This window comes from Crinia signifera, chromosome 7 (genome assembly GCF_055691185.1).
Source record: "Crinia signifera chromosome 7, ASM5569118v1, whole genome shotgun sequence".
Lineage (NCBI taxonomy): Eukaryota > Metazoa > Chordata > Amphibia > Anura > Myobatrachidae > Crinia > Crinia signifera.
In genome coordinates, this window is record NC_139223.1 from 181,906,491 (window position 1) to 182,194,848 (window position 288,358).

The 288,358-nt window shown below is 46.5% G+C and overlaps 4 protein-coding genes and 1 pseudogene across 7 annotated transcripts in view; 4 read left to right on the forward strand and 1 right to left on the reverse strand.

Annotated features, from left to right (window-relative positions):
* Positions 1 to 4,212: 4,212 nt before the first annotated feature.
* On the forward strand, positions 4,213 to 116,846 carry TRPM8 (transient receptor potential cation channel subfamily M member 8). 3 transcript variants are annotated; one of them, XM_083154576.1, is made up of 27 exons: positions 4,213 to 4,561; positions 5,608 to 5,749; positions 30,207 to 30,327; positions 30,406 to 30,479; positions 30,908 to 31,064; positions 33,568 to 33,745; positions 39,988 to 40,160; positions 45,918 to 46,092; positions 46,791 to 46,858; positions 46,942 to 47,142; positions 49,939 to 50,041; positions 54,415 to 54,533; positions 55,029 to 55,310; positions 60,713 to 60,808; positions 61,634 to 61,763; positions 72,780 to 72,925; positions 88,910 to 89,022; positions 90,768 to 90,984; positions 94,573 to 94,664; positions 97,331 to 97,472; positions 99,267 to 99,438; positions 101,038 to 101,215; positions 105,643 to 105,833; positions 108,270 to 108,366; positions 110,979 to 111,012; positions 112,876 to 112,953; positions 115,876 to 116,846. In XM_083154576.1, the coding sequence occupies exons 2-26, from the start codon at positions 5,634 to 5,636 to the stop codon at positions 112,924 to 112,926; spliced, it is 3,426 nt and encodes a 1,141-aa protein (XP_083010702.1). In that variant the 5' UTR covers positions 4,213 to 4,561; positions 5,608 to 5,633; the 3' UTR covers positions 112,927 to 112,953; positions 115,876 to 116,846. The 3 variants fall into 3 exon arrangements, with proteins under 3 accessions (XP_083010702.1, XP_083010700.1, XP_083010701.1); XM_083154574.1 differs by lacking the exons at positions 4,213 to 4,561; positions 5,608 to 5,749 and adding an exon at positions 109,529 to 109,591 and having other exon boundaries at positions 30,211 to 30,327; XM_083154575.1 differs by lacking the exons at positions 4,213 to 4,561; positions 5,608 to 5,749 and having other exon boundaries at positions 30,211 to 30,327.
* Positions 116,847 to 143,203: 26,357 nt separating this feature from the next.
* Positions 143,204 to 218,913, forward strand: LOC146020928 (transient receptor potential cation channel subfamily M member 8-like). The gene is made up of 25 exons (XM_083154577.1): positions 143,204 to 143,314; positions 143,389 to 143,462; positions 144,108 to 144,264; positions 144,915 to 145,092; positions 157,114 to 157,286; positions 160,739 to 160,913; positions 161,704 to 161,771; positions 165,865 to 166,065; positions 166,292 to 166,394; positions 167,711 to 167,829; positions 168,897 to 169,184; positions 169,726 to 169,815; positions 171,645 to 171,774; positions 173,182 to 173,327; positions 173,742 to 173,854; positions 177,572 to 177,785; positions 177,941 to 178,032; positions 178,316 to 178,451; positions 186,764 to 186,935; positions 189,816 to 189,993; positions 191,360 to 191,550; positions 195,177 to 195,273; positions 196,796 to 196,829; positions 200,440 to 200,511; positions 218,666 to 218,913. The coding sequence occupies exons 1-24, from the start codon at positions 143,225 to 143,227 to the stop codon at positions 200,488 to 200,490; spliced, it is 3,270 nt and encodes a 1,089-aa protein (XP_083010703.1). The 5' UTR covers positions 143,204 to 143,224; the 3' UTR covers positions 200,491 to 200,511; positions 218,666 to 218,913.
* Positions 193,629 to 193,745, reverse strand: LOC146025257 (5S ribosomal RNA; annotated as a pseudogene).
* Positions 218,914 to 227,307: 8,394 nt separating the features above from the next.
* On the forward strand, positions 227,308 to 232,156 carry LOC146020929 (uncharacterized). Of its 2 annotated transcripts, XM_083154579.1 has the most exons (8): positions 227,308 to 227,752; positions 229,325 to 229,391; positions 229,471 to 229,570; positions 229,770 to 229,895; positions 230,131 to 230,238; positions 230,429 to 230,647; positions 230,845 to 230,883; positions 231,101 to 232,156. In XM_083154579.1, the coding sequence occupies exons 2-8, from the start codon at positions 229,386 to 229,388 to the stop codon at positions 232,153 to 232,155; spliced, it is 1,653 nt and encodes a 550-aa protein (XP_083010705.1). In that variant the 5' UTR covers positions 227,308 to 227,752; positions 229,325 to 229,385; the 3' UTR covers position 232,156. The 2 variants fall into 2 exon arrangements, with proteins under 2 accessions (XP_083010705.1, XP_083010704.1); XM_083154578.1 differs by lacking the exon at positions 227,308 to 227,752 and having other exon boundaries at positions 227,823 to 229,391.
* Positions 232,157 to 267,299: 35,143 nt separating this feature from the next.
* The window catches only part of LOC146021314 (transient receptor potential cation channel subfamily M member 8-like), a 65,658-nt gene continuing 44,599 nt past the window's right edge, over positions 267,300 to 288,358 (forward strand). Inside the window, exons 1-7 of the mRNA XM_083155108.1 lie at positions 267,300 to 267,389; positions 267,466 to 267,539; positions 268,726 to 268,882; positions 272,356 to 272,533; positions 274,176 to 274,348; positions 283,650 to 283,824; positions 285,061 to 285,128. Coding sequence (XP_083011234.1) covers positions 267,300 to 267,389; positions 267,466 to 267,539; positions 268,726 to 268,882; positions 272,356 to 272,533; positions 274,176 to 274,348; positions 283,650 to 283,824; positions 285,061 to 285,128 — 915 coding nt within the window. The remainder of the gene's footprint in view (positions 267,390 to 267,465; positions 267,540 to 268,725; positions 268,883 to 272,355; positions 272,534 to 274,175; positions 274,349 to 283,649; positions 283,825 to 285,060; positions 285,129 to 288,358) is intronic.

Consider the following 288,358-nt stretch of genomic DNA (forward strand, 5'->3'; position numbering starts at 1 on the left):
AATTTTGCTCCCCCAAGCCAAAAAAATTCTGCCCCCCCCCCATTAAAAATGTGCCCCTCCAATAGATATAAAAAAATGTGCACATTACAAAAATGGGTGTGTGGCCATGGTTTAAGGTGTAATGCCATTACACATTATGCCACACACCGTAATGGTCCTTACTAATAATGCTAAACATTGTCATGCCCATTACACAGTATGCTACACACCGTAATGCCCATAACACATTATGCTATACCATAATACCCATTACACAGTATGCAAGACACCATAATGCTCAATACACAATATGCCACACACACCGTAATGCCCATTACACAATGTGCCGCACACGTAATGCCCCTTATACATTATGCCACAAATCGTAATGCCTGTAGTAGTCAAGATGTGGGTATTCAGGATACCGACACCAGCAACCTGGCTGCTGTCAGAACACTGGCGCCAGGACTTCAAAACAAATCATGATGCCGATGCTGGCCATCACTACACACAACTCCATTTTGGCCAGCATTTGTCCCATACAGGCCATGCTCCTGGCAATTATGGACTTATGCATGCACAGTCCAGATTCTCAAGGGGCACAGTGGAAAACCATGAGGGTATATAAAACACATGGTGGGGTGGCAAGCAGAGTTGGTCCCTACATGGAGGGAGGGGGGGGGGGGCAGTTTATCCTAGCTGAAAAAGAGCTCTATATTCTACTACAGTATGTGTAGATCTTACTCATGCAGGGAGAAAGGGACAGTTTGCAAACTACTCGCTACTACAGTAGTGTTTGAATACACTTGTAAAGGTGCAAGTAGTTTGCAGACAGACCCTTGCTAACAATGTGAGCTACTGTATGCAGATGGGTAGATCACATTACTTACGAAGCAAGGAACCAGTGACCTGAGGTCATGAGGGCTGCAGATAAGTCTCACAGTGCTGTCAGTCTTATCTCCTGCTGTGTTTACCTGGCTGCTACAGTGTATCAGTGCTCCCTGCAGCAGAACTCCGGCTCTGACAGCATTCAGCACTTACTCAGCTCCCCCGGCCATCATATGGCATAACAGCGCGCCGGAAGTGAAACCTGCGGAGCAGCCTGAAAAGCGGAGGCTGGAGCTCCTGTTCTGTGCTCTGTCTCCCAGCACACAGGTGGCACCTGGCGCCCACGCAGCCCCTGCTCCCCCAAGCAGCAGCGGGGGCTGCCTTACACAATCTACGCCACTGGGCATTATGTGTATGAGCGGCACTACTACTGTGGGCGTTATGTGTATGAGAAGCACTACTACTGTGGGCGTTATGTGTATGAGAAGCACTACTACTGTGGGCGTTATGTGTATGAGCAGCACTACTACTGTGGGCGTTATGTGTATGAGCGGCACTACTACTGTGGGAATTATGTGTATGAGCGGCACTACTACTGTGGGCATTATGTGTATGAGCGGCACTACTACTGTGGGCATTATGTGTATGAGCGGCACTACTACTGTGGGCGTTATGTGTATGAGAAGCACTACTACTGTGGGCGTTATGTGTATGAGCAACACTACTACTGTGGACATTATATGTATGAGCGGCACTACTACTGTGGGCATTATGTGTATGATCAGCACTACTACTGTGGGCATTATGTGTATGAGCGGCACTACTACTGTGGGCATTATGTGTATGAGCGGCACTACTACTGTGGGCATTATGTGTATGAGCGGCACTACTACTGTGGGAATTATGTGTATCAGCGGCACTACTACTGTGGGCTTTATGTGTATGAGCGGCACTACTACTGTGGGAATTATGTGTATGAGCGGCACTACTACTGTGGGCATTATGTGTATGAGCGGCACTACTACTGTGGGCATTATGTGTATGAGAAGCACTACTACTGTGGGCATTATGTGTATGAGCGGCACTACTACTGTGGGCGTTATGTGTATGAGCGGCACTACTACTGTGGGCGTTATGTGTATGAGCGGCACTACTACTGTGGGCGTTATGTGTATGAGCGGCACTACTACTGTGGGCGTTATGTGTATGAGCGGCACTACTACTGTGGGCGTTATGTGTATGAGCGGCACTACTACTGTGGGCGTTATGTGTATGAGCGGCACTACTACTGTGGGCGTTATGTGTATGAGCGGCACTACTACTGTGGGCATTATGTGTATGAGCGGCACTACTACTGTGGGCGTTATGTGTATGAGCGGCACTACTACTGTGGGAGTTATGTGTATGAGCGGCACTACTACTGTGGGCATTATGTGTATGAGCGGCACTACTACTGTGGGCATTATGTGTATGAGCGGCACTACTACTGTGGGCATTATGTGTATGAGCGGCACTACTACTGTGGGCATTATGTGTATGAGCGGCACTACTACTGTGGGCATTATGTGTATGAGCGGCACTACTACTGTGGGCATTATGTGTATGAGCGGCACTACTACTGTGGGCATTATGTGTATGAGCGGCACTACTACTGTGGGCATTATGTGTATGAGCGGCACTACTACTGTGGGCATTATGTGTATGAGCGGCACTACTACTGTGGGCATTATGTGTATGAGCGGCACTACTACTGTGGGCATTATGTGTATGAGAGGCACTACTACTGTGGGCATTATGTATATGAGCGGCACTACTACTGTGGGCATTATGTGTATGAGCGGCACTACTACTGTGGGCATTATGTGTATGAGCGGCACTACTACTGTGGGCATTATGTGTATGAGCGGCACTACTACTGTGGGCATTATGTGTATGAGCGGCACTACTACTGTGGGCATTATGTGTATGAGCGGCACTACTACTGTGGGCATTATGTGTATGAGCAGCACTACTACTGTGGGCATTATGTGTATGAGCGGCACTACTACTGTGGGCATTATGTGTATGAGCGGCACTACTACTGTGGGCATTATGTGTATGAGCGGCACTACTACTGTGGGCATTATGTGTATAAGCAGCACTACTACTGTGGGCATTATGTGTATAAGCAGCACTACTACTGTGGGTATTATGTGTATGAGCAGCACAACTACTGTGGGCATTATGTGTATGTGCAGAGCTGCTGTGGGCATTATGTATATAAGCAGCACTACTGTGGGCATTATATGAATGAGCAGCACTACTACTGTGGGCATTATGTGTATGTGCAGAGCTGCTGTGGGCATTATGTTTATAAGCAGAGCTGCTGTGGGCATTATGTGTATAATCAGCACTACTGTGGGCACTGTGGGGTGATTCTGATTAGCTCGGCACCGAATCCTCACATTAACATGCGAGGGTGTGTGTAAATCCTGAAACACTCATGTCCACCTTGTGTCTACCTTTCTCATGTCAACAATTTAACCCTGTCGACCTATTGCACATTGACCTATTTGCATGTCAACATGTTGACCATGTTGACATTTTGACCCTGTTGGGGTAGGCCTATTCACTATCTATTCTATGTACACACTGTAGATCTATCAACCGGATCCATATGGTAAAGTAACAACAAACAGGTTTATAAAATAGCACCCGCTCAGACGCTGCCCGGCTGTTCCCGGCCTGGCATGTGGCCTGCACAGCGTGACTCACAGCGGCACTCACTGTGTGCAGCCAGGAGAGGTCAGGCGGCGAACAGGTTCTGGCCTCACTGTCACTCACTGTGACTTGAGTGTGTGTGCGGCTGGGAGAGGTCGGGCAGCAAGAGGGTTCTGGCGCCTAGGTCACGCTGCGCATGATGCAGCACTGCACCTATGGCGCCGGAACCTGCTTGACCTCTCCCGGCCGCACATGACAAAATCACTTCCTCCTGCGTTACACCCGCCGCCTGCCCCGCTCCACTAATGTAAGGCATGTGGGGCATCTCGCTCCCTGTGTCTACCTTTTTCATGTCGCCGTTTGACCCTGTGGACCTTTTGACCCGGTCGGCCTATTGCAAGGTGACCTTTTGGGGTAGACCTATTGACCCTGTAGATCTATCAACCAGAACCAGATTTTTATATGACGGGCGCACAGAGCCGAGAATCGTTTTAAAAAATAACAAGTCAACTTTTTTGTTTTTGTGAACCCGTAGGATTTCTACAGTATAACTGAGTTCATGAATTCTTCGGTTAGTTTTTGAACTGAAAGTGTGCAAACTGTTTCCGATGATGCCTGGTAAATGCCCCAGTCGCCAGTCAGTGCCAGTCTAACTTTCAAAAAGTTTAATTAAAATAACATTAACGTGAAAATAATCATTGACGTTTGATTGTCTGCTCATCTGATCATTCATTCGCTGTTTCCTTTACGTTGTCTCCAGAATCTTCAGCTTGCACTTCTGACAGGGTGCTGTGCCTGAGGCAGTGCCAACGTGATCCTGCCAGCGGGAGATGGGACCACAGGGAATATAAGCAGCCAGGAAGGAAGGAAGGAAGGAAGAACGGCAGAGAGATAGAGGGAAGGAAGCTGATCGGATCACAGCAGAAAGACTTTGATAAGGAGACAGGTGTACTGACTTTAAAGCAATGCTGGACTGATGTGGGATGAAGGCGTTGTGACCATGGTACAGTGACGGAGGCTGATATGGGGGTGTAAGGCTGCTACAGATAACAGGGTGAGTGTCTTTCTCTCTTTTTGACTCTCTTACATACATGAGAACAGTTTAGGGCTCAGTTTTACATCAGTTATTGGTACTTTCTGCTGTCAGCACTCACACACAAAGTCTGAGTTGAAGGACCGTGTACCTGGTAGACAAGGCCATTCTTGTTGGACACATAACAAACTTAAGGATCTACAGATTGCATGACTTGTCTGAGCAGCTCTCACTGCAGCCACCGCAGTCATCCTCAGATGACACACAGCTGTATATAGGGTGAAGGGGGTCAGCCAGGAGGGGAGACAGAAATGTCAGTGTCAGTAGCCAGGAGGGGAGATAGAAATGGCAGTGTCAGTAGCCAGGAGGGGAGATAGAAATGTCAGTGTCAGTAGCCAGGAGGGGAGACAGAAATGTCAGTGTCAGTAGCCAGGAGGGGAGATAGAAATGACAGTGTCAGTAGCCAGGAGGGGAGATAGAAATGACAGTGCCAGTAGCCAGGAGGGGAGATAGAAATGACAGTGCCAGTAGCCAGGAGGGGAGATAGAAATGACAGTGTCAGTAGCCAGGAGGGGAGATAGAAATGACAGTGCCAGTAGCCAGGAGGGGAGATAGAAATGACAGTGCCAGTAGCCAGGAGGGGAGATAGAAATGACAGTGTCAGTAGCCAGGAGGGGAGATAGAAATGACAGTGCCAGTAGCCTGGAGGGGAGATAGAAATGGCAGTGTCAGTAGCCAGGAGGGGAGACAGAAATGTCAGTGCCAGTAGCCAGGAGGGGAGATAGAAATGACAGTGTCAGTAGCCAGGAGGGGAGATAGAAATGACAGTGCCAGTAGCCAGGAGGGTAGATAGAAATGACAGTGCCAGTAGCCTGGAGGGGAGATAGAAATGACAGTGTCAGTAGCCAGGAGGGGAGATAGAAATGGCAGTGCCAGAAGCCAGGAGGGGAGATAGAAATGGCAGTAGCCTGTGCCCATCAGACAAGGTCATGCCAACATTACTTTGCATGTTAGCAACCGCTGGCCTTCCTCACACTCATCATCGCTCGCTCTCTATTTCTCCTAAGGTTCTTTATTTTCTCCCAATTGAATCATGACTGTCAGACCCAGCACCAGGCGATGGAGCGGGGAGTTTGTGCCTCACACAGAGACACGATCCGGTGCCGGCTCCCGGGACAGGTCTCATTCCAGGGAGCGCCCGAAACAAAGGCAAGTTATCTCCTATTGTTTGAGGTTGCCCATAGGTCAGTGTGGGATACGGTCATTGGGTCACCAGCATGATGCTAGACAAGCATTAGTTCGACACCATTAGGTCGACATGCATTTAGGTCGACATGACAGGGTCATTAGGTCGACATGTTTTTTTTTTTACTGTTTTTGACAGGGGGTATTTTATACCCTACCATCCACTAGGGCAGGGTGGGAGAATAAAATAGTGTGCCGAACGTAGCGAGGCACCGTGCCCGAAACTCAGTGCTATGTTTTACTGTTTATGTTGATTGTGTTGACTTTCTGTTAAAAAAAAAAACATGTCGACCTAATGACTCTGTCGACCTTCATGTATGTCGACCTTAACCCATGTCGACCTAATGGTGTCGACCATAATGCTGGTGACCTAATGATCCATACCCAGGCAGTGCATGTCAGTCTGTGGGACAGGTACTGCTAGGGGTATGGGACAGTGCGTCGATACTATGGAGGTCTAGGTCGGCACTTGAAATAGGTCGACGTAGCTAGAGTCGACATGGGTGGAATGTCGACGCAATCATTAGGTCCACAATGGGAAGGTCGGCAGTCAAAAGGTTGACATGATATTTTCTAATTTTTTACCCGATTATCGACATAAGTCGACATGGGCACTGCAAAAATGTACCGTGTGCCCTCACATGATTCGCTGCGCTCACCATGCTTCGGGCACACTGTTATATTCTACCTCCACACCCTGGTGTATCGGGGGGTATGGAATACCGCCTGTTGGCACATGTCAGCTCAAAAATATTAGAAAAAATGAATTTTGACCTTCCCATTGTCGACCTAATTCATTTGTCGACCTAAGCCCTGTCGACATTTAGTGGTAGACCCAATGTATGTCGACCTAGCGAACGTATGCTGCTGCCAGGAGGACATGGGACGTATGCATGGCGTGCTTCAATATAAAAACGACTACATTGAGTATTGAGCTTTTTATAGGGAAAGCATTTTGGGGGGAGATGTATCAAACCTAGATAACCGGGTCTATGTACTAAGCCTTGGAGAGAGATGGAAGCTGATTGGTAATTTGTCTCACAGCCTGTAACATGGCATTTAGGAGGTGATTGGTTAGAATTATATATAGCTCCAAGGATTGATAAATCTCCCCCTTTAGGGACAGACATTAGAAGAGCAGCAATGTCAGTGTTCAGACTGTACGGTAGATCTGGGCTGCAGGAGTGAATATCTAAAGGGAAAAGTAATAGGATGAGAGATTTGGGAAGACATTTCCAGTTTTTTTAAAGCGGCAATCATTTACACCGCAAAGCCAGTGTAAATGATTGCCGCTTTAAAAAAAAAAAACTGGGAATTTCTTACCAAATCTCTCACTTTCTAAATCTCTCATCCGATTACATTTCACCCCTAATGTAATGTGTAACAAGTTATATGAAAATGGCTGAATACTTCCATTACAGCCCTACTGGATTGTTATCATTTACTCACCTAGGTGAAAAACCTGAAAATATAAAGATATAGGGTATAGATGTGCAGACTCGGATTCCAGAGATCAGAGCCCCCACGGACATCATCATTCCAAGCCCGGTTCCGAGCGGGGCTCGGAGATTCCCGCCTGACGGGTCCGTCCGCGTGGTCAGAACGCCATCTTCCGGTGCCGGATTTCGCAAGGCTTTAAATAGCGGCTGCTGCGTCCGTCATCTTCACTCCAGTCTAGTTGTGGGTTGGGAGAGGGTGTGTTGGTGCTGCTGCTGGGGCTTAAACTTGAGCTTGAACGCAATCTTTTTTATTCGCTGGGGCTGTCTCTCAGTGCTGCTGTGTAGTCTAACTGTGTACTTGTAGTACTACTGTCTCCTCTGTGCGGTTTACCTCTGGTGTGCTGTGCTGTAATTATTTTATTCGCTGGGGCTGTCTCCCTCAGTGCTGCTGTGTACTCTGTTCTCTTCTCTGCTTAGGGTGGGCTCTCCCTAGCAAGGAGGACAGTCTAACTGTGTACCTGTAGTACTACTCTCTCCTCTGTGCTGGGGCCTACCTCTGGTGCTGTGCTGTAATATATATTATATGAATAATTAATTATAATATAAATATAGTCCACTGGTGCTGCCTGCACTGAATCTGCCAGTATTATTTAGTTACTCAGTCCACTGTTGCCACTGGCAGTGCTACTGCCTACCTAGTGTACCTACCTAGTACATACTAGGCTGCTCTATATAATTTAATTAAAAAATAATACTTGTGCTGCGTGGGACTGTAAAAAATAATTCCATGCTGCTGGTGCACTGACATGTGCCACTGCCAAGCAGTACCTAATAATACAATTAATTATTATAAATTCTGCTGGTGCACATATACTAGTATTGCTGACTTGTGCCTAGTACTGCCGTATCTACCTGTCTGGTGCCTAATACTGCCGTATCTACCTGTCTGGTGCCTAGTACTGCCGTATCTACCTGTCTGGTGCATAGTACTGCCGTATCTACCTGTCTGGTGCCTAGTACTGCCGTATCTACCTGTCTGGTGCCTAGTACTGCCGTATCTACCTGTCTGGTGCCTAGTACTGCCGTATCTACCGCTGCAGTGCCACTCTTACATGAGCCACATGTTTGTGCCGCACACTTGTGTGGCTTAGCATAGTTATCCAGCTACCTCGGTGCAATCTTTTGCCCTAAAAACAATATTGTGAGGTGTTCAGAATAGACTGGAAATGAGTGGAAATGAATGTTATTGAGGTTAATATAGCGTAGGAGCAAAAAAATAAGAACCCCAAAAATCCAAACACAAAACACTTAGGAGGTGTTTTGCCAAAACCCTTTAGAACCAAAAACCTCAAGGTAATCAGAACCCAAAAACCCGAAAAGTGGCCGGTGCACATCCCTAATATGGGGTGGGGTGCTCTAACATCCACGGTCCCGCTTCACCGGTTACCACATTTATACTAATCGCATACTGTATGCACTAACATATGCGATTAGTAAGACAGAGGACAGTTGTTCTGATAACAGCTGTCCTTTGCGATGCGGCGCCGTCCCTGGACTTCCTGGTCTGAGACTCAGTAGTCCCTCTGCGCATGTGCAGAGTCAGTGGCGCCGGAACGGGGGGGGGGGGGCGAGGGGGCAGCTTGCCCCCCCCAAAATTACTGAGGCGCTAAAGCAGCTGTGCGGGCGGGCGGCTGATTAATCAGTAATATAGGCGGGCGGGCGGTGGGCTGATTAAGCTTGATCCAGCCTCCCGCCCGTCCGCCTATATTACTGATTAATCGCAGCCGCCCGCCCGCACAGCTGCTTTAGCGCCTCAGCAAGTGTGGCACCCCAGCCTATTTTTCCCTAGCCCCAGTAGCGGGACCCTAGGGGTTAATCCCCAGAGCAAGGAGGGCGCGAGAAAACGTCCCCAGGCTGATTGACAGCACTGGGGGACGTATGAGAAGGAGGAGGAAGTGCGTGGAGAGAGAGGTCAAGGGAGGTCGCAGCACGAGGAGCGGAGGAAGAGCGCGTGAGCTGAGGAGGGACAGCGTGAAGCCTGAGACTGAGCGCCGGGGAGAGGAAGACCAGGGATCTGAGCGGCGGCGCGGTGATGACCGCGTGACCCCCAGACACACGCTGGGAGCAGGGACGCGGCATTTGAAGCGCGCGACCCCCGCCGACCCCCAGACGCACAGTAGAGAGAGGGAACGACGGGGAGAGACGGGAGAAGGAGCCCAGCAGCGCAGAGTGGCTGGCTGAGTGCGGCAACGCTGCAATAGCAGCGCCCACACTAGCAGCCCCCTGGAGGAAGAGGACTGGCGCCAGTCAACCCGGACGCCAGGGGACCTGATCGCGACGGGCAGTGGCCTGCACCTTGCTCCTGACGCCAGGTACCCCCGAGATCGCCACCCCCTGGCCTGTCTCCCTGTGTCCACTCCCTGTCACCAACGCAAACTGCACTAATCGGGCACCCCCCTGTTGGATGCCCCAGGGTGTCTTCAGCCCCGTTACCGGCCGGCGGACTATATTCGCCATATGCCACCCAACTGGGTGAGGACAGCCCCCACCTATGTCTTAGTTACAAAAGGGGCACCCCACAGGATGAGGACGGCACACCCAAACAGGTTTATGTAATTATGTCTGATTATCATAATCAGATAATCACATAAATCTGTTTGGGGGTGACACTGCCACTTTTTCCATTTTTTTCGAGTAAATGACAACCCCTGGATTAATGTCAGTCCTGGTGTCTCTGGCCACATGTATATGCCGCTGCCCGGTGTATAATGCCCACGTGTATATGCCGCTGCCCTGTGTATAATGCCCATGCGTAAATGCCGCTGCCTTGTGTATAATGCCCACGCATATATGCCGCTGCCCTGTGTATAATGCCCATGCATATATGCCGCTGCCCTGTGTATAATGCCCACCTGTATATGCCGCTGCCAGTGTGTATAGTGCCCGGGGGTAACATATAGCAATTTAGGGGGCGCCAAAATGAGATTATATCTTGCCCCCCCCCAACCTAAAAACGTTCCAGCGCCCCTGTGCAGAGTAGATAGCCGCTGCTCACACAGAGTGAAATCCCGTCCTGCGCAAATGTGCGAGTGAATTGCAAATGGATCGCTATTCGTCATCCACTGCAAATCCATACACAAACCAGTGCAAATGTAAGTCTGTCCTTTCCACAGCTCAGATCGAGGTCGGAGCGGGCATCACAGACTCTCCCATAAAATGTTTGGGCACGCCTGCAATTTTTCTGACACTCCCATAAAACGGTTGGTTAACACCCCCAAACACCGACTTATTGTCATTCAAACTGTGGGGAGGATTGCGGTTATCATCCATACGCTATTTCTGTCGCTATTTCCACTGGCGCAACGCGTATGGTACGCAATCGCAGTGATTCGATAATAGCTCGATCCGTGAATTCGCACAACAGCGATCAACTGTGAATCAGGCCTGTAATGTAATGTACAGTACTAGTGTCCAGGATAGCGCTGAGTGGGTAGGGCCTCCATGGTAATATTGGGCCTTATTCTGGTTCATTCTTAGAGGCAAATTCCTTTTCAAATGGACAGAACCATGTGCACTGCAGTTGGGGCAGATATAACATGTGCAGATAGAGTTAGATTTGGGTGAGTTATTTTGTTTCTGTGCAGGGAAAATACTGGCTGCTTTATTTCTACACTGCAATATACTGTAGATCTCACCCCACCCAAATCTAACTCTCTCTGCACATGTTACATCTGCCCAACATGGTTTGTCCATTTGAGAAGGAATTTGCCTCTGAGAGTGAACCAGAATAAGGCCCATTGTGAGGCTGATGTCACATTAGGAGTCATACAGACCAGCAATGCTGTGATGGGTGCAGGGAAAATACCGCCTGATTTTGCATAAAGATCAAATATACATTAATATTAATGCTGCAATTTAGAGTTGAGTTAGAATGTTTCAATCTTTCAATTCTAAAACTGTCCACACATTTTAAATCCATTATCTGACAATAGCACGATATTATTTTTGCAATGTGAGCTCTAAGGGAGTTACTGTATTTAATACTTTCCAAGTCATAAGAACCTGCAAGATTTCAGCTAAATGTAAAGTAGCAAACTCTTATAAAGCCAAACCATCCTCACAACCAGGGTCACCTGGGAAGAAGACGGTGTGGTTTGTGCATGTGTTGCGGCTGGGGTGGGGGGTGCTACTTACCTGGCCAACTGGAAGGATCGTTGGGTAAGGACAGAGAGGAGGCTGCTGCTGCTCAGCTGGGCTGCGGAGGATGCGGTGAGGATGTCGCTGCTTAGCAACAGCAGTCTCTGCTCTCTCCCTACAAGTGATATGCCCAGGGTTGGACTGGTGCACAGGGGTACAGGGGAAACCCCTGGGGGAGTGCCCCGTGGCCTGGCGGGGTCCCCCTCCTCCTTATCTAGGGATCAGGTTACACACTGTTTATTTCTATTATACATTATATATATGTTACTTGTCAGCCCCGGGGACCATTGGAGGGTGCTGGGAACTGAAAGGAGGGTGGCTTGAGGTATGAAGAACTCATGCATTGGGACACCAGGGAGCAGCTGGACCAGAGAGTTGGCGGAGACCAGGAACAGGGTTGCGGAGTCTAACTTGTCAGCAGTATTCACCAGGGAGCCCTGCAAGGAGCTTTGGACTTGGCTGCGTCTAACGAGCAGGATGCAGCCCCCTGCCCTATCCTCTGGCAGCAGCTGGCTGGTGCCAAGGGTGTTGACAGGGAACTGAGGGATGTCTTGTAGGCCTGGGACCTGGGGATGACAGGTGACGGTCTGAGAGCTGGTAGGAGTTGTTGACGGCCTAAGAACCTGAGAACACTGATGATGGCCTGGGAGCCGGTAGATGTTGTCGACAGCCTGGGAGCTGGTGAAGTGTTGACGGCCTAGGAGCCGGAGATAAACTGAGAGCCGGTATTAACTAGGAGATGGCCTGGGAGCCAGTAATAGTGTTGATGGTCTGGAAGCCGCAGATAACTTGGAGATGGCCTGGAAGCCAGTAATAACTTGTAGATGGCCTGGGAGCCGGTAGGAGTGTCGACGGCTGGAGATGTCGACAGCCAGGACAGGGATTGTACTGGTGTACACAACAGCTGGTGGTCGACTCAGGGTGTTGACAGTCAGGACACTGATGGTAACTGTCCCTGAAGACTGTAGCAATGAGTAGTCGACTCAGGTGTTGACAGTCAGGACTTGAGGTGGTAATAGTCTGATGCAAGGTAACAGGTTGGCCTGAGAGCCAATATAGAGTTCTAGCCTGGGAGCTAGCAAGGGACAGCTAGCCAGGGCCAGCGGTGACCTCTGCTGGGGATAGCTGGGCACACATAATGCAGGGATGTAATAAGAAGGAGCACTAGTAGATGGTGGATAAACCAGGGAACAGCAGCAGCAGGACACTGAAGGTGGAATCGCTGGGAGCACTGGATAGACTGAAGCCTGGGAATCTCTATCTCTGGGGAGAGCAGAAGGAACAATTGTTTAATGCAAGGAGGCTGGGCTAGAACCCTGACTTATATCCCCCTTGCCTATCTCTGATTGGCTGCAAGCCGCAGCAGCAATCTGAACCAGGAAGTACCTGGAATCATAGGTGTGCGCACATTGAGTCTTATGGGTGCAAAGGCACCCCCTAATGCTGTGCCCACCCTTATGAACACCTCCCTACCAACAATACCTTTTACCAAAGACTTTTGCTTTTTAGAACTGTATTCCATTGAAAGAAGCGCCCATCAATCAATTATGTGTGTTTTGCATTGTTACTTGTACCAGACCATTGTCATATCACTACATATCATCCATATATGTTTTTTACTTTATTTGCATGTATTGGTACTCGCTACATTTTACATTGTAGTGAGTACCAATAGATGATGGTAGACATTAATGGCGCTGTTAGACACAACCAATGGGCGGTGTTATACATGCCCAATATGTGGTGCTAGGCATACCCCTTTGACGGTGCACCCCCTAATAAAATGTGCTGCGCACGCCTATGCCTGGAATTACCTGGATTCTGACACAGGTAATCAGGTCAAGGTTCAGGCCAGCAGACAGTGCAATTGGCCCATACTGTCAGCTGACCACAGGTGTCATGGCAGCGCCCATGGAGCATGGGCCTGGCGTGGAACTGACACAGGACGCAGTGCAAAGGCCTTGGGGCACAAGGGACACAGGGGACATCGCGCCATGAACTGCAGCATGAAATGACACAGGCAGTGGGCCTGTGACGCAGATTTTCAATTTTAATACATTTTTCTAAGGAACACAGTAGATTTTACTAGAGAAATGTGACTAAAAATTGATTCCCCCAATTCTTTTGTTTTCATAAATATCCTAGGCCACACCCTAGTGTGCACGTTGACCAAACCACAGGCTTCATAATAGAAGGAGCACCTACTTGATTTTGGAGCCTCCTTTTTATGAGATTATTTTTTAGGCACCATGTAGGTTTCTAGGCACCATAAGATGCTAAAAGTTAGGAACCCCCCCACAAGTGACCCCATTTTGCAAACTACACCCCTCAGGGAATTCATCTAGGGGTATAGTGTACATTTCAAACCCCCAGGGGTTTCACCAATTGTGGTACAACTGGGCTGTGAAAATGAAAAATTAAATTTTTTACACAAAAATGCAGTTCTGGCTCAAAATTTTTCATTTTCACAAGGAATGAAGGAGACAAAGCACCCCAAAATATGTGCCCCAATTTCTCCCGAGTACGGCAATGCCTCACATGTGACCAAAAAATACCATTTGGGTGCATGGCAGGACTCAGAAGGGAAGGAGTGATATTTGGATTTTGCAGCACAGATTCTGGTGGAATGTTGGTGGGTGCTATGTCGCATTAGCAAGACCCCCGAAGCACCAATACAGTGGAACCCCCCCACAAGTGACCCCATTTTGCAAACTACACCCCTCAGGGAATTCAACTAGGGGTATAGTGTACATTTCAAACCCCCAGGGGTTTCACCAATTGTGGTACAACTGGGCAGTGAAAATGAAAAATTAAATTTTTTACACAAAAATGCAGTTCTGGCTCAAAATTTTTCATTTTCACAAGGAATGAAGGAGACAAAGCACCCCAAAATCTGTGCCCCAATTTCTCCCGAGTACGGCAATGCCTCACATGTGACCAAAAAATACCATTTGGGTGCATGGCAGGACTCAGAAGGGAAGGAGTGATATTTGGATTTTGCAGCACAGATTCTGGTGGAATGTTGGTGGGTGCTATGTCGCATTAGCAAGACCCCCGAAGCACCAATACAGTGGAACCCCCCCACAAGTGACCCCATTTTGCAAACTACACCCCTCAGGGAATTCAACTAGGGGTATAGTGTATATTTCAAACCCCCAGGGGTTTCACCAATTGTGGTACAACTGGGCAGTGAAAATGAAAAATTAAATTTTTTACACAAAAATGCAGTTCTGGCTCAAAATTTTTCATTTTCACAAGGAATGAAGGAGACAAAGCACCCCAAAATCTGTGCCCCAATTTCTCCCGAGTACGGCAATGCCTCACATGTGACCAAAAAATACCATTTGGGTGCATGGCAGGACTTAGAAGGGAAGGAGTAGGGATGCCAATCCCGGGGCTATTTTTCAATCCCGGGATTCGGGATTGAAAAATGCCTAATCCCGGGATTCCCGGGATACCCGGGATTGAGTTTGTCAATAGAATGACAAACTTTAGTCCCCCCCCCAAACCCAGTCTAACTCACCCGGCCATTGCTGCGGGAGCCGGGCAGTGATGTTCAGAGGCCGGCTTTTCATTGGGGGCCGTGCGCGGGTGGTCTGGAGGCCGGCAGATGTGCGTAGGGATGCCAATCCCGGGGCTATTTTTCAATCCCGGGATTCGGGATTGAAAAATGCCTAATCCCGGGATTCCCGGGATACCCGGGATTGAGTTTGTCAATAGAATGACAAACTTTAGTCCCCCCCCCAAACCCAGTCTAACTCACCCGGCCATTGCTGCGGGAGCCGGGCAGTGATGTTCAGAGGCCGGCTTTTCATTGGGGGCCGTGCGCGGGTGGTCTGGAGGCCGGCAAATGTGCGGGAGCCAGGCAGCGGTGGACTGGAGGCGGACTTGGAGTAGCCGGGCGGCAGTGAAGGCGGCACGGGTACCGGGCGGTGGGCGTTCACGGAGTTGCAGACAGGCTGCCGCAGAGCAGCGCGCCGGGGTTTGGGAGAAGCCGGGCAGCGTCTGAGCTGGTCTCAGCGCTGCCCGACATTAGATTTGCGCATGCGCAGGACAATCCCGCAATCCCGGGATTGGAAGATCCAATCCCGGGATTCAAATCCCGGCATTTCTAGGGCCAAATCCCGGGATCCCGCCAATCCCGATCCCGGGATTGGCCACCCTAGGAAGGAGTGATATTTGGATTTTGCAGCACAGATTCTGGTGGAATGTTGGTGGGTGCTATGTCGCATTAGCAAGACCCCCAAAGCACCAATACAGTGGAACCCCCCCACAAGTGACCCCATTTTGCAAACTACACCCCTCAGGGAATTCATCTAGGGGTATAGTGTACATTTCAAACCCCCAGGGGTTTCACCAATTTTGATACAACTGGGCTGTGCAAATGAAAAATTAAATTTTTTTACACAAAAATGCAGTTCTGGCTCAAAATTTTTCATTTTCATAAGGTATGAAGGAGAAAAAGCACCCCAAAATCTGTGCCCCAATTTCTCCCGAGTATGGCAATGCCTCATATATGACCAAAAAATACCAGTTGGGTGCATGGCAGGACTCAGAAGGGAAGGAGTGATTTTTGGATTTTGCAGCTCAGATTCTGGTGGAATGAATAGTGGGTGCTATGTGGCATTAGCAAGACCCCCGAAGCACGGTGAAATGATGAACCTAATAATCCATAGATGTGTGGTATATTTTAAAACACTCCTTTATACATAGGCCGGGTTTGTCGGGGGAAGTTTCACAGTGGAAAATAATATCCTTTCTTATTCCCTTTTTATAGCAAACTTTGCACCTTTTGTGTGTCCTGCCCTTTTTTGCAGTGGAGGGGATTTCGTTAGGAAAATGCTGCCCTGGTACAATACGGGGGCCAGTACTAGAAGTACTGGGGCCCTCTGCCTGCTGGTTCCCAAATATTAGGCCCTTTATGACTTCCTCTTGAAAGTGCATAAATGTCCCCCTCTGGCTGGTAGAACGGAATAGCACGTAAGCGTTATACAGTGCCATCTGGATGATATACACGGCCAGCTTCTTGTACCAGATTTTTGTTTTCCGCAGGGCACTGTACGGCTTCAGTACCTGATCTGAAAGATCCACTCCGCCCATGTACTTATTGTAATCAAGGATACAAATAGGTTTTGAGGTGTGGGTACTGGTACCTCGTACAGGGACGGAGGTGGTACTGTCTCCGTGAATTGTTGTCAGTATAAACCTGTGGGTGTACCCTGAGGTGCTTTCACACAGTTTATACATTTTTATGCCATACCTTGCCCTCTTACTGGGAAGGTACTGGCGGAATTTAACCCTTCCTTTAAAATGTATAAGGGACTCGTCGATACAAATAAATTTTTCAGGGATGTACATCTCTGCAAATTTGGCACTGAAATGATCAATGACCGGCCTGACTTTGAATAGCCGGTCAAAGGTGGGATCATCTCTGGGTGGGCACTGTGCATTATAGGTGTAATGTAAAAATTTAAGGATTGTCTCAAAACGAGTCCGAGCCATGGCTATACGGTAAAGTGGGGTGCTGTACAGAACATCTGTACTCCAATATTGCCTAATTTCTGGCTTTTTTACTATGCCCATATGTAACACCAGAACGTCATCATCTCTACTGCATCTACAGGGGTCCACCTAGCAAATGATGACGTGGGGTTTTGAGCAATAAACTGCTGGGCATATAAATTACTTTGGTCCACCATTAAATTTATAAAATCATCAGAGAAAAATAATTTGAAAAAGTCAATTTCTCTGAGACCTGTTGAATCAAATTGGATTCCTGGGATGGCCAAAAACTCAGGAACCTGGGGCTCAAAATTGTCTGGTGGTGGGGTCCATACGGGATCAATCATTTGGGGGGGTGTCTCAGCTGCTCTACGGGGGCGTCTTTGAGGGGGTCCCTCATCACTAGAGGAGGAAGATGAGGTTAAGACGAATCCTTCAAATTCCCCGCTTGCATCACTGGCTGTGTCAGAGTCAGAGGCAAGCATGGCATAGGCCTCCTCCGCTGAATACATTCTTCTGGATGACTGGGATGACATTTGGGATGACATTTGGGATGCCATTTTTATTTTTGTGTTTCTGTAAGTGTAATGTTTCAACACGTGTATAGTGTTGGGGGGGTACAAACTTTATTTCAACACGGGGGGTATGTAGTGTGTAGTGTGTATGTAGTGCAGAAAAAAAAATACTTTATACAGGAATTTGATCCCAATAAAAAAAAAAAAAAAATAGATCAACCCTGTGCCGAAAATGCTGATCAGTGATGTACGTCACTGATCAGCGCTCAGCGGCCACAGGACACCCACAAAAGCAACGTGGGTGTAAAAACAATTTAAAAAAAATAAACCACAGCACTCTCCAAAAAAAAAAACAATTTAAAAAAACTGCAGAAAAAAAATTATATCAACCCTGTGCCAAAAATGCTGTTCAGTGATGTACGTCACTGATCAGCGCTCAGCGGCCACAGGACACCCACAAAAGCAACGTGGGTGTAAAAACAATTTAAAAAAAATAAACCACAGCACTCTCCAAAAAAAAAAACAATTTAAAAAAACTGCAGAAAAAAAATTATATCAACCCTGTGCCAAAAATGCTGTTCAGTGATGTACGTCACTGATCAGCGCTCAGCGGCCACAGGACACCCACAAAAGCAACGTGGGTGTAAAAACAATTTTAAAAAAATAAACCACAGCACTCTCCAAAAAAAAACAATTTAAAAAAACTGCAGAAAAAAAATTATATCAACCCTGTGCCAAAAATGCTGTTCAGTGATGTACGTCACTGATCAGCGCTCAGCGGCCACAGGACACCCACAAAAGCAACGTGGGTGTAAAAACAAAACCCCATTGCACTCTCCAAAAAAAAAAAAACTGCAGATCAGTGATGCAACACTGATTAGCAGTGAGGGGCAGCAGGCACACAACTGTGGGTGCAACCTGACAGGGTATATATATATATAAAAAAAAAACCTGCACCCCCAAAAAGTGGCTGATCAGTTAATTTATACTGATCAGCACAAAAGGGGGGGGGGGGGGGGGCAGCAGTCAGTTGCACAGGCAGCACAACCTTTGGTGCAACTGACAGGTATATATATATAAAAAAAAAAAACCCTGCACCCCCAAAAAGTTGCTGATCAGCACAGATATACTGATCAGCACAAAAGGGGGGGGGGCAGCAGACACAAAATATAGCACTCTCTATCACTCTCTGTCACTATCTCTCACTATCTCTCACTATCTCTCACTATCTCTCACTATCTCTCTCTATCTCTAACTATCTCTCACTCTATGACACTGCAGCAGCAGCACACAGAAAGTCACAAGATCCAGGAAGCATCCAGCTGCTGGCAGCACGCTACCAGCGGTGATCAGGTAAGTATCAGGCAAGGATCAGGTCAGTATATCACGACAGATTGGCACGGTGACCGCTCTGCACGCAATTCCAGACCGGAATGGCGTCTGCAGCGCAGTCACCGTTAGTTTAAATCACGCACCATGGCTGTGATTGGTCCGTCGGTCCGACGGACCAATCACAGCCTTGGGGGCAGGTGGGGTGAGGTGTGGTCATCACCGGTGACCCCCTCACGCCCCCTCACACCCGGTGGTGATTGATCCCTGTGTTACCGAGCGTCTGATTCGCCGGTAACACAGGAAAACGCTGCGATTGGCTGTTCACATTGAACAGCCAATTGCAGCGATCGCCGACGGGGGGGAGGCATCGCCGCCCCCCCGGGCATGCTGGGACATGTCTGCTGTCACGGACAGCAGACATCGTCCCTCTGTCACCGCGTCCCTAGACGCGGTGACAGTTTAAAGTCATGACGTATATATACGTCAAATGTCGGGAAGGGGTTAATCTGGTACATTATCATGCATACACTAGTAGTATTTACTGCCATAACCAGTGTGGAACGAAGTAATTGACGAGAAGGGTGTTTCAACTCAGGTGACGGCACTCATACATTACCAGGAATGTCCAGGAACAGAGCATTGTGTACTGAATGTAATGGGTCATGTTGGAAGGTATGTATTTATAAAGTGGCACAACCTATGCCAGTGGTAGCCAACTCCAGTCCTCGAAAGCTACCAACAGTTAACGTTTTCTAGGTCTCCTCACAGAATCACAAGTGAAGTAATTCGCTCCACCTGTGGATCTTTTAAAATGTGTCAGTCAGTAATGCGTGCACCTGTGTACCTGCGAGGTGAGCTGAAAAAAGTGAAATGTTGGTAGCTTTCGAGGACTGGAGTTGGCTACCCCTGACCTATGCTCTCTCTAATAGTTAGGCAAACCACCGTGGTGGCTGGCCACACCCCCTCTGGAGAATGGCCACACCCACATACATGGTCCCCTATCCCTGCATTCCCCTGGTGGGCCCTTCATGCCCCAGTCCAACACTGGCTATGCCCCTCCCTCCTCCATGGTCTGGCCCAAGCTGATGGGGTAAAACCATCCAGCTCCAAGCATAGTACTTTTTAAAATAAGATTTGGAGAAGGAGTGTGGCTACACTTCCCTGAACTGGCCAAGCTGCTTCCCCCGCCATCACCACCGGTCCCCCTCGCTGCCCCCCCCCCCCGAACTGGGCAGCGTCTCCCTGAAGCAGAGATGGACAGGGAGACGCTGCCCAGCCGCCGTGATACTTGGACGCGCGCTCGCCAGTGAAAGGGAACTGGCGAGCGCCGGCCAAGGATGAGCCCGGCTCCATCTGTATGTCGGTCACTGTAATGCTCTCTGTATTATATGTCGGTCACTGTGATGCTCTCTGTATTATATGTCGGTCACTGTGATGCTCTCTGTATTATATGTCGGTCACTGTGATGCTCTCTGTATTATATGTCGGTCAATGTGATGCTCTCTGTATTATATGTTGGTCACTGTGATGCTCTCTGTATTATATGGTGGTCACTGTGATGCTCTCTGTATTATATGTCGGTCACTGTGATGCTCTCTGTATTATATGTCGGTCACTGTGATGCTCTCTGTATTACATGTCGGTCACTGTGATGTTCTCTGTATTATATGGTGGTCACTGTGATGCTCTCTGTATTATATGTCGGTCACTGTGATGCTCTCTGTATTATATGTCGGTCACTGTGATGCTCTCTGTATTATATGTCGGTCACTGTGATGCTCTCTGTATTATATGTCGGTCACTGTGATGCTCTCTGTATTATATGTCGGTCACTGTGATGCTCTCTATATTATATGTCGGTCACTGTGATACTCTCTGTATTATATGTCGGTCACTGTGATACTCTCTGTATTATATGTTGGTCACTGTGATGCTCTCTATATTATATGTCGGTCACTGTGATACTCTCTGTATTATATGTCGGTCACTGTGATGCTCTCTGTATTATATGTCGGTCACTGTGATGCTCTCTGTATTATATGTTGGTCACTGTTATACTCTCTGTATTATATGTCGGTCACTGTGATGCTCTCTGTATTATTTGTTGGTAACTGTGATACTCTCTGTATTATATGTCGGTCACTGTGATGCTCTCTGTATTATATGTCGGTCACTGTGATACTCTCTGTATTATATGTCGGTCACTGTGATGCTCTCTGTATTATATGTCGGTCACTGTGATGCTCTCTGTATTATATGTCGGTCACTGTGATGCTCTCTGTATTATATGTTGGTCACTGTGATACTCTCTGTATTATATGTCGGTCATTGTAATACTCCAGGGTTGCCGACCCTCCCGGAATTCCCGGAAGTCTCCCGAAAATCGGGTCCCCCTCCCGGCCCCCCGGAAGGGTGGGCAACCCTCCCGGAATCTGGGGGACCCCCCTGAACCCCCCGAATTGCGGCATGTAAATGCCGCAATCCGCGGGTCTCAGAGGAGGGGGCGGAGCTAAAATGGCACAATCGCATCATTTTAGCCCCGCCCCCTCCATGGATATCAGTCATTTCTACTATTTCCGTCACCGTCAAGCCCCGCCCCCCGATCGGGTAAGGAAAGTCTCCTCTCTGGGCTTCTCCCGGAGAGGAGCATTAAAAAGTCGGCAACCCTGTAATACTCTCTGTATTATATGTCAGTCACTGTGATGTTCTCTGTATTACTGTATATGTCGGTCACTGTGATACTCTCTGTATTATATGTCGGTCACTGTGATGCTCTCTGTATTATATGTCGGTCATTGTAATGCTCTGTATTATATGTCGGTCACTGTGATACTCTCTGTATTATATGTCGGTCACTGTGATGCTCTCTGTATTATATGTCGGTCACTGTGATGCTCTCTGTATTATATGTCGGTCACTGTGATGCTCTCTGTATTATATGTCGGTCACTGTGATGCTCTCTGTATTATATGTCGGTCACTGTGATGCTCTCTGTATTATTTGTTGGTAACTGTGATACTCGCTGTATTATATGTCGGTCACTGTAATACTCTCTGTATTATATGTCAGTCACTGTGATGTTCTCTGTATTACTGTATATGTCGGTCACTGTGATGCTCTCTGTATTATATGTCAGTCACTGTGATGTTCTCTGTATTACTGTATATGTCGGTCACTGTGATGCTCTCTGTATTATATGTCGGTCACTGTGATTCTCTCTGTATTATATGTCGGTCACTGTGATGCTCTCTGTATTATATGTCGGTCACTGTGATGCTCTGTATTATATGTCGGTCACTGTGATACTCTCTGTATTATATGTCGGTCACTGTGATGCTCTCTGTATTATATGTCGGTCACTGTGATGCTCTCTGTATTACATGTCGGTCACTGTGATACTCTCTGTATTATATGTCGGTCACTGTGATGCTCTCTGTATTTTATGTCGGTCACTGTGATGTTCTCTGTATTATATGTTGGTCACTGTGATGCTCTCTGTATTATATGTCGGTCACTGTGATGCTCTCTGTATTATATGTCGGTCACTGTGATGCTCTCTGCACACAAGGCTGAGTACCAGTGGAAGCAACTGTACTGTGTCTATTGCAATTGCTGTGATTAAACAAATACTGTATGATTTTTTGAAGTATCATATTTTCATTTGTTTTCTAATGCTACGCTAATAAGCTTACACCTTTTGTACCACACATATACAATTATGTATGTGCCCCAGGTCTGACAGTAGGGGGTTAATTAGATTCCTTCAGACACATTTATCCATCATATCACTCTATCTAGTGACTGGAGGCCGGGCTGGAGGTGGAGACTGTACACAAGTTATAGCATCCTACCTGAGCAGGCAGAGCAGCCAGTGCTTGTGTGGTCACCGCAAGGAGCCTATTCTCAGGTACCGTCACTGTGTATGTGGTCTCAGGAAGTGTCACTGTGTATGTGGTCCCAGGTAGTGTCACTGTGTATATATGGTCTCAGGTACTGTCACTGCGTATGTGGTCTCAGGTAGTGTCACTGTGCATATGGTCTCAGTTAGTGTCATTGTGTATGTGGTCTCAGGTAGTGTCACTCTGTATGTGGTCTCAGGTAGTGTCACTCTGTATGTGGTCTCAGGTAGTGTCACTGTGTATATGGTCTCGGGTAGTGTCACTGTGTATATGGTCTCAGTTAGTGTCATTGTGTATGTGGTCTCAGGTAGTGTCACTCTGTATGTGGTCTCAGGTAGTGTCACTCTGTATGTGGTCTCAGGTAGTGTCACTGTGTATATGGTCTCGGGTAGTGTCACTGTGTATGTGGTGTCACTGTGTATATGGTCTCAGGTACTGTCACTGTGTATATGGTCTCAGGTAGTGTAACTCTGTATGTGGTCTCATGTAGTGTCACTGTGTAGGTGGTCTGAAGTACTGTCACTGTGTATGTGGTCTCAAGTACTGTCACTGTGTATGTGGTCTCAGGTAGTGTCACTTTGTATATGGTCTCATGTAGTGTAAATTTGTATATGGTCTCAAGTAGTGTCGCTGTGTATGTGGTCTCAGCTATTATCACTGCGTATGTGGTCTCAGGTAGTGTCACTGTGTATGTGGTCTCAGGTAGTGTCACTGTGTATGTGGTCTCAGGTAGTGTCACTGTGTATGTGGTCTCAGGTAGTGTCACTGTGTATGTGGTCTCAGGTAGTGTCACTGTGCATGTGGTCTCAGGTAGTGTCACTCTGTATGTGGTCTCATTTAGTGTCACTGTGTATGTGGTCTCAGGTAGTGTCACTCTGTATGTGGTCTCATATACTGTAGTGTCACTCTGTATGTGGTCTCAGGTAGTGTCACTCTGTATGTGGTCTCATGTAGTGTCACTTTGTATATGGTCTCAGGTAGTGTAAATTTGTATATGGTCTCATGTAGTGTCACTGTGTATGTGGTCTCATGTGGTGTTACTGTGTATGTGGTCTCAGGTAGTGTCACTCTGTATATGGTCTCGGGTAGTGTCACTGTGCATGTGGTCTCGGGTAGTGTCACTGTGTATGTGGTCTCGGGTAGTGTCACTGTGTATGTGGTCTCGGGTAGTGTCACTGTGTATGTGGTATCATGTAGTGTCACTGTGTATGTAGTCTCAGGTAGTGTCACTGTGTATGTGGTCTCGGGTAGTGTCACTGTGTATGTGGTCTCGGGTAGTGTCACTGTGTATGTGGTCTCGGGTAGTGTCACTGTGTATGTGGTCTCGGGTAGTGTCACTGTGTATGTGGTCTCGGGTAGTGTCACTATGTATATGGTCTCAGGTAGTGTAACTCTGTATGTGGTCTCATGTAGTGTCACTGTGTAGGTGGTCTCAAGTACTGTCACTGTGTATGTGGTCTCAGGTAGTGTCACTGTGTATGTGGTCTCATGTAGTGTCACTGTGTAGGTGGTCTCAAGTACTGTCACTGTGTATATGGTCTCAGGTAGTGTCACTGTGTATATGGTCTCAGGTAGTGTCACTGTGTATGTGGTCTCATGTAGTGTCACTGTGTAGGTGGTCTCAAGTACTGTCACTGTGTATGTGGTCTCAGGTAGTGTCACTTTGTATATGGTCTCATGTAGTGTCGCTGTGTATACGGTCTCAGCTATTATCTCTGCGTATGTGGTCTCAGGTAGTGTCACTGTATGTGGTCTCAGGTAGTGTCACTATGTATGTGGTCTCAGGTAGTGTCACTGTGTATGTGGTCTCAGGTAGTGTCACTGTGTATATGGTCCCAGGTAGTGTCACTGTGTATGTGGTCTCGGGTAGTGTCACTGTGTATGTGGTCTCGGGTAGTGTCACTGTGTATGTGGTCTCGGGTAGTGTCACTGTGTATGTGGTATCATGTAGTGTCACTGTGTATGTGGTATCATGTAGTGTCACTGTGTATGTGGTCTTGGGAAGTGTCGCTGTGTATGTGGTCTCAGGTAGTGTCACTGTGTATATGGTCTCAGGTAGTGTCGCTGTGCATGTGGTCTCAGGTAGTGTCGCTGTTCATGTGGTCTCGGGTACTATCACTGTGCATGTGGTCTCAGGTAGTGTCACTGTGTATGTGGTCTCGGGTAGTGTCACTGTCTATATGGTCTCATGTGGTGTCACTGTGTATATGGTCTCAGGTAGTGTCACTCTGTATGTGGTCTCATGTAGTGTCACTGTGTAGGTGGTCTGAAGTACTGTCACTGTGTATGTGGTCTCAGGTAGTGTCACTTTGTATATGGTCTCATGTAGTTTAAATTTGTATATACTGTAGTCTCAAGTAGTGTCGCTGTGTATGTGGTCTCATGTAGTGTCACTGTGTATGTGGTATTAGGTAGTGTCACTGTGTATGTGGTCTCAGGTAGTGTCACTGTGCATGTGGTCTCAGGTAGTGTCACTGTGTATGTGGTCTCGGGTAGTGTCACTGTGTATGTGGTCTCGGGTAGTGTCACTGTGTATGTGGTCTCGGGTAGTGTCACTGTATGTGGTATCATGTAGTGTCACTGTGTATGTGGTCTCGGGTAGTGTCGCTGTGTATGTGGTCTCAGGTAGTGTCGCTGTGTATATGGTCTCAGGTAGTGTCGCTCTGTATGTGGTCTCATGTAGTGTCACTGTGTATGTGGTCTCAAGTACTGTCACTGTGTATGTGGTCTCAGGTAGTGTCACTGTGTATGTGGTCTCAGGTAGTGTCACTGTGTATGTGGTCTCAGGTAGTGTCACTGTGTATATGGTCTCAGGTAGTGTCACTGTGCATGTGGTCTCGGGTAGTGTCACTTTGTATATATGGTCTCGGGTAGTGTCACTGTGCATGTGGTCTCGGGTAGTGTCACTTTCTATATATATGGTCTCGGGTAGTGTCACTGTGTATGTGGTCTCGGGTATCGGGTAGTATTACTGTGAATATGTTGGTAGTGTCATTGGGCCTTATTCTAGTTAACTGTTAGAGGCAAATTGACAGCTGGACAAAACCATGTGCACTGCAGGTAGGGCAGATATAACAGGTGCTTTATTTTTACACTGCAATATAGATCTCACTTTGAGAAAAAACCCACCCAGATCTAACTCTCTCTGCACATGTTACATCTGCCCCACCTGCAGTGCACATGGTTTTGTCCAGCTAAGAAGGAATTTGACTTTAAGAGTGAACTAGAATAAGGCCCATTGTGTATTCAGACACTGTTGGACCAATGCCTGGTGGCTAGATTGGGACCAGATTAGATTCACAGCAGCTAAGACCCCCAATCCTGATCCTGTGGGGGTCCCGGGGGCCTAAAAAATGGGTGCGGCCAATACACAAAGTTGCTCACGAAAGCAAGATATGGCAAAGTTGCATTACATAGAGGGGGTAGAGGACATGGGGTTTAAGTAAAAAAGTGTAGTGAGATCCAGGAGCCGACCACACAGAGCTGTATGCCGGGCACACCATGGGCATAGGGAGATTGTTCAGGGCTGGAAGGATTTCAATGAGAACTTCAGAGAGGGATGAAAAATGGTCTGGGATGCCTACTGGAGTGGCCAGGGCGTCTGTCTGATGTCAAGTTGGTGTACACCGGGTGGACCTTTGACCCAGGGAACGTGTTCTGTACCGGAGCAATGCCGGGAACCTCAGTTAGTACAGCTATAAAGTAGTGTCCTGTGGAACATATAAATAGTTTGTTTTCCTGTAATAATGTTACGATTGTTAGCGGGGAAAAAATCTTATACCTTAAAATAAAAAACATCTCTCTGAATTATTAAAGATGATTATTAGGTACTCTTTACTTAGCACGGCGCCCACGATGTCCATCGCGGTCATCGGGGGTAAAAAATCGCGAGCATCGCGGCCATCGCATGCACTAAAAAAATCGGGTGCGACGCGATGCCCGCGATTTCCCATAGGGATCAATGTTAAAAGTGTGATTGGACGCGATTTTACTGTTCAATGCCTCAATGCCCGCGATTTTTCCATAGGAAACAATGTTAAATGGGCCACAGAGCCCTAATAGTCCCCCTGAAGTCTGAAATGGCCCCCACAATTGTTAACGCCACCCCACGATCAACGTGAACCCGAAGCGTGGCGAGCGCAGCGAGCCCGCGAGGGGCGGCGGTACGCGTCCTCCGACCTTTTCATACCCCCACTATCCACGTTGGCGTGGAGTTGAGAATAGAATAGTGTGGCGAGCGCAGCGAGCCACCGAGTCCGAAGCGTGGCGAGCGGACGCGGATACCTGTGACGCCTGCGAAGGGACGCGTTTACCTGTGAAGGTATCCGCGTCCCCTCGCGGGGCTCGCCACGCTTCGGGCTCGGTGGCTCACTGCGCTCGCCACACTATTCTATTCTCAACTCCACGCCGACGTGGATAGTGGGGGTATGAAAAGGTCGGAGGACGCGTACCGCCGCCCCTCGCGGGCTCGCTGCGCTCGCCACGCTTCGGGTTCACGTTGATCGTGGGGTGGCGTTAACAATTGTGGGGGCCATTTCAGACTTCAGGGGGACTATTTGGGCTCTGTGGTCCATTTAACATTGTTTCCTAAGGAAAAATCGCAGGCATTGAGGCATTGAACAGTAAAATCGCGTCCAATCACACTTTTAACATTGTTCCCTATGGGAAATCGCGGCCATAGCGTCGCACCCGTTTTTTAGTGCATTTGATGGCCGCAATGCCCGCGATGGGCGCCGTGCTAGGTAAAGAGTACCGATTATTATTTAGAATGCAATTTCCACCCTTGAGAAAACTTCAAGTACTGTATTACATTTTTTCCCCGGGTCAGACAGTGTACAGCTTGGGTACACTTTAGTTGTGTATAATAGACACACAAAAACTAAAAGACAAAGTTTACAGTCACAAAGGTGTGAAAAAAACACAAAATCACTTACCCTACAGAGAGTAATAGCTCAAATATTCTCACACTAGCTGAGGTTCCAGGCGCTGCTCCGGTTCAGGACACCCTCCCCGGGTCAAAGGTCTGCCACTCCAGTAGGCATCCCAGACCATTCGCCATTCCTCTCTGGAGTTCTCATCGAAATCCTTCCAGTGGAAGGCCCTGAACATGCTCCTAATGCTCATGGTGTGCCCGGCATACAGCTCTCTGGGGTCGGTTTTTGGATTTGATCACTTTTTTTTAAATTAAACCCCATGTCCTCTACCCCCTCTATGTAATGCAACTTTGCTATATCTTGCTTCCCTGACCCACTGTGTATTGGTCAGACCACTTTCTGCCCCCCCCCCCCCCCCCCCCCATGGGATTGTGATTGGGGGTTTTAGCTGTCATAAACCTAATCTGAACCCAATCAAGCCACCTCGTGTTGGTTTCGTCCAAATTGGTTCAATAGTGTCCAAATGCACACCGGCCACACAAACAGACAAATAACAGATAACAAATATGTAAGAGATCATGACCTTGCTCCTCCCACTATATAACTCTCAGTCTGTGGCTTCCTGCTGCCTCCATTCCCCAGCTCACATCATGTCTCTGCCCCTGTCACATGCAGTCCTGTCCTCACTGACACATCCCTCATCTCCTGATATACTCTGTGCTGCTGGGGACCCTGCTCCTCCCACTATATAACTCTCAGTCTGTGACTTCCTGCTGCCTCCATTCCCCTCCTCACATCAAGTCACTGCCTGTGTTACATGCAGCCCTGTTCTCAATGACACATCACTCATCTCCTGATATACTCTGTGCTGCTGGGGACCCTGCTCATCCCACTATATAGCTCTCAGTCTGTGGCTTCCTGCTGCCTCCATTCCTCTCCTCACATCATGTCACTGCCTGTGTTACATGCAGCCCTATCCTCACTGACACATCCCTCATCTCCTGATATACTCTGTGCTTCTGGGGACCCTGCTCCTCTTACTATATAACTCTCAGTCTGTGGCTTCCTGCTGCCTCCATTTCCCTCTTCACATCATGTCACTGCCTGTGTTACATGCAGCCCTGTCCTCACTGACACATCCCTCATCTCCTGATATACTCTGTGCTGCTGGGGACCCTGCTCTGCTTACTATATAACTTTCAGTCTGTGGCTTCCTGCTGCCTCCATTTCCCTCCTCTGTGTTGATTGGGTTTGTAACTTGCTTCCCTGATCTTGATTTCTGACCACCGTGGCTCCTTTTTGGGCCCATGGGGGTCAGGATTGGAGGTCTGAAGCCGTAACTTAGGCCCTTATTCTGATCGGTGCGGCCGGATCCGAATATGCGGCCAGGACCGTGCGTGCGAAACCCCGCCTTCCGTACGGATCGCCAACTCCGTCCGTACGTGGTAAGAAGCTGGCCGAACGGACCGCACGTGTATTTTTCATGGAATACGCCTCCTCCATCTCAGGGAACCTCCCCCATCATTCCACCAGCTCCCGCAACCTCAGACCACATGGGCATTTTTCCGTGCAAAAGCAGGGATCTGGGCGGGCAGCTGACATCCGGCGATGTCATATGTCCGCCCCCTACACGTGCGTCACGGCCGCATTACCATGCGTACGCCGAGCGTTTGCATGGGAACGCCCATGAAACGCGGGGCGTATGCATATGGTAATGAGCCCAAATAGCCTTTCACGCCCCTCTCCACCCCCTGTTCGGAGTGTTCACATTTCATGCGGGATTTGGCCGTACGCCCCGCTCGCACATGCGCAGAGACGCCTCTGCACATGCGCAGACACAAAACATCGGCGGCCCGAACGCACGCGGATATTACCGCACCAACCAGAATAAGGGCCTTAATCTGGACCCAATCAAGCCACCTTGCGTTGGTTTACTCCAAACCGGTCCAATGGTCACCAGCCTCCCTGTATGATCCGAACCCTTTTTGTTTTTACTACATGCGCGGACCATAGAGGGAGTCTGTAATCTCTCCTTCACTGTCTCTTTGGTGAGAAGTGTTGCAGATACCCCCACCGCCGGAAAGGACACCCCATGGACAGAAGGCACACTACAAGCTTCTGGGTGTCAGAGTTAGCTGCATGAAGCCGGTCTGGTTTGGCCTTTCTGGACTGTTTTTACCCAGTACCCATCTGTACAGTCTTGTCCACTGAATTAATAGCAAATTTCAATTATTCAAATAAATGACTGTTTTTTATAAGTGGATGATCAGTTTCTTTAAAATTATTTTTAATAAGGATGCCTTCTAAATTTTGGGGTATCATTTAGATGTAGGATTAAAATGTAACCTTCAGAAATATATATTTGATGCAATTTTGTATGGATACAACCCTCAAAGACATGTTGCCACGTTCTTAGCCCTTTTGTGGAACTCCAAAAAGACATTAGATCAGGGCAGGTTCCAGAGAGGGGGCTGTAGCCCAGCTCAAAATTCAAAAAGGCACAGCAACTGCCATTCCTAACTGACTCACCGGCAGTTGGTGTGGTAACCCTTTTTGAATTTTGGATTTTGCAGCCCTACCCCTGGATCCGCCACTGCATTAGATGTACTGCCCATATACTGAATGTCAGAATATAACTGTCTTTACTTTCTCGTTTCATTTAGATTGTTGGAAAATTCTTCCGATTTAGCCAAAATGAGGAGTCGCAGGAGCGGGATGCTGGAAAGCTCGCGGACGCTCTACTCCAGTATGTCGCGCAGTATTGAGTTGTCACTGGATGAAATAGTACGTTTTTACCAAAGCTAATTCGTCCTAGAGGTGGCTTCATTATTAGATATGAAATATATTTCTTCTAATTTTCAGGACGCTGTGAAATTCATTGAAGAGAACTTTAAGAAGAGAGAGTGCGTGGCGTACACCAAAGATTCCAAGTCACAGTAAGCATCAGTAAGCCGAATGCTGCATGGCCCCACCCCCTTCCCCTGTTTCTTGTCTCCGCCTCCTCCCCCTGTTTCTTGACACTTGTCATCGGGAATGTGCATGCACTTGCTGATACCAGCATCACCGCCGTGTCCCATCGCCATAAACCGTGAAGCGTGTAGCCATCATTAGCAAAAAAAAATAGTAGGATTCGCAGTACATTGATCAGGCAATCTGATCACTGTACTTTCACACATCAGAAGAAATTGGAATTAAAAAAATGTAAATTTGTTAAGAGCGTAGGATTGCATGGGGGCTGCTATAGTAGTCGGAAACTATGCAGTTTCCTTTTATCGCCCCTTACTTGGGGGGGGGGGTAACCTGGAGATTCATAACTTTGCCCTTACTGAAATGTACACTAACAATCTCTGTCCCCTCATTGCAGGGACAGTATGTGCAAGTGTGGTTACCCTAAGATCCAGCACATTGAAGGGACGCAGAACAACCAGAATGATAAGTGGAACTATAAGAAGCACACAAAGGAGCTGCCCACTGACGCATATGGGGACATTCAGTTTGATGCGTTTGGCAGGAGAGGAAAGGTAAGTGCTTCTCATCCAGACCAGGATAACCAGGACATGCAAACAAACAAGCCGGGCAGGAGGAGCAAAGAAGACTTTGAAAAAAACCCATCAAAGTCATACCCTCTACTAATTATAAAAGGCATCCATAATACTAATGCTCTCTAGGACAGGATTAGGTAAATATATACAGTATGCCTTCTTGATGAGTATATATGTCATCATGAGTCTAGACAGCAGCACTCCACTCTTGGTTCAATTTAAAAAAAATTTTTTAGTGATGCCGTAACCAACGTTTTGGGGCCATATAACCCATATATATATATATACAACCCAATAGTGTTATTAAGCGCCCATATACAACTCATCAATACACTTGGAGTTGGAAGAATTTTCTTGGAATAGGGATCATACCAAGAACCCGACTTGCCCTTTGGTTATTGGAGAGCACACATGCACAGGCGATACTGAGGGGATCTTTTACTCCACCTCCATTTAACTAGAAAGTGTCTACACCGTTTATTTTGAGGTTTGGGAATTAAAGCCCTAATACCAATTTACAGCATTGTCTCAAACCCTAAAGTTAATAAAGTAGTCCTTTGTTGGAGGTTGGTCAATAGGGGATTTTGCCAGAATTGGCCACCCTGATCCATATCAGTATGATCCATCCATCTGGAGGGTCATTCCTTTATTAAAGTCTATTAGTGATTGGGATTACATTTTGCACATATACGGTTCAGCTACACGATCTGAATAAAGACTGATTATATTTAAAAAAAAATCTTCTAATTAAGGAATAAGTACTACAGTATTAATTTACATTTGGAAGATCCAGCGTGAATAAATCATTCAAATTTCCTTACCAATTAAAAACATCTTTTATTGCTTAAAAGATTAATATCTAACCCCTGATGAAGTCTCATAAAGAGACCAAACGCGTCGGGTTCTTGGTATGATCCCTATTCCAAGAAAATTCTTCCAACTCCAAGTGTATTACCTTTTTATATATAATTTTTAATAAATGTTTTATATTTGAAAGAAGTCTTGGTTGATGATAATTCTACATTGAGTGGAAAGACAGAACAAATTGTATTGATGAGTTGTATATGGGCGCTTAATAACACTATTGGGTTGTGTATTGGATTGTGTGGATCCCTCTAGTAGGGGTTAATAGCGACCGCCCCATATCCAGCGCAAATACCGAATGATATTGTATTGTTGATATATATATATAATATAATATAATATATAACTCATCACCTGATGATAACTGGCTGATGCCCAGTTGAAACGGCTGTCGGGACAGCCCGTGTTGCTTGTATCTGCACATGGAATAAACTACAAAAATTTCTTCACCTACAAACGTCTGAGTGCTGGTCTTCATCCTTCTGCGGGGGGGTAAGTGTAATGCATTTCCTAGCTATAGACCTGGCACCGACGAAACCTATACCCTAAGGAGTGCCGTCCTGCTACCCATATATCTATATATATATATATATATATATATATATCATGTATAGTGCCTTTGCCCTAATTACATAGTCCATGGTCATCCAGGACCATGCAGGGATAAAAAAAAACAGCACGTTACTACAGTACTTCAAAAATAGTTGCTTTTCTTACCTAGTGGTTTGGGTTTCAACCCCACGCTCCCTCCTGAAGACAGGGTTGAACACCAAAACGTTGCAGTAATAAAAGAAACTTTTTTTTCCAAGTACAGTACTGTAGCGATGTGCCAGTGTTTTGGATCTCTGCTGGGACTGCACCCGGCTGGGGGGAGTAGGCAGACCGTTTGCCTAGGGCACCGAGGAACCTTGCACCAGCCCTGCCCTTACGGGGAGCCGGGAGGAGGACCTGATTTTCTGGACCCTCCTGTCCATTCAGGGAGGTTTGCTAAGTATGGTCTCACTTGAGCCTAATTTGTGAACTAATTTGGCCAAATTCGTCCAAACAGACTTAAAATCAACTAATGTGTGTGCACCACCTATAAACAGTGATAAGAAAATACAATAAAATCTATATAGTTAAGAATGACTTGTGCACTGCAGGTGGGGCAGATGTAAGATGTTTAGATTTGGGTGAAGGGTGTTCAAAATAATATTTTTAGTATTAAAATAATGCTGTCTAACATCTGTGTGCACCATGCAAAAGCAGCCAGTATTTATCCTGCACAGAAACAATATAAGTGTATTTGCTTCCTTTTTTGCTTTACTGAATCTGGCCTCGTGTGCAGTCATTTGCTGACTGGGTTAATGGGTTCTCATGAGATTTGGCTGGGCCAAGAGTTGGGGACAATTTTTATACAGTGATACATTTAGTAATTAAGCTGCGTGGCAGGTTTATAACAAGTGATAATGGGAAAATGGAAGTCATTTTACACTTACTGAACGGATGTGGTTGTATGTTTGCTTTTCCCTTCTGTTTTATAGCATTACTGAATATGTTGGTACTTTACAGATAAGGCATGTTATTCTACTAGATGTTTGTAACAGATGTAATTAACGCCTCTGTATTTCCCTATTAGTACATCCGCTTATCCCGGGACACAACACCAGATACACTGTATGAGCTGATGACAAAATTCTGGCAGCTTAAAACTCCGAACCTCGTCATCTCAGTAACGGGCGGAGCTAGGAACTTCTCCCTGAAGCCGCGGATGCGCAAAATCTTCAGTCGCCTCATTTACATTGCACAGACCAAAGGTGCCTTGGGAAAGACTGGCAGCATGTGTGACACCCCCCTGTGTGTAACTAGTAGCCAGAGGGGGATGCAGGAACCACAGTGAATGAGAGACAGTGTGGGGTAGAGGTTGGTTTCAGAGTTATATATGGAATAAAGCTTAATAAACAGGGTCACACAAAAGATGACTCCTGCAAACAGATATGTTGGTACTTGTGTAGTTTCACGGCGGCGGGCTACGCTACGTTTTCAGCGTAGACTAAGCTACGTTGTCAGCGTAGCCCAATGGATGCCTAGCGTAGTCAGCATAATGACTCTGCGGCAGCCCTCCGTAGTCACCGTACTGTCCTCGGGAGCTGCAGCTCTGTCCCCGGCGTCTGTAACCGCTAGATCCCCTGCTGGGGTTTGAAATGGAGGCATTTGACAATGCTTCAATGGTTCCCACACAATATAATAAGCGCTGACTGACTACGCTAACTACGTAAGCTCCAGCTAGAAGCGAATGGGCGGGAACAGATACTAACAGGGACACCTGACTGACTATGCTAACTACTTAAGCGAGCCGCGGGAGCACTACGCTGATTCTGACAGGGACGCTGACTACGCTGGCCGCGAGAACACTACGCTGATTCTAACAGGAATGCTGACTACGCTGGCCGCAGGAACACTACGCTAATTCTGACAGGGACGCTGGCTACGCTGGCCGCGAGAACACTACGCTGATTCTAACAGGAATGCTGACTATGCTGGCCACAGGAACACTACGCTAATTCTGACAGGGATGCTGACTACGCTGGCCGCGGGAACACTATGCTGATTCTCTAAATGGAAAACAGGTGTGAGCTGCCTTGCGCTATGCAGCAGCTAATAAAATCTCTGGGTGTCCACCCAAGGGCACCCAAAAAAATCTCACAAGTGGGATTTAACAATACAAGTAACAAAACAATGAGATATATCAGCGTTGGAGGTCTCCTGGGGATATGATGCCGCAATTCTTTATGCTGGATGCACGTTATTACAATTGCTTCATCCCTCTCCTGCAGAGAACTCCACGGTGATCCTTTAAAGATCTTCTACAGAGGAAAGTGGCTTATCTTGAAAAAGGGTGCAGTCGGCACCAGAAACGCGTTGATCGAAAAAGAAGCTACTCTGCCGGGACCTGGCTGTTATAGAACCGCAAAGCAGCGAGAGGACGGTTCGTCTGTGTCTGCAGCACAACTCACCTGATCCCCGTCAGCGGCACGCTCCGGCTCCCGGCTATTGAACTTTTAAACCTTTTATCTTTGTTTGCTGTGATTTGCTGTGTCAATAAATCCTTTGTGAAGGAGGAACAGTCTCTCTGGCGTATCAAAGAAACCTTTTGAGGAACGCGAGAACGTAATTTAATGTAAGTGTCTGATTTGATTCACCTTACAGCTGTCTGGTTACGTGTCTAGCAGTGGATAAAGAAACCTTTTAGTGCATGCGGGGCTGAACTTTAATGTAAGTTCTGCCTTTTTACATTGTGAGCTGCATGTTTTCTGAATAACCAAGAGTATCCACATCCAGAAACTATACGTGAGTTTCTGCACGGAGTTCTCTGCAGGAGAGGGATGAAGCAATTGAAATAACGTGCATCCAGCATAAAGAATTGCGGCATCATATCCCCAGGAGACCTCCAGCGCTGATATATCTCATTGTTTTGTTACTATGCTGATTCTGACAGGGACGCTGGCCGCGGGAACACTACGCTGATTCTGACAGGGACGCTGGCTATGCTGGCCGCGGGAACACTATGCTGATTCTAACAGGGACGCTGACTACGCTGGCCGCGAGAACACTACACTGATTCTAACAGGGATGCTGACTACACTGGCCGCGGGAACACTATGCTGATTCTAACAGGGATGCTGACTACGCTGGCCGCGGGAACACTATGCTGGTTCTAACAGGGATGCTGACTACGCTGGCTGCGGGAACACTATGCTGATTCTGACAGGGACGCTGATTACACTGGCCCCGGGAACACTATGCTGATTCTGACAGGGACGCTGACTACACTGGCCGCGGGAACACTATGCTGATTCTGGCAGGGACGCTGACTACGCTGGCCGCAGGAACACTACGCTGATTTTAACAGGGACGCTGATTACACTGGCCGCAGGAACACTACGCTGATTTTAACAGGGACGCTGACTACGCTGGCCGCGGGAACACTATGCTGGTTCTAACAGGGATGCTGACTACGCTGGCTGCGGGAACACTATGCTGATTCTGACAGGGACGCTGATTACACTGGCCCCGGGAACACTATGCTGATTCTGACAGGGACGCTGACTACACTGACCGCGGGAACACTATGCTGATTCTGGCAGGGACGCTGACTACGCTGGCCGCAGGAACACTACGCTGATTTTAACAGGGACGCTGATTACACTGGCCGCAGGAACACTACGCTGATTTTAACAGGGACGCTGACTACGCTGGCCGCGGGAACACTACGCTGATTCTGACAGGGACGCTGACTACGCTGGCCGCGGGAACACTACGCTGATTCTAACAGGGATGCTGACTACGCTGGCTGCGGGAACACTATGCTGATTCTGACAGGGACGCTGACTACACTGGCCGCGAGAACACTACGCTGATTCTAACAGGGATGCTGACTACGCTGGCCGCGGGAACACTATGCTGATTCTAACAGGGATGCTGACTACGCTGGCCGCGGGAACATTATGCTGATTCTGACAGGGACGCTGACTACACTGGCCGCGAGAACACTACGCTGATTATAACAGGGATGCTGACTACGCTGGCCGCGGGAACACTATGCTGATTCTAACAGGGATGCTGACTACGCTGGCCGCGGGAACACTATGCTGATTCTGACAGGGATGCTGACTACGCTGGCCGCGGGAACACTATGCTGGTTCTAACAGGGATGCTGACTACGCTGGCCGCGGGAACACTATGCTGATTCTGACAGGGACACTGACTATGCTGGCCGCGGGAACACTACGCTGATTCTAACAGGGACGCTGATTACACTGGCCGCGGGAACATTATGCTGATTCTGACAGGGACGCTGACTACACTGGCCGCGGGAACACTATGCTGATTCTGGCAGGGACGCTGACTACACTGGCCGCAGGAACACTACGCTGATTTTAACAGGGACGCTGATTACACTGGCCGCAGGAACACTATGCTGATTTTAACAGGGACGCTGACTACGCTGGCCGCGGGAACATTATGCTGATTCTGACAGGGACGCTGACTACACTGGCCGCGAGAACACTACGCTGATTCTAACAGGGATGCTGACTACGCTGGCCGCGGGAACACTATGCTGATTCTAACAGGGATGCTGACTACGCTGGCCGCGGGAACACTATGCTGATTCTGACAGGGACGCTGACTACACTGGCCGCGAGAACACTACGCTGATTCTAACAGGGATGCTGACTACGCTGGCCGCGGGAACACTATGCTGATTCTAACAGGGATGCTGACTACGCTGGCCATGGGAACACTATGCTGATTCTGACAGCAACGCTGACTACGCTGGCCGCGGGAACACTATGCTGGTTCTAACAGGGATGCTGACTACGCTGGCCGCGGGAACACTATGCTGGTTCTAACAGGGATGCTGACTACGCTGGCCGCGGGAACACTATGCTGATTCTGACAGGGACACTGACTATGCTGGCCGCGGGAACACTATGCTGGTTCTAACAGGGACGCTGATTACACTGGCCGCGAGAACACTACGCTGATTCTAACAGGGATGCTGACTACGCTGGCCGCGGGAACACTATGCTGATTCTAACAGGGATGCTGACTACGCTGGCCGTGGGAACACTACGCTGATTCTAACAGGGATGCTGACTACGCTGGCCGCGGGAACACTATGCTCGTTCTAACAGGGATGCTGACTACGCTGGCCGCGGGAACACTATGCTGATTCTGACAGGGACACTGACTATGCTGGCCGCGGGAACACTACGCTGATTCTAACAGGGACGCTGATTACACTGGCCGCGGGAACATTATGCTGATTCTGACAGGGACGCTGACTACACTGGCCGCGGGAACACTATGCTGATTCTGGCAGGGACGCTGACTACGCTGGCCGCAGGAACACTACGCTGATTTTAACAGGGACGCTGATTACACTGGCCGCAGGAACACTACGCTGATTTTAACAGGGACGCTGACTACGCTGGCCGCGGGAACATTATGCTGATTCTGACAGGGACGCTGACTACACTGGCCGCGAGAACACTACGCTGATTCTAACAGGGATGCTGACTACGCTGGCCGCGGGAACACTATGCTGATTCTAACAGGGATGCTGACTACGCTGGCCATGGGAACACTATGCTGATTCTGACAGCAACGCTGACTACGCTGGCCGCGGGAACACTATGCTGGTTCTAACAGGGATGCTGACTACGCTGGCCGCGGGAACACTATGCTGGTTCTAACAGGGATGTTGACTACGCTGGCCGCGGGAACACTATGCTGATTCTGACAGGGACACTGACTATGCTGGCCGCGGGAACACTACGCTGATTCTAACAGGGACGCTGATTACACTGGCCGCGAGAACACTACGCTGATTCTAACAGGGATGCTGACTACGCTGGCCGCGGGAACACTATGCTGATTCTAACAGGGATGCTGACTACGCTGGCCGTGGGAACACTACGCTGATTCTAACAGGGATGCTGACTACGCTGGCCGCGGGAACACTATGCTCGTTCTAACAGGGACGCTGATTACACTGGCCGCGGGAACATTATGCTGATTCTGACAGGGACGCTGACTACACTAGCCGCGGGAACACTATGCTGATTCTAACAGGGATGCTGACTATGCTGGCCGCGGGAACACTACGCTGATTCTGACAGGGACGCTGACTACACTGGCTGCGGGAACATTACGCTGATTCTGACAGGGATGCTGAACTAGCAGCGGGAACACTACGCTGATTCTGACAGGGACGCTGACTACACTGGCCGTGGGAACACTACACTGATTCTGACAGGGACGCTGACTACGCTGGCCGCGGGAACACTATGCTGATTCTTACAGGGACGCTGACTACGCTGGCCGCGGGAACACTATGCTGATTCTGACAGCAACGCTGACTACGCTGGCCACGGGAACACTACCCTGATTTTGACAGGGACGCTGACTACGCTGGCCGCGGGAACACTATGCTGATTCTGACAGGGACGCTGCGCTAACTACGTAACTGCCGCCGTGAAATTACACAAGTACCGATACGTTTACTGACGGACCATACCTTCAGTGAAATGGGCGTTCCAGGAGGTTAACTTGAGCCAATTACAAGAAACATCACAAGATCATGTGACTGCATTAGAGTAAGGATAGACAGATGCTGATTGGTTGCTACGGGCAACTTCACCTCTTTAGGGATGGCCATCAACCTTCCATGATTCAAAATCATTGATGGTTTAGGGCCGATGTGGAATACTTTTGCCATCGATGGGGGAGAACCAGATGGTACCTCCATCGATGCACAGTAGAAGCGTTTTTTTTTTTTGTTTCGTTTTTTTATTCAAGTTGCCGGGACATGGAGCATAGCTCCACCCCCTGACAAACCTGATGCCCCGCCTCCACGTTCTGAATGGCCCACGGGCCAGTCAGTCAAAGAAAATGGATGACCATCAATAGCTAAAACTATCGATGGTCATCCATCACATACTTTGTTACTATTGATGTATCGCCATTGATGGCGACTGCACCAATGGCCATCCCTATCTCTGTTAATTTTGAGAAGCTTTGGTAAACGTACCCCTAATGCTGACAGTAGTATCTGCAGATGGAGATTTGCTTCCACTTACACCTGTACCGATTGACTTCCACTTCCACTCACACTTACACTCACACTTACACTCACACACGTGTATATGAAAGTAAGTAGAATGTCCTGACTATACTAGAAAGTGGAACCAGGTTCAGATTTCACAATGAGCAATATTACTCATTACAAATGATAAATAGTGTCCCAGCCAATCACCTTCTGTCATGTGTTTGAAAAATGACAGCTAGGAGCTGATTGGCTGGAGCACCATTTAACATGCATAACTATGGATAACAATATAACTTGTTGTTAAATCTGCCCCTTTATCTCCCTTCAAGGTTTGCTACACCTTCCCCTAATGATGTTGTGTGCTGGGTAGACGTATGTGTGGTCGGTGGGTGGCTTGGCGGTTATTTCTGTTCAGTGACAATCATGTATTTCTCACACTCACAGGAGCCTGGATCTTCACAGGGGGCACTCACTATGGCCTGATGAAGTACATCGGGGAGGTGGTCAGAGATAATACCATTAGCAGGAGCTCCGAGGAGAAGGTGATAGCCATCGGTATTGCAGCTTGGGGAATGGTCTCGAATCGTGAGACCCTGATCCGGACATCCACCGCTGAGGTCTGATTACTGACATCTGTTATTCGATATAATAAGTGTTTGGTGCACAGTGAATACATTTATATCAGCAAATATAATAGACTTCCTTTAAATAGTTACAAAAACAAAGAATGATTCCCGCACCAGTCTTTTATATTTGTGAGACTGTCCTATCTCCTCCAATATGAATATTTTCTGGGGAAATTCCCCTTTATTTTTTTCTCAATAAGGAGGTGCCACCTACTACTTAAGCAAAGACACACATTTTTACAAGAAAAGTAAGTATATTGTAGGTGCACTGAAAGTCACAATGTTTATTTTTAAGATTTAACTTTTATTTTTATTCATTAAAAAGGTGAAATATTTAAAATATGAAAGAAGATAAAGAAAGAAATATAGTTTAAAATATCAATGACCCCTGCTCCCCAACCAAAATTATTGTAGGGTTCTCTTATCCCTGTATGCTTCCTATATGCTTTTATCTTAGCACTTTTCTCCCTGTTTAATTTAAGGAAGAGATATTTTTGTGCTTAAATGTTGCGAATTCCTATATTGTTTTTCAATAGATCTTCATGTATCAGATCTTGGGCCTTATTCTGATCGGTGCGGATATATCCGCGTGCGTTCGGCCCGCCGATGTTTTGTGTCTGCGCATGTGCAGAGGCGTCTCTGCGCATGTGCGAGCGGGGCGTACGGCGAAATTCCGCATGATATGTGAACACTCCGAACAGGGGGTGGAGAGGGGCGTGAAGGGCTATTTGGGCTCATTACCATATGCATACGCCCCGCGTTTCATGGGAGTTCCCATGAAAACGCTGGGCGTACGCATGGTAATGCGGCCGTGACGCACGCGTAGGGGGCGGACATATGACATCGCCGGATGTCAGCTGCCCGCCCAGATCTCTGCTTTTGCACGGAAAAATGTCCGTGTGGTCTGAGGTTGCGGGTGCTGGTGGAGCACTCGGTCCTGCATTCGATGGTCTGCGACCATCGAATGATGGGGGAGGTTCCCTTAGATGGAGGAGGCGTATTCCGTGAAAAATACACGTGCGGTCCGTTCGGACAGCTTCTTACCGCATACGGACGGAGTTGGCGATCCGTATGGAAGGCGGGGTTTCGCACGCACGGTCCTGGCCGCATAATCGGCTCCGGCCGCACCGATCAGAATAAGGGCCCTTGTCTTTTCTGATTCTCTCAGATTAATGTGTGTGTTCAGAGTTTAGTTTAGTTATATTTAGTTAGTACAGCAGACTGACATCTCATATTTTCTGCAGACAGGTTCTGTCAAATATATTGCAGAGAGAAGTGCAGTTTTTTATATATATCTCATGCAGCTGTACTGAAGTTTATCAGTCGTAATGGATTAAACCTTGCGGGCCGACAGGGGCTGTGGGTTGGCTGTCAGAAATTGCATTGATGCTGCTATGATATTATTATTAATATTAGGTAGTGGGTAACCTCTTTTGTTTCTGCTATTGCATCAGATAGGCGCAGATTTCATTATTGCAGATGGCCACTGCGTGTTGTTTAACACCAAACACCGTTTGTTAGTATAAACGTTTTAGTTTTAAAGTATACAGAAACTGAGCTATATCCGGTTTTAATGCTACATAGCAAGTAGTCATGTAACCCAGCTCGTAGATCAAAAGGGTGTCTGTTAGGTGTTCTGCTTGGTGCACTGCGGTTTTATGCAATATCTTGCCGCTGACAGTATTTTACATATCCGCAAATTGTGCCCACTGTATTAAATGTTACAGTGCTTGGGGCTTAAGTTTTAATATTACTAATTGCACAGAGGTAATAGATAATTAGTGACCTCTTTATTCCATGCTCATGTATCAGATAGGCACTGATTTCATTATGGTTAGCTGTCACTATGTATTTCTCCAAAGCCAAACATCATCTATTTAATATACAGATTTTAATTTTAAGGTGTACAGACACTGAGCTATATCTGGTATTGATGCTATTCAGTAAGCAGTCATGTAACCCAGCTCATAAATCAGAAGGTGTCTGATAGACGTTCTGCTTTACACAATGCGGCTATCTGGAGTATTTTGTAGCTGACAGTATTTTTAATACACGTTATTTATGCCTACTGCACTAAGTATTGTGGTGCTTAGTGCTTAGGTTCTATTTTCACGGATTGTGCAAATGTAATATACAATAAGTAACCACTTTATTCCATACTTCTGTATTAAACATGTACAGTTTTTATTGTGACTAGCAGTTGTTACATATTCTCCAGAATTCAACACTGTCTATTAATGTGCGGATATTGATTTTCGAATGTATAGTCACTGAGCTATATCTGGTATAGATGCTATATAAATAATAGTCATATAACCCAGCTCATGAAGTGGAGATGGATGGTTACTATTCAGTTTGGTACGCTGCGGTTATGCAAAAATATATTGCCGCTGTCAGTTATCTCATAAATGTTATTATCGCCCACTGCGTTTAATATCGCCGTATTGCGGGCTTATTAAACAGTTACCCGGAGGCTATGAGTCGGCTATAACAAGCCAGAGAGTATACTCATACCGCCGCTGTCTATTCTGAATGTCCGGGCAGCTCCGTGTCTCACGGGCTGCACGGAGGCTGTGAGCCGGCTTCTGTCAGCCGGACACGCACCCACGCCGCTTCTGTCACTATAGCCCGGCCACTTTTACAAGCTGCTAACTCTATAACACATCACATAAATATCAGAATAGACAGCGGCGGTATGAGTATACTCTCTGGCTTGTTATAGCCGACTCATAGCCTCCGGGTAACTGTTTAATAAGCCCGCAATACGGCGATATTAAACGCAGTGGGCGATAATAACATTTATGAGATAACTGACAGCGGCAATATATTTTTGCATAACCGCAGCGTACCAAACTGAATAGTAACCATCCATCTCCACTTCATAAGCTGGGTTATATGACTATTATTTATATAGCATCTATACCAGATATAGCTCAGTGACTATACATTCGAAAATCAATATCCGCACATTAATAGACAGTGTTGAATTCTGGAGAATATGTAACAACTGCTAGTCACAATAAAAACTGTACGTGTTTAATACAGAAGTATGGAATAAAGTGGTTACTTATTGTATATTACATTTGCACAATCCGTGAAAATAGAACCTAAGCACTAAGCACCACAATACTTGGGGGGTTGTTCTAGTTCACTCTTTCTGACAAAATCCTTCTTAGATGGACAAAACCATGTGCACTGCAGGTGGGGCAGATGTAAAATGTGCAGAGAGAATTAGATTTGGGTGGGGTTTTACTTCAAAGTGAGATCTATATTGCAGTGTAAACATAATGCAGCCAGTATTTACCCTGCACAGAAACAAAATAATTCACCCAAATCTAATTCTCTTTGCACATTTTACATCTGCCCCCCTGCAGTGCACATGGTTTTGTCCATCTAAGAAGGATTTTGTCAGAAAGAGTGAAGTAGAATAAGGCCCTTAGTGCAGTAGGCATAAACAACGTGTATTAAAAATACTGTCAGCTACAAAATACTCCAGATAGCCGCATTGTGTAAAGCAGAACGTCTATCAGACACCTTCTGATTTATGAGCTGGGTTACATGACTGCTTACTGAATAGCATCAATACCAGATATAGCTCAGTGTCTGTACACCTTAAAATTAAAATCTGTATATTAAATAGATGATGTTTGGCTTTGGAGAAATACATAGTGACAGCTAACCATAATGAAATCAGTGCCTATCTGATACATGAGCATGGAATAAAGAGGTCACTAATTATCTATTACCTCTGTGCAATTAGTAATATTAAAACTTAAGCCCCAAGCACTGTAACATTTAATACAGTGGGCACAATTTGCGGATATGTAAAATACTGTCAGCGGCAAGATATTGCATAAAACCGCAGTGCACCAAGCAGAACACCTAACAGACACCCTTTTGATCTACGAGCTGGGTTACATGACTACTTGCTATGTAGCATTAAAACCGGATATAGCTCAGTTTCTGTATACTTTAAAACTAAAACGTTTATACTAACAAACGGTGTTTGGTGTTAAACAACACGCAGTGGCCATCTGCAATAATGAAATCTGCGCCTATCTGATGCAATAGCAGAAACAAAAGAGGTTACCCACTACCTAATATTAATAATAATATCAGAGCAGCATCAAGGCAATTTCTGACAGCCAACCCATAGCCCCTGTCGGCCCGTAAGGTTTAATCCATTACGACTGATAAACTTCAGTACAGCTGCATGAGATATATATAAAAAACTGCACTTCTCTCTGCAATATATTTGACAGAACCTGTCTGCAGAAAATATGAGATGTCAGTCTGCTGTACTAACTAAATATAACTAAACTAAACTCTGAACACACACATTAATCTGAGAGAATCAGAAAAGACAAGATCTGATACATGAAGATCTATTGAAAAACAATATAGGAATTCGCAACATTTAAGCACAAAAATATCTCTTCCTTAAATTAAACAGGGAGAAAAGTGCTAAGATAAAAGCATATAGGAAGCATAAAGGGATAAGAGAACCCTACAATAATTTTGGTTGGGGAGCAGGGGTCATTGATATTTTAAACTATATTTCTTTCTTTGTCTTCTTTCATATTTTAAATATTTCACCTTTTTAATGAATAAAAATAAAAGTTAAATCTTAAAAATAAACATTGTGACTTTCAGTGCACCTACAATATACTTACTTTTCTTGTAAAAATGTGTTCCTTTAAATAGTATAGTTACTTGGTTTAATTAGTTACTTTGGTTTACAGGCTGCTCTTTCAGTCCGATAGTTCCTCTATAACGTCAGTATATTTACAGTGACTAGTTAAAAGGGCGTCAAAACGACGGCTCAGTCCTTATCGGCTCCTACCTCCAATCTCTGTCTTCACAGCTCCCTCTATTCATAGGGGTGTGGTATGGGGCTCCGACAGTGGGGATCCCGACAGTCAGTATCCCTTCGTTGGGCTCCCGACTGCGGTGCTCCGACAGGGGGGAGAGTGCAAAGAAGCCCCTTGCAGGCTCGCCGTGCTCGCCACGCTGTGGGCCCGGTGACTCACTACGCTTGCCACAGGTTATATTCTCCCTCTATGGGGGGTCGTGGACCCCCACAAGGGTAAATAGCCCCTGTGAGTCAGGATCCTCCCGTCGGAGCACCGACAGTTGGGATCCCGATGTCGTGATACTGACTGTCGGGATCCCCACTTTCGTAGCATCATCCGGCACCCCTCCATATCCAGCAAGTTTGAAAAAATTCATTTTGCTTTCACTTTCTGTTGAGTAATTTGATCTGTCGAGTGGCCTCTAGTGGTTATTGTCGGTACTTCACCTCAGAGGTCTCCTTAAGTGCAGAGCGTATAAGTATATATACTAGGAGCAGATTTACTTTAGGTGACTCTTGAAAGCCGCTGATCATAAGTGGCTTGGACTGAAAAAGTAGAAATAAACAAGTCTGGTTGATGACACACTGTGCCTTAGTAAAACTACCCCTAAGTTTGTGGGTATCCAATTGGGCACAAGGTTTTCTCTGCAAAAAACAAACAAAAAACACAGACCTTGCACCCTTTTCCAGATTACCCATCCATTCATTCTGATTTTGTGCTATGGACAACTTCCATATTGGTCAACTTATTTGGAAAATAAAGCCCAGTCACCTTAGTCTAAAATGTAAAATGTGAAGCCTCATCTGGATGAGCACAAAGACAGCGCATCTAGTGAAATACATAGAGCTGATCTCCCCTAGTACTTCTCTGGATAACCGTTTGTTCTATGCTACAGGGAAACCATGTGGCTCATTACCTGATGGACGAGCAGAAGCGAGACCCTCTGCACTGCCTGGACAACAACCACACACACATGATCCTGGTGGATAATGGATCCAATGGGCACCCAACGATTGAGGCCGAACTCCGAGCTTCGCTGGAGAAATACATCTCTGAACTTAATGTTCCCGGTACAGGAGTTCTCTTAAATGGGGAATTATAGGAACCAGACAGTGACCTGGTTCTTCTCATTAAGTCTTGTCTTAGAAACTTGACTCAGATTTCCATTACCATTCATGGAATAAGTCCTGATACATGGATCCGACAAGAGGCCTCTTTGGTTTTTAAATGCACTGGTTCAAATGACCTTTAATGTATAGAATTGATAATGATAGACCACTTTGGACTAAATTGACATTAGAAATATCCTTGTCTGTGGCCAGGATTGGCCATTGCTCAAGATCTCAACCATTACAATTTTCAGAGCTTAGCCACCATAGTTAAATCCATCTTGATTGGCCAAGTGGTTCTAATCTACATTTGAAATTCTATGTTTCTACCTAATGTTTTTGGGAGAGGGATCTGAAGAATCTAGTTCTCCTCCGTGCCTTGACTTTACAAATTGTAATGATTGGTTCTAGATAAATTGTAAATAAATGTGCCACCTAACAGATTAGTGTCAGGCAGAGTTACCGCCAGACTTCTAATATTTATCCGCTAGATTTAAAGCAGCAATTTTTTAAAAGGCAAAAGCAGCCGTTAAATCTAGCACCATAATCTAGCAGCTGGCTGTAACACAGGGTGATTACATTTGGGCCGTAATCTTTAATCTGTACCCAACTAGCTCTCTTTATATACTTGACACTGCTTTTCTTATGGCCTTCTGCAGATTCTAATTATGGCGGGAAAATCCCTATTGTATGTTTCGCTCAAGGAGGCGGGAAGGAGACGTTGAAGGTTTGTTCAAATAATACAGATGAAGTATTTAAAGATACGGTATTAAGGATTTGGTGATCCGTACCTCAATCTCCATTCCGCAGGCTATAAACATCGCCATTAAGAGTAAGATCCCGTGTGTGGTAGTGGAGGGATCTGGGCAGACGGCCGATGTCATTGCCAGCCTAGTGGAAGCTGAGGGCACTTCTCTTGCCTCCTCGGCCATTAAGGAGAAGCTGCTGCGATTCCTGCCACGCACCATATCTCGCTTGGCGGAAGATGAGATGGAGACCTGGATACGATGGGTACAGTATGCCCCCAGTCTGTAGTGCATTATACATTATTGATCCGGGAAGTCATCTGACATGGAGTCAGGTATCATTATTCCCTTTATGAAGTGAAATTGGACTTTTTATTTTGCCTTCATCTGGATGTAAACAGGTAGAATTAGTGACTTATAGCTGATTTCTGCTTGACTAAGGGTGTAATGTATTAAACGTTCTAAAGAAGGTGAGAAATTGCCCATAGCAACGAATCAGCTTCATCTTCAACAGCAGCATAATTATAATGGGTGCACACCCTGCAGGAGAGGCGGAGGGGTATTGCGGGACTGGTCTCCTATAACAGGCCCGGGGTAAAGAGTTCCTGCACCCCCTCTCCTTTCTGCACTCTTTGCAAAGCAAAAAACTTGGACATTTTTTTTTATTTATTCCCATGAAAGGGTGTGTAGGGACACACCCATTCCTGGGAACCAGTAAAAAAAAAAAATCATAACATGCTTCCATGCAGTAAATGGCTTTCAGCACTCTTATTGGTGGATAGCTCCAGCCAACCCCCAATCAGCATGACAGCCAATGTCTTGCAGTGGGCTGGTGGGCAGGCAGAGAATTCTGCCTTGCCACTATAATTGCCGATGTGGGACCTCCACCTACCCACACCAACCAGGAGGCCATTACAATAGTTGGTCCCAGGGCAAATGCCCATTGTGCCTGTAGGCTAAGATGGCTCTGTAGTTACCCGAAATCCCTCTTCTCCAAGTGCATTCTCATAGCTGATGTCTTGGGCGAATGAATATGCTAAGTGCTGAAACAGACCAATAGCACCACAAAGGGTCAATGTGGCGGAACCAATAAAGCTCACACTGTACTAGATGTAGTTGTTCTGATTTCTCCTGACCCTTTATTGTTCTTGGACAACATGAGATAATGGAAAACAGTGATTTTGTAGAAATATTCAGCAGATGAGATGCAGATCTGCTTTTATCGTCCCCATATCCTCAGATGTCTCTTATTCTCATTAATCGGACAGAATCTGCACTCGCTGAAAGCTCTACGGCGTATTGTGTACTTCTAATATTCATTTATATAAAAGGATGAATTCCTAATGAAGGTTTTAGCATCCAGACACAAACTGCTTCTGTTCCTGCTACAAGACGTAGCTGCTGTTATTAGCTGGTGGTCAATGCTATTATAAGGCAGACAGGCCACTCTGTGCTTAATGAGTCCAAAGTTCTATTTTAGCTCTCCGGCGCTGCAGAACATTTCCCCGTATTAGATGGGTCATTTTATAGAATCGTTCTTATTATGGCTAAACAGCCATTAGAGAGAGTATGTGTATTCACGAGGCTTTCATCACTGCCGGCTACAGTACTTTTGGGGTCCATGAGCCTGATTCAGGTTGGCTCTCTAAGCAGCATAAGTTAGTGAGCGGGTAAACGACCATCAAATTATTTTTTTTATCCATTTGCAAATAAAACTCAGTCTGGACTGTCTTTTATTTGCCACGGACATGGCCGAATTCGGGACGGGCTGAGCAGGCATCGACACACCTGCGTTCACATTTTATTTATTATTTATTATTTTATTATTTAGAATATGGGGGTGCCCAGCGTTTTTTGGGGGGGGGGATCACAGGCCAACGGTGACGGTGATTGCAAAGTTCACTGCAGTCCTCCAATAATCGCCGAGGCTGCGCCAGGATAATCGCCAGGGCTGAGATTCAATCTGAATCGGGCCGCTAGTGCTTTATAATCGGGATATGCCCCAGGGTGTCTGATCAAGTCCACACGTCGTTACATTTAATTTGATGTCATCCACCGCGTGATGTTGCTTAGCCATTACCCATAGGCCCATAGGGTTCCCATCAGTTACAGTAGCTCCAGACTCAGTCATTTTAGTTTGCAGCAGTGAGATTACCCCGTTCTCACTGCTGGGCAAATTCCCTGGTCTAGCATGTGGACCCGATAATTTGCCTTTTAACACGTTTTTATTTTCAGTGTGAACGGGTCAACCCGTGTCAAAATTCCCGGGTCTCCAACCCTTCTTTTTACCCGTGTTTGAGATCCGGGTATGCAGACACGGGTTGACCCGTTAACCAGGGTTTCCGACTTTAAAATAATCCTCTCCAGGAGAAGCCCGGAGAGGAATCTTGCATTACGCGTTTTGGGGGCGGGGCTTAACTGTGATGTCATTAAGCCCCTCCCCATTAAGTCAAATAGCCGAAATAACTGTTATCCATGGAGGGGGCGGGGCTAAAACGACACGATTGTGCCGTTTTAGCTCCGCCCCCTCCCCTGAGACCCACGGATTGCGGCATATAAATGCCGCGATCGGGGGGCTCAGTGGGGGTCCCCCTGATTCCGGGAGGGTTGCCCACCCTTCCGGGGGCCGGGAGGAAGGACCCGATTTTCGGGAGACTCCCGCAAATTCCGGGAGGGTCGGCAACCCTGCCGTTAACACTGCCAAAAAACCTGTGTTAAAAAATGCAAATTACCGGGTAGAACTGCTTCACCCGGGAATTTGCCTTAGCAGTGAGAACGGGGTCTGGCGCTGCAGTTCCCAGCATTAAAATGAAATGCCGTGTTGTTCACACTCGCAGTGTGAACACAGCATTATTGTAGCTGCATTAGAAAAACAGCAAATCCGGGGCCTGACTGAGCCGCAATAGGGGCTGTTCCGCTATATACTTTATATGTGCTTTGTATGGTGATGATGTGATAGTGCCACCAGTATTGTGGGGCTTTATGCCGACGGGACTCCATCTTCATGAGAATCTGCCACTTAGTCATTCATACAGGACTTGGGTTGATTTATATTTTGCAGATTAAAGAAATAATGGAGAACTTGCATCTTCTGACTGTGATAAAGATGGAGCAGGCCGGGGATGAGATTGTCAGCAACGCTATCTCCTTCGCTCTATATAAAGGTATGTGATGACTGTATCCAGTCAGTGGGGCAGTACGGATGGTGTAATGGTTACATTACTGCCTCACAGCACTGAGGTCATGGGTTCTATCCCCACCATGTGTTATATATACGGGGCAGTACGGATGGTGTAATGGTTACATTACTGCCTCACAGCGCTGAGGTCATGGGTTCTATTCCCACCATGTGTTATATATACTGGGCAGTACGGATGGTGTAATGGTTATATTACTGCCTCACAGCGCTGAGGTCATGGGTTCTATCCCTACTATGTGTTATATATACGGGGCAGTACGGACGGTGTAATGGTTAGCATTACTGCCTCACAGCACTGAGGTCATGGGTTCTATCCCCACCATGTGTTATATATACGGGGCAGTACGGACGGTGTAATGGTTACATTACTGCCTCACAGCGCTAAGGTCATGGGTTCTATTCCCACCATGTGTTATATATACAGGGCAGTACGGATGGTGTAATGGTTAGCATTACTGCCTCACAGCACTGAGGTCATGGGTTCTATTCCCACCATGTGTTATATATACGGGGCAGTACGGACGGTGTAATGGTTACATTACTGCCTCACAGCACTGAGGTCATGGGTTCTATCCCCACCATGTGTTATATATACGGGGCAGTACGGATGGTGTAATGGTTAGCATTACTGCCTCACAGCGCTGAGATCATGGGTTCTATCCCCACCATGTGTTATATATACGGGGCAGTACGGATGGTGTAATGGTTAGCATTACTGCCTCACAGCGCTGAGGTCATGGGTTCTATTCCCACCATGTGTTATATATACTGGGCAGTACGGATGGTGTAATGGTTAGCATTACTGCCTCACAGCACTGAGGTCATGGGTTCTATCCCCACCATGTGTTATATATACGGGGCAGTACGGATGGTGTAATGGTTACATTACTGCCTCACAGCACTGAGGTCATGGGTTCTATTCCCACCATGTGCAATATATACGGGCAGTACGGATGGTGTAATGGTTAGTATTACTGCCTCACAGCACTAAGGTCATGGGTTCTATCCCCACCATGTGTTATATATACGGGGCAGTACGGACGGTGTAATGGTTAGTATTACTGCCTCACAGCGCTGAGATCATGGGTTCTATCCCCACCATGTGTTATATATACGGGGCAGTATGGACGGTGTAATGGTTAGCATTACTGCCTCGCAGCGCTGAGGTCATGGGTTCTATCCCCACCATGTGTTATATCTACGGGGCAGTACGGACGGTGTAATGGTTAGCATTACTGCCTCAAAGCACTGAGGTCATGGGTTCTATCCCCACCATGTGTTATATCTACGGGGCAGCACGGACGGTGTAATGGTTAGCATTACTACCTCACAGCACTGAGGTCATGGGTTCTATCCCCACCATGTGTTATATATACAGGGCAGCACGGACGGTGTAATGGTTAGCATTACTACCTCACAGCACTGAGGTCATGGGTTCTATCCCCACCATGTGTTATATATACAGGGCAGTACGGATGGTGTAATGGTTAGCATTACTGCCTCACAGCGCTGAGGTCATGGGTTCTATCCCCACCATGTGTTATATATACTGGGAAGTACGGACGGTGTAATGGTTAGCATTACTGCCTCACAGCGCTGAGGTCATGGGTTCTATTCCCACCATGTGTTATATATACAGGGCAGTACGGATGGTGTAATGGTTAGCATTACTGCCTCACAGCACTGAGGTCATGGGTTCTATTCCCACCATGTGTTATATATACGGGGCAGTACGGATGGTGTAATGGTTAGCATTACTGCCTCACAGCGCTGAGGTCATGGGTTCTATTCCCACCATGTGTTATATATACGGGGCAGTACGGATGGTGTAATGGTTAGCATTACTGCCTCACAGCACTGAGGTCATGGGTTCTATCCCCACCATGTGTTATATATACGGGGCAGTACGGATGGTGTAATGGTTAGCATTACTGCTTCACAGCGCTGAGGTCATGGGTTCTATTCCCACCATGTGTTATATATACGGGGCAGTACGGACGGTGTAATGGTTAGCATTACTGAAAAAACTGGAATATAGCAGCGCTTTAAACTTGATTAGAATATTTATAAAAAATACAATGATATAAATAAAGGATTGGACTGATTGTACAATTTAAAAGCAATACATTTTATTAATAAAGTGACCAATGGTGCTGGTACGATAAAAAATGGGTGGAAGGGGAAATGGTAAAATCACAATGCAGGACTGTCCATTCCTATTAGGCCGGAGACCATATATTGTGCAAGTGCAAAGAATAATTGGATGGGGGTTACCGTCCACCTGTAGACACACCGGGGTGTAGCTTGTGCTCCCTGGGACTCGAGGCCCGAGTTGGTATTAGGGCCGAGTCACCGTCCAGAGTAGGGGGAGACTCCCGGAAATGGCACTCCCAGAGATGGTTCTGGGGTCCTTGGTGATGTATAGTGTCCACGGTTAGGTAGGTCCAACAGGGTCCAACGGCTGGTCTGGAACAGTCCAAAGATGAAAGATAAAAGTGGGGCGACATCTGACGCGTTTCACCGGCTCAGCGGCTTTATCAAAGGTGACCTTTTCCGGGAGTCTCCCCCTACTCTGGACGGTGACTCGGCCCTAATACCAACTCGGGCCTCGAGTCCCAGGGAGCACAAGCTACACCCCGGTGTGTCTACAGGTGGACGGTAACCCCCATCCAATTATTCTTTGCACTTGCACAATATATGGTCTCCGGCCTAATAGGAATGGACAGTCCTGCATTGTGATTTTACCATTTCCCCTTCCCCCCATTTTTTATCGTACCAGCACCATTGGTCACTTTATTAATAAAATGTATTGCTTTTAAATTGTACAATCAGTCCAATCCTTTATTTATATCATTGTATTTTTTATAAATATTCTAATCAAGTTTAAAGCGCTGCTATATTCCAGTTTTTTCTCATTGTCCAGTTCGGGCCTAACTAACCCGACTAACCAGCAGCTGCTAGTGACACAACTCAGGTCATAGCGCCACCATACCACACACCCCCACTTTGTGGAGGAACCCTTTCTTTCTGGTTAGCATTACTGCCTCACAGCGCTGAGGTCATGGGTTCTATTCCCACCATGGCCCTAACTGTGCTGAGTTTGTATATTCTCCCCGTACTTGCGTGGGTTTGCTCCGGGTACTCCGGTTTTCTTCCACAATCCAAAAATATACAGTACTGGTAGGTTAATTGGCTCCCAACAAATTAACCCTAGAATGGCTGTGTGCATGTACATGATTCTCTTATTATACTTCAAAAGAATATAGAATGGCACAGCGCTAATTTGAGGAGGAATACATTCTACTAAACACCATGGGATATAACACACAAATGTTTATTATTCCTAAAAACACATTTTTAAAAATATACTTTCAAATATATTAATTGGCATTTAGGAAGCAAAGATAATAGCAGCAGTTGTGTGGTATTAGTTCAATTTTGGGTATTACCGTATGGACTGTCCAATATCTCACAGTGTGAGCAATATCTGTATAGATTTGAGTCCCGTTCCTATTATGACCTCCAGTCCATGTTGGGTGGATTCAGTATGAAATCCCGGCGGTCGGGATCCCAGCGTTCAAAATCCTGACGCCGAAATCCCGACAAGGGGGGGACGTGGATTGCCCCCCCTTGCGGGCTCGCTGTGCTCGCCTCGCTACGCTCGGCACGCTAATTTATTCTCCCTCCAGGGGTGTCGTGGACACCCACGGAGGGAGAAAGTGTCGGGATTTTGGCGGTCGGGATTCCAGCGTCGGGATTCTGAATGCAGGGATCCCGACCGACGGGTTATAAACTGCATCCCCTCTCCAATGTTGGTCCCAATCACTCACTCGTTCTAGATCCTTACTCACTGGAGTTCTCGTATTAAGCAAGGGGTTCCTGTAGTGGAGGGGGGCTCTCTGCAATCAGAGGAGATCCTGACGCCCAAAGATGAAGGTTCAACAAAAGATAGGGAGGTCTGGTTCGGGGCTGAATTTCGTGGTAGACGGGTCCAATCGGTTGTAGTGCCACAAAGAAGCTGGTATGAGGTAGGCTAACGCGTTTTGCCAGTTCAACTGCCTTTATCAAAGGTTCTTTAAAAATGTGTTTTTAGGAATAATAAACATTTGTGTGTTATATCCCATGGTGTTTAGTAGAATTTATTCCTCCTCAAATTAGCGCTGTGCCATTCTATATTATTTTGTTCTTCCTACAGTGGGACTAAGTACCCCACTTTAACACAGCAGCTGGGACTTCAACCCATACCAGCGCCTGTTTGTCCCGTAGAGGACAATCACCCTTGGTCTTATTATACTTCAGCTGAGAAAGTTCTGACCTCTGCCTGTTCTGTTACCATAGCCTTCAGCACAAATGAGCAGGATAAGGACAACTGGAACGCTCAGCTGAAACTGCTACTGGAGTGGAACCAGCTGGAACTGGCCAGTGAGGAGATCTTCACCAATGACCGGCGATGGGAGGTAGGTTACATTACATTGCCCTTAGCAGTTATCAGTCGTATAACATATACATCTGATCTGGTCATCAATGGTGCAGCTGTGGATGATGGTAGAGTCCTAATGCTACAATACTGCCAGTGGCTGAATATGGTCTTAATCTGCTACTTTCTCACCTGGCGCACACTATGTTACAATATGTTACATTAGTTAGTTTGTTACATTTTACCAAAAACTATAATTTTTCAGTACCAATTTCTGACCTTTTCTTTGTCTATTTCCCTTGTCCTCCCATTTTCTTCCTAAATTATTAATTCATTCCTATCACACCTCTCTGTTAATCTGTTAGCAGTGGAGGTTCCAGAGGTGAGGCTGCAGCATAGTTCAAAATTCAAATTGGGAAACCACACCCACTATCCCCTATTTGAATTTTGAGCTGTGCTGCATCCCCTCCTCTGGAGCTGCTAATGTCTGTTACCGTCATCGTCATTCTTGAACCTCTCTCCTTTTCTGTCTCAGTCAGCTGACCTGGAGGACGCCATGTTTGCTGCGTTGGTGAAGGATAGGCCGAAGTTTGTGCGTCTTCTCCTGGAGAACGGCCTGAATTTACGCAAATTTCTCACCAGTGAAGTCCTCAGCGAACTCTTTTCTCAGCACTTTAGTACCCTAGTATTCCGTAATCTGCAGATTGCCAAAAACTCTTATAATGACTCTTTACTCACCTTTGTATGGAAGATGGTCCTGAACTACCAGCGTACCCGCCGAGATGATCGGAATAGCTGTGATGACTCGGAGATACAGGTGAGGGTTCGGCTGCCACATGTCTTGTCCTGTCCTAGTGTAGATTTTTCTGTCCTGGCAAATAGCAGAGGCCACCGTACTTCTTTCTTGTTGGCCTTAGCGCTCTCTTACTTTAAGATCTTAGATTCAGAGTTGATCGCTGTTGTGCGAATTCTCAATAAGTTTGATTATCAAACGATTGCACAATGCATATGGATCATAGTGAAAATAGCGTATGGATCAAATCGTAATCCCCTTGCAATTTGATGGACAGGAAGCTGACGTTTGTAGGTGGTAACCAAACAAATTTGCAGATGATGTACAGGTCAATGGTAATTCTACTAGAAGTAAAAGTGGGTCTGTTTGTAGTGAATAAATTCATAGCGTCTAGTTGGCAGCCATTTGCAATCTGTCCTGGAGTTTGGGATTCCGCCTAATGACATTTAAAAGTTGTGCTGCTCAGTAGAAATCTAGGTATGAGGCCGAGCTAAGTCTTGTGGAAGACAAGAGAAAGTTTTGCAGGCCAATGCGTTGGATAAAGGCATGTGATCTGTTTAGGGGCGTGTCCAGATCTTTGTGATCCCCATAGCAACTTTTGAAAGGGCCCGGATCCCAATGCTTCTAAACTAAAGAGACACCTCTCCTCAGCAGTTGTTAATGGTTTGCCCCATAACTTTGTCCTAGTTCAAATCATGAATCAACGTAACTCCTTAGTTACTTGTATGCATCATGCAGTGGCGTAACTATAAATTTTGCTCCCCCCAGCCAAAATATTTTCAGGCGCCCCCCCACGTACTGTCCCTTAGGCAATACATCTTAATGTCACTTACACTATATGATACACACTGTAATTCCACTCACACTATACACCCCACACCATAAAGTACCTTACACTATACACTCTATGGTTAGGGTTATAGGTTGCGGGGTGTGTGTATGGTTAGTGTTATAGGCTGCGGTGTGTGTGTGTGTGTAAGGTTAGGGTTGTGGGATGCGTGGTGTGCATGTATGGTTAGTGTTATAGGCTGCGGTGTGTGTATGGTTAGGGTTATAGGCTGCGGTGTGTGTGTAAGGTTAGGGTTATAGGCTGCGGTGTGTGTGTGGTTAGGGTTATAGGCTGTGGGGTGTGTGTATGGTTAGGGTTATAGGCTGCGGGCTGTGTGTATGGTTAGGGTTATAGGCTGCGGTGTGTGTGTGGTTAGGGTTATAGGCTGTGGGGTGTGTGTATGGTTAGGGTTATAGGTTGCGGGGTGCGTGCTTGTATGGTTAGGGTTATAGGCTGCGGTGTGTGTGTAAGGTTAGGGTTATAGGCTGCGGTGTGTGTTTGGTTAGGGTTATAGGCTGTGGGGTGTGTGTATGGTTAGGGTTATAGGCTGCGGTGTGTGTATGGTTAGGGTTATAGGCTGCGGTGTGTGTATGGTTAGGGTTATAGGCTGTGGGATGTGTGTGTGGTTAGGGTTATAGGCTGCGGTGAGTGTGGTTAGGGTTATAGGCTGCAGTGTGTGTGTATGGTTAGAGTTATAGGCTGCGGTGTGTGTATGGTTAGGGTTATAGGCTGCGGTGTGTGTGTGGTTAGGGTTATAGGCTGTGGGGTGTGTGTATGGTTAGGGTTATAGGCTGCGGGGTGTGTGTGTGAGTGTATGGTTAGGGTTATAGGCTGCGGTGTGTGTATGGTTAGGGTTATAGGCTGCGGTGTGTGTGTGGTTAGGGTTATAGGCTGTGGGGTGTGTGTATGGTTAGGGTTATAGGCTGCGGGGTGTGTGTGTGGTTAGGGTTATAGGCTGCGGGGTGTGTGTATGGTTAGGGTTATAGGCTGCGGTGTGTGTATGGTTAGGGTTATAGGCTGCGGTGTGTGTATGGTTAGGGTTATAGGCTGCGGGGTATGTGTATGGTTAGGGTTATAGGCTGCGGTGTGTGTGTGTGTGGTTAGGGTTATAGGCTGCGGTGTGTGAGTGTGTGGTTAGGGTTATAGGCTGCGGTGTGTGTGTGTACATGGTTAGGGTTATAGGCTGCGGTGTCTGTGTATGGTTAGGGTTATAGGCTGCAGGGTGTGTGTATGTTTAGGGTTATAGGGTGCAGGGTGTGTGTGTATGGTTAGGGTTATAGGCTGCGGTGTGTGTGTGTGAGTGTATGGTTAGGGTTATAGGCTGCGGTGTGTGTATGGTTAGGGTTATAGGCTGCGGTGTGTGTGTGGTTAGGGTTATAGGCTGTGGGGTGTGTGTATGGTTAGGGTTATAGGCTGCGGGGTGTGTGTGGTTAGGGTTATAGGCTGCGGGGTGTGTGTATGGTTAGGGTTATAGGCTGCGGTGTGTGTATGGTTAGGGTTATAGGCTGCGGTGTGTGTATGGTTAGGGTTATAGGCTGCGGGGTATGTGTATGGTTAGGGTTATAGGCTGCGGTGTGTGTGTGTGTGGTTAGGGTTATAGGCTGCGGTGTGTGAGTGTGTGGTTAGGGTTATAGGCTGCGGTGTGTGTGTGTACATGGTTAGGGTTATAGGCTGCGGTGTCTGTGTATGGTTAGGGTTATAGGCTGCAGGGTGTGTGTATGTTTAGGGTTATAGGGTGCAGGGTGTGTGTGTGTATATGTATGGTTAGGGTTATAGGCTGCGGTGTGTGTGTGTGTATATGTATGGTTAGGGTTATAGGCTGCGGTGTGTGTGTGTATGTGTGTGTGGTTAGGGTTATAGGCTGCAGGGGGGGGTAGGTGTACACACTCACACGCAAACTTGGTGCAGGTGTATTGGTGCAGTTATTGTACTTATCTGCTCCTGCAGAGGTCTCTCTGCTGGCTTGAAGTCTGCACAGCTGTGCAGTCTGGAGCAGGAGGGTTCTATTAGGCAGGCAATGAAATAGCGCTGCAGGCGCTATGTGGAGACACCATCGGGCAGTGATTGACAGCTCCCCCATCATAATGGCACAGCGGGCTCCGTCTCCTCAGCTCCCCCGGCATAATGACACAGCGGAGAGCGCGGACTCCATCTGCTCAAAGCGGTTGCACATATAGCGCCAGGGCTCTCCTCAGTCACTACAGGAGGGACACTGATATGAGGTATACAGCGGGGGCACAGCAAACTACAGCGCTGCAATTGGCTGGTAATGGAGCGCTGAGGGGCTAACTGCGCTGTCACTCAGAGATGTGACAGCGCAGGACCGCCTATACCTGGGGATGGTTCCTGCAGGGGACAAACATCCTGCGGGCTGCTGCTGGGGTTGCCATGGAGAAGGTTGCCGAGCGCACCTCTCCAACACCTGCGCCCCTGTGGCCCCAGCTCCCCCCGCCACCGCTGGGGCTGCCTACCGCTAGTTACGCCACTGGCATCATGGTTGTGCCTTAGTTCATGTTATGTCACATTGTAGTGCTGCCAGTACACGTTTCCTATTCATGATATGCCACACTATAGTGCCTCCACTTCATATTGTACCACCCTCTAAATGTATTGCTGTCACCTGGGTTAGACTGGTTAATTGATAAGACAGGTGTTTCAACACAGGTGATGGTAATCATACAGTAAGAGGAGCACAGCATTCGGTCCCTCTTGGAGAGGGTCAGGTTGGCAGCTATGTAAGCATGCCCTCCAGTTCATTTTATACCACATTGCAATGAGCAGATCCAGGTGTAAAACTAGATATATTGTAGACCCCAAATTGTAAAAATGTAAGATAACACATGTAACTGTGACTATGAACGTGGCCAATCTCTACTGTGGGCCTTGTGTCTGCTCCTATGGTAACTACAGCTTGGTTGAACCAAATAACAAAATGTTGCTACCTTGGAGGTAAGAAGGCAAGCATTGATTGGTCTTTGCAAGTACAGTAGAAGTCGGGTGGCCAATCCCGGTATCGGCAGGATCCCGGAATTTGGCACCAAAATTGCCGGGATTTCAAACCCTGGATTAAAGCAATCTCGGGATTTCGGGATTAGATTGAGCATGCTAATGCTGGGCAGCATCTGAGCGTCCTACCAATTCTCTCTGCCGCTTCCCGTCCCGCTGCCCGGCACCTGCTGCTGCCAGATGCCCCCGCTCCGCAAATCACCGCTGCCTGGCTCTCCTGCTGCCCGTCGTTGCTGCAGCTCCCCGAGAGTTTACATGCGATAAATAGCATGTGCTTTATCGCATATAAAAAAATGGCACATCCAAGTACCAAATCGTAGGTGAGCCTCCAGGAGAACTCAAGAGAAATTGGGTCTGACTTATCCTTAGTTCTCCTGTCAAAAGCAATGTGTTTTTGACTATTTTTTACACATATCAGCCCAGCGTCCACTGCCCTGGGATGCCGGGGACAGTCCTGGGCTTCAGCCCTGTATGGGTGAAGCCGGGGGGGGGGGGACACCAGCCACGTTGTTCATATGACGGCTGAGGGACCTTGTGTCCCCTGGCTGTGGCATGACACCGCTGGCTGTTGGAGCCCGGTGCTGGTTCTAAAATACGGGGACCCCCAGTTTTTTTTGTCCCCTGTAGTTTTGGAACCGGGACCGATCCAAGAGCCTGGTGCCAGTTTCTTAAATACGGGGGATCCCTATGATTCCCCCCTCCCCCCTATATTTACAACTGGGACTAGCTCAATGAGCCCAGTGTCGGTTATGCTCAGGGTACTACTTTAAATACTGCACACTCCCATGTATAAAAAAATTGCACAATATCATTACAAAAAAGCACACGGTAAAAAAAATTGCACATTTTTGTTACTAAAAATCACACTTCATTGCATGCGTATTGCGAGTTTGTCTAAAAACTTTGCGCCCTATTACATTTGCGATTTTCAGCGAAAATTGCAGATGCAACGTGCGATTTGATGCAATTTGTTTAGACACCTAAAAAATCGCACCCTATTACATCTCGCCCTATGTGTTTTTTAGGCGCCAGGATGTCGATAGAGGGATTTCAGTGCTCTGACCCCACCATTCCTAGATTGTCTAGTGTAGAGGTTAATGTCACCATCACGTTCCCAGGATGATGAATCATGAAGCTCCTCCCTCCCCGCTCCCCTGCGAAATACTTGCCCTACTCTCCCGGATTGTCCGGGAAGCTTCCGATAATCTGGTGACCCTCCCAGCAAGGCAATGAAAATGAAATGAAAGGGTTAATGGTTATAGTAAGCATTGTTAACCCTTTGAGGGCCAACATCTCTGTGAGAGATGTGCGAAATATCCGCTAATAATGCCAGCGTCGCTCACATTTGTTATATAAATTCAAAGTAAATATGTGTAAAAAAAAAAAAGATTATATTTCCTATATAAGGTAACATTACCGGTCATTGTGATGAATAAAAATGTTTGCGTGGCAATTTTCACACCTGTTTTGACAAATTCACTCGGCACTCAAAGGGTTAATGAGCGGGTGCGTCAGTTTAGTAAAAAAAAAAAAAAAAAAAGAGCTAGTGGTTAAAATCTTTATTTTGCTTTTCTTTTATTCAATCACTAAGGATATGAGTCAGATAATAAAACATCCCGTCCATGTTCTGTTCATATGGGCCATCCTGCAGAACAAACGGGAGCTGTCCAAAGTGATCTGGGAGCAGGTAAGAGCATCAGATTTTACATTATCTTTGACCTTTTGGGGTTGACTTAGATATTGTTGACTTAATATATATCGCACTTGACCAAGAGCATTTGCTTATCCTTAGCTCCTGTGTATAAAGACCTGATTCAGTCTTGTTAGCGAGGCTGACATTTTTGCAGATGGACAAAACCATGCTGCGCTGCTGGTGGGGCAGATGTAACAGGCGCAGAAAGAGTTAGATTTGGGTGGGGCTGTGTTCAAATTTAAATCTAAATTGCAATGCAAGAATAAAGCAGGCAGTATTTACCCTGCACAGAAACACTATATCTCCCCCAAATCGAACTCTCTCTGCACATGTAACATCTGCCCCACCTGCAGCGCAGCATGGTGTTGGTCCATCTGCAAAAATGTCAGCCATGCTAACAGCTGGGCCATGGGAAAGCCCAGCGTTTTATGGGCTTCCCATAAAAACGCTGGGCGTTCCCATGGGTACACGGGTGGGCCAATGCCTGCCGGGGGCGGATGGGTGACATCACACAACTTCAACCAACCGCCCTGTCTTCGGCCCTGCCGCCCGCAAATAAACGTCAGTTCAGATTGACTTATAAGGCAGGAGAAATTATTCCATAGTTGGCGCCATTGAATGATTTCTCCTGCAGCTGTGGCATGTGAGGGGGTGTGTCTTCAATACACCGGCGCGGGGGGGGGGGGGGATTTTTGGTGGAGCGGCTCTCTGGCACTCGGTAAACTGCAATCTTCGCAGCTTACAGAGTCAACCAGAATAGCCGCCATTGTGCACTGTTAGTAGTGATCTATTAGTAATCTTGTGATCGTTTCCCCCAAGACAAGAGGATGCACCCTGGCTGCGCTCGGTGCTAGCAAACTGCTGAAGAGTCTGGCAAAAGTAAAGAATGATATCAATGCTGCCGGGGAGTCAGAGGAGATCGCCAATGAGTACGAGACCCGAGCAGTCGGTGAGTTGCCAAATCTCAACAAAGTGTAAGCTCTGATGCGCCAGTGGTTCTTCACCAAGTGAATCAGGCTCTGTTGTCAAGCTCTGTATTGTGCAGCAAGCCTAGAACTTTATCACATTTAGTCGTTATTAAGTAATAAAGGGGTCTTTCCAACATTGTGCACTGTCCTCGATTCAGTGGGTTACTCAGTAGGGCGGAGTGAAAAAGTTGAAATTGAGATATTCAGAATCGGCTAGCGTGGAAAAGTTGTGACTTGACCTGAATAAGAAACGTACAAAAACATTTTGCTCTAGGTCAAAATCTTCTGTTCTGGCAAGATGCCTAAAGATTAGCTTTTTAGATGAAAATAATGAAACTTATGAAGAGTGGTTCATAATATACTTTAGCATTGTAAATGAGAGTACGAGCTTGTTCTAGTGCAAAGTGACTGACTTTGGTGGGAGAAAAAATCCCTGATAACTGACCTGTTTTCATGGTCACAATTGTGAATATTGTGTGTTTTCACCCGAAAGTGTTATGGTTTTTTTGGAGAGGATGCTCTGTAATTGAAGTGACCGGGAAAAAAACTTGGGGCAAATTTCAGGGTAAATCCCTTTTGTTTGCCGTTAATAGAATAGTGCACCTATGTGTCTTCTAATGTCCAACTCTTTACTGAATGCTCCAGTAAGTTCAGTAAACAATGCATTACGCTCTGTTATTTAGGTACAGTATTGTATACACTTCTGTTTATTGTCTTTACTTGTGGCAGTTTATTTTAAACATAAATTGGTCTGAAAAACTATTTTGCATCCCCTATGCTGGGTTGCATTACAGCATATAATTATGCAAAAGATTAGCCAATATATTAACAGTAAAATATGTGAAAGTGCATTATGCTGTAATAAACACATCAATCTAATGTTTAGAAAAATAAAATTAAGAACATTGGCCCTTATTCAGATCTGATCGCAGCACAAATTTGTTCTCAAAATGGGCAAAACCATGTGCACTGCAGGTGGGGCAGATGTATCATGTGCAGAGAGAGTGAAATTTGGATGGGTTGTCTTGGAACTGAAAATTAAATTGCAGTGTAAAAAGAATGCAGCCAGTATTTATCCTGCACAGAAACAAAATAACTCACGCAAAGCTAAGTCTCTCTATACATGTTACATCTGCCCCACCTGCAGTGCACATGGTTTTGCCCATTTTGTGAACAAATTTGTACTGCGATCAGATCTGAATAAGGGCCATTGTTTCAAAAATAACAGGTTTCAAAGATGTTGCAGAAACATTATTGTCTACTTATTGTTTTTTTATGTTGTGTTTTGAGTTCAGTTTTATAAAAACCACTTGTAATTGATGTCTACTATTATTAGACTGGTAAATACGGTCAGTAAGCACATAAAAAGGAAATAAAGTATTGCTGATCCTGCCTAGTAGTTAACACAGTGATTAGTATACAGTATACTATATATATTGCTGGACACCACAGATATAATGAATAACTCTCAATAGCATATCCAGTAGACTTTTTTTTATTATTTTCATTTCACACAATAAATCTGATTTTAGAATTCTGACTTGACAGTTGCTGTGTCAAATTTTTGCACAGCATATGGGTGTGGTATGACTTGTCGACAGTGACCATATTGACATTCAGTATGTATCCATGGATTTGTCGATGATGAACTGTCAACAAGCCATCCCTGGTTGACTAGTGGTCTCTTACCATTCTCATTGGCAGCTCCAGCTTCTCAGTAGACCAGTAATTCTCTTGCATTCCAATGAGGATCTCCACCCCAGTGCCAAATTGTCCACCTTGCTTTCCTGGCACATGCTCCCAGCATAGGGGATGCAAAGCTGTTTTTCAGACCAATTCATGTTTAAAATAAACTGCCACAATTAAAGACAATAAACAGAAGTGTATAAAATACTGCACCTAAATAACAGAGCTTAATGCATTGTTTACTGAACTCACTGTAGCATTCAGTACAGAGGTGGACATTAGAAGACACAGAGGTGCACTATTCTATTAAGGGCAAACAAAAGGGATTTACCCTGATTTTTGAACCCAAGTTTTTTTTCTCCGACACTTCAATTACAGAGCATCCTCTCCAAAAAAACCATAACACTTTCGGGTGAAAACACACAATATTCACAAATGTGACCATGAAAACGGGTCAGTTATCAGGGATTTTTCGGTAATTGTGTAGTTTTAGGGCGGCAGGCTACACTACGTTTTCAGCGTAGGCTAAGCTACATTGTCAGCGTAGTGTCCCCGCGGCAGCCCTGCTTAGTCAGCGTAGTGTCCCCGCCAGGCAGCTTAGTTACGTACTGTCCCCGGGAGCTGCAGCTCTCGGCATCCCTGGCAAGCCTAGTGAGCGTCTCTCACACAGTGCCGGTAACCGCCAGATCCCCTGTGCTGGCGGACGCTGGTGGAGAGGCGATCATGCGGGCGCCGGCGGAGAGGCGCTCTATCTGTCTGAGACACACGAGCGTCTCAGACGCTTGTGCGTCTCAGTAATTCTGATGCTCAGCCAATCAGTGTCCGGCCAGTCTTTTCAAAATCAGCAGCGCTTCCAGCCCAGCAGCAAATAGCGCTACATCAAAGTCTGAGTCGCGCTGCCTGGACGGAAGCCGCTGACAGCGGCTGCCCGGATCCCCGCCACACGCCGTCCGGATAGCTACATCAAGCTCCCAGCCCCCCGCTGCCCAGATCACCGTCGTTGCCTGGATGGACGCCGCTGCCCAGATTCCCGCCACATGCTGCCCGAATCACTACATCAAGTTCCCAGCCCCCCCTCCGCCCCCATTGCTACTGCACATAGGTGGGTGGAGGGGGGTTGTGAGGAGGAGGAGGGGGGGTTGTGAAGGGGAAGAGGGGCCCCTAAAAATTATTTTGCCCAGGGGCCCACTATATTGTTTTGGATTGTGGGAGGAAACCGAAGTACCCAAAGGAAACCCATGCAACCTATGACCTCAGTTCTGTGAGGCAGTAATGCAAACCATTACACCGTCCATGCTGCACAACTTAGGGGCGATGAAGGGTACCATGTCCGTATTCCACCACTATTACAATGGCACTTTGCCCGTAATTGAAAGGAAACTTTTATTTTTCTTTCTAAAGCCATTAATCAGTAGCTATATATCCAGTGTAATTAATGTACTGATGTGTTTGTAAATAATTACATATGGTAGAACTATGCACTTAATCAGATACTCATAGGAATAGTCTTTAGTTCTATCCATCTTATATATGGAGGTAATGTAATTATTCCCTGGCTAGATTATGCATTGCTGCATAAAAGGAGTCTGTTGAACTGAGCAGAGGGAATATAAGCAAATGAATAATTGATGTCGGTATTTCTGTGTTAGGTGAAGAAAACTATTACCCATCAGCTCTCGTGTATGTACCATATGCACTCACACTGTGGTATAAGTACATCCCAGCTGCCCGGAGGCCAGATAAATATTGGTGACCCCCCCATTCCCCACAAACACACAAACAAACGTACCACCTTATATATAAATATATGTATGCATGTGTGTATGTATGTTACTGTATGTATATTATGTTTAAAAAAAAGAGAGTGTGATGTCCATGGTCCTGCTAGGAGGGGAAGTCAGCCACAGAAACGATATCAATGGCTTTCAATTAACTGATTTAAACTGGCAGGGTAGCAGAGGTGCCTCCTTGGGAGCAGGAGCCCGGCGACAGATGACTCCATTGCCTCCAAGAGTTACGCCTCTGTTGCCAATGCAGGTCTCCCAACTGCTGAGTCATATACTAACATCTTTTGGAATTGATAGAGCGATGATAAAGTCTATTTGAGCCAATGATTTTAAAGCTACTGACCTGTTCACTGACTCTAAGGAGAAGTATTGAATGAGTTCTGCCTATGACGTGATACATAGAAACATAGAATGTGACGGCAGATAAGAACCACTTGGCCCATCTAGTCTGACCCTTTTTTAACATGTTACCTCAAACCATATTTGATGCTTATTTCTTTGTAAGGATATCAATATGCCTATCCCAAGCATGTTTACATTGTTCTACTGTATTTGCCTCTACCACCTCTGATGGGAGGATATTCCACTTATCTACTACTCTTTCTGTGAAGTAATTCTTCCTCAAATTTCCCCTGAATCTTCCTCCCTCTGGTGTCAGTGCATGTCCTCGTGTTCTGCTGCTCCTCTTCCTGGGAAGAATGTCTCCCACCTGTACCTTGCTAACACCCTTCATATTTTTATGTTTCTATCATGTCCCCCCTTTCCCTTCTCTGCTCGAAACTATACATATTAAGATCTTTTGGAACTCATATGTTAGTTGGGCGCCCACTAAGCTATTTGCTTAGTTTTACGCATCCCCACGCGGGGCTCGCTACGCTCGCTGCGCTTTTGGCTCGGTGGCTCGCTGCGCTCGCCACACTTTATAAAATCAACTCCACGCGAACATGGATAGTGGGGGTATGAGCGTACTAACTATAGTGGGCGCCCAACTAACATATAAGTACCGATCTTTTAGTCTTTCCTGGTACGTTTTGTGATGTAGGCCATGCACCCTTTTAGTTGCCCTTCTTTGTACAGCCTCTAATGTATTTATATCCTTCTGGAGATATGGCCTCTAGAACAGAACACAGTACTCTAGATGAGTTCATACCAATGACATATACAGTGGCATTATTACTTCTTTCTTTCTACTGCTGATACCTCTCCCTATGCAACCAAGCATCTGACTTGCCTTCTTCATTGCTTTGTTACATTGCCTACCTGCTTTTAAGTCCCCTGAAATAGTGACACCTAGATCCCTCTCTTCCTCAGTAGTTTCCATTATAGTGCCATTTATACTATATTGAGTCTTTAGATTTCTGAGACCCAAGTGCATGATTTTGCATTTCTTGGCAGTAAACAGTAGTTGCCATGCACTTGACCATTCCTCTAATCTACCTACTGTAGATCATCAATCATTTGTTTTACCCCTCCTGGTGTGTCTACCCTGTTGCATACCTTTGTGTCATCTGCAAAAAGGCACATTTTACCCTCAATCCCATTTGCATTATCACCAATAAAGATATTAAAAAGCACTGGTCCATGTACAGATCCCTGGGGTACTCCACTTGTAACCTTTCCCTCCTTTGACTGTACTCCGTTTACTACAACTCTCTGTTTTCTGTCCTGCAAACAAGATTTTATCCATTCAACCATCTTAGAATCCAATCACAAGCTTTCAAGTTTATTTAACAACTAGGTGATTCATCGCGCCCTACGGGCGCTCTTCACACCGTCGTAAGGGGCTGCGCCCCCTTAATTTGTGAACGTTTGTATTGTGAGAAATATGGTTAGAATTGTATGTAAGATGCCTGTATTGCAACTTGAGTTATAGGTGAAATGTGTTACATAGAGAGCATATGATTTTGAAGGGGATGTGTATTGCTTTGTTTAATTAAAAAGCGGTTACAGAGTGAGATGTACATTGATAGTGTGGAGGGTACAGTGACATTTGTGGGTGTGGGGGGGGGGGTGTTTGTGTTGTTTAGGTGTGTGTGTGCAATAGTATAGGAAGGTATTTTTGAGTCAGCGGCTCCCCACTGGCGGAGGTCACGACACAGGAGAGCAGGAAGCTGGGTAGTGATAGGGGTGTGTGGGCATACGGGGGACTAAAGAGGAGGGTGGGGGACACTGTGCAGCTTCTGCCAGTGGGTGAGGGCCCAGCGTGGCAGCACAGGAGTACAGGACGGTGCCCCTGAGTCAGTGACTCCTCCTACTGGGTGGGAGTCAGGGTGCATGAGAGCAGGAGGCTGGGTGGTAAAGCATGATAGGGGAATGTGGGCAACACAGGGTGAGTGGCTTCCCACTGGCGGAAGTTACGGGGCAGGAGAACAGGTGGCAGGGCAGTGATAGAGGTGTGTGGGCATGAGGGGTAGTAAAGGTTTTTGGCTGTTGCAGAGTAGGGATGGGCATTGGTGCAGACGCCATCGATGGTTGGCATTGATGGCGATTTTGCACCATGCCATCGATAGTAGTAACATATTACTTGGATAACCATCGATTGTTGTAGCTATCGATGGTCATCCAATATATCTGACTGAATAGGCCGTGGGTCAATCAGAACTCGGTGGCGGGACTTCCGGGTGTGGGGGGCGGTGGTGCCGTGAATCGCGGGAGGGGGCTTGGGTCCGCAAATCACGGCAGGGGGTGCACTGTGAATCGCTGGAGGGGGGGTCGCGGGGGTCCCGCGAATGGGGGGAGGGCGGGTGCCGTGAATCGTGGGAGGGGTGTGTGAATTGCGGGGGGGTGTCACGGGTGGTCGCGAATTGCGGGAGGGGGTGCAGGAGATGCTGTGGGGTTCCGTGAATTGCGGGAGGGGGTCCGCAAATCGCAGGAGGGGTTGCGGGGGTCCCGCGAATCGCGGGAGGGGGGGTGTTGCGGGGGTCCTGTGAATTACGCGGGGGGGTGCGGGGGTCCCGCGAATGGGGGGTCGCGGGGGTGTCGCGAACCGCGAGAGGGGGGGTAGCGCGGGTTCCGTGAACCGCGGGAGGGGGGTTGTGGGGTCTCGCGAATTGCGGGGGGGAATCGCGGGGGTCCCGCGGATTGCTGGAGGAGGTGGTCAGGGGGGTGCCACAAATCGCGGGAGGGGCGTGTCGCGGGGGTCCCGCGAATCCCGGGAGGGGGGTCGTGGGGGTCCTGCGAATGGGGGGGGGGTCGCGGGGAGTGCCGCGAATCGCGGGAGGGGGTCGTGGGTGTCGGGGGGGGGGGGTGGTTTGCTGGCAGAGGGGGGGGGGTGCAGGAGTAATGGTGGATGGTGGCTGTGGAGTAATGGTGGATGGTGGGTGTGTACTGTAGCCCTGGCTGGGCGGGGGGAGGTGATGTCAATGGGGTGGGATGTGTAGAATGTTATACACATACAACACTTTTTCCTGGAGGGGGCGGATTTGTGTATCCTGCTGGGCAGGAACGTTACCTACACAGGGGATGCGTGACAGATCTGGCTAAATATATAAGAGATGGATGGGTGTGTGTGACTGTGTTTAGTTGTGATTATGGGAGGCATGCATGGGTGTGTGTGTAGTAGTGAGTATTTGAGGCATGGATGGGTGTGTGTATGTGTGTAGTTGTGAGTATTGGAGGCATTAATGGTAGTGTGTGTAGTAGTGAGTATTAGAGGCATGGATGGGTGTGTGTAGTTGTGAGTATTGGAGGCATGGATGGATGTGTGTGTGTGTTTGTAGTTATTATTGGACGCATGGATGGGTGTGTGTAGTTGTGAGTATTTAAGGCATGGATGGGTGTGTGTGTGTGTAGTTGTGTGTGTTGGAGGCATGGTTGTGTGTGTGTGTAGTTGTGAGTGTTGGAGGCATGGATGTGTGTGTGTGTGTGTGTGGGGGGGGTTGGGTTCGATAAGACATAAAATGAAGTGTGCTAAAGTGGTAAAGGCGGCAGCAACTGAGGCAAGTTAGAAAAGCAACACAATATCGCGTGAGATAAAATGTTGAAGGGAGGAGAGGTGTGTTATAAGAGGCGTTGGTGGTGTAGTGGTATGGAGTAGTTGTGAGTATTGGAGGCATGGATGGGTTTTTGTGTGTGTGTGTGTGTGTGTGTGTATGTGTGAGTATTGGAGGCATGGATGGGTGTGTAGTTGTGAGTATTGATGGCATGGATGTGTGTGTGTGTGTTTGAGAGTATTGGAGGCATAGAGGTGAGTGTGTGGTTGACAATGTGGTTGGTACGTAAGTGGGCAGATGTAGTAAAGCACAGGTCTTCAACCTGTGGCCCTCCAGATGTTGTGGAACTACATGTCCCAGGATGCCCTGAGTTTTTTTGGCATGCTCTTATAGTAAAAAATGTGGCAATACATGTTGGAACATGTAGTTTCACAACATCTGGAGGGCCACAGGTTGAAGACCCATGTAATAAAGTGTACTGTCTTACAGTGAGTTTTCAAGGGACATTTAAGGAAATGGAAATATTAGAAGACATAAATGGAAGTGTGCAAAAGTATTTGTGAGTATTGGACCCATGGATGGGTGTGTGTGTGTGTGTGTAGTTGTATTAGAGGCATGGATGTGTGTGTGTGTTTTTGTGAGCATTGGAGGCATGGATGGGTGTGTGTGTGTGTGTGTGTGTGTGTGTGTGTGTGTGTGTATGTATAATTATTGTAGGCATGGATGGGTGTGTGTGAGTGTGTTTAGTTGTGATTATGGGAGGCATGCATGGGTGTGTGTGTAGTAGTGAGTATTCAAGGCATGGATTGGTGTGTGTATGTGTGTAGTTGTGAGTATTGGAGGCATGGAGGTGTGTGTGTGGTTGTGAGTATTGGAGGCATTAATGGTAGTGTGTGTAGTAGTGAGTATTAGAGGCATGGATGGGTGTGTGTAGTTGTGAGTATTGGAGGCATGGATATGTGTGTGTGTGTGTGTGTGTGTGTATTTAGTATTGGACGCATAGATGGGTGTGTGTAGTTGTGAGTATTGGAGTCATGGATGGATGGGTGTGTGTGTAGTTGTGAGTGTTGGAGGAATGGATGTGTGTGTGTGTGTGTGTTGGGGGGTGGGGGTTGTTTGGTGCGATAAGACATAAAATGAAGTGTGCTAAAGTGGTAAAGGCGGCAGCAACGGAGGCAAGATATAAAAGCAACACAATATCGCGTGAGATAAAATGTTGAAGGGAGGAGAGGTGTGTTAAAAGAGGTGTTGGTGGTGTAGCGGTATGGTGTCGTTGTGAGTATTGGAGGCATGGATGGGTGTGTGTGTGTGTGTGTGTATGTATGATTTATTGTAGGGCTGGATGTGTGTGTGTGTATGTGTGTGTTTAGTTGTGATTATGGGAGGCATGGATGTGTGTGTGTGTGGTTGTGAGTATTGGAGGCATGGATGGGTGTGTGTGTAGTTGTTATTATTGGTGGCATGGATGGGTGTGTGTGTAGTTGTGAGTATTGGTGGCATGGATGGGTGTGTGTGTGTGTGTACTGGCGTAATATTGTTCTGTATGGGGTGCTGGGTGCCATGCAGGAGGTAGTGGCCTGAAATGGAAGGTAGCTGTGTTTGTAGATTAGTTGGTGGTGTAGTGGTATGGGGTGTTAGGTAGTACTTACAGATGGGTGGGGTAGAGTTGTGTTCTTTGCCAGGCGTTGCGTGAAAGTTGCGTTCGGCGGCAGCAGGTCGTATAGGGTGGCGGTTGTTGGCAGCAGGTTCTGGAGGGTGTTGAAGGGACCTTAAAGGCAAAAGAAAAATTATAAGACATAAATAGAAGTGTGCTAAACCTGCAGCTACCGGCGTGAGATGGGTGTGTGTGTAGTTGTGATTATTGGAGGCATGGATGGGTGTGTGTAGGTGTGAGTAATTGGAGGCATGGATGTGTGTGTGTGTGTGTGTGTGTGTGTAGTTGTGAGTATCGGAAGCATACGTTGGTGTGTAAGTGGGTGTACTGTGTTACAGCGTGATGGGTAGTTGGTGGTGTAGTGGTATGGGGTGGTGGGTAGTACTTACAGTAGGGTGGGGGTAGAGTTGTGGTCTTTGGCAGGCAGTCTGGAAAAGTAGCGGGGGGTGACAGCAGGTCCTGGAGGTTGTTGGGCGGTGGTAGCAGGTCCTAGAGGCTGGCGGTTGGCGGCAGCAGGTCGTGGAGGGTGGTGGTTGGCAGCAGCAGGTGGGGGGTGGTGGCTGGCTTCTTGGCTGAGTAAGTGTTAGAAGGCTGCAGGACATGTCCCTTCCTTGGCCAGCTCCCCGTGGCCTCTGATGGCCCTGATGTGTTTCTTAGTGTAGTGCTGTCCCCCTGGAGCGTGCTCTGCTCTGCGGCACCGCTCACAGAGCAATGAGCAGGCGGCGGGTGACATTGGGTACGGGTCAGCAGGGGCGTTGGGGGCGGCAGGCAGCTGCTGCTGGTTTTGCTTCAGCTGGCAGATCCGTGCGGGTGTGGGGAGACGTCCCTTGCACGGGAGTGTGCGCTCGACGGGGCGTAGAGCCTGGGCTGGCCGGAGAGAGAGGCTGTTGGGGGCGGGCGCGGTGTGTAGCCGGGGGGGGGCGGGCTTAGCTGAGCGGCGGCCGAGGAGGGGGCGGATCGCGGCGGGACCCGTGTTATTTGTGCAGGCATCGGCTGGCGGTGTTTGGCTCAGAGCCTGCCGTAGAGCCTGGCCTGTCAAGAGAGAGAGGCTGTGGGGTGCGGGCGCGGTGTGAAGCCGTGGGGCTGAGCGGGCATGGCTAGTGGTGGGGGAGGAGGGGGCGGGGCTGAGGCTGTAAGACGTAGAGCCTGGCAAAGAGAGAGACGCTGTAGGGGGCGGGCTTAGACCCATTATGAGCGGTCATGGGGAGTGGCGGGCGAGGAGGGGGCGGATCACGGCAAGAGGTTGTGAGTAGGCGGTGGTGGTGTGTAAGACAGGGTGCAGTGTAGAACCTTTGTGCCCTTGTTTTGCAGTGTGGATAACGGTGGATGGGCCTGTCAATCACCCGTGAAACCCCGCCCACCGTTCCCTACAATGCTTTGAGTGACGTATCTGGCTAAATATATAAGAGATATGCGATGTGGGACAGTGTCAAAAGCCTTACTAAAGTCTAGATAAGCAACATCTACAGCTCCACCTTGAGTTATTACCTTAATCACCCAGTCAAAAAAGTAAATAACATTTGTTTGACATGATCTTCCCCCAATAAACCAATGCTGTTTCGGATCCTATAAATTGCTGGTTTTGAGATATTCTACAACTTTGCTTTAAGTGTTTCCATCAATTTCCCTACTACTAATGTAAGGCTCACTGGTCGATAGTTGCTTACCTCTTCCTTGCTTCCACTTTTGTACAGTGGGACTACGTTCACTGTTTTCCAGTCCTCTGGGATTACTCCAGTAGCTAGAGACTGATTGAACTATTAATGGTTTTACCAGCTCCCCTTTAAGCTCTTTTAGTATCCTTGGATGTATCCCATCTGGCCCCATTGATTTATCCACTTTCAGTTTTAAGAGTTCTGTTATGTACTTGTTTCTCCCTCCTAAATGCATGCAGTGACTGCTGGATACTGTATGACACTAATGATGTTATTGGTCTAGAGCTATTCACAGAGTGCTACAGCAACGATGAGGACCTGGCGGAGATGTTGTTGGTCTACTCTTGTGAGGCTTGGGGGAAGAGTAACTGCCTGGAGATGGCGGTGGAAGCGAAAGACCAGCAATTCATTGCACAGCCAGGGGTGCAGGTAAGACACGCGTACCTGATATCTCATCTCTCTTTTCTAACAATTATTTCTGCTGTGTCCTCTAACTAATGAGGCATACACACAGGTTTAGGCTGGGCGATTTAGACTAAGTGATTTGGCTTAGTCAAGATTATACCACCAGATATATAGCTGCCATACCCAGCCACTGCAGCTGAATACAGTTTGTGGCCAGACGAAGGTAAGGGGTACATGTAATTACCAGGCTAATAATATCATTAATCAGTGGCGGCCACAGAGCTGGCACTGATCCACAATCAAAAATGTAAATATGGGAACCCCACCAAACACCATTGGCCGGGGCTCACTGGCAGTTGGTGTGGTTCCCCCATTCGAATTTTGTATTGCGCTGCTACCCCACCTCTGGATCCGCCACTGTCATTAATTGATATTAAATTATGTATACCATGTAAATCTATGTGAGCTCAGTATAGCGAATCGTATTAATAAGTTACCTTCTCCTATCATTACCGTGTTGTCCTGGGATCTGTCTGTAGCCATCTGAAACCTCAGACTGTATTATGTTTCACATCAATGCACTTTGTTATACCCGAGCCAACCCACAGACTATGTTCTGCTCCACGTTATGACATTATTAATTGGAGTCTAATGATTATACACCAATCTTTTGTAACCAACAATCTTCTATTTTGGGCCCCAACCAAGGTATTTTGCCTGTTCTTTAACACTGCATCACACGCTGACCCATTCTCCAAAATACAACTCACCCAGTGTCTTGGGCCTGATTCAGACTTGTTGGTATAATTGCAGCCTAGCGAATTGGTAAGAGTGCGCCTCCCTGCCGAGCGCCTGCCCCCGTTCGCTCCTGGGGTTTGCACAAGCGCATATTCGTGCATGACTTATTCGGACCCAAACGAACGGTTCTGAATCGGCCCCCTTATTCCTTGTCTTTGCTTAGCCCAGTCTTTCCAGTGTTCATATTAACAAATTTGCATAACAATCAATCACATAACAATTCATATTTACGTATCTATGTACTGTATGATATTACATAGGGGGAGGGGCCCTAAACTGCACACCCTGGACATATGAGGTGCTACCTGCTGAGACTTGTAGTGCAGCAAGCAGGAGGAGGAGTTTGCAGGTGCACACTAAATATATATGCTAGACCTTTTAATATCTTGCTATATTGCATTTGAGGTTATTAGCATAGTAATGGCCATTAGTATCGGCTTGTCCACCGCGTCCAGGTTACCTCATTAGGACAAGTCCCTAACACTACTCTGGGACAGGTCCAGGGCACAGGGCCCCCCAGGCCAGCCCAGCAGAACCACCCCATGGCATCACATTAGTGTAAAATTAAAGTGATAGTAAAAGGGATAGGGGAAATTATATGTGATAGGACTTACCAAGGTAAGAAGTAATAATAAATGTGAAGGGTGCTACATATATATTAAACAAACTAAAGGGGTGATTGAAAGTATACGATATGATGCCATGGAGCAGCCCAGCAACAGCAGCCCAAAGAGCCCTGAGCCCCAAACACGGTCCCACAGACTAACACTCAGCATATATGTATAGTAGGACTTACCCTCATAGTGCCAAGCTGAGGTGTGCAGTCTTGAATGTTGGGACTCCAACCTAATTAAAATCAATTTGGGACAGGTGGGTGGGGTGCAAGTTTAGGAGGAAGGCGTCTCTAGTTCCTTCCAGTGTGTATGAATACACAATATATAGTACATAGGGGGAGGGGCCCTAAACTGCACACCCTGGACATATGAGGTGCTACCTGCTGAGACTTGTAGTGCAGCAAGCAGGAGGAGGAGTTTGCAGGTGCACACTAAATATATATGCTAGACCTTTTAATATCTTGCTATATTGCATTTGAGGTTATTAGCATAGTAATGGCCATTAGTATCGGCTTGTCCACCGCGTCCAGGTTACCTCATTAGGACAAGTCCCTAACACTACTCTGGGACAGGTCCAGGGCACAGGGCCCCCCAGGCCAGCCCAGCAGAACCACCCCATGGCATCACATTAGTGTAAAATTAAAGTGATAGTAAAAGGGATAGGGGAAATTATATGTGATAGGACTTACCAAGGTAAGAAGTAATAATAAATGTGAAGGGTGCTACATATATATTAAACAAACTAAAGGGGTGATTGAAAGTATACGATATGATGCCATGGAGCAGCCCAGCAACAGCAGCCCAAAGAGCCCTGAGCCCCAAACACGGTCCCACAGACTAACACTCAGCATATATGTATAGTAGGACTTACCCTCATAGTGCCAAGCTGAGGTGTGCAGTCTTGAATGTTGGGACTCCAACCTAATTAAAATCAATTTGGGACAGGTGGGTGGGGTGCAAGTTTAGGAGGAAGGCGTCTCTAGTTCCTTCCAGTGTGTATGAATACACAATATATAGTACATAGGGGGAGGGGCCCTAAACTGCACACCCTGGACATATGAGGTGCTACCTGCTGAGACTTGTAGTGCAGCAAGCAGGAGGAGGAGTTTGCAGGTGCACACTAAATATATATGCTAGACCTTTTAATATCTTGCTATATTGCATTTGAGGTTATTAGCATAGTAATGGCCATTAGTATCGGCTTGTCCACCGCGTCCAGGTTACCTCATTAGGACAAGTCCCTAACACTACTCTGGGACAGGTCCAGGGCACAGGGCCCCCCAGGCCAGCCCAGCAGAACCACCCCATGGCATCACATTAGTGTAAAATTAAAGTGATAGTAAAAGGGATAGGGGAAATTATATGTGATAGGACTTACCAAGGTAAGAAGTAATAATAAATGTGAAGGGTGCTACATATATATTAAACAAACTAAAGGGGTGATTGAAAGTATACAATATGATGCCATGGAGCAGCCCAGCAACAGCAGCCCAAAGAGCCCTGAGCCCCAAACACGGTCCCACAGACTAACACTCAGCATATATGTATAGTAGGACTTACCCTCATAGTGCCAAGCTGAGGTGTGCAGTCTTGGATGTTGGGACTCCAACCTAATTAAAATCAATTTGGGACAGGTGGGTGGGGTGCAAGTTTAGGAGGAAGGCGTCTCTAGTTCCTTCCAGTGTGTATGAATACACAATATATAGTACATAGGGGGAGGGGCCCTAAACTGCACACCCTGGACATATGAGGTGCTACCTGCTGAGACTTGTAGTGCAGCAAGCAGGAGGAGGAGTTTGCAGGTGCACACTAAATATATATGCTAGACCTTTTAATATCTTGCTATATTGCATTTGAGGTTATTAGCATAGTAATGGCCATTAGTATCGGCTTGTCCACCGCGTCCAGGTTACCTCATTAGGACAAGTCCCTAACACTACTCTGGGACAGGTCCAGGGCACAGGGCCCCCCAGGCCAGCCCAGCAGAACCACCCCATGGCATCACATTAGTGTAAAATTAAAGTGATAGTAAAAGGGATAGGGGAAATTATATGTGATAGGACTTACCAAGGTAAGAAGTAATAATAAATGTGAAGGGTGCTACATATATATTAAACAAACTAAAGGGGTGATTGAAAGTATACGATATGATGCCATGGAGCAGCCCAGCAACAGCAGCCCAAAGAGCCCTGAGCCCCAAACACGGTCCCACAGACTAACACTCAGCATATATGTATAGTAGGACTTACCCTCATAGTGCCAAGCTGAGGTGTGCAGTCTTGAATGTTGGGACTCCAACCTAATTAAAATCAATTTGGGACAGGTGGGTGGGGTGCAAGTTTAGGAGGAAGGCGTCTCTAGTTCCTTCCAGTGTGTATGAATACACAATATATAGTACATAGGGGGAGGGGCCCTAAACTGCACACCCTGGACATATGAGGTGCTACCTGCTGAGACTTGTAGTGCAGCAAGCAGGAGGAGGAGTTTGCAGGTGCACACTAAATATATATGCTAGACCTTTTAATATCTTGCTATATTGCATTTGAGGTTATTAGCATAGTAATGGCCATTAGTATCGGCTTGTCCACCGCGTCCAGGTTACCTCATTAGGACAAGTCCCTAACACTACTCTGGGACAGGTCCAGGGCACAGGGCCCCCCAGGCCAGCCCAGCAGAACCACCCCATGGCATCACATTAGTGTAAAATTAAAGTGATAGTAAAAGGGATAGGGGAAATTATATGTGATAGGACTTACCAAGGTAAGAAGTAATAATAAATGTGAAGGGTGCTACATATATATTAAACAAACTAAAGGGGTGATTGAAAGTATACGATATGATGCCATGGAGCAGCCCAGCAACAGCAGCCCAAAGAGCCCTGAGCCCCAAACACGGTCCCACAGACTAACACTCAGCATATATGTATAGTAGGACTTACCCTCATAGTGCCAAGCTGAGGTGTGCAGTCTTGAATGTTGGGACTCCAACCTAATTAAAATCAATTTGGGACAGGTGGGTGGGGTGCAAGTTTAGGAGGAAGGCGTCTCTAGTTCCTTCCAGTGTGTATGAATACACAATATATAGTACATAGGGGGAGGGGCCCTAAACTGCACACCCTGGACATATGAGGTGCTACCTGCTGAGACTTGTAGTGCAGCAAGCAGGAGGAGGAGTTTGCAGGTGCACACTAAATATATATGCTAGACCTTTTAATATCTTGCTATATTGCATTTGAGGTTATTAGCATAGTAATGGCCATTAGTATCGGCTTGTCCACCGCGTCCAGGTTACCTCATTAGGACAAGTCCCTAACACTACTCTGGGACAGGTCCAGGGCACAGGGCCCCCCAGGCCAGCCCAGCAGAACCACCCCATGGCATCACATTAGTGTAAAATTAAAGTGATAGTAAAAGGGATAGGGGAAATTATATGTGATAGGACTTACCAAGGTAAGAAGTAATAATAAATGTGAAGGGTGCTACATATATATTAAACAAACTAAAGGGGTGATTGAAAGTATACGATATGATGCCATGGAGCAGCCCAGCAACAGCAGCCCAAAGAGCCCTGAGCCCCAAACACGGTCCCACAGACTAACACTCAGCATATATGTATAGTAGGACTTACCCTCATAGTGCCAAGCTGAGGTGTGCAGTCTTGAATGTTGGGACTCCAACCTAATTAAAATCAATTTGGGACAGGTGGGTGGGGTGCAAGTTTAGGAGGAAGGCGTCTCTAGTTCCTTCCAGTGTGTATGAATACACAATATATAGTACATAGGGGGAGGGGCCCTAAACTGCACACCCTGGACATATGAGGTGCTACCTGCTGAGACTTGTAGTGCAGCAAGCAGGAGGAGGAGTTTGCAGGTGCACACTAAATATATATGCTAGACCTTTTAATATCTTGCTATATTGCATTTGAGGTTATTAGCATAGTAATGGCCATTAGTATCGGCTTGTCCACCGCGTCCAGGTTACCTCATTAGGACAAGTCCCTAACACTACTCTGGGACAGGTCCAGGGCACAGGGCCCCCCAGGCCAGCCCAGCAGAACCACCCCATGGCATCACATTAGTGTAAAATTAAAGTGATAGTAAAAGGGATAGGGGAAATTATATGTGATAGGACTTACCAAGGTAAGAAGTAATAATAAATGTGAAGGGTGCTACATATATATTAAACAAACTAAAGGGGTGATTGAAAGTATACGATATGATGCCATGGAGCAGCCCAGCAACAGCAGCCCAAAGAGCCCTGAGCCCCAAACACGGTCCCACAGACTAACACTCAGCATATATGTATAGTAGGACTTACCCTCATAGTGCCAAGCTGAGGTGTGCAGTCTTGAATGTTGGGACTCCAACCTAATTAAAATCAATTTGGGACAGGTGGGTGGGGTGCAAGTTTAGGAGGAAGGCGTCTCTAGTTCCTTCCAGTGTGTATGAATACACAATATATAGTACATAGGGGGAGGGGCCCTAAACTGCACACCCTGGACATATGAGGTGCTACCTGCTGAGACTTGTAGTGCAGCAAGCAGGAGGAGGAGTTTGCAGGTGCACACTAAATATATATGCTAGACCTTTTAATATCTTGCTATATTGCATTTGAGGTTATTAGCATAGTAATGGCCATTAGTATCGGCTTGTCCACCGCGTCCAGGTTACCTCATTAGGACAAGTCCCTAACACTACTCTGGGACAGGTCCAGGGCACAGGGCCCCCCAGGCCAGCCCAGCAGAACCACCCCATGGCATCACATTAGTGTAAAATTAAAGTGATAGTAAAAGGGATAGGGGAAATTATATGTGATAGGACTTACCAAGGTAAGAAGTAATAATAAATGTGAAGGGTGCTACATATATATTAAACAAACTAAAGGGGTGATTGAAAGTATACGATATGATGCCATGGAGCAGCCCAGCAACAGCAGCCCAAAGAGCCCTGAGCCCCAAACACGGTCCCACAGACTAACACTCAGCATATATGTATAGTAGGACTTACCCTCATAGTGCCAAGCTGAGGTGTGCAGTCTTGAATGTTGGGACTCCAACCTAATTAAAATCAATTTGGGACAGGTGGGTGGGGTGCAAGTTTAGGAGGAAGGCGTCTCTAGTTCCTTCCAGTGTGTATGAATACACAATATATAGTACATAGGGGGAGGGGCCCTAAACTGCACACCCTGGACATATGAGGTGCTACCTGCTGAGACTTGTAGTGCAGCAAGCAGGAGGAGGAGTTTGCAGGTGCACACTAAATATATATGCTAGACCTTTTAATATCTTGCTATATTGCATTTGAGGTTATTAGCATAGTAATGGCCATTAGTATCGGCTTGTCCACCGCGTCCAGGTTACCTCATTAGGACAAGTCCCTAACACTACTCTGGGACAGGTCCAGGGCACAGGGCCCCCCAGGCCAGCCCAGCAGAACCACCCCATGGCATCACATTAGTGTAAAATTAAAGTGATAGTAAAAGGGATAGGGGAAATTATATGTGATAGGACTTACCAAGGTAAGAAGTAATAATAAATGTGAAGGGTGCTACATATATATTAAACAAACTAAAGGGGTGATTGAAAGTATACGATATGATGCCATGGAGCAGCCCAGCAACAGCAGCCCAAAGAGCCCTGAGCCCCAAACACGGTCCCACAGACTAACACTCAGCATATATGTATAGTAGGACTTACCCTCATAGTGCCAAGCTGAGGTGTGCAGTCTTGAATGTTGGGACTCCAACCTAATTAAAATCAATTTGGGACAGGTGGGTGGGGTGCAAGTTTAGGAGGAAGGCGTCTCTAGTTCCTTCCAGTGTGTATGAATACACAATATATAGTACATAGGGGGAGGGGCCCTAAACTGCACACCCTGGACATATGAGGTGCTACCTGCTGAGACTTGTAGTGCAGCAAGCAGGAGGAGGAGTTTGCAGGTGCACACTAAATATATATGCTAGACCTTTTAATATCTTGCTATATTGCATTTGAGGTTATTAGCATAGTAATGGCCATTAGTATCGGCTTGTCCACCGCGTCCAGGTTACCTCATTAGGACAAGTCCCTAACACTACTCTGGGACAGGTCCAGGGCACAGGGCCCCCCAGGCCAGCCCAGCAGAACCACCCCATGGCATCACATTAGTGTAAAATTAAAGTGATAGTAAAAGGGATAGGGGAAATTATATGTGATAGGACTTACCAAGGTAAGAAGTAATAATAAATGTGAAGGGTGCTACATATATATTAAACAAACTAAAGGGGTGATTGAAAGTATACGATATGATGCCATGGAGCAGCCCAGCAACAGCAGCCCAAAGAGCCCTGAGCCCCAAACACGGTCCCACAGACTAACACTCAGCATATATGTATAGTAGGACTTACCCTCATAGTGCCAAGCTGAGGTGTGCAGTCTTGAATGTTGGGACTCCAACCTAATTAAAATCAATTTGGGACAGGTGGGTGGGGTGCAAGTTTAGGAGGAAGGCGTCTCTAGTTCCTTCCAGTGTGTATGAATACACAATATATAGTACATAGGGGGAGGGGCCCTAAACTGCACACCCTGGACATATGAGGTGCTACCTGCTGAGACTTGTAGTGCAGCAAGCAGGAGGAGGAGTTTGCAGGTGCACACTAAATATATATGCTAGACCTTTTAATATCTTGCTATATTGCATTTGAGGTTATTAGCATAGTAATGGCCATTAGTATCGGCTTGTCCACCGCGTCCAGGTTACCTCATTAGGACAAGTCCCTAACACTACTCTGGGACAGGTCCAGGGCACAGGGCCCCCCAGGCCAGCCCAGCAGAACCACCCCATGGCATCACATTAGTGTAAAATTAAAGTGATAGTAAAAGGGATAGGGGAAATTATATGTGATAGGACTTACCAAGGTAAGAAGTAATAATAAATGTGAAGGGTGCTACATATATATTAAACAAACTAAAGGGGTGATTGAAAGTATACGATATGATGCCATGGAGCAGCCCAGCAACAGCAGCCCAAAGAGCCCTGAGCCCCAAACACGGTCCCACAGACTAACACTCAGCATATATGTATAGTAGGACTTACCCTCATAGTGCCAAGCTGAGGTGTGCAGTCTTGAATGTTGGGACTCCAACCTAATTAAAATCAATTTGGGACAGGTGGGTGGGGTGCAAGTTTAGGAGGAAGGCGTCTCTAGTTCCTTCCAGTGTGTATGAATACACAATATATAGTACATAGGGGGAGGGGCCCTAAACTGCACACCCTGGACATATGAGGTGCTACCTGCTGAGACTTGTAGTGCAGCAAGCAGGAGGAGGAGTTTGCAGGTGCACACTAAATATATATGCTAGACCTTTTAATATCTTGCTATATTGCATTTGAGGTTATTAGCATAGTAATGGCCATTAGTATCGGCTTGTCCACCGCGTCCAGGTTACCTCATTAGGACAAGTCCCTAACACTACTCTGGGACAGGTCCAGGGCACAGGGCCCCCCAGGCCAGCCCAGCAGAACCACCCCATGGCATCACATTAGTGTAAAATTAAAGTGATAGTAAAAGGGATAGGGGAAATTATATGTGATAGGACTTACCAAGGTAAGAAGTAATAATAAATGTGAAGGGTGCTACATATATATTAAACAAACTAAAGGGGTGATTGAAAGTATACGATATGATGCCATGGAGCAGCCCAGCAACAGCAGCCCAAAGAGCCCTGAGCCCCAAACACGGTCCCACAGACTAACACTCAGCATATATGTATAGTAGGACTTACCCTCATAGTGCCAAGCTGAGGTGTGCAGTCTTGAATGTTGGGACTCCAACCTAATTAAAATCAATTTGGGACAGGTGGGTGGGGTGCAAGTTTAGGAGGAAGGCGTCTCTAGTTCCTTCCAGTGTGTATGAATACACAATATATAGTACATAGGGGGAGGGGCCCTAAACTGCACACCCTGGACATATGAGGTGCTACCTGCTGAGACTTGTAGTGCAGCAAGCAGGAGGAGGAGTTTGCAGGTGCACACTAAATATATATGCTAGACCTTTTAATATCTTGCTATATTGCATTTGAGGTTATTAGCATAGTAATTGCCATTAGTATCGGCTTGTCCACCGCGTCCAGGTTACCTCATTAGGACAAGTCCCTAACACTACTCTGGGACAGGTCCAGGGCACAGGGCCCCCCAGGCCAGCCCAGCAGAACCACCCCATGGCATCACATTAGTGTAAAATTAAAGTGATAGTAAAAGGGATAGGGGAAATTATATGTGATAGGACTTACCAAGGTAAGAAGTAATAATAAATGTGAAGGGTGCTACATATATATTAAACAAACTAAAGGGGTGATTGAAAGTATACGATATGATGCCATGGAGCAGCCCAGCAACAGCAGCCCAAAGAGCCCTGAGCCCCAAACACGGTCCCACAGACTAACACTCAGCATATATGTATAGTAGGACTTACCCTCATAGTGCCAAGCTGAGGTGTGCAGTCTTGAATGTTGGGACTCCAACCTAATTAAAATCAATTTGGGACAGGTGGGTGGGGTGCAAGTTTAGGAGGAAGGCGTCTCTAGTTCCTTCCAGTGTGTATGAATACACAATATATAGTACATAGGGGGAGGGGCCCTAAACTGCACACCCTGGACATATGAGGTGCTACCTGCTGAGACTTGTAGTGCAGCAAGCAGGAGGAGGAGTTTGCAGGTGCACACTAAATATATATGCTAGACCTTTTAATATCTTGCTATATTGCATTTGAGGTTATTAGCATAGTAATGGCCATTAGTATCGGCTTGTCCACCGCGTCCAGGTTACCTCATTAGGACAAGTCCCTAACACTACTCTGGGACAGGTCCAGGGCACAGGGCCCCCCAGGCCAGCCCAGCAGAACCACCCCATGGCATCACATTAGTGTAAAATTAAAGTGATAGTAAAAGGGATAGGGGAAATTATATGTGATAGGACTTACCAAGGTAAGAAGTAATAATAAATGTGAAGGGTGCTACATATATATTAAACAAACTAAAGGGGTGATTGAAAGTATACGATATGATGCCATGGAGCAGCCCAGCAACAGCAGCCCAAAGAGCCCTGAGCCCCAAACACGGTCCCACAGACTAACACTCAGCATATATGTATAGTAGGACTTACCCTCATAGTGCCAAGCTGAGGTGTGCAGTCTTGAATGTTGGGACTCCAACCTAATTAAAATCAATTTGGGACAGGTGGGTGGGGTGCAAGTTTAGGAGGAAGGCGTCTCTAGTTCCTTCCAGTGTGTATGAATACACAATATATAGTACATAGGGGGAGGGGCCCTAAACTGCACACCCTGGACATATGAGGTGCTACCTGCTGAGACTTGTAGTGCAGCAAGCAGGAGGAGGAGTTTGCAGGTGCACACTAAATATATATGCTAGACCTTTTAATATCTTGCTATATTGCATTTGAGGTTATTAGCATAGTAATGGCCATTAGTATCGGCTTGTCCACCGCGTCCAGGTTACCTCATTAGGACAAGTCCCTAACACTACTCTGGGACAGGTCCAGGGCACAGGGCCCCCCAGGCCAGCCCAGCAGAACCACCCCATGGCATCACATTAGTGTAAAATTAAAGTGATAGTAAAAGGGATAGGGGAAATTATATGTGATAGGACTTACCAAGGTAAGAAGTAATAATAAATGTGAAGGGTGCTACATATATATTAAACAAACTAAAGGGGTGATTGAAAGTATACGATATGATGCCATGGAGCAGCCCAGCAACAGCAGCCCAAAGAGCCCTGAGCCCCAAACACGGTCCCACAGACTAACACTCAGCATATATGTATAGTAGGACTTACCCTCATAGTGCCAAGCTGAGGTGTGCAGTCTTGAATGTTGGGACTCCAACCTAATTAAAATCAATTTGGGACAGGTGGGTGGGGTGCAAGTTTAGGAGGAAGGCGTCTCTAGTTCCTTCCAGTGTGTATGAATACACAATATATAGTACATAGGGGGAGGGGCCCTAAACTGCACACCCTGGACATATGAGGTGCTACCTGCTGAGACTTGTAGTGCAGCAAGCAGGAGGAGGAGTTTGCAGGTGCACACTAAATATATATGCTAGACCTTTTAATATCTTGCTATATTGCATTTGAGGTTATTAGCATAGTAATGGCCATTAGTATCGGCTTGTCCACCGCGTCCAGGTTACCTCATTAGGACAAGTCCCTAACACTACTCTGGGACAGGTCCAGGGCACAGGGCCCCCCAGGCCAGCCCAGCAGAACCACCCCATGGCATCACATTAGTGTAAAATTAAAGTGATAGTAAAAGGGATAGGGGAAATTATATGTGATAGGACTTACCAAGGTAAGAAGTAATAATAAATGTGAAGGGTGCTACATATATATTAAACAAACTAAAGGGGTGATTGAAAGTATACGATATGATGCCATGGAGCAGCCCAGCAACAGCAGCCCAAAGAGCCCTGAGCCCCAAACACGGTCCCACAGACTAACACTCAGCATATATGTATAGTAGGACTTACCCTCATAGTGCCAAGCTGAGGTGTGCAGTCTTGAATGTTGGGACTCCAACCTAATTAAAATCAATTTGGGACAGGTGGGTGGGGTGCAAGTTTAGGAGGAAGGCGTCTCTAGTTCCTTCCAGTGTGTATGAATACACAATATATAGTACATAGGGGGAGGGGCCCTAAACTGCACACCCTGGACATATGAGGTGCTACCTGCTGAGACTTGTAGTGCAGCAAGCAGGAGGAGGAGTTTGCAGGTGCACACTAAATATATATGCTAGACCTTTTAATATCTTGCTATATTGCATTTGAGGTTATTAGCATAGTAATGGCCATTAGTATCGGCTTGTCCACCGCGTCCAGGTTACCTCATTAGGACAAGTCCCTAACACTACTCTGGGACAGGTCCAGGGCACAGGGCCCCCCAGGCCAGCCCAGCAGAACCACCCCATGGCATCACATTAGTGTAAAATTAAAGTGATAGTAAAAGGGATAGGGGAAATTATATGTGATAGGACTTACCAAGGTAAGAAGTAATAATAAATGTGAAGGGTGCTACATATATATTAAACAAACTAAAGGGGTGATTGAAAGTATACGATATGATGCCATGGAGCAGCCCAGCAACAGCAGCCCAAAGAGCCCTGAGCCCCAAACACGGTCCCACAGACTAACACTCAGCATATATGTATAGTAGGACTTACCCTCATAGTGCCAAGCTGAGGTGTGCAGTCTTGAATGTTGGGACTCCAACCTAATTAAAATCAATTTGGGACAGGTGGGTGGGGTGCAAGTTTAGGAGGAAGGCGTCTCTAGTTCCTTCCAGTGTGTATGAATACACAATATATAGTACATAGGGGGAGGGGCCCTAAACTGCACACCCTGGACATATGAGGTGCTACCTGCTGAGACTTGTAGTGCAGCAAGCAGGAGGAGGAGTTTGCAGGTGCACACTAAATATATATGCTAGACCTTTTAATATCTTGCTATATTGCATTTGAGGTTATTAGCATAGTAATGGCCATTAGTATCGGCTTGTCCACCGCGTCCAGGTTACCTCATTAGGACAAGTCCCTAACACTACTCTGGGACAGGTCCAGGGCACAGGGCCCCCCAGGCCAGCCCAGCAGAACCACCCCATGGCATCACATTAGTGTAAAATTAAAGTGATAGTAAAAGGGATAGGGGAAATTATATGTGATAGGACTTACCAAGGTAAGAAGTAATAATAAATGTGAAGGGTGCTACATATATATTAAACAAACTAAAGGGGTGATTGAAAGTATACGATATGATGCCATGGAGCAGCCCAGCAACAGCAGCCCAAAGAGCCCTGAGCCCCAAACACGGTCCCACAGACTAACACTCAGCATATATGTATAGTAGGACTTACCCTCATAGTGCCAAGCTGAGGTGTGCAGTCTTGAATGTTGGGACTCCAACCTAATTAAAATCAATTTGGGACAGGTGGGTGGGGTGCAAGTTTAGGAGGAAGGCGTCTCTAGTTCCTTCCAGTGTGTATGAATACACAATATATAGTACATAGGGGGAGGGGCCCTAAACTGCACACCCTGGACATATGAGGTGCTACCTGCTGAGACTTGTAGTGCAGCAAGCAGGAGGAGGAGTTTGCAGGTGCACACTAAATATATATGCTAGACCTTTTAATATCTTGCTATATTGCATTTGAGGTTATTAGCATAGTAATGGCCATTAGTATCGGCTTGTCCACCGCGTCCAGGTTACCTCATTAGGACAAGTCCCTAACACTACTCTGGGACAGGTCCAGGGCACAGGGCCCCCCAGGCCAGCCCAGCAGAACCACCCCATGGCATCACATTAGTGTAAAATTAAAGTGATAGTAAAAGGGATAGGGGAAATTATATGTGATAGGACTTACCAAGGTAAGAAGTAATAATAAATGTGAAGGGTGCTACATATATATTAAACAAACTAAAGGGGTGATTGAAAGTATACGATATGATGCCATGGAGCAGCCCAGCAACAGCAGCCCAAAGAGCCCTGAGCCCCAAACACGGTCCCACAGACTAACACTCAGCATATATGTATAGTAGGACTTACCCTCATAGTGCCAAGCTGAGGTGTGCAGTCTTGAATGTTGGGACTCCAACCTAATTAAAATCAATTTGGGACAGGTGGGTGGGGTGCAAGTTTAGGAGGAAGGCGTCTCTAGTTCCTTCCAGTGTGTATGAATACACAATATATAGTACATAGGGGGAGGGGCCCTAAACTGCACACCCTGGACATATGAGGTGCTACCTGCTGAGACTTGTAGTGCAGCAAGCAGGAGGAGGAGTTTGCAGGTGCACACTAAATATATATGCTAGACCTTTTAATATCTTGCTATATTGCATTTGAGGTTATTAGCATAGTAATGGCCATTAGTATCGGCTTGTCCACCGCGTCCAGGTTACCTCATTAGGACAAGTCCCTAACACTACTCTGGGACAGGTCCAGGGCACAGGGCCCCCCAGGCCAGCCCAGCAGAACCACCCCATGGCATCACATTAGTGTAAAATTAAAGTGATAGTAAAAGGGATAGGGGAAATTATATGTGATAGGACTTACCAAGGTAAGAAGTAATAATAAATGTGAAGGGTGCTACATATATATTAAACAAACTAAAGGGGTGATTGAAAGTATACGATATGATGCCATGGAGCAGCCCAGCAACAGCAGCCCAAAGAGCCCTGAGCCCCAAACACGGTCCCACAGACTAACACTCAGCATATATGTATAGTAGGACTTACCCTCATAGTGCCAAGCTGAGGTGTGCAGTCTTGAATGTTGGGACTCCAACCTAATTAAAATCAATTTGGGACAGGTGGGTGGGGTGCAAGTTTAGGAGGAAGGCGTCTCTAGTTCCTTCCAGTGTGTATGAATACACAATATATAGTACATAGGGGGAGGGGCCCTAAACTGCACACCCTGGACATATGAGGTGCTACCTGCTGAGACTTGTAGTGCAGCAAGCAGGAGGAGGAGTTTGCAGGTGCACACTAAATATATATGCTAGACCTTTTAATATCTTGCTATATTGCATTTGAGGTTATTAGCATAGTAATGGCCATTAGTATCGGCTTGTCCACCGCGTCCAGGTTACCTCATTAGGACAAGTCCCTAACACTACTCTGGGACAGGTCCAGGGCACAGGGCCCCCCAGGCCAGCCCAGCAGAACCACCCCATGGCATCACATTAGTGTAAAATTAAAGTGATAGTAAAAGGGATAGGGGAAATTATATGTGATAGGACTTACCAAGGTAAGAAGTAATAATAAATGTGAAGGGTGCTACATATATATTAAACAAACTAAAGGGGTGATTGAAAGTATACGATATGATGCCATGGAGCAGCCCAGCAACAGCAGCCCAAAGAGCCCAGCGCCCCAAACACGGTCCCACAGACTAACACTCAGCATATATGTATAGTAGGACTTACCCTCATAGTGCCAAGCTGAGGTGTGCAGTCTTGAATGTTGGGACTCCAACCTAATTAAAATCAATTTGGGACAGGTGGGTGGGGTGCAAGTTTAGGAGGAAGGCGTCTCTAGTTCCTTCCAGTGTGTATGAATACACAATATATAGTACATAGTGGGAGGGGCCCTAAACTGCACACCCTGATATTATACAGCACTCTATGGGGTGTATTCAATGCTGCGGGCGAGTTGTGACAGCGAGCAGGGTCAATATTCAACTTATCCATTGCATACGCCGATTCCCCCTCACTCCATTTTTGGAGCGAGGGGAAATGCCGTATGTGGCCCCAAAAACAGCGGAACTTGTGGATAAATGCAGCGGGCTCCCTGCATTAGCCGCGAGCCTCGCTATTTAGGGGATTGACAGCGAGGATTCCCCTGGAACACTGAATAGAGGGAGCGTCTGGCGCGGGGGTTAAACAGGATCACTTGTTTTCTGCAATCCCTGCCATTTAACCCCCTCGCCGGCCGCATTGAATATAGGCCTATGTGCCCTGATCCACAGCCTAAGTTGTGTTGGGATCCTCAGGCTTCCCAGCGCACCAAGCCAACACCTACTCCTTGTCTCTGCTCACTGTCTTTCTTATTCCTATCCAGAACTTTCTCTCCAAGCAATGGTACGGAGAGGTCTCCAGGGATACCAAAAACTGGAAGATTATCCTGTCTCTTGTGCTGTTTCCCCTCATCAGCTGCGGATTCATATCATTCAGGTTTGTATGTTCACCCATAGTATTACAGTTCATGTTTTCCAGGCCACCTGTGGATCTGCAGAATGTGTTGGTTAGGAATAAATGCAGTACATTTTTTTTTAAATGTGACAGTTAGTAATGGTTGCACCTGTGCAGCAGCTAGGGCATCTGGGAAATGTGACAGTTAGTAATAACTACACCTGTGCACGTGGTAGGTGATCTGGGGAATGTGACAGTAATGACTGCACCTGTGCACCAGCTAGGTGGTCTGGGAAATGTGACAGTAATGACTGCACCTGTGCATCAGCTAGGTGGTCTGGGAAATGTGACAGTAATGACTGCACCTGTGCACCAGCTAGGTGGTCTGGGAAATGTGACAGTAATGACTGCACCTGTGCACCAGGTAGGTAGTCTGGGAAATGTGACAGTAATGACTGCACCTGTGCACCAGCTAGGTGGTCTGGGAAATGTGACAGTAATGACTGCACCTGTGCACCAGGTAGGTGGTCTGGGAAATGTGACAGTAATGACTGCACCTGTGCACCAGCTAGGTGGTCTGGGAAATGTGACAGTAATGACTGCACCTGTGCACCAGGTAGGTAGTCTGGGAAATGTGACAGTAATGACTGCACCTGTGCACCAGCTAGGTGGTCTGGGAAATGTGACAGTAATGACTGCACCTGTGCACCAGCTAGGTGGTCTGGGAAATGTGACAGTAATGACTGCACCTGTGCATGAGCTAGGTGGTCTGGGAAATGTGACAGTAATGACTGCACCTGTGCATGAGCTAGGTGGTCTGGGAAATGTGACAGTAATGACTGCACCTGTGCACCAGGTAGGTAGTCTGGGAAATGTGACAGTAATGACTGCACCTGTGCACCAGCTAGGTGGTCTGGGAAATGTGACAGTAATGACTGCACCTGTGCACCAGCTAGGTGGTCTGGGAAATGTGACAGTAATGACTGCACCTGTGCATGAGCTAGGTGGTCTGGGAAATGTGACAGTAATGACTGCACCTGTGCATGAGCTAGGTGGTCTGGGAAATGTGACAGTAATGACTGCACCTGTGCATGAGCTAGGTGGTCTGGGAAATGTGACAGTAATGACTGCACCTGTGCACCAGGTAGGTAGTCTGGGAAATGTGACAGTAATGACTGCACCTGTGCACCAGCTAGGTGGTCTGGGAAATGTGACAGTAATGACTGCACCTGTGCACCAGCTAGGTGGTCTGGGAAATGTGACAGTAATGACTGCACCTGTGCACCAGCTAGGTGGTCTGGGAAATGTGACAGTAATGACTACAGCTGTGCACCAGGTAGGTGGTCTGGGAAATGTGACAGTAATGACTGCACCTGTGCACCAGGTAGGTGGTCTGGGAAATGTGACAGTAATGACTGCACCTGTGCACCAGGTAGGTGGTCTGGGAAATGTGACAGTAATGACTGCACCTGTGCACCAGGTAGGTAGTCTGGGAAATGTGATAGTTTTGAGGCCGGCGCTTATGTCACACTCCCTCTAAATGCTCGTACACCTGCATTTTTCTCTGACACTCCCAGAAAACATCCGGTTTACGTCCACAAACAGCTTCTTCCTGTCAGTGTACGGGATTGCGAGTTACTGCTGATTGCTGACCCTGTTTGACCTCGCGCATGCGCACAATGATCTGTACACATGTGCAGTCGGTATAATATTATATAGATCGCTAGCCCTGCGAATTCGCACAATAACGGTTTATAACCCCCCCTATATATATCTGTCCTTTTCAGGAAAAAACCCGCAGAAGGGAAAAGGAACCTTGTGTTAAAATACTTTGACTTCTTCACCTCCCCCTTTGTGGTCTTCTCCTGGACGGTTATATTCTACATTGGATTTCTGCTGCTCTTTGCCTACGTCCTCCTGATGGATTTCCAGCGCTTCCCCACTGGACTCGAGATCTCCGTCTATGTGCTGGTGTTTATCTTGTTATGCGATGAGATCAGACAGGTACAGCGTGATTCCTGCCATGCGTGTGGACTGGCGCGTGATGCAGACATCCTGATAAACTGCTTGTCTGCGCACACAGCTGTGTATTTACTACTATGCACTTAGGGCCCAATTCAGACCTGCGCATTGAGCAGCAATTTTGACCCGATATTCGATGGGGAGGGGGGGGGGGGGGTTTTGCACGCGTGCATAGTTGCTTTTATCTTTTATCATCCTTTGTGCAATTGTACATTGTAAATGATGATCTATATAATATATTGTCTCATGGGGACCAATACTATAATACAATAATGTTTAGAGATTCTCTTCGGCCCCTTCGTTATTCTTGATAGACACTGATGTCAATCTATCAATCAGACCTGATCCTAGCTGCAGACTCTCACACCGGAATTCTTGCACCTTATACAGGTCAGAATATAGCAGCACTCAAGTTCTGCATCAGATGTTAATAATAACTGTAGCCAGTAGATGGCAGCAAAACGACATACAAGTAAAAATGTATAACTTCAAAATGTTTTATCATGGCATAGTAACGATTTCCATCGTAGTTTAACCATCGATGGCGTCTTTAGTGAGTAACCTCAATGGCATGATACAATCAACAGTGAACTAGGGATGGCTTTGCTCTCATCGAAGCCCATCCCAGGTGCGGAGCAAGGAGGGCTACACAATCAGGAGAAAAATTGGCGCCCAGTATTCCATTGATGGCAAAAGAGCTGACCATCATATATATGTCTTTTAGAAATAATGTGTAAGGACTCTGGGAGTATTCCCGGCAACCTAACTCCGTTGCCTCTGGCTGGGATCGACGGACGTGTGCGGTGCTAGGCTTCACCTGGGCCCGTCTCGGCTGAAGGGCGAATTAGGTCCGCCCCACTCCGCTACAGGCAGGTCTTAGGAAAAGACAACACGTCCGTCGAGGCCAGGAGAGAGCAAGGGGACAAGCTAACTAAACCCCAGAACCGGGGAACTCCCAGAAACCCCAGGGAAGCTACTAGGCTCAGCGGGTGACACAAACTGGCAACAATGCTAGTGAGATGTGATATAAAGAAATGGCAACAATGCTCGTGAGATGTTATATAAAGATATGGCAACAATGCCCAGAAGAAGATATCACAAAATGGCAACAATGCTGATAAGATATTATAAAGAGAAATAGTATTAATGCTGACTGAGATGCACAATAACAAAGAATGCCAAACTGCAGGAGGAGGAACACAGGGTAACCCCTGACTTATCTGGGGAGATGAGGGAGTCCCAGACAAGCCCCTGCAGACTTCTTTGAGGATGAAGAATCTCACAGCGGGGCACACCAACTGAATCCCAGGCACGGCAGGACAAACCAGGCAAGGCAGAGCAGGCAGGGAACAACAGGGGTACTTCCGACTAGGACCAGGACCAGGAACACGATCTAGCACAGAGCTGAAAGAACGCTATAACCGGCGTCAGTCTGAGAGAGACGCCGGCTTATATTTGAATATGCCGCCCCCTTGAGTGACATCACATCCGGTCCGTCCTGCAGAGTCCTCCCCCTGCAGAGACGGCCGCAGCGGAAGTTCGGGGCGTTGCCTAGCAACGTCCCCGAAGCCTCCCAGTGACGTGTACCTGGAAGATGGCCGCCGTCCTAGCAGCGCAGACGCTGCCGAAGGATTAGGACGGCGGCGACGCACGGAACGGCGTCTAACATAATGGAACAATGCAATATTAAAAAGAAATGTTGGGGCCTTTGTATTAAATGCCACAGGCTTTCAAACATGCATGCATTTGCAATGTGGACCACCTACTTCCTATGGGCAGGAGCCGGGCTCAGTGGGCAAACCCCATGTGCGGATAGCAGCAGTTCCCACAGCCACAGACTGTGTGGCAAAGCGAATCTTTACTGCAAGCAGGAGATATACATGATACAGTGGGTTTGATTCATATCTGCTCACTGGCCTGCATATGTTCCTAGTCCAGTGAGCAGGTTAACACCCCCCACCAAATGCACATCCCCCTCACTGCCATACGAGCCCCTGTGCAGGGCTGAGAAGGGATGTGTACTGGTACCATGGCTGGATTAAGCCTTTGGGGGCCCAGGTAACTTTAGACAGGGGGCCCCCCTCACACTTGTCATTACTGGCCGCAAACTGCACGGGAGAATATTACACTGTCAAAAAACAGAGTAAAGGGGGATTGGTACTAAATCCCAGCGGTCGGAATCCCGAACACCGAAATTCCAACAAGGGAGGATGTGGATCGCCCCCCCTTGCGGGCTCGCTGTGCTCGCCTCACAGCAGGCCCGGTGCCTCGCTACGCTCGGCACACTAATTTATTCTCCCTCTATGGGTGTCGGGATTTCGGCGTCGGGATTTTGAACGCCGAGATCCTGCCTGCCGGGATTCTAACTGCATCCCAGTAAAGGCAGTATAAACTTGATCAATGGGTATCTATAGATATCTATATACATACCACATGAAAAGCCTGTGTTTGTCATACCTCTGTACCTTACTCTATTAGACTGTAGGAGACGTCACAGGCTCAGCGATGCCTCTGATTAAAAACCCTCCCATGACGATGCTGCTGTTGTTGTCCTCAATGGGTCTGAGAGGCATATGATGAGCTCCACCAATCAGAGCTCTGCACAAGCCTCTCAGCCTCTGACCTCTTGTGCAGTCTCATGGGACTTAGTCAACTCCCAGTAATGCACTGCACACTTGTGCAGTCAGTGTGCCTTGGCACCCGATTTTCAGCACCATTAATCATTGTCACATTGGCAGATAGGTGAAGCTGCAGCACTACCCCACTCCCATGCACAAAACCTGTAGCTAAAAAAAAAGAAAAAAAGAAACATGCCGACCATAGGGGGACCCTAGCTAGAGAGGGGCCCAGGGGTACTGACCCCCTGAGCCCCCCCCCCCCCTTAATCTGGCCCTGACAGGTACACATCCGTTCGCTAGTGCCCACACAGAGGAGAAATTATTCAATGGTTACTTATCATCAAATGACTTCTCCTCTGTATTGCTTAAGTAAACCCACATTAGCATTACGGATTCCTCCATTAGCTTCAGGGAGTACCTCTGGCTTCTGCGGCTTACCACAAATACAGACACTTTGAGGTAAATTTACTAAATCCATTAAAAATGAAAAGTGGTGATTTTGACATAGCATACCTCCCAACTTGCAAAACAGCGCCGGCGGACAGACGCGCGTCTAAAATTTGGGGGTGTGGCCTCATGGCAACGGGACGGGCCATTCAAATCGCATCACTCACGCGAGGATACGCCCCTGTTTTGCTGCTGCTGCCCCTCTGCCTGCGGGAATAGACGCTGCCCAGTGGGTGGCAGTGGGGACTCCCAACTGGCCCCTCGTGGGACACTGCTGGCCCCAGGCGGTACACAAGAACGTCCCCAAAAACGGGGTGTTCCCACGGAAAGCAGGACATTTGAGAGGTATGCCCGTAGCAACCAATCAAATTCTGTCTGTCATTTCCTAAGATGCAATAGAGAAATGATAGACATATGGGCAATCAATCAGATTAAACCCATTTGAGTCTCACTGACATTCAGTCCCAACGTCTTCTGCTTGTCACAGACGCCTCTCTTTCCACAGATGTACATGAGTGGGGTGAAGTATTTCACTGATCTGTGGAACATTATGGACATTTTGGCAATCCTGTATTTCATTGCAGGGATTGTGTTCAGGTGAGTGTTGTTACCAGATACCCCTACCCTTAGGTTACCTTAGGTGTTTATATATAGGGTGCAACTATAGAATCCTCAGATAACTGTGAAGTGATAATATTGTCTCCTTTGATGGGAAGAACTAGATAGAGAAGGATGATGCTACCTGCATGCAGGCTGGACACAATGCTTGAATTGCATCCACATGGAAGAAAAGTAGATTCTATTTTGTGGGCGAGATACTGATACAACTGTATTTGATAGTCAAGTGGTGAAGAGATTGCATTATAGGTAGGGCCGGTGCAAAATCTTATTGCAATTCTTCCAGTCCACACACCTATACCAGGGGAAGCTCCAGAAGAAGGGTTGCCTGTAACACAGTTCAAAATACATTAGGTTAGCCACACCCACTGCCACCAACTGCCATTTCAAACCGACTCACTGGCAGTTGGTGTAGCTCCCCTATTTGAATTTTGGACTGTGCTGCAGGCAGCCCCCTGTGCTGAAGCTGCCACTGCCTATACCCACTTTCCAGCCTCAGGTAAGAGGCTCTTAAAAAGTTCAACAGCCCATCTGCATTACATTTAACAACTGCCTGAAAATTCTCAATGGTAGAGTCGAGAGCCATTCCTTATTATAGGGGTTATCCCAAAAAGAAGTAAAAATAAGCTAACATATGGAAATATACAAATGTTCAAATGAAACAATGGCTTATATTGGCTCAATTCGACTTGATTCGACTTGATTTGACCTGAAGCAGATAGTTCCAAGCCCATTCTCCAATATGACTTTCCTATAGAAAAATGTATTAGGAAGCTGCTAGTCTTCATATCTGCAGGAAAAATGCCATTATGTGATGCAGCCATCTTTGTGTAGCGAATAAATAAAAACATCAAGATGGCAGCAACTGTATGGTTGTAACAGTCAAAGAAATAGATTAGGATGATACTTGCTAAATGAGGACCCTTAGCACTAAGGGCCTTATTTTGGTTCACTCTTAGAGGCAAAATCCTTCTTAGGTGGGTAAAACCATGTGCACTGCAGGTGGGGCAGATATAACATGTGCAGTAAGAATTAGATTTGGGTGGGGTTTTTCTTCAAAGTGAGATATATATTGCAGTGTAAAAATAAAGCAGCCAGTATTTTCCCTGCACAGAAACAAAATTACTCACCCAAATCTAATTCTCTCTGCACATGTTACATTTGCCCCCCTGCAGCGCACATGGTTTTACCCATCTAAGAAGGAATTTGCCTCTAAGAGTGAACCAAAATAAGGCCCTTATAAGCAAGGCTAAATCCTAACCTTTTTGAGGTGCAGTACCACCAGTGATCACTAGAGGCCATTCGACAGAGAAAATACTCCTTAACAGTAATTCAGGCATGTCCAAACTATGGCCCTCCAGCTGTTGTGAAACTACAAGTCCCATCATGCCTTGCCACAGTTTTGCTATTAGGGACTGCTAAAACTATTGGAAGCAGAGCTGGGATGTGTAATTTCACACCAACTGGAGGTCCACAGTTTGGACATGCCTGCGGTAAGTGAAACCAAAATGATCTGTTTCATACTTCTTGGATATGGAGAGAGGGAGATGTGAAGGCAGAGATTGGCGATAGGAGCAGATTGGGACTAAGCCGTCATTTTGATGGACTTTTAACTAGTTACTCATATTGCACCCTTTTGTCAGGTGGCGGATGGAGGCCTGGGGGTCAGTGGAAATGTGGGGTACTTGCCAACTTTTTCGGGGTAGTCAGGGAGGTGGACCCGATTTTTGGGAGCATCCTGAACATTCAGGGATGTAGGCAAGTATGCCTGTCCATATATTTTGAGTCTTGCAAATTACCATTATTGACCAGGGCTGCCAAGAGAATTCCTGGGCCCCGGTACAACAAATTCTTGGGGTCCCCCTATAGGGGGTGTGGCCACAGCATGTTTGGCACATGAGAGGAACCCACTCACAGGAGCATGGCCTACGTACACAGGCAGCACCATAGTCACAGGCTGTTCTCAGCGAAACGACCAGCCCTGCCCCTGCTTCTTCCCACTGATGGGGTGGAAGTGGTGTACTGTTGTGTTGGTAACGAGTGAGTCAGTACACTGTCACGTACGCTACGCAGCCTGATGACCCCCCTCTCCACCACCACACGGACCACCCGGCGCTTGACCACCTGCTGGCTGAGGCATCATTAAAGAAAAAGAAAATAAATTACACGTAAAAAATGGCTGCTGTGTGAGTGCTCACTCCTCCCCCCCCTTCTCGGCGCCACTGGTATTGACTGAGGGCATTTATACATCTCTGTGATATAGGAATATAAAGTTGGTCTGATGTGTGGACAGCATCAGTTTAGCAGCATCAGTTTATTTTGACATGCCTGGGCCTGGGTAATCAGTTATCCCCCCCCCTTCTCGGCGCCACTGGTATTGACCGAGGGCATTTATACATCTCTGTGATATAGGAATATAAAGTTGGGCTGTTGTCACAGTAACGGAAAAAGTAATAATTTGTACTGAGCACGATATCCCTAGATAATGGAGTTGCTCATTCTGATTGATCACTACTTCACAGACATTTCCATGAGTTCAGTATTACAGATTGGTACAGTGACAGAAGGATGTACAGTATTAGCACGGCTATGTATATCGGTGCGGAGCTATGGGTCATGTCTGACCTTTTCTCCTTTCTCCCCAGAATGTACAGCTCCAGCTCCAGCTCTCTATACACCGGCAGAGTCATCTTCTGCCTGGATTACATCATTTTCACTGTCCGCCTCATCCACATCTTCACCGTCAGCCGGAACCTTGGCCCAAAGATCATTATGCTGCAGAGAATGGTAAGAACAGATATTGCCTGTGTCATAAGGGCTTTCTAGAGGGGTTGGTGGAGTGGGTATTAAATACCAGGTGTGACCTGATGTGCCTGGTGGTCTGCTCCAAGCAATCACAAAATTGTATGGGTCTCACAGAACCTATAGGGGATTTCCCCTTACCAACAGTAACCTCCTATCACTGACTCCACCCACTGGGTGGGTATTTTGCTGCCACCATCATTTCCTACCACCAGCATTTAGAACAGCTTGCTGCTGAAATGCATCAGCTGATTCCCACTGGTCCCTCAGATGGACCAGGCCCTTCATGGCAGCTGCCAAGGGTGAAACTTGCTCAACCCAGAAAAGCTGGAGAATGAGATTGCATTTTTTGCAGGAACAGATGTGTTCTCCTAGTTTGCCACTATCCCCAGCAATATTTATTGTTTAGTTTCACGCCGTCCGATATATCGGATGCGATATTGGCCGATATATCGATGCGATCCGCTGCGATTTTTTACCTGTTCATAACCCCACTATCCACTACGCATGGATTTTATATAGTGTGGCGAGTGCAGCGAGTCACCGAGCCCCGCGTATTACTGCGCTCGCCACACTATATAAAATCAACTCCATGCAAAGTGGATAGTGGGGTTATGAACAGCTAAAAAATCGCATCGGATCACATCGATATATCGGCCGATATCACATCCGATATATCGGCCGATATTGCATCCGATATATCGAGGGCCGTGAAACTAAACAAGTACCGTAATAAGGTACTTGTGTATTTTGGCGGCGCCCATCGCATCGCATACCATAACACATACGATGGTATGCGATGCGACGCGATATCGTACGATAGTGCACGATGGCATACAATTTAGAAATTGTATGCCATTGTACATGGCATACGATGCCATACGATGCGATGCGATGCGATTAAACATTGTATAAGCACCCTAATGGGTGCTTATACAATGTTAAGCACCCAAATGGGTGCTTACAATGTTAAATGCACCCCCACGCCACCCCCCACTATAAACGTGAACCCGAAGCGTGGCGAGCGCAGCGAGCCCGCGAGGGGCGGCGGTACGCGTCCTACGACCTTTTCATACCCCCACTATCCACGTCGGCGTGGAGTTGAGAATAGAATAGTGTGGCGAGCGCAGCGAGCCACCGAGCCCGAAGCGTGGCGAGCGCAGCGAGCCCCGCGAGGGGACGCGGATACCTTCACAGGTAAACGCGTCCCCTCGCGGGCTTCACAGGTGTCCGCGTCGCCACGGACACCTGTGAAGCCCGCGAGGGGACGCGTATAACTGTGAAGGTATCCGCGTCCCCTCGCGGGGCTCGCTGCGCTCGCCACGCTTCGGGCTCGGTGGCTCGCTGCGCTCGCCACACTATTCTATTCTCAACTCCACGCCGACGTGGATAGTGGGGGTATGAAAAGGTCGTAGGACGCGTACCGCCGCCCCTCGCGGACTCGCTGCGCTCGCCACGCTTCGGGTTCACGTTTATAGTGGGGGGTGGCGTGGGGGTGCATTTAACATTGTAAGCACCCATTTGGGTGCTCAAAAGCACCCTTTAGGGTGCTTATACGATTTTTGGTCGTATAGGGGGTCAAAATCGCGTCGCATCGCATCGCATGCCATCGGGTGCATGGCATGCGATGCGATGCGATCTGTTCGTCGTACGACGGACATCGGGGGCGCCGCCAAAATACACAAGTACCCGTAATAACATTAGGGTTACATCATGTAAGTGTTTCATTTTAGTGTCTTCCTTTATATCGGTCACATTTACTGTCTGTTTTTTTCTCAGCTTATCGATGTCTTCTTCTTCCTCTTCCTCTTCGCTGTTTGGGTGATTGCCTTTGGAGTGGCTCGTCAGGGGATCCTGAGATGGAATGAGCATCGGTGGGAATGGATTTTTCGCTCTGTTATATACGAGCCGTACCTGGCTGTGTTTGGGCAATACATTGCTGATGTGGATGGTAATCCTTTTTCCACTCTTCCATTTCTGTTTATATAGTATAAGAAGGAAATAGTGACAGTGAGGAGCGTTCTGTAAAAGAGCAAGAATGGAAATACTGGGCGGGATATAAAAAGTTTTATTTTTGTCCTATTTTTGTGAAATTTCTGATTTAAAAAAAAAATAAAAAACACCCAATTTTCCCCCGGTCAATGTTACTCTGGCCCTTATTCTGATCGGTGCGGATATTCCCGCATGCGGACGGACCGCCGATGTTGATCGTCTGCGCACGGATTCTTTATACGCCGCACAGGGGGCGTAGAGGGGCGTGAGGGGCTACTTAGCCTCATTACCCTATGCATACGCCCCCCGTTTCATGGGCGTTCCCATGCAAACGCGGGGCGTATGCATGGTAATGAGGCCGTGACGCGTGGGTAAGGGGCGGGCATCTGACATCGCCGGATGTCAGCTGCCCGCCCCCATACATGATTTCACACGGACAAGTGTCCGTGTGGTCTTGTGTGGCGGGACCTGGTGGAGCGTGCGGCCCTGCATTTGATGTTCGGCGACCATCGAATGCAGGGGCTGCTCCCAAGACGGAGGAGGCGTATCCCCGTCCAATTTCATGCGGATCGCCACATATCCGCGTACGGACGGCAGGTGGCGATCCGTATGGAAGGCGGGGATTCGCCTGCACGGTTGCGGCCGCATATTCTGATCGGGCCGCACCGATCAGAATAAGGGCCATTGTCTGGATTCACTCACAGGGAAGGTTTCAGCTCCAAATGAGAGCCGCCGGCAAAAAGTCAGAGCCAGATGTTTTGCCCATGTTAAACATACAACTCAGCCAATGTAATGGGAGCCAAGTTTGTATCTTTAAATCAGGTTTGTTTGGGCGAGTTAGAATCAGCCATGTTTAAGTGAACTTACATGTACAAAATTAGAGTACATTTGTGATAAATAAACCTTTTAAAAATAATTTCTAACCTTAAAAATTCAATATGTGCTTTGATCTGTCATTTGATGACATGTACTGCACATGCAATGTTTTCCATTTTTGTCCTGCTAAATACATCTTATGCACTTTGGCATGCTAACTAGATGCACAAGCAGCTTTTGCTGATTAAAATTATATCTAGCGTGCCTATACACTGTATAAAAAGTGCGTTTTTTTTTTATCTGCATATAAAATGTTCTGATCCAGCCCAGCACATAAAGATTTTCAGAAATGGCGTGATTCAGCTGGGCCCAATCATTGGGCCCTCTGGGACCTGCTGGGCCCTAAGCATCTGCTTGGCTTCTGCATTAGATGTAATTGCTTTTACTGTCCACTACCTTTCCCCACAGCACCGATTCTCTGAACATGGCATACTATTCTACATTCAGTAATCTTATTTTATCATCACGTTTTAATATAATTGAATGATGGGTCTGTTCTCCGCTATCAATCTATTCATGTCAGTGACATAATCCCTTCAAGAAAATCTTAAAATGTAATTAAAAACTGACAGGAATATTTATAGTTCAATTAATTAATAACACGGCTGGGTCTGCAAAATGCATTGATTGAGTTCCCTTACAGTCCCAGCATTACCGCTGATGTCCTCTGTCCTCCTCCTAGGCACCACTATTGATTTTGATCACTGCACTATTACTGGGAATGAGTCAAAACCGCTGTGTGTGGAGCTGGATAGTGACAACCATCCGAGATTCCCCGAATGGATCACGATCCCCCTGGTCTGTATCTACATGCTCTCCACCAACATCCTGCTTGTTAACTTGCTTATTGCCATGTTTGGGTGAGTAACTGTGTACTGTATATATTGTTATTATTTATTTATATAGCACCAAGAAGGTTCTGCAGCGTCTAACATAAAACATAAATGACCAAAAATAAGAAAACAATGACTAGTATAAGGCAATTTAGGACAAGTACATGGTAATTAAAGATAGTTGCACCAGGAGATAGGTCACTGGGTAGAAGTAAGCATAAACAGAATGTTAGGATGAAAGATGGCTGGGTTTAATAAAGATGTGGGTCTTGAGAGCCTGTTTAAAGTTTTGAAGAGAGGTGGAGAATTCTGGAGATAGGGAGCACAAAATGGCCAAAATCTTGGAGACAAAATTACAGTAGGATGAAGTAACCAGTTGGCAGGAGAGGCTGCGTGTAAAGAGAGATAAGGTCAGATATAAGTGGGAAAGGAATGGGTGAGGGCTTTGTAAGTAGGTGTGAGAAACTTGAATTTGATTTGGAAGGTGAAGGGGAGCCGGTGTAGGGCTTCATGGAGAAAAGAGGAGGACTAATAAATATCATATCGGTGGAATTTTGGGAAGCCGACCGAGAGTGTGATGATGCAGGCGTGACAATAAATGGTGATTTATTGTCACGTCAGCATCGTCACACTCTCGCAGGACGGATGTAAGTTTTACTCATAAACCAAGACTGCTAGTGCTAGGTATTTCAGGGTGAAAGAACAACGACGAGAAGAAGAAGGATTAACCAGGAAACTAGACCGGAGCTTGAAGAAATAGCCGACTATCAGGAGCTCAGGACCCAATCCTAACAGGGGATAAACAGCGTCGTACTGGCATCTGTCTGGAATCAGCTCTCAGGCTTTAAAGTTCTCGGTTATTTCGGATTGGCAGTTGGCTGGGCTGCACCAAAATGGTGCCGTACGGCAGACACTCTGTTTTTGGTGCCTAACTCACCCGGAGAGATGCCAGTGGTTCCTGACAGTACGTTTGGAGAGGAAGACGAGTCAGGCAGCACCATTGAGGTTAGAATAGAGTGTCATGGAGGGCAGATAGATGGAGATTACAGTAGCCCAATCTAGATATGATTAATGAGTGGATAATGGTCTTGGGGGCATACTGGTTAGGTCTGATCTTGGAATTTTCTATTAGATGTAATAGGTGCTGAATGTGTGTTTTAAAGGAGAGGGCGGAATCATGAATAACTCCAAGGCAGCTTACTTGGGGGAGAGAGGAAGATCAGCAGAGGAGAGGTAGATTTAAGTATCATCAGCATACTGTAGAGGTGATATTGGACATATAAAGAGAGAAAAAGAGAAGTGCAAGAACAGTGCCTGGGTGTGAAGTCATGAGGAGTGGTCAGAGAAAGATAGTGTCGGGGCTCGGGTATCTGGTGTCCCCAGCTGTGGCAGCAGTGAGCCAGTGGAAGGGTCAGGGAACTGGAACACGGGAGGCTTGAGGTATGGACAGTCCATAGAGCACTGGGCACTGAGGACACAGCTAGGGGGGATTTGATGCGACTCTAAATAGAGGTGCGGAGTCTAACCCCACCAATGGTTTTCACCAGGGACCCCCACAAGTAGGTTTTGGCTTTGCTGCGTTCAGTGGACAGGTCGCAGCTCTCTGACAGAGTACCTCACACCTACCTGGCCAATCACTAAGGTATGGTAAGTGATGGGTAGTGCTGGTGAACTTGAGACTGTGCCGGCCTGGGAGCCGTGGAATGAGTGGTCTTGGGGAACTGTCGATGGTGTCTGCTTGGGAGTTGTGGACTGCTTCAGCTTAGGAGCTGGAGAGATATCAACGGCCTGGGATCTGGAGGCTTGTCGTCAGCCCGGGAGCCGGAGGGATGTTGATGGCCTGGGAGCCAGAGGGATGTCAACAGCCTGGGAGCCGAGGAATGTCGATGGCCTGGGAACCAAGGTAGACATTGATGTCCTGGGAGCCGAGATGGGTGTTGATGGCTTGGGAGCCGAGATGGTTGTTGATTGCCTGGGAGCCAAGATGGTAACGGCCTGGGGGCCGTGGATAAACTGTGTAGACTTTGAGAGTAGATGCCTGTGTCGACTAGGGAGTCGATTATGGTATATAGCTTGGGAACCAATGGTGGTCTCTGCTGGTGGAAGCTGGATAAGCTCAGACCTCTTCTCCTGGAAGCTATGGATGTTATTAGCTGGAAGGGTAACCAGGGAGCTCTTGTATAATCATCAGAAGCAGCAGCAGCCGGTGCACTTCACAGGTAACTCTGGGACAGGGAACCTGGAACCCAGAACGCTGCCTTCTGGGGAGTACTCAGGGATTAGACAAGTTGTTTAATGCAAGGAGGAAGTGCCGGAGGCCTGACCTATATCTCCCCTGCCTGTCTGTGATTGGCTGCAAGTTGCAGCATCAATTTCCCCAGGAAGTACCTGTGCACACCTTGATCACATGATCAAGTGCACAGGTCAGAGTAACAAGGTCACAGGGAAATCATTGGAAGAATCTGACATGTGACTGCAAATGTTGTGGTGGCGCCCACGCTTTTGCCACGATTTCTGACAGATAGCCAGTAGAAAGCAGTATCACACAGACCAAGGGAGTAAAGGATTTGAAGAGGGCAGTCCATGCTGTCAAAACTCAAAAGCAGCAGAGAGGTCAGGAAGAATAAGCATAGAGTAGTATGGCATGCAAGGAGGTCATTGCAGACTTCAGTGAGGGCCGTTTTAGTGGAGCGGAGGGGATAGAAGCCAGACTGAAATGGGTCAAACAGGGAGTAGGAGGAAAAAAGGTCAGAAAGACGGAAGGAGAGATGTCCTGATGTATGGAGTAAATTTTGGATGTGAAGTACAGTATGTAGCGAAATCAACGGCCAAGAGGAAGTGAGTCAAAGTGGGGGTGGGCAGATTAGGGAGCTGATGGTGGTAAAGACACCAGGGGGTCAAAGATTGGGATGAGATGAGGTTCTTGATGTATGACTGTTTAGAGAAAGAAAGGGCAGTACTGTGGGATGAGAACATAAATTCAAAATGGAGGAAGTCTGCTTTAGAGCATGATTTCCCCCACGGTCCCTCAGAAGTTTGTGAGCCTTTTTGCATATATCTCCTGCATTTGATGTGTCGGTGTTGATCTGTGAGGGTGAATAATGGTCGCTTGAGGGACAGATTCAAGAACAGAAGATAGGACAGGAGAGAGAGAGAATAGGAGACAGAAGTGAGTCAAGCAGAAAGGATACGCAAACTATGTCAATGGTTTCAAAGTTATGCTTAATGATGGGAACCTTGGTAGGTAAAGATGGAGACGAAAAGAGGGATAAGTTAAAAGAGAGCAGGTAATGGTCAGAGACTGGGGAGTTGTAGAAGTCATAAATATTACAGCAGTGAGTAAAGACTTGATCAGGTGAGTTCCTACTGACCTGGTAGGATACAGAGGTTCATTGGGAGAGACCAAGTGATGATGTGGGATTAAGGAGTTTAGAGGAAGAGAATTCTTTGGGGATATGAGTTGGTATGTTGAATTCACCTAAGATAATGGAGGGAATGTCTGAAGAGAGAAAGTGAGCCAGGACGCATAGGGGGAGATTCTCTAAAGCAGAAATGCGGTAAAAACCCTGTTATTGGGCTTTTTACCGCATTTTTGTATGCTCTGTCCCCCAAAAGCTGTCGATTCCCTGCAGAAGCCTATGGGCTTCTTACTGCAGCGCTGTGTGAGGGATCCGTCATGACTATTCAGATTAAACATTCGGGAGGTGAATGATGTAAAGTTGCAGTGAACTCACATTTATTTGCTGGAAGTTGTCTTTCAGTTTTCAGAGTTATATTATTATCCTTCTGTTTCACTTTGGTTTCTCGCCGGTATAACGCCACAATTACGCTTCAGTTTTTATCATACTTTGATAAATGTGCACTTAGATATAATATGCATGCAGCTAGACTTTGCACACAGCCTTTCATGCTACAGCCTTTGGTAATGATACTTAAATATAGATACAGTACAATGCATGTGCTCTCAATATATGGAATCTACCCATCCAATCCCAACCCACTACAATGGATAGTAATACTAGTGGGTTTGCATAAACAACCATGGCATTCCAAGATTATTTGCAAAATTTTATATTTTCATATTTGTTTTAAATACAGTAATTAAGTATAATAAAGCTGGTTATTTCTGAAGTAAGTGTTTAATTTGTGCTATACATAATGGCGGTTATTCTAGTTCACTCACAAAGGCACTGCAGGTGGGGCTGATGTAACATGTGCAGAGAGAGTTAGATACTCCTGGTGTTTTAATGTTTCTGTGCAGGGGAAATACTGGCTGCTTTATTTTTACACTGCAATATAGATATCAGTTTCAAGTACAAACCCCACCCACATCTAACTCTCTCTGCACATGTTACATCTGCCCCACCTGCAGTGCACATGGTTTTTTCCATTAGTGAGTGATTGTGCCTTTGCGACTGAACTAGAATAACCCCCAATGTCTCCTCTCCTACCAGATACACAGTGGGCTCAGTACAGGAGAACAATGACCAAGTATGGAAGTTCCAGCGCTACTTCCTGGTCCAGGAGTACTGCAACAGGCTGACCATCCCGTTCCCCTTTGTCATCATTGCTTACTTCTTTATGTTACTAAGGAAGATATTCAGCTGTTGCTGTAAACAACAAGAACCTCCGCCAACACCCTGCTGTAAGTTACAGCCACCGCAGATATCACAGCGCCTGTCTAGCCATTCAGCATTCAGTAGTTTATTAAAACAATTCTGGTATTCGGGTTCATTTACATAGAAGCAGGTTGAGGATAATTTGGGGAATATTCATCAATAAAGTCTGAAAATTTGCAGTTTTCTTTTGCTGCTTGTGGCAGTGATCCGCCCTCAGATACTTGTGTTATTATATTCTTACCTGTCAGATACATGTGGGCGGGGCGTGTGATGTTATTATATACTTACCAGTCAGATACGTGTGGGCGGGGCGTGTGATGTAATTATATACTTACCTGTCAGATACGTGTGGGCGGGGCGTGTGATGTAATTATATACTTGCCTGTCAGATAAGTGTGTGCGGGGTGTATGATGTTATTATATACTTACCTGTCAGATACGTGTGGGCGGGGTGTATGATGTTATTATACTGTACACTTACCTGTCAGATACATGTGGGCGGGGTGTATGATGTTATTATATACTTACCTGTCAGATACATGTGGGCAGGGTGTATGATGTTATTATATACTAACCTGTCAGATACATGTGGGCAGGGTGTGCAATGTTATTATATACTTACCTGTCAGATACATGTGGGCGGGGTGTATGATGTAATTATATACTTACCTGTCAGATACGTGTGGGCGGGGTGTATGATGTTATTATATCCTTACCTGTCAGATACGTGTGGGCGGGGTGTATGATGTTATTATATACTTACCTGTCAGATACGTGTGGGCGGGGCGTATGATGTTATTATATACTTACCTGTCAGATACGTGTGGGCGGGGTGTATGATGTTATTATATACTTACCTGTCAGATATGTGTGGGCGGGGTGTATGATGTTATTATATACTTACCTGTCAGATACATGTGGGCGGGGTGTATGATGTTATTATATACTTACCTGTCAGATACGTGTGGGCGGAGTGTATGATGTTATTATAGACTTACCGTTCAGATACGTGTGGGCGGGGTGTGTGATGTTATTATATACTTACCTGTCAGATACATGTGGGCGGGGTGTGCGATGTTATTATATACTTACCTGTCAGATACATGTGGGCAGGGTGTATGATGTTATTATATACGTACATGTCAGATACGTGTGGGTGGGGTGTATGATGTAATTATATACTTAACTGTCAGATACATGTGGGCGGGGTGTATGATGTAATTATATACTTAACTGTCAGATACGTGTGGGTGGGGTGTATGATGTAATTATATACTTAACTGTCAGATACGTGTGGGTGGGGTGTATGATGTTATTATATACTTACCTGTCAGATACATGTGGGCGGGGTGTATGATGTTATTATATACTTACCTGTCAGATACATGTGGGCGGGGTGTATGATGTTATTATATACTTACCTGTCAGATACATGTGGGCGGGGCGTGTGATGTTATTATATACTTACCTGTCAGATACATGTGGGCGGGGTGTATGATGTAATTATATACTTACCTGTCAGATACGTGTGGGCGGGGCGTGTGATGTAATTATATACTTACCTATCAGATACTTGTGGGCTGGTTTTTGTGATGTTATTATATACTTACCTGTCAGTTACATGTGGGCGGGGTGTGTGATGTTATTATATACTTACCTGTCAGATACATGTGGGCGGGGTGTATGATGATATTATATACGTACATGTCAGATACATGTGGGCGGGGTGTATGATGTAATTATATACTTACCTGTCAGATACGTGTGGGTGGGGTGTATGATGTTATTATATACTTACCTGTCAGATACATGTGGGCGGGGTGTATGATGTTATTATATACTTACCTGTCAGACACTTGTGGGCTGGTTTTTGTGATGTTATTATATACTTACCTGTCAGATACATGTGGGCGGGGTGTGTGATGTTATTATATACTTACCTGTCAGATACGTGTGGGTGGGGTGTGTGATGTTATTATATACTTACCTGTCAGATACATGTGGGCGGGGTGTATGATGTAATTATATACTTACCTGTCAGATACATGTGGGCGGGGTGTGTGATGTTATTATATACTTACCTGTCAGATACATGTGGGCGGGGTGTATGATGTAATTATATACTTACCTGTCAGATACATGTGGGCGGGGTGTGTGATGTTATTATATACTTTCCTGTCAGATACGTGTGGGCAGGGTGTATGATGTAATTATATACTTACCTGTCAGATACATGTGGGCGGGGTGTGTGATGTAATTATATACTTACCTGTCAGATACGTGTGGGTGGGGTGTATGATGTTATTATATACTTACCTGTCAGATACATGTGGGCGGGGTGTATGATGTTCTATAAAAGTTTGAAGCTTTTATATATTGTAATGACCTAATTACATATGTGTGAGCATGTGATGTTTCTATATATAACTTTGTCCTGAATGTAATGAACTCTGTGTCTCTAGGCTTTAAGAAGGAGGATATTGAGACCTTGTCCTGGGAAGCTGTAATGAAGGAGAATTACCTGGTAAAACTGATCAGCCAGGCAAACAACACCATGGAGTAAGTGTCCTCTGCAGTGGGGGAAGGGGGTGGGGTAGAGAAAGTTACAGTTGGAAAACAGAAAATAATAATTAATATGGTCCCTTTAAATGTCTATTATTACACATAACTATAGGAGGGACAAGTCGCTTTTTAATTCCACCATACAGGAGGGCCAAATTGTAAGAGATCTTACTGTTTTGCGCTAAGCCAGTTCCCATTGGGGCTGTTATTGCAGTGGTGGCTCCAGAGGCAGGGTTGCAGCATAGTTCAAAATTCAAATAGGAAACTGTCAGTGAGTATGTTTAGAATGGCAGTTGGGGCAGTGGGTGTGACTTCCTTATATGAATTTTGATCTGTGCTGCAGCTCCTCCTCTGAAGCCTCCATTGGTTATATGGTACAGATGGAGCTGGCCTCTTTCAATCCCGGCGCCCGCCAGATCCTCTCCTCTGGCGAGCGCTGGCGGTCAGGACTGGGACGCGCGTACGTCACACACGTGTCCCAGTATCACGGCGGTTGGGCAGCGTCACCCTGCCCGTCTCCGCTTCAGGGAGATGGGCAGGGTTCGGAGGGGGGGTGTGTGTGTCGTGGCGGTGTGAAGGACCAGCGGTGACAGTTTTGGAGGCGGCGGGGACCCGGGGCAAGCTCCATTGCCACAGGGCATGCGAGCGTCTCGTGCACGCGCGCCCCTGGTGATAGAATCGCCAGCCCCTGCAAGAGGGGTGCTACATCTGTATATGGTTATGTTGGTAAGATGTTTAACACAAGGATTCATCTAATAATCTTCAGCCAACGAGGATGTAACGTGATCAGAGTTTTCTCCAATTTTGGGAAATGTCCCATTTTCTGACAGTCAGACATTTTAAAAGTTGGCCAAAGTAATAGCATCTGAGTTCATGAAAATTCGGATGTTTTCTACTCAGAACAAGAGCCGCTGGTAAAAAGTGAGATCCACATGTTTCCCCCATGTTAAACATCCAACTCGACTGATCTTATAGAGTCTCACACAAAACAGATCTATAATGTCAGACATAATTAGAGAAGGGTTTTTTTTTGGGTGAGTTGTATTTGGCAATGCTGAAATTAAAAGTACACAATAACAGCACATTTGCAACAAGTAAACATTTCTAAAATTATTTTTAACCTTAAAAATCAAAAATATACTTTGATCTCTCAAAATAGGTCATGTACTGTACATTTCATTGTTGAACATTTTTCAGTGGAAAATCCATCTTGTTCACAAAGGTATGCATTGGACACACAAGCAGAGCTTGCTGATTAAAATGATATGAGGCATGACGATATTCTGAAGCATGCCGAAATTCTGTAATTGAGGCTGTTATGTTACAGTGTTTTGCAGAAAAACACTGTAGCATAACGTTGTATGCAGATACAGCTGCAATTAAACACATCATTGTGTGTAATTGTGGTTGTATCTCTGGTTTGAGTTTGCAGCATCCAGTCTCCTGAATAGACAACTCAGTGGTTTGGCTTGAAGGCTGTATATCAGGGGTGACCAACCTGTGGCTCTTTTCTTAATGAGATGCGGCTCCTGCACGGCAGGGAGAGAGTCGCGGGCTGCCCAGCTGCTAGGAGAGCGCTAGGCACGCATACAAAAATTATGAAAACAGGGGTTTCAGCGCTAGACCAGGCCCCCACTGTCTGAGGTCACACCCACCGGTGTGAAGCTCCACCCCTTTCTGAGCCAGCCGCACCTTTGGCTTGGCAGGTCCCGATTTTAAAACCACAAAGGTGGGGAGGTATGTAAATGTGCTGCTAGAAGCTAGGCCACAACTGATTTAAAATGTAGTGTGGCCTGTGGGAGCTAGACCACACCCATTTTTTTTGCATGTTATTAGCCCTATGTCTTACCATAACATGTTTTTTGGCTCATTAACCCCTGCTGTATATCATATACAGCAGGGGTGGCCAAACCTGTCCTCAAGATCTACCAACGGTGCAGGTTTTCCAGGCAACCTGTGGAATTATAGTAGGAATGAATGCAGCATGTTTTAAAATGTGACAGTTAGTAATGACTACAGCTGTGCACCAGCTAGGGAGTCCGGGAAATGTGACAGTTAGTAATGACTGCAGCTGTGCACCAGCTAGGGAGTCTGGGAAACGTGGACCATTGGTAGATCTCGAGGACCGGTTTGGCTAGCCCGATATACAGCCTTCAAGCCTAACCACTGAATTTGGTAGTTTTGAAACCCCATACACAACTGTTGCTTAGTATTGCCCCATTTCCAACCTGGGTTATTGCCGGGTCAACGTGGGTCATGGCTCCATGTAAAAGGGTCCCAATACGATAATTACTCAGGAATCCTACCACTGTCAGACCCAGGAAGGACCCAGGACAGATGAAGTGCGAATGGGTTTTGGTAAAATCCTATGGAGGACCATGATGCCATCTCCAAGCCCAGCAGAGCCCCAGCAATAAGCAAGGTTTAGTCTGCGGTGTGAATGGGGCTTCAAGCTCCTGTGACATGACTTGAATTCTGTGTTACCAGTTGCCTGGGCTGGATCTGAGTTTTAAGTTGGAAAGGGGTATAAGTGTCTGCTCTACTCCCAATTGCCTATGTCAAACGATTATCAAATTGTCTTGTCTCAATTTGTCTTTTCTTCCTGGCAGGATGGAGCACAGATTTAAGCAGTTGGAAGCAAAGGTAACCCAAAGCCTCTGTCTCATTGTACTGCGATGACTATTGTATTGCAGCTGCATCATTCATGTCTATAGCTATACAAGGGCTTGTGTGCAGTTGGTGCATGTTCAACCGAATAGAAGCAGATTCACACATGGAAAGAGCATTTGTTACCACCACACAATACAGAGAGCATCCTTTTCACACCACACGATACAGAGAGTATCTTTTTCATCAATAAAGCAAAACCGAGTCATTGGGCGCTGTCTATCTGCTGCCCTTGAGGGGTGTGTAAGAGAACCCTCTAAAGAAGTCAGCTACAGAGAAAAGAAATGAACAGTGCTGAGTTTCACTGAATAAAGGGGCTGATTCAGGATAACTCGTAGCAATCCAATTTTATCCTCAGCCCTGACAGTCGGGGTTTGTGCATGTGCAAACCCTGGCGCCAAACAGCGTGGGCTAGTTACATTCGCTGCGGGGAGGGCTGGGGGCGGGCAGGGGGTGGGGAACATCTCCATAAAAATGCTGGGAGTTCCCCTTTGGACGCAGGCATGGCGTTCCCTGCTCGGGGCGGCCGTCTGACATCGCATGACGTCAGTGCCCACCCCCCCTCTATGGTGTGGTGACCCTCAAATGATTTCTCTCCCCTTCGCCGCGTACGAGGGGATGTGTTTGGATACACCCTACATGGTACCGAGGGGATTTGGTGGTGGGGGAAGGCATTCTGCTGGGCGGCGGGCGGTGCTTATGGACTGGCTGAGCAGCGAGCGACTGCTGCTTAGCGAACCTTGCTGAATCAGAGAGTTGGCCAATATTCAGTCAATTGTGCGCTATGGAGTAATACACAATACAGAGACTACTTGCATCTGAAAATGTAAATTAACTCGCACAAATCAGACGTTCCCCGAGCTCTTTGCTGCCTGTTTCTAGTGAATGCACATTTGTAAAGTGCAATATTATATATTAAATCTCCCTTATTGTTCCATGGGAGGTTTCTGTCCTTCGGAGATCGCCTTCGGACCCCTTCCGTTATACTTGGTATTGCTACTCATGTTCCTTCATGTATGTGAGCAGGATTATTATATCATAATACACAGTGCAGCCTGCAGAGCGCCGAGCCTAGGACACAGAGGGGCTTGGCGCTCTGCAGGCTGCCCTATGCCTGTGTGTGTTCACGCCGAGAGGTCTGCGGAGGTCAGTTCCGGGGAAGGGGTGCGGGTGCAGGGGGGGGTTTTGTGCGGTAGCGGGGGAGTGGTGGGGGGTGCGGGAGGGGGGGGGGGGGGGCGGACTGAAGGTCAGTCCCGGAAACCCCAAAATTACTAGTGCATACCTCCCAACTTTTGTCAACGTCGATGCGGGACTCAGCTCCTTCGCGCCGAAGGCGTGGCCTATACTCGCGGCTCTCCCGCGAGGCCACGCCCCCATTTTACCACTATGGGGGCATGACCCAGAGGCTCTGTGAGCCTCTAGCCATGCCCCCAGCACCCTGGCTGCGGGAATAGACGCTGTGCGCATGCGCACATCGTTTATTCCCCGTTGTTTAGCAGCCGACAGGAGGGACTCCCAACAGCCCCCCCTCACCGCGGGACACTGCCGACCGCGGGTGGGACAGCGGGACAGGCCCTGATAATCGGGACTGTCCCGCTGAAATCGGGACTGTTGGGAGGTATGCTAGTGGCGGCCCTGTATGTACTGTGGGGGTATATGGCCTGGAATAAACTTGGCGCATATATTAGTCTGGTACAGAGCTAGGCACATATTGTGGAACCCCATAGCATATCTTCATGTGCCAAGCCATTGTCCGCCCCATAACACAGTACGCAGTTCCATACCTCCCTCACTTCCCTACACTCTCTCCTAATGGTATCTGCTCTCGTCTCTCCACAGTTAAATGACTTGAAAGTATTAGTGAAAGACATAAGTGGCAAGATAAAGTGACGTCCTGTGCTCAGGGGAAGCAATAGGGTAAGTGACTTATCACTAACATGAATGTGTTTGCTTGAATGGTCCCCATACGCTAGGGCGATTTACATGCAATTTGGGCACTCTTCCTGTGATTGCTGCGATCGATTCCATAAAAAGTGCCCAAATTGCAGGTGAGCGGTTCCGTATACATCCCGAACTGCATCCTAGGATCATTTGTGCACCCCTCGTCTGGCTGGCTGACCCATGGGGTTGCGTAACCGCAGATCCAACAATGAGGCCTAGAAATCTCTATCCTTGGACAGAGGTCCTGGGCCCTGTCCCTCCCAGCAACTGTGGGTTTGCGAAACAGAGAACGTTTCCATCCCAACATTTCAATAGCTGCAGACTGTCAGTTACTGACAGTCTGATGCCATAGTCAACTGACATCACAGACCCGTACTGGACATGCATGGGACCGGTGCATGTGTACAGTACAGAACATTGGTACTTTGCGGCATGTGCGGCTAATGCTTCAGGACCTGGATGAGGCCCAGTGTGTCTCCCATGTACACAAGCAATAACCTAACAGATCACAGTAAAGTGGCCCATGGCAACCAATCAGCACTGAAGTAACATCTATTATTTGCATATTATTATTATATTATTATTATTATTTGCATAATATAAATGATACAGAACAGCTGATTGGTTGCCATGGGCCACTTCTCCTCTGTCTCCCTTCTCCTCCCTTGTCACTGATTCATACCCCTTGGTTGGTTCAATTCATAAATGCAGTCACATTTTAAAAATTTTTATCTGGAGCCCGAGTGGTGCTCCAACACCCAGTGCAGTGACCTAAATCGTGCATAGGGGGTGTACATACACATGGATCCTCTCCCAAATGAGAAAGGCCCCGTTACTACCCTAACCGCTCTCAACCAAAAGGCCCAGGAGGGGAAAATAGGGATCGGTGGGTCCTCCTCGCCAAAGCTCAGAGCGAGCCTCTTCCCTCAACCCTCGGAAGGCTTATGGCGGGTGGGTCCTCTGCGCCGAATCTTGAAGAGACCCTTGCAAGCCTTCCCTCAGCCTTGCGGCTCAGGGTCGCCCTCAGAGACCGCAGCTCTCCCCCAAAGGAGAGCGCTTTGGTACGTGGGGAGAGGGTAGCCCATAAGGGTCGTACACACAGCCCAGAATAATGTGACAAAACTAACGGAACACGTGAAAAGGGACAAACGTGAAAGGGAAAAGAAATAAATAAGAAAAGAGACCCCCAGCCAAAAGGCCGGGGTGGGGGGTGTGACAAATTGTCCTACCCCAGCCAAAAGTGCAGGGCAAAGACATTAAGCGCTAACCTAAAGGGAGAGTGCACAGTGCAGGTGCCATACTAGTGCATGGTGCCAAGGTTCTAGATACAGAGCAGCTGCAGCCGCATGACTGGAGTATGGAGAGGCCCGTCTCCTCCCTCCCTGATTGTAAATACGAGGCTCCCCTTTCTCCCGGTGGCATCTTCTCCCCAGAGACCGGCGCCGTTTACGGCGCCAACAGCACTTCCCTGCCATCGTTGGTCACAGTCTCCATTACTGGTGACTGCTGCAGGGACATAACAGGCTCTGACAACATGCTCCCCGAATGCATGCCACAAGCAACAGCCCAGGTGAGCGGGGGTGGGCTGACTTTGCTGAAGTGCTGGGATGCATTAAGGCACTTGGGGCCACGATGGCGAGGGAAGGGGAAGGTGATTAGAAGGCTGCTGGATGTAAAGAGAGGCTTCCGCTGTGACTGCAAGGGGGGGGGGGGGGAGTACAGGAGGCACACTGTACTGCTGGGGGCAGAGGCAGAGGAGGCTAATCCACAACCATCTACCACCTGCAGCTTGACCCTAACCCTCCCTGCTGCACCCTAAACCCCAACCATCTCTCACCCATAGCCTGACCCCAACCCTCCCCTGCCGCACCCTAAACCCCAACCATCTCCCACCCACAGCCTGACCCTAACCTTCCCCTGCCGCACCCTAAACCCCAACCATCTCCCATGACAGCCTAACCCCAACCCTTCCCTGCCGCACCCTAAATTCCAACCATCTCCCACCTGCAGCCTGACCGCAACCCTCCCCTGCTGCACCCTAATCCTAACTATACTCTCCCGCAGTTTATCACTCCCTCCAAGAGCCTTGCCCTAATCCTTCCCTGCTGCAGCCTAACTCTAACAGTCAGCTCTGGAAGCCTACCCCTACCCCTCCCCTCCAGTAGCCTATCCCTCCCATAACCCCCCCCCCCCTCCAGCCTACCCCTTACCCTCCCCTGCCGCAGCCTAAACCCCAACCTCCTTTATCTCAACCCTATCTAACCCTAAGCTCTCCTGAATCAACCTGACTGCCTCCTCATGGCTGCCCCACTATGTACGCTGTCTAACACCCATTTCACAGCATTCCCTATAGTCCTAGGGACAGTCACTAATGATTCAGGCTTTCATATCAAGTAAGGGATCGTCTACAAATCTCAAATGTAATAAGATCACACTATATTCCTATTACTAGCTGCAAAAGTACAAAATCTATAGGTTATTTATTCATACATAGCCACTGTTCAAATGACCTGGAGACTCTTGTATATAAGGGAGCTGTCCAGATTAGATTTGATACCCCTCACGCATCCTATCCACTTCTGCAGTGAAGTAAGTGGGGCAATTTGCTTTGATTGTGTGATCATGGCTCCGCCTCCCATTACAAAATGCGGCAAATCGCTGCATTTTGCAACTGAAATGGGGCACAGAGGATACAATTTATGACATGCTTACCGCAGTGGCCCCAGGGACCCCCCCAGCCCAAACCCCCTCTAGAACCTCTCAGAGGTGAGTCCCACAAAGTCGTCAGCTAGGGATATATTCACTGAGACAAGTGACCCCGCCAAACATTAACTTTCTTTTTATCACTCTCCGTGTCCCTCCATCCTCTCCATCTTTCCCTCCCTCCTTTCTATCCAGAAATCCCCATTGTTCCAATCCTTCCAGGTTGCAGCTTCTCCAGAAGACAAGGGCAGAGCGATCTCAGAAATGTTCTTCACCTCTGGACGCTTTTCTTGCCTCGTTCTCTCTTACCTGAGGTTTATACTTAACACCATTGCTATACCTCTTTTATTACATAGCCTTAATGTTTCCAGGTCCGGTAATAATATGGGATAGGTGACTGGTAATTAGTTATGAACCTATATCCAAAAATTGTAATTTGTATTGTAAAACAAGGAAGTACCATCCAAGGATTTATGAATAAGACTGATTCATCTTTGTTAGCAAATCAAAGAAAGTGCAAACGAGCAAAACCATGTTGCACTACAGGCGGGGCTTATGTTACATGTGCAGAGAGAGTTAGGGTGGTGTTTGTTCAACGGAAATCTAAATTGCAGTGTAAAAATAAAGCTATAAAACATCTGTGGGCTGCATGCAAAAGCAGACAGTATTTACCCTGCACAGAAACAAAATAAATGAATTTGCTCCCCTTGTTCCAGACACACAATGACTTGCTTCATTGCTTTACTGAATCTGGCCCAGTGTTTGCTTTCAAAACAATGAAACTAATTTGACTGGAAATCATGGTCTTGCTTATTTCCTTATATGGGGAACCAATAGGATGTGGACCGAGAGGGATGGGGGGATTACAGTACATGTAGCAGTGTTACGAGCAACTGGAGAATGATGGGCAGACTAGATGAGCCAAATGGTTCTTATCTGCCGTCAAATTCTATGTTTCTATGCCAGCCTATCACACAGAATCCGAGACCGCTGTCATATGTTTACATCACTTTTTATTTCCAATGTATAGCATTTATCTGTCCTATTGTCCAGATATGTCTTTAGGTAAGTGTAATATATCCAGCCTATTGGGAGATGTCTAGTTCTGCCTCAGTAACAGAATTGGTGACATATACCACATTATGTAGAGCTTTAGGTCTTTTACAGATGAGCCAGTATAAGTTCTATTTGTGATGTCATGTTTGTCTCTTGTAACATTAATCAATAAATGTCATTCAAAAATATGGTTGTCAATTTCTATGCATCCAGAATTACATATTCCTTATTTAGAATGTGGAAAAAAGGAAATTAAAACAATTTTACTAATTACAGATGCATGTCATCCTTCCCTTATAATAATCATCATCGCAGAATAAGACGAATCCATGAACCGGGAGAATGGGCGTGATTGATATGAGAGAATAGCCGTTGTCCCCTTAAGTGTAGTTTATATTCAGCTCATCTGCTGGATGAATGCACTAAAGCTGGGGTGGTTAAACCTGTTCTCAGGGGTGTGGTATGGACTCTGACAGTCGGGATCCTGACAGTCATTATCCCGACTGCCCGGAGTCAGACAGCATGGCGAGTGCAACTAAGCCCCTTGCGGGCTTGCTGCGCTCACCACGCTGCGGGCACGGTGGCTCACTACTCGAGCCACCTATTCTATTCTCCCTCTATGGGGGTCGTGGACCCCCACGAGGGAAAATAGCAGGTTGATGTCGGGCACCCGGCTCTCTGCGTTTTGACAGTCGGGATCCCGACGTCGGGTAAACGACTGTCGGGATCCTGACTGTCTGGAACCCGTCCGCCGCCCGTTCTCAAGATCTATCAACAGTTTATATGTTTCAGGCACGAATAAATGCAGCAGTTTGAAAATGTGACAATTAGTAATGACTACAGCTGTGCACCAGCTAGGTGATCTGGGAAATGTGACAGTTAGTAATGACTACAGCTGTGCTCCAGCTAGGTGATCTGGGAAATGTGACAGTTAGTAATGACTACAGCTGTGCACCAGCTAGGGAGTCTGGGAAATGTGACAGTAATGACTACAGCTGTGCACCAGCTAGGGAGTCTGGGAAATGTGACAGTTAGTAATGACTACAGCTGTGCACCAGCTAGGTGGTCTGGGAAATGTGACAGTAATGACTACAGCTGTGCATCAGCTAGGTGATCTGGGAAATGTGACAGTTAGTAATGACTACAGCTGTGCATCAGCTAGGGAGTTTGGGAAAGTGACAGTTAGTAGAAACAGAGGCAAGCTGCTGCCATTTTATGGGTAGGAACGATGTCAGGGATCTCTGCGATAGACAACTTGCACATCGGTTGCAGCAAACCACCAATGAAGCATCCTAAGGTAAGATTACTACTGAAGCAGGAGGCACCTTCTTATAATAGACGCATCTTGCTGCATCACCATACAATGCTATAACTGCTGCCAGGCAGGGCCAGATTAAGGGGGGCTCAGTACCCCTATGCCCCCCTTTTTCTATGCCCACCCCTGTGAATGACATGTATTTAAAACTTTTTTTTTTAGCTAAAGGTTTTGTGCATGGGAGTGGGGCAGTGCTGCAGCTTTGCCTGTCTGCTTATGTAACAATGATTAATGGTGCTGAGCATCGGGAGCTGAAGTACACTGACTGACAAGTGTGCAGTGCATTATACTTTGCACAAGATGTCAGAGGCTGAGAGGCTTGTGCTGAGCTCTGATTGGTGAAGCTCATCACATTCTTCTCAGGCCCGTGGAGGACAGCAGCAGCCTCATTATGGGAGGGTTTTTAATCAGAGGCAGTGCTGAGTGTCTCCTACAAGGTAAGGTACAGAGGGGTAGATTTATTAAGCTCAGTGAAGTGATGAAGTGTCTGGTCTTTATCACCGGCCAATCAGCTCATACCTTTCATTTTTGAAACCAAGCCTGTAACTTCACAGTTAGGAGCTAATTGGCCGGTGATAAAGTCCAGCCAAATTATCACTTCACCAAGCTTAATAAATCTGCCCCAGAGGGACAAAAACAGGCTTTCCATGTGGTGTATATATATATATATATATATATATTTATTCTACCACCGCCCCCTGCAGTTACCCACTGACTATTGATTCTTTAACCTGAGTCCCTTATGGGCACTTCCCCATTAGAGCTTTCAGATTATCAGCCATTGTAGATCCCACAAGAAATCTTATAACAGCAGGTTTGTACGTACTCCTCCCATGTCATTTTTCCCTATTCTTTCTGACCACCTCCAGTTGGAGACCACATATATTATGGGTACAACTCTCTGATAATCCAGATGCCCTGACTAGCATGCTAATGTCAGTGGCGTAACCACCGTGCGGCAGACCCCGCGGCGGCTTGGAGGAGCAGGGTCTGTGGTGGGCGCCGGAGGAGCAGATGATGAGACTCCCTGATGCCGGTTCTCCCTCCATGTCACCCAGCGGCTGCTGTGCGGCACTCCCTCCCAGCTGCCTTCCGCTCCCTCCATGTAACTCGGGCCACTGCTGCCTGGCACTCCCTCCCTGCTGCCCGGCACTCAGTGGTGGCTGTGCCGTGGGGGCAGGGTTTCATGTTCCCCCCGGCCAGTGCAGTCATGCAGCACCCGGCGGCTGCTGTGCGGCGCTCCGCTCCCTCCCTACTGCCCGACGCTTCCTTCCCGTTGCCTTCCGCTCCCTCCGTGTAATTCTGACCGCTGCTGCCCAGCGCTCCCTCCCTGCTGCCCGGCGCTCAGTGGTGGCTGGGCCGTGGGGGCAGGGTTTCATGTTCCCCCCGGCCAGTGCAGTCATGTAGCACCCGGCGGCTGCTGTGCGGCGCTCCGCTCCCTCCCCTACTGCCCGACGCTTCCTTCCCGCTGCCTTCCGCTCCCTCCGTGTAATTCTGACCGCTGCTGCCCAGCGCTCCCTCCCTGCTGCCCGGCGCTCAGTGGCGTCTGGGCCGGGGGGCAGGGTTTCATGTCCCGCCCCCCCGGCCAGTGCAGTCATGTAGCACTGCCCCCCCGTACTGGACAGAGCCAAGTGTGAGTTCACAGCTCTACAGAGTGCAGCCAGCAGCGGGGTATTTCTCTCACTAGCTCTGCTTCTTGCATTGTGTGTATCCTATTATTCCCATCTTTACTACAGCCATTACTCCAATATTACACATTTCCCTTTCTGTACCCTGCATGTCACTAAGGTCTATATACCACTTTCTATGCAGTAACACTGCTCTCCTCTCCTGACTTAAGACTTCTCAGGTGCAGAAACCATGGCTGATGCTCCGGGGTCATGCATTGTCCGAGCTGTCATTCTCCTGAGTGAACCTTCTCCCAGGTGCCTGGGAATGGCACTGTCCTCTACTGGAGACCAGGAGAATGCTGATCATTCAGAGCCTGAGCAGTGGAGTGCCCCCAACAGTGCAATGCAGCATGCCACACCAGCGCTGCCACTACTATGCCCGCTGCTATACAAAGTTACAAGTGCACGGGCACAATTTTCAGGTGGTACATTGAGGAGGGTAAGAGGGATGGGGTGCTGTGATAAGGGTAAGGATGAAAGGGTACTGTGAGGAGGGTAAGGATTTAGAGAGTGTTGTGAGTAAGAAAAGAGTGAGGGGTCTAATGGTGAGGGGTTTCTGTGAGGAGTGTAAGGGTTAGGGGGTACTGTGAGCAGGGTAGGGGTTAAGGAGTGCTGTGAGGAGGGTAAGGGTGAGGAGGTACTGTGAGAAGGGTAAGGGTGAGGGGATACTATGAGAAGAGTAAGGGTTAAGGGGTGCTGTGAGGAGGGTAAGGGGTTGATGTGAGGAGGTGATGTGAGGAGGGTAAGGGGTTGATGTGAGGTGGGCAATGGGTGCTGTGAGGAGGGTACGGGGTTGATGTGAGGAGGGTGAGGGGGTGATGTGAGGAGGGTAAGGGTGAGAGGGTGCTGTGAGGAGAGTAAGGGTGATGGTGTACTATGAGGAGGGTAAGGGTGAGAGGGTGCTGTGAGGAGAGTAAGAGTTATGGGGTGCTATTAGGAGGGTAAGTGGTTGATGTGAGGAGAGTGAGGGGGTTATGTGAGGAGGGTAAGGGTGAGAGGGTGCTGTGAGGAGAGTAAGGGTGATGGTGTGCTATGAGGAGGATAAGGGTGAGAGGGTGCTGTGAGGAGAGTAAGGGTGATGGTGTGCTATGAGGAGGGTAAGGGTGAGAGGGTGCTGTGAGGAGAGTAAGGGTTATGGGGTGCTATGAGGAGGGTAAGGGGTTGATGTGAGGAGAGTGGGGGTTATGTGAGGAGGGTAAGGGTGAGAGGGTGCTGTGAGGAGAGTAAGGGTTATGGGGTGCTATGAGGAGGGTAAGGGGTTGATGTGAGGAGAGTGAGGGGGTGATGTGAGGAGGGTAAAGGTGAGAGGGTGCTGTGAGGAGAGTAAGGGTGATGGGGTGCTATGAGGAGGGTAAGGGGTTGATGTGAGGAGAGTGAGGGGGTGATGTGAGGAGGGTAAGGGTGAGAGGGTGCTGTGAGGAGAGTAAGGGTGGTGGTGTGCTATGAGGAGGGTAAGGGGTTGATGTGAGGAGAGTGAGGGGGTGATGTGAGAAGGGTAAAGGTGAGAGGGTGCTGTGAGGAGAGTAAGGGTGATGGGGTGCTATGAGGAGGGTAAGGGGTTGATGTGAGGGGGTGATGTGAAGAGGGTAAAGGTGAGAGGGTGCTGTGAGGAGGGTAAGGGGTGATGTGAGGTGGGCGAGGGGGTAATGTGAGGAGAGTAAGGGTGATGGGGTGCTGTGAGGAGAGTAAGGGTGAGGGGGTGCTATGAGGAGGGTAAGGGTGAGGGGGTACCCTTTAGTGGTCTGTCTGGTATGTGTCTATTTTGGATATGGTTAATGTCTCACAGTTTCAGTATATCAATACATATTTAAAAAAAAAACAATAGTGTAATAAAATCAAAGATAGTGGGGCGAGTGGGGTAAAATGCCAATAATACAGTGTTTGGTGTTGTTAGAGAAGACCAGTTTGCATTCCAGATGTTAATTCTTAAAGGCTAATCTGTCTTATATTTTGTACATGACTTCTATCTTCATTACATTTTCTTCAGAGTCGTCCCCAGACAGACGAAACGCGTTTTATCATTTAACCTTGTTATCCACCTTCTCTTATACATCAGCATTTGTAAGCTAGAACTATGTACATTGCTACCAGCGCTGGTTATTTCTAACTAAAGGACACTATACTGCTTTGAAAGGACACTATACTGCTTTGGCTTCACTGGCACTTATAGCTAAGCATCATGTTTTGGTACTTGTTTCCTAGCACGGCCACTACGATTTCTATCGTGGTGGTCGCGTCGGGTGCATACCAAAACGCACACGACGCGACCGACGCGATGTACTGATTTCTCCATAGGCTTCAATGTTAAAATAATTTAACATTGAAGCCTATGGAGAAATCGGGTCCATCGTGTCCATAGGCTTCAATGTTAAATTATTTTAACATTGAAACTGAGTCCATTTAACATAGTAAGAAATGGGTAAAGGGCCAATATGGGCCATTTCTCATTGGGTATGGCCCCGTCAAGTGTGTAAAAAATAATGGCCCCCCCATTGTGGCCGCCACCCCCACGATTGACGCGAACCCGAAGCGTGGCGAGCGGCGGCGGTGCGCGTCCTCCGACCTTTTCATTCCCCTACTATCCACGTCGGCGTGGAGTTGAGAATAGATTAGTGTGGCGAGCGCAGCGAGCCACCGAGCCCGAAGCGTGGCGAGCGGACGCGGACAGCTGTGAAGCCCGTGAGGGGACAAGGATACCTGTGAAGGTATCCGCTACGCTCGCCACACTAATCTATTCTCAACTCCACGCCGACGTGGATAGTAGGGGAATGAAAAGGTCGGAGGACGCGCACCGCCGCCCCTCGTGGGCTCGCTGCGCTCGCCACGCTTCGGGTTCGCGTCAATCGTGACGGGGCCATACCCAATGAGAAATGGCCCATATTGGGCCTTTTCCCATTTTTTGCTATGTTAAATGGACTCAGTTTCAATGTTAAAATATTTTAACATTGAAGCCTATGGACAAATCGGGTCCATCGCATAGGCTTCAATGTTAAATATTTTAACATTGAAGCCTATGGGGAAATCGTGGGCATCGCGTCGGTCGCGTCGTGTGCCTTCTTAAGGCACACAACCGACGCGATGTACCAGAGTTGTGGTTTTTTCAAGGGAAATCGCGGGCATCGTGTGCCTTAAAGTTAAGGCACACGATGCCCGTGATTGTGGCCGTGCTAGGAAACAAGTACCCATGTTTTTTATTCTCTGCAAATTTTGTTGTTTTTCGTGTATGCTGTATTAATCCAATAAATATATTTGTATACGAATATATTGCATGATATGTAGAAAATGCATGTTGTTAATACACATTACCAGCTTCTCTGATTGCATTCTAAGGAGACGTCTGAGTCCAGTCCAACTGGGCTAAGGCAAATGGATCTACACTCCAATGCGTTTCGTCTGCGACTCTGCACTTAAACACATTGCAATACAGTATATGGAACTAATGTTTTTTGGAACATTTAATCAAAAACAGTTTGCAGTGTAATAGGTGTGTGCAAGGCGTCTGTCTGTCTGTCTGTCTGTGCTGTATAGCTGACACATGAAGTCTTGTTATGTGGATTTTATGTAGAGAACAACCCTGGAGACTTATCCATTTAGTGACAGAAGGCTGGGCAGGAGGCGGAGACTTTACACCAGGTGTATTATACTACCTGACCAGGCAGGTGCAGTGCTTGTGTGGTCACAGCAAGAAGCCTATGATCAGGTACAGTAGTGTCACTGTGTGTGTAGCTGTTGGTCTAGTGGTCAATACTCTGCATTCGTAGCATAGAGATGTATCCTTACATATGTGTGACTGACAATGTATGTGATGGTGAGTACTTACACCGTTTATGCCACTTTATTGAATTACCTAAAGATTAGATATAGATATGGATACTAGATAGTACTTTCTCTTTCCTTGTACTTGCATCTTTTTACTCTCTGGGAGCACCTACACACAGTACTTATACAGAGTTATAATATATAAAATATTGTGGATCTTTTCAATATTCTTCAAAATTGCCTTTGAACTGATAGTGAAGCAGTGCAGCAGTAAAAATCCCCTTTTCCCCCTCCCTTTCAAATGCTAAAGTCTTAAGGCCGCCATACACTATGCGATTTGGCCCCGATTTCACCCGATCCAGATGGATCGGGCAGTGAAATCGGACCAAATCGCAGGTTTTGACACCCGGTCCGACCCGATGCGCGGTCCCGTGCGCATCTGGTCAGAGTCGGGACGTTGGACCGGCTGCACATAAGATAAATCTTATGTGCAGCCGTGGGGACTCTGAGGACGCCGGCGAGGGAGGGGGGCGGGAGACGCCGGCGTGGGAGGGGGGCGGCAGGGGGAGCCGGAGCAGGGAGCTGTCATGCTCCGTCCGGGTAGGGGGGGGGACACGCCGCTAGTAGTGCGGACGCTGCGGGGGACACAGGTGGCAGTGACATAGAGCCGGGCGGGGGGAGCCGGGAGCTGTCAGCACTGGAAAAAAAAAAAAGCCCATACAATGAATGGGCAGCCTGTGATTGGCTGAGCGCTCTCTCAGCCTGTCAGTAATTGGCTGAGAGAGCGCTCAGCCAACCACAGGCTGCCCATTCATTGTATGGGCTTTTTTTTTTCAGTACTGACAGCTCCCGGCTCCCTCCGCCCGGCTCTATGTTACTGCCGCCTGTGTCCCCCGCAGCGTCCGCACTACTAGCAGCGTGCGTCCGTCCCCCCAGCCGCCTTGCAGCATCCCCTGCCCGCCACCTCGATGTCCCCGGCCCCCCTGCTCGCTCCACATTGCAGCTCCCCGGGAGTTGCAAATGATACATCGCATGCGATGTATCATTTGCAAAACTTGGCACATCAAGTGCCAAATCGTGTGTCCCCCTCCCGGGGAGCTGCAGGGGGAAATCAGGTCCGACTTGTCCTTAGGACAAGTCGGACTAATGTATGGGTGCCTTAACCTATAGATTGTAAGCTCCTACCTCCAAGTCTGTCTGTTCTTACCCAGTTTGTTCTATCACTGTCTACAATTGTAAAGCGCAACAGAATCTGCTGCGCTGTATAAGACACTGTAATGGAATCTGCTGCGCTATATAAGACACTGTAACGGAATCTGCTGCGCTATATAAGACACTGTAACGGAATCTGCTGCGCTATATAAGACCCTGTAACGGAATCTGCTGCGCTATATAAGACACTTTAATGGAATCTGCTGCGTTATATAAGACGCTGTAACGGAGTCTGCTGCGCTATATAAGACACTGTAACGGAATCTGCTGCGCTATATAAGACGCTGTAACCGAATCTGCTGCACTATATAAGACACTGTAACGGAATCTGCTGCGCTATATAAGACGCTGTAACCGAATCTGCTGCGCTATATAAGACACTGTAACGGAATCTGCTGCGCTATATAAGACACTGTAAATAATAATAATCATCTACAGTATATATATATATATATAAGGTAGCAGGGGGGTGCTGCACTCACGGCGTCTTGTTCAAATAAATACAAGCAGTCTTGTATTTATTTGAACAAGACGCCGTGAGTGCAGCACCCCCCCTGCTACCTTGTCTTTACACTCGCTCCGACGAGTGTTATGTGCTGACACCCGGCGCACCAGCTGACTTTAGACGGAGAGCCGGTACACAGGATTATATATATATATATATATATATATATATATATATATATATATATATATATATATATATATATGTCTAGTGTCTGAATGTGGGTCTCTGAAACACTACTATCTGTTGGCGGCAGCGAGTGAAACTACATCTCTTTCTCTCTCACACATGCATAAACACAGAGGCAATCACAAAGTAGCAGACTAGCTTTCAAAGCATATGCTTCGAGCGGCTTACTAGTAATAATAATATTAATCTTACACGTTAAGAAGTCACAGCATAATTTTTTTTAAATAGATTTATTTTTCAGAATTATTTAATCCAATATATATATATATATATATATATATATATATATATATATATATATATATATATATATATATACACATACACATAGGTGGTATCATGGGTTTATCACATTAGTAACTTTGTTTATTATGGGTATTCCTGTGACATTGTACATATAAAGCACGCCCATGTTGTATAATATCCGGCATGCAGTTAAGTTACTCATTTAAAGTTGGACTTTAGTCTTTCTTTTGGTGTCATACATTTTTACTGTGTGTGTGTGCACACCAGTATGCGATGCCCGTAGTGAGGTTGCTACGGGTGACGGAGGTGTTGGCGGCTATGCGTGCACGTATAGGAAGAGTTTGGTTAGTGCACATCATTGCTATATAGTAAGACCTGTACGCACCACAGGAATGCCTGTGAGGCTGCAATATCACCAGAGCACAGGTCCACGGTGATGATCGTCCCCCACATCATTGGCAACCTAACTGCCATTTTCAAACACAGCCTTTAAAATCACAGTTAGGAGCCCAGAAAGGAAGTATAACTGCCCAATGCAAATCTGCGAATGCATCACAAATTGCAATGCATTCCCAGATTAATTTGCAAAACCCCCCCCTTAATCCGGAACTGGGTATACATCTAAGCCTCTTACTAACACATTTTTGTTTGTGTAATATTTAACCTTTTAGTTGCAAGTATAACCTTTAGACATATATATGTTTTATTATTCTGTATGCAAGAAACATTATATTTAATGAGCAAATTGGTATATGAGTATATGTGTATTTGGCAATGTTCTGTAGTATAGCAAAGTAAGAACAAAATACAGTACAGTAAAAAAGCTGTGAAGTGAAGATTGTAAGCTTGCGAGCAGGGCCCTCCTACCTCCATGTCAATTTGTATGTACCCAGTTTGTTTAATCACTGTTGTTTCCAATTGTAAAGCGCAACAGAATATGCTGCGCTATATAAGAAACTGTAAATAAATAAATAAAATAAATAAGTGCATCTAGTAAACAGTGTTGCCTTATGCCACAAACTTTTAAAAGTTTTTGACTGACCTAAAGCCACTTTGTTCTACAAGAAGCAATATCATCTCTCTCTCTCTCTCTCTCTCCTCTCTCTCTCTCTCTCTCTCTCTCTCTCTCTCTCTCTCTCTCTCTCTCTCTCTCTCTCTCTCACAAAGGCAGTCCCATTGGGAGTGTTACCTCCCTCCGGAACGCCTTGTTGCGGGCTGCCGAGTAAAAAACGGCAAATGCGTATGCGCGGTACTTATATCGGTACTGTGCACGCGCTGGTCCCGGTGCCTGGAACTTATATTGTGCAGGCGCCGGGACCATGATTACTTCTATGGGCTGCTCCAGAAGCAGCCCATAGAAGCTGGCCATATGCGCAGTCAGGGTTGGACTGGCCCACAGGGATACAGGGGAAACCCCCGGTGGGCTCCACTGCCTGGGGGCCCTATCTCCTCTTGGGGCAATAGTGCATTTTTTACAGTCCATTACTATTATTAATCCGGTACATTATTATGCATAAACTAGAAGTATTTACTATATATTAATTAATATTACACTCCCTAATGATTAGCCAAACCTCTGTAGCAGCTGGTCACACCCCCTGTGGAGATTAGCCACATCCCTAAACAATGGCCCCTAACACTGCATTCCCTGGTGGGCCCTTTATGTCTCAGTCCAACACTGTGCGCAGTACTTATCAGGGCCAAACGCAGGATTTTCAGAAGGGGGTTTCCAGAGGGGCGGAGCAAAGCATGGAGATGGACACTTAGGTGACCCAGTATATGCCGGGTCAGTTAACGTATTATAGATAGACCAAATGTATATAAATAATAATAATAATAATAATAATAATAACAACATTAATAATAAATAAAAAATATATATATATATGTATACATATATACACACACACACACACACACACACATATCTCTTATATATTTGGCTACATCTGTCCACTCAAAGTGTGTCTGGAGCTATAACGCTGGGTGGAGCCTCTGACTCACATGACTGACTCACATGACAGAGAACCAGCCCAGTGAGCCCACAGACAGTGCCAGATACCCTCTGCCTCTCCATGTTACACAGCAAAGACACAGCTACTCACCAGACACACCAGGTGAGCGCCCCACATACCTCCCAACATGACCCTCTCCAGGAGGGACAGAATGCTCTGTTTGTGGACTTCCATCTTAATTTATGATTGTCATCACCTGTCATTTTAAACAGGGTAATTGATAAGAAAGGTGTTTAAGCACAGGTGATGGTAATCCATAAATTAAGAAGAAAGTCCAGAAACAGAGCAATGTGTCCCTCCTGGAGAGGGTCATGTTGGGTATGCACCTCCCTCCCTCCCCCCCCCCATTCACGGCATCCCCACGATTAAATGGCACATGCAAAACACTGACATGGCTATGGTCGACAATGAAAAAGGTTGACAAGATTTATTTTTCACTTTTTCAATGTTTTCATATTCATTCTCATGTGTCGACATGGACACCAATGAAGTGCCACACTTATGTCAACATTTACATGTGTTGACCTTTCTGTGTTGATTTTTTCTTGTGGCGATTCGCGGCACCCCCCGCGACCCCCCTCCCGCGATTTGCAGCACACCCCCCGCAATTCGCGGCACCCCCGGTGACTCCCGCGATTCGCGGCCCCACCCCGTGACACACCCCCCCTCCTGCAATTCGCGGCACCCCGCGACCCCCCCTCCCACGATTCGCGCCAACCCCCCGGACCCCCCCTCCCGTGGTTCACGGTGCCCCCCACGACCCCCTCCTACCGCGATTCCCCACCCCTGACCCTCCCTCCTGTCATTGCGGCAACCCCCCGCCCCCGCGACCCACCCTCCCCGCGATTCACTGCAACCCCCCGCGCCCCCCCATCCCACGATTCGCGGCACCCACACCCCCCCCCCGCGCCCCCCCCCCCCTCCCGCAATTCACCACATCCACCCACGACCCCTCCTCCCGTGATTCGCGGACACCCCTCACCTCCTCCCTCCCCCCCCCCACCCCCACGCGTGATTCACGGCAACCCCAGGATTAAATGGCACATGCAAAACACTGGCACGGCTATGGTCGACAATGAAAAAGGTTGACATGAGTTTTTGAAGATTTATTTTTCTTTTTTTGAATGTTTTCATATTCATTCTCATGTGTCGACATGGACACCGATGAAGTGCCACACTTATGTCAACATTTACATGTGTTGAACTTTCTGTGTTGATTTTTTCTTGTAGCAATTTTTTTCCAGTGACAACTATGAACTATGTGCACGACAACCTACACATCATCAACCAATTCTTTGTATAATATATAGCACCTGTTCTGTTTTACTGTAGGTGTTTTAAGTCAGACCTTTTACTGCTACTATTACTGTTTATGTAAATGCATTCTGAATGACCGCAACATCCTACCATCCTTCTACAAGAATATATAACCAACTAGGTGATTCATCGCGCCCCGTGCCCCCCCCCCTCCCGCAATTCACGGACACCCCGCGCACCCCCCCTCCCGCAATTCGCACCCCCCCTCGCGCAATTCACGCCCCCTCCCACGCTTTGCGGACCCCCGCCCTCTCCCTTGATTTGCCGACACCTGCGCCCCCTCCCTCCCTTGATTCACGGCACCCCCCCGCGCCCCTCCCGCAATTCACGGCACCCCTAAGCCCCTCTTTAGTCCCCCGTATACTCACACACCCCTATCACTACCCAGCTTCCTGCTCTCCTGAACCGTAACTTCCACCACTGGGGAGTCGCTGACGCTGTTTTGCCCACATGCCCCTATCATGCCTCATAGCCCAGCCTCCTGCTCTCATGCACCCGAACTCCCACCCAGTAGGAGGAGACACTGACTAAGGGCCACCATCCTGTACTCCTGTACTGCCACGCTGGACCCTCACCCACTGGCAGAAGCAGCACAGTATCTCCCACCCTCCTCTTTAGTCCCCCTTATGCCCACACACCTCTATCACTACCCTGCCTCCTGTTTTCCTGTGTCGTGACCTCCGCCAGTGGGGAGCCGCTGACTCAGAAACACCCTACTATACTATTGCACACACACACCTAAACAACATGCACACACAGCCCCCCCACACCCACAAATGTCACTGTACCATCCACACTATCAATGTACATCTTACTCTGTAACCGCTTTTTAATTAAACAAAACAATACACACCCCCTTCCACATCATATGCTCTCTATTTATCACATTTCACCTATAACTCAAGTTGCAATACAGGCCATGTTTCATACAATTCTAACCATCTTTCTCATATACAAATGTTCACAAATTAAGGGGGCGCAGCCCCTTACGACGGTGTGAAGAGCGCCCGTAGGGCGCGATGAATCACCTAGTATATATATATATATACATATATATATATATATATATATACATACATACAGGGGCGTCAACCAGAGGCGTAACTAGTGTAAGGCAGCCCCCGCTGCCGCTTGGGGGAGCGAGCAGCAGCGGGGACTGCATGGGCGCCCACAATCATTATCCGACATGCTGCCGCCATGTGCCGCCTGCTGGGAGCACGGGATGCGAGTAGCCCGCATACAGGAGGCAGATAGCAGCGCGATCATTGTGCTGGCCGCTCCGCTGCCCCCCCACCCAGGGGCACTCAGCGGGAGAGAGACAGAGGCAGCCTTTCACCTGCCTGTCGCGCGGCTCCGCAGGACCAGAGCGCTGAAGATCTCTCTGACACTGGGAGCGGCAGGCAAAGAGCACGCAGCGGCGGGCACCTGGAAGTAGAAGCAGTGGAACATTGGCGGCAACGGAACTTCTCCCCTGAAGTTGCCTGTCAGTGGACACTCACTTGGCAGCGGCCTGGGAGGGCAGCAGTTAGATTGCTGCATGACAGACTTCACGACTTCGGCAGCAGCAGGTTAGAGTGCAAAGTGTCACTCATCTTAGTGTCACCCTTCCCTTTGTGTGTATATCTATCTATGTGTGTGTTTGTATATCTATCTATGTGTGTGTATATCTATCTATGTGTGTGTATATCTATCTATGTGTGTGTGTATATCTATCTATGTGTGTGTATATCTATCTATCTATGTGTGTGTTTGTATATCTATCTATGTGTGTGTATATCTATCTATGTGTGTGTATATCTATCTATGTGTGTGTATATCTATCTATGTGTGTGTATATCTATCTATGTGTGTTTGTAAATCTATCTATGTGTGTGTATATCTATCTATCTATGTGTGTGTTTGTATATCTATCTATGTGTGTGTATATCTACTGTATCTATGTGTGTGTTTGTATATCTATCTATGTGTGTGTATATCTATCTATGTGTGTGTTTGTATATCTATCTATGTGTGTGTATATCTATCTATGTGTGTGTTATGCTTGGGATGAGGGCTGTCGATAACCTGGCTTCAGCATCCTAAACTCTTCCAGTGCCGGTGTTTTTATGGCAGCTGGGATGCTGGAGTCGGTAAAGTTCTGACCGCATCCCATCTGGAACCCCCACCCTTTAGAAATCCTGCATTTGCCCCTGCCCTGCTCCTTGCTCCGCACACAGGCAGCCATATAGCAACAACGAGTCCTGCCTTCACCCCCCCCCCCCCATAAACAAAGAAGCCATCTTATAAACCTGGTCCCCTCAGCTCCGCTACCTGATTAGAAAATAAATTGGTGAGAATTCTGGTACCTCTGTGTGTGTGTACATTGTGTGTGTGTGTATATATATATATATATATATACTGTATAAGGTGGGGGGGATGGCGGCACTCGAAGAAATAACAGACCACCCGGTGGTTTGCAGACCACACCGTGTGGTCTGTTATTTCTTCGAGTGCCGCCATCCCCCCCACCTTGTACATTATAGCAACAGGTGTGTTGCGCCACGGAGGGCACCGGATCACTATATCACTAGCCATCAATGGCATCTATATGATTGCGGGAGTGCCACCACACCATGGGCCTTATTCTGATCGGAGCGGCCAAACGTGCGTACGTTCACAATTACCGCACGCTAGCCGTACGCGGCCGTTAGGGTTAAGTCCACCCACAAATCGGCCGCTTGCGTACGGGCAGAAATAACGTAGAAGGGGAGTGGTGTACAAATGAGCGTACGGCAACGTACGCGGTCGGCCCAGCCCTTACACTCCGTCGGCTAGCGTACGACTGAGCGTACGGCGCCGTCTACGGCCGTCTTTCCTCCGTCTCCCCACCGCCTTCTTGCGGCGATCTGAGCGTACGCCAGCTTGCACGGACGGGTCCCTATTGTTTTCAATGGAAAACTCAGCTTATGTCACCGCTCGTGAGAGTGAGCGTACGTCCGTGCACGCTGGCATACCCTTCACATATATGGACCTGCAAATCTTGCCTTTCAACTATAATTATGAAAATTAATTAATTGATTAAATTAATTAATGTGCAAAATAGTGGGCATGGCCTTAAAACATTGCTGAAACATCGTTTGTAGGTGTTAGATGTGGTTTATGTTATTGTATCCTAAATACAAAACCTATGTTAGTATTAGAGTGAACACGTTGACACATGTCGACTTGTGTAGATTGAGTGTGCTACTGCGTAAAGTCTATGAAAGCAGGTAGTGAATGTGTCTGTTTATCAAATACCTACCTTAGCGTATAAAAAGATTCTTACCTTAAATTAAACAAACCTTTAAATGTGGAGAAGTATAGAAACATAAGCTTCCAATGTGTTTGCGTGCTGCATGTGTGGCTTGCAGGCAGTGAAATCATGGTTTGGAGTTAATAGACTGCAGCATTGCTTATTACATTCAGGTGTATGTGTTTGAGTACTAATCAGCGTTAATTAGCCAACTCAGGCGCACGCTGGCAAGCGGTATCTGTAGGAGTGGTTTTAGCTGTCGGTTGGCGGCCGCCTGTTTGGTGTCCGAAACGAACGGTGCCTTAGTCGATCGTGCGGTAGTAGCACCGCTCATTTCTGGTGCACACCCCCGTGTACGCCCATATTTACGCCCATTTTCCCTCATTATTTCGGCCGCTCCCATCAACACGCCCCTATGCCGCCCCATTACCCGTACGCTCGCGTACAGGTTTTTTCGCACGTTGAGACCCCGGCCGTAAGCGTTGTGGAGTGTTCGCGCCGGCGCATTAGCGTATTTGCACATGCGCAGATCGTGAAAAACCCCGGGACGTACGCGTACGGCCCGGACGCTCCAACCAGAATAAGGCCCCATATATCTATATATACTGTATATATATATTGATTAAGTGACATTACGGCATGTGGCATATAGTGTAAAGTGCAGTATGGAGTGCAGCGTATATTCCAAGGGGGATTGTGGTGGTGTATAGTGTAAGGGGTATTACAAGATGTGGGGCATAGTGTAAGGGACATTACGGTGTGTCTCGTATAGTGTAAGAGGTATTGCGGTGTATAGTCTAATGTGCATTACGATATGTGGAGTATAGTGTAAGGGGCATTGTGGGTGTGTGTGTGTGTGTGTGGGGGGGGGGGGGCGCCAGTAACTTTTTTGGCAGGGGGGAGCAAAGTTTATAGTTACGCCACTGGCGTCAACAGCAGTGTAGACCCCTGGGCATAGCAATGTATTGGGGCGCCTGCCAATCCTCCAGCGGTAGGGGCGGGGGACGATTTGATGTCCCACGGGTGGTAGGGGGTATTATATCAACCGCTCAGCATGTAGGGCCTGCAATTACCCCTTTACTGCACAGATGGTGGGAGATGAGGTGGGAGAAGGGGGCATTGGGCTGAATGAAGGGGCCCTGATACATAACTTCCAGGGTGGTAGAGGATGTTTAATATGCAGAGGAGGGGTGTATAGTGGAGTGGGCTTATTATTCATACTTTTCTGCTGGGAGGACAGCTTGCTTGACTGCAGATATCTCCAGTTCCCAGAAATAGATTTCTTAGATTTTAATGGAATTAAAAACTAGAGAAGCCCACCTACCAAATGGTATTGGGGACTAGGGGATCAGAGTTCAGGAGGCAGAGCAATCTGCCAACGAGTATATAAAACTACATACCAGGTGTGTGGAGCTGGAGCAGTAACCCGCTGCTGGAAGGCTGATATCTCTGGTTCTGGGAACAGTAGAGACAAGCTACTAGTGTCCTTCAAAGGGGGATAGGGACCACTGCTTTGAAGTCAGATATGTCCGGTTCCCAAGGGCCGATTTTTAAAATTCTTGTATCCATGGAAAGAGGGGACCCTCAGCTTTCAGACTAGGGCCCTTAGATTCCTGGGGAGGGAGTTTCTGGGTACTCAGAAATCCCCCTGCGTGCGCCACTGCTTATATTTGTACTGCGCATGCGCCAGTCACGGTGCCAGTCATCATAGGACAGGCGCAGAGGACGGGAAGAGGCAACGGTGGCAGTGACAGGGGGAGGGGGGTGCCTGTGGCCAGAGGCAGCTCCCCTCCCCGAAAGAGGTAGGAGCCGCCACTGGAAATGAATGAACTCTAAAAACTCAATTTCTTCTTGTCACAGTCTCCCGGACCGCGGGAGTCTCTTACCGGGTCCGGGGACGTGCGTTCTGCGGGCGGCGGGTCGGGCAGGGCGGAAGGCAGGCTGTGCATGGCGAGCGGCAGGGTGACTCGTCCAGGCAGCGGGCAGTTTAGCCTGGGTGTCTCCGTGCTGACGCGGGCGGTAGCCGGCAAGTTAGCAGGCTGCTGGGGTCTCCCTCCGTCGGAGCTCTAGCAGCGTGTGTCCGGCTTCCGGGTACGCGGGCGCGCGCGCCGCACGTTCTAAGATTTAAAGGCACAGGCAGGAAATAAGCAGCAGCCTGCAGAGAATAAAAGGAAGTCTCTGGCAGGGGAACTCTGCCAGAGTATAGGCTCACACCTACTCCAGCGTTACTGTGCTTTAGTGCTTGTCTCCATTACTACTATTTGATCCGGCTTGTTACTGACGATTCTCCCGCTTAACCCCTTGTACTCCGCTTGTGACTTCTCCGTGTATGACCCCAGCTTGCTCTCGACTATTCTCCCGTCTCATCCCAGTGTACCGCAACCAGTGTCTCCCGTGTATGACCCGGCTTGTCTTGGACCTCCTTTGCCTCTCCCCTGGGCTCCTAACTGACCGTATAGATACCGACCCGGCTAGACGACCGCTTCTCCATATTATCTACCTCCCAGCCTCCAGCTCATAAAGGGAAACCTAACCAGAGGACCGTGACCGACGTGCCGAGTGCCGCAGAAGCCCAAATCCCAATTGGAGGGGTCACTGGCAGAAAACCCTCGGCACGGTTAGACTCCACACCTCTGCGTTAGGTCTAGCCAATTCCCGAGCTGATTAGGCAGGGATTCCAGTAAACTTGTGACAGAATACTCTGGCCCATAAATATGGATCCAGCGGCCGGTCCGTCTCCAAAGGAGCTTCTGGAGCATCTGCTAACCAGAGTGAACAAGCAGGAACAGGATCAGGCACAGATCATGCAATGTCTACAGACCCTGATGCAACGAATTGAAGCCCCTCCTACTCCACCGCCTCCGGCACCACTTCCCCCGGTGGTCGCAGCAAGTGCTCCTTCACTTCGCATTCCGAACCCAGCCAAATTCGATGGGAATCCTAAGGAGTGTCGGGGATTTCTGAATCAGTGCCTTATCCAGTTTGAGATACAGGCAGCATCCTTCCCGTCGGATAGAGCGAAGGTAGCCTACATGATCTCACTACTGTCGGGTCAAGCTCTGTCCTGGGCCTCTCCACTCTGGGAGAAGGATCACGTGGTGATTAATAGCATCACTGAATTCATCACGAGTTCCGTAAGGTGTTTGATGAACCAGGCCGGGTGACGTCCGCCGCCTCAGCAATTCTTTGGCTGAGACAGGGAACCCAGACTGTGGGTCAATACACGGTCCAGTTCAGGACCCTCGCATCCGAGCTGGGGTGGAACGAGGAGGCCCTGATGGCCACTTTCACACAGGGGCTATCCGAGAAAATTAAGGATGAGTTGGCAGGTCGAGAGCCGTCGACTTCCTTGAACAACCTCATTTCCTTATGTACACGAGTGGATCTTCGTTACCAAGAGAGGGACAAGGAGAGGGAACAATCCCGGAAGTACAGTTTCAAGTTGGCACCTCGATTTATTCCTCCAACTAGCCCATCATCGGCATCAGCCTCCGTGGCAAGTCAGCAGTCAGAGGAACCCATGCAAATTGGGAAAGCTCGCCTTCCTTTCGCAGAAAGAGAGCGAAGATTCAAGAATCGATTGTGTCTGTACTGCGGGGAGTCAGGTCATCTCCTCTCCGCTTGTTCTAAGCGTCCGGGAAACGACAAAGCCTAACTGATTGTAAGGGGGTCAGGTTAGGCACATTATCGTATACCTCTTCTCAAGTATCCGCAATTGGGTTCACCATCGATGTAACCCTAACTTATAGAAACTCTTCCTTGATCCTCAAAGCATTCCTAGATTCCGGCGCAGATGGTTACTTCATCACCGCAGATACTGCCAAGCGCTTGGGAGTTCCGTGTCACGGACTGAAGAATCCCCTACACATCATTGGAGTAGATGGTAATCGGTTGCCCTTTTCTAACATCTGTTCCAATACTTCAGCTGTACAGATGAGAGTAGGGATTCTCCATCAAGAGTCCATCTCCTTCTTTGTGCTTCCATCAGCAGAGAATCCTGTAATTTTGGGGTTGCCATGGCTACAGTTGCATTCACCTGTCCTGGACTGGAAGCATCCTCAAGTATTGGCATGGGGGCAGGAGTGTCAGGGGCGATGCCTTGAACAGGTTAAACGTCATTCATGTTCTATATCTTCCTCTAAACTGGGAACCAGCCCCAAGCTTCCAATCGCTTACCAAGCCTTTGCGGATGTGTTCAGCAAGAAGGAGGCAGAGAAGCTACCAGCCCACAGAATTTGGGATTGTGCCATAGATTTAGTTCCTGGGAAATGTCCTCCTCGGGGTCGAGTGTTTCCATTGTCCATGGCAGAGTCTCAGTCAGTCTCCGAGTATATTAAGGATAATCTGGAGCGGGGTTTTATCAGGGAGTCCAAGTCACCAGCGGGAGCGGGCCTGTTTTTTGTTAAGAAAAAAGACGGGGGTCTCAGGCCCTGTATTGATTATAGGGGTCTCAATGCCATCACGGTGAATTACCGTTTCCCTCTCCCTCTCATCTCGGAACTCTTTGACAAGATCAAAGGGGCTCGTTTTTTCACAAAACTGGATCTCCGTGGGGCATATAATTTGATCCGAATTAGGTCAGGAGATGAGTGGAAGACAGCCTTCAATACACGAGATGGACACTTCGAGTACTTGGTGATGCCGTTCAGCTTGAGCAACGCGCCGGCAGTTTTCCAAAGATACATGAACCATATCTTCCAAGATCTTTTAAACAGATTTGTAATTGTCTACCTGGACGACATCTTAATTTTTTCAAGAAACCTTCATGTACATCAGCAGCATGTTCAAGAAGTTTTAATTCGTTTTCGTAAGCACCGGTTGTACTGCAAATTAGAGAAATGCTCATTCGAACAACAAGAGATGCCTTTCTTGGGGTTCATTGTTACTGGGTCAGAATTACGGATGGACCCCAAGAAGTTGTCTGCAATCTCTGACTGGCCACAACCAGTAGGGTTAAAGTCCATTCAACGTTTTTTGGGTTTTTGCAACTTCTACAGACAGTTCATAAAGGGTTACTCTTCTGTAGTAGCTCCTATAACCAAGCTCACTCGCAAAGGCGAGAATACCAAAGAGTGGTCTGCTGAGGCTAAGCAAGCCTTTTCATTACTTAAGCAACTCTTTCTTTCCGCACCCATCTTAAGGCGGCCTAACCCTGACAAACCCTTCTTTGTGGAGGTAGATGCATCTTCAGTAGGGGTAGGGGCAGTTCTTTCTCAAAAAGATGAGGCTAACAAATGGTACGCCTGTGGTTTCTTCTCCAAGAAATTTCAACCTGCAGAAAGAAATTATGCTGTGGGGGACAAAGAGCTGTTAGCCATTAAATTGGCCTTACAAGAATGGCGTCATATATTGGAGGGCGCAAAATTTCCAGTAACAGTCTATACTGATCACAGAAACCTAATGTACCTCAAGACGGCCCATTGCCTAAATTATAGACAGGCTCGATGGTCCTTATTTTTTGACCGATTCAATCTGGTGCTAACTTATCGTCCAGGAGACAAGAACATTAAGGCAGATGCACTTTCACGAGTCTTTGGGCCAGCTGCCTCAGAGGAGTTAGAGGACCAGAAGCCCATTCTAAAGTCATCTTGTTTCATTGCATCCTCCAAAAAGATTAAAGTCCCCATAGGGAAGACGTTTGTGCCGTTAAAGTCCCGAACTAAACTGTTAAGTTGGTTCCACTCCTCTCACTTCACCGGGCACGCTGGTGTCAAGAAGACTACAGAAATCATTTGTCGTAGTTACTGGTGGCCCTCAGTCAAAACAGACATTAAGAACTTTGTAGCTGCTTGCGATACATGTGCTCAACACAAGTCCATACCACAAGCTCCAGTTGGCTTACTTCAGCCCCTTCCAGTCCCAACTCACCCCTGGGTTGATATTTCGATGGATTTCATCACTGAACTTCCTGTTAGCCAAGGTTTTAATACCGTCTGGGTGGTGGTGGATCGTTTTTCCAAGGCGGCTCACTTCATTCCCCTCAAGGGCCTTCCATCTGCTTCTCAGCTGGCCGAGAGTTTTATAAAAAATATCTTTAGACTGCATGGATTTCCTCAAAGTATAGTGTCAGATAGAGGAGTCCAATTCACTTCCAAGTTTTGGCGAGCTTTATGTTCTTCTTTTAATATCAAACTCAACTTCTCTTCGGCTTATCATCCCCAGAGCAATGGGCAGACCGAAAGGGTTAACCAAGACCTCGAAAAGTTTTTAAGGATGTACGTGTCAGCCAATCAAGATGATTGGGCATCTTTGCTTCCTTGGGCAGAATTTGCCCACAACAATCTGTACCACGAGTCCACCGGTCAGTCTCCATTCTTCATTCAAAATGGATTCCATCCTAATCTTCCAGAAATTTTTTCCAAGTCTTCCAGTACTCTGCCAGCCGTCCAACACACGGTTAAAAAGTTTTTGAATATCTGGTCTGAGGTGAGAAGAAACCTTACTAAAACCTCTGATCGCTACAGACGTTTTGCCAATTATAAAAGGACAGCGGCTCCTCAATTTAAACCTGGAGATAGGGTATGGCTCTCCACGAGACATTTAAGGCTCAAAGTTCCGTCTATGAAGTTAGCTCAAAAGTTCATAGGTCCCTTTTATGTCCTTCAAGTAATTAATCCAGTGGCGGTAAGGCTCAAACTTCCCAGATCTCTTAGGATTCCCAACGTCTTTCATGTGTCACTTCTTAAACCACTTATTCTCAATAAGTTTTCTTCGTTCAAACGGCCTCATACGCCTCTCCTAGTAGATGGTCACGAGGAATATGAGATAAAACAGATTCTGGATTCAAGAATGTCCAGGGGTCGTGTTCAGTTCCTCATCGACTGGAAAGGATTCGGTCCTGAAGAGCGCTGCTGGGTTAAGGCCTCTGAGATTCACGCTCCACAGTTACTCCGCAGGTTTCATCAGAAATATCCCAGGAAACCTTTCATAGGGTGTTCGGTGCCCGCCCCTAGGGTGGGGGGTAATGTCACAGTCTCCCGGACCGCGGGAGTCTCTTACCGGGTCCGGGGACGTGCGTTCTGCGGGCGGCGGGTCGGGCAGGGCGGAAGGCAGGCTGGGCATGGCGAGCGTCAGGGTGACTCGTCCAGGCAGCGGGCAGTTCAGCCTGGGTGTCTCCGTGCTGACGCGGGCGGTAGCCGGCAAGTTAGCAGGCTGCTGGGGTCTCCCTCCGTCGGAGCTCCAGCAGCGTGTGTCCGGCTTCCGGATACGCGGGCGCGCGCGCCGCACGTTCTAAGATTTAAAGGCACAGGCAGGAAATAAGCAGCAGCCTGCAGGGAATAAAAGGAAGTCTCTGGCAGGGGAACTCTGCCAGAGTATAGGCTCACACCTACTCCAGCGTTACTGTGCTTTAGTGTTTGTCTCCATTACTACTATTTGATCCGGCTTATTACTGACGATTCTCCCGCTTAACCCCTTGTACTCCGCTTGTGACTTCTCCGTGTATGACCCCAGCTTGCTCTCGACTATTCTCCCGTCTCATCCCAGTGTACCGCAACCAGTGTCTGCCGTGTATGACCCGGCTTGTCTTGGACCTCCTTTGCCTCTCCCCTGGGCTCCTAACTGACCGTATAGATACCGACCCGGCTAGACGACCGCTTCTCCATATTATCTACCTCCCAGCCTCCAGCTCATAAAGGGAAACCTAACCAGAGGACCGTGACCGACGTGTCGAGTGCCGCAGAAGCCCAAATCCCAATTGGAGGGGTCACTGGCAGAAAACCCTCGGCACGGTTAGACTCCACACCTCTGCGTTAGGTCTAGCCAATTCCCGAGCTGATTAGGCAGGGATTCCAGTAAACTTGTGACACTTCTATTTTATTGTTGGAGCTAAAGTGATTTTTATTGTTGATTGTTTGATCTTTCTCTCATTAACGCAAGCACCATGTTTCATGCTCCCATATGCCCCACTGCCCTTGACTTGCAGGGGGAGTTTCTGAGTACCGAGAACCCCCCCCCCCCCCCCAGGAATCTAAGGGCCCTAGTAGAAAAAAAAGGTAGCAATGGCCTGATAAACATATTAGAACTTATTAGCACACACATAATTTAAAAATAAACTTTAGATCAGCGTTTTTCAACCACAGTGCCGTGTCACACTAGTGTGCTCTGAGCTGTTCTCAAGTGTGCCCCCAGATCTAGAGTTCACAGTTTACAGCCACCACTAGTTCAACTGTTATTTACTGGTCTTTTGTTCTCATGTGAGGGCCAATGTATTTTATTTTTGTTACCTGTGAGGACCAGTGTGATTGTTTTTTCATATGGGCCAATGTGTTTGTTTTTCCAGTGGGCGCCCATGTGTTTTTCCCTGTGGGGGTCTGATGGCGTGCCTTGACAATTTAAAAAACTTGTTTGGTGTGCTGCGAATTGAAAAAGGTAGAAAATCACTGCTTTAGATAGACAAACCCCTTGTTCGCCTGCTTATTAAATGTACACTAATTAATGCTCACCATACACTAGTGCGATTTGGACACTTTTTAAGAAATTAGATGAAAAGTGGCAAATTGTATGTGTTTTGTCTACGATTTCGATCTGATTTGCGGTCCCGTGCGCATTGGATCGGAGTTGGAGATCAGACATACTGCATGTAACATCTGTCATATCGAACAGCCGCTGGCAGTGGTGAATGGGGCCGCATACGATATACCATATGCAAAAGGACTGCTGCCGAAGAGCTCTTGGGAGGTTCAAGGGGGATCGGCTGCGGGTTCTCCCCTCTGAGAATTCACAGTAGTATATGGGGACCTGGACGCCTCAAGATTTGTTTCCTTGGTTATAGTTAATATTTTAAATATAATATTTGAATTGATTATGACAGATCACTGGATTAACGCAATGTAATAAAAGCTCTGACACACAATTATGTACATACTGAACACAATACAGATGTTCCCTTACTGTCACAATTATTTCGGTTTCTATGCCTGCGGACCTCTTATTTACCAAGCACCCCCTTGTTGAGCTTGGCAATGTTATGGTCGGAGAGATGTAAATTGTAATCAGACTGAACTAGAGAACCAAGTTTTATTTTGCATTGGTGCAGCAGCGATAATGGTTCACTGCGTGTCTTTCTTTGTAACACTACAAGTCCCAGCATTATGGCACCTAATGATACATGTGTGCGAATAGGGTGTGCATTACAACACCTGCTCCCCCCTCTCCGCCATTAGGAACAATTATTTCCCCTGGTGCAGGTTGTGCAGAGCTTAGTACACCCCCTGATGCACTCCATAGTCCTACACTTCTTCGCTGATTGGCCGTTGTCCATTGGGGCCCGCCTCCCACTGAATCAAGATTACTGAAGAGAGAGAGGAAGAGGGGGAGAGGGAGAGAGATCGATGGTGCAGACCAATAGTTCAACATCAATGGTTTCCAGACATCAATTTACAACACAGATAGCACAATTGAATGGCCATCCTTAGACTTAACATTTATCAAAAACAAATAACACTTGGGGGTAGATTTCCTAATGCTTCTAAAATGAAGATTGGTGACGATGGCCATTGCAACAATATAGCCATTGCAACAATATTGCAACACCATAGCAACAAGCCAGAGGATTGCATTGGCCAGAGACTTCAGGTCTGGATTAATCCTTTCAGGTCCAGCGTCTAGTTAGGCTCAACAGCCCTAGTGCTAGTAGCAGATACAATGGGGAGACACTTTTAAATAAGAACGTTAACATCGTTCAACATTCAATCTAGACTATTTTTGAATTAAATAAAAATGACAATTAATTGAAACATTTAAACCACACTGTTCGAATTGAAAGAAAAAAAAAATTGGACTGCAAAGGGTTAAGGGATTCATGGTCCTGGAGCTGAAAGGACCTATTACGAGATGTGGAGAATGTGAGGATAATGCCATGGAGGCATGTAGAACCAGTGCCGGTGCAAACCCTTTCACCGCTTCAGGCAAAATGGAGGGGGGGGGGGGGAATTGCGGGCACCACTCACCTGGGAGGGGGGGTGCAGCCAACCTGCTGCCCACCTGCTCCAGCCACCCGGCCGCTCAATTGCTCCACAGGGGGGAGGCGGGGGTGCAGCAGACACACTGTGCGCTGGGTTCATCTGCTACATGGGGGGTGCGGCAGACCCACCGCTCACCTGCTCCAGTGAGGGGGAGGGGGGTGTTGCTGCACCTGCACCAGCTCCACTGGGATGGGGGTAATGCGGCGACATTGGTGTCAGGACGTGCTGGTGTGAGGATGATCTCACTTCATGCCGCCCTCCATTGGCCGGCGCCCCAGGCAATTGCCTAAAGCTTCCTAGTGGTGGCGCGGGCCCTGTGTAGAACCCATACACTATACGCCCCAATGTCTCCCTAAATATATAAAATAAAAAGTTGCATAAGTCTGTGTGGGAAATAGAAATGCAATTCTATTACTAATGATCTATGGCCGACCATTTGGCCAGCTTGAGATTATCCTGCGGTCATGGGCCTATTTTTATGTGGAGGCCTGGAGCTGCAGCTCCGTCAGCCCTATTGTTAATTTGGCCCTGCCTGCTATCAGGTCTGAATTAGGCCCTATAATATCAAATAAATACTAATGAGGGGTCTACTGTACCTAATATTGTGCCTGCTCCTCTGGGGAGATATATACTGTAATCATATACGCACACCTCTCAACATTGGAAACATTTAAATCGGGACCTGCCGCATCTCCAGACGAGTGTCATTTTAGCTCCGCCCCCTCCTCTGAGACCCGCGGATTGCGGCATTTAAATGCTGCGATCGGGGGGGGGGGGGGGGGACTCCCGGTAATTCCGGGAGGGTCGGCAACCCTGTCATATTGTAAAAACAACTATAAAACCAAAAATGTTTGGTGCATATACATGATTGTAAAACTACAGCTTTAGAATCCTATAGATACTGTACATCAGTGATGACGTCCATTCCGTAATCCCACCCAGACAGTAGATTTGTTGCCCGTATACTCAGACTAACCTCTTTCTCATCCTCTTAGATCATTGACGATTGCTCCAACGAGTCACAATGGGGAGCCGTAGGAAGAGGACGTTGGACAGCTCCCAGACACTGTACTCCAGCGTCCCTTACAGTCATGAGTTACCTCTTAATGAGTTTGTAAGCTATCCCCACTAATTTGCATAAGCGATTGTTCCTTTATTTGACATTAAATGCTAATTGTCCATTTACAGGGTGCTGCCAACCTGATTCAGGAGAAGTTTAAGAAGAGAGAGTGTGTGGCCTATACCCAAGATTCAGACTCACAGTAAGAACCAAACTGCAGGACTCAGAGATGATGCCAAACACAGAATTTGGGGTAGATGTATGAAGCGGTGATAAGGGAGGAGAAGTGATAAAGTGCCTGGTACTTTATCACCGGCCAATTAGCTCCTGACTGCACTGAGCAGGTCTGAATTGCCCCCTAAGTTAGTATGCACATCGGCCAGTGTGTATGATATATCTGTGAACTGCATAATTCACAGATATATCGCATCGGCTGTGCAACACAGCCAATGCCTGATATATTTAAAGATACTGTATATCGAACAATCAATATATTTGGGGTAATTTTCTGTTCTACATTGTATTGTTATTCTCCTGTGGATTGCTGTGGTAGCCCTACAGTATATGAACACACTGGAGGATGGGTGCTATGGAATTAGAGCAGAGTTGCCTACTTTTAACGTCTTCTCTCCATGAGACTGTCAGCAGCACTACGGGGATGGGGCCTGATGTAGACATCATCAAATGATGCGATTTGCATCTTTAGCCCCACCCCCGAAAAGCCGCAGGGCGGAAATTACCGTTCCCGGGGTCCAGGAGGGGGACCCGATTTTCGGTATGCTCCCAGACATTCTGAGAGGGTAGGTAACCCTAGGGAGATATGACTATCTGTGTCCCCTCATTGCAGGGATAGGAGTTGTAAGTGTGGTTACGCCAAGAGCCACCATATCCAAGGGACGCAGATAAACCAGAGCTGTGAGTGGAACTACCAGCAGCACACAAAGGAGCTGCCCACTGACGCCTATGGGGACATTCAGTTTGATGCCGTTGGGAGGAGAGGGAAGGTAAGAGCTTCTCATTCAGGATACATCAGTATGCCAAAATGTATATGACCAATGCAATAGGGAGAGGGACAGAGAGCTAATTAGAAGCTGAACAGAGCATTGTCATATCCAGTGGCGGCTCCAGAGGGGGGGTCTGCAGCACCGTCCAAAATTCAAATAGGAGTGAGTGTCAGTTTGGAATGGCAGTCGGTGGCAGTGGGTGTGCCTCCCCTATTTTATTTTTGAACTGTGCAGCACCCCTCTGTAGCTATCCCTGGTCATATTCCATAATGAAATTTGGCCATCGTTTTGTCCAGGGCCCCCACAAGTTTGGGAACCACTGGGTCTGGAGGACAATTGGAAAGATGAAGGTTAAGCTCTTGACATGTGTGCCCAACTTTGACAGCTCTCTAACTGTTGCTGAACTACACATCCTAGCATGCCCTGCAACAGTTTTAGCATGGCCAAATAGCAAAACTGTAGCAGTGCATCCTGGGATGTGTAGTTTCACAACTGCTGGAGGACCAATGAGGAATATATTGAAATGTATACAAGTAGATGATCAGAATAAATGCTGTGCTTACAATATATATTATATTATATTATATATTACTGCATTAGATATTTCTACTCATTGTCATATAATTAACACCTCTGTATTCCCCTATCAGTACATCCGCTTATCCCGGGACTCAACACCAGATACGCTGTATGAGCTGATGACAAAGTTCTGGCAGCTTAAAACTCCGAACCTCGTCATCTCAGTAACGGGCGGAGCTAGGAACTTCTCCCTGAAGCCGCGGATGCGCAAGATCTTCAGCCGCCTCATTTACATTGCACAGACCAAAGGTACTGTGGGAAATCCTGGCAGCATGTGTGAGAGTGCGGAATCAATAACAAGGGCAATGCAAATGAGATCAATGCTGCTTCTACACCTGAAGTTTTCTTTGACAAATCAATCTCATCTGAGCAGCCGCTGAGCTGGGACACCCAAAAATCTGATCAGGAATGGTCATCTTCTGACCCATATATTCAGAAGCCCATTACTGCATTGCAATAAAAGTTTGATGTCTGTATAACTTAAGGCCCCCATACACTATGCGATTTGGGCACGATTTCAGAATCGGGCTGTGAACTCGACCCAAATCGCACATGTAGACATCCCGTCCAACCCAATGCGCAGCCCTGTGCACATTGGATCGGAGTCGGGAGGTCGGACGGGCTGCAAATCTTATTAGCTTCCCTGCCCGGCTCCCTGATTCTCTCCGCCCCCCCCCCCCCCCCTGCTCCCTCCACCCAGATCTCTGGTTGCGGCCATCCCCCGTCCGCTGCCATCCCTCGCTCCCTGGTCCTCTCGCTGGCGTCTGCCGCCCCCCTGCTCACTCCGCGTGCAGCACATGAAGTGCCTAATCACCTGTGACCCCTCCAGAGTATCTGCTTTGACAAGTCAGACTAATGTATGGGGGCCTATAGGGGGGAGATGTGTCACATGTTCCAAAGTGGACAAGGGGAGACATTGCCCACAACAAGCAATCAGCTTTTAGCAAGGTGTGGACTGCCCCAGAGCATAGTTGTCTACCCTCCTGCATTCTGCATGAGACTCCCTGAAATAGTAGTAATCTCCCTATCTACCTGAAAAGTCTAGCAATCTCCCTAATTTCACCTTACCCATATTATGCAGTTGAAAATTTCATTTTTTGGGGGAAAATAAATCAGAGATGTTTACATTAAATGGAATCATCAGTGCAATTTCCTGCATTGGTTATAAAGCACAATTATCCCTATGGCTACATGCATATTAATTAAGGTTTCTTATGGCCACTTACTGTATATCAGGGATGCCTACCCTCCCGGAATGATGGCCGGGAGGGTCCCGGAAATCAGGTCCCCTTCCGGGCCCCCCGGAAAGGGGAGCAAGCCTCCTAGAATGTTGCCAGTCTCCCGCAACCCCACCCTTGGCAGGGAGGGTCCGTGGGAGCTAATGATGCGAATCGTGTCTTTGTAGCCTTGCTCCCCGCTGTGCAATGCCTGAAACACCGGCATTGCACGATGGGGGGCGTGGCCATGAGGACATTTTCGTGCTGACCATGCCTCCACTCAAGGTGATCCACCGACCGCCCCACCCCTTTCCCACCCCATCAGCGCCTCCGCCCCCACTGCCTCACTGAACTGGCTGCCCTCTCCGGGAGAGGGCAGCCAGAAAGTAGGCAATCCTGATTTATATGGAACCACATGTAAAACACAACACAAGTGTAAACACCTGGATAGGGTTACCTGGTGGGATGCGGTGGGGGTCGTGTTTCCTCGGTCTCACAGATTCCAGTCAGGAGTCTTCTCGTGATACAGGATGGTGGCACAGAACAGTCGACAATAGAATTACTTTGACCTTTTATTGTAACACGGCCATTGGGAACGGCTGCCAATTCCACAATATCAGAATACAATCAATGCAATACAACTCACACTATGCATACAAATGCGATATACCATAAAAGGACAATGGAGCTACCGGTAACTCTGAGCCACTCCGTACTCGGCCTATCACTGCAGTTTGAGAAACTACTTCCAATATGCTGCTGGACTGGCGAGCTGGTCCACTAATTTACACCATGATACAGTGATAATACAGAGTATGAGTGAACATTACAACCAACTGTTATACTAACAAATAGTTTTAGCGAATTACCATAAAATCAATACTCAACTCACTCTAAGTACCCGGGTACACTCTCTGTTAATAAGACCGGTCAGTCCCGACGGAGGCCTATGCATAGGACTTAATGTAGTTGTCTGGCTTTTCCTATTAACTCTATATGAGGTCGCAGTTTGGTCCTTAAGCCACCGGGTGGCACTAGTGTTCCATTAACTATACTTTAAAGGTGAAGAAAAAGTGAACTATCACAAATCCTGAGGGATTGTCCTAGCTTCTCTTATGGGTTTTCACTAAACCCACTACAGTGGCAATTCTGGGATTCTTCTATGAGGAATGGGTAAAGACGGTGAAGGGGAGGTCTTGGGAAAGACTGGGGAGGTCTTGACTCCGGCTGGGGTCAGTGAATCTTCGCCCATCGCTGTGTACCCTCCGGGGACTGCTAGTGCGGGCGCCTCAGCGTTGCCACACTCAGCTACACAGGGCCGCTGGCTGTACTAGGTGTCAGGCAGGCAACCTAACTGGGTGTGATAGTTGGGGGCAGTGTGCAGTAGTGTACCTGTAGCTGCTGCTGGTGCTGGTTCTGACCAGTCTCTGCCTCCTGTCTTCTCTGGTGTCCAGACTCTGCTGTGTGCTGGGCTCTCACTGCTGGGCCTTGAGCTGCTGTATTCTCTTGGACTGTGTACACTCTGCACGACTGGCTCCTTCTCTCACAGGCCTCACAGGCTGTCATTTATTGCTGGAGCTCTCTGCTGCTGCTGAAACGTCTGGCAGGTCAGGGGTCACAGATGCCCCGCTGTTGTCCTCCTCTATCTCTCTATACAGGAGTTCTCCACACGCTCACAGGCTACACTGCTTACTCCTTAAGCACAGTGTTACTCAGCTGCAGGAGAAGTCTCCTCTTCATGTGCTCTGCCTTTCCTCCTCTCTCATTCTGCTGGCTCAGGTCACCTCTGACCTCTCTCTTCCTGTCACACTCCAGCCTGTCTGTGTTTAACTCTTTAGGGCTGAGCTGTGCCTGGTGCTGAGGTATATTAACCCCTGGTTAACTGGAATACACGGCACATATTATTCCACAGTTATGGGGTGTTACATCCGCCAATACTTTTTAATGTGCGTGTCCTCGCGCACACCAACACAAACACAAGTCCTGAGCTGTGATAACTTTCTGGAACCACTGAGTCTGTTCCTTGAATCAAGGTATAATTTACAAACAGATACAACATTACCAAGGTGGCTAAACAGTGTCGGCAACATTGTCGACGGATGAACAATGGTGCAAAACATTCAATAACATTTATATAAGTATGACTATGCTCTATACCACAACAGTGGCACCCCTGTTGGGAGGAATGTTGACCACCCCCCATTCGGTGACAGCTCCACCGTACTCTGCAACATGTTCAGGACGAGATTCTGGCCGTCATTATCGCTCACTTTGCTGCTTGACTTGAGGGGCAACTGGGTTCGGTTGGGGTGTGACTTATGATGGTTGCGATGGATCCGCTGCTGTCGGGTTCCATCTGGATCTCCCATCTGGTAGCTCCCGGCTGTCGACGTAGGCCTCTTAGTGGCCATATAAGGGCGGGTTTTCCATTTGGGGTGTACTTCACCTCGTGACGGGTCCTCTTTCGTCAGCTCGTTCTGCACTCGGGCATGAGAGTACCGCTGGCTACATACATACGGCCCTTCCTTTGTGTTTCCTGCCATGCTTGCTGTTTTCTTGGAGTGCATAATATTCCCCTGAGGTTGGTCTTGGGGATGGCTGCGGCGAAGTGGGTGGCACCCATACCACTTGTTTCTTGCCGCGTATCTGTTGCCTCGAACAGGAGTACCACCAGGTCCAGTGACGTTCACTGCTTGGAGGCCCTTCTCACCTCTGACGACGTCAAATTCTACCATCTCTCCAGCCCTCAGGCTTCGGTATAGTTTCCTTGGGTCACTCTTCTGGATGGCGGTGTAGTGGACAAAGATGTCTCGCTTTGGGTCAATACAGTCAACGAACCCAAATCCACGTTGGACGTGGAACCAGATAACTTTCCCTCGACTTTTCATGTGAACGGGAGGGTCACGGTCTAACCTGGCAGATAATTTGCCTACACTTATATGGCTCTGTCTGCCATAGAAGTCTGCCCGTCTTCACCTGGACCTACTCTTCCTGTTCCCCCCGAGGTTCGGCCCTCTCCCTCGGGGCATTGGAGTTTAAAGGATCAGGTGGACAGTCCCTTTCAACGTGCCCCACTTCCTGAGACCGCTGGCAAATAGGTCGGTCTTGGTAGTCAAACTGGTCGGTTGCCCATCGACCAGACTCCCGAGGTGGCTCCCAGCGGTTTCGGTTCAGCTGCCGTCGTTCTGCCTTCCATCTGGCTCCCCCGCTGACCGGCGCAGTTTGCCGTGCTACAGATGGGGCCGGGCTCATCTTTGCAGGGGATGGCGATGGCGTCGCCATCGCCATTCCCTGCTCCCGCGCCATCTGTGTGTCGGAAGGGGACGCGCGCGCACGAGGTGCGCGCGCGTCCCCTTCCGACGGTGCTGCCCTCGGTCGCCAGGTGCCCACACCGGGCGCCCGCACCCCCCCACAGCCTCCTCGGGTCCCCCCAGCCCCCCTCGAGCGGGAGGCGGACAGTATTGCGTCCGCCTCGCCCGCCGGCCGCCCGGATACTGAGACGCACGTGCGTGGGGGACGCACGCGCGTCTCAGTCAGATGGCGCGCCGTGTTGCTGGCGGATCGCCAGCAGCATGCTGCTGGCGATTCGCCAGCAAGCATAAGGCCTGCCCTATCTGTACCTGGCGCATCTCTCGCTGCATCGCGGCCATCTCAATGGCTAGGTCTTCTACCTGGCGCTGGAGGACCTGACCGGGGTCTCCCGATGACTGCTGGCTATTCTGTATGGCCCGGTCCTTTGGCTTCCCGGACTGTTCTGGGTTCGTAGCCACCGGTCCTCGAAACCCCACCATCTCCGGATACTCCACCTCAGGGTCGGAGTGGTTCCCGACGGTGGCAATGGCAATGTTTTTAAAATCAGCAAAGGATTTACCCAGCATTTGCATCTTCAGGAGCCGTAGAAGGGTCTTAATGGTGGGGTTCGATACTCCTTCGATGAACTGTATGGCAAGGGCTTCGTCGCCATTGCGAATTTCATCTTTGTCAGCCGCTTGTATGAGTTTCAGGGTCGCCTGTAGACTCAGGGCGAAATCCCGGAGGGTTTCACCCGGCCGTTGTTTTCGTCCGTATAGTTGCATCTTCAGCTCTGGGAGGGTAGCGGTCTCAAAGATCGTGGCCAGCCGATTCAGAATCTTGTCAGTGCTCGTCTTTTGGTCATCGGCCCACGACTCAACCTCACTGAGGGCGGAGCCTGTGAGTTGGCCGATTAAGATTTGTACCCTTTGTTCTTCGCTCGGCGTGTAGAGCTGGGACATGGATTTCTGCTGGTTCTTAAACGCTTTGAACGTGGCTCCCTCGTTGGAGTCCCCGCTGTAGGTTAGCATCCATGGGGCCCCAAAGTAGTAGGGTAGCGTGATGGGAGCATGAGGGGTTGCTGCTGGAGCAGGTACTGCCACTGGGGGGGCAGCCTGTTGGTCGCCGTTGGGGGGCACAACGGGTGGCTGTCCACCCCCAACCTGTACTGTGTCCATCCTGGTATCGGATTATACTCCGCGTCGACTATATCCTGTTCGTGACGCCAGAGAACTGTAAACACCTGGATAGGGTTACCTGGTGGGATGCGGTGGGGGTCGTGTTTCCTCGGTCTCACAGATTCCAGTCAGGAGTCTTCTCGTGATACAGGATGGTGGCACAGAACAGTCGACAATAGAATTACTTTGACCTTTTATTGTAACACGGCCATTGGGAACGGCTGCCAATTCCACAATATCAGAATACAATCAATGCAATACAACTCACACTATGCATACAAATGCGATATACCATAAAAGGACAATGGAGCTACCGGTAACTCTGAGCCACTCCGTACTCGGCCTATCACTGCAGTTTGAGAAACTACTTCCAATATGCTGCTGGACTGGCGAGCTGGTCCACTAATTTACACCTGGATACAGTGATAATACAGAGTATGAGTGAACATTACAACCAACTGTTATACTAACAAATAGTTTTAGCGAATTACCATAAAATCAATACTCAACTCACTCTAAGTACCCGGGTACACTCTCTGTTAATAAGACCGGTCAGTCCCGACGGAGGCCTATGCATAGGACTTAATGTAGTTGCTGGCTTTTCCTATTAACTCTATATGAGGTCGCAGTTTGGTCCTTAAGCCACCGGGTGGCACTAGTGTTCCATTAACTATACTTTAAAGGTGAAGAAAAAGTGAACTATCACAAATCCTGAGGGATTGTCCTAGCTTCTCTTATGGGTTTTCACTAAACCCACTACAGTGGCAATTCTGGGATTCTTCTATGAGGAATGGGTAAAGACGGTGAAGGGGAGGTCTTGGGAAAGACTGGGGAGGTCTTGACTCCGGCTGGGGTCAGTGAATCTTCGCCCATCGCTGTGTACCCTCCGGGGACTGCTAGTGCGGGCGCCTCAGCGTTGCCACACTCAGCTACACAGGGCCGCTGGCTGTACTAGGTGTCAGGCAGGCAACCTAACTGGGTGTGATAGTTGGGGGCAGTGTGCAGTAGTGTACCTGTAGCTGCTGCTGGTTCTGACCAGTCTCTGCCTCCTGTCTTCTCTGGTGTCCAGACTCTGCTGTGTGCTGGGCTCTCACTGCTGGGCCTTGAGCTGCTGTATTCTCTTGGACTGTGTACACTCTGCACGACTGGCTCCTTCTCTCACAGGCCTCACAGGCTGTCATTTATTGCTGGAGCTCTCTGCTGCTGCTGAAACGTCTGGCAGGTCAGGGGTCACAGATGCCCCACTGTTGTCCTCCTCTATCTCTCTATACAGGAGTTCTCCACACGCTCACAGGCTACACTGCTTACTCCTTAAGCACAGTGTCACTCAGCTGCAGGAGAAGTCTCCTCTTCATGTGCTCTGCCTTTCCTCCTCTCTCATGCTGCTGGCTCAGGTCACCTCTGACCTCTCTCTTCCTGTCACACTCCAGCCTGTCTGTGTTTAACTCTTTAGGGCTGAGCTGTGCCTGGTGCTGAGGTATATTAACCCCTGGTTAACTGGAATACACGGCACATATTATTCCACAGTTATGGGGTGTTACATCCGCCAATACTTTTTAATGTGCGTGTCCTCGCGCACACCAACACAAACACAAGTCCTGAGCTGTGATAACTTTCTGGAACCACTGAGTCTGTTCCTTGAATCAAGGTATAATTTACAAACAGATACAACATTACCAAGGTGGCTAAACAGTGTCGGCAACATTGTCGACGGATGAACAATGGTGCAAAACATTCAATAACATTTATATAAGTATGACTATGCTCTATACCACAACAGTGGCACCCCTGTTGGGAGGAATGTTGACCACCCCCCATTCGGTGACAGCTCCACCGTACTCTGCAACATGTTCAGGACGAGATTCTGGCCGTCATTATCGCTCACTTTGCTGCTTGACTTGAGGGGCAACTGGGTTCGGTTGGGGTGTGACTTATGATGGTTGCGATGGATCCGCTGCTGTCGGGTTCCATCTGGATCTCCCATCTGGTAGCTCCCGGCTGTCGACGTAGGCCTCTTAGTGGCCATATAAGGGCGGGTTTTCCATTTGGGGTGTACTTCACCTCGTGACGGGTCCTCTTTCGTCAGCTCGTTCTGCACTCGGGCATGAGAGTACCGCTGGCTACATACATACGGCCCTTCCTTTGTGTTTCCGGCCATGCTTGCTGTTTTCTTGGAGTGCATAATATTCCCCTGAGGTTGGTCTTGGGGATGGCTGCGGCGAAGTGGGTGGCACCCATACCACTTGTTTCTTGCCGCGTATCTGTTGCCTCGAACAGGAGTACCACCAGGTCCAGTGACGTTCACTGCTTGGAGGCCCTTCTCACCTCTGACGACGTCAAATTCTACCATCTCTCCAGCCCTCAGGCTTCGGTATAGTTTCCTTGGGTCACTCTTCTGGATGGCGGTGTAGTAGACAAAGATGTCTCGCTTTGGGTCAATACAGTCAACGAACCCAAATCCACGTTGGACGTGGAACCAGATAACTTTCCCTCGACTTTTCATGTGAACGGGAGGGTCACGGTCTAACCTGGCAGATAATTTGCCTACACTTATATGGCTCTGTCTGCCATAGTAGGTCTGCCCGTCTTCACCTGGACCTACTCTTCCTGTTCCCCCCGAGGTTCGGCCCTCTCCCTCGGGGCATTGGAGTTTAAAGGATCAGGTGGACAGTCCCTTTCAACGTGCCCCACTTCCTGAGACCGCTGGCAAATAGGTCAGTCTTGGTAGTCAAACTGGTCGGTTGCCCATCGACCAGACTCCCGAGGTGGCTCCCAGCGGTTTCAGTTCAGCTGCCGTCGTTCTGCCTTCCATCTGGCTCCCCCGCTGACCGGCGCAGTTTGCCGTGCTACAGATGGGGCCGGGCTCATCTTTGCAGGGGATGGCGATGGCGTCGCCATCGCCATTCCCTGCTCCCGCGCCATCTGTGTGTCGGAAGGGGACGCGCGCGCACGAGGTGCGCGCGCGTCCCCTTCCGACGGTGCTGCCCTCGGTCGCCAGGTGCCCACACCGGGCGCCCGCACCCCCCCACAGCCTCCTCGGGTCCCCCCAGCCCCCCTCGAACGGGAGGCGGACAGTATTGCGTCCGCCTCGCCCGCCGGCCGCCCGGATACTGAGACGCACGTGCGTGGGGGACGCACGCGCGTCTCAGTCAGATGGCGCGCCGTGTTGCTGGCGGATCGCCAGCAGCATGCTGCTGGCGATTCGCCAGCAAGCATAAGGCCTGCCCTATCTGTACCTGGCGCATCTCTCGCTGCATCGCGGCCATCTCAATGGCTAGGTCTTCTACCTGGCGCTGGAGGACCTGACCGGGGTCTCCCGATGACTGCTGGCTATTCTGTATGGCCCGGTCCTTTGGCTTCCCGGACTGTTCTGGGTTCGTAGCCACCGGTCCTCGAAACCCCACCATCTCCGGATACTCCACCTCAGGGTCGGAGTGGTTCCCGACGGTGGCAATGGCAATGTTTTTAAAATCAGCAAAGGATTTACCCAGCATTTGCATCTTCAGGAGCCGTAGAAGGGTCTTAATGGTGGGGTTCGATACTCCTTCGATGAACTGTATGGCAAGGGCTTCGTCTCCATTGCGAATTTCATCTTTGTCAGCCGCTTGTATGAGTTTCAGGGTCGCCTGTAGACTCAGGGCGAAATCCCGGAGGGTTTCACCCGGCCGTTGTTTTCGTCCGTATAGTTGCATCTTCAGCTCTGGGAGGGTAGCGGTCTCAAAGATCGTGGCCAGCCGATTCAGAATCTTGTCAGTGCTCGTCTTTTGGTCATCGGCCCACGACTCAACCTCACTGAGGGCGGAGCCTGTGAGTTGGCCGATTAAGATTTGTACCCTTTGTTCTTCGCTCGGCGTGTAGAGCTGGGACATGGATTTCTGCTGGTTCTTAAACGCTTTGAACGTGGCTCCCTCGTTGGAGTCCCCGCTGTAGGTTAGCATCCATGGGGCCCCAAAGTAGTAGGGTAGCGTGATGGGAGCATGAGGGGTTGCTGCTGGAGCAGGTACTGCCACTGGGGGGGCAGCCTGTTGGTCGCCGTTGGGGGGCACAACGGGTGGCTGTCCACCCTCAACCTGTACTGTGTCCATCCTGGTATCGGATTATACTCCGCGTCGACTATATCCTGTTCGTGACGCCAGAGAACTGTAAACACCTGGATAGGGTTACCTGGTGGGATGCGGTGGGGGTCGTGTTTCCTCGGTCTCACAGATTCCAGTCAGGAGTCTTCTCGTGATACAGGATGGTGGCACAGAACAGTCGACAATAGAATTACTTTGACCTTTTATTGTAACACGGCCATTGGGAACGGCTGCCAATTCCACAATATCAGAATACAATCAATGCAATACAACTCACACTATGCATACAAATGCGATATACCATAAAAGGACAATGGAGCTACCGGTAACTCTGAGCCACTCCGTACTCGGCCTATCACTGCAGTTTGAGAAACTACTTCCAATATGCTGCTGGACTGGCGAGCTGGTCCACTAATTTACACCTGGATACAGTGATAATACAGAGTATGAGTGAACATTACAACCAACTGTTATACTAACAAATAGTTTTAGCGAATTACCATAAAATCAATACTCAACTCACTCTAAGTACCCGGGTACACTCTCTGTTAATAAGACCGGTCAGTCCCGACGGAGGCCTATGCATAGGACTTAATGTAGTTGCTGGCTTTTCCTATTAACTCTATATGAGGTCGCAGTTTGGTCCTTAAGCCACCGGGTGGCACTAGTATTCCATTAACTATACTTTAAAGGTGAAGAAAAAGTGAACTATCACAAATCCTGAGGGATTGTCCTAGCTTCTCTTATGGGTTTTCACTAAACCCACTACAGTGGCAATTCTGGGATTCTTCTATGAGGAATGGGTAAAGACGGTGAAGGGGAGGTCTTGGGAAAGACTGGGGAGGTCTTGACTCCGGCTGGGGTCAGTGAATCTTCGCCCATCGCTGTGTACCCTCCGGGGACTGCTAGTGCGGGCGCCTCAGCGTTGCCACACTCAGCTACACAGGGCCGCTGGCTGTACTAGGTGTCAGGCAGGCAACCTAACTGGGTGTGATAGTTGGGGGCAGTGTGCAGTAGTGTACCTGTAGCTGCTGCTGGTTCTGACCAGTCTCTGCCTCCTGTCTTCTCTGGTGTCCAGACTTTGCTGTGTGCTGGGCTCTCACTGCTGGGCCTTGAGCTGCTGTATTCTCTTGGACTGTGTACACTCTGCACGACTGGCTCCTTCTCTCACAGGCCTCACAGGCTGTCATTTATTGCTGGAGCTCTCTGCTGCTGCTGAAACGTCTGGCAGGTCAGGGGTCACAGATGCCACGCTGTTGTCCTCCTCTATCTCTCTATACAGGAGTTCTCCACACGCTCACAGGCTACACTGCTTACTCCTTAAGCACAGTGTCACTCAGCTGCAGGAGAAGTCTCCTCTTCATGTGCTCTGCCTTTCCTCCTCTCTCATGCTGCTGGCTCAGGTCACCTCTGACCTCTCTCTTCCTGTCACACTCCAGCCTGTCTGTGTTTAACTCTTTAGGGCTGAGCTGTGCCTGGTGCTGAGGTATATTAACCCCTGGTTAACTGGAATACACGGCACATATTATTCCACAGTTATGGGGTGTTACACAAGAACAATCCCTGACATGTACCATTGTCTTTTCGTCAACATGTACAGTATATTGTGCTAACTGCTTTGGGGCTCATCTACATTTGGATGTATGTCATTTTCCACGCTTCTAGTTGCCACCTTTACCATCTCCCTAACATAACTTTTCAATCGTAGGCAGGTATGGTTAAATTGCATTTGTTATTTATTGCACAGTATCACATTTATTTTCACGTGTATTATGCTGAGTTAGAAGAAAATAAATTGCAAATAGTTGCAAATAAATCCAATATTGCAGGCAACAATGATATTATCAATACGTTCATCTATAAATATCTTGCAACAAGCATTTAAGCAGGTACGCCCATATATAGAGTGAGACACGCCCTTTGGGTGGAACGTGGCACGCCCCCTCAATGCCGCACTGTGCGAAATTGTACTACCAACTATAATCTCCCTGAAACTAGTTTTCAAAAGTAGGCAACTATGGGCCAGCGAGTTCTGGGGCTGCAGTGCTGACTCCCGCCACTATGTGTCACCCCTCAGCTGATACTACCCATGTGACACCACTGCCACCCTTCCTAGTATAAATTGAGTGATGCAGTGTATGGGGAATTCAGAAGGCTCTCTAGAACCAACCTTTTGACTGGTGCAATTATGCTTTGATAAAGATGAACCAGTAGATTCCTGGGTGTGTCATGTGTTGTGTAATTAGACACAGAAGCGCAATAAGCAACATCTTCTGGCAGTCGCCTATCTGTGTGCAAATACTGACACAAACTCTTTCCCCTGTACATGTTTCATCTGCCCCATCTGCAGTGCAGCATGGTTCTCCCCATGGGAAAAAAGCAGTTTTGCGATAAGGTCTGAATAAAACCCATATGGGTTCAAGAATGTTTTTGCTGTTACGTGTTGGAGGTTACTGCTATTCAGCGTCAGCTCATTTTAGTGACGTATATTTTCCCCCATACATACAGGATCCTGGATCTTAACAGGGGGCACTCACTATGGCCTGATGAAGTACATCGGGGAGGTGGTCAGAGATAATACCATTAGCAGGAGCTCCGAGGAGAAGGTGATAGCCATCGGTATTGCAGCTTGGGGAATGGTCTCTAATCGTGACACCCTGATCCGGCCATCCACCGCTGAGGTCTGATTGCTGATACCTGTGATAAAATAAGTGTTTTGTGCATATAATGTTGTATTTATTATAATAATTTAGGTACTCTTTACCTAGAACGGCGCCCATCGCGGTGATCGCGACATCGCGGGCAGCACATAAACGGCCGCGACGCGATGCCCGCGATTACCGCGATTTTCCCATAGGGAACAATGTTAAAAAGTCAGATTGATCGCGATTTTGCATTCAATGCCTCAATGCCCGCGATTTTCCCATAGGAATCAATGTTAAATGGGCTACAGAGCCCAAATAGCCCCAATTAACCCTTAAATGTCCCCCAAATTTTTGTACGCCACCCCACGATCCACGCCAACCCGAAGCGTGGCGAGCGCAGCGAGCCCGCGAGGGGCGGCGGTACGCGTCCTCCGACCTTTTCATGCCCTACTATCCACGTCGGCGTGGAGTTGAGAATAGAATAGTGTGGCGAGCGCAGCGAGCCACCGAGCCCGAAGCGTGGCGAGGGGACGCGGATACCTTCACAGTTATACGCGTCCCCTCGCGGACTTCACAGGTGTCCGTGGCGACGCCGACACCTGTGAAGCCCGCGAAGGGACGCGTTTACCTGTGAAGGTATCCGCGTCCCCTCGCGGGGCTCGCTGCGCTCGCCACGCTTCGGGCTCGGTGGCTCGCTGCGCTCGCCACACTATTCTATTCTCAACTCCACGCCGACGTGGATAGTAGGGCATGAAAAGGTCGGAGGACGCGTACCGCCGCCCCTCGCGGGCTCGCTGCGCTCGCCACGCTTCGGGTTGGCGTGGATCGTGGGGTGGCGTACAAAAATTTGGGGGACATTTAAGGGTTAATTGGGGCTATTTGGGCTCTGTAGCCCATTTAACATTGATTCCTATGGGAAAATCGCGGGCATTGAGGCATTGAATGCAAAATCGCGATCAATCTGACTTTTTAACATTGTTCCCTATGGGAAAATCGCGGTAATCGCGGGTACCCGATTTTGATGTACCCGCGATTTACCCGCGATGCCCGCGATTACCGCGATTTTTTACCCCCGACGCCCGCGATTCTGATCGCGGGCGCCGTTCTAGGTAAAGAGTACCATAATTTATATTTGCAATCTAAATAGGGTTCATTTAAATTATATTTATCTTGTAGTGTTGCGTTTTAACAATCTTAACAATCTGGCTCCACATCGTGGCCAGCCTAAGTGCCACATGGGCCTGGACTGAAAATGTTCAAAGGTCTATATTGAGAAGGGGAGGAGCTGTAACTAGTGCTGTATGGGTGTGGCCAGTGCTGTGTGGGTGGCCACACCTGCTTTAAATTGGCGATAGGTAGCCAATAGGCTTCTAGAGAATAACGTCACCTGAAGATGGAGATAGCGAGCAAAGCTACAGTACAAACTGCTTCCCATTCCAGAGTTTGGTAACTCTAGCAGCACAGCCGCCCCCATGGAAACCTACAGTATGTGGGCTGCTGCTGACCCTCCTTACATTTGGTGGATTCTAACATTTGTTTCTATGGAGACGTATCGGGATCCTGGCGGTTGGGATGCTGGTGGTCAGGAGACCGACAGCAGCATCTCAATGGTCAGGATCTCAACACCTCCCCCTCCCCATAACCAACCCCCCCCCCCCCCTGCAGCCTACCCTTAACCCTCCCTCCCCCTAACCCTAACCCCCAAAGCAGCCTTACCCTAACCGTACCCCATTAGTACCTAACCCTAACCATCCGATCCACCCTCAGCAGCCTAACCCTAACCCATCAGTGTCTAACTCTAACTAAACCCCCTCCCGCAGACTAACCCTATCCATGTGCCCCTGCCCCTTTCAGACCGCACTTTGTAAACGGCATATTGCCTTTTTTTACCGTTTTAAAACGGTAATCTGTGCGGTCTGAAAGGTGCAGGACCACTTAACCGGTTAGAAAATACCGGTTTTTCTAACCGGTTAAAATGCAGGGTCCTACCTGTTTCAGAACCGGTATTTTAGGCTCAAACTCGGGTCTGAAACGGTATTTAGGACCCAGCCAATGAGCTGGGTCCTAAATTCAGCGCAGTGAATATTTAATGAGCGCTCAATAAATATTCACAGCACTGGAGCCGCCCCGCGCGCGTGTCGACCCCCCTCCCCCCGCGCGTGTCGACCCCCCCCCCCGTGTCGACCTACCCCCCGTGCAGCCGGTACCTCCGTTGTGGATCCCGGCACTGCAGTTCAGTATGGTCGGAAGCACTTATGAAAAAAAGTGTCTTTCAGAAAATGGCTGCCCCATAGGAAAACCTGTTTAAAAAAACTGTCTTTCGTATGGGGGCAGCCATTTTCCAAAAGTCACTTTTCTTATAAGAAAAGTGACTTTTGGAAAATGGCTGCCCCCATACGAAAGACAGTTTTTCAGTTTTTTTAAACAGGTTTTCCTATGGGGCAGCCATTTTCTGAAAGACACTTTTTTTCATAAGTGCTTCCGACCATACTGAACTGCAGTGCCGGGATCCACAACGGAAGTACCGGCTGCACGGGGGGTAGGTCGACACGGGGGGCGTCGACACGCGCAGGGTTGACACGCGCGGGGGGCTCGGGGGGAGCTGCACGGAGGGGAGGGCTGAAGGCTGCACTGGCTTTGACCCTGTATTTGGAAAGTTTCCAAAAACGGGTCTGCCATTGTCAAAAAATCGGCACTTAAATGGTAATATACCGTTTAAGAGCTGCGGTGTGAAAGGGGTTTTATCTGGCAGACCCGTTTTTGGAAACGTTTTCAAATACAGGGTCAAAGCCAGTTATGCGGTCTGAAAGCAGCAAAAGTGTCTAACCCTAACCCCCCCCTGTTGCTGCCTTAGACCCCCCACCCCCACCAGTCTTCACATCAGTGTTGGCATTCTGGCAGTGGTATTTTAGCCAGGTCTCGTTTTTGGGGTTTATACTGCAAATAACCCTTAATAAATGTGGCCCTAAGGCTCATACAGACATGGTTTATGTATAGTGTATGTCACATGGTCTGCAGATGGAGGAGTTCAATGCTACAAGCAGGGGAGTCACTGTACTGTATGCACAGAAACAACTGCTATCTACACGGGGTGTCTATAATATGAAGCTTGGAACAAAATTAATTAATATACTGGATGTAATGTAGTGGAAAACAGAAGCTCATCTGGATGAGCACCGGGGGAGGGGGGTATCCAATTAGTGTAATAAAAACCTTGTGACTTTTTCTGATTTATTGATTCTTTTTGGGTAATCCTATTAAGATCAAGAAGAATCCTGATTTTTGTTCCTGATCATTTTTTGCCTGCCAAGAGAAACGGATGGATATAACGTTCCAGCCAACCAGCTCCCTTCATTTTACAAACACAGCCTGTAGCTGGCAGTTAGGAGCTGGTACTTTATCTCTCTCCCCTTTATCACTATCATATACCCAGTAAGCAATATAAAGGTGATCTCCCACGGCAATTCGCTGTTTATTTTATGCTGCAGGAAAACCACGTGGCTCATTACGTGATGGACGAGCAGAAGCGAGGCCGCCTCTCCTGCCTGGACAACAACCACACACACATGATCCTGGTGGATAATGGATCCCACGGACGATCAGCCATTGAGGCCGAACTCCGAGCTTCATTTGAGAAATACATCTCTAAACTGAAAGTACCAGGTAGCAGACTAATCTTACACTGGGAATTACTGTATAATAGCCACAGGGGGATGTACTAACCCTGGAGAGTGATAAAGTGGGAAGAGGTAATGAATAATCATGTAGCAGGCTGTGTTTGCTATACAGATAGAGCCATCCTCATCGAGCCCTTTAATAGGATTAAGTGAGCCAGAGCTGTCGGACTTAATCCTATGCTAATCCCCTACTGTATTGTTCTATGTATTGTATTGCAGCTGAGAACAATAGGCCTTGGTGAGCCATGGCTATCCAGAGAAGGCTGATTGCTACTTTATCTGTCTCCACTTTATCACTAGGCTTAGTGCATTTGCTTTTTTGTGGGAAGTGATCACGGTTGGAGAAGAACGTGTGGTTGTTGCAGATTTGAAGCATGAGTGGGTCACTCAGAACAGTAGTATATTCCCATTATGCCCTGAATTAGGCCCTCTCGCTGGTTGTTTGACTTACATTCCCAAACTGTGATGTCATCCGCCCCACCCCCGAGGATGCATGGGTGTACCCGCGTTCGCAGGAGTATGCCTAGCGTTTCCATGGGTCGCGCCCACCATTTATGTAGGCATGTCCCAAAAAAAGCTGGGCGGTCCCCTGCATCCGGCCCCTGATGATTGGCTGGTACTTTATCTCTCTTCACTTTATCTCCATTCAAGACTTAGTAAATAGACTCCTAAACCTCAGTTTAGTAACGTTCATCAATAATGCCTTGTACAGAGTTACGCTGTGTTACACATACGAACGTCGTTACTGATATCGTTTCTCCTCTGGGTTTGTGCAGATTCCAATTATGGTGGAAAGATCCCTATTGTATGCTTTGCTCAAGGAGCCGGGAAGGAGACGTTGAAGGTGACTTCATATACAGGTTGAGTATCCCTTATCCAAAATGCTCGGGACCAGGAGAATTTTGGATAACGGATTATTCCGTATTTCGGAATGAATATTTCAATGATGTATTTTGAAGTATCTTGCATTAATGCTGTAAAAACACATCAACCACATAAAATAATACACACAAATATATTTTATTTGTTCAAAAAACAAGGTTTCAAAACATGAAACAAAATTTGTTTACTATCTCCGGTACTGAATATGAATGCCAAGCAATCATTGTCTTGTACATATATAGTGCCAGTTACATGCCATGTCCTCAGTGGTGCTGGCACAGATGTTCTCAGTAATGGAATGTATGGTTTTTCGGAATAATTCGGATAATGGATATTCGGATAAGGGATACTCAACCTGTAATAACAGATTGATGTGTATGTACTATGTGTTAAAAAGGATCTTAGTAGTTCTAAAGGGGTCCATAGCACAATTGTGAAGGGAGCCCAGCCTCTTTAGCTACAGATGTAGCCGCGCTCAGCTTTCCTGCGGTGTGTCCTATTCACGGCAAAGTTGGTGCAGCTAGCGTGCATGTGACTACGACACGCCATAAGAATACATAGGGCAGTATTCAATGAGAAAATTCTCCGTGCATGATTCTCCATGTTTGGAGATTCTCCGTCACGGCACTTTATCCACTATTCAATGTGGCTGATGCTCGCCGCCACTCGCGGCGAGTCTTAACCCCTGCAGCGGACGAGCGTCCGCGGCAGGGAGCTTTCAGGGAGCTGGGGGACGGAAGCAGCCAGAGAGATTAAAGTCTCCCTGGCTGCTCCAGAGGAATGTGGAGGGGAGGTGGGCTCCCCGGGACCCAGGCAGCACAGGCTGCCCCCCTCTATAGCCAGCGGGGGACCCAGTATTCACTGCACCCGATCGTGCATATTAACGATCGGGTGCAGTGAATATATGAATATCTAATGAGCGGCTCGAGCGCTCCGGCCCCCTGCTGGCTGCACTGTGTAAAAAAAAAAAAAAAAAATTTTTTTTAAAATTAAATATATATTCATGTGCTATAAGCACATGAATAAAAATAACATGCCCCTTCACAGAAAAAAAACCCTGATTTTTTTACACCAAAATTAAAAAAAAAAACCTTTTAGTTTAAAAGTTCACATTCCAGCTCCCCATCAAAAGATGGAGAATTGCTACACGGAGAGACACGTAGAAAATCACTTAGAAAGATGGAGAATATTTCACATTGAATAGGGTTGCTCGCTTTTGGAGAGCAAAATGCTCCGTCCAAGGCGAAAAAAGCAAAAATTCTCCATAAAACACGGAGAATTTTGTCATTGAATACTGCCCATAGGGGTTGCCCAACTAGCAGGGTAATCGGCATCTATTCCTCTTTTCACTTGGTGGTTTTTGGATAATTTCTGCCAAAGAAACTGTTATATGTTTCACTACGTCCGATACCCGCGTGAGTAAGGTACACATCTGAAACAAGCAAATCACTAAGTTCCACTGCTATAATATTGCCTTTATCTTCATCACGCGGAGATCCTATAAAAAGAAGGGCTAAAGAAACCTTTATACACGCAAATCACCTTACTTTATAGTGAGTTCGTACGAATTCTTGCCCCCCCCCCCCTTTTTTCAAAAATATTAATACTAGAATATATTGTGTTACTTATACACACTTTTTCACATTACGAATCACCACGAGGAATCATACTGGCTCATCCCTTGCCGACTCCCGGGACCTACCAACACAGACACGTCCAGTGCCAAACATCTCTGCGTTTTTTTCCAACTAGCGTGCATGTGATTATGATACGCCATAAGAATACATGGGTCTGCGGCCAATTACAGCCCAGCCTATGAACTCGCACGGCACAAGCATGGCTACCTCTATATATCAGCATTCCCTCTTTTATCCCACAGCTGTCTGCTTTTGGCTGTAGGATTCCACGGTGCTAGCTGTCGGAGAGGAGAGGCTCCCGTCTTCTGTTTTGGGACCAGACCCTTCACTTAGGAAATGACTCCCTTTACTCGCCAAAATAGTTATATTCCTGAGTGACAGACCTTGTGTTACATTCCTCCTAATTTGTGCACACATACAGTAGCTCACTGCGATGAAGTGACTCAGAGACAGAGGCACAGTATCCATAGGTTTTCAGACAAGTCTGCCTGAGATTTCTGTACTTTAATTTTCATTGGTTGGGGGGTACCTTGCCACTACCCCTCCTATGGTACATGCTGAATATTGGGGGTAAATTAAATGTCAGTGCGCCGGCAACCAAAGGAGCTATTCAATCGTTGCTCCGTTGGGGGGTGGGGAGCTGAAGTGAGCAAAGAGGGATCAGTTTAAACGCTGAAATGGGACTATTCATGTTGCTCCCTTTTGTTTGGTTGGGTTTATCCTCTATGCGCGGCTAAATCCTGAACATAATTATCAGTATAAAAAGCAACAATTGAATGTTGCCCTGCGATCTCCCATGACTTTAGACATGAGATCACGGGCTGATAAACAACTGAAATTCCCCCCATCGGGTTCACACCATGGCTGTGATATGTGGCACAGGAATATGGTCTGCATGGCAGTCAGTAGGATGGTCTCTGTATTGTATGGCAGTCACTGAGATGCTCTCTCTAACGTATAGTCCATGGGTTTTCAACCTTTAAGACAGTGTGGGCCATATTAAAAAAATGAAACAAGGCCCGAGGGCCACTAAGCTATACTGCTAGAGAATTCTAAGACCTTTTCCAGGCTCATAAGGGCCATAATGAAAACTCAAAAGATAATGTTATTATATTATTGAAGGAAAATCACCTACGATGGGCGGAGACACAATGGGAGCTGGGCTGAGACGGCTTCCGCACACTGTGACTGCGTAGTGCATACTATGCGTAATTGGCAGCTAGTACTCATCAGGGCTGATTGAACCTAAAACATCCATGCAGCAACCGACCAGACATGTGGGGGGTGCCGGACATTAGGATGTGCCTGTGCAAAGCCCCCACCCCCAAAATGTCTATGCCCCCTTCCCCTGTAGCAGTACTATTAGCACTCTGAGTCCCCACTCTCCCTGTATCTCAACCTTCCACCTATAGCAATTAGCTCCTTGAGCATTCACTTCCTCCCCCCTAACAGCGGTGTTATCCACTCCCACGCCCCCATGTCCTTCAGAACAGAGTCACATCACCCTGGGCCCCCACTTTGCAAAGGTCTCACCCATCGCAGTGTCATTAGCCCCCCGCCCCCACTCCCCATAGGTCCCCCCCCTCAATAGCAGTGCAATAAGTCCCCTTCCTCCCATTTCTCATGCCCCTCATCCTGCTATTACTGTACCTTTGCCCTGTGTGGCTATAGGGGCAGGGTCCGGCAGCTCCGCGGGCTCGGCCCGGCTTACTCTGAACTTGTGTAAATGTTCAGTGCCATCACTTCCTGCCTGCGTGCAGCTACCACAGCCTTACGACATTTCCCTTCGCCAACACTTTCACCGCCACCTCCCCCAACCTGTGCACCAGTCGGGAGGCCATGGGTTGAAGGCCCCTGGCATAGACTCTCATTGACATAAAAATTGTAACACACACCTTTCATTTAATAATAAGTAGTTGATAAGTGTAAAGGGCTGATTAAGGGCGCCCGGTGCTTAGGATGCCTGAATGCTGCACCTCGTGGCCAAACATCTGAATTTGTAGGTAAGTATATTAACCTTCTCCCCCTCCCCCTAATCCCTCATGACCCCACAGACTAACTGCACCCCTTTAATGCCTAACCCTAATGCCCTCCCCTCTATTCCCCCCTCAGTAAAGAAGTGAAATTGATTCTCACTCTTAAAACCCAACTCTCCAATGGTCTAAAGATCTTGAAATACAAGCATTCCTATCATGATGCACTAAACAGTCCTGAACTGACCAATAGGGAGTCAAAAAATTTTCTCTAAAATATTACAGTATGTCTTTTACTAAATGTAAAATTGAAACAATGCTTTAGTTAGGTTGTGCTATTGGAATCAGATTAAAGAGCTTTAAATGCCTTCTATAGCCATTCATGAATAACTTGATTTGTTCTTAGTTTTCCTTATTTATACACAATTCTGTCTTCATTCCCCAGGCTGTAAACACCGCCATTAGGAGTAAGATCCCATGTGTGGTAGTGGAGGGATCCGGACAGATGGCCAATTTCATTGCCAGCCTAGTGGAAGCTGAGGGCACTTCTCTTGTACCTTCAGTTATCAAGGAGAAGCTGCTTCGATCATTGCCCCGAATAGTATCTCGTTTGAAAGAAGATGAGATAGAGACCTGGATACAATGGGTAGAGTATCTTTACATCTTGACTAGTTTATTCACTCTTAGTCCATATGCTATGTAGGACTCTTTTATGTGTTAAGTTTTGCATATGTAGAATTGAGCCTTGTTATAGGCTACTACTATAATTCCAGAACCTTGGGGACTCGAGCAGTCCCACCATCCATTCTCATAATAGTCTGCCAATAAAGGTTTCTCTCAGAATGATTTGGTGTGATGCGTTTTTTTTACAGATAAAAGAAATAATGGAGAACTTGCATCTTCTGACTGTGATAAGGATGGAGCAGGATGGGGATGAGTTTGTCAGCAACGCTATCTCTTTTGCCCTTTACAAAGGTTTGTAGCCTGGCACAGTCAATTATGGATGCTTGTAGTAATTTAACTCCCTTTTGTGCGTGGTCCTCCCTTTTTGTTGTTGGCTTTCTTTGTGGGAAAGAACGTTAGTAGGTAACTGTCTTCATGTAGGTCTTTAGGTTCTCTCCCCACTGCTGGTTATACTGTACTAGGGACAGTGGCACCAGTAGTCCAGGTGGGCTTCTTATGTGTCATTGGGAAGGGACTTTTTTTATACCTTATGTTGTTGTTGGTGAGAGGCTGGCAGTTAGCCGCTCACAAAGGGACTAGCAGATGGGATTTAATAGATAGGATGTTTGCCCCATCTAGGCTCTGAGTAGATGGAAATGGGCTGGTAGTTGGCCTTCATCTAGGCCTTGAGTAGATGGCAATGGGCTAGTAATGGGCTGGAAGTTGTCCTCCTTCTAGGCATTCAATAGATGGGAAATTGATGGCAGTTGGCCCCCATCTTGGTATTAAGTAGAGGTAATTGGCTGGCAGTTGTCCCCCATCTAGGTTGATGATATCCAATTATGGGTTGGCAGTTGACCATGGACCACCCCATCAATCTAAGAAGCACCATCGCACTCTTTGTTTCATACATGTGCAGTAAGGGTTCCTTCTGGCCTGTGATGCACAGTTATGGAGTCTATTTACTAAGCCATGGAAAAAGCTAAAGTAGAGAGAGATACCAATCAACCAGCTCCTAATTTTAATTTCTTTAAACACAGCCTTTAACATGACAGCTAGGAGCTGATTGGTTGGTTCTTTATCCCACACCGCTTTATCTCTCTCCAAGGTTTAGAGTAAATAATTGCCTATCCCTACTAACCTGCATTCCCTCCACTACATCCTCTCCTAAATAAGGCCTAGTGTTACCACATTGTAGGGTCATTCATCAGCACCATCCCTGTCCCAATGAATCCATAAAATTTGAGCCTTTTAACCAGCAATATATCTATATACTGTATATTTATTTTACATAAGTTTGATTGAGTTTTTTCTTCTGTATAAATGTGAGCTGACATTGGCCAATAGAATGGTGAAGACTCCAGAGGAGGGGCTGCAGCACAGTCCACTAAATTCAAATAGGGGAGCCACACCCACTGCCAGTAAGTCAGTTTGGAATGGCCGTTGGTGGAAGTTGCTGTGCCTCCACTATTTGAATTTTGAACTGTGCTTCAACCCCACCTCTGGAGCCTCCCCTGAATAAGAGTGAAAGTAAAAGTTTCCATAAGATTTCTAACAACACATTGCTAGAGTGACCATATAAGTCATGTGACCTGAGCATGATACTAGTGTCGCGTTCTTTATCATAGCTTTTAGCACCAACGAGCAGGATAAGGACAACTGGAGTGCACAGATGAAACTGCTACTGGAGTGGAACCAGCTGGAGCTGGCCAGTGAAGAGATGTTCTCTAATGACCGGCGATGGGAGGTAGGTGACATTACACTATCATTAGATACAATGTTAGGAGGGCGGTGTGCTTAGAAGTATTAGTGGGCAGGTCTATGCTTCAAACATTTATTGAAATGGATTATCTGGTCTTCAGGATCCGAATGTACAAAACATAGCTGTAAAGGTGCCCATACCCAGTGAGATGAACTCCGTGCTTTTAGTACTAAAAGAACAGGCTGCACAGACTTTCTGTGCTGTGCAATGGGATGTGCACGGGATCGCGCATCTCATCGCACCGCCCTGTCGCACCGGGTATGGGCACCTTTAGCCATATTCCTAGAAATGTGTGCGTGTAGTGATGGTATAGTGCTAGAGTCTACTGTGCGCATATGCTGGGGGGGGGGGTTGTACAGAGACTTCACATGGGCTGTCTCATCTCTTGAGCTGCCCGTGATTATTACCAGTCGTGAATTTAGGGACTGCAGCCCCCCCACTTAAAATCTGCCACCTTCATGGACTCCCTAGCAGAAACTTCCCATAGGACAGACATTCCCCTGCTATAATGTCACCTTGATCTAGATTCTACGCGCTGCAGCTGTTGCATGCCCCAGAAGTCAGCCTGTTTGTCAGAGCTGGAGTTAAGCCCCACCCAGACCTAAACCCCACCCCCACTCAGACGAATCAAAACACCGCCTCCCACCATCATTCATCGGAAGAGCAGGAAGGAGAGGGCTGCAAGCACCCCTCTCAGAGAGGTAACAAACCACCATTTACCTAGCAATAGTATTCTCCGTTGTCTTTAATTTCTTCGATTTCTCATTTTGGGTGAAATATAATAGGGTGAGAGAATCAGAAAGTGAGAGATTTGGTAAGAAATCAACAGGTTTTTTTTTAAAGCAGCAATCATTTACACTGCAAAATCAAACTGGTGTAAATGATTGCCGCTTTAAAAAAACTGGAGATTTATTTCCAGATCTCTCACTTTCTGATGTCTCATCCTATAAAATCCCCCCCTAATTTTTTCTGCATTTCTTCCTCCACTATTGACTTTATCTGTCCGGTTACCTTCTTTCTTGTGGCCTTCTCCCTTCCTGTCTTTTAAACAGTCAGCTGACCTGGAGGACGCCATGTTTGCAGCACTGGTGAAGGATAGGCCAAAGTTTGTGCGTCTCTTCCTGGAGAACGGCCTGAATCTACGTAGTTTTCTGACCAGCGATATCTTCCAGGAACTTTTTTCTCAACATTTTAGTACACAAGTATTTCGGAATCTGCATGTTGCCAAAAACTCTTCCAAAGACACTTTGCTCACCTTTGTCTGGAGGATGGTTTCGAGTTTCCAGCATAACCGCAGAGAGGAAATGGAGAGCCGCGATGTCTCAGAGATTCAGGTGAGGGTACGGCGGCCACCTGTACAGCATTGCTTTGTATAAGGATAACTATTGAAGGTTTCTGAACTTTAAAAATAATTGATGTCGTATAACGTTTATGTCATGGTGATGTAATATGGTAAACCGTTCCAAGCCAGTGGAAGTTGCAAATGTTCGGGATATAAGTGTGACCGTGCCCTACCATTTTCTCTTTCACAGTACTAGGTACAATTCCATCCTTTAACTGTCCTTTTAAATTGTACAACTACATCGCCAGACGCCCACTGTATACAGTATGTGTCAGGGCAAACTGGTGCATCCATTGCCCATTTACACTGATGGACTGGCCCCAAGGCACACATGGGAAATCCCTCTAGGGGTCAGTATCATGGGTGAAATTGGTGATTGGTTTGTTTCCCAGTGATGTCATGTTCTGACATCACTGGGAACATCACTGTTTTAATTAGTAATCCTGCACTCTTGTCCTATATAATGTATATTGTTTTGTTATCATCGCAAGCATGCGTAAATCAGTAGCTAACATATATTTTTCTTCTTAATCAATCAGGAATCAATAAAAAAACATCCCGTCCATACTCTGTTCATATGGGCCATACTGCAGAACAAAAGAGAGCTTTCCAATGTGATCTGGGAGCAGGTAACAGGTTCATGTCTTATAAAAGAGAAAGACCCAATATTCTTGCCCATGTGCCTTCCAAGGTGGGCATTCACCAAACACGGTGTATATGTAGCGGACAGCACTCTAAGGACTAGATAAACTTTATAGACATGAGGATACAAGAACCATTAATATATGTCAATGTTTCGGTTATAATTAACCTTTGGATATTATTCTAGTTCACTCACTAAGATGTGAATTTCACAGCTTTGCAAGTCATTTAAACGCCACCCGCCCACACGAACGCCCCGCCCCCCCCCCCCCCCCCCCCAATTTTAGCCAATTTTAGCATAAACATCCATTTGCAGCCTTGCGAGTGGGGACAAAATCATTCGATGGTTGCCGACCATCGAATAATTTTGCAAGTGCTCGCAGATCTAACACACCTCTTTGGTGTCTTAGATCTGCAGGTGCCTGTACGGGAAGCAGGCGGGCAGCTGACATCTGCAGACGTCAGCTACCTGTCTTCCCCCCGCACCCACGTCACCGGCGCATTAGCATGGGAACGCAAAGTGTTTTCATGGGAATGCTCATGAAATGCTGGGCGCTCCCATGGGCACGACCACAGCCCACCGCCCCACTCCCCCCACCTACACTACTGTGCGAGCGGCCGGCGAATAATCAATTTGCTGTGACCACTTGCACAAAGCTGCTGCACATGAGCATAAATATTTATGCGCAGCCGCTAAACATCGCTCCGCTGTGCGAATGCGGGATCCCGCAGAAGGTTAATTATAACCAAAAAGTTGATACATGGGATGACTCTTGTTTCTTTATTTCTGTAGTTTATCTAGTTCTGAGAGTGCTGAGATCCCATGTTGCCACTCTGTTAAGGGGTCCGGTATGAAATCCCGACGCCGGAATCCCGACCGACGAAATCCCGAAAAGGGGGGGACGTGGATCGCTCCCCCTTGCGGGCTCGCTGCACCCGTCACTCACACTCATTTATTCTCCCTCTATGGGTGTCGTGGACACCCATAGAGGGACAAAGTGTCGGGATTTTGGCGGTTGGGATTCCGGCGTCGGGATTTTGACCGCCGGGATTCCGACCGCCGGGATTTGAAATGCGTCCCCTGTAAAGACACGCATGCACACACACACACAAGCAACCATGTTTGCATTAAAGTTGCTCCGATGGGATGGGATATAGGACCTTATTCAGGCCCGTTCACTCGCATGCGAGCTCGATGTTTTCTAAATGTGCATGTGCATGCGCCAGGTGCTTGAGTCTGCGGTGAACAGTGCAGGCAGTGGGGGGGGGGGGGGGGGCAGAGGGCCGGGGTACTCGCCCATAGGAACACCCAGCATTCCCATGGGAACGTATGTACCTACCGAATGTGCACCCATATATGTGACCTGAGAGTCCCTTTATATGTCGGCGACCATCGAATGATGTGGGAGTTTCCCCCGAACCGCAAATGGATGTTTATGTTAAACGAGCATGTTAAACGAGCAGTGTGCGAATGGGCACGGCATGCAAATGGGGGGTGTCGGACTGCCATTCGCAGGGCAGGTTCTGATGGACTCACAAGTGTGTGAATTCGCATCCGAGCGAGTCAATCACAATAACCCCCATAATGTATATATTTCCTTTGGAGGAACAGTCCAGTCTCCTGTGGAAAGTTATACAGCATGTCCTCATTATGGTGCGTGTTTCTCTTTTATATAGTTCATTAGTGTATAATTGTGTGTTGTTCACATGACTTACTACAGACAAAAAGATCTTTAGTGTTACAGTACTTCTAGAACTCTTGTAACACTGTTGGAAATATCTGTAAAATATGCCATTGACTTATATATTTCTCCAGACAAGAGGATGCACCCTGGCAGCGCTCGGTGCCACCAAACTGCTGAAGAGCCTGGTCAAGGTAAAGGGTGATTTCAATGCAGCCGGGGAAGCAGGGGAGATGGCAACTGAGTACGAAACTACAGCAATCGGTAACTATCAACTAACTCTGCTGCGCAAGTATTTGTTAATTATGTAAATCAAACTGTTTTACAGGGTTCAGTATGATTTACCTACAATCAAAACCCCAATGATCAAAATATCGACCGCTGATGGTCAAAATGGCGACATGGTCAAAAATGGAGACATTTAAAATGCTGACACTAGGAATGCCAATCCCTGGGCAATTTTTTCAATCTCGCGATTTAGGATTGAAAAAGGCTCAATACCAGGATTCCCAGGATCCCGGTATTGGCTTCCCTAAAAAAAAAAATACCACACACTTAGGGCCTTATTTTGGTTCATTCTTTCTGACAAAATCCTTCTTAGATGGGCAAAACCATGTGCACTGCAGGTGGGGCAGATGTAACATGTGCAGAGAGTATTAGATTTGGGTGGGGTTTTACTTCAAAATGAGATCTATATTGCAGTGTAAAAATAAAGCAGTCAGTATTTTCCCTGCACAGAAACAAAATTACTCACCCAAATCTAATTCTATCTGCACATGTTACATCTGCCCCCCCTGCAGTGCACATGGTTTTGCCCATCTAAGAAGGATTTTGACAGAAAGAATGAACCAAAATAAGGCCCTTAGTCACATGGCAAGGAGTGGGGCGGGGATGCGGCCTGTGCAGCGTGACCTCCGACAAGATCACACTGCCCTTTTGGCAGGCTTTTAACTAGTAAATCAATAATAGGATCTTGACTCACAAAGGAACAAAACAATATGGCTGATGGAGAACTTACTGTAGGCTTGTTTGTGTTGTATCTTGTGTACTTTCACACTGCGCATGCTAAAGACCTAAGTGTGCGGATGTACAATCGATGCAGAATCACAGGCTTCTGAGTTGTGTCTGTCTGCACCAGATGCTTAAAGGGTTATAACCAGGATGTAATGGTCTGTTCTCATATGGACATGGTTCAGGGATACTGTAATTATCTATCTATCTATCTATCTATCTATCTATCTATCTATCTATCTATCTATCTATCTATATATATAAAGGCTAAGACCTCCTCACCTTGTGAAGTACCACCAGTGACCACTCGACAGACCATATTACTTATTAACAGAAAGTGAAACCAAAATGGGGGGGGGGGGGGGCATGCCAGCTGTCACCATGGAGAGGAGGAGGGAGAGAATGTAGCAAAAACTGGTTCGGTCCGGACCACACAGGAAGGCTGTAATCTTCCCTTCCCCATAAACTGGTGAAAGATATGAGTTTGATGTCCGGTGTGGCGTTTCAGTGTTTTGTCCGGGTCCGGTTTTTACTTAGTGCCAAGGTAGGAGCTACAGTAAGAAGTCATGGGCTTTTAACTAGTATTGAATGATAGCTTGGATCTGCATATTGAACACATGTGGTGTGAATGTTGTGACCATAATTATGTTACTTGCCTAGAGCTATTATCGGAGTGTTACAGCCATGATGAGGACCTGGCGGAGAGGCTGCTGCTATACTCTTGTGACACCTGGGGGAGGAGTAACTGCCTAGAGATGGCGGTGGAAGCGGATGACCAGCAGTTTATCGCCCAGCCAGGGGTGCAGGTAAGACACACAGATATCACACAAGGCTTACACTACTGCTCTCAGTATTATTACTATTTTTTACCACTCAATTTTGACCCAAGTTTTGCTTTAATCTGCTGGAGAGCGGCCACATTTTCAAGAGCAAAATGGCCAAATCATAGTTCAAAACCCTGGCTAAGGTATTGTGTGCCTCAGTATGAGCAGGGGTGCCTAGGTTTACACCACTACTCATGAGAGAGGGGGCAAATAGGTTTAATTTTATGTAGGGATATTTTTCCTCATTATGAAGTGTGATCCTTCCTGCTTTTGCAGATACCTCGAGTGATCGCAATTACAGACTTGGCATGTGTGAATATGCATCTGCAGTAATAATAGTCACTTGTTACTATCCATAAGATGCTAAATGAGGGTCTCTGTCTGTTATACCTACAGAACTACCTCTCCAAGCAATGGTATGGGGAGATTTCCAGAAACATACAAGTGTGGAAGATTATCTTGTCCCCAGTGCTGTTTCCTCTTATTGGCTGTGGATGGCTATCATTCAGGTATGCTCATCCATAGTATTACAGCACAATGTACACATACTGCCGACTTTCTGGCTGTTTGGGGGCGTGGCTAGAGTGATCGAGCCATTTTAGCCATGCCCCCACCATGCAATGCCGGTATTTCAGCGACACAATCGTGTCATTTGACCCACGGACCCCCCCCCCCCCCCTGAGTGGCGGTTTGCGGTAGATGGAGGGCTATGCAGTGGCGTAACTACTGTAGGGCAGCCCCAGCTGCCGCTTGGGGGAGTAAGCTGAGTGCGGCCATGGCAGAGATGACAAATCCCCCCACTGATTCAATTGACTGTACACAGAGCCGGCTATTGGCTACTGTGTACAGGATGGGTGGGAGGATTGGCGTGCTGGGGTGGCCTGGGATGCATCGGAGCCAAGGGAAGCAGCAGTGTCTGGGGGGCGCCACAAAGTTTTTGGCAAGGGGGAGGAAAATTTCTAGTTATGCCTCTGGGGCTATGTTGGTGGGTTGCCCCCCCCTTTCTGGGGGGCCAGATGGGTGACCTGATTTACGGGTTGACCACAATGTACACAGCAATGTCCCCTTGTATAGTCTGCATGTATAAAAGAGGTGTGATAACATAGCAAGGGATTTACACAGAAACATAAGGGGGAAATTTACTAAGATGGGAGATCTATTGCAGATAGGATGCTGCTGTGGCCAACCAATCAGATTCTATCTATTATCTTCTAAAAGGTGCTAAATAAATAAGTAGTAGATTCAGGGGCGTAACTAACTATTTAGCGCCCCCCCGCCACACGTTTATTGGGCCCCCCCCCCCACACACCTAACCTGCCCCCCCTTCTTACCCGCGGTCTTCGTCTCGCCCGGCTCTCTGTCGGGACCTTCCTGACGTCACGGTCCTGGCCGGCTCCTGCTGTTACAATGAAAACGGACTCTTAGAAAATGGCTGCCCCCATACTGCAGACAGAAAACTGTCTGCAGTATGGGGGCAGCCATTTTCTAATTGTCAGTTTTTATTGCAGCAGGAGCCGGCCGGGACCGTGACGTCAGGATGGTCCCGACAGAGAGCCGGGCGAGACGCAGACCGCGGGTAACTATAGCCCCGCAGCCCCCCTGGTGGCGCCCCCAATTTCTCTGCGCCCCCCCCCCGCCACCGCGGGGGCTGCAGAGCTATAGTTACGCCACTGAGTAGATTATGATTGGTTGCCCAAAGTAACATCCATCTTCATTAGAACTCCCATCTTAGTAAATAAACCACATACTGCAGCCATGGGCAAACTGAGGCTCTTCAGCTGTTGTGAAGTCCCAGCATGCCTTGCCGCAGTTTTGCTATTAGGGAATGCGAAAACTGTGGCAGTGCATGCTGGGATGTGTAGTTTCACGACAGCTGGCGAGCCACAGGTTGTCCATACCTACCATAGGGGCTCATTTTGAGTTGCCGCACCTGTGTCTTTTGCCAGTATTGTTTCTGCAAATTATGTAAATACCAAATTTTTTGGAAATGGACTTTTAGCTTAGTTAGGGATATCTTTTGTATTATTATTTACAGTTATGTCTAGCTAGAGAGTCGATATGCTGACACCAAGAGGTCGGCATGCACAAGATGAACATTTACAAAAGGTCAACATGACATGCACAAGGTCGATGTGGAAAATGTCAACACATGGAAAGATCAACATGAGTGTTTTAGGTTTTCTCGTGTGAGTGTTGACACCTGAGCACGTCGACCCCAATTAGTGCGGTGTGTTCCCTTGCATGGCTCGCCTAACCCGCCATGTTTCGGGCCTGGTGTCGAGCTGCGCTCATTCATAACCGAAGTCCATGTAAAAAAAGTAAAAAATAAAATGGGAATTTAAAAAAACAAACTCATATCAATATTTTCATGAGGGGACCTTTGTCGTGTCGCTCTTTTACTGTTGTCAACATGTCACTATCAAAAGATTTGTCAATGTTGACCTTGTGCATTTTGACCCTTTGATGCTATCTAGACAGTGTCAACATATGGGGCATTATTCAGGGCAAATGTATTCTCAGAATGGGGAAAACCATGCCGCATTGCAAGCGGGGCAGATGTAACAGGTGCAGAGAGTTAGATTTGGGCAGGGTGTGTTGAAACTGAAATCTAAATTGCAGTGTAGAAATAATGCAGCCAGTATTTACCCTGCACAGAAACAAAATAACTCCCCCAAATCCACTAGTATGAGGTATCACATGCGATACCCCTCCAACTCACCCGTCAGCTCCCTGGCAGCTGGGCCGCGTACAATACCTCGTATGCGCTCCTTTTGCATACGATGTACCGCATGCGATCCCAGTCATAGCTGTGGAATCTGATCACTATAGGTGGCAGCTATGACGTTCTGCGGATCCAATCCGAGGAGCACGGGAATGCACCTCGGATCGGAGTCGGGGGGAAATGACATGCGATATGGCAGCTTTTTATCCAATCCCTCGTTCCGGACGTTCTGATGACCATATCCCACTAGTGGATGGGGGCTTAACTCTCTTTCCACATCTGCCCACCTGCAGCGCAGCATGGCTTTGCCCATTTTGAGAACATATCTTTCCTACGATCGCATCAGAATTAGGCCCATGGGTACTTGTGTACTTTCACGGCTCCCACGATGTGCATCGTACAGGGAAAAATCGCATCGCATTGCATGCGATCGCATGAGATCGCATGCGATCTGATGCGATGTCCTTTTTCACAGAAATTATGGACATGAGTTGAAATCATGTAAAATGCACCCCAAATGTCATTTTTCACACTGTACCACCCCCACTATCAGCGCCAACCCGAAGCGTGGTGAGCGCAGCGAGCCCGCGAGGGGCGGCGGTACGCGTCCTACGACCTTTTCATACCCCCACTATCCACGTCGACGTGGAGTTGAGAATAGAAAGTGTGGTGAGCCACGGAGCCCGAAGCGTGGCGAGCGGACACGGATACCTGTGAAGCCCGCGAGGGGACACGGATACCTGTGAAGGTATCCGCGTGCGTTCGCAACGCTTTGGGCTCGGTGGCTCGCTGTGCTCGCCACACTTTCTATTCTCAACTCCACGCCGACGTGGATAGTGGGGGTATGAAATGGTCGTAGGACGCGTAACGTCGCCCCTCACGGGCTCGCTGCGCTCGCCACGCAACAGGTTGGCGTTGATAGTGGGGGTGCTACAGTGTGAAAAATGACATTTGGGGTGCATTTTACATGATGTCAACTCATGTCCATTATTTCTTTGAAAAATGACATCGCATCGCATCAGATCGCATGCGATCTCATGCGATCGCATGCGATGCGTTCGCATGCTATGCGATCGCATGCGATTTCATAAAAAATGCATAAAAACACAGGAAAATCGCATCCCATCGCATGCCATCGCATGCCACTACATATGGCATGCGATGGCATGCGATGGGAGCCGTGAAAGTACACAAGTACCGGCCCATGATCCAGATACCATTATGTACTCATTCATCAACAGTATATTCATTTGTTATTCTATGAAGCTTAGATTTTTTTTTTTTTAAATATGAATCTATATTTTTTTTTGCCAGATGATTTTATATATTTTTATATAGCATTTAATTGATTCACGAAGACTCGTTTTATGTATTAAAAACATTACTTCCTATCCAGCGCTGCTGATAACTCTGTGATATTGGCGCGAGAGCAGAATTGCTGTACATAAGACGTATTTCCCATTGTTGCATATATTACCTGTTTGTGTCCTTGTTCTGGATGCAGGAAAAAACCACAGGGTAAAAGAAACTATTTATCGAATTACATTGATTTCTTCTCCTCGCCATTCGTCATCTTCTCCTGGACGGTTATATTCTACATTGGATTTCTGCTCCTCTTTGCATACGTCCTCCTGATGGATTTCCAGCGGTTCCCGTCTGCAGCTGAGATCTCAGTCTATGTGCTGGTGTTTATCTTGCTATGTGAGGAGATCAGACAGGTACAGCTCCTAACTGCCATGTTACAGAAATGACAGGAGCGGATTGGCTGCTTCTTTATCAATCTCCATTTTATCACTTGATAAGCCTTAATACATATGGCCTATTGTCTCTTATATACTGTATACTGAAGAGCTAAACGCCTCTCATTTGGCAGATGCACATGAGCGGAGTGAAGTATCTAAACGATCAGTGGAACATTATGGATATTTTAGCTTCCCTGTTTTTCATTATTGGAGTTTTATTCAGGTGAGTCCCCTCCAACGTCTACTGTGCATCTTTTTGATCTTACATTTGCTATGTGTGTTTTCTAGACATTATAGCACTGTATAAGCCCGCCCCTATTTCTGTAAAAAAAAAATGTAAATATAACATTTCTGATGGGAGGGGCTAGTTGGATCGGGGAGAAGTTGAACTCAGTTAAATGCAGACTGGATTCATGAACACAGGCAAATCTAGAATTATGGTAATAGGTGGTCCCAGATCCAAATACTCAACTCTGAACCAGGCCCCAAATGTCCTTTCTCCCCAGGCTGTCCAGCTCCCGCTCTCTATACACCGGCAGAGTCATCTTGTGCCTGGATTACATCATTTTCACTATCCGCCTCATCCACATCTTCACTGTCAGTCACAACCTTGGACCAAAGATCATTATGCTGAAAAGAATGGTGAGAACAGACACATGAAATGACTGTATTATTTGCCAATACTGCTTGCTGTTTCAGCCTGCCAGGCTAAATAACATTGTAGACATACTGTAGGGTGGTATCCAATTACCTGCGATCATTAATCACATGTATTTGCTTAGCCAGGGGCTATCCAATTAGCCCTGATAAACCGTCACACTTTTTCTGGGAATTTTTTTTTACCTGCCTCAGGTACTGCGGGGGCAAGAATACACAGAATACACAGGTTTCACTGAGCCTGTGTGTTTTTGCAAGAATGGATATTTTCCCACTCCCGATGTGTCCTCGTGGTTAATTGGATACACCCTTAATATAATTTTTATAAGAGAGTAGCATATTGGGGCAGTACAGATGGTGTAATGGTTAGCATTACTGTGTCACAGCACTGAGGTATTGGGTTCAATCCCCACCATGGCCCTGTGGAGTTTGTATATTCTCCCTGTACTTGCGTGGGTTTCCTCTGGGTACTCCGGTTTCCTACCATAATCCAAAAATATACTGGTAGGTTCACTGGCTCCTGACAAATGTAACCTCAGCATGAATGGGTGTGTTTACATGTGGTCCGGCCCATAATTTCATCTATGGGCTCTTTGAGCCAACCGGTATCACAATATATTGATTATTTTTTACAGCCGGTTGTGCAGGCTAGCCCTTACTTTTTGAGAGACACTACAGACTTCCTGTTAAAACTTAGACAGTTTGGTCAACCAATCAAAGACTGTATACTGGTGACCTTGGACGTCACCAGTTTATACACGAATATTGCTAATGACGAGGGCATCAGTGCAGTACGCAGCATCCTCAGTTCCAGTCCTTTATATATTGGTCCTCCAATTGAATTTTTGTTACTGTTGATGGGTTTGGTTTTAAATAAGAATTATTTTTTATTTGATAATACCTTTTTTCTACAGCGTCGCGGTACTGCGATGGGGTCGAACATGGCCCCATCGTATGCCAACCTGTTTATGTATCAATTTGAAACCACACACATTTTGTCCCATTCAGTTTTCTCCAAATTTATCAATTGTTACGTTAGATTTATTGATGATTTGTTTTTTATTTGGACTGGATCTGAGGATTTGCTTAATGATTTGCTTGTATACTTAAATACTATTCCTGGCAACATACGATTTACTATGAATATGAGTAAGAGTAGCATCAACTATTTAGATGTAAATGTCGCAGTTGTTAACAATGAATTCAAAACCACGCTGTTCAAAAAAGCCACTGATAAAAATACGCTACTTCTAGCGACAAGCTTCCACCCTCAGCCACTGAAGCGAGGTTTACCTTATTCGCAACTTGTAAGGGCAGTCCGTATCACCTCATGCTCAGATGATCTTGATTTGGTGCTAGACAGAATGTGCCAAGATTTTTTGGATCGAAAATATGATCCCAGAGATGTGCAAGAAGCAAGGAATAAGTGTAAGCACCTAAACAGAGAGGAGTTATTAACTCCAAAATCAAAGGTAACATCAACCGAAAGGTTACACTTTGCCAGCACATACTCTGCGGCCTCAAGTGCTATCAAGGCCTCAATCCTGAATCATTGGCACATACTCAACACTGACCCGGTGCTTGGAGGTGTTTGTCAAAGCCCACCACTCTTTTGCTTCAAGAAAAGCAAGAATCTGAAGCAACAAATTACATTCTCGGATATAAGTCCTAAGGTTGATCAGCCCAGACATTGGCTGGTAAGGCAAGCGGGAGCATATAAATGCCTGAGATGCGTCAACTGCCGACATGTGATCGTGTCAGATAGTTTTTCACACCCATTAACAGGCAGGCTATATACTATAAAACATCATATGGACTGTGAAACTAAATATGTTGTATATATCATCCGTTGTCCATGCAACATGATTTATGTTGGCAAAACTTTGCGCATGTTGAAAGAGCGAATTGGGGCACATAGATCGTCCATCAAGAAGGCATATGTTAAAATGGACACAAATACGCCACCTGTGGCTCGTCATTTTGTCCAGTGTGGACATACTATCAATGAATTTATGTTCATGCCAATCAAACATGTGCCGCCTCTGAGAAGGGGTGGCGATCGACATAAAATCCTTTTGAAAAAGGAAAGCTTTTGGATTTATGAATTATGCACTATGCGACCTAAAGGCCTCAATGAGGAGTTTAGTCTTACTCATTTCTTATAATTAGATAGTGTACTGTGTTACATTAAGCTACTGTTGCCTTATTGATTATTCATCTATTGCAGCTGATGCCCCGTCATTTAATAGCATGTATTTTTTGTATTGATATGTTATTTTTCTCCTCACTCTTTTTGTATGTATGTCTTTTTTTACGTTTACATATTTGTGTTAATTTTTGTTTTGATCTAACAGAGTGTTAGGCATATGCGGTATTCCAGCAGTGTTTTAATACAGATGGCTGTATTTTGGTTGCCGCGGCAACGCTCGAGCCGATGACGCACTTCCGGCGCTCGGGAACTGTACTGTCTTCCCCCTGCAAATCTGCCGGCACGTTGGTTCCGCCTGACGGGCACTTCCGGTCTGGTGTCACTGATGGTGCGGCGAGATGCAGCGAGGAGAGCAGGGATTCCTGTGGCGGGAGCTTAGCGCTGATTAACACAGGTGAGTTGACACCTGGGGCCTTATAAGTATAGCATGATATGCATGTACCAGTTGTCACCCCTCTTGATAAAGGTGCAGAGGCACCGAAACAGCTGTCGAGGAGACGCTGTTGTGAAACTTTGCTGAGAATGCTAAGTATAGCCTCACTTATGCCTGTTGGGTGTTTATGAATGGTTTTTCTGACATGATCATGGCTGATCTTATTGTTTGTCCTTGGACATTAAATTTATATTGATTTTTTCTCATTTGGACTGGTGCTGGTCTTTCAAATTGATTTTTGGATAACTGTGAGTCTACATGTGGTAGGGAATATAGATTGTAAGCTCCACTGGGGCAGGGACTGATGTGAATGTTTAAATATACTCTGTAAAGTGCTGCGGAATATGTGTGCGCTATATAAGAATCATATTAAGGACACAGTGGTTCCCCCCACTGTGTCCTTAATATGATTCTTATATAGCGCACACATATTCACTTGTTTTGGGCATCTAGTTTTCTTGCCGAAACAGGACTGTTTAGACGCCCAAACAATTGTCACAATGCGCATGTTGCACCCAGACAGGGTTTAGCTCAGTGGCGTAACTAAGTTTTGGGCGCCCCCCCGCCGTTAGGGGGAGGCGCCCCCCCGCCAAGCACCCCCAATCCCCCGCCGCCCATGCAAACCCCCCCCCCAAATCCCCTGAAGCCTTACCTATCGCGCTGGTCCCGGCGGCTCCGTTCTTCTTCTGCTAAGGACCACCACAAAATGGCCGCCCCCATACAGCAGACAGTTTCAGAGAACTGTGTGCTATATGGGGGTGGCCATTTTGTGGTGGTCCTCAGCAGAAGAACGGAGCCGCCGGGACCAGCGAGATAGGTAAGTCTGCGGGGGATTGGGGGGGGGGGGGGGGTGTATAGTTATAGCGGTGCTATAGTTACACCGCTGGTTTAGCTGCGTAAAATGGCTAAATCTGTCTAAGTCCTGTTTTGGGCATCCAAACTACTGTTGGCTGCTGGGTGTTTGAACTGCAGAACAAATGAATTGCTACCTCCTGTTGCCCTCTAGTGGTGGCACATTCGGTGTAATGGTTAGCATTACTGCCTCACAGCGCTGAGGTCATGGGTTCTATTCCCACCATGTATTATATATACGGGGCAGTACGGATGGTGTAATGGTTACATTACTGCCTCACAGCGCTGAGGTCATGGGTTCTATTCCCACCATGTGTTATATATACGGGGCAGTACGGATGGTGTAATGGTTAGCATTACTGCCTCAAAGCGCTGAGGTCATGGGTTCTATTCCCACCATGTATTATATATACGGGGCAGTACGGATGGTGTAGTGGTTAGCATTACTGCCTCACAGCGCTGAGGTCATGGGTTCTATTCCCACCATGGCCCTAACTGTGTGGAGTTTGTATTTCCTCCGGTTTCCTCCCACAATCCAAAAATATACTGGTAGGTTAATTGGCTACCAAAAAAATTAACCCTAGAATGTGTGTGCATGTACATGTGGTAGGGAATATAGATTGTAAGCTCCCTTGGGGCAGGGACTGGTGGGAATGTTCAAATATTCTATGTGTGCGCTATAAAAGAAACTGTGGTACTTATGAAGTAGCCGGACGCCCACTAAGCTAATAGATTAGCGGGCGATTCTGCGTAAGAAAATCGCATCGCACAGCAAAATCTCATGCAATCGCATGCGATTTTATAGGATGCGATGCCATTGACTTTGCTATACATTTGTATGAGATGCAATGAGATTTAGGCACCCCCCACTATCCACGCCACCCCGAAGCACGGCGAGCAGCGGCTGAACGCGTCCTCCCGACCTTTTCATACCCCCTTTTTATTTTATATAGTGTGGCGAGCGCAGTGAGCCACCGAGCCCGAAGCATGGCAAACGCAGCGAGCCCCGCAAGGGGCGCGGATTACCTTACATGTATTCCGCGTCCGCTCGCCACGCTTCAGGCTCGGTGGCTCTCTGCGCTCGCCACACTATATAATATCAACTCCATGCCAACGTGTATAGTGGGGGTATGAAAAGGTCGGGAGGACGCGTTTCGCCGCCCCTCGCGGGGCTCGCTGCACTCGCCACACTTCAGGGTGGCGTGGATAGTGGGGGGTACCTAAATCTCATTGCATCTCATACAAATATGGCACCTAGTTTTTTCAAGGGTACTTTAGGAAATAAAAGTGTAAGTACACAAAGTACAATATCAGGACCAAAGATAACTGGTTTCTATAGATGCAATCATGCGCAATGCATGACTTGTAAACATGTACTGAATAAAACCCAGAAAATTACAGCGTCAAATCGGGAAAAAACTTATAGCATAGAGACCTATATTAATTGCACCACTAATTATGTGATCTACTTATTACTGTGTCCATGCAACACCTACTATGTAGGACGAACCATTCGCCCCCTGAAGACCAGAGTGCTAGAACATAGAAGGAACATAGTAAAGAAACTCACTAACCATAGTGTTCCCCGTCACTTTGCAGAGTGCCATGGGGGGGACCCCCTAGGTCTCAGAGTGATAGGTTTGGAACATGTAGCTCATACTAGCCATGGAGGAGACCGCTTCAGGACACTATGTCGCCAAGAGGCGGCATGGATACTGAAATTACAGACTTTAAAACCCCACGGCCTAAACGAGACTATAGACCTTCAATTTATATAAGATATTTAAGATCACAAACAAAAACATGTAATATAATAGCTGTGTAACACTCCTAAAAACATTTCCATTAAATAATGAATATTAATATAAAAATCATAAATTTAAATCTAAAATTGCTAAAAATATATTTAAAAAATTTTTTGGGGGAAAAATTATTATCGATTTCCTGGTTCTCTCCTCTCTCTCTCTCTCTCTCTCATGTGTACTCCAAATAGGTATTCCATCAGTATATACCCTGTTATATAAACGGGACTGGCCTTGAATAGATTGTAAAAACGTTTGAAGTATTCCTTGTGTCTAGAATAGTGATTGGAATAGACCTATAAATGTTAGTTTACTGTAACTTCTGATTACCGGTAACTAATTAATAGAACATAAATATATAGATAACTTGTCCTTTTTTCTTTTGGTTTATAAGTTATATTGCCCACCTCCCTTTACCCCTCAAAATATTGAACACCACATCTTTATGCAATCTATTTGTGTGTGTATTTCCTTATATTAAAGTGAAGCGCACCTCTATGTATTGGATCGATATGCATACATCGGTGCTATGTGGCTTCCCCTTTTCTCTTTTTATACATGTATATTTTTTATATATTTCTATACATATTCTTTATATTTTTTCTACATTCTGAATTGTATCCCAGTCTTTTTCATTTTTGCATTTTCTCCTCTCCCTCCTTGTCTGATATATTTGATATGCATCTGGACCTTATTAAAAGGCCGTCTAGTCAGTATTTCCACTGTGTAAACCTAATCCTTCCCCTCTTAATAAATACTGCATATCCCTTTAAGTGAAATGAAAGCCTGTTTAAACTACTTGGACACACTGCTACAAGCTTTACATAAGTCTACTGATATAGTCAGATATTTAGTATTTTAGTATCCTTAACATAACCCTTTTTTGACAATTATCTATAGGAATGGTCTGTCAGTGTAGCATTCTCTGAATATCTTGAGAATGCTGATTCTAGATTTACATAAATATATTGGGAAGTGGACTGTACGTTCCCAAGAATTCATACATGCCTATATTTGTTTATATTGATTTATACTCATTTATATTTGGTATATTAGAATATTGTTTTTGGTCTCTTTATGTATATATTTTTGATATATATTTTTTATACACATAACTGCATGTGATAACATAAAACATAATAAAGACTTCTCTGGTTAACTCGCAGTGCGAGATACACAAATGAACATGGCAACCGCAAAGACCCTAATGATTGGTCACATACACCTGTGCACAACACCTAACCAGGTATAAGACCAGCCCACAAAATGGAATTCCCTATCCTCAATTGAAAAAGCCGCCGTAGCGTGGCGAAACGCGTCTTGAAAAGGAATTCCTGCTGCTGCTGCTGTTGAGACTGTGGACCTGGAGGAATCTCTCACCCAGTGTGAGCTCCATAAAAGCACCTTATACCACGGTCCTTGACACTATCTCAAACAGCACAACTTCGGAGTGTCCCTGAGGACGGCATACAGCCACCTTGCCACCCCGACGGCATACGGCAGTCACACTTGCAGCAGAGTGCACAAGACCCACAAACAAGGAGGTCTCCGCCCGCCGCAGTGTTCAGCGGCTTGCACCTGGCTCGCTGGCCGATGCAGCTGCTCTCTACCATCTAAACACTGACAGGCGTGTGGCGGATTGGTGCACTCATCCACCCGAATCGGGACCTGCTGAAGACCCCGCACTTACAAGCAAGGTAATATAATACATCGGCTGTCGTCCTTACCGACTCAAGGTGTCGATTGCATATACTCCGCACTTTGGTGTCGATTGTATCTACTCCGCACTTTGTTCTTGTGCTATAAAGCCTATAAAGGAATACCCTGTTGTGGATTACAAATATTTGTTGGGAGAATCTACAAGCATCCACCCACTCCCATACAGCACTGGGACTTTACCTTATAATTCAGGACACTAGCACCTGGCCTCATATGCGCATATGAGAATCACCTACTGGGACCTGGTAATTATATGCCACACACATTCAGCATTTTTATTGTTGCACATGCTTTTTAAGTATTTTATGCATACCTAATATCTTGTGTATATCCTGTGTATATTATATTTTAGTTATTTATTGATATTTTTTATGTTATTGGTTTACTCAATAAATTGTTTATTTGTGTGCAAAAGGCGCCCACTGGTATTCCTCTTTTTCCATTTGCAATCTTTTGGGGGCGGCATCCCCCTCCCAGAGGGCAGCCACTTGCACACAGCACTCAAGCACTTGCCCCTAGCGCTCAGAGTATATCGTCTTTGTTTGATAAAAATATATAGCAAAGTCAATGGCATTGCACCCTATAAATTCACATGCGATTTTGCGGTGCAATGCAATCGCATGAGATCGCATCGCACCCGCGGCCAGAGTGAAGTGAATAAATTACATAGGCAAATCGTATCGCATGCGATCGAACGCATGCGATGCGATTGCATGTGATTTTCCTACGGTGCCGAACATATGCTAATCGGGCACACGGCTACTACATAACTGAAACTGTTAATAAATAAATAACACATTGAGGAAGCACAAAATAAGCCTTCCTGCCCACCTGCTGGGCTTTCACAAGTAAGGGTATTTTTGTTATGGAAGATCTTACTGTATCTGTTAAACATCAGGACACATCACAATAAACTCGATGCTGCCTCCTCCCTATAGTGTGAATGGGACCCGGATTACTCATTCACACTGCACAGTAACCTGAGTCCGACCCTGGATTAACCCTTCTTTTAAACCGGTCGGATTGCTGAACCCGGGATTCTTCAAAAGGCCATTTCACATCGCACAGTGACCCGGGTCGACCCAGCAACAACCTGGGATTGACCCGAGTTATTTTTGCGATGTGAAAGGGGTATTAGTGCTGTTGCAAGCCATAACTAGAGTTAGTGGCAGCAACGAATAAGAATAATTCCATTCAGATATATTAGGATATTTACTACCAAAAGAGTTGCCTTTTACTTGTATTTTCTGTCTTTTACATCCACTCTCTTGTCTTTTCTCAGCTCATCGATGTCTTCTTCTTCCTCTTCCTCTTTGCTGTTTGGATGATTGCCTTTGGAGTGGCTCGTCAGGGAATCCTGAGACTGAATGAGCATCGGTGGGAATGGATTTTACGCTCAGTTCTATATGAGCCGTACCTGGCTATGTTTGGGCAACACTTCGGAGAAATGGATGGTAATACTTTTCTGGCCATTCAGTGTTTTTATTAAGGGATATAAGGGATGCAGTCACCATGTCGACATTCACAATATCGACAGTCATAATGCTTACACAGCAATGTCGTCAGTTGTGATGTTGATATTCAGTAGCATTTCCTACCTTTTTGGAGGAGGGGGCTGCCGCTGCCCGTGTTCCCTGAAGAGGAGAGTCTAACTCGCCTTGTCCCGACACCTGCGCAATGGATCTGGCAGGAACCTGGGGACTGCACATGTTCAAAACACCGGCCTCTATCGACTGCAACGGCTGCAGGTAGGGGTCCCCAAAAGGCAGTGAGTGGCTTCCTACAGTAGTGCCCCTTATTCAAATTACATCATTCAATAGTGCCACTTATTCATGTTTTGACACTAAGTAGTGCCCCTTTTTTATGTTAGGACACTCAGTAGTGCCCCTTATTCATGTTATGACACTCAGTAGTGCCCCTTTGTCAGTTATAACACTCAGTAGTGCCCCTACTCAAGTTACGCTACACAGTAGTTCCAATTATACATGTTATCATCACCTCTTCCCTCTCAGCTAACCTTTGTCCTCCCACCCCTTCCCTCTCAGCACCCCCTGACCTCCCCATATTCCCAGTCGGATGCAGCTCCAGCTCCTTCCATGCACAGCCTCAGCCAGGGGGTGTGAGCTATGAATATACACTGTATCTTTGTATCCTACATAGTGTCATTTATATATTACAGTTACAGTTATGTTTTTGGGGCATCATTTTTATACATATTGGGGGGGGGGGTCACCAGAAAAATCAGGATACCCTTAAAATTACAGGGGTAAAGTATTACAGGGGTATTACAGCAAAGTATTACAGGGGTTCTGTAGTAGATATTAAAGATATCTGCTGTGTTTTCCATCAAAATACTGATGAGTTAGCCACTGTAGTCTGTTGGCTACAAATGGCACTGGGAGAGGGACTGTGCACACTGGCTACATATCGCACTGGGAGAGGGACTGTCCGGACCCCTCTCCGGTAATGGGCTGTCCGATATTTGTGCATGTGCCATAATCCCGCAACATAAAGTGATCCCTGATGCAAACACACGTACACATTGCTGGAATGGGCTCCTTTCAAAGTGTCTGACAGTGATTGCAATTTTTGATACAACTTTTGGAAATTGCCTGAATAGCAGTAACAAGAAATTCTATTTATCAAGCTTAAACATCAATAAACAGTAAATGGGCCCCTCTGATGCACTATTATCTGCATTCCGATTATGTCCTTTATGCTGTTTTTTACATAAATGTGTGCATATTTATTTGTATGTAGGTAGCTAGAGATATCTAGATAGATAGATAGATAGATAGATATACAGTGGCGGATTCAGAGGGGGGGGGGGGGGGGGGGGGGGGGCACAAAGCTCCCCCTGTCATTTAGGTAATTTTTTTACTGCTAAAAGACAGACAAACACAGGGACCCTCCTGCCAACCCTCTTGGGAGCCCGGAACCACACACCTCTGAGACTTACCCGCCACACACCGCTGGGACCCACCTGCTACCCCTGCTGGAGCCACACACCACCAGGACGTGCCTGCTCGCTTCCACGCGGGAGCCCCGAGCTGTATACCGCCAGGACCTGCCTGCTACCCCCCGTGGTAGCACCAGTGCTGCACTCTGCCATGACCCACCCGCTACAACTGCGTGAGCTCGAAGCCACACACCACCGGGACCCGCCTGCTATCGCTGCAAGAGCCCGATGCCGTGCAATGCCGGGACCTTGCTGCTACACCACTCTCTCTCTTCCCTCCCCCTCTCTCCCCTCACCCTCGCTCTCTTACTGGTTTTCTCACCCCCACTCTCTCCACTCTTTCCACCACTCACTCACTCACTCACTCACTGTCCTCTCTTTGTCTCACTCACTGTCATCTCTCTCCCCTCCCTCACACTCCTCCTTTTACTCTCCCCCTCTCTCTAACTCACTGCCCCTTATCACACCCTCTTTTTCACTCACTCGCCCCTCCCTCACACTCCTCCTTTTACTCTCCCCCCTCTCTCTAACTCACTGCCCCTTATCACACCCTCTTTTTCACTCACTCACTCTCCCCTCCCTCACACTCCTCCTTTTACTCTCCCCCTCTCTCTAACTCACTGCCCCTTATCACACCCTCTTTTTCACTCACTCGCCCCTCCCTCACACTCCTCCTTTTACTCTCCCCCTCTCTCTAACTCACTGCCCCTTATCACACCCTCTTTTTCACTCACTCTCCCCTCTCTCACACTCCTCCTTCTCCCCCCCCTCACACTAACTCACTGCCCCTTATCACACCCTCTCTTTTTCACTCACTGTCCCCTCGCCCACACTCCCCATTCTCTGTGGCCCCTCTCACTCACTGCCCCCTCTCTTACTCTACCTTCTCTCAGACTCCTCCTTCTCTCATCCCTTCACTGTACCCTCTATCCCTATTTTTCTCACTCACTGTCCCCTCTCTCCCACCTATCTCTCACACATTGTCCTCACTCACTGTCCCCTCTCTCGCTCACTGTCCTCTATCGCCCCCTCTCTTGGTCCTCCTTCTCTCTCCTCCTCTCACCCTTCTCTCTCACTCACTCTCCTCCCTCACAACCACTGTCCCCTCTCTCTCACTGTCCCCTCCCTCCCTTCTCTCTCTCACTCACTCCTCCTTCACTCACCTTCTCTCTCATTTCTCCTCATCTCTCCCTCTCTCACTCACTGTCACCTATAACCCCCCATATCACTCCCCCCCCCCCCATCTCTAGTGGAAATTAATTCCACCACCTCACCAAGACCACTTTAAGCCCTGGTGCCAGGGTCTGTAAAATGCATTGATTGAGTTCCCTTACAGTCCCTGCATTACCACTGATGTCCTCTGTCCTGCTCCTAGGCACCACTATTGATTTTGATCACTGCACTATTACTGGGAATGAGTCTAAACCGCTGTGTGTGGAGCTGGATAGTGACGATCATCATAGATTCCCAGAATGGATCACGATCCCCCTGGTCTGTATCTACATGCTCTCCACCAACATCCTGCTTGTTAACTTGCTGACTGCCATGTTTGGGTAAGTAAAATATGAAGAAAATGATTTCATTTTTTTGCAAGCATACAGTATTCCCGCTATGTAACTCAAATGGAAAAAGGTGTCTATAATCCTGTTCAGAGTTTGGTACTGTATATACAGGGTCAGACTGTCGTCCTTACTGATAATCAGGGCCGCCGACAGGGGGTGCCGTGGGTACAGCTGTACTCCAGCCTAAACATAAGCCTAGCCCAAACTGATAAACCAAACCTTACTTTTATTTACCATGCCCAAACCCTAAAGCCCTAAATAACCGTAATATCACAGTCCAACCACTTAAATTAACACTAATACTATAAACCCGAATAATCCTACCCCTAAAAGGCAGACTAGATGTGGCTCTTTCCCACCTCCAAATTCGACGTTCCTGCTGTTGATATTCCAGCGTGGACATCTCCAGTGATGTTGGTCTGTGTTGCCCAGCGGTTGGGATTCCTGACGACAGCATTTAGACCTCTGGCATCCCAATAGCTGCCATGCTAAGTGCATCCCATTTTTTTATTGGTAGCCAGAATCCTACCTTTATATTTTTTACATGTGGGAGGAAACAATAAAACCCAGAGGAAACCCACATAAGATTGGGGAAAACATACAAACTCTACATAGTTACGTCTGTGTTTGAATCGATCCCAGGAGCTCAGTGTTGTGCTGCAGTAATGATAACCACTATACCAATCGAGCTGTACACAATACCACTCGCTGCACCGTTCTGTGGCCCTCTTATGACAATCTACTACTACTACGACTTAACCAAAAGTACCGTAGAACAACATCCAAAAATCTTTAAAGAGCTATGTTCAGTAATGCAAGTAATGAAGTAGTTGATCATCATTTCATTGTATCTATTACTTTGTATTGCATACTGTAGGTCAAAACCTCTTTGCTTTGCTTTGCTTGCTTGGTCATCTATGCGACATGATAAAATAACTTCCAGGCTACATGCTAATTAGCTGATGTGCTCAGGTTTAACTAGGCAATGGATTGCTTGGGTGGAAAAATTTTTTACCCATTTGCCACGCCCTTATGAGTCAAATTTTGAGAAATCCCTGCTACATGGCTACAAATAAATGTCACAGTTTCTAGACCACCCAGCAGGTCACGTGTTCCAGGTCACCAAGCAGGAGAGTTCACATTTTCCAGAGCACAATGGAGATGCATTGTATATGACAGGTGGACTTTTCGTCACATAACTCTGAAACAAAGCCACCAATTCCAATGCCAAAATCTATCGACCAAGACCTTTAATTTGGTATATGATGTGTCCTGCTCATTGACATCGTAGAAACATGTTACTCATAACAAAATGTTCTTCTGCTATTGATATATAGATGTTTCCCTCTCCGACCAGATACACAGTGGGCTCAGTTCAGGATAACAATGATCAAGTATGGAAGTTCCAGCGCTACTTCCTGGTCCAGGAGTATTGTCACAGACTGCCCATCCCGTTCCCCTTTGTCATCATCGCTTATACCTATATAATAGTAAGGAAGATGCTTAGATGTATTCGCGAACAAGAAGAACCTCCGCCTACAGCCTGCTGTAAGTTACTACCACCTCCGATATCGCGGCGCCTTAAGTCATAGCGCAGATCATTTGGTAGTAGTTGGAGCAAGCGGCGCAGATTTCATAGATCATTCATCAAATCCTCTTTTAAACATTGAAGTCTTCCTAACCCAAACTAAGGGGCCTATTTATTAATGCTTCCCTCATCAAGGCATTTTAAGTATTCCAAAAAATTGATCTGAATGCGTTCATGTGTTTGTAATATGTCCAAGCACAAGTGGTACCTAGACTTTAACATTCATTCCAGTAGCCCAATGTGGAAATCAATTGTAGACTACAAAGGCTGAGACAGCCACTCCGTGAGAGGGAAGCCATCTCCGAGCAACAGGGGGGAGGTGTCATAAAGAAGTGGGAGGGGCGGATCTTATGGGGAAGATCTATGTTTGGGGGCGTGGCCTGCACATTTGCGTCATTGTGGCCACCCCCGCCGTGCAATTCCGGTAATACAGGCATTGCACAATGGGATGCAATTCATGTCATTTGATCCCCACGGACTCCCTGCAGCAATGGTGCCCTCCTCCGGGCCATCTGTCCTGGGTAATAGCACCACTTTCACAACCCTCCCTGTGCTCCTGTGTTTTGATGCCAGCCCTCTAACCCTTTCCAGCATAAGCGCAATTAATGTGCATGACCAAATTTATATGTGGCCCTAATTGTACCATTATAAAGTACACTCTTCACTGAGCTTCGATCCGTTTAGATGTCGTTTATTGGATTATTAATTGATTTGTCCTTTTTACAGTTGACTGTTATGAATCTATTGACACCCAAATGTCTATGCTTTAAAATCAATAGTTAGGGTTGAATGGCCGGATTGTAATGTGTGTACTCAAGCACAACCTTTTGGAGTATTTTGTATAGAATGCCAATGCAATTTATATACTATGTTCTAGTGTATGTATCGGTGGGGTTTATTTACTAAGATGGGAGTTCTCTTTAAGACTGGATGTTGGTATGGGCAGGGACGTGCGGTGTGATAAATGGCTGAGGAGTCTCTGGCAAGTTTTGTACAACAGAGAGGGATTGGCACAGGCACAATAATTATAACAGGTAAAGAGAGTGATAGGAAAAACCAACGTGAGCCCTATTACTGCTTTAAACAATTTAGCTGGGTACTGGGTTGGCGGTGCTCCCAAAAAGAAGTTCAGCAAGACAACTGAATATATAGATGTGTCCCGAGTGGACAAAGGCAGAACACAGGGGTTTTGGGGCACACTTTTACAAGATATAGGGGGAGATTCTCTAAGCTAAAAATGCGTTAAAAACCCCGTTATCGGGCTTCTATCGCGACCCCCCGCCGCCCCGCACCGACCCCCCGCCGCCCCACATCGCCCCCTCCCCCCCTCACCTGTGTCCGGGCAGCACAGCGCAGTGCTGCCCGGACCTGTGACCTACTCCCTGCACTGATCCTCTTCCGGGTGCAGGGAGGAGGAGAGCCCGGCGCAGCAGCAGCAGCGCCGGGTGCGGGAGGGAGGGGGGAGCCGCCGGGACCTGCTGGGACCCGGCGACTCTCACCGCAAAGGACAGCTCTTAACGCAAGAGCTGTCCTTTGCCTTAATTATCGCATATGTTACAGCATATGCGATAATTAAATATGCGATGGGCGGAGATTCTTAGAGAATCTCCCCCATAGCAGTTAGTGAAGGAAAATGAGAAAATGGGTGAGAGTAAAATTAAACTTTTATTTTAACCCTTTAATAAACGTCAAATTTGACACATAGAAATGACATACATGAACATACAAATATCTGGTCATAGAATGTAAATAAATTAAATACCATTAATCACATCATTGGATATATACGTATACAGTACATCATACAATGAGAAAGGCGAAAATGATTTACGGGGTGAAATCCAATCAATTTGTAATACAATGTATGATAAAATCCACCTAATGGTTCAACAGTTGATCTATCGTAAAAAAGTCACTGGTTTTTCTCCCCTATGTGTATCACTTCAACAAACAGGGAGAGGATTCACAATAATTGGTAGAGTTGAAATGTAGAGGAATGACTCCCTTGAAGACACCTGGTGCTTCTGCTGTCTGGGTTTGAATACAGCACCGGATATTCACAAATGGTCTCCCAAGTAGTACTGATCCGGCCATTCACTGCTTAGCTGCTGAGTTCGGATGGGATCAGGTGGCACAGTGATGTATGGCAGTATAACCTGGCAGATGAGAGAGCCACAGAGTGGTACGGGGAGCCAAAGTGACACTTCTGCTGTTCCCTGGGTGTTGTCCAGTGGAATGAGAGAGTGCCAGATTTGAGTAGAGAATGATAGAAAGTAGGATCACTGAAGACAAATGGTATGAGAGTATGTGCCCACTGTGTTCAAATCAACTATTGTGAATCGAATGCCCGCAATGGGAAATACTGAACATTCCAGCACATACAGGGGTCAAGGATTACTTAATGGGTTGAAAGATCGCCACTGCAAACACTTGCAGTTACAAAACAGTTGTAATTTATAATAGACAACGGATCTTCCTGAGTAGCAATAAATGAAAAAAAAGGGAAAAAAATGCACATTTCACCACACACAGGGGTTAAAGATTGGTTAATGGGTTGAAATATATAATAGACAGCGGGTCTTTATGAGAGTAAATTGACAGCTCAATAGTTGAAGCAGTAACAAATGGAAGACAAGATAGTAAATTGCAATTTTAGTTTACTATATGCAGATGATCTATTTGCTACATGGGACTCCAGGAACAAAAGGGGAGAGAAAGGGGGAATATCCGCAGTGATTATCACAGTTGTTTAGGCAGACAGGAGGTACTCTATGCCGCAAAGGTTTAAATAAGAAAAACCACAGGTTTAGAGGGAGAAAAAACCTACATACACACGGACAGGCACTTACACAATATTGGTTACAGTGCCTTACGATAGATAGCGGTAATACCTGGAGGGTTCCTACTTACATCGCTGATAATCAGCGTGTTGGGATCCCCCTCTTTAGGCACGCTGCAGCCTTACTCGGAGCTGACCGCTGACAGTCAGCGCACTCAGAAGTCAGCGTACTCGGAAGTCAGCTCGTCTGGAGGTACCGCTTGTCGATCAGAGCCTTGCTGGATTCCCCGGAGGACACGTGTTTCGCCTATGACAGCTTGTTCCCCATGAGTCTCTGGCAAGTATCAGAGCCAGATTTGCACACAATATATGAGCCATGGGGTACATGCTGGCATTATACACAAGTGGAGCAGTATATACTGCTGGACATTCACTGAGTTTTAATAAGAGATGTGCAGAACAGGTAGCCAGGTGAGGCAGTGCCTCACCTGCCATAGACTTTTTACTCCAGAGTTTTGACTATAAGATAATAAGAAAAATAAGATTTTTTTTATAAATATTCTTTGTATTTTTGACATACTTTATAAACTTAAAACTCCAGCATATATGTTAGTATGATAGGAAAGGCTGTGCCTCACCTGCCTCACCCCACCACACACCACTGGCTATGGGCTACAAATAAGAATATTTCTATTATCTTCTAGAAGGCGCTAAATAAATAAGAAGTAGATTCTGGTTCGTTGCTATGGGCAACATCCTATCTTCTATAGAACGTCCATGTTCGTAAATAAACCACTGTGTCTCTAGGCTGCAGGAAGGAGGATACCGAGGTCCTGTCCTGGGAAGCTGTGATGAAGGAGAATTATTTGGTGAAACTTATCAGTGAGGAAAACAACAACATGGAGTAAGTGTCCTCATAGGGGGAGGAAGGAGGGCAGAGTAGGCAGAAAGGGTAATATTGGAAAGTACAAATACATTATTATATGAATACTGATTCTGATTCAGCTTTGTTAGCAAAGCAAAAAACCACGCAAATGGGCATAACTATGCTGCACTGAAGGTGGGGCAGAAATAACACCTGGAGGGAGTTAGATTTGGTTGGGGTGTGTTCAGACTGAAATCTAAATTTCAGGTGTAAATATAAAACTGTCTAGCATCAGTGGGCTACATGCAAAAGCAGCCAGTATTTACCCTGCATGGAAACAATATAAATGTATTTGCACCCCTTGTATAGCAAAATGGTTTGTTCCAGACACGAAGGGGGAAATGTGATAGGACGAGAGAATCAGAAAATGAGAGATTTGGCAAGAAATCTCCAGTTTTTTTTTTTTTTAAATCGGCAATCATTTACAATGCAAAATCAAATTGGTTTTGCAGTGTAAATGATTGCCGCTTTAAAAAACTAAAAAAATCTTACCAAATCTCTCACATTCTGATTCTTTCATCCTATTAAATTTTACCCAAAATGATTTACTTGCTTTATTGAATTTGTCCCACTATCATTGTAACATAGGGCCTTATTCAGATCTGAGCTCAGTACAAATGTGTTTGGAAAATGGGCAAAACCATGTGCACTGCAGGTGGAGCAGATGTAACCTTTGCAAAGAGAGTTCAATTTGGGTGGGGTGTGCTGAAACTGAAATCTAAATTGCAATGTCAAAATTTGGGTGCACAGAAAAATAATGACTCATGCAAATCTAACTCTCTCTATACAAATTTGTACTGAGCTCAGATCTGAGTAAGGCCCATAGGGCCTTATTCTGGTTCACTCTTAGAGGCAAATTCCTTCTCAATGAGAATTAGATTTGGATGGGGTGAGATCTATATTGCAGTGTAGAAATAAAGCAGACAGTATTTTCCCTGCACCGAAACAAAATAACTCACCAAATCTAATTCTCTATGCACATGTTACATCTTCCCCACCTGCAGTGCACATGGTTTTGTCCATTTGAGAAGGAATTTGTCCCTAAGAGTGAACTAGAATAAGGCCCATAGTGTGTTTGGCCATTTTACTCACATGCATTACCAGCGCTGAAGCAGCGCTCCCTGGTGCTGTGCCAGCCCCGCCTCCTGGACATGTGACATCACATAAGGGCGTGACTGTAAAGAGTTGCTGGACACTACATCCACATAAAAGGACACTCCAGATGCACTAAATCAGTGCTGCTGGCCACAGGGTACCACTGCTAGCTAGAGGCAGCGCCTTGGGGCAGGTGCATTAAATCAGACTTTTAGCCCCACAATCTCCATAGTCACACATTAGCAGTAGAATGGGTTGTGCTGAAGAGCTCAGTAACTTGTAACACGGCTTAGGATGCCATCTTTCCCACAAATCAACAAGTACAATGTCTGCCCTGCTAGAGAACTGTCATTGCATCATCATTGCATCTGTCTTGTGTTCTCATAGCATCTTTGTTCCCTTGCAGTTTGGAGTATAGGTTCAAGGAGATGGAAGCAAAGGTAAGATCACTGTCTGTGTGGCTCAATGCCTTGCACAGTGGACCATGTCTATACCCATGAATGAAAGTTTACATGGAGAGGTGGTAGAATTCACCCCCTCCCCTCATTAGGTGGAGCCTGGGCCAGATCCAGGGTTTTCAGTGCAAATTGCAACATTTGTGCCCTACCTCCCATACTTTATAAAGGGACAGTGGCCTTACAACAGTACCACCAATTAAAATTATGCCACACAGTAGCACAATCATATTCACATTACACCGCATGTAGTGACCCTGATTCATATTACTCCACAAAGCAGTGCCCCTTACTCACGTTATAACACACAATAGAGTCCCTTATTCACATTATGTTACTCAGTAGTGCCCCTTATTAAATTTACACTACACAGTAGTACCCTTTATGCATGCATGCCATAAGTATTGTCGCTTGCACATTATGCCCACAGTAGTATTGCTTAAACATTTAATGCCCACAGCAGCAGTGCCCCTTACACAAAATGTCCACAGTAGTTACCCTTTATACACATATCTATCTCTGGCCCTCCAGCAACAACTTCTCTCTTCTTCACTTCAGCGGTGGTAACAGCATGACATCACATACAACATAGCAAAAATGGAAGCTGCTGGGACAGGCTATTCTGTTGGAATTAGTGTGCATGGTTGTGGTGGAACTGAGTTCCCTTTAACATTACAGATGGTGGAAGTTAGTTTCACCTTGTTCCTCCCCACTTTAACCCCTATATATACCTATAAAATGTCATAACCTTTATCCACTCTTTTATACTTCTACAGTTATTCTGTACATTGTACCCTAATGTAGAGGTAGTTATACTGTACATTCTACCCTAATGTAGAGCTAGTTATACTGCACATTCTACCCTAATGTAGAGGTAGATATACTGCACATTGTACCCTAATGTAGAGCTAGTTATACTGTACATTGTAACCTAATGTAGAGCTAGTTATACTGCACATTCTACCCTAATGTAGAGCTAGTTATACTGCACATTCTACCCTAATGTAGAGGTAGTTATACTGTACATTCTACCCTAATGTAGAGGCAGTTATACTGTACATTCTACCCTAATGTAGAGCTAGTTATACTGCACATTCTACCCTAATGTAGAGGTAGTTATACTGTACATTTTACCCTAATGTAGAGGCAGTTATACTGTACATTCTACCCTAATGTAGAGGCAGTTATACTGTACATTCTACCCTAATGTAGAGGCAGTTATACTGTACATTCTACCCTAATGTAGAGGCAGTTATACTGTACATTTTATCCTAATGTAGAAGCAGTTTTACTGCACATTCTACTCTAATGTAGAGGCAGTTATATACTGTACATTCTACCCTAATGTAGAGGCAGTTATAGTGTACATTCTACCCTAATGTAGAGGCAGTTATACTGTACATTCTACCCTCATGTACAGGCAGTTATACTGTACATTCTACCCTCATGTAGAGGCAGTTATACTGTACATTCTACCCTAATGTAGAACTAGTTATACTGCACATTCTACCCTAATGTAAAGGTAGTTATACTGTACATTCAACCCTATTGTAGAGTCAGTTATACTGTACATTCTACCCTAATGTAGAGGCAGTTATACTGTACATTCTACCCTAATGTAGAGGCAGTTATACTGTACATTCTACCCTCATGTATAGGCAGTTATACTGTACATTCTACCCTCATGTAGAGGCAGTTATACTGTACATTCTACCCTAATGTAGAACTAGTTATACTGCACATTCTACCCTAATGTAGAGGTAGTTATACTGTACATTATACCCTCATGTATAGGCAGTTATACTGTACATTCTACCCTCATGTAGAGGCAATTATACTGTACATTCTACCCTAATGTAGAACTAGTTATACTGCACATTCTACCCTAATGTAGAGGTAGTTATACTGCACATTCTACCCTAATGTAGAGGTAGTTATATACTGTACATTCTACCCTAATGTAGAGGTAGTTATACTGTACATTCAACCCTATTGTAGAGGCAGTTATACTGTACATTCTACCCTAATGTAGAGGCAGTTATACTGTACATTCTACCCTAATGTAGATGTAGTTATATACTGTACATTCTACCCTCATTTAGAGGCAGTTATACTGTACATTCTACCCTCATGTAGAGGCAGTTATACTGTACATTCTACCCTAATGTAGAACTAGTTATACTGCACATTCTACCCTAATGTAGAGGCAGTTATACTGTACATTCTACCCTAATGTAGAGGCAGTTATACTGTACATTCTACCCTAATGTAGAGGCAGTTATACTGTACATTCTACCCTCATGTATAGGCAGTTATACTGTACATTCTACCCTCATGTAGAGGCAGTTATACTGTACATTCTACCCTAATGTAGAACTAGTTATACTGCACATTCTACCCTAATGTAGAGGTAGTTATACTGTACATTCTACCCTCATGTATAGGCAGTTATACTGTACATTCTACCCTCATGTAGAGGCAGTTATACTGTACATTCTACCCTAATGTAGAACTAGTTATACTGCACATTCTACCCTAATGTAGAGGTAGTTATACTGCACATTCTACCCTAATGTAGAGGTAGTTATATACTGTACATTCTACCCTAATGTAGAGGTAGTTATACTGTACATTCAACCCTATTGTAGAGGCAGTTATACTGTACATTCTACCCTAATGTAGAGGCAGTTATACTGTACATTCTACCCTAATGTAGATGTAGTTATATACTGTACATTCTACCCTAATGTAGAGGCAGTTATACTGTACATTCTACCCTCATGTAGAGGCAGTTATACTGTACATTCTACCCTAATGTAGAACTAGTTATACTGCACATTCTACCGTAATGTAGAGGCAGTTATACTGTACATTCTACCCTAATGTAGAGGCAGTTATACTGTACATTCTACCCTAATGTAGAGGCAGTTATACTGTACATTCTACCCTCATGTAGAGGCAGTTATACTGTACATTCTACCCTAATGTAGAGGCAGTTATATACTGTACATTCTACCCTAATGTAGAGGCAGTTATACTGTACATTCTACCCTAATGTAGAGGCAGTTATATACTGTACATTCTACCCTAATGTAGAGGCAGTTATACTGTACATTCTACCCTAATGTAGAGGCAGTTATATACTGTACATTCTACCCTAATGTAGAGGCAGTTATACTGTACATTCTACCCTAATGTAGAGGTAGTTATACTGTACATTCTACCCTAATGTAGAGGCAGTTATACTGTACATTCTACCCTAATGTAGAGGTAGTTATACTGTACATTCTACCCTAATGTAGAGGTAGTTATACTGTACATTCTACCCTAATGTAGAGGCAGTTATACTGTACATTCTACCCTAATGTAGAGGCAGTTATATACTGTACATTCTACCCTAATGTAGAGGTAGTTATACTGTACATTCTACCCTAATGTAGAGGTAGTTATACTGTACATTCTACCCTAATGTAGAGGTAGTTATACTGTACATTCTACCCTAATGTAGAGGTAGTTATACTGTACATTCTACCCTAATGTAGAGGCAGTTATACTGTACATTCTACCCTAATGTACCTGCCATATCTCTCCACAGTTAAATGACATGAAAGTGTTACTGGAACATATTAATAGCAAGATAAAGTGACATTCTGTACTGGAAACCAAGGTAAGTCCCCAAAGCCACATCCCGGCCTATCCTTATAATGTTAAGTATAAGTAATACGTTTACTGCAATTGTAAAACACAAATCGCAAAACAATTATGAAAAAACCCATTGTATTCGCAGGGGTCCGTCCAGCGTTTCTATGAGTGTGCCCACATTTTTGTGGGCATGCCCACAAAACGCCGGATGTCCACATTGGAATGCTCTTGCCAGGCAGCGAGTGCCCCAGCGAAGGGGTTCACTGCGGGGGTTTGCACATGCGTGGACCCCCACCATCTGGGACAGGATTGAATTGGCCCCACAGTGGAGAAGTGGAACAAATGTATCAGCGTCTACATAACATTTATTAAACAGTTTCTACAAAATGTTATCTCAATGCTGATTGGTTGTTATGGTACATCAATCTCTTAGGAGGTTATTCTGGTTGGTGCGTAAATTTCCGAATTCTTTCTGAGCGGACCGCACGCCACGCTGTGCGGACATTGTAAGAAGAAACGCCCACAGGTCCTCCGCATACGGACGGACTCGCTCTCTCAGAAGTAGGTGTGTTTACGGACCACATCCAAACCGTGCGTGTGCGGTGGCCACACAAAGATTCTGCACCGTCTTACAGCGTCAGAACGGACGTGAAGCTGCCCGTACGCACCGATGCGGTGTATTTACGCAAAACTCACGCCTATTCTCTGAACTCATAAATCTGTCACATGACACACTTATGCAATTAGGCTACTTCATTAAAAATTGTTTGTTTGTAATTGGAATCAATTAAATCCTACTAGATACTTAAACACATTAAACACATTACTACCACTTTACATTAACCCTTACATCAAGTGCTATTCATTTATTGTTACCCCTTTACCTCGGTTTTATGTATGCATATTATGTAATAATTGCACCTCAAATGCAATATTCTACAATGTGCTAATTATTACTAACACATTATAATGCAAACTTACCAAAAGTAACACAGTGTGTGTGTGTGTGTGTGTGTGTATTTATTTATTTGGATAATGTTATTTGGTCTACAATTGTAGTACATTTGTGTATTGCAAGGATGTGCACACTACAATAACATACATCTATATCAGCGGTGGCCAACCCGCGGCTCGCGAGCCGCATGCGGCTCGCCGCGCTGTAACTTGCGGCTCCAGCCTCCCGTCTGCAAAGCGGCGTTTTGAATTTGGCGCCAATTCGGCTACCAAATTCAAAACGCCGCATTGGCGGCCATTAGGAAACGACCGCGGCGAGCCAATCAGCGCTCGCCGCGCCGTTTCCACCCTGCCCCCGGCGTCTGACATCAAACGCCAGCGGGAGGGCGAAAAGTCTTCTACACGCCGGCGGAGCGCAGGAGCGCTCCTGAAGACGCGAGAAGCCGCCGGAGGATGGCGCAGAAGACGGCGGCGGAGAGAAGAGTTCCGGCGCCGCAGAAGACGCCGGGATCAAGACAGAAGATCTCCGGCGCCTTCTGCAAGAAAAAAGAAGATGGCTCCCGGAGAGGCCAGCGGGGGGTGGGAAGCAAAAGAGCTGACGAAGCTCCCCCCAGCGGCCTCTCCCAACACCAGGTAGGGGCCTTTGGCCTCCTACCCTCCATCCACCCTAGACCACCGGGTGTCGGGCACTAGGCCCGTGGGCAAATTCAGGCCCTTCTGGCCTGTGTGTGCATTAGTCGGGCCCTCTTGGCCCGTGGCTCATTTGTTTGTTGGGCCCTCCTGGCCCTCTAGGTGGGCCCTTTAGTTATGAAGCTGGGCCCTCCAGCATAGGTGTTGCACTGTGGGCAACACCTGTGCTGGAGGGCCCAGCTTCCTAACTGTGGGGTCATATGACGTTTGGCACTTTGAGGGGCATGTGATGTTTGGCACTGTGGGGGGCATATGATGATTGGCACTTTGAGGGGCATGTGATGTTTGGCACTGTGGGGGGCATATGATGTTTGGCACTGTGGGGGGCATGTGATGTTTGGCACTGTGGGGGGCATGTGATGTTTGGCACTGTGGGGGGCATGTGATGTTTGGCACTGTGGGGGGCATGTGATGTTTGGCACTGTGGTGGGCATATCTGGCACTGGGGGCATAAAGATTTGTCATGTGGCCACTCTCCTTGTGTCATATGACCACGCCCCTGACCACTCCCCCGATCACGCCCCTTTTCGGCGCGCGCGCCTTCGGCGCGCGCATGATGTTGGCTCTTTGGCTTGACGACTGATATTTTTCGGCTCTTTACCTCTGACCGGTTGGCCACCCCTGATCTATATACAGTATTTACCTTTTGCAAGTGAAAAATATTGTAAACAATTTACATATATACTGTTTAATGTCAAAAAAACACACAGACAACTTCTAACTGTCAACAACTATTTATTTATAATAAAAATATAGAAATGTAAATATAAAACATTTTTTTTTAAAGCAGCAGGTCTGTCAAGTCCTGTAGGTCGGCCAGTACTAGCTGCAGGTGCTCCCTCAGTCGCAGGAGGGCCCCACAGACACCCTCATCTACTTGGCTAGGGTCATCTGTGGGCATGTTAAAGGGGGTACAAAATGACTATTGATATTCATGAATACATTTAACATAGTGATACATAAATTAAATAAATTCAAGGTGACATCTATACATATATATATATATATATATATATATATATATATATATAGAGAGACATATATAGATATATATGACACATACATACATACATGCATACATACTAAATGAAAAGCCTGTTTTTGTCCCTCTACCCTTTACTCCGTAGAAGACCTCACAGTCATAGTGCTCCCTCTGAATCCCAACCCACCCATGACTAAGCTGCTGCTGCTGCTGTTGTCCTTGGACATGAGAAGCATGTAATGAGCTCCACCAATCACAACTCATCAAAAACCTCTCAGTCTCTGTTCTCTGATGCAACGTGGCATGGGACTTAGTCAACTCTCAGGAATGCACAGTACACTTGTGCAATCACGGATGGCTTGCCTGCTGATGTTCTGCTCCATTAATCATTGTCATATTGCCAGTTAGGTGAGGCTGCAGCACTAACCCACTCCCATGCACAAAATCATTATTAAGTCAAAATCAACCAACAATTATGTTGGCAAAATACATGCCAACCACAGGGGGTGCCTAGCTAGAGGAGGGCCCAGGGGCACTGACCACTTGTGACTCCATTAAAGCCACGCCTGTCCATACTCCATTAATGCCATACTTAATCTAGTTTAGAAATATAAATCAACTATAAACTCTATTCACCTATATGAGGCTACAGATTGTACGCTTGCAGCAGGGGCCTGTAACCCTAAGGTGACCAAGTCATCCCTTTAATCCAGGATACAGATTAACTACACAGGTTCTGTGGCAGTTAAAATCGAGCTGAAAGCCATCCCCAGAACCTGTGTCATTAAGATGTGTCCCGGATGAAAGGGATGACTTGGTCACCCTATCTAACCCCTAACTGTGTCTGTTGTTACCCACTTTGGTTTTTTACTTAATACTATAGTAAAACACAATTGATTCTGCAGTGCTACATAACAAATAGTAGGCCCAAAAATTATTAGTGATGCATTATGTATACCTACCACTTTCTGCCACCTGCACCTCACAGGCCTCCTCCTCCGACACCACTTCCTCTGCCACTTCCTCCTCTGGCACCTCCACCTCTGCAACCTCCTCCTCCACAACCTCTTCTGGCACCTCCACCTCTGCCACCTCCTCCTCCACAACCTCTTCTGGCACCTTCACCTCTGCCACCTCCTCCTCCACAACCTCCTCTGGCACCTCCACCTCTGCCACCTCCTCCTCCGCAACCTCTTCCTCTGCCACCTCCTCCTCCGCAACCTCTTCCTCTGCCACCTCCTCCTCCGCAACCTCTTCCTCTGCCACCTCCTCCCGGCCCTGCTCCTCCTTGGCCTCCTCCCGGGCCTGTCTTGCGCGTTCACGTGCTGTTAAAAAAATAAAATTTCAGAGTGTCACTTAAGGCACATTATTTTTAGAATCATCATTCACCAAAAACAATGACATATTATACCCACATTACAGCATGTCAAAGAGGAAGTAACACATATATAGTGAAGGCATTTTCAAATCAATAACAGCCATTTACCGACATTTACATAAATAATCTACTTAAATCATTCACTGGTAAATATGTAATATTTGCATCAAAACTCACATCTTAAGATCTGCAGCCTTAGGCGCTGCAGAAGCTCAGGCTGCCGTCGCCGCAGATCGGACCACCTGCGCTCCAATTGGGCTACGGACCTCCGCACCTGTGTGCGTGCGAAAATTCGTCGGCAGGCAGCAAGATACGCCCGCCGCTTTTGGGCGTTAGTAATAAAGGGCCCCGCACGCCCTAGCCTGGTCTCCATTACAGAGACCAGGGCCCTCAGCTCTGCTGTGGTGAAAGGCGCAGCACGCTGGGAGGTCGCCATTTTACCAATGGGGCATCACAAACAATCATGTACTGTAATTGGTTGGTAAGAATGTTATTTGGTATTAACTTTATTGTTCATTTTGACATGCACAGTGTGTATGCGCTACAACAATCGGCTAAAACATCGCACCACCAAACGCTTGCTATACCTTGGCATCGCTGAGCTGCCCTTCGCAGTACTTACTGTATGCAACTAATATTGCCACCAATAACCACATCACCAACACATACAAAACAGACAGGGTGAAAGAAGTTGGGAAAAATATATACTCAGCAAACATGGCAGAAAACATCATGTAAAATAGTGTTCAACAATATACTAAATTAGACAGCCTTAATGGTGTGAACCCAATACACCACAAACATACAAAATAGTGCAATAGCTTTTCCCAATATTAGGCCATGGTGCCATTTAAACACTAACCTTATACCGGCCCACACTATAGATGTGGATTAAAATGTACCTAGCATCAAGGCAGTATTTATAGGGCTATCACATGTGATTTGGATGCAAGCAGTGATTACTATTGCATGAGTTGTGGACTGGATTAACATATGGAATGGGTTAGTGTCATTTGTTGTACATACCAAACAAGTGCACAGTACAAAAGAACATTCACAGATATAATTTATGTCTGGCTAAAGGTGCAGTTGTTCATTGTGATTAAAATCTGGCAATGAGTACAAAATCAGACTTAGAATGTACGCCTGGTTTTGTACATTTGATTTTCCGCTGGTATGGGCGTGGCCTATTCGCCGCACAAACACCACGGTGTACGTCGCCATACGGTACGCTGCCGCACAGAACGCAGGGTGGGGCTGATGTACGCCTATTACATCAATGTGTATATATAGGTGTGCACAAAATACAACTTTGTGCTGCAAACATGTCTGGTTCACAATCAGAGGGAGAACAGGAGCATCAGCGTCTCCTAGCTCGCCTGGGCTCCATCACCTCCAATGTGCCCCTCACCAGAGTCCAGCCATTGGGAGGTGAGCAGGCAGCTGGGCCATCTACAGCTGCCCAATCTACAGCTTCCCAATCTACATCTGCCCAATCTACAGCTGGGCCATCTTCTGCCTCAGCAGAATCATTGGGAACACAGCAGGCGGCTTCACAAGAGAGTAGCCTGGCCAGCACTTCAAGTACAGCGACTGGTAGCCGTGGCCGTGGCCGAAAGAGGCCAACAGAGGAACCAAGCACCAGAAACATGGCATTTGAAGCGCAGGAGCTTGTCATACTGGTACCCCGTGCACGGGATTGGATAGAGTTGACACAGGACAGGTTGACACACACAAGGAGATGGAAGATTTGGGAGGACATAACTGTGGAGATTAATGCGGTAGCTCCACAAGTTTGTGAGACGGAGCACGTGAAAAAGAGGCAAGTTCAAGTGTGTTACATTTGAGCAGAACAAGACCATTAATGTTTTTATTAGATGTTAGATGGATTTGGTAAATGGTCGGTCGCGTTGCTAGGAGCAACAGACATGATTGCCATGTCACTTATTCTATATTTATTATAGGGTGAGTGTAAATGTTTCCTCAAAGTGTTGGTTTTATAGTTTAACATAATGTAAGTTATGTTGAATGAAGCACACATTGAAATCTGTAGCAGATTAAAATGCATGCTACATCAAACGTCAGGGGTGACATGTAATAATATTTAAACTTTGTTTGCAGGTGGCATGACTTCAAAACCAACCTCAAGAGGAAAATGACCGCACGTTGGAACCACAGCCACACCTCTGGGGCTGCCCCATGCCAGGCCGACTGCAGCTCACCCCCCTGGAGGAGTTGGCTCTGCCCTGCATTGTAATTGAGGAGGTCCGGGGGGTGAGCAACATGGATAGTGAGGCCCCAGTGGAAGTTTTTGCTACTGACTTAGAAGGTAATTTGTTTGCATACCATAAGTAGTTTGTACTAATTTTATAGGGTTGTAATTGTACGTTTCTCTTTCAGCAGCATCTCCAACGTGTGGGAGTGATACTCTTGAGGAGGCGGAGGAGACAGTGCCACCTGCCACCAGTGGCAGCCATGTGCAGCAGCAGCAGCCAACGGCCACACAGGATTTGGACAGGTGGGTGCAGATGCTTGGGCAGATTCGCCAGCAGGGAGACTTAGCATCAGAGCGGCTGCGTAGGACTGAGGAGGTCATGCAGGGTATTGTCAGCACCCAGCAGACAATCGCTGCCACCCAGCAGGCCATGGCTGCCACCCAGCAGTCCATAGCTGGCAGCCTGCAGGTGTTGGCAGAGCAAGCCCTGCGCCAAAATGACCTCCTCCTCCGCCATAATGAGCTTGTGGCGGAGCTACTTAACACCAATAGTGCCCTATTGTCAGTCGTTTCTGGTGTATTCCCTACACCAGCACTCCCTGCTGGCAGAAGGGGAATACCATCCCCCCCTTCCACATCATCTGCTCCACCTGCCCCACCATCCCAACATGGCCGTGGCCGAGGAGCTGCTGCACGTGGCAAGGACCCTACCAGGGCCAAACGGTCCCGAAAGTGAACTTGGCTCCGCATTAATCTCCACCCTTATGTCTTCCCAAATCTTTCATTTTGCTGTGTGTGTGTGTCAGCTTCATGTGTGCAACCCAATCCCGTGCACAGGGTACCCACATTTGCCCTCGTTTCAAATGTTTTGTTTGGTTCCCCTGTTGCCCTCTTTCTGCTACCATTACTGTCTGCTGTACTTGAAGTGTTGGTGCTATACTTTTCTAGTGAAGCCACCTGATGTGTTCCTAATGATTCTGCTGAGGCTATGTATGAAAAGAATACATTTTTGTACATTTTTGTTTGTTTTGTACATTCCTGTTATGGTTTTCAAGATTTTTAGAAAAAAATTGTGGCGCTATTATGCTTGGAATTCGCCCGTCCCGGGTAATGGGATATTTCCCCTATCCCTAGTAAACGTATATGGGGTATAGGCGATTTCCTCACGGACTTAAAAGGTTTCTACTTACAGTAGATTCTTTTATGGTGTATATGGATATATTATTTATATACTTATATTGTCAGGTAAGTAGAAAATATTCATATACTCCCCTTCCAATCAATATTGGTTCCTTTCTTTTTTTCTCCTTTGTATGGCTCCTCAGTCGGAGACAAGAACACATACACGATCCAATGTGTATCTTACACTTGTATTTTGGGGTGGATGGTTAGTCTCACAAGAACATCGTATTATTTGACTTTTATTTGTGTGTTGGCCCCCTATTTACTACTGTATCAATTCTTTGTTTTTGTTATAGATTAAAGGGGTGTGCTACTACCAGACAAAATCAGGAGACATTTATAAAGAAAAGAAAAGCTTGTCGCTTTGTAGTGCACCTTAAAGAATTCTATCAATCCTAAAATATAACCTTTATTGGGGTTTAACTAAAATTGCGGAGTATAAGAACACACATACAAACATATCAGTGAAAACACACACCATGAATTGTTAAAAAGCTGTGTGTGTGCGCTTCCTGCACTCAATCTGCCAATCTTGAATTCAGAGTGGCCAGCGTCTTTTATGGGTATCCACTTATTTTTCTTCACATTTAGTGCTTCTCAACTATTATATTGGATACAAATTAAAGTTGATCTCTGCCCTTAAATCTCTGCTGATTGTTGCTCTAAAAGCAAACTGACACTTTGTTGTTTGATACTTTATATAATGTTCATGCAATAAATTGGATGGATTTCCTGTGTATCATTCTATACATAATAAAGCAAAGTACAGTGCTGTGTATGTCTTGCTGATATAACCTCTATTATTATCAAATGGATAGGGAAAGCCAAGTCAGTGTGTTTGGTGCATTCATATCATATTCCGGCAACCGTGGGCCTGTGGCGTGCTATTATATTGTATGTAAGACTGATTGGTCAGATTTTTCATACAATGTCAGATTCTTCTGGCAGATATTCAGATTCAATCAGTATTAGTTACCATTATTTGCAGGCTATCGTTCCTGCACAAGTCTATAATGCACATTTATTTTGTATAAAAATGTCACCATTGTTCACAAACTGTCATTTGACCCTAGCTCTGCAAACGGCATTGCTATCCTACATTCAATTTGTTGGTGCTTGCACGTTGTTTAAATTATCAGTCTGCAGCGGCGCTGCTTTTTCTATATATACTAACACAGCGTAGCACAACTTTCAGGCTATCAGCAATACAGTACATGTATCACATTAGGCTAAGAGATAAGGCAGACTGCTCTTATAAGAGCACTCGGTGATTCATCGCGCCCTCCGGGCGCTCTTCACACCGTCGTGAGGGGCTTTGCCCCATTAGAAGTAGGAATATATGTGAGTGTGAAATGTAGTGTAATTTGCTGAATAATGTGCTTAAAGTGCATTTGAGAGCATAAATGTTTTTTTTAATGAAAGTGCATATAAGGTACGGATGTGTGTGTGTGTAGTTGTGAGTATAGGAGGCACGGAGGGGTGTGTGAGTAGTTGTGAGTAATGGAGGCATGGATGGGTGTGTGTGTATTTTTGAGGCATGGATGGATGGGGGTGTGTGTGTGTATTTGTTTGTATTAGAGGCATGGCTGTGTGTGTGTGTGTGTGTGTGTGTATAGTTGTGAGCATTGGAGACATGGATGGGTGTGTGTATTGGAGGCATGGATGTGTGTGTGTAGTTGTGAGTATTGGAGGCATAAGTGAGTGTGTGGCTAAACGCACACTAAATAGTGTGCAATGAAATGTTTAAGGGAGCAGAGCTGTGTTTGAAAAGGCGTTGGTGGTGTAGTGGTATGGGGTGGTGGGTGGTACTTACATATGGTGTTGGAGAGTGAAGTTTGGTGGCAGCAGGTTGTGGAGAGTGTAAATAGATGTGGGGATGTGTTAGGTGCAGTAGTGCGAGGTGCATGTGTATTGCAGATGTGAGTGTAAAATGTGAGGTTTAGTGAGTGGTGTAGGGTGCTGGAGTTAATAGAGATATAGGGTACGTAGTGTGAAGGCTGTGTCATGTAGGTGGGAGTATTAGAGGCATAGATGTGTGTGTGTGTGTGTATGTAGTTGGTAGTTTTGTAGGCATGTATGGTTATGGGTGTGTGTGTAGTTGGGAGTATTGGAGCCATGAATGGGTGTGTGTAGTAGGGAGTATTGGAGGCATTGATGGGTGTGTGTGTGTGTGTGTGGGTGAGTGAGTTGGTAGTATTGGAGACATGTATGGGAATGGGTGTGTGTGTGTGTGTGTGTGTGTGTAGTTGCGAGTATTGGAGGCATGAATGGGTGTGTGTGTAGTTGGGAGTATTGGAGGCATTGATGGGGGTGTGTGGGTGTGTAGTTGTGAGTGTGTTGGAGAGTGAAGATTGGTGGCAGCACGGCGTACAGAGTGTAAATAGATGTGGGGATGTGTAGTGGTATGGGCTGCTGGGTGGTACTTACATATGGTGTTGGAGAGTGAAGATTGGTGGCAGCACGGGGTGGAGAGTGTAAATAGATGTGGGGATGTGTTAGTTGAAGTAGTGCGAGGTGCATGTGTATTGATATGTGTGTGTTTGTGTGTGTAGTTGTGAGTATTGTAGGCATGGATATGTGTGTGTGTAGAAACCCACACAATATAGTGTGAGCTGAAATGTTGAAGGGGGGAGAGATGTGTTAGAAGAGGCGTTGTTGGTTTAGTGGTATGGGGTGGTGTGTATTACTGACATATGGTGGTGGAGAGTGAAGTTTGGTGGCAGCAGGTTCAGGAGAGTGTAAATAGATGTGGGGATGTGTGAGGTGCATGTATATTGCAGATGTGAGTGTAAAATGTGAGTTTGTGTGTTTTGTGAGTGGTGTAGGGTGCGAATAGAGATACAGTTGTGAGTATTGGAGGCATGGATGGGTGTGTGTGTGTGTGTGTGTGTGTATTTTTGAGGCTTGGAGGGATGGATGTGTGTGTGTTTGTGTGTGTATTTGTTAGTATTGGAGGCATGGCTGGGTGTGTGTGTGTGTGTGTGTGTGTGTGTAGTTGTGAGAATTGGAGGCATGGATGGGTGTGTGTATTGGAGGCATGGATGTGTGTGTGTGTAGTTGTGAGTATTGGAGGCATATATATATATATATATGTGTGTGTGTGTGTGGCTAAACACACACAATATAGTGTGCAATGAAATGTTTAAGGGAGGAGAGGTGTGTTAGAAGAGGCGTTGGTGTAGTGGTATGGGGTGGGTGGTACTTACATATGGTGTTGGATAGTGTAGTTTGGTGGCAGCAGGTTGTGGAGAGTGTACATAGATGTGGGGATGTGTTAGGTGAAGTAGTGTGAGGTGCATGTGTATTGCAGATGTGAGTGTAAAATGTGAGGTAGTGTGTTTTGTGAGTGGTGTAGGTTGCTGGAGTTAATAGAGATATAGGATAAGTAGTGTGAAGCCCGTGTCATGTAGTTGGGAGTATTGGAGGCATCAATGGGTGTGTGTTTGTGTGTGTGTGTGGGGGGGTGAGTGAGTTGGTAGTATTGGAGACATGTATGGGAATGTGTGTGTGTGTGTGTGTAGTTGTGAGTATTGGAGGCATGAATGGGTGTGTGTGTGTGTGTAGTTGTGAGTATTGGAGGCATGGATGGGTGTGTGAGTAGTTGTGAGTATTGGAGGCATGAATGGGTGTGTGTGTAGTTGTGAGTATTGGAGGTACGGATGTGTGTGTGTGTAGTTGTGAGTATTGAAGGCACGGATGGGTGTGTGTGTAGTTGTGAGTATAGGAGGCATGGAGGGGTGTGTGAGTAGTTGTGAGTATTGGAGGTACGGATGTGTGTATGTGTGTAGTTGTGAGTATTGGAGGCATGAATGGGTGTGTGTGTAGTTGTGAGTATTGGAGGCATGGATGGGTGTGTGTGCGTGTATTTTTGAGTATTGGAGGTACGGGTGTGTGTGTGTGTGTAGTTTTGAGTATTGTTGGCACGGATGGGTGTGTGTATAGTTGTGAATATAGGAGGCATGGAGGGGTGTGTGAGTAGTTGTGAGTATTGGAGGCAAAAGTGTGTGTGTGTGGCTAAACGCACACAATATAGTGTGCGATGAAATGTTTAAGGGAGGTTGTGTTAGAAAAGGCGTTGGTGGTGTAGTGGTATGGGGTGCTGGGTGCCATAAGCCTACCCAAGTAGTACATGGTTAGTGAGAGTGCAGCATGATCAGGTTATGGAGGGTGGGGCTGGCCGGCACCCCATAGATAGAGAGGCGTTGGTAGTGTAGTGGTATGGGGTAGTGGGTGCCATACGTCTGCTAAAGTAGTAAATGCAGCACGGTAATGTTTAAGGGGTAGCTGCTGTTTTACTACTTTAGCACACATATTATGGCACCCACTACCCCATGGTGGTGTAGTGGTATGGGGTGGATGGCATAGTACTTACAGTCTTGTGCAGTGGTGGTCAGCAGCAGTCCGTGGGTCCGGGAGAGTGCTGCTCTGCGTCATCTATGGGCGGCTTGCGGTGTAATTAAGGTGGCGGGCGCACGGCAATGTAGTGTGCGGCTCTGTAGATCCTGGTGGGAGCTGGGAGACGGGTCTTCATCTGGAGCATGGCAGTGTACGGGCAGCGGCTGGCGCATGGCAATGTCTTGATTTGCCGGGTATGTGGAGACGGCAGTGGGTGGGCAGGGGCGGGTCTTGTGGCATGCGCACGGCAATGAGCTGTGTGTCTGTGACAGATGCGGGCGGGTGTGGGGGGACGGCTCCTCCGATGGAGCGAAGGCACTGGTTGGCTGGCTGGGTAAAGAAGGTGCCAGCGGCGGGCGCACGGCAATGCTGTGCGTCTGTGAGTGATGCTGGCGGGTGTGGGGGACGGGATCTCCGACAGTGAGGGCAGGGGGGGGGGGCAGCTAGTATCAGGGCGTGTAGTGCTGGAAGGGGTGGTGAGGACGGGCCGAGGGAGATGCAGGCTTAGTGGTGAAGGGGGTGCGGGTGTGGGCGTGCTGTGCTTCGGTGGGGCGGGGGGTATGGCGGTGTTTGTGCTGAGAGGGGGAGTGGTGCTTGCTGAGGGGGTGGAAGTGTTGTTTGGGGGGCGGTTATGTGCTGGAGCTGGGTGAGGGCTGTGTATAAGGCCCCCGTTGCTGTGCTGTGCTGTTACAGTGTCCTCCTTATGCGCTGCTGCTGGTGCTGCTCCCTCCTCTCCCTGGCAGCAGTGAGAGTGCAGGTTAGGGTGGCCAGCACATGGGAGCCTTCGTGCTGCTGCTGTTGGCGGGGACCGGCGCTGTGCGGAGAGGAGAGCAGATCTCTCCCACCTGCGCCCCCGTGCTGCTGCTGCTGGCGGGGACTGGCGCTGTGCGGAGAGCAGGTCTCTCTCCCCTGCGCCCCCGTGCTGCTGCTGCTGGCGGGGACCGGTGCTGTGCGGAGAGCAGGTCTCTCTCCCCTGCGCCCCCATGCTGCTGCTGCTGCTGGCGGGGACCGGCGCTGTGCGGAGAGCAGGTCTCTCCCACTTGCGCCCCCGTGCTGCTGCTGGCGGGGACCGGCGCTGTGCGGAGAGCAGGTCTCTCCCACCTGCGTCCCCGTGCTGCTGCCCACCTGCACCCTGCTGACATCTTTCACCCTCCAGCTGCCTCTCTCCCCCCTTGCTCCGGGCGCAGGAGTCCGCACTCCGCCCAGATCCCGCCCCCTTTCCCCCACTCGTTAGCAACTACATCTGTTATGAGAGTGAGGGGGGGGGGGCGCGGTGTGTAGCGGGGGGGGGGGTGGCAGTGTATGGTCGGGGGGAGCACGGTGTGTAGCCTTGGGGCTGCCCGTGTATGGGCGGCCATAGGGGGGGTGTTGGGCTTGGAGGGGTGGGTAGTGTGGGAGGTTTTGTGCCGGCCGGATGATGTGTGTGTGTGGGGGGGGGGGGGGGCGCGGTGTGTAGCCGTGGGGCGGGGTTGGTGGCCGAGGAGGGGGCGGATTGTGTGTGAGCTGGTGTGGAGAACTGAGGCCAAGGGGGGTGGTGTGTAGGACGGAAGTGGCCAGGTTTTGCAGTGTGGCTGACGGTGGACGGGCCTGTCAATCACCCGTGTAACCCCGCCCACCGTTTGCTACACTGCTTTGACTGACGGATCTGGCTAAATATATAAGAGATTTGTATTCAGACGCTGGATATAATACTCGATCTCAGCCCTCACACGGAGGGAGTGCTACGGAAGACACACATAGACTGTGCGCCGACGTACGTTCCGCTATCGCTTCATCAGGGCATTATATCAGCAAGACATCCACAGCACTGTACTTTGCTTTATTATGTATAGAATGATACACAGGAAATCCATCCAATTTATTGCATGAACATTATATAAAGTATCAAACAACAAAGTGTCAGTTTGCTTTTAGAGCAACAATCAGCAGAGATTTAAGGGCAGAGATCAACTTTTTTTTTTTGTCAAATAATTTTTATTAAGTCAGCAAAATGAAAACATGGAATACTACAATTACATCCACATATTATGCATTATTGTAACATTGGGTACAGAAGAGAAAAGCAAAAAAAGTTTGAATAGCATAAGTAAACATTAGGCTGACCAAATTTTATAATAAGGAACTATAACAGACTGGTGGGGAAGACATACAAGACAGACACATAAGGGAAGAACGTGGGAGAGGGAGGGCAAGGAAGGGGAATCCAGAGAAGTAAGGCATATAAATAACTACACAACAGCAGGCGAAGTTGCAGGCAAGTCGGTGTTAAAAGACAGACCTAGTGGGAGGTTATTCTTTTCTCTGTAGGTAGTCCACTTAAACCACTTAAAATGAATAGAGTTGGCAGAAGACGAGTATTTACTATCAATGGTTTCGAACAAGAAGTGCTTATGAATTTTATTAACTACACGGTGCAAGTCAGGTACTTCAGAGGTTTTCCAAAGCTGGCCTATTGCCGCCTTAGTGGCGATTAAAATCTGACCAATTAAGTATCTATCTTCTTTCAAAATACATGGGGAGAGGTGGAAAAGGCCGAAGACAGGGTCCATGGGGAATGACATCCCCACTACTTCCCCCATGAGTGCGAAGACCTCCTTCCAAATCGGCTGGATTTTCGGGCATTCCCAGAAAATATGTAAAATGGACCCAACCTCACCACACTCCCTCCAGCAGAGATGAGACACTGAAGGCCACATTTTGTGCAGACGATGAGGGGTAAGATATGCCCTGTGACACAGCTTATAGAACATTTCTGAGTGGCTCAGGCATTTAGAAATTTTAAAGCACGATATAGCAACAGTATCCCAATCCTCTTTAGGAAGAGTTCTACCCAGGTCCTTCTCCCATCTAGTATGGGACATTAATTTAACAGTGGGAGAGGCTCCAACCTGTTCCCTATACCATCTGGAAATACCCCCTTTGTGCGATTGCGAAATCAGCAATGCCTCTAGACTTCTAGGGAGGGTGGGTAACTTGCTCAGTCCACTAGAGCAAGATGATAACCAATGTCGAATCTGCAAATATTTGTAAAAATCCTGCCGTGGGACCCCAAATTTCCCTGAGATCTCTGAGAAGGACAAAAGATGCCCCAATGGACATAGGTCCTTGAGAGAGGACAGTCCTCCCGCTACCCACTTATCTACGTTTAAATTGGGAATAAGGGCTGCTATCGCTTTAATGGTCAAGTTTAATCCCAGCTGCGCAGGATCTCCCAGTCTAGACACTAATTCCCGCCATATGGTTAGAGTATCCCTAATTATAGCGCCCGGACCCGTCCAAGACGGCACCTGTTTCTGCGGGAGCCAAAGAAGATCCGCTAAACTCAGCTTAGGCAGAAATGATTGTTCAATTATTACCCAGGGTTTATAATTCCCAATAGCTAGCCAGTCCCTTGCCTGATCTAGTATGCTGGCCGAGAAATATGTATACAGTTCAGGATAAGCAACTCCTCCTGCCTGCTTTGATAGGGTAAGAACCTGTTTTGAGATACGAGGCCTAGACCCCTTCCAAATATATTTGGCGAATAATTTATTGAATTCGAAGAAAATGGATTTAGGGGGGATTCTGGGAATAGCCCTGAATAAATATAAGAGTTTCGGAAGTAAGACCATCTTGGATGCTGCAATGCGGCCCAGCCATGACACCTCATGTAGACACCATTCATTAATCAATTTTTCAAAAGCCCCAAGAAGGGGTTTATAATTGCATATAAAGATATCGGCAGCTCTGGTAATCTGGACACCTAGGTATTTTATGGAAGTTAATTGCCAAGCATAACGGTATTGATCTTTTAAAAGTTTGACCTTCTCAGGGGGAATGTTAATGGGAAGAGCCTCCGTCTTAGAGGTATTTAATTTATAATATGAAACCTTGGAATAAGAAGACAACACTTTATGCAATTCAGCTAGGGAGGAGTCTGGGTTAAAAAGGCATAGAAGGACGTCGTCTGCAAATAGACTTATTTTGTGGGACATTTCCCCTATCTCTGGACCTTCAATACGAGGGGAGGTTCTTATTTTCTCCGCCAAGGGCTCCATAGCCAAGGCGAATATGAGTGGGCAGAGATCAACTTTAATTTGTATCCAATATAATAGCTGAGAAGCACTAAATGTGAAGAAAAATATTTGGATACCCATAAAAGACGCTGGCCACTCTGAATTCAAGATTGGCAGATTGAGTGCAGGAAGCGCGCACACACAGTTTTTCAACAATTCATGGTGTTTGTTTTTACTGATATGTTTGTATGTGTGTTCTTATACTCCGCAATTTTAGTTAAACCCCAATAAAGGTTACATTTTAGGATTGATAGAATTCTTTAAGGTGCACTACAAAGCGACAAGCTTTTCTTTTCTTTATAAATGTATCTTACACTTACCTACTTCTCGCCAGGAGCCTGAGGAAGAGACTTATGTCTCGAAACATGTTGATCCTGGACTAGTGTTTCATTACCCGAGAAGTAGGTAAGTGTAAGATTGGAGACCCACACAGGTTCCAGGTCCGGACCCTTGGGCACCTGAGTGCTGTCTCCGGTATTGACACTGCCCGCACCCTGGTTTTTATTATTACTTTTTTAAATGTCCTGTATTGTGGAATAAATATCGTTTGATCAGAATTCCCTGGAAAAGATACCTTTTTTTGCGTTGTACAGCTGACCTCACCGTGAGTACGGGTATGCAACCCATATCTAAAGATACCATGATAAGTGTGTTGGGTACGCATCTGAGTAAGCCCACTTCTGAGAAAACACTATCAAATTTCTCTATATATTGCTGTAAAAGAATCTACACATTGGATCGTGTATGTGTTCTTGTCTCCCATTTTATATATCGACTGAGGAGCCATACAAAGGAGAAAAAAAGAAAGGAACCAATATTGATTGGAAGGGGAGTATATGAATATTTTCTACTTACCTGACAATATAAGTATATAAATAATTCATCCATATACAACATAAAAGAATCTAAGTAGAAACCGGTACTTATGTAGTATCTTGGTGTCCGATTTTGTGATTGTATGCCTTACCTTAAGGCATACAATCAGATGCGATGCGATGCGATTCGATGCGATTTTGCATAGGATTCAATGTTAAGAAGGTCCTGTTCATTTCCCCACTATCCAAGTGGGCAGGCATAGAGTTGATTTTATATAGCGTGGCGAGCGCAGCGAGCCACCGAGCCCGAAGCGTGGCGAGCGAAGCGCGCCCCGCGAGGGGACGCATATTTCTTAAAAAGTATTCTGTGTCCCCTCGTGGGGCTCGCTACGCTCGCCACGCTTCGGGCTCGGTGGCTCGCTACGCTCGCCACAGGTTTATGTCCAACTCCATGCCCACTTGGATAGTGGGGAAAGGAAAAGGACCCCTTTTTCCCATTGAACTCTATGTTAAAATGGACTCAGACCATTTTAACATTGAATCCTATGGAAAAATCTTGACCATCGCATCGCATACGATTTGGTCGCATGCGATGCGATCCGATCCGATTTCTAAATCGGACGCCCAGATACTACATAAGTACCTAGAAACCTTTTAAGTCCGTGAGGAAAGCGCCTATACCCCGAGTATACCTTTAAAAAATCATTATGGTACCTTTATTTTTTGGCATGTGCCAAATAACATGCTATTAAAATGTTGCTTTCCCTAACTGTAATAAATTTTTCATTTCATCCCCAAATGTGTGCTGTTATTGCTGAATGTAAAAGTGACATGTATATTTATATTAGTGATACCAAGTTCTGTCCATTGCTTGCAGTGTAAATGTGTGTAAAAAATGCAGCCGTGCTTTCAGCATATATTTGTGTGTTTAGTAATGGTCCATTTAGGCTGCAATGGTTCCAATTGAAGCAATGAAAAGAGTGTAATTAATGAGTAATGAGTAGAGGAGTGGATTGTATTGTGTTCAGCTGACAGTGGTTCAGGTGCGGCCGTACTTATTGGGCGATCCGAATGCCTAGCGCATGACCGAGTGGTGTCCGCAAAGTGAAATTTGCTTATGAAGACCGCATATTTCCTGCCTGTTGGTTCGTTTGCAGTCGGTGTTCTGTCCGAATGCACGCCTACCAGAATTAGTGCACTCCCTCGTGTACGCCCATGTTTACGCCCAGTTTAGCCCACTTTGAAACTACGCCCCTGTGTAGTTCCGAATGACGCCCATATTACGCCCATATTTCCCGAGTGAATGCGGTGCACATTTCTGTACGGTATTAGTGAGAACGAGTACGGAGACCGTGCGTGGCACATGCGCATAGCGTTGCCTACGCATGCGCAGACGGCTAAAAAACGCCATCCGAAAGAATTCGGAAATTTACGCATCGACCAGAATAAGGCCCTTAGTTGTTAAATTAAATAAGCATCTATTGTTACAATGTCTTGGTTTTCTTCATTTCAGAATAATCGTTACTCATTCAAAAGACAGAGAAAAGCAGAATATAGACAGGACATTGTGGTGCTATGTTCTGAATGAAGTGAAGATATGCATCAACCATTGAAGATGCTCCAGTGCAGCTTTCAGGTCCTGGGAGTCATGTGACTGACATCACCGTTAACTCCAGATGAGACCTCTGATCCCTAACCCTTATTCCATCAAACTTGAGTGTGCTCCTCACCTTCTCATACCCTCCCATAGTGCTCCCATGAGACCAGGACATTTACAATTTTATAATAAAAATATGTTATTCAAATTTTCCCCCTTCCATTGGTTACATTAAAATGTGTTCTGACCATGTGCTTTTACCCCCCACTAACAGTGTGTTTTCACCCCATTGTGTGCTATTCCTGTAATGTGTACCCCCCAGCGGTGACCCACACAGTGCACCCCCGTATGGTTCCTCTGCAGGCAGGATGTACTTCCCCTGATTGTCCAGTTGCTGACACAGAACATGGCTGTCCATCAATGATGGATTTACGTTGATGTTTTCATACCACCATGATGGAGACCATCGGACTTTGGGCCTGATTCAGACCTGATCACTGAATTGCAATGTTACAGATGACTGTGAGTAGACAGAAAGAGAAAATAGCCCTTGCAAATCTGCAAATGAATTGTGAAAACATTGCAGCTCTCTATGTACCCGCATATCCATATACGCAATTCCCGAACCATCAAACGGATTTTCCGGTCTGTGTAAATGTAACGCTGATCCTTCCACAACCTCCCTTGTGTGACACGACTGTGTTTTTCTTGACACCCCAGAAAACGTCCGGTTACCACCCCCAAATGCCGGCTTCCTGTCAGTCAAGCGCGGCCTCTTTGACAATTTTCTGTCACTATCCAGGCTGTGTATGCAGGGCCACTGACATCGCCGCCGGGCCCTGGTAAAAAGGGGCGTGGTCAATGGGAGGATCATGGCCACACCCCTGTAAAAAGATAGCAGGGGGTGCGGGCCATTTGCAGCGGCTGACCATCCAGCGAGTGGGACCCCTGTTTAGGGAGAGAGAGCACAGGCTGCTGTGGAACTTGTGCAGAATGTAAGAGCAGTATAATCTTATGGTATGATATAAAAAAAGATTATCATAGGGAACCAAAATTAATTGCAGTAACAAAACCAACAGAGTTTAAAGCCACAATTGATATACAGAAAGACCAGATCAGACAAACTGTTTTAGTATTGGGTTGTCATCTAGAAATAGAGGTTCTTCAAAACCTAGTTGATCAACCCTATCCCTGTTTTTTAAATTGGGTACCAATAAACAGGTGCAGTCTCCCAATCATATGTCCAAACAGTTTCTTAGAGATATCAGAACTTCCGGAGGATGAAACGTTATGGATCTTTCTGGATGAAAATTCAGATGATATTTTTAGGGAAAGGAATCGACAGTGACGAAGCTGGATAAATAAACAAAAGAGATTTGCACATACACATTGATGGTTTTATTCCATGTCACACCCTAGATACCCAGAATGCGGTACCTGTTTAGAGTGTAAATGTAGTGTTATATTGTGGTTTGACAATCACAATAGAGACGACTTCTGGCCAAAATTAACAGCTGTAATCAGGGAACCTACACAATTTAGATCTAGTGTCCAAGTTTCACAGGACCATAAAATAGTTGAGTTTGAAGTCATTTTGGGTTGTCACTTAGAACTAGAGATGTGCGGCGGCCACTTTTTCGGGTTTTGGTTTTGGATCTGGATCTCCCTTCGTGTTTTGGATCTGGATTGGTTTTGGCAAAACCACCCTTGTGGGTTTTGGTTTTGGATCTGGATTTTTATGAAAAAATGCTAAAAATGGCTAAAATAACAGAATTTGGGCCTGTTTTTGCCCCTAAAGTATTATTAACCTCAATAGCATTAGTTTCCACTCATTTCTAGTAAATTTTGATCACTTCACAGCTTACAAAATTGTTTTCATTTACTGTAGTTGGCCCAAAAGGTTATACCGAGGTAGCTGGATGACTAAGCTAAGCGACAGCAGTGGGCATCACATACATGTGGACCTTACACTTCCAACCTGGCACATCTTGGAAGCAGAGCGGCACTGCAGGGGCAGACAGGGTGGCAGTTTAATAAACTATCCCCAAAAAAGAGAAATGCTCCAAAGAGCAAAAAATTCAAAGAGGTATCGGCCTTGTCATGACTGGTGGTAGCAGCTTCAGCACTTCTATCAGGTTGCTGATCTCCCACTATTTCCTCCTCCATCATCCTCCAAAAATGTGTTTTTATTTTATTTATTACTTTTATTTATTTTTCTTAGTTTACACTGGACACAGCCTGTCACACTGGACACAGCCCCTTGGACACTGGACACTGCCCCTGGACACAGCCCCTGGACACTGGCCCTGGACACTGGACACAGCCCGTCACCCTGGACACAGCCCCTGGACAATGGACACAGCCTCTGGACACAGCTCCTGTACACTGGACACAGCCGTCACACTGAACACAGCCCCTGGACAATGGACACAGCCTCTGGACACAGCTCCTGTACACTGGACACAGCCATCACACTGGACACAGCCTCTGGACACAGCCCCTGGACACAGCTCCTGTACACTGGACACAGCCGTCACACTGGACACTGCCCCTGGACACTGCCCCTGGACACTGGACACAGCCCGTCACCCTGGACACAGCCCCTGGACAATGGACACAGCCCGTCACCCTGGACACAGCCCCTGGACACAGCCTCTGGACAATGGACACAGCCTCTGGACACCCCCCCTGGACACAGCCCCTGGACAATGGACACAGCCCGTCACCCTGGACACAGCCCCTGGACACAGCCTCTGGACAATGGACACAGCCCGTTACCCTGGACACAGCCCCCTGGACACAGCCTCTGTACAATGGACACAGCCTCTGGACACCGCCCCGGACACGTTCCTCTTTAGAAATAGTTGCATTGAAAGAAGGAAAAAAGGGAATCAGGAAAATTAGTGCAATCCTGAAAAGGGCCAATTTTCCCGAACAAGGGATCTTAGATTCTCAGGCTTGGCAGAGATTCCTAATTACAGATACGTGCTGGTTGAGAGATAAGGGTTTCTTAGATACGGCAAACATATGGCTCACAGTCTCACAAGAGTTAGAAGATGAACAAAGGAAAAAACAAGATTTATTGTTGGATAGCCCACCACCATATCATTTACCCAGACCACAAGCACCACCTCTGGCAAATCAAGCAGTAGGTCAGGGACTAGAATTAGAAGTAGTAAATGATGGTATAAATATTGCACCAACAGCCCCAGTAACTACACCCTCGATTACAAGTTCAGTTTTAGATAGAGCCACAGCAAGCACAGTTACTCCAGGGACAAGAAAGAAATCAATGTACCCAATTCCAGACTTAAAAACACTTAAAATAGCTCAGGACTATCCACAAAGGAAATGTACGTACTGTCAGTTTTGTGTACCTGAAGGGGATACATCGTGCCCGAGCTGTGGCAATCAGGTAGAAGCCTCAGCTCCACCCTGTGATCCAGATACTAGTGCAAGATCCCTTAAGAGGTTAGCTGGACATAATACAAGTCCTAGAAGAAATTCACTACCAGAAAATAGGTTACGTACTAAACCAGAAAGGTATGGTGATCTGGTGCCCAGCAATACCCCCAGTCTATATACAGTTGCCATGAATAGTTTCCCAGGGGACTACATGCCACAAAAAGATCACCCGTTATACCCAGTACGTGTATCTTATCATCCCATGACTGATGCACAAGGGGTGACAACTCTAGTACCCAGGCAGAACTATACACCCTGGTTTGCGTCAGATCAAATGAAAGTAGTAAATGACTTACCTGACATTAGGAAGAATCCACTTGAATATGATAAAAAAATCCAGCAAGCCATTACTGTGTACAGACCATGCTGGATAGATTTAGAACAGGTCATTAGAGCTACTGCTGGCACCGGAGAATACAATTTAATTCTTAACATACCTGACAATGCAACCGGTGATGGTTTGCCAGTCTTGGTAGTTGTCCCTGATGATAAATATACCACAGAGAGCGGAATCATGCTGGGAAACAGAGTAAAACACAGATGCCATACACTAGCAGCACAAGCCCCAGCAGAACCAGATATCATGCAGAGACAAATGTCTGTCAAAGAATATTATGACAAAGTCATTACCAGACGAGAAAATGAAGGCTATCCAATGACCACGGCTGCTAATCAGAGACTGTTTAAAACAAAATTTCTAAATGGGTTACGTCCTGACTTAAAGAATCAGCTACTTGTGATCCGACCAGAAGCTAATTTCATTGAATCAAGTGCTTTATTACAGGTGTTGGAGGGTCTTCAAGAAGTGGACAGACAAAAACAGGAAAGAAAGAACAACAAGGCACCAGTTTTCAATGTCAATATTGTCCAGCCCTGGGATAACAGAGACACCAATAAAGGTCCAAAGACAGGCACTAGACCAGTAAGGGCGGTGCAGCATGACGCTCAGGGCAATGATGTCACAGGCAAGTGCTTCTGGTGTAAAGGGGTGGGGCATGTCAAAAAGGATTGTAGGAGGTACCAAAGATGGCTGCAAGACAAGAATTTGACAGATGGCCTACCCTATAAGAAACAAGCATGACAATTCCAGACCTCCAAAGGCGTAGCAGCATTTCATCTCGAAGAAAAAGCAAACTCTCCAAAAGGTACTGTTTCTCTCACTCTCCCCACAGGACACATACGTGAATGCCTCATTGACACAGGTGCCAGCCTTACCGTCCTAAGAAGAGAATAAGTACCAAGTCAGCTGTTATCCGGAAGTATTGTACAAGGAACAGGACTAGGCGGAAAGCCACTCCCACTTCAAAAGAGTAAGCCAACCTCCCTACTTATTAATGATGATTGCACACCCATACCCATTGAATTTGTCACTTCCTCTACATGTCCTGTTAACCTGTTGGGTGCTGACATTCTGCAACTCATGCAAGCCTCAATTGAATATACCAAAGATGGTATAAAATACAAGTCAAATATCTCACAAAACTACTTACCACAAATAGAGGCAGCTGTGTACTGTATTTGTTTCTTTCCCCGTCTTCTTCTACAGACTCTGCTGATACTATACTACCTGACTGGGTTACCTCTCAAGTACCTGACAGGCTGTGGTCAAAGGGAAAAATGGATACTGGCAAGCTTAATGTGCAGCCTGTCCAACTGCAACTAAAGCCAGGAACAGTTCCAGTATCTGTGAAGCAATACCCCCTGACCCAAGAACTGCTATCACCAAGCAACTACAAGCTTATCTACAGTCTGGTATCCTGGTCCAATGTAGATCCCCATGGTCCACTCCTCTTTTTCCTGTGAAGAAACGGAACATCACCGGTTCTGATGAGGTCCAATACAGAATGGTGCATTGTCACGAAATGGGTGTGTGGAATCAGTCGTGACTGGAGTGGTCAGATGGTGGATTGATGGAGTGGTGCGGATCTCAGGAAGAGAGGCGTGACCAGCCGGAGATGGGTTAACACAAACAGGTTTATTGAAGGAACTCATATAACAGATAATGTAACCAGGATCAATACTTCTTGATTGGACAAATAATAACTAGATGCAAGTCTCTGATAAATAACAAGTAACAAAAGATAGCAGTCCTTTGCAAAAATAAACAAGATGGCAGTCCGTTCAAAATAAACAAGATATGTGCTGGTAGTTCTGGGAGGATAAGGCAATGTACAGGATTTGAGTTTAGAGAAAAGGATACCTGAAGATTGGACAATTGGATGACTGAAGATGGGACGATTGGATGACTGAAGATGGGACGATTGGATGACTGAAGATGGGACGACTGAAGATTGGACGATTGGATGACTGAAGATTGGACGATTGGATGACTGAAGATTGGATGACTGAAGATTGGACGGCTGGATGACTGAAGATTGGACGACTGAAGATTGGACGATTGGATGACTGAAGATTGGACGATTGGATGACTGAAGATTGGACGATTGGATGACTGAAGATTGGATGGTTGAATGATTGAAGATTGGATGGCTGGGATCAGGATACAGCTGAATGACAGGATTACTGGAAGCTTACAGCAGAGACGTAGCACACAATAGCTGGATGCAGCTTGTAGCAGGCAGGTCAGGAAACTGGTATCAGGACAGGGTAGTGACTTGGCGTTGACACAGGAACAGGTGACGGAGATAACAGAACTGAAATGGCTGACTTGGCATATAACAAATAACTGAAGAAAACCGAGTATAAACACAGGAACTAGATGAGCAGGAACTGGAGCAGGAATTGGACCATTTGTGGACCAGACCGTGAGCGCTGGACCAGCCGGACAAGCAGAGCCTCTGGGAGCTGAACACTGAAGACTCACGCAGGGATTCCAGGAAGCAGGCTTGAACTGTACGGAACATCCAGCACATGCAGCAGGAAGACAAGTTGCTGAAGTCAGTTCTGCCTCTGTGAGCAAGATATTTATCCCCCCTGCCTTGTATTGATTGGAGGAAATGACAGAGGGCAATCTGCAATCTGAGGCAGGAATCCAGAATACTTCAGTCTGAACTAAACAGGTGAGCCACATGGAACAGGAGAGCAAAGGGTTACAGGTGATTCCAGCTTCTGCCTGGATTTCATTCAGGTGCAATCAATCAATGAACCAGCAATGCACAGACTATCTGGGAGCATGAATGGAGACAGGACTGAGTCAGACTGAGACACAGAGCAGAATCACCATACAGGTAAGCTTGACTAAGCAGATCTGTGACATTACCCCCTCCTTCAGGGTGGACTCCGGACACCTATGCCAGAACCTTCTTTGGAAGGGAGCTCAAGGTTAACGACGATGCTTCTTCTTTTTCTTAGATGAATGCTTTGATTTTTTTGAGGAAGGTGAAGCTTTAGGTTCTGTAAAACAGGCACCAGAGAGCACAGGACTTCCCAGGAAGGGAGTGGCATCATAATCAGAATCATACTCTGAATTTGAGTCTTGGTCTAAGGTCAGGATTGAAGACCTCTTAGTTGAATTCAAACTCCCTGAAGGACCACCGAGGTAGCATGAAGCGGAAGATCCAATACATATGGTGGGTACTGACGAGGCAGATTCCTTTTCAGAAGATGATCCTGGAGAATTGGGCAGTCCAGAGGAACCAACACAATGGGTGGACATAGATGTGTACCCAATTCTAATGTCCATAGATTCGGGTATCGATAGATAATTCTTTGAAACATTGGAGGTTCTAATAGTAGATAAGGCACACTTTTTCTTCAAACTAATTGGTTTTGACAGGTCCACGCCCCTTTTATACAGTTTGTCCACGCCCCCATTTATACCAATTTGATATCAAACTTGATAAGCTCGTATCACGTTTGATATGAAAGTGGTATAAATAATATTAACCCCCGTATTAAAATATAATTGGTTTGATACTGTAACTTCATACACTGATATTGGTTATGTGAAATAACACATATATAAAGTACGCTTAATGTTATCTTAATCAGCTGGTAGAATTTCTAAACATAATGCTAAAAAAGTTGTTAGAAAAATATGGTATACAACAGATATATAATTCGTAGAACTGTAGATCTTGTTTTATATCAAATTTGATTTGTGTAGGATGTCGCGCAACGCCGATCATCAAAACAGCCGGCTGAAAGCCAGTTATTATAACGTATTAAAGCCGGGGAGTCGGATTTGATAAACATTATAAAGCTTTGAAAAATAAATTTAAAAGGGCAATGTGATTTGGTATAGCTCATAGATCTTTCACAGTGAATAACACAGGCAGTTCATTACCAACTATAATAACACTTACCTTAGAACGAGCCAAAAGCGCTACAACGATGTGGCTGACCAAACGTGTATCAAAAATAAATAAAATAAAAATAAAAAGTTATATCCCAACACGATAAAGCATCTAAGGTCCTTCTTGCTTTTAAAATAAATGAAATATCCGCGTACATAACAAAGAGGTCTGGGTATACATATGTTATGCATTTAAAGATACAGAGCCATTCAGTCTGGGGCCTGACATGTTGTAGGCATTTAAATTTAAAGACACACAGCGTGAGAAGTATAGTGTTACTTTTAGAAAGACATCAGATATGACGGATGATTGTAATTTTCAAAAGTGATTTTAAACACCGGATTCCATAGTCTTTGAAGACGTTGACATTTACGTATGACGCAATTAGCGTAGACAGCACAGCAGGGCTGGTAACAATTATATTCATTAGAAAGCACATACCTCTGAAAAAAACATTTTCACACGGATAACCGTTTAATTAGGTTAGACAGAACAAAGAAAGGCCATGAAATCTTTGCAACAGAGCATGAGTGGCATCTAGTGGCAATGTATTGCAGTTGCAATCAAGTTCCAGACGGAGCTAGAGACTACAGAATTAACTTATATATATATATATATAGCTATATACAGAATTAACTTATATATATATATATAGCTATATACAGTATATATATATATATATATATATATATGTGTGTGTGTAATGTGATGGTATCATTATATTATGTGATGAATAAAATATTGTTAATATGCTATATTAATTTAAATCAAAAATATATTTTAGAAATAAAAAAAAAAAAAAAAAAAATAATAATGTCTACCACAACCACATCACTAATATTCAATATACAATCACAGCTGTGCCGTCAACGTCGTATATATTTTAAATTAAAAAGCATACACATGTATATATAGATCTTATGTAGTCTGTTGATGTTGAAACATATCTGTCATCTATTTAATAATAAGGATAAGTATTTTATACATCACATTTTTGGTTTTATTTTATCAAGCAATATATCCTGAAAACAGCTGTGTTTCGGGTAATATGCTATATATTTGTTATGACAGTCTTTAACTTTGGAACACAACTCATGAATATTCAAATGAGACAAATGCAACACAGATGTGTTAACTGACTGAAACATATAAATATGTTCTCCATGAGACCAGACAACTACCAGGCATCTGCCACACATTGAGGTTGAAGGTCTTCACACACACACACTATTCAAGACAGAGAACTTGAAGTTTTGACTTGAAGTTTTGTTCCAGAACAGGGGTAAGTCTAATTTAATTTTCTAAATAAATAAATATATATATATATATATATATATATACACAATATTTCTAAATAGCATAGTTTTAATATTTTATAATATACATAGCAAAATGTATTATTTAGCGGCATTGTGGGAGTGTTTAGTACGCTTTTAAACAATCTTAAAATATACTTTGGTGCTGTATGCTAGTTATTAAGGGGGGCCTAGGCTGTATAGAGACTTACGCTGGTTTAGTATGTTGTGGAATTACAAACCCCGGCATGGCTGGCCTCAATTTTGTTATTAGGAGTTGTTAATACAAAGGCAATGCATGCGGGTGTTTGTAGTTGATAACCGGCCATTTGTATGTGTAGTTCTGTGATTAGTGTGTTGTATATAGCGATTTAAAAATGTATTATTTAGCGACATGGTGGGAGTGTTTAGTACTCTTTTAAACAATCTTAAAATATAGTTTGGTGCTGTATGCTAGTTATTAAGGGCGGCCTAGGCTGTATAGAGACTTACGCTGGTTTAGTATATTGTGGAATTACAAACCCCGGCATGGCTGGCCTCAATTTTGTTATTAGGAGTTGTTAATACAATGGCAATGCATGCGGGGTGTTTGTAGTTGATAACCGGCCATTTGTATGTGTAGTTCTGTGATTAGTGTGTTGTATATAGCGATTTAAAATGTATTATTTAGCGGCATGTTGGGAGTGTTTAGTACGCTTTTAAACAATCTTAAAATATAGTTTGGTGCTGTATGCTAGTTATTAAGGGCGGCCTAGGCTGTATAGAGACTTACGCTGGTTTAGTATGTTGTGGAATTACAAACCCCGGCATGGCTGGCCTCAATTTTGTTATTAGGAGTTGTTAATACAATGGCAATGCATGCGGGGTGTTTGTAGTTGATAACCGGCCATTTGTATGTGTAGTTCTGTGATTAGTGTGTTGTATATAGCGATTTAAAATGTATTATTTAGCGGCATGTTGGGAGTGTTTAGTACGCTTTTAAACAATCTTAAAATATAGTTTGGTGCTGTATGCTAGTTATTAAGGGTGGCCTAGGCTGTATAGAGACTTACGCTGGTTTAGTATGTTGTGGAATTACAAAACCCGGCATGACTGGCCTCAATTTTGTTATTAGGAGTTGTTAATACAATGGCAATGCATGCGGGTGTTTGTAGTTGATAACCGGCCATTTGTATGTGTAGTTCTGTGATTAGTGTGTTGTATATAGCGATTTAAAATGTATTATTTAGCGTCATGGTGGGAGTGTTTAGTACGCTTTTAAACAACCTTAAAATATAGTTTGCTGCGGCATTCATTGTATTGTGATGTATTGTGTGTGTGCATGCTGGAATACTGGCGGCTTGTGATGTGCGGTCTGCTGACCACGCATGGATATGATGGGGTGCGGCAGTAGCTTTGTCGGATCACCTGTAATTAATTTTTATTGGCTGAACTATAGAATACAATGTCAGGAGGTATTCATAGATCAGGTCTTTGTGAGAGCGTTAATAGTTTTATGTGATTTTGTGCACGCAAATTTCGTTATGGAAACTTATCGTGTTATCTTTTATTATCAACAGTGTCATCTAGTGGTTGTTGCAGAAAACACCTTTGAACTTAAGCTATCAACAAAACGCCAACATGCAGGTGTGTATATGATATTTACAATAGTTTAACAATAGCTTATTGTATTGTTATTTCAACTTATTATTATTATTTATTACAGAGAAAGGAATACAAAACCATTAATGCAAATAAAATAAGTCTCAGAGACTTTCAAGATTTACCCAGCTTTCAACAGCCGTCAAATGAGCAGACAAATACGTGTAAGTTTACAGATCAAAGACACATTGTTGTTGGTGGTTATAAATGTTACTCTGTTGGTGTTAATTATCAAGCGCCCTATTGGTATTAATGTTACACGTGTTGATTGTATTTTTCGTTCTACAAAATTGTTGTGTTAATTTTTATTTTATTTTTTATGTATATATTATTTTTTATTAAATTGTTAATCCCATAAATCAGTTTCAGATGTCACAAATGACGCATCTGAAGTTGGATCATATGGTTCGGATTTCACAGTCGGGCCGGATCTGACGACATTCGAAAACCCATACACAGCATACTCTGATTTGTCCGAATCACAAAAATGTAGGTGATCATAAGCCGTCAAAAAAAAAAAAAATGTGATGTATGTTAAAAAAAATGTGATATATTATTATTTCCAAAAATATGTCTCTCTCTCTCTCTCTCTCTCTCTCTCTCTCTCTCTCTCACGCTATCTCGCGCGAACTCTCACGTTCTCACTCATATATATATATATATATCCTGTTATATTCATTTTTATACAGCCAGTGATATTAATGTGTTATTTGTTCTCTGTTAGTATCGCCGATTATGTCGAAATCTGATGCAGAACACATAATGGATGATCTCTGGAATTTACCATCGGCAAAACACTATAAACAGCTATACCAGACCCCGGCTATACAAGGTGAATTTTGACGATTGGCTGGTGATGTTTTTATAATGTGTTTTTGTGTTAAATGTTACATATCGTCGCAAAATCATGAATAGTGTCCACAGGAGTTGTTGTTATCATGACTTAAATGACGTTTTTTTTTTTTTTTTTTTCTTTCTCAAGTCGGCGAATGTGTCGTTAATTGATAATATATGTATTACAGATGACATAGCTAGCCGGTATGAACCTACGGTACCTAGGGCCGATACGTGTGAAGCGGGACCATCCGGATACAGAGAACCGACATCGAGTGTTGGATCAAACGCCAAACAACCCAACAACACATTGGCTAAAGAAGCAAAAAGAACACAGATCAGCGATCAAGCTTTCTGGTCATTGTTTAAAGGAACCATGCCGGCGCAAACCTTTGACAAATACCCGTGTATGTTTATTTATTTGGTTTCTTATATAGCACAACATTTACCACTGTTCTTTACAAATGGAAACCACAGGTATTAAACAGACTGTGTAGATGAAAACCGACAAGGAAGGTGGGGGTTGGGAGGTCTGAAGTTGTTATAAAGCGACTGTCTTTGTGGCCGCGTATGTGTAACTAAAACGATGTGATTTTTATTACAGTAGGAACCACGCCGATGGAAAGATCTGGCAAATATTCAGGTGTGTGATGTAATGTTTATTTATTTAGTTTCTTATATAGGACCGCGTTCATCATTGTTCTTTACAAATGGAAACCACAGGTGTTAAACAGACTGTGTAGATGCAAACCGACATGGATGGGGTGGGTGTTTTGGGAGGTGGGTCTGAAGGTGTTATAAAGCGGTTGTCTTAGTGTCCGCGAATGTGTAACTAAAACGTTGTTATTTTTTATTTACAGCGGATCCGCGACGATTCGCAAAAATGATAGCAGCGGCCGGGGTTGCTCAACCACTCAATGCTGAAATGGATGGGGGTGAATCAGCTAAAACGGTGATCGACCCACAACTTCAAGAAGATGTATCAAGGGCCGAGATCATGGCCACCGAGCGCGATGATTTCAAGCCAAGCAAGCGGAGAATTACAAAAAGTCGAGTCGGTCAAGAAAACAAGGCCGATTTATCAGACCTTAAAAGAAGATTGAAATATTCGGAAGGTAGACCCGTGAGAAAAAGAATTGCATTACAAACAGTGCCAACCGTGAGTAATGTGGATTACCCGCACGCATTTACAACACCTGCAACACCTACCGAATCCGACATTGACATTGCCGGTAATACAAAGACTGTGAAGACTCGTAAAACTTTACGACTGTCAAGAGAGAGATACACGCCGCTGACGGATGATGATGTCATCGTAATTTCAGACACGCAGGAACATCATACTACAGAAACGCAAAGCGTGGTCAGTAACACGCCTGCAGATACATTATCCGCTAATGATGAGGACTTAAATGGTCAAACATTTTTTATCACCCCTAGTGAAGAGTCAGTCTCAGATACACCACAGAATGATGATGAGGTTGTAACATCTGTAGCCGGAATCCCTGATAAAGTAATGGGTGATGATTACACAAAACTGCCCAGTGTTTTTACCACGGTCGGCGAGGCAACCGCATCGGGCGGTGTGGATGCCCCGCCGACCGTGGTATCGACAGACATAGTTGATGGGGGTCAGAATGTGGAACAATTAGGACAAGATGCGGAAATACAATACTACGCGGTCATGGGGAGGATGCGTGAGCATATAGGGTACATGCGTAGAAATGTCAATACCATGTTGAACCGTATAAAAGATGAGCTTTATGGTTCAAAAAAGAAGCCAGAGATCATTAAAGAACTTGTAGAAATGTACATGAATGTAACATCAAACCATATAGCAGAGACCGTGAGGACTAGGGATTTTATTAAAGCGAACATGTATCATTTTGCAGAGATAATTGAAACGGATCCGTGACTAGGCATGGTGGGTTATGGATTGAAACGTAATTTACATGTGTGTAAAAAAGTCCCAAGAATTAAAGCAAATGTACCGTGCAAAATCTCACACTTATTTCGCCGTTCAAAAATAAAACAGGCTTTAAAATGCATATACAGGCTGAGAAAGCGTAAACAACACAGGGGGCGATGCACAACCCCAACCCCAGGTGCACAGGCTGACAAATCACCGGACCAACCATTACCGGGTGACGCTGCGTCACCTGACAATGTTGAACACCCCGCAACGCCCATGCATAATGACATAGATGGGGGTGCGCCACCCGGTAATGGTGAAGGTCGGCGAGATGTGTACTTAGAAGCTGTTAACAGGTATGAGCGACACCATCCTAATTTCAGAGCTATTGAGTATCATAATCATTTTCAATTTGTTAATTTGGAAAGAGTTACATCATTTGCAGAGGGTGTTGAAGCCGTACACAACGCTATACAGGTTATGATTGATGAATTCATGGTTGGTGTTGACCCTAATGATCGTGTACAGTTAAGATTGGAGGGGGGTGGTTTACACAACGCCATCTACTCACACCGAAAGCCGCAAGAATCATTAGACGCTGTCAGTTTCTTGAATCAAATTACAAACACTCTTCAAAGTAACGCTGAATTCTTATTAGGCACGGGTTTAAGGTTTGTGATCACTGTTTTTAGAAATAGAGCGGGTGGGGCCCTAACTGGTCGCGGCCTTAGACGCATTCCATACAGCTTAATTATAGAAAGGCGCAGAAGACACCTGTACGATTTCAACAATACGCACAATTATTTGTGCTTTGCGGCATCGATCTGCAAACTTCTGGATAAAGGTAATGCCACAGACGCTGAAATACACGATCGGGCGCTTCAAATTCATAAGGATTTGAACCTACCGATCGATAAAGCAGTCAGCTTTACCGACGTTGTTGTTTTTGAAAAACACTTAAAAACAAAAATTACAATATTATATCATAATAATCGTTCTTGGCATTACTATTCTTCAGATACGCGCTACGGTGATACCCTGTATGTATTATATCACGATTCACACTATTATGGACTGATTAATATCTGCGCATTTCTCGGATCGAGATTTTTCTGTTCCTTATGTAATCGATCTTATGAGCGCAAAAATAGCCACGATTGTCTTTTCTTTTGTAAGGCTTGTCACAGACAAGCGTGCGCTGATGATGGGGCTTCCGCATTAAGATGTTCGGTTTGTAGGGTGTTTTGCAGATCGCGTGAATGTTTAGAGGAGCACAAATCCTTAGCTTTAGATCGCAAAATATCCTGTCTTGAACATGTTTATTGCGACAGGTGTTGTCTCTACCGTCGCAGGTCTCATGAGTGTCAGGGGCTAAAGTGCTCTACTTGCAAGGCATATGTTGATGGGTTTGCGGATCATTTGTGTTACATACAGCCCATCAAAGCGGAAGAACCCACCACCAAATACATCTTTTTTGATTTCGAATGCATGCAGGAGACAGGTATACATATACCAAACTACTGTTACGCTCTCACATTAATGGGTGAGAAATCCTGGGAGTTTAAGGGCAAAGGTTGTATCGATGATTTTGTAAAGACGTTCATGAAACCAAAATTTGCGCATTACACATTCATAGCCCATAACGCTGGGCGGTATGATTCGTATTTTGTATTGAACAAGATCATCAAAGAGCGGTATACAGTATCCCTCATCTCTAATGGCGGAAACATAATGTGTATCACAATAAAAGATCTGAAGATCAGGTTTATAGACTCTCTCAATTTTCTCCCCATGAAATTGAGCAGATTTCCAAAGGCCATGGGATTTGATGGCGTTAAAGGTCATTTCCCGCATTTTTTTAACACAGCCGATAACCAAAATTACATAGGGGTCATGCCCTCAATAGAATATTTTGGCCTACAACACATGATGCCTGAGGAGGCCGCTGATGTTACAGAGTGGTACGAAAAAAACAAACACAAGGCGTTTAATTTTCAAAAAGAATTAATACGATATTGTAAAGAGGATGTCAGAATATTGCAAAAAGGGTGCGCAGCTTTCAGATCAGCCGTTATAGCCATGACAGAACAGGAGTTTGTAATAGCGGCAGAGAAAAAAGATGTAGTCGTTAAACGTCACGTTGATCCATTCCAACTGACGACTTTAGCGTCGGTTTGTATGGCTATGTATCGTTGTAAATATTTACAGGCAAACACATTGGCTCTTGTACCGGGTGATAACTATCACAAGACCCAGAAGCGTTACTCAACACCAGCCATACAGTGGTTAATGTACATAGAACACAAAGAAGGTGTGAGTATAAGACACGCTTTACAAGGTGGTGAGAAGAAAGTCGGTAGATACAGTCTGGATGGTTACGCCGTGATTAACGGCGTGCCAACAGCTTTTGAATTCCAGGGGTGTTTTTATCACGGTTGTGACAACTGTTACAAAACCGATGATGAAAACAATCTGACTAAAACAACCTACGGTCAACTGCGGCACAAGACACAGTTAAGGATACAATACCTTAAACGGTGTGGATTTCAGATAAGGGAGATGTGGGGTTGTGAGTGGAAGAAAATGAGGGAGACTGATGAGGAGCTTCAGGTTTTTCTGAAAGGTTTGGAAATCCCTGAACCCTTGGATCCTCGTGATGGTCTTTATGGCGGCCGCACTAACGCCATAAAACTTTATCACAAGACAGAGTGCGATGAAAAAATACACTATTTTGACTTTACTAGCCTATACCCATTTGTCAACAAGACCAAAACATATCCTATACGTCACCCACGCATCATTTATAAGGACTTTGATGATGTCACAAAGTATTTCGGTTTTGTTAAATTAAAAATTAATCCTCCGCGAGGCCTTTTCTTTCCAGTTTTACCGGTTAAAATGAATGGTAAGTTAATGTTTCCGCTGTGCCGCACATGCGCCGAATCTGGACAGTGTGAGCCGTGTGTTCATGACTCAGAAAACCGCGCCCTAACCGGTACATGGTGCACAGTGGAGATAAATCTTGCTATAGAAAAGGGGTACAAAGTGTGTAAAATCTATGAGGTGTGGCATTTTGATGAGAGATCTGATGATCTGTTTTCAGGTTACATTAAAACACACCTCAGAGATAAACAGGAGGCTTCTGGTTACCCCAATTGGTGTACAGACTCTGTGAAACAACAAGAGTACATAGACGCGTATCAAAAAAATGAGGGCATAGCTTTAAGACACGAACACATAAATGTCAACCCCGCCAAAAGACAAATTTCTAAATTGTTTTTAAACTCATTATGGGGTAAATTTGGTCAACGTAGCAACATGCCCAATACTTGTCTAGTGACAGATCCTGATAAGCTTTTTGAATATGCCTTTCAACCACACTATGAGGTGTCTGCTTTAGACTTCATAGACTCAGAAACTGTTATGGTCAACTGGAAATACGCCAAAGACCATTATACCAGGTCTTCAACAACAAATATATTTATAGCAGCATTTACCACAGCGCACGCCCGCGTCGAGTTGTACAACCTATTGGATAGATTACAAGATAGATGTCTGTATCACGATACAGATTCTGTAATTTTTGTCAGCAGGCCCGGTGACTGGAATCCGCCATTAGGCGATTATCTAGGGGAGTTGACCAGCGAACTACCATCTGGTACGCATATAACAGAGTTTGTTTCAGCCGGCCCCAAGTCATACGGCTATAGACTAAGCAACGGCAAGACGAGCCTCAAGGTCAAAGGTATAACGTTGAATGTTTGTAATGAGCAGCACGTTAACTTTGACAGTCTGAAAGAACTGGTCTTAGATTATCCTTTAAACCCCAAAGGCGAGGATCAGAAAAAAATTGTGACCAGGCAGCCCGGTATAGTACGTGTGAAAAAGTACTGGCAGATTGAAACCCGTATGCTGCAGAAAACGCAAAAGTGCGTTTACACTAAACGTAACCTCACGGATAATTTTACAACCCTACCATTTGGTTATTAAGATGGATATCCGTTTTCAACACCCCTTCTCCTGTATTTTAGCCGGACCCTCCAATTCGGGGAAAAGTTATTTTGTGAAAACACTAATACAACACGCATCCACACATATGACGCATGTACCTGATAATATTGTTTGGTTTTACACCTGTTGGCAACCGATATACGACCAACTTCTGAGTGCTCACCCTGGTATGCGTTTTATAGAGGGTTTGCCCGAGTCATTTAGCGACGACCAGCTTTTTCCCCCTGATAAGATTAATTTAACGGTGATAGATGACTTGATGGATGCAGCGAGTAATAATTCTGAGGTTGAGAAAGCGTTCACAAAGTATGTGCACCATCGTAATCTCAGTGTCATGTACCTTGTGCAAAACATATTTTGTCAAGGTAGAAAGAGCAGGACTATACATTTAAACACAAAATATATGGTCCTGTTTAAAAACCCCAGGGATAAAATGCAGGTTAGCATTCTGGCTAGACAAATGTACCCATCAAAATATCGTTTTTTTCTTGAAGCCTATGAGTCCGCTACGGAGCCTCCATACGGTTATTTACTGGTTGATTTAAGAAACAATGCCCTTGATGATTATCGTTTACGAAGCGGTTTATTTCCCCCCGACACACCAGTAGCTTATGTTGTTAAGAAGCGGGGTTCTAAATAGCTATAACCGCGCATCCTATAGTCATTCATTACCGCTTCTAACAGCTGTGAACATGTCGACCAGGATAAGGCGTAATTGGGGCCTTTTAAAAACCCTCATTAAAGCCAAACCGGCCCAAAGAAACGCTATATTATCCAACGCTTCAAACGATTTGGTGACAGCCATATGTGAGATTGCTCTCAATACGCTTAAAGGTAAAATACCCCTGTCACAGCGCCAGTTGAACTACCTTAAAAAGAAGAGGTCCCTTATAAAATCGCTTTGTAATAAGAAATGCGCCATTGGGAAAAAGAAGAGGTTGGTGAAACAGTCGGGTGGGTTTATCGGATCGTTGCTAGGATTTGCCATTCCATTAATTACCGGACTACTGTCTAATCGGTGATGGAATACGCTGAGAAAATGTATCTGGTCCCCCAGCAACAGATAGACCGTTTAAACAACAAACCAAACAACGATGATATACGCAAAACAGCCACGCAAGGCCTAGATGCTGAGATCATAAGTATACTACATAATAATGCTTTATCAGAGTATGAAAAGGCAAAACGCTACACAGCTGTGTTACAGAGATACCTGGTGTTGAGTAAACAAACTGATAGAGAAATGTCAACTTTAACGCTTTTATCACCCGGTGCAAATGCTGTTGAGGATACAACTAACCCTACACAAGACGACGCTACCGACGCTGTTTACCACGATGTCTTGAACAGTGTTAATGCGCGGTATAAAAAGAACTGTGAAATACTAATGAGTAAAATGGTTCGCTCTAAAGACATTGCGAATTGGGACCGCAAGGGTGTGTTTATGTATAAAGGCGTCACAGTGCCAGGATCCAATGTGTTAGACTTGATAAGGGGTATCACGCAAAATCACAGCGTGACGAGTCATAAAATGCCTAACGGATGGATTGAATTTATGCGCGCTATGGCTGAGTTGAATATCCCGTCCACTGTAGTTGGTAATGCATCAAACAGATTACAGTTAGATCGCTTAAAAGCTGAAATCTACGATGATGAAATTGGCAATGTAAATATAGCCTCCCCAATACACAACATTAAAAAAAGTCGTATAAATGTTTTAAATTCCCCCGGGTTAACAACGCCCCACGGATACTTACTACCGAGGAAAAGATCCGTAAATCTGTTTCAGGATTCGCAGTGGTTGAACCTTTAACATATAACTAATTTATAATGTTTTTATACGATGTATTTTTGTGCGTTTAATTTGTACGATGACGTTTAATTTGTAATGTATCATGTATTTAGTGTATTGTTTTAACTGTAAAGTTTATCGTGTTATTCGTGATTATTTTGCTGTAAATACATATTGTCTGTACCAATAAAATATGGTTATGATTTATAAAATGTTGTTTTGTTCTTTGATTCTAACCAGTTTGTCTGCAAAAATATGCAATCACACGATATAAAGTTCAATAAGCAAGATTTTTTAATAGAAAGTAACCATAAGCAATGTACATGCAGCATTTCAATCACAACATTAGTTACAAGTTACACAAACAATTTTGTATTACACATTATTTTTATCAAACACATGTTGGTTACTGGTGACACAGGACTGTATACAGTTACCCGTATATCGACTCAAACAATGACTTCTAGGGAGACGTCTTACAAAGTTTGATACATAGCGATCATTACGTTTTGTATCAAAACTAAAACGGCCCAACACATCTGTATATTTGTAATTTTTACACATGAAAAATATAAAGTATATACAATATTGCCCACAAACGGTACTGTTAAAACCTTGCAACTGCTTATTTTGGTGGTAAATTCTTTTTGAATTTGAGTTTAAAAAATTTATTATGGCCTTTGGGAATAGGGGATTGTCAGGTTCTAAACCGTAAGAGTCCAAAAAGTAACACTCGCGCTGGTTGTTAAAATAAACGGCCAACCAATGCTCCCCCGGTTGGGCGCTGGTGTGTGTGTTGATTACAAACGCGCAGGGGTATTGCGATAGTTTACCGTTCGGAAGCATATCACACGGGTAGGTCCCTTTAAAAAACAGGCGCGTCACCGGATTAGCGTACAGTATACAATTTATCTGTAATGTGTTCATATCGCTGATGGGGTGATGAATATTGGTAAATATACGATAAATATAAAAATTATTTATTTCATTTATAGATAATCATACAACACATCGCGCCGCTGGTTGATCTCGATGATATTATCAAATAATGCGTATATTATTATGTTGACTGTCCGGTCTAGTGCTCCTGCAAACCGGAATTCAGCTCGTAGATTTCCGGTTCTGATTAGAGACAGATGCTCCGCGCATTCCTGTTCAGGCGACAGATCAAAAGCAAATAGTGTGTAGCCGTTGAGGTACTCTTCACGGTCAATTAGTATACCCGAATCTGATTTCTGCTTATTTGTGATCTGAATGAGCGACATATACTCGCGAACCGCGTTACCGTGTTCAAAGTCTGGTTGAAATGGTTTGGCCGGATGCGGTGTTCCATCCAGGTATAGGGATGCGAAGTTTACATTTTTATGTTCAAACCGTAGAGGGTTTTTGTCATAGGCTCCTGAAAACGCTTCATTATCTACAAAAGCGGCTATAACGGTTTTTGGCACCTGTCCTAAAAACAGATTTTCTAAATTAAATACGCGACTCCCCGTCGGTATGCTATAGATCTTCATGCCCACTCTATCGATCGCATATTTGGCGTTGGTGGTCAGTAAGGCCTGGGCGTGTCCAATCCGGACTGCGGGTGAGACCTGAACCCTTTTCACAAACAGGGACGCTGCAACAATCTGAATTTTAAAGGGCTCCGCTTCAGCAGACATTAAGCAGAAAGCATCTTTGTTTCTGATGAGTTTTATCTTCAAGTCCACGGCGTTCAATATTAGTTTATGTTGATGAAAAAGGTCACAGTGTAGCGGCCCCAATAATTCAACCGTTCGACTTTGTGCCGTTGTTCTTGCCCTTTTTATAAACCCTGTGTTTACGCCATCCAGGGTTCTTGTGTTGTGTTCTCCAGCCACATCTTTGTAGAATAATCCAGTTGTGTGTTTTGTGGATAACGCATCTGAGCTATAATTCAGTATGGTCTCTATGTAGGCCCTATAAGCGTAAAGATTATTGGACTGCGATATGAGCCTATCGCCCAAAGTGACATCAACCTGGCTAAATAAAGTTGCTATGGGGTAATTAATAAGAGCGACCTTGGCGTCTTGAGGTATAGCAGTGTTATCAGGCCGTACGATCTTGCAGGTCACGTACAGCAACGTGTTGTTCAGATCGTAGTAGTGTTCCCCGCTGGCCGCTATGTAGAATTCAAGCGGCGCGGTCTCGGATAATGCCGCCAAAGGTTGAACTTCGACGTAGAGGCTTTTCTCTACGCTGGTCTGCGTCGGTGGTACGTCAAAAAGGTCAAGTTCAGATTTTGCGCATTCCATGGATTCATTGTGTATGAAAGACATGCTTAAAAAATATCACCGACCCTTCGCTTCGGTTTCCTTTTTTTAATTAAGCCGCGTCTGCTCCGTTTTTTGTTTAAAAGGGGTCTGCACCATGTCGGAAGTCGTATTGCCCGCTTCCGTTTATTTTTAGCCGCCCCTTTCCTGGCATAGATTAAACCTGATCCATCTTGCTTCGCTTGATTTGCGTCGTGTATTTTGCTCACAACCGCCGCTGTGGCTTGTCCGATGACGTCTTTCGCGATGTTGCGTGCTGCATTCTTCACGTGGGGCTTTGCTATCGCCAGCCCTCTTCGGAAAAGCGGTACCGCTTTTCTGAACAGGCTTCGAAAAATTCCACCTAAACCGCACCCGTACATATACGCGCTGCCGTGAAAACCGGGTAATCCATTACCGGCCTGTGTTTTATAATATTGCGCGTAGAGCCCCGGGTCACCATAATTTTTAACGGCCACCATTGTCTTTAATAAAATTCGGATTTGCGTCGTCTGAAATGTAGTTTCACGTTCGCTTTCCCAAACTTGAATGACATGTTTTCGTTCTGATCATTCTTTATCTCTATGGCTATAGTGTCAAAATGCGTCTTGCACAACGGAACATAATCGGGCTTCTCATACCGTATAGTGATCATCTCGTTGTTACGGCCCTTTATTTCAACGGTGCGCAACAACGGAACATAACTATCACCGACCCTCTGATGTTCGATAATATCTGTGTACACGAAGAGCGTATATTGCCCGCCGTTGATGTCGGCGCACGGTTTTAAAAACTTAGTTTTCGGGTATAACCCCAGTATTCTCGACAATTTAGGACCGGCTGTGATGTTGTACATCGCCTTGTTGTCGATGATTATCTCTCGTTCAAGCGGGTCGTACAATAGTTTTAAACCATCCAGTTTATGTCGGTCAATTTCAGCGTTGAAAGAAAACAGTAACGCCCCGATGGTTTCATAAAACCCCGGTTTAACGCAAACCCTCGTTGCTGTACCGCTCGTCCCATCCCACTTTGTTATTTTCAACACACAATCACGCACATCGATTGTATTCCAGGTGTGTGGGTATTGTATTTCTGTAAGAGCTACTTCCCAATCTCCACTTAAGTCTATAGGCCTTGCTAACTTTGTGGTATAGTCAGAAATCTTATTTTGTGGAAATGTATCGGCTGAGGCGTTACTCGGCAATGTTATGTAGAAGGGTTTGTCATCCATCTTCCTCTTTGTTTATATATCTTTTATCTCCGATGCAGCGACCCAACTGTTAAATTTTGTGGGGTATCCACGCCACTTGACTAATACGTGTTTCCTCCCTCTAACCGTCTTATTTTTTAAAATCTTCTCCACTTTGTAAACCCTATTATAGTTTTTCGGTATACTTTGAAGTTCTTCGGGGTAAAAACTCCCCGTTATAGCCTCCCCGTAGAGATCCTCCAACGTGTAAAGCGGCTTAAGTCCTTTAGTGTTCACGCCGCGTATTACAAATATTTCCTCAGAAAAACTCTGTTCGTAACCTTTCTGAAATATATCCTTATATTTTGAGATACGAACGTGGTCCCCGACCGCTAAACAAGCCTTTGTTTTCTTACTTCTAAAGTAATCGCCATATATCGTCTTGAAGACATCCAGCGCATTAGAGCCATCCACCTCATTCGGCGCCCGCTTAATCGTTCTATGGTATGTGTTATTATAACTGGTAATGAACGCTTGTAAAACGTCTATATATCGGTATGTATTATTCGCCGTGAAATATCGCCACATTCGTGTTTTTAAAGTCCTATTGAAGCGTTCTATAACGGCTGCTTTCACATCATTATTGGTTGTGAAATGTTGTATACCGTATTTTTCTAACAACTTTTTTAGGACTTTGTTTAGAAACTCTTTACCATTATCGGTTTGTAGTTTCCGCGGTACGTCCCCCTGTTGGAATAATTTTTCAAAAGCCTTAGCGACAGTCGTCGCGCTCTTAGCAGTCAGACTTTCAGCCCAGGCCCTCTTACTGAATATATCGATGACGGTTAGTATATATTTTACGCCGTCGTTGTGCTTTGCCAGATCTATGAGCGATACCAAATCACATTGCCACTGTTGATTTATATCCGATACGCATATCATATTCCTTTTATAGTTTTTTCTAGCCGGTTTGTGCAATGTGTACGCGTCTTGCTCTTGTAACCATTTTCTCACATCGGATCTTTTAAATTTATTTTTCAAAGCTTTATAATATTTATCAAAGCCGCAAAAACTCCCCGGCTTTAATACGTTATAATACCAGGCTTTCAGCCGGCTGTTTTGATGATCGGCGTTGCGCGACATCCTACACAAATCAAATTTGATATAAAACAAGATCTACAGTTCTACGAATTATATATCTGTTGTATACCATATTTTTCTAACAACTTTTTTAGCATTATGTTTAGAAATTCTACCAGCTGATTAAGATAACATTAAGCGTACTTTATATATGTGTTATTTCACATAACCAATATCAGTGTATGAAGTTACAGTATCAAACCAATTATATTTTAATACGGGGGTTAATATTATTTATACCACTTTCATATCAAACGTGATACGAGCTTATCAAGTTTGATATCAAATTGGTATAAATGGGGGCGTGGACAAACTGTATAAAAGGGGCGTGGACCTGTCAAAACCAATTAGTTTGAAGAAAAAGTGTGCCTTATCTACTTCTAATGCATTGTTGAGATGGCTCGCATTCTTGGATGGATGCCAAAGAATGGTTGGTTTTGGCCACCGGATGACTTTTAACTGTAGTGGTGGAGGAATTCTTACAGGGAGTCTTTGAACCGAACCTTTCCACTACGGCCTTGGAGAAGGATGTCAGATCTCGAAGTCTGGAGTCTTTAGATTCATAAAGCGGACAAGCCCACTCCAAAGCTTCTCCTTTAAATGACAAAAACAGGTAACTGACGATGTTGGCTAGCGTGAGACCAGATGAAGGTTCGGTTTCCAATACAGACAAATATTGGTTCACCAGGGCTTCATAATGGACAAGATCCCCATCAAAATAGATGGGCGAATATTCTCTGCTTGAATCTTGAAATGGTTTTGATGGAATTGGGGCTTTGGAAGGCTTCAGCTGATCAAGAATCTTGGACTTTTTAGGAAAAACTGGAACCACGGAAGCCTCAGACACGGCGGGCACATTGAGTGTTTTGTGCATGGCAGACCCCTCGGATGCCTTGGGCAAGGCAGTCTGCATTGGAATAACTGGAACAACCTCAGGCCCAGAGGCCAGGGCAGGTGTGTCCTCAGGCCCGGAGGCCAGGGCAGGTGTGTCCTCAGGCCCGGAGGCCAGGGCAGGTGTGTCCTCAGGCCCGGAGGCCAGGGCAGAAGTGTCCGACTCTCCTCCAGGGTCTCTGGTATACAGGACCCCCTCCTGGCACTCGACACTTGGAATTTCCCCCTCTTGGGACTGGACACCTGGAATATCCCCCTTCTGGGACTGGACACCTGGAATATCCCCCTTCTGGGACTGGACACCTGGAATATCCCCCTTCTGGGACTGGACACCTGGAATATCCCCCTTCTGGGACTGGACACCTGGAATATCCCCCTTCTGGGACTGGACACCTGGAATATCCCCCTTCTGGGACTGGACACCTGGAATATCCCCCTTCTGGGACTGGACACCTGGAATATCCCCCTTCTGGGACTGGACACCTGGAATATCCCCCTTCTGGGACTGGACACCTGGAATATCCCCCTTCTGGGACTGGACACCTGGATTCACCCCTACTTGGGACTGGACACTTGAAATCCCATTTTGGGGCTGGACACAGAAAGCCCTCTTCTGGGACTGGAGACAGTGAACCCCCTCTTGGGGCAGGAGACTTTGAACCCCCTCTTGGGGCAGGAGACTTTGAACCCCCTCTTGGGGCAGGAGACTTTGAACCCCCTCTTGGGGCAGGAGACTTTGAACCCCCTCTTGGGGCAGGAGACTGTGAGCCCCCTCTTGGGGCAGGAGACTGTGAGCCCCCTCTTGGGGCAGGAGACTGTGAGCCCCCTCTTGGGGCAGGAGACTGTGAGCCCCCTCTTGGGGCAGGAGACTGTGAGCCCCCTCTTGGGGCAGGAGACTGTGAGCCCCCTCTTGGGGCAGGAGACTGTGAGCCCCCTCTTGGGGCAGAAGACTGTGAGCCCCCTCTTGGGGCAGGAGACTGTGAGCCCCCTCTTGGGGCAGGAGACTGTGAGCCCCCTCTTGGGGCAGGAGACTGTGAGCCCCCTCTTGGGGCAGGAGACTGTGAGCCCCCTCTTGGGGCAGGAGACTGAGAGCCCCCTCTTGGGGCAGGAGACTGAGAGCCCCCTTTTGGGGCAGGAGACTGAGAGCCCCCTCTTGGGGCAGGAGACTGAGAGCCCCCTCTTGGGGCAGGAGACTGAGAGCCCCCTCTTGGGGCAGGAGACTGAGAGCCCCCTCTTGGGGCAGGAGACTGAGAGCCCCCTCTTGGGGCAGGAGGCTGAGAGCCCCCTCCTGGGGCTGGAGACTGAGAGCCCCCTCCTGGGGCTGAAGATTCTGGACCCCCTTCTGGGGCTGGATACAGCAGACCCCTTCTTGAGACTGGAGAGGCTGAACTCCCCTCTGGGGCTGGAGACGGGATACTCGTTCTGAATCTTTAGCACAAGATACCTCTGCTGGGGCTGCGGTATTGGACAACCCTCCTGAGGTTGATGAGACGGACACATGCTTTTGGGCAGAAAATCCTGAGACTCCACCTCCAGTAATGGATACAGGAACCTTCCCAGGAGCTCTGTGGACAGCAGTAAAACCTTGTTTGGCCAAGATGATCTTTGTTCTAGGGCCCCAAGTATTAACTCGGGTTTCTTTCTGAGCTGTAACGGGAGGAATCTCCCCATTTCTGGGCAGACGGAGAGAACAATCTTCTATGAAATGGTCTGAACCACCACAATAGAAGCACAGGTCTAGCTGCCTGCGCCGCTGACGTTCCTCCTCAGACAGCTGGGCTCGTGGTCTGCTTTGTGGTATGTCCTTACAAGGCTTATGAGAGGACTTCTCAGGAGTACTTGGAAGTGTAGTGGAAGTTCCTTTGCGCACAGTTCCACTGGAAAGGGGTACCAAAGAACTGTCCAATATGGCGGAGACTACAGAAAATTTTTTAGATGGTAATTCCTGTAGTTGATTCAGTAACTGGTGTAAAACCTTTAATGTCTCTGATTCTGGCTCTTTAAAGGTCCAAGCAGAACCAGATTGCAGATGGCAAAGTAACGGACTTATGACAGACCCACTGTCCGCAGAAGCCTCATCGTCCTCCTTTGGAGTAGCCGGGTAGTCAGGGGGTAGAGGTGAAGAGGCCAAATGACATGCGGCTGCAGATGTGACACGTGAGGATTCATTAGCCGGCAAGGATTGCTGCAGCTTGCAAGAACAACCAGATAAGTCTTGCCAGAACTTTGTGAGTAAGAACTGAAGATCAATCTGTCTCTCCATGCTGGTACTGTGATCTAGACAACCCACACTTCTCACACTCTGATCACTGACCAAGTCCATGTGACTTCAGCAAACTGTCACGAAATGGGTGTGTGGAATCAGTCGTGACTGGAGTGGTCAGATGGTGGATTGATGGAGTGGTGCGGATCTCAGGAAGAGAGGCGTGACCAGCCGGAGATGGGTTAACACAAACAGGTTTATTGAAGGAACTCATATAACAGATAATGTAACCAGGATCAATACTTCTTGATTGGACAAATAATAACTAGATGCAAGTCTCTGATAAATAACAAGTAACAAAAGATAGCAGTCCTTTGCAAAAATAAACAAGATGGCAGTCCGTTCAAAATAAACAAGATATGTGCCGGTAGTTCTGGGAGGATAAGGCAATGTACAGGATTTGAGTTTAGAGAAAAGGATACCTGAAGATTGGACAATTGGATGACTGAAGATGGGACGATTGGATGACTGAAGATGGGACGATTGGATGACTGAAGATGGGACGACTGAAGATTGGACGATTGGATGACTGAAGATTGGACGATTGGATGACTGAAGATTGGATGACTGAAGATTGGACGGCTGGATGACTGAAGATTGGACGACTGAAGATTGGACGATTGGATGACTGAAGATTGGACGATTGGATGACTGAAGATTGGACGATTGGATGACTGAAGATTGGATGGTTGAATGATTGAAGATTGGATGGCTGGGATCAGGATACAGCTGAATGACAGGATTACTGGAAGCTTACAGCAGAGACGTAGCACACAATAGCTGGATGCAGCTTGTAGCAGGCAGGTCAGGAAACTGGTATCAGGACAGGGTAGCGACTTGGCGTTGACACAGGAACAGGTGACGGAGATAACAGAACTGAAATGGCTGACTTGGCATATAACAAATAACTGAAGAAAACCGAGTATAAACACAGGAACTAGATGAGCAGGAACTGGAGCAGGAATTGGACCATTTGTGGACCAGACCATGAGCGCTGGACCAGCCGGACAAGCAGAGCCTCTGGGAGCTGAACACTGAAGACTCACGCAGGGATTCCAGGAAGCAGGCTTGAACTGCACAGAACATCCAGCACATGCAGCAGGAAGACAAGTTGCTGAAGTCAGTTCTGCCTCTGTGAGCAAGATATTTATCCCCCCTGCCTTGTATTGATTGGAGGAAATGACAGAGGGCAATCTGCAATCTGAGGCAGGAATCCAGAATACTTCAGTCTGAACTAAACAGGTGAGCCACATGGAACAGGAGAGCAAAGGGTTACAGGTGATTCCAGCTTCTGCCTGGATTTCATTCAGGTGCAATCAATCAATGAACCAGCAATGCACAGACTATCTGGCAGCATGAATGGAGACAGGACTGAGTCAGACTGAGACACAGAGCAGAATCACCATACAGGTAAGCTTGACTAAGCAGATCTGTGACATGCATGATCTAAGAGAAGTTAACAAGAGACTGTTGATAAACTGCCCCATTGTACCTAATCCACACACCTTGCTGAATCAGATCCCACCATCTGGGGCCTGGTTCACGGTAATCGATCTTGCTAATGCATATTTTTCTGTACCTATCACCAAAGACTCTCAAGAACTGTTAGCTTTTACACATGATGGCAAGCAATACTGCTGGACACGATTACCCCAAGGGGGCGCCAGTAGCCCCAGTGATTATACTGAAGCCATGTCATTGGTTCTCCAGGCATGGAGACCCCTCTACCCAGAAGACACCCAGCTTATCCAATATGTTGATGACCTCCTGTTAACCACAACAACTCAGGCCCAATGCCAGCAGGAAACAGTGTCCCTACTCAAGTTTCTGGAAGAACAAGACTGCAGGGCATCGAAAGACAAATTACAGCTCTGCAAACAGAAAGTCATATTCCTGGGCCATTGCATTTTTCAAGGCATCAGACACCTGACAGAAGATAGAAAGAAGCTCATACTGCAAGCAATTAGGTCATTCCTAGGCCTGGTTGGCTACTGCAGGGACTGGATCCCTCTTGCATCCGTTTATATGCAAACCTTGTATGATGCCACAAAGAAAGAATGTCCATGCCCAGCAGAGGAAGAAATGTCTCAAGCAGTTCAGCAACTAAAGGCAGCCATAGCTTCTTCACCGGCTCTAGGCCTTCCAGACTATTCAAAACCCTTTTCTCTCTACTGTCATGAGGAAAGAGGACATGCACTGGGAGTCCTTACACAGCTACATGGGACAAAACAAAGACCTCTTGCCTATTACTCCAGCAAACTTAATAATATCATTCGAGGATCACCCACGTGTATCAGAGCGGTTGCATCTGCAACAGTATTGAAAGACAAATGTACAGACATTGTTCTAAATCATGAACTGATCATACAAGTACCACATGCTGTTACTGAAATCCTACAACAAGCAAGAACCAAACACCTCTCAGCAGCCAGACTCACCAAATATGAAGTCTCCCTATTGAGTGCAACCAATGTGACAATAAAGAGGTGTATCACTCTCAATCCCGCCACGCTCCTCCCAGCCCTGTTGCAGGAACAAGTGTGTGAACCTACAGGTTCAAAAGCAGGGAGATTAGGGGGACAAGCACACCTTTTTCTACAGCAGCCTAGAGAATGGAAGTAGATTCAGAGGAAGAAAATGAAGGTGATGAAACAGAGGGTGAGGAGGGAAATACTCACACTGAAACTTTTCCCATGACTGTCTCGCTTTAATGGAACAAGAGACTCAGACATTACCACACGTCCAGGATACCCCCATACCCAATGCACATTATGAACTGTATGTTGATGGGTCCAGATACTATGAGAATGGCACACCCTACACCGGATATGCCGTCACTACCGACACTGAAGTAGTAACATCTGGAGCCCTACCAGCACACTTATCAGCACAAGCAGCTGAACTTGTGGCCCTTACTAAGGCATTGGAACATGCGGAGAACACAACAGCAAACATTTATACAGATTCTAGATACAGCTGGGGAGTGACGATGGACTACGGGTTGATCTGGAAAAGCAGAGACTTTAAAACAGTTACAGGCAAACAGATACAGCACGCTGACCTCATAAAAAAACTTTTCCAAGCATTGATGAAGCCACACAAAGTTGCCATTATCAAGATTCAAGCACATACAAAGAATCAAACAAAAGAAACAAGAGGAAACAACTTTGCAGATGCAGAAGCCAAAAGAGCAGCCAAATCCCAGTCAGTAAAACAAAGAAACTACATGGTCGTGACAGAAACAGAAACACAACACATGGCCAGTATGCAGGAATTGAAGAAATTTCAAGAACAAGCAGGACCAATGGAAAAGGCAGAATGGCAAAAGAAAGGAGCAACAGAAGATGAAGAAACAGGGCTCTGGAAAAATGACCAGTTGTTATGCCTACAGTACCAAGAGTATTATACCCAGCCATGTGTCAAGTCGCTCATGGACAAACACATCTCGGAAGAGATCAAATGACTGCCATTACTAAAGAAAGATGGATCGCTCCAGGGTTCCAAGCGGCAGCAGCACTTCATACACAAGCATGCTGGATCTGTGGAACAAACAACCCAGGGATAAGAGTAAAAACTCCACAAGGGGCAATACCAAAGGCAACAGTGCCTTTTCAGAGACTCCAGATTGACTATATCCAGATGCCTAAGTGTGGGGCCTATGAGTACATATTGGTAGTGGTAGAAATTCTGTCAAAATGGGCCAAGGCTTTCGCTGTGGCAAAGGCCACAGCAAGGAACACAGCTAAAAAGATCCTCTCAGAGATTGTCTGTAGATATGGTGTCCCAGACGTCATTGAATCAGATAGGGGCACACACTTTACAGGTGAGGTTATGACACACATAATGGAAGATTTAGGCATACAACAGGCCTTCCACACAGCCTACAGACCTCAGGCAAGTGCACTTGTTAAACACACACTATACAATGAATTCCAAGGTAACAAAAGCAATGAGAGATACAGGTAAAACATGGGTGGAGTGTCTGCCATTAGCATTGTTTAGCATAAGGACCACACCTCATAAAAAGTCAGGATATTCCCCATATGAAATATTGTTTGGTAGCAAGCAAAAAATAGGGTGTTATTATCCGCAAGAACTTGTGCATAAACATGCTGATTTAACGAGTTATGTAAAAGAACTGGCCGAGAGACTAACTCAACTTCATATTACAGCCTATGCTTAACTTCCAGACTCAACAGCAGAGAACAACCCTCATCATCTCCAACCAGGAGACTGGGTTTATGTGAAAAAACACGTGAGAAGATCACTTGAGCCCAGATATGACGGCCCATTTCAAGTCCTGCTGACCACCCCAACATCTGTGAAGCTCAAAGACAAAGTATCTTGGATCCACGCCTCGCACTGCAAGAGATTGAAAGTTATGTTTGATAATGCAGTTTGCTAAGATGTTATTAGGGCCAAAACCAGATAGGGGCCTATGGGGAGGTATTATGTGTCTTGCAGTCACAACAGTGGCAGTAATATGGTTGGTTATAGTAATTCTTCATTATGGTAGTGATACAGTTCCTGCAATACCCACCTTAACCCTGCAGCCCACCCCCAAATGGGACAGAAGGACGATCACAAGAAAAAGGGGGGACTCACAGTATCTATCAAGTATGCCTCAGGCCTACTCAGTACTACAGGCTCATAATCCATCAGGAAAAAAATTAAAATCAAGAGATAGCTGAGTCCGTTCGCATCCCCCTCTTAATGCAAGATCCATGCGTTGGCTAGGGGTCCCACTAACCGGAAAAAAAGGGACAACAAGCTCACTTTAACAAGCCAGAAACGGGAAGTACAGTAGTAAACCCCAATCATGAATGCAAATATTTGACACCCATTTCAAGGTGTATTTGTGAGTATTGTGGACATCCACCAGAGGAAGTATGTAGTAAATGGTGTAAGGCCCCTAGTGGAATAAACCAAAACATGTTTTTGCAATTGCATGATTTGATAGGAAATGCCCTTAACACCACAAACTGTTGGATCTGCTCTCATGGTCCCACCTCAGCAGGCGGAGGAGAGTGGACATTTGTCCCCATCACATTTGAAGAATGGGCATTGTTTGAAGATAACCACACAGATAATGTCCCATTCAGGGTATCAGTAGGCCAATATATCCACAAGAAACCCCATAGGTTGCTAGAACATTTAGTTGCCCCAAATGTATCTTTTTGCATTGAATTTAGGAAAAGACGAAAAGAAAGTATACTTGACCAGGGTAAATATTATTCTCCGTCAAACACCTATCTGGGAACATTTTATCCATGCACCAAGGCCCCTTTCCGAGTTGGTGATGCCTATTATATTGAGAAACAAGGAGTACCCCCATTCCCCATATTTCTGACACCACATAAGGGGGAGCCAAAAAGAACGGTAATGGTAAACATTGGAGTATGGCCAGGGCCAGGATTTCCTAGCTGGATGAATAAGACAGGAAGCAGTCCCATCCAGTTTGTAGTAAATGGTACAGTAGCAGCTAAAGGACTGTATAACCTAAGAAGTATGTGGGATGCCATACCCCCAATTCTCCCCAAAAAATTGTATTTTTTGTGTGGCAAATATGCCTACAAGTGGCTTGCCTTCGGCAACTATGGGAATTGCACCCTAGGATGCATAGTACCTACGTCACGACCAATAGAACATGAAGATCTGAAAGAAATGATCAGAGGCCAGAAAGGCCAGGTGGGAAAGTATTATCCAATACACAGAGCCACAAGGGAGGTTAAAGGAGCAGGAAAAAATGCAAAAAAACTAATCTACACACCTTGGCATGAGAGAATGGGATTTTTGGACCTATTTGGGTCAAAATCGTACTATAGAATTGAATCGCTTGCAGAACTATTAGATAACATCACTGAAATATATGATAGTACGTTTAGATATGTAGGAAAGGAAATTCAAGAAATTAAAAAAGAGCAATTACAAGCTACAATTATTCTTGATTATTTAACAGCACAGACAGGAGGCTATTGTATGACTATATATATACACAGACAGGACAATTGTGCTGTACATTTATTACCAATGAAACAGACAATGCTCAAGAGACAATAGAAAGACATGTACAAGAGATAGAAGAAGAAAAACGGATTTATGCCAACAAACATAACACCCCTAACACCCTAGGAGGTGATTGGGGCTGACTATCCTGGCTGAATCCAGCCACATGGTTCTCAGGAATAAGTGGATGGGTTATAGGAATTCTCATGTTCGCCCTGAAAATGATAGGATTAGGTATATTTGCTTATATTGCCTTCAGAATATTAATGTGTACTTTTTCTGTTTGTCAGAAAAGATGTCAGTCTGCTGCAACTTCAGCCAGGTTCAAGAAACTCACATCTGCAAGGATACAGAAAGCAGAAAATCAGTCTGTTCCGATGGATGTGAGAGAAAGATGAACAGCCACCTGAGCAGGACGCAAGAAGTGCAGATGGCTTAAGGGATATATCCACTAGAACCATCCGATTAGACTGATTCTTTGCATATTATAGGTAGTCTGTATTGTAAGATGTCCGACCAGTGTGAGCTTTCTCATGGGCTTTTTTGCCAATGGCATATATACAGCTTTTTGCATGATCATATCAATATATATCTCTTATATATTTAGCCAGATCTGTCACTCAACCCGTGTGGAGAACGTTCCTGTGTAGAACAGTTTCATGTGTATAACGTTCCACCTCCTTGACATCACCTCCCCCCGCCCAGCCAGGGCTACAGTACACGCCCACCATCCACCATTACTCCACAGCCACCATCCAACATTACTCCTGCACATCCCTACCCTCTGCCAGGACCCCCGCGATTCGCAGGACCCCCGCAACCCCCCCTCCCGCGATTCACGGGACCCCCACGACGCCCCCTCCCGCGATATGCGGGACCCCCGCGACGCCCCCTCCCGCGAATTGCGGGACCCCCGCGACCCTCCCGCAAATCGCGGGACCCCAGCGACCCCCCTCCCGCAATTCGCGGGACCCCCGCGACCCCCCCTCCCGCGATTCACGGGACCCCCGCGACCCCCCCTCCCGCGATTCGCGGGACCCCCGCGACCCCCCCCCCGGCGATTCGTGGGACCCCCGCGACCCCCCCTCCCACGATTCGTGGGACCCCCGCGACCCCCCCTCCCGCGATTCACGGGACCCCCGCGACCACCCCCTCCCGTGATTCGCGGGACCCCAGCGACCCCTCCCGCGAGCCCCCTCCCGCGATTCGCGGGACCCCCACGACCCCCCCTCCCGGCATTAAAAGGGCCCCCCGCGACCCCCCTCCCTCGATTCACGGCACCCCCTTACTGTGATTTGCGACCCCCCCTCCCGCAATTCGCGCCGCCCCCTCCCGCAATTCACGGAACCCCCCGTAGCGCCCCCCTCCCGCAATTTGCGGGCCCCTCGGCACCTCTCGCGATTTGCGACCGCCCCGTAATTCACACACCACCTCCAGCGCCCCCTCCCGCAATTTGAAGACCCCCTCCTGTGATTCGGGGACCCCCCCTCCCGCGATTCATGCCCCCAACACGCAATTCACGGCACCCCCCCACACCCCCCTTCCTGCGATTTGCAGCCCCCCCCTCCCGCGATTCATGCCCCCTCCCGCGATTCACGGACCCCCGCACCACCCCCCTGCGCCCCCCTCCCTTGATTCACGCCCCCCTCATGCAATTCACGGCACCCCCCACACCCCCCCTCCTGCGATTCGCAGCCCCCACACGACCCCCCCCCCTCCTGCGATTCATGACCCCTCCCCCTTGACTCACGGCACCCCCCGCGCCCCTCCCGCAATTCACGGACCTCCGCAACCCCCCCTCCCGCAATTCACTAACCCCGACAACCCCCCTCCCGCAATTTGCGGACCCCCCCAGCGCCCTCTCCCACGATTTGCGGACCCCCGCCCCCTCCCGCTAATCGTGGATCCCCGCACACCACCCCCCCTCCCGCAATTTGCAGACCCCCCTGACCCCCTTCCGGCAATTACACCCCCCAGCGGACCACCGCGACCCCGCTCCCGCATTACCCCCATGACAATGGGGGATCCTGTACCACCACAAGCAGGTACCGCCCCTAGGTGGGAAATCCGGCCCTGGCTGCCGCACTGCAGGTTTCCCCACTGCCCTCTGCACCAGCGCCACAACTTTTATCAATGTCTTGCCCACATACCACTATTATACAGCCTCCTGCTCTCATGCACCCTCACTCCCTCCCAGTGGGAGGAGACGCTCACCCACTGCCGGGAGCTGCATACTGTCCCCCACCCTTCTCCAGTTCTAGGGATGCCCATCAACCATCAATGATTTCAAATAATCGATGGTTTATGGCCGATGTTGAATACTTTTGCCATCAATGTGGGAGGACAAGATGGTTTCCCTACAACGATGGCAAAGGAGAACCGATCAAGTTTCACATTTTTTTAGGCCACCAAGTTCTGATTGACCCACGGCCTATTCAGTCAGATATAATGGATGACCATCGATAGCTACAACAATCGATGGTTATCCAAGTAATATGTTACTACTATCGATGGCAGGGTGCAAAATCGCCATCAATGCCAACCATCGATGGTGTCTGCACCAATGCCTATCCCTATTCCGCAACAGCCAAAAACCTTTATTACCCCTCATGCCCACACACCTATATCACTGCCCTGCCTCCTGTTCTCCTGCCCCATAACTTCCGCCAGTGGGGACCCTCTCACCCTGTGTTGCCCACATTCCCCTATCATGCTTTACCACCCAGCCTCCTGCTCTCATGCACCCTAACTCCAACCCAGTCGGAGGAGACACTGACTCAGGGCCACCGTCCTGTACTTCTGTGCTGCCACGCTGGACCCTCACCCATTGGCAGAAGCTGCACAGTGTCCACCACCCTCTTTAGTCCCCCGTATGCCCACACACCCCTATCACTACCCAGCTTCCTGCTCTCCTGAACCGTAACTTCCACCACTGGGTAATCGCTGACGCTGTGTTGCCCACATACCCCTATTATGCCTCATATCCCAGCCTCCTGCTCTCATGCACCCTAACGCCCACCCAGTAGGAGGAGACACTGACTCAGGGCCACCGTCCGGTACTCCTGTGCTGCCACGCTGGACCCTCACCCACTGGCAGAAGCTGCAATACTTTCATACAATTCTAACCATATTTCTCACAATACAAATGTTCACAAATTAAGGGGCGTAGCCCCTTACGCCGGTGTGAAGAGCGCCCGTAGGGCGCGATGATTCACCTAGTATATATATATATATATTGTTTGTAAACGATTATTAAATTGATATGATGTTTATATCATTTACAAGAAATTAGGGAATGATAGCGTTATTAACCCCCCCCCCCCCCCTTAAGCTTGACTATATGTTTATAAATGATTATGTTTAATCAACTCAGATTATATAGCCTTTAAGAATCCATTTGTCTGGAAAACATTTAGCCTCTGTATTGAGTAACTGCTTTTTCTGCTAAGTCTATGAATCTGAACCTAGAGGAAGTAGCAAGCTGAGTGCTTAAAGGAAATGGCCGAGCACAGACTGTATGAAAGAGGAAGTGTGTCCAGATGCTAGGGCCTAGTAGTCTAGGGAAAAGCAGAAGAATCCGTTAAAACAGCTTTCTTTAGGCAGTAAACAATTTCAGTGGAATTTTCCAGACAGGTCAGCATCAGGGTGTCACAAGATAGCTTAGATCCCATCCCAGTGATACAAGGACAATTCCATCTTGCACCTCTTTTTTTTTGGCATTATATGCTCTTTGGGGCCTTCCTGTCTGCCGCTGCAGTGCCACTCCTAGATTGGCCACGTGTTTGTGCCGTCCACTTGTGTCACTTAGCATAGTCATCCAGCTACCTTGGTGCAACTTTTTGGCCTAAAAACAACATTGTGAGGTGTTCACGATAGACTTGAAATTCGCGATTCGCAGCCCCCCCACGACCCCCCCCTCCTGCGATTCATGACCCCTCCCGCGATTCACGGACCCCCGCACCACCCCCTAGCGCCCCTCCCCCTTGACTTACGGCACCCCCCGCGCCCCTCCCGCAATTCACGGACCTCCGCAACCCCCCCTCCCGCAATTCACTAACCCCGACAACCCCCCTCCCGCAATTTGCGGACCCCCCAGCGCCCTCTCCCACGATTTGCGGACCCCGCCCCCTCCCGCTAATCGTGGATCCCCGCACACCACCCCCCCCACCCGCAATTTGCAGACCCCCCTGACCCCCTTCCGGCAATTACACCCCCCAGCGGACCACCGCGACCCCGCTCCCGCATTACCCCCATGACAATGGGGGATCCTGTACCACCACAAGCAGGTACCGCCCCTAGGTGGGAAATCCGGCCCTGGCTGCCGCACTGCAGGTTTCCCCACTGCCCTCTGCACCAGCGCCACAACTTTTATCAATGTCTTGCCCACATACCACTATTATACAGCCTCCTGCTCTCATGCACCCTCACTCCCTCCCAGTGGGAGGAGACGCTCACCCACTGCCGGGAGCTGCATACTGTCCCCCACCCTCCTCCAGTTCTAGGGATGCCCATCAACCATCAATGATTTCAAATAATCAATGGTTTATGGCCGATGTTGAATACTTTTGCCATCAATGTGGGAGGACAAGATGGTTTCCCTACAACGATGGCAAAGGAGAACCGATCAAGTTTCAAATTTTTTTAGGCCACCAAGTTCTGATTGACCCACGGCCTATTCAGTCAGATATAATGGATGACCATCGATAGCTACAACAATCGATGGTTATCCAAGTAATATGTTACTACTATCGATGGCAGGGTGCAAAATCGCCATCAATGCCAACCATCGATGGTGTCTGCACCAATGCCTATCCCTACTCCGCAACAGCCAAAAACCTTTATTACCCCTCATGCCCACACACCTATATCACTGCCCTGCCTCCTGTTCTCCTGCCCCATAACTTCCGCCAGTGGGGACCCTCTCACCCTGTGTTGCCCACATTCCCCTATCATGCTTTACCACACAGCCTCCTGCTCTCATGCACCCTAACTCCTACCCAGTCGGAGGAGACACTGACTCAGGGCCACCGTCCTGTACTTCTGTGCTGCCACGCTGGACCTTCACCCATTGGCAGAAGCTGCACAGTGTCCACCACCCTCTTTAGTCCCCCGTATGCCCACACACCCCTATCACTACCCAGCTTCCTGCTCTCCTGAACCGTAACTTCCACCACTGGGTAATCGCTGAGGCTGTGTTGCCCACATACCCCTATTATGCCTCATATCCCAGCCTCCTGCTCTCATGCACCCTAACTCCCACCCAGTAGGAGGAGACACTGACTCAGGGCCACCGTCCGGTACTCCTGTGCTGCCACGCTGGACCCTCACCCACTGGCAGAAGCTGCAATACTTTCATACAATTCTAACCATATTTCTCACAATACAAATGTTCACAAATTAAGGGGCGTAGCCCCTTACGCCGGTGTGAAGAGCGCCCGTAGGGCGCGATGATTCACCTAGTATATATATATATATATATTGTTTGTAAACGATTATTAAATTGATATGATGTTTATATCATTTACAAGAAATTAGGGAATGATAGCGTTATTAACCCCCCCCCCTTAAGCTTGACTATATGTTTATAAATGATTATGTTTAATCAACTCAGATTATATAGCCTTTAAGAATCCATTTGTCTGGAAAACATTTAGCCTCTGTATTGAGTAACTGCTTTTTCTGCTAAGTCTATGAATCTGAACCTAGAGGAAGTAGCAAGCTGAGTGCTTTAAGGAAATGGCCGAGCACAGACTGTATGAAAAAGGAAGTGTGTCCAGATGCTAGGGCCTAGTAGTCTAGGGAAAAGCAGAAGAATCCGTTAAAACAGCTTTCTTTAGGCAGTAAACAAGTTCAGTGGAATTTTCCAGACAGGTCAGCATCAGGGTGTCACAAGATAGCTTAGATCCCATCCCAGTGATACAAGGACAATTCCATCTTGCACCTCTTTTTTTTTGGCATTATATGCTCTTTGGGGCCATCCTGTCTGCCGCTGCAGTGCCACTCCTAGATTGGCCACGTGTTTGTGCCGTCCACTTGTGTCACTTAGCATAGTCATCCAGCTACCTTGGTGCAACTTTTTGGCCTAAAAACAACATTGTGAGGTGTTCACGATAGACTTGAAATTAATGTTATTGAGGATAATAGCGGAGCAATAAAAACCCAGAATTCTGCGATTTTAGCAATTTTGACGTTTAAAAAAAAAAAAAAAATACAGATCCGAAATACTGAAGGGTAATGTTTTGGAACAGATCCAAAACACTGCCGGAGATCCAAAACACGATTCACGAAACACTAAAAGTGTCGGTGCACATCCCTACCTATTGTATGTATGCAATCTCTAATATCATTGCTTGTATTTTTTCATGCTGAATGAATGTCTTGTAAAAATATAAACAGCAATGCAGCTAGGGGTTATTAAGGTTTCCTGTAAAGAAGGCACATGTACTCTTTCTAGGTGAAAAATCCTAGAGATAATTATCAGTGATTGAAGGCTGGCCCCTAGGTGGGGACTGTACAAGTGATGACATATTATTACCTGAGCAGGCAGAGCAGTCAGTGGTTGTGTGGCCACCGCAAGGAGCCCGTTCTCAGGTAGTGTCACTGTGTGTATGGTGTCAGGTAGTGTCACTGTGTGCGTGTGTCTTGTTGGTCTAGCTGTTAATACTGTGAATTCTTGGTATAGAAACGTGTATATATATATATATATATATATATATATATATATATATATATATATAGGTTTACATGTGTGGTATGGCAGTTGTGATGTGTATGGCCATGAACACTTACCTGTGCAGGTATCTGAAATGTGCTTGTTACTGAGTGAGATATACATTTTGTGTTAGTTTTTAAGATCATTTAATTTACTTCTTGATTATTAACTTAAATTGCAAGTATCTCCAGAGTCCTGTATTTACACATAATTTACTTAGAACAGTGTTTTTGCACTAGGTTCCTATGCCGGCTTGGTTTATTCTCTGTCTTTCCCCTGTAACGTCTCCAAGTGTTTAACTATTGAACTATTGTACAGAGGTGTTTCCTCTACATGTAATCTCTGTATATATCATGACCTATTTGCAAAGCTGCAATTTTTGCAGACCATGCTGCACTGGGGTAGATGTAACATGTGCAGAGGGAGTTAGATTTGGGGGAGTTATTTTGTTTCTGTGCAGGGTAAATACTGGCTGCTTTATTCTTACACTGCAATTTAGATTTCCGTTTGAACACACCCCTCTCAAATCTACTGTAACTCTCTCTGCACATGTTACATCAGCCCCACCTGCAGTGCAGCATGGTTTTGTCCATCTGCAAAAATTGCAGCTTTGCTAACAGAACTGAATCAGAGATTCACTTCTAATACACAATTCTGCAGTTATGTTTTATTGCATGGTCTATGCAAAGGGGGAGAGGGCAGCCAAAAAGTTGGCAACTATGACATACTGTCATTGTAAAGGTATGCAAATAAATGATATGTTAAAATGTAAATACATCTCATCGTGTACAGATGGATCTATACAGTGTTTTGCAGCTGGAATGTATGTTATTTTGTAACTCAATTTACAACATTATATTTTATGCTATTTGAGTAATGACCCTGGGATACCTCTTTTTGACTGAATTCTCAGGTCTGATCCACTATTTTAGAACACAGCTCAAAACTGGGTCAGACCCAGGTCAGCCTGCTTTCCACCGTAGCGCAGATCCATACATCGGGAGAACATCTCTCTCCATCCTGTAAACAGCTATTGGAGCAGATGAACCAGGTTATCTGTTTACTCACCCGGGTTCTTTGGTAAAACCATGCTAGATTCCCTGTAGGATTCCTCGATGCACTGATCTAAATCCCAGGTTGGCTGCGCGCTCATGTGCAATAACCCGGCATTTTCAGGTTAGCGGAAAACAGGTATACAGTTATACAGACCTGATATTTAATTGTGGTTTATTGATTCTTTATTTTATAGTAAGTTTTCAGGATTTTAGACCATACGGTATTTTTACAGTCCCCAAACAGGACTGATTGGTTTTTATTGCCAATATAATAACATTAGAACTAATTTATTTTGTACTAGGCAGCATCTATACAATAGATTTGAGGTTGCATGCATTCTAAGATGTGTGCAATTTAAAACCCAGGTGTGGAAACACAAGAATGTAGCACTCTTCCACAATGTCACCTGCGAGAACTAGTTTAACCAGTGCGGATTATTTCACCGTGGTTTTTGTTATTTACAGTTTAACCATTGCAATACATACAGTACAGTATTATCATCGTTACACTTTATTTATATGGTGTCATAAGTGGTCCGCAGTGCTGTATCCCTCCCTTTAAAAAAAAAAATATTTGCCAGTATAGGTACAACATAGCATGCTGGGTAGGCCGTCAGTGTAGAGAGTACAGATGGAGCGCCTCTCAGCCAGCAGAGGGAATCGCCAGATTCCCTTAGCTGGTGATTCCTGGTGGAGAGGTGCTCCATCTGACGGGGATCCGAGAGCGTCTCACGCGCACAAGCGTCAACAAGGTGGCAGGGATCGCTTTCCATGCCTGTCTCCGCTTCAAGGAGACAGGCTGGATCGGGGGGCTGCTGGTGGGGGCATCGGGAGAGCTTAACGGGGGCGGCGCAGAGTTCTGTTGGAATGGGGCAGGCGAGCGTCTCTTGCGCGTGTGCCCCCTTCCGGTGGATGGCGGCGGCTGGCGATTCTATCGCCAGGAGCAGCTCCGACGGGAGACGCTCCATCTGCATACCTCCCAACAGTCCTGATTACAGCGGGACAGTCCCAATTATCAGGGCCTGTCCCGCTGTCCCTCCTGTGGCCGGCAGTGTCCCGCGGTGAGGGGGGGCTGTTGGGAGTCCCCCATGTCGGCTGCTAAACAGCGGGGAATAAACGCTGTGCGCATGTGCACAGCGTCTATTCCCGTAGCCAGGGGGCTGGGGGCATGGCTAGAGGCTCACAGAGCCTCTGGGTCATGCCCCCATAAGGTCAAAATGGGGGGCGTGGCCTTGCGGGAGAGCCGCGAGTATAGGCCTCATCCCCAAAATTAGGCCATGCCCCGAATTTTTCAATGCGCCTGCGGCGCGCGGTAGCTACGTCCCTCCTCGTACTCCTCCAAAGTTGGGAGGTATGCATCTGTATAGAGATTTGTTGCAACTTAATTTTTCTCAATGTTCATTGACTAAGATATCATAAATATGATACCCCCCCCCCCCCCCTTATTACTGTCAGTGGTTTAGCAATACCACTGCAGACCAAGCGGTTTTATGCAGATTACATACAATCTGGTCATCCGCATGGAATTTGCTGAAAATAGCCCTCCAAAAATGGCCACCTCCTAGGAGGAGACAGAGTCCTACTGTCAGGGAAGCGCAGAGAATATAGCGTTATCTGGAAGTGCCTGATTCTTGGAACATAGCACGCCGGCGAGCATGAAATCCCTGGCAACGAGCAGGAAACCTTTGGCAACGAACACAGCACCTGCACAGTCAAAATGTAGCACTATGTTTATGTCTGGATCCCGTTGCTGACATATTTGTGCCGACGTAGCCATGGTGGATCTAGTAACTGTTGGCATGCTAAACACATAACAAACAGACAACTAGCTTGTAGTATTCAATGTCGTTCTTTATGCAAATAATATTTTACCAGTTGTGCTTAACAAGACACCTGATGGACAGTTTTGGACCTTGTCTTAAACTATTATCAGTGATTTACAATTGCTGCATGTGGAAGGCTTAAATCTGTGTCCACAAGAGACTAATCTCAGGATCCTGTTGGAGGTATAGAGCCAGATGCACTAAGCTTCAAAAGTGATAAAATGGCGAGTGATAAACAGCCAGCCAATCAGCTCCTGTATGACATTTTTCAAACCCCTTTATTGGGGGGGTCCCCACTCCTCCAGGTACCCCGTCCAAGGCTGACCAACCACGGTGCTCATGGTACGGCCGGGGGACCTTAGGTAAAAAGTGTCCCCCGGCTGTGGCATGACACTGCGGGCTGTTGGAGCCCGGTGCTGGTTTCAAAATACGGGGGAAGCCCAGATTTTTTGTCCCCCGTATTTTTGGATCCAGGACCGGTCCAAGAGTCCGGGGCTGGTTTCAGAAATACGGGGGACCCCTACGCTTTTTGTCCCCCGTATTTTTGGAACCAGGTCCGGCTCAATGAGCCCGGGGCTGGTTATGTACAGGAGGGGGGATCGCAATGATCTGTGCATGGTTCTGACAAATTCGCCAGTCAGGATCAGGTCTATTTTTTTTGTGATGTTTAGACCATTTTTTGGGGGGGCGATTTCCAAATTCGCATCTCATTAAATATGCGAATTGTATATTCTTCAATGAGAAAACATCTGGATGCGAGTTCCGGAGATAAAAAAAAAATCTCACTTTCAGAAAGTGCGATTTCGCGGCAAATACCGCATTTTTGCAGATTTTCGCATCTCATTAATTATGCAAATTCGGGAAAAAGTGCGAAAACGGCAATTTTTGCGATAAAAATCGCCAAAAACCCAATCAAACTCTAATAAATGTCACCCCCTCTTTCTCCCCCCTTCAAAATAAAAACGGCAATGTGCTTTTGTAGCGTGGACCGATTGCAAGTATCATATAAAGTATATGAACCCTGTAGATTACAGCAGAAATACTAATCACAGCCATATCTCCAAAGATATTTGATCAATGTTCGGGTATTTTGGTGTTGGAAATGCACAAGCTCAACAATGACAAAAGGTTCACAAACCCCAACTTAGAAAAGGTTAACACATGAATAGGTCGACGTGCGTTTTCGCATTTCAAGGTTCGTTTAGTGTGAATGTCGACACCTGAGCACGCAGACACCTAATTGGTCTACACAGAAAAAAGTTGAGCGATTAACGCTATCTACTCTGTATTTCTCAGAAGCTCAGAAATGACATCCAGTCTAGCAAAACCGGCGTCATAATTGGAACCAGCGCCACACAGTTACCGCAGTAATATGATTGGTAGTGTTGATCATACACCGGTTGCTTGGCATATAAAATCTGATACTGCCTGCATGGTGGACTATAGAAATAGGCTTTACTCCCATCTATAGAGGCCCGAATTCTCCTATAAGCCTTGTTAAGATGGTTTTCAGAGTTTATCTTCAAAATTGCTTAACGTGGACAAACTTGTTTAGCGCTCCTAGAATAACCCCTGAGGGTATTTCTTCTACCTAAAGGAACAGACGTGTATGAAAGCCTTTTGATCTTTGTGCAGGAGGCGCAGGACGTAGAAATGTCTCTTATGGTTTGTTGAGCAGTTTATAAAATTGCCCTTTAGAGCAGTCATTTATAGTATAGCTGTAGGGTTGCTTGCAGTGGTGTAGCTAGGTTCCACGGTGCCCGGAGCAAGGGCATGTTTCGCGTGTCCCCCCCCCCCCCCCTTGTAGTAGGTGGGACCCTTGCACGGCGAAAAGAAAAGAAACATTATACCACACACCGTAATGCCCAGGCTGCTCCCCCTGTATAATAAAAGGACACCACAGGCTGCCCCCCTGTATACTAATAACAGGACACCACAGGCTGCTCCCCCTGTAGTGGTCACTGGCGTGGTGATCCCAAAGTTCAGGATATTATGGGGGGGGGGGGGGGAGGGGGGTTAGTTCCCACTCCGTAACGTTGGTGGTGACTGTGGGGAGCTAGGTGTAAGGGAAAAGTCACTGGCTAAAAGGGGGAAACAAACAGTCTCAGGCTGGTGCCCTAGCTACGCCGCTGCCCCACACACCATCCCCCCCTCTCTGCTCCACTACTGCTATTTGTCCCCTCATTTTTCTACTCACCTGTTGCGGCGGTGTCTCCTTGCGCCGTTGAGGTGCTGCTTGTGTGACACTTCTGCCGGACAGGGACTGAGCATCAAGAGGAAGCACAAGAGCGCATAGAGCTCTTCAGCCTCTTCCTGCTGCAGCTGCTGCCAGAAACAGCAGCGCGGCGATTGGAATAAAAAAAAAAATTACAGGTGCCCCCTGACAAGCCTGGCTGTGTCCCCCCTGCCACCGGCATGCTGGACGGACAGCGTCACTTTAATGCATTGGGCACCGGCGGTCGGTCCGCCCCTGCAATATCGCCTTCCTCATCTCCGGCGTCCCCCGCGGCATCCCCCGCTGCGTCCTCCCCCCCGTGACGTCATGGCGCTGGCGCACCGCATCCTAAACCGGCGCATGCGCAGTGTGTGCGCTCGCCGGTTTTTACTTTCCCCCACCTATGCCGGGCACAGAGGGGAGCGGGCGAGCAGGGCAGGGGAGCCGGTGGCAGAGCTCCGGCGCCAGATGACATGTCTGCGCCCGGAGCATATGCTCCACCGGCTCCGCCCTAGCTACGCCTCTGGTTGCTTGCACGCCCTAAACATGTCTGTTTTGATGTCTTCCTGTATTTCTATCTGATATCCATGAGACTCACTGGTATACAGTAGGTGAAACTGATCATGCAGATTCTTTGTGGCTTGGGGCTATACTGATGCCTGGTCTGTAAGTTCTGGCTTCCTAATGTGCTGCTCTGATGTAAGCAGCAGATATTTTAATACTATTTATCTGTATCATAAGCCCATACACGCTAGACAAGAAAGTAACAGATATCGCACAGAAGGGACTATATGGGTGATACTTTTTAATATCTCGTCTACTCTACACAACATCATTAACAACCCCATCCCTGGTCAGTGGCGGCTCCAGAGGTGGAGCTGCAGCACAGTTCAAAATTAAAATAGGGGAGAAACAACAAATGGCGGTGAGTCAGTTTGGAATGGCAGTTGGTGGCAGTGGGTGTGGTTCTCCTATTTGAAATTTGAACTGTGCTGCAGCCCAACTCCTTCCCCACTAGCATCAGCAAGTGTGTATGCTGGCACACCACCGAGTCCCAGTCGCGATAATATCTAGCCGATGTGTGTACCCGGCTTTAGACTCTAATTTATTGCCAAGAAGAAGAGAACCTCTATATGGCAAAGTAGGCTTTCTATCAATGGGAGTGTGCAGCAAAGAGTTATTCTACCCGACACATGGGAAGCCATCTATTTTATTATTATTAATGTTTAGTTGTAAAGGCACCGTAAGTGTACAAAGGGGATGTAGTTGTCATCTGGAAAATCCCGTCAGTCAGGACACCGCCACCCAACATCTCTCAGAATCTAAATGACGGATAGCATTCAAAATGTAATTATTGCAGGAAGGATTAGAAAGGATTAGGGTTAGGCTGTGAAGGGGTGAGAGGGGGGAGTTAGGGTTATGCACAAGGGGGAGGGTTAGGCTGTGGAGAGGATAAGTTAGTAGACACTAGGGGAAGGGTTAGGCGGTGGATGGGGTAAAGTTAGGGTTAGGCACTAGGGGGAGGGTTAGGCACTAGGGGGAGGGTTAGGCTGTGGATGGGGGGTGGAAGAGTTAGGGTTAGGCACTAGGGGGAAGGTTAGGCTGCGGAAAGGGAAAGTTAGGAGTAGGCACTAGGGGGAGGGTTAGGCTGTGGAGGAGGGGATGGGGGAGTTAGGGTTAGGCAATAGGGGGAAGGTTAGGCTGTGGAAGGGGGAGTTAGGGATAGGCCCTAGGGGAGGGTTAGGCCGTGGGAGGCGAGGGTTAGGATTAGGCTATGGAGTGGAGAGGGGGAGTTAGGGTTAGGCACTAGGGGGAGGGTTAGGCTGTGGAAGGGGGTAGAGGGGGAGTTAGGGTTAGGCACTAGGGGGAAGGTTAGGCTGTGGAAGGGGGAGTTAGGGATAGGCCCTAGGGGAGGGATAGGCCGTGGGAGTGGGGGGTTAGGATTAGGCTATGGAGGGGAGAGGGGGAGTTAGGGTTAGGCACTAGGGGGAGGGTTAGGCTGTGGAAGGGAGTAGAGGGGGGAAGTTAGGGTTAGGCACTAGGGGGAAGGTTAGGCTATGGAAGGGAAAGATTAGATTGATTGTGCCACCATCCAGTACCCAAACCCATTCACCTATAAAAGTGAATAATAGTGAAGTAAAAATGCCTGAATACAATACCCATTGGGTTACCATGCATAGATACCAGACATTAATATCACACCACCACAGTCTGGATTAGACACATTTAGGGTTGGTGTAGGGGAGCGCTCTGAAGATATTAGGAGGAAATGAAAGCAGTTGGTTCCATGCTCAGTGATCCTGTATCCAGACAAACACAGATTTAACCAATTTGTTTAAGTGACAGTTTTTGTCTGTTTTCCAGTGTTTGGGAGCAAATGGTTGGTTGTGATTTGTTCCCATACATTACCAGATGATATATTGGCCATTCATCTGATTACAGGGCTGGCTCTATCATTAATCACCTTAAGCTTAGGGATCTGGAGCAGAGCCACCTCCACATTTTCACTGGAGGGGCTGGGAAGTGGGTATTGTTGGCTGTGCTAGGTGTGTGTGTGTGTGTGTGGGGGGGGGGGATCAAAAAGAAACAGGCCTACTGAACATTTGGTCACCTGATTGGGATGCTAATTGATCAGAGACATAGATTGCACTGTGGCCCTTATTCAGGTTGGATCAGTAAGCTGTGAACATCAAACAGCTTACCGGACACCTGAGCCACTGCCCCGCCGAATATACCCCCCCCCCCAACCCCCTTTCCCCCCGTGCGCACGCCGCTGCTGAATCCCCTCGGTACCATGTGAGGGGATGTGTACAAAAACGCATCCCCTCGCATGCCTCCTCTAGCAGGAGAAATCACTGACCATCGAATGATTTCTCCTGACTTGAATTGAATTGAAGTAATTTGAAACGGTCATTTATTTGCGAGTGCCTGGACATAGAGAGGGCGGGCGGCTGACGTCCTGGGCATACCTCCCCGCAGCGAGCCGGCCTGGCGAGTGTGTAACTCGCTGAAGCTGTTCGTGTTGGTGTTTGCACATGTGCAGCAGGGCTGGGGCCGATCTCAGATCGCTGCGAGTGATTCTGAATCGGCCACTGGCAACGTCCTGCTAAACACTTTTCCACAATGAGACCATCATATGCATAGTTTGCATTATTATGACAATTACAAGAAAGTTATAAATTCAGATACTGTACATTCGATCAGATGAGAATCGAAACACTTGGAGATTGCAAGCAGCATGTGGGTTACTCTGGGACTTGTAGTGCAATAGAAATTCTTTCACATATCTGAAAGATGAAAGAAATGTACAGATGATTACATACCTCCCAACATTCAAGCTTGAGCAGGAGGGACACTCACACGCTCGCCGAAGGCGTGCCGGAAATTTGAATGGCATGGCCTAGTCAAAGGGGGCGTGGTTTATACTCGCAGCTCTCCCACAAGGCCACGCCCCATTTCTGCCACTGTGGGGCATAGCGCAGTGTTTATTCACGTGCGGCAGTGGGGCTCTCAACTTCCCCGAACCCCCCTCACCGCGGGACACTGTCGGCCCGGGCGTCATGCCAGAACGTCCCCAAAAACGCGGACGTTCAGATGGGTCATTTGGCAAATCCACGCTAGCTGCACCCCCACGCTAGCTGCACCCCCACGCTAGCGGCACCGCCACGCTAGCTTCCCTCTAGACTGACTAATGTATAATGCTATACAGAGGAGCTCAGTCTCCTATAACAGCTTTCTTATCCCCTTAGATCAATGAAAAATCATTTTGATTGACCCAAAATGTGGAGCCACAGGACCAGGATGCTGGACAGCTCCCGGACACTCTTCTCCAGTATTCCATGCAGCAATGAGTTACCTCTAGATGACTTTGTATGTGCCTCCCAGCTAATTCATACAAGAGATGGTTCCACTGTTTAATGTTACACACTAATCTCCCCTTTTACAGGGTGCTGACAAATTCATTGCAGAAAACTTTAAGAAGAGAGAGTGCGTGGTGTACACTCAAGATCCAAAGTTTCAGTAAGTATCAGGCTGCAGGGCACAGTAATTACACACAGCAATATAGGATGGAACCCTGAACTGCCACTTGTGCATTACATTCTTCACCCGCTTTTTATATATATATATAATATATATATATATATATATATATATATATATACATATACCAACAATAGTGTCTTCAGCGCCCTTTAGTTGTAATGTCCATACAATTGTAAAAATTATATAAAATATGATATAATACACTCCAAGGTAGTTCTTTTGAAGAAAGTTTTTTCTTTTATTTTTCAAAAACCATGATCAATTTCCAACGCGTTTCGCCTACATGGGAGGCTTCATCAGGGGTTTGTAATCTTGAATTTAAGAATAGTACCCATCAGGGTCGGGTTAATTGTATTCGGATATAAGTGTCAGAGTTAACCCGGATTCTTCCGGTGTCTGTAGACCTTATTGGGACCTGTTTTTAAACTATAGTATGAGAATTTTTTTATATTCTTTTATTCCTTATTTCCTAGAAGAGTGTTAATCTGGCAAAATGTGGGGTTCCTCCTGGGATTTATTTGGGGCAAATTCAGCAAGGTTTTTCAGTATTGTATATTTCACAGATATATCCCCAAATATTTTTTTAGTAATTTCCTCTCTATGGGGAGATGTGTGCTCATGAGGATCCAGCCAGCATATAGCAACCAATCTGATTCTATCCTTTCTCTATTGCATCCTCTATTGTCACCTATTTCCTTTCCCTGATACACCTCTGTCATATTCCCTATTCCCTTTGATCTGTCCTGGTCCTGTCACCTCTGTCCTGGCCCTGTCTGCATCCATATATGATACTAAACTCTCTGGAGCTCAGCGTCAGAGCTGCAGAAATCACAGGGAAAATGTTGCAGCTGCCATTTTCCTGGAGATATGTGTATATGTAGCAGAGAAGTCTTCGGGAACATGGTGCGGGTGCCATGTTCCTAGGGACTTGTGCATACCAGGTAGCCTATGGTTCAGTGCCAGAGTTAAGTTGTTTGTAAAATTCATGAAAGTTGAAGGTACACAACTGAGGACATTCCAAAGGTATCCTAATGTATCATTTTATTCTTCTTTGGTTTGCAGAGGGTCCAATGCACAGCTATTCATGAACACTCAGTCAGGATAATTGGTGCTGTTGGATAATGCAGGTATATGCTGACAATGTTATGTCTCCTCATTGCAGTGACAGTGTATGCAAGTGTGGATACACCAAGACTGAGCATATTGATGGAACGCAGAACAACCAGAAAGATAAGTGGAACTATACCAAGCACACAAAGGAGCTGCCCACTGACGCATATGGAGACATTCAGTTTGATGCATTTGGGAAACGGGGAAAGGTAGGTTCTGCCAGTCTGGTATAAATCAGTCAGTAGGAAAAAAGAACCAGTGGGCGCCTTCTGTACGCTAAAACAATTTATTACACGAATACCACAAAAACACACAATATACACACAAAATTATAATAAAAGACACTAGTTTGCATGCATGCAATACTTCAATAAAAAGATAATAAAAAAGCCATTTCATTGCATTTGCATGAGGTGTAACCAATAGTTACCAGTTCCTGATTGGATGGATAAATTGCCAGGTGTGGACAGATGTTTCAGTCTCGCACAAATTGCCTGGTGTTGTTTAAACCCTTTCTCCGGGTGCTGCGCCAGCCGGCGGCCTGACTTAGGGCTAGGATGTACGGTGCTCCACTAGGTTAGGACCAGCCCAGCACTTCCATGTGCTGGCGGGTGCAGTGCAGTCCTCTGATACACACAGCGGCTTCTGGATTCACTTACCAGCCGGCTGTCTGTGTGCGCAGTGGGGACCTGGTTGCCGCAGATAAATGTCAGTCAGGCGGCGGGCTAATAGTGTTAGTAGGGTACCCTGCAGGTCCTCAACTGCTAATCTTCCTCTATGGACTCCTCAAAGACGCGTTTCGCCAGGCTCAGGTGGCTTTGTCAATTTTAGGAATGGGGAGTATGGTTTGGGGGATAGTTTTATACACACCAATTGATTGAATACAGGTGTATTTCTCCTTTGCAGGTGGCAATTTAATGGCTGAAGTTCCTGCCTTCCTTAGCATTTGGAAGGCGGCTACCTTTAATCTCATATATGTAATATGAGAGGGCCGGCACATTTATTAGCAGAAGTGGCCGCCCACCCAACCCGGGCCGCGGCATCTTCCTGCTGGCCACGGCACTGTGCCCTTATTAAAGATGGCCGCGGACAGCCTTGAGTTTGCCAAAGATAAAATGGCTGGAGGGCTGGTGCGCATGCGCAGGTGCACACAGCTGCTCCTGCGGTCTTGAGGTAGTATGGCTGCGCTGCTACTGCCTGCTGCCCACGTGCAAGACTGTGTTGTGCGTGCTGTGCTGGATCCGATGGGTGGCGGCGGCAGAAGCAGGCAGCCAGGCCAGTGCAACATAAACAGCAGGTGACACTGACACTCTAACTCTGGAAATATATATATACACATATCTATATTATCCACCACCACCCCACATCCTATGCCACTCTGCGTCCCCCCCCCTTCCTGTATCCTCTGCCACCATGCCACTCTGCGTCTCCCCTCCCTGCATCCTCCACCACTTTACGACTCCCCTCCCTGCATCCTCTGACACTCTGCATTCCCCCTCCTACTTTGCATCCTGTGCCACCATGCCCCCCTCACACTCTGTGTCCTGTGCCACCCTGTGTACATCCTCCCTCTCTACATCCTCAGCCACCCTGCATCTCCCCTCCCAGCATTCTACGCCTCCCTGCATCCCCTCTCCCTCTCTGCATCCTCTTCCACCCTGCCACTCTACTCTTACCCCTCGTCACCCCCTTCTCACCCGTCATCACCAACCCCCTTCTCACCCTGTGTCTTCTCATTCCATTGCAGGCATAATGTGATTTTTGTCTCATAGGGTGCAGCTCATACTGTTTGGCATAATGTGATTTTTGTCTCATAGGGTGCTGCATAATGTTATTTTTTAACTCATTCATTGTGGCATTTTGTGAATTTTGGATCATTCCATGTGTCATAATGTGAATATGGGCTCATACCGTGTGGCATTAGGTGTACAGATTTTCGATATAAAAAGGGGCCCTCTTGTTATGGTGCATAATGTGTTTAAGTGAGGTAACCCATGCTCAGTGTCCCACTGCGGGGAAAGGGGGGGCAGTTGGGAGACCCCCTGTCACCCCCCTGTCTCTATCTCCCCAGCCCCACAGGCTGCAGAATAGACGCCATGCGCATGCGCCTATTCTGCAGTCTGAGGGGCTGGGGACATAGCCAGCAGCTCAGAGAGCCACTAGCCATGCCCCCACAGTGGTGAAAATGGGGCGTGGCCTTGGTGAAATAGGCCACACACCCATGTCACCAGGGCACCCCCCCCCCCCCCAAAAAAAAAATCAGGCGCATCTCCGGCGCGCAACAGTTCACCCCCCCGCCCCATTAGGGCTGCTTTAAGTTAATTCCCAATCCGCCCCTGCATGCCTTGCCATAGTTTTAGTATCCCCTAATGGCATGATAGGACTTGTAGCTTTACAACAACTGGAGGGCTATAGTTTTGACATGCCTGGTCTAAGGGAAGGATCCTACGTATCCCTCTCCTGTAGTATTTCTCAATAGTAGTCTCTAGGTTACAACTGCTAACACCATCTGGAGACGGCATTATCTACCAGGGCCAGACCTATGGGGCTTTTTGTGACTGAAAATAGAGGATCGTAACAGATATTTCCAATACAGTGGCGTAACTATTAATTATGCGCCCCCCTGCTGAAAATTTTGCCTGTCCCCCCCCCCAGTAGCCATTTTCTGAATGTCACTTTTTTTATAAGCAGCAGGAGCCGGGAGAGCCGGGACCCGCAAGACAGAATCACCGGCGGCAGGGGCAGACAGCAGCGGCTAACTATAGCCCCGCAGCCCCCCCAGCGCCCACACCTTCTCAGCGCCTCCCCGTGGGGGCTGTGTGGAATAGTTACGCCACTGTTCCAATAGCAGCTCCTGTTCCCTAAAAATTAATCTGATATTTGCAGACGCCAACCCCCCCCCCCCCAAGTAAATCCTCCAACCTTTAGATATTTAAAATGCAGATGATGTCTACTCATTGGTGGATTTTACCTATGGGCTGCATCCCCCCGTAAAATCTTCCACCCAGCTCAGTGTCAGTGAAGCAAGATGCAGTCCATGAGACTACACTGGCTTCAATGTAACCGGCAGTGACTTCCTCTTGTAAGTCCTATCTGTCGGTCGCAGACATTGGGAGGTACAGTATTCCCTCCCTCTGGGACTGCCAGTTGGCTGTGATAAGTGGAGAGCTGGCTTCCTGTAGGAAACCACTCCATACCTTATTGCACCGACTTATCCTGCTTCAATGGGCTGCAGTAGGTGCAGTCCGTAGAAGCTGGGGTTATGAGCATATCTAAATGCATCTTTCCAGTCACCTACCTGCCAGATCCATTGTACAGGTGCTGGGACCTGGGGCTGGTGGCTGTCCCCTCTCTGAGCAGAGGGGCAGCGGCAGCCTCCCTGCCAGTTGTAAGTAGAAGCTGCTTGCTGATCGCTATGTTTGTTATGCTATATCTACCACACAAGCATCAGTTTCTGTATACTGATTGTCAGGTCCTAACATTTGGGGCCAGTAACAAGGTATATATGACAAAAGGAAATTCTGTTTAACAGTTTAAACTGATACATTTGTGTTTTTGTCCTCCTGTCCTCCTGCATTTTTTAATTATGGTGAGCACTTACATAATAGTCTAATAGTACAGTAGATATTTTTGAGAGTTGATCCATTATCGTATATGTAACACCTCTGTATTCCCACATTAGTACATCCGCTTATCCCGGGACACAACACCAGATACGCTGTATGAGCTGATGACAAAATACTGGCAGCTTAAAACTCCGAACCTCGTCATCTCAGTGACCGGCGGAGCTAAGAACTTCTCCCTGAAGCCGCGGATGCGCAAGATCTTCAGCCGCCTCATTTACATTGCACAGACCAAAGGTGCCTTGGGAAAGACTGGCAGCATGTGTGAGAGTGCGAGTATTAGCCAAAGGGAGATCATGCAAGAACTATGCACCAGCCAATCCGCTCCTAACTGCCATGTTACAGACTTTTTAAAATATGACAGGACCTGGTTGGTTGGTACTTTATCTCTGTCCACACTCCAAGGCTTAGTACATGTGCCCCACAGTGTGGTGTATAATGTGGCTTCAGTAATGTACATTTCAAAGTGAAATATTGGTACTTGTGTAGTATCACGGCTCCCACGATGGGCATCGTACAGGGAAAAATCGCATCGCATCACATGCGATCGCATGTGATCGCATGCAATGTGATGCGATGCGATTCCATTTTTCTCAAAAATCATGGACATGTGTTAAAATCATGTAAAATGCACCCCAAATGTCATTTTTCACACTGTACCACCCCCACTATCAACGCCAACCCGAAGCGTGGCGAGCGGTGGCGGTACACGTCCTACGACCTTTTCATACCCCCACTATCCACGTCGGCGTGGAGTTGAGAATAGAAAGTGTGGCGAGCGCAGCGAGTCACCAAGCCCGAAGCGTGGCGTGGATAGTGGGGGTATGAAAAGGTCATAGGACGCGAACCGCCGCCCCACGCGGGCTCGCTGCGCTCGCCACGATTCGGGTTGGCGTTGATAGTGGGGGTGGTACAGTGTGAAAAATGACATTTGGGGTGCATTTCACATGTTTACTACTAATTTAAAGGCATTTGGATGCATTTGTGATCAAAATCGCATGCCATGGCATTCGATTTTTCTCACATTAAAAACCCGGTAAAATCGCATCGCATGCCAATACATATGGCATGCGATGGGAGCCGTGATAGTTTACAAGTACCGAAATATTTTTTAAAACCATATACAATAGCCTTGATTTGTTAATCTCAGCAGCACCCAGGGCCGGTGCAAGGCACCGGAGCGCCCCAGGCGAGTCGGGGTGGGGGCGCCCCGGTGCCGGGAGGAGGGAGGGGGGGGGTGGTACCTGTGTAAAAAAATTGCTGCCCCGGCGTCCCTGCAGTGCTGGGGCAGTCAGGGGTGTCCGTGCCGTAGGGGTACCTGCGGCGCCGTCATGTGTATAAAGCTGGCTGCGGCCGGCGGGGTCCCTGTAGTGAATAGCAAATAACTAGCACTTCCCGCGCTGCCGCGCGCATAGCGCTAGTTATTTGCTATTCACTACAGGGACCCCGCCGGCCGCAGCCAGCTTTATACACATAACGGCGCCGCAGGTACCCCTACGGCACGGACACCCCTGACCGCCCCAGCACTGCAGGGACGCCGGGGCAGCAATTTTTTTACACAGTTCGCTGGGGGTGAGGGGCGAACTGCCGCCCTCCAGGTGCCGGCGCCCTAGGCAAATGCCTAGAGCTGCCTAGTGGTGGCGCCGGCCCTGGCAGCACCTCATATTCTCAGTAACCCAACTAGTGAAAAAAGTTATTTATAACATCTCACAGTTGACCAAGTGTGAAAAGAATATTGACAACAGGATTTGGAATGCACTGTTCGCAGGATATGTAAGAGGTCACGCATGCTTGATGCTGTGTAAATATACTGACTGCTCAGGAGGTGGGTGGCGGTTATTTCTATTCATCGTCAGTGATATATTTCTCACACCCACAGGAGCCTGGATCTTCACAGGGGGCACTCACTATGGCCAGATGAAGTACATCGGGGAGGTGGTCAGAGATAATACCATTAGCAGGAGCTTCAAGGAGAATGTGATAGCCATCGGTATTGCAGCTTGGGGAATGGTCTCTAATCGTGGGACCCTGATTCGGACATCCACCGCTGAGGTCTGATCACTGACATCTGTTATGGGATAATGTGTACTCTACTAATATTGTGTGAATATATATATATATATATATATATATATATATATATATATGGAAAAGAAGGGGGGCGAGAAACAGCGCTCTCTAGTGTGATATCTGGGTCTCCAAATTTTTGGTGAATAAATAATTATGCGTACCGTGAGGAAAGTAATAAAGTGCTCATCAATATGTGATGTTTGGAGCTCCTGTCCTTGAGATTACCAGGATATTGCCCGGAAAACGAATCAGCCTTTCAGCAATAGTGTCCCATGGATTCATACAGGGTCCAAGACCATCAATGCCACGTGATAGGTATAAATATAAGGAAGAAAATGAAGGTGCTGTAATAGAACACAGACCGCTCTCAGAGCGGTCTGTGTTCTATTACAGCACCTTCATTTTGGACCCTGTATGAATCCATGGGACACTATTGCTGAAAGGCTGATTCGTTTTCCGGGCAATATCCTGGTAATCCCAAGGACAGGAGCTCCTAAACATCACATATTGATGAGCACTTTATTACTTTCCTCACAGTACGCATAATTATTTTTTAACCAAAAATTTGGAGACCCAGATATCACACTAGAGAGCTCTGTTTCTCGCCCCCCTTCTTTTCCAGTTAACATTTTGAGACGTCATTTGGTGTAGAATTCTGTGCCTCAGATCTGCAGGTGACATTCTGCAGATCTGAGGCACAGAATTCTACATCCGGCTGTCAACTGGTAGTGAGCGATTATACAGTTACATCTAATTATTCTCAGGAAGAAGATAATATTATTGCAGGAATAGTCACCCGATGTACGAGGTTATTATCTCAGTGGAATGGATGGAATATTTTCTCCAGTGTTATCTGCATGATATCCCCCTTATCTATCTACAATTGAAAGTGGTCATTATAGCCGTATAACTTTAAATGGTTTCTCTATTTGTTTATCCATCTGTAAACAGCTGGTGGACATTATGTTGTAATCACCTAAGGACATCCCCTTTTCGTGAAATTTCTATATTTGGTTGGTATCCAAACCCTAAATCATTGACTGTGTGACCATCGTTGCCTACTGTTGTATTGTGCCCCTGAGGAAGTCGTGTTCACGACGAAACGCGTTGGGCCTATTGGGCGCATTTCGACTATTGACGTGAATTGTGTTTACGTCATTTTATACATTGTAAAGTGTATCAATCCAACCTTTGTTTATACTGCTATGCTCTGTGAGCAAATGTTTATTAAATTTTTCCTATTTTAAACAATACTGTCTTAATAATTGAAAGGTTCTAGCGCACCCTGAAGACCTCCTTTTTCTCTCTCTCTCTCTCTCTCTCTCTCTCTCTCTCTCTCTCTCTCTCTCTCTCTCTCTCTATATATATATATATATATATATATATATATATATATATATGAAGATACATGCGGTTAGCACTCCGATGGTAGCCAAGTCTAGCTGCCAGCTAGAGACACAAACGTGCAACAAATTCCGGTGCCTTCCAAAACATGGGCAGCGTGCAAACACTGCCCAGTAATATATCAGGGTGGGTGTGCGGCGGCACTCAGAAATAACGAGGCAGACAGGCGGCATATGAATCCGACGTTTCAAAACCCTTGGGTTTTTTTATCAAGGTGCAGCAAAGAACAAAGTACAGGTGACATAAAGCTTACCTAAATAGGGTCTGGCTCCGTTCGTGTCCACGCCGGCGTCAGCCGGGGAGGCGCCGCAGGATGACGTCATCTCCCGTCAGCACGCTTGCCGGTGGCACGGTGGGAGGCCGGACCTGGTGAACCAATGGGAAAGCAATGCTGTAATAACGAAGTGTAACACGCAAATCATCAAAACATATGTGCATAAAGACAACTGAAAAACAATATATAAAGCGTTAGATAGCATTGCTATGGGTGTAGTAGTGGGTGCCAAATAATATACATGGTGTAAATAAAAAATTAGAATAAAATAGAGAATAAAGATGCTGCAGCTGGAGCGATGGCTGAGTAGAAAAATATGGTTCTTAAATAGTAATAGGGAGCCATGCAGTGGATCAAAGAATATATAAGGGATGTCCAGTTAGTGTCAGCTATCTGATATTGGGCTCTTATGTTGGGAATAAACCCTGGGGGTATACAATTATGTTAGAAGGATTTAACCAGTATCATCAAATACATGATGTTAATTAAAGAAAACAACTCAGTCAACTCTGTCAAGTGTAAAAATCCAGCGACTTTCTTTCTGGAGTAACATCAACGATCGGTTGCCGCCTCTAACTAGGGGCGGCACATGATCGATGAGTTTGTATCGCAATGAAGTAAGGGGATGTTTGGCCTCGAGGAAGTGTCGTGCTACTGGCTGTTCACTCTTGCCGGTGGCAATGGCAATTTTAATGGCCGATCTATGGGCGGCTGCCCTTTCCTTGAAGGTGCAATCTGTTTTGCCGACATACTGTCGGCCACACGGGCAGCTGATCAAATAGACGACATATTGGGTCATGCATCCTAAGCGATACCTAATTTTGAATTTTTTGCCTGTGTATGGGTGGTAAAATACATGTCCAGGGATCATGTGGCTGCAGGTGGCACATCCACAACATCGGTAGCAGCCAGGTTTGGGTGTGCCCAAGAAGGTGGCAGGGGGTTTGGTAGGGTATTGTATATTGTTATGCACTAGGAGGTTTTTTAAGCTTTTACCTCTCTTGTAGGCGCTCATTAGTGTTTTGGATTGCAGAGAGGTGAGGGACTGGTCAGTTTGGATAATCGGCCAGTGTTTTTTCGATATCTGGTCGATTTCTCTACTGTGGGTATGGAACGTTTTCACCCAGATAAGTTTGTCTACCTCTGTGCGTTTGGGTTTCTCTGCCAGGGTGACCTCTCGTGGAGTGGCAGCAATCTTATTTCTGGTGCAGAGCAGTTGCTCCCTAGGGTAGCCTCGCTGTATGAATTTGTCTACCATTTTGTCTAGGGCTGGTGGTACCTCCTGATCTTCACTAGTTATTCTGCGAGCTCGCAGCATTTGTGAATGAGGTAATGCTTTTATGAGCGGTAAAGGATGATGACTGGTGGCGAGTAGAACTGTATTTCTGTCAGTGGGCTTTACAAATAGCGAGGTTTTAATGCTGTCGCCCTTAATGACTATTTTGACATCGAGGTAGTTGACCTCAGTTGGATGCAAACAATGTGTAAATTTAACTGGTGAGTCCGAGAGGTTATGCTGTTCAACAAGTTGTGTGAACATCTGCTCACTCCCAGACCATATCACCAGCAAGTCATCTATATATCTGATGTACAGTACTAGATGACTGCTGACTGTGGGGTTACGTGTGAACAGTTGTTGCTCAATGTGCAGCATGAACGTGTTGGCGAACGATGGGGCCACTGAGGACCCCATCGCACACCCACGTTGCTGCAGGTAAAATTTACTGTTAAATATGAAGTAATTTCTTTTGAGCGTGAGCTCAAGCAGCTGTAGAAAAAAACGAATTCAGGGCCCATTATATAGTGGATTGTCTGTCAATAGAATCCGGACTGCTTCTAGTCCTTCCTCGTGTGGAATGCACGTGTAGAGGTTAACTACATCAATGGTCGCCAATTTACAGTCATCTGGAATGGGTCCAAGGGCTGCCAGTTTGGAGAGTAGGGCATTAGTGTCTTTCAAGTAGGAATCTTCGTTTTGGACACATGGCTGCAAAAAATGGTCAAGGTATATGGATACCGGCTGGTACAGTGACTCACGTGCAGAAATTATAGGTCTGCCAGGTGGGTGGACCAGGGTTTTATGGATTTTGGGGGTGAGATATAGCACAGGTACAATGGGGAATTCAGTTGTAAGTGCTTCCTTTGTAGCTGTGTTGATTATCTTTTCTGTGAGCGCTGTTTGCAAGATGTTGACTAGTTCTTTCTTGTATTGCAAGGAAGGGTCATTTGTTAATCTGGTATAGGTGGCTGTGTCTTTATTCTCTATTTTATTCTATTTTTTTATTTACACCATGTATATTATTTGGCACCCACTACTACACCCATAGCAATGCTATCTAACGCTTTATATATTGTTTTTCAGTTGTCTTTATGCACATATGTTTTGATGATTTGCGTGTTACACTTCGTTATTACAGCATTGCTTTCCCATTGGTACACCAGGTCCGGCCTCCCACCGTGCCCCCGGCAAGCGTGCTGACGGGAGATGACGTCATCCTGCGGCGCCTCCCCGGCTGACGCCGGCGTGGACACGAACGGAGCCAGACCCTATTTAGGTAAGCTTTATGTCACCTGTACTTTGTTCTTTGCTGCACCTTGATAAAAAAACCCAAGGGTTTTGAAACGTCGGATTCATATGCCGCCTGTCTGCCTCGTTATTTCTGAGTGCCGCCGCACACCCACCCTGATATATATATATGAAAAGACAAAAAGAAGGAGCGCACAGATGAGCAGATAATATATCAATCCTTTACTAAAAGAAATAAGGCTCACATACAATTAAAATAGCACTTATCAGCGTGGGACACCTCACACAGCAAATGCGGCGTAACAGGTCATGGTACGTCAGTCAGAAGGAACCAAGGCAGCGGCAGCGTCTCCACGATACAGGCAATGGGATTCAGACACAGCATGTCAGAAGAGACACACCCCAACGCGTTTCGTCATCTAGGACTTCGTCAGGAGTCGTGTCCATTGGTAAGTATTGCAGGGTATATATACAAAGCAAAATTACAATTGAGCGTCTACAGCTGATGCATAATTAAAGCCAAATCTGCTACTTAACCATCAGTATACGTAGATAAGCACATAAGGAGAGTACAAAAAGAAATGTATAATTAACAGATTCAGACTCGGGAGAAAAATATCAATCCCGAACTGAAATTACAAGAATTTAATACATATACAATATAATATACTGATAAAAAAACATATACATCATATATAAAACACAAATACAAACAGATATTAATATCACATCTAAAAATCATTATATCAATGGAGATCTTTGTATATCCACACCTAACCATAATGGGGGAAATTTACTAATATGGATTCGTAGAAAAAAGGTGTATTCGTAGGGAGAAATACACCTTTTTTTTACGAATTTGTATTTTCGGGATTTACTATCCCGAAAATACAACAATTCGTAGTCCTAAAGATGGAACATTTGTATTTGTATTTACAAATACGAATGTCTACACCATCGATAGGATACGACAGAAATCACCATTCAAGAGAATTGTGGTTCCTGATTTACTAAGCAGCCGTATAGAAAATACGGCTGCTTTTGTCCACGAAAATACGGCAGAAAAATAGAACACCATTTTCCTGTCGTATTTGCTTTAAGCCTGCACGGATCCGTCAGATCCGTGCAGGCTGCGGTGTAAAAATAAAAAAATAAACGGCGTGGGGTCCCCCCCACAGCCGAAACCAGCACCAGGCTGACGGAGCCTGGAGCCGGTAATTAAAAATCAGGGAACCCGACAAATAGGGGTTCCCTGATTTTTAACAACCAGCCCCAGGCTCCTGCTCTGGGGCTGGTTCCCAAAATACGGGTAACAAAATGATTGGGGGTCCCCCATATTTTAAGAACCAGCCACAGGCAAAACCAGCCAGCAGGGTAATGCCACAGCCGGGGGGAGACTTTTTATGCAAGTCCCTCCGGCCAAAGCATTCAGCCCTACCGACCAGTTAGCCTGGCCAGGGGCCCTGGGGGAGTCGGGACCCCCCAATGAAGGGGTCCCCCCCCTCCAGGACTTACCTGACCAGGCTGAAGCCTGGTACTGTCCCCGATGCCCCTGGGCGGTGGGCATCGGGCTGATTATGGTGTAAAAAAAAAAGATAAAACTATTGTTTTTTACTGTGGCACTACAAGTGCCATCAAGCTGGGACTTGGAGAACCACAAGTCCCAGCCTGCTGGGCATTAAAGGGCCCGCTGGCACTTGTAGTTCCACAGTTAAAAAAATAGTACACAAAACACACTGACACACATTTTAAATAAAAGTTTAATACACACATCACAAACACACTGATACTTACCTATCTTGATCCCGTCGGTAGGTCGCTGGCTCTGGTGTCGGCGGCTCTGGTGTCGGCGGCTCCAGTGTCGGCGGCTCCGGGTCGGCGGCTCCGAGGTCGGCGTCCTGTCTGAAGAAAATCCATGTTTGACCTGTGGAAGTAAATCCTACTCACCAGGTCCTCCATGGATGGTCTTCTGTCTTCTCTCTTCTTTTCCAGGACTTATTTCTTTCTTCTGTCTTCTTTCTTTACGCTGCCGGCAGCTCACGGGACTTTCAGAGCTGGAGAGATGTTGCCTCCTCGACGTCTGGACTAAGAATGAATTCTAGCCAATCAGGAGCCGCCTAGTGGCCAATCAGGAGCCAAGTCGGCTCCTGATTGGCTAGAATTCATTCTTAGTCCAGACATCGAGGAGGCAACATCTCTCCAGCTCTGAAAGTCCCGTGAGCTGCCGGCAGCGTAAAGAAAGAAGACAGAAGACAGAAGAAAGAAATAAGTCCTGGAAAAGAAGAGAGAAGACAGAAGACTATCCATGGAGGACCTGGTGAGTAGGATTTACTTCCACAGGACCAACATGGATTTTCTCCAGACAGGACGCCGACCTCGGAGCCGCCGACCCGGAGCCGCCGATGCTGGAGCCGCCGACACCGGAGCCGCCGACACCAGAGCCAGCGACCTACCGACTGGATCAAGATAGGTAAGTATCAGTGTGTTTGTGATGTGTGTATTAAACTTTTATTTTAAATGTGTGTCAGTGTGTTTTGTGTACTATTTTTTTAACTGTGGAACTACAAGTGCCAGCGGGCCCTTAATGCCCAGCAGGCTGGGACTTGTGGTTCTCCAAGTCCCAGCTTGCTGGCACTTGTAGTGCCACAGTAAAAAACAATAGTTTTATCTTTTTTTTTTTTACACCATAATCAGCCCGATGCCCACCGCCCAGGGGCATCGGGGACATTACCAGGCTTCAGCCTGGTCAGGTAAGTCCTGGAGGGAGGGGACCCCTTCATTGGGTGGGTCCCCACTCCCCCAGGGCCCCTGGCCAGGCTGACTGGTCGGTAGGGCTGAATGCTTTGGCCGGGGGGACTTGCATAAAAAGTCTCCCCCCGGCTGTGGCATTACCCTGCTGGCTGGTTTTTCCTGGGGCTGGTTCTTAAAATACGGGGGACCCCCAGTCATTTTGTCCCCCGTATTTTGGGAACCAGCCCCAGAGCAGGAGCCTGGGGCTGGTTGTTAAAAATCAGGGAACCCCTATTTGTCGGGTTCCCTGATTTTTTATTACCGGCTCCAGGCTCCGTCAGCCTGGTGCTGGTTTCGGCTGTGGGGGGGACCCCACGCCGTTTTTTTTTCCATTTATTTATTTTTTTTTTATTTTTTTTTACACCTTGCAGCCTGCACGGATCTGACTGATCCGTGCAGACTGCTACAAATAATTCGTATTAGCAGCCTTATATATGGCCGCTAATACGAATTGTTACACCATCAGAGGGTTACAAAGCAGTCGTATATGACTGCTTTGTAATTTCCCCTCCGGAACACGACTTTGCATACGACTGAAACAGTCGTATGCAGCCGTAGGGGAAATACCAATACGAAAAACTAGGTTTTTCATATTGGTAAATGTCCCCCTATAATGCAGAAAGAGAAACCTATTTTGCAAAGACATTTTTCTAAAACATTTCTTTAAAAAACAGAATATACAATTATTTAATTATCATATAGCTATATGTTTCGAGAGTTTTAATCAATTATTAAGGAAATCCTATATAGAAAAAAGAGAAGAAAGAGTTACACATATACTGTATATAGGCAAGTAACCTAATTCACATATTATTACAAATACTAAAGTGCTACAGTCATAATAATTCTGGAAAAGGTGCAGGAGAGTTCAGTTGTGCTCACCAAATTCTGGTACACTCCTCCCCCTTTTTTCCAGCGCCCTATTCTGCCAAAAGGGCCCTTATTGAAGGCCTGTCTACATTGGAATTTTACAAAGTCCTTTCCGAACTCTGTTTGATTCTTACAAAGAATTTTAAAAGATTGTTTTTACAACATACCGCATTCTACCGTGTACCCCTGAGGAAGTCTCTTCGGAGACGAAACGCGTCGGGTCATTTCCTTGCGGTTCACAAGAATATGAATTTGTAAATGTCATACATTTGTATTTTTAATAAATGTGATTTAATTATTACTCTACCTATCTGCTTGAAACTTGAGCACACAATAAGGTGGTGGGAATTCCTACAGCGCCCTCTACATCTTTTTTTCTCGTGTCTTGTCCCTCATCTCCCACTAACAGGGGGGATTTTGTAGAGGTTGGCCGCTATCTAGTATTGGAAGCGCATTCAGGGTCAAACCCCCACGTGTAGTCATAATAATGTATTAAACATTATAATCAGGATAAATCCTAAAAGGATATTCTCAATATCAAACAGTACTCGACTATTTGAAAAAATGAATGAATAAAATCTCATTATATTGACTCATGTAGTAGGGTGATAAGCATATATACATACAAGAAGAGGGACACGGTGTCGGCATTAATCCACACGGCGCCAGTATCAAGACCCCCACTATCGGCACAGCGCAGGAGGATCACCTCATACAACAACGCTGAACCAGTGAGGAATCAAAAGACCGACGCTTCAGTGTAGAAAAGGTATAATGTCGACAATGAACACGCCTCCTGACGAAGTCCTAGATGACGAAACGTGTTGGGGTGTGTCTCTTCTGACATGCTGTGTCTGAATCCCATCGCCTGTATCGTGGAGACGCTGCCGCTGCCTTGGTTCCATCTGACTGACGTACCATGACCTGTTACGCCGCATGTGCTGTGTGAGGTGTCCCACGCTGATAAGTGCTATTTTAATTGTATGTGAGCCTTATTTCTTTTAGTAAAGGATTGATATATTATCTGCTCATTTGTGCGCTCCTTCTTTTTGTCCTTTCCTGCATGAACTTGGTAGGGGTTGGGCATACCCCATTTGGAGTTGAGCTGCACCTGGATACCTTTGGAATTTTGAAGAAAATTGGGACTGGACTGTTTTATCCTTGTGAGGACTTTGCGCATAATTGACTATTGTGTGTGTATATATATATATATATATATATATATATATATATATATATATATATAAAATATATTTTTGAATCATACATTAGTATGAACAACAATAGCCTAAATGATGCATGTTACATAAATAGAAAGCAAACTATTAACTGGAAAAATAGTAAATATAATCATTCCAGTAAACAGAATAAAGATGATATCCCCTCAGTTCTCTGGATAACCTTTCATTATACTACAGGGAAACTATGTGGCTAATTACCTGATGGACGAACAGAAGCGAGACCCTCTGTACTGCCTGGACAACAACCACTCACACATGATCCTGGTGGATAATGGATCCCGTGGGCACCCAACGATTGAGGCCGAGCTCCGAGAGTCGCTGGAGAAATACATCTCTGAACTTAATGTTCCTGGTATGGGAGTTATAGGAAGGAGATAGAGAAAGGCTACCGCACTAGGACTTACTTATGTCATTTGCTATAAAAGCCTAAAAATTGAAAGATACCTTTTATGCACTTGATCGCATCTGATCCAGTTGTGAGTGGGGTACGCTACTCTTTCCTTAAAGCTTCTTACACCTTGGGGTGTTTGTTGAATTTGGACGCACTACACTATATACCCTTTTCTCTCTTCTCTTTTATATGAGCTATACTTCTGAAAAGAAGATTGGGGCTATTGCCTCACTTTGTGGGACATCACTCAAGGATACGGACTTGAGAACCTTTTTGCATAAACTTTCTCGAATGCTATACAACATCCTAGTTTAGGATATCACATAGATTTACAAATGATATACAGTAAATATGTGCCTTGGTGCAATGCATGATTAAAGTTTGGAAAGTATTTTAGGATTTGTGTAATTAACAGCACAAATATGAAACGTGAGTGTGCAGATGCATGTCTCCTCATATGCCACAGCAGTCTGATTTGAATATACAGATATACCGCTTTCAGACCGCACTCTAGACCCAGGTTATTGCCGTGTCCTTGCTGTCCCAACACGAGTCGAGGTGCCAGGTCCCGTTCACAGTATGGAGGAGGCAAGTGCTGCCTCCTCCCAAGCCCCCAGTGATACGCCACCGCTCAGCTTCACCCCGTGTGACGTCACCGACACGACAATAAACCAGGTCGGTGTTGGAGCTTTCAGACCGCATATGCCGTGTCGCTCTGGGGATGGGACCCTTGTCCTACTCCCAGGTGCGACACGGCATTTGCGGTCTGAAATGGTATAAGTGGTTTTCTCTAAACCACAGGTGGTTTGTGTCTCTTCCATTCACTCTGTGGATTGTATCCAATTTATGGTGGTTTGAAAATCACTTGTTAATTTAGGGGCGTTGTGTTCTATACAGAGCAGTGCCATGCACAGATGATACTGTTGCATTGAGAGAACTTAGACAAATGGGGCCAAATGTAATAGGGTGAGAGTTTCAGAAAGTGAGAGATTTTGGGAGAGTTTTCCCATTTGTTTTAAAGAGGCAATCATTGACAATGCAAAACCGGATTGATTTTGCCATGTAATTGATTGCTGCTTTAAAAAAAACTCTCCCAAAATCTCTCACTTTCTGAAACTCTCACCCTATTACATTTGGCCCCTGGAGTCATCTGTCTTTGTTCTGCGTCATTACAAATCTGACACTGTTTCTCCGCAGATTCTAATTATGGTGGAAAAATCCCTATTGTATGTTTGGCTCAAGGAGGCGGGAAGGAGACATTGAAGGTACGGATAATACAGATAAGTCATAAACATATATTGAAAGGTTTTTATTTTACTTCTAAAAACGCTTGTGTCTGGCACAGAGATGGCTGCCTTTAAGGTTGGGCTATTGGGCAATCATTCTGTTATAGAGGATATCTGCTGTTCTGCTGAAAATGTGTAAGAGCTGGGAGGCTGGTGAGCACCGTGCGCTCCCCCACAGTACAGTATCCACCTCATACCAATTCCTGTGTTTCCTGAGATATATGCGGAAAGATGGCTTATGCACAGAAGATAGCCTACATCTTTCCTATTACATCTACAGAAAGATGGCACAGCTGGATGAGTATCGGAATGGGCAGGCACTGCTTGGACAGCTATGGGAACAGTAGATCCTGGGTGTAGGGTGTGTGGTGCTTGGCCACCCTGGACTTGGCACACCCTGATAGATAGCCCACTGGTTTGTAACTATTCTGCCTCTGTGCCATGTGATTCTGACTTGCCGGCTTCTCTTACAACATTTCATTTCATTTCAGAGTTTGGACAACCTGTCTGTCACTTAAAAAATGACTTCCTTTACTAGTTGAAAACACAGGACAGAGGTGGATTTAGACCCCGTGGGGCCCTGCTCATACAATCCATAGAACTATATTTTGCTGCAGTTTGCAGTGGATGAGACCATTTTGTGTGTTTAAATAGTTTTTGGGACCTACTGGGCCAGTGGGCAGGCCCCTAGGTTGCCTTGTGGAGGGATCGAGCTGGTGCACAAACATTAATCGCAAATGAGAAATGGGAGATGTTATCAGTGGGGTGGATCCATGTCCCTACAAGGCGGCAGAAACAAGTTGGATAACTAAAGTCAGACCACACCCCTTTCATCTTAGCATTGGCTGCTACCCTTATCATGCAGTGACACCTTGGTGCCCTCACTGCTATTTGTAGCTAGTATGAATGTTCTGAATTTGCATTACTGAAAAGCAATAGGAGAGGAACTGATCAGACACAAAGGCCCTTAATCTGGTTCACTTGCAAAGGCAAATTCCTTCTCAAATGGACAAAACCATGTGCACTGCAGGGGAGCAGATGTAACGTGCAGAGAGAGTTAGATTTGGGTGAGTTATTTTGTTTCTGTGCAGGGAAAATATTGACTGCTTTATTTTTACACTGCAATATAGATCTCACTTGGAAGTAAAAACCCAACCCAAATCTAACTCTCTGCACAAGTTTCATCTGCCCCACCTGCAGTGCACATGGTTTTGTCTATTTGAGAAGGAATTTATCTTTGCGAATGTACCAGAATAAGGGCAAAATTCTCCTCTGAATATTTCCATAGGATCTCTCCCTGGTACTCACCAATCCCACTTGCTTGTTTAACAGACCACATGCGCAGAGGTCCCCAGAAACGTAAAGTAAAGTGATCACTTGTCCAATAACACACAAAAAAGGGAAAATTTATGGATTGACTCTATGCGCTATACCTTCGCTGAGGGATATAGAGGAGAGTGAGGGTCACTTACCCTCACCAGACAGTGAACAAATATGGAAAGAAATTACCAATATATCCCCTAAGCGCTGGTAGAAGTATAATCCTTTTCCTCTCAGATGGTTACCCAAAAAGAGAAAAAAAAGGAGTACAATAGTGTAATACAGTTTTTATACACAATGTAAATATGAATGTTAGCAGGTTCGTTTTGATATGACTCGTACCCTTTCCATATGTCTACTAATTTGTAGACAGTAGCGTTTTGTAAGGGGGCGGTCACGTCACCGGTGCATCAAGCTTGTATCTTGACCCGTAAAGAGAAGAAGAAAACTGGATGGTGCAATACAGTTTTATTCACTTAAAATATATACATAAAAGAAACAGCGGGATGGACTCTCACCAAATTGTGTGGTCCACACACAAAGATGCAGACTGCAAGATGTTGTTACAAATGTGGAGGATCCCAGGCGTCCCTGATCGTCTCCCAGGTTCCAGTCTCACCCAGCTGCTCTCTCCAATACCCAACGCGTTTCGAAACACACTGTTTCTTTATCAAGGCATATGGAGACCTTCAACTGATACCTCTATTTATACCCCTATACATTATACCTAATGCCAGACATGGAGTTTACCTACTAGCTAATACATTACACAAACATTATAGGGAACATACACAGTCCGTTTCTTGTCTTTTCTTAGACTCGCGGTAAAATGCCGCTACTTCCGGGTTCCTGGTTGACGCGATACCGGAAGTGACGCTTGCGTTCCATCTCGCGTACTTCCGGTTCCGTTTTGCGTTCCAAATGCCGGGAGCTTTGTGATGGTAATGTTGTTTGCGTTCCAAGTCCTGTGCTGCGTGTCAAATGCCAGGAACTTGTCTTGGAAGCATTGTGTATCGTAGGTCCCGCATCACTTTACAGGATTTTAATTATAACATCCCGTTTCCTCGTTTAAAGTGCCAAAGTGAGAGAAATAATGTAAAAAAAGGGAGGTATTAGTATGTTAATAAAAATACATGAAATACAATACATATATTCATTTTAAAAAATGTATAAAAAATGATTTAAAATACATTTAAAAAATATACAGTTAAAAAATTAAAAAGCTTTTTGTTATGGAAAATGTGCAAAAGATATATATGGGAGGGTTTGGGTTACATGAACCATTTAAGCTCAAAGTCTTTGTTAAGACCTTCTGGTAATAAAGTATTAAAGTTAAAAATCATTGACATTTCATTTTTTGCCAATCTAGAGCTCATGTCTCCTCCCCTCCTGTTCTGTTCTACTTTCTTTAATATATAAAAAAATTTAATACAACTAACGTCACAGTTATGAGTTGACTTAAAGTGCGAAGAAAGTGCATGTACTTCTAGGCCTTTTTTAATATTGCGAACGTGTTCGCCTATTCTCACCTTAAAGGCTCTACTTGTTCTACCTATGTAGAATTTGGAACACGTGCATTCTATGGCATAAATAACATTACAGGAGTGGCATGTTAAAAATTCCTTAATGGTATGTTTTTTGCCATTGATCAAAATTTCTGTAATTTTAGGGCCAAAAGTGTTTTTCACATTTTTGCACCCGGTACAAGCCCCACATCTATAAAAACCCACAGAACTAATAGAGGATTTTTTTGGTGAAATAGGGTGGAGACTTTTTACCAGTTTGGTTTTGAGGTTAGGTGCTCTTCTAAAAACGCACTTCGGAATAGGAGGAATTTCTTTGCCTATGATCGGATCTTTTTTTAATATATCCCAGTGTTTGCCAATTAT

What these genes read in the sequence shown, in the direction of transcription:
- LOC146020929 (XM_083154579.1), top strand. An exon ending in TTTGTCCGAATCACAAAAAT is followed by an intron (nt 229,896 to 230,130) that starts GTAGGTGATCAT and finishes GTTCTCTGTTAG; the next exon opens with TATCGCCGATTATGTCGAAA. An exon ending in AACCTTTGACAAATACCCGT is followed by an intron (nt 230,648 to 230,844) that starts GTATGTTTATTT and finishes TTTTTATTACAG; the next exon opens with TAGGAACCACGCCGATGGAA.
- TRPM8 (XM_083154576.1), top strand. Translation starts at nt 5,634, where the DNA reads ATGACTGTCAGACCCAGCACCAGGCGATGGAGCGGGGAGTTTGTGCCT. An exon ending in GCGGGAAGGAGACGTTGAAG is followed by an intron (nt 46,859 to 46,941) that starts GTTTGTTCAAAT and finishes TCCATTCCGCAG; the next exon opens with GCTATAAACATCGCCATTAA. An exon ending in CTCCTTCGCTCTATATAAAG is followed by an intron (nt 50,042 to 54,414) that starts GTATGTGATGAC and finishes CTGTTACCATAG; the next exon opens with CCTTCAGCACAAATGAGCAG.
- LOC146020928 (XM_083154577.1), top strand. Translation starts at nt 143,225, where the DNA reads ATGGGGAGCCGTAGGAAGAGGACGTTGGACAGCTCCCAGACACTGTAC. An exon ending in CCAATGTGATCTGGGAGCAG is followed by an intron (nt 169,816 to 171,644) that starts GTAACAGGTTCA and finishes ATATTTCTCCAG; the next exon opens with ACAAGAGGATGCACCCTGGC. An exon ending in GTACGAAACTACAGCAATCG is followed by an intron (nt 171,775 to 173,181) that starts GTAACTATCAAC and finishes TTACTTGCCTAG; the next exon opens with AGCTATTATCGGAGTGTTAC.